The 288,358-nt window shown below is 38.8% G+C and overlaps 5 protein-coding genes, 1 long non-coding RNA gene and 1 pseudogene across 18 annotated transcripts; 3 read left to right on the forward strand and 4 right to left on the reverse strand.

Moving 5' to 3' along the window:
* The first annotated feature begins 14,709 nt into the window (after positions 1 to 14,709).
* FAM83A (family with sequence similarity 83 member A) lies at positions 14,710 to 38,763 on the forward strand. Its single transcript, XM_020964968.1, has 4 exons — positions 14,710 to 15,189; positions 26,946 to 27,113; positions 29,362 to 29,486; positions 38,205 to 38,763. Exons 1-4 carry the CDS (start codon positions 14,710 to 14,712, stop codon positions 38,761 to 38,763), a joined length of 1,332 nt encoding a protein of 443 aa, XP_020820627.1.
* A 281-nt stretch (positions 38,764 to 39,044) lies between these two features.
* CUNH8orf76 (chromosome unknown C8orf76 homolog) lies at positions 39,045 to 65,877 on the reverse strand. 2 transcript variants are annotated; one of them, XR_002320440.2, is made up of 7 exons: positions 65,670 to 65,877; positions 62,147 to 62,242; positions 61,380 to 61,523; positions 56,832 to 57,316; positions 55,528 to 55,660; positions 50,586 to 51,343; positions 39,045 to 50,444 (listed from the first exon to the last, which is right to left on the reverse strand). XR_002320440.2 is itself a non-coding variant. In XM_020964969.2 (6 exons), exons 1-6 carry the CDS (start codon positions 65,793 to 65,795, stop codon positions 51,146 to 51,148), a joined length of 1,182 nt encoding a protein of 393 aa, XP_020820628.1. In that variant the 5' UTR covers positions 65,796 to 65,877; the 3' UTR covers positions 39,045 to 51,145. The 2 variants fall into 2 exon arrangements, 1 of the variants encoding a protein (XP_020820628.1); XM_020964969.2 differs by having other exon boundaries at positions 39,045 to 51,343.
* A 9,663-nt stretch (positions 65,878 to 75,540) lies between these two features.
* Positions 75,541 to 120,432, reverse strand: ZHX1 (zinc fingers and homeoboxes 1). 9 transcript variants are annotated; one of them, XR_002320437.2, is made up of 5 exons: positions 119,987 to 120,432; positions 113,475 to 113,591; positions 85,111 to 88,032; positions 84,590 to 84,658; positions 80,387 to 81,969 (listed from the first exon to the last, which is right to left on the reverse strand). XR_002320437.2 is itself a non-coding variant. In XM_020964967.2 (4 exons), the coding sequence occupies exon 3, from the start codon at positions 87,826 to 87,828 to the stop codon at positions 85,114 to 85,116; it is 2,715 nt and encodes a 904-aa protein (XP_020820626.1). In that variant the 5' UTR covers positions 87,829 to 88,032; positions 113,475 to 113,591; positions 119,987 to 120,432; the 3' UTR covers positions 75,541 to 77,120; positions 85,111 to 85,113. The 9 variants fall into 9 exon arrangements, 4 of the variants coding, with proteins under 4 accessions (XP_020820626.1, XP_020820625.1, XP_020820624.1 ...); XR_002320435.2 differs by having other exon boundaries at positions 80,387 to 81,990; XR_002320439.2 differs by having other exon boundaries at positions 80,387 to 81,454; positions 84,561 to 84,658.
* On the forward strand, positions 119,382 to 146,770 carry LOC144457031 (uncharacterized). The gene is made up of 2 exons (XR_013486315.1): positions 119,382 to 119,907; positions 145,568 to 146,770. It is a non-coding gene; the product is annotated as an uncharacterized LOC144457031 (long non-coding RNA).
* Positions 146,771 to 152,016: 5,246 nt separating this feature from the next.
* ATAD2 (ATPase family AAA domain containing 2) lies at positions 152,017 to 231,965 on the reverse strand. Of its 4 annotated transcripts, none has more exons than XM_020964960.2 (28): positions 231,616 to 231,964; positions 222,217 to 222,362; positions 220,132 to 220,184; positions 219,337 to 219,502; positions 218,280 to 218,382; positions 217,413 to 217,500; positions 213,197 to 213,346; positions 212,503 to 212,620; positions 203,838 to 203,945; positions 202,800 to 202,908; positions 201,784 to 201,899; positions 199,129 to 199,303; positions 198,661 to 198,749; positions 196,105 to 196,264; positions 194,479 to 194,569; positions 193,619 to 193,933; positions 192,688 to 192,820; positions 191,983 to 192,169; positions 191,121 to 191,306; positions 177,111 to 177,246; positions 176,499 to 176,695; positions 175,332 to 175,491; positions 168,451 to 168,573; positions 168,203 to 168,358; positions 164,588 to 164,995; positions 157,893 to 158,026; positions 154,924 to 155,052; positions 152,017 to 153,512 (listed from the first exon to the last, which is right to left on the reverse strand). In XM_020964960.2, the coding sequence occupies exons 1-28, from the start codon at positions 231,844 to 231,846 to the stop codon at positions 153,459 to 153,461; spliced, it is 4,221 nt and encodes a 1,406-aa protein (XP_020820619.1). In that variant the 5' UTR covers positions 231,847 to 231,964; the 3' UTR covers positions 152,017 to 153,458. The 4 variants fall into 4 exon arrangements, with proteins under 4 accessions (XP_020820619.1, XP_020820617.1, XP_020820620.1 ...); XM_020964961.2 differs by lacking the exon at positions 152,017 to 153,512 and adding an exon at positions 153,524 to 154,094; XM_020964958.2 differs by lacking the exon at positions 152,017 to 153,512 and having other exon boundaries at positions 153,521 to 155,052; positions 231,616 to 231,965.
* Positions 186,281 to 191,111, reverse strand: LOC110193290 (transcription initiation factor TFIID subunit 10 pseudogene; annotated as a pseudogene).
* A 21,546-nt stretch (positions 231,966 to 253,511) lies between the features above and the next one.
* Positions 253,512 to 271,280, forward strand: NTAQ1 (N-terminal glutamine amidase 1). The gene is made up of 6 exons (XM_020964989.2): positions 253,512 to 253,843; positions 255,573 to 255,672; positions 256,903 to 256,953; positions 262,502 to 262,650; positions 263,021 to 263,145; positions 270,967 to 271,280. Exons 1-6 carry the CDS (start codon positions 253,527 to 253,529, stop codon positions 271,071 to 271,073), a joined length of 849 nt encoding a protein of 282 aa, XP_020820648.2. The 5' UTR covers positions 253,512 to 253,526; the 3' UTR covers positions 271,074 to 271,280.
* Positions 271,281 to 288,358: the final 17,078 nt, after the last annotated feature.

The following is a 288,358-nucleotide window of genomic DNA, read 5'->3' on the forward strand; positions in this document are numbered from 1 at the left end:
AAAATAAATTCCAGTGGTCTTTAATTTTGTATTGGGGCAGCCAGATGGCATTGAAAATAGAGTGCCAGGCCTGGAGTCAGGAAAACTCATCTTCCTGAGTTAAAATCTGGCCTCACTAGCTGTGTGACCCTGGACAAGTCACTTAACCCTGTTTGCCTCAGTTTCCTCATCTGTAAAATGAGCTGGAGAAGGAAATGGCAAACCATTCCAGTATCTTTGCCAAGAAAACCCCAAATGGTGTCACAAAGAGTTGGACACAAAAAACAACTGAAATTTTGTATTGCCTTCCACCAGCTCTGGATTTTTGCATAGGCCATGCCCCCTGCCTAGAATGACCCTCCACTTTCTGTCCCTATTGGTTGCTCTTCCCTGAAGAGCTATTTCTGAAGGCATAGCTCCAGTGCCAGCTTATCCATTGAGTCTTTCCTCTCATAATTGTTCCTTCCCTTCACCCTTAGATCCCAGGCTTCTTTCATCCCTTCCATTCACTTGATTATGTTCTAACTTGTATGGTCATTGTTTGGGTAGATATTTTAGCTCTCTACTAAACTATAAGTTCCTTGAGGACAGGAACAGACTTGTTTCTTGTCTTTGTATTTCTCCACCCACCCCACCCCCACCCCCCACTTTGTACACCTAGTGGGTGCATATATGGTAACTAGAAAGATAGATAGATGGATAAAGATAGACAGAAGGGAGATGTAGTCCTGCTCCATGATCAGAGATCCATCTTGGAAAGTGAAAGGTGGGATAAAGATCTTCAAAACTTATGCTTGATACACAGGTAAGACAGACTCTGTCTTTGGGTTGGGGGGATGCAGCTAAATTTAGAAAAGAAACTGTTAACTCTGGGGGAAAAAATCTTTGCAGCAAGTTTCTCTGATAAAATTCTCATTTCCAAGATATATAAGAGAATCGTTTCAAATGTATAGAAATAAAGCATTCCCAACTGATAAATGGCCAAAGAATATGAACAAGAAGTACTCAAAAGAAAGACATCTTAACACGTCAACAGCCACAAGAAAAGAATGTTCCAAATCACTGAAAGTTAGAGAAATGTGCATTAAAGCATCTCCAAGGTTCTACCTCATACCCCTCAGATTGTCAAGGAAGAAAAAAAAGGGAAAGTGACAAACGTTGGAGGGGGGTATAGGAAAACAGGCACGTTGATGGACTGCTGGCGGAGCTGTGTATCAGTCTAGTCGTTAACGGAAAACAATTCAGAACTATACCTACAACGTCACCAAACTGTACATACTTTTTGACCCACAATACCTCGACTAGGCCCATATGTACATAATTATTTATAGCCACTCTTTCTGTAGTGGCAAAGATCTGGAAACTAAAGGGGTGTCCGTCAATTGGGGAATGGCTGAACAAGCGATGGTACGTTATGATGGAATACCATTGTGTTATAAGAAATAATGAAAGAGACAGTTTCAGAGAAACCTGAACTAATGCAGAGTAAAGTGAGCAGAACCAGGAGAACAATGAATACAATAACAACAATATTAAAAAAGACAACTTCAAAAGACTTTAGAACTTGGATAAATGCAATTCCAGGGTGTCAATATTGAAGCATGTTACCTACCTCCTGACAGAAAGGTAATGGACTCAGAGTCCAGGATGAAACATATGCTTTTGGACATGGCCACTGTGGGAATTTGATTTGCTTGATTTTGATATGCATATTTTACATGAGTGTTTTTTTCTTTTAAATTGAGTAGAGATGAGAGGGAGAGAAAAAATGCTTTTCAATTGAAAAATAAAATAAAATAAGAATTATAAAAAATTGACCTGGAGCTGGGGAAATGACCAGAAATATTGAACTGCCTGCAAAGTATTTCCTTCAGCTTCTGGCTGTGGAAGGGTAATTATATTTTATATCCTTTTTATTCTTGTATTATGTACTTTAAAGTTTAAGTTCTTGAAAAAAGCATTCTAATAGGGAAAGACGACAAATAAAGAAGTTCTGGTTGTGGCTAGAGAGCTCCTGGAGATGTGGAACTGTGTTTTATATCCTTTTTTATCCTAAAACCCAGGGTGGTTCCAAGGGTGGAGTCAGTGGAGAAAGAAGGATGTTAGCCTGAGTGGTGGGAACATGGCTAGAGATGCCCAGGATAAATATTTATTGCATTAAAGTGAATTAACACAATCAATTGGTTGAGAGCCAGAAGACCTGAATTACAGATCCACCTTCAACTCTAACTAGTGTTTATTGTTATTCAGTCCCATCAGACTCTTCGTGACCCCATTTGAGGTTTTCTTGGCAAAGATATTGGAGTAGATTGCCATTTCCTTCTCCAGCTCACTTTACAGATGAGGAAACTGAGACAAACAGGGTGAAGTGACTTGCTCAGGGTCACACAGCTAGTAAATGTCTGAGGCCAAATTTGAACTCAGGAAGGTGAGTTTTCCTGACTGCAGACCCTGGCACTCTATCCACTGTACCACCCAGCTGCCTCAAGTTATGTGACCTAGGCAAGTTACTTAATCCCTCTTTTCTTTAACTTCAGTTGTCACATCTGTAACATGAGAGAGTGGGACTAAAATCAGGGGTTCTTAACCTTTTTTGTGTGATGGACATCTTAGGCAGTTTAGTGAAACCTACAGCCACTTCTCATAATAATTTTTAAAAATACATAAAATAAAATGCATAGGAATACAAAGGAAGCCAATTATTTTCAAGTGCAGTTATCTGTCTGTGTCTGTCTGTCTATCTATCTATCTATCTATCTATCCATCTATCCATCTATCTATTATCTATCTATCTATCTACCTATCTACACACCTAGCTATCTATTTTTTTTAAGCTTATGGACCTCATGTTAAGAACCCTGGCACTAAATTACCTCTAAGATCCCTGCTATTGTTATTCAGTTGTTTCAGTCATGTCTGACTCTTTGTGACCCCATTTGGGGTTTTCTTGGCAAAGATACTGATGTCGTTTGCCATTTTTTTCTCTAGCTCATTTGACAGATGAGGAAACTGAGGCAAATAGGATGAAGTATCTTGCCCAGGGTCACCCAGCTAGTAAGTGTCTGGGGCCAGATTTGAATTCAGGTCTCTATCCACTGTGCCACCTAGCTGCCCAAGGTCCCTTCTAGCTGCTGACATTTGTGTGACTTATCAACTGTCCAGCCCTGTGCTATATGCCATAGGAAACAAGATGTGATAGGATCCCTGCCATTAAGCAGTTTGCTCTCTGAATACATGACAGTGGGTAACTATAGGCTAAGTCACATTCTTATAGGAATTCAGAGAATTGAGAGATTAGGGTGGATAGAACTGGAGGGGCTGGAATTTAGAGGGGGTGGGAAGGTGAAAATAGCTCTAGGCTAACAGAGGTAGATTCAAGTATGGCCTCCTGTGTTGTTATTCCTTCTTCCTTTTTGAAGAGGACCAGTGACATCATGACGTCTTGACTCTTGAGTGAATTGGATTTAAGTGAGACAGAGTAGCATCAAGGCATCAGCCCCGCTGTGCCTTCCAGAGTCATCAAAGTCCAGTGGCAGGACAAAAATGCAGAGCACTAATGATGGCCTGGGATGCAGTGGATGACCTTGGCATCTTTGACGTCTGACCAAGCTCTAAGCGCTCCGCAGCACCTGCTCCAGTCGCCTTCATGGACATTAGAACAAATTGTTCTCATCACCCATTCTGCCAGGGGAAGTCTTCACATGCTTGGGGTAGACACCCACCCCCAACTCACTGATGGGTCTGAGGTCTGTCAGTTACCTTCAACCTAGTTTAGCCTGCCTGTGGAAATGGTTTACTAGGGTGAGGCTGCTGCATATGCTACAGGTGAGAGATGGGTGACAGGAGGACACCAAATGTGGATAAGCAGCTCTGAAAAGGGCTTAACAAGCCCTCATACCAGAGGTGCTAGTTCTCCTTGAACACCCCATATACCTCCTCTATTGGGACAAAACTATAGCCCCAAATAAGTAACTATTAAGTCAGTCATGAGTTTTAGTCTAATGTGTGATATAACTGCAAGTGAGCTTACTCCTGGATGGGAAACTTCAAGCATAGACGGAAATGTTATTACACTATTGAATAGAAAAAAAAATGCACAGGACTGATAAAATACTGAACAACTTCTTTTAGTCTCAGTTTCCTTATCTGTGAGATGTGGACAATAATATCTGTATTGACTTCTTCATAAGGTTTTTATTGGGATTACATGAGACAACAGTAGGTAGAAGGGTGGAGCAGCTAGGTGGTGCAGTGTATAGAGCCCCAGACGTAGAGTCAGGAAGCCTTATCTTCTTGAGTTCAAATCTGACCTCAGATACTTATTAGCTTTGTGACCCTGTTTGCCTCACTCAGTTTTCTCATCTGTAAAATGAATTGGAGAAGGAAATGGCAAACCACTCCAGTATCTTTGCCCAGGAAAACCACAGGTGAGGCCATGAAGAGTCAAGACATGACTGAACCACAAGGATTAAGTATCTGTAATTTTACTGGCACAGAAAACTCCCTCTACCAGTACAGGTTGACAGCTTCTCTGCAATTCATCCTCTTAGAAGGTTACCCAGAGCACTGAGAGGTTATGAAATATGGCCAGGATCATACAGCTAGTATGTGTCTGAGGTTGGATTTGAACTTAGGTCTTCCTGGCTTTGGGACCAATTTTCTCTCAACTACAGCATGCTGTTAAAATGTAGGCAAAACACTATGTAAACATTAAAATACTATGTAAATATATAATAATAGATAATATCTAAATATCAAGAGACAGTATGTTGTCATGGATAGGGATTTGCCTTCAAAATCAAGAAGACTTGCGTTCAAATGTCAACCCTACCACATACTGGCTATGTGACTCAGGGCAAAATATTTAACTTTTCAGTGCCTCTGACAGTTGGTGAAATTTTAAGTTTCAGACAGAGTGCCAAGCTGTATTAGTTAAAGATGTTTCACTTTGGGAGTTCCTTACACGGATGAAATCACAGATTTGGGGGGAGAGACAGAGAGACAGAGACAGAGAGAGAGGAGAGGGGGGAGTTTGGGGGGGTGTGTGTGTGTGTGTAAATGTCATCTACTCTGAAAGGAAGGCTTTAGATGGTTGGAAAGGAATTGGATCCAGAAAATCCTTACTAGGTGCAGAAAATGGCTTGAACAGACATTAAAGTAGGAGTAAATAGGGCATGTGTGGGGGACAGTGAGGGGTGGGGAGCAATAGGAAAGAGTGTTGGTGGTTACCTCCCACCAGCTTAGAGGGAACACTCCCCTCACATATTAGCTCCTGCCATTCCACCCTCTCTTCTGACATTTTTGCCCTGGAGACTTCCCCACCCTACAACTCCTGAATCCGTGGGAACTTGCACAGAATACTAAGCTATGGCACTGTTTTTTGGTTTTTTTCAAATTTACTGCAGTTCTGCAATACCTTCAGAAGGGTCTCTCAAGGGATTGTGAAACCCTGAGGTTCAGGTAATTCATTTCACAGTTCAGGGAGATTAAAATATGAGATGAAAGAAAAGGTTTAATGTAATCACATGGAAAGCACCATAACAGTCACAGACAACTCCACATACAGTCTTCCGTGCTCCCTAGCCGTCCTGAGTCCCAGATTTGCTGGGGTTGCTGGCCCTTCCATCTCCGCTGCTTTTATTGCCTCCCTGACCTCTGGAGTAGCCAGCGTTACCAAAAGCAGGATGGCAGAGCAGTTGATTTGTGGAGTAGGAAGACAGCTGGTGCTGCCAGTATTGCTAATGAGGGCACCAGCCTTTTATCCTCCTCCTCCTCTCTGCTTCTCTGAATCCCTGTTTGCCATCAATGTATAGCTCAGGTCTCACTTCCCATCTCCTCAGTTATTACTGTAATGTGGAGTACACTGGCAAGTAAGTGCAGATACTCCCCACCTGATTTCAGTTCAAGCATTCATGTGGAAACTTGGGGGGAGCCAGTTTCCATCCATGATGAGTCAGGTGATGTGATGTGTGATGAGATGTGATGATGAAAAGTTTTCTAATTGGCTGTTGAGCTGAAAGAACAGATGACTCAGGAGTCGCTGGTCAGAAACAGAGCAGACATACAAAAGGGGTGATTTACTCATCTCACTCTCTTTTGAAGCAGTAAGAAAGCAGGACTGTTAAGCTGTATGGAAGGTCAGATGGAGGGTGCCCTTCCTCCTAACTTTGCCACAAGGCTCAAGGACGTGGCTGCTCCTATTTCTTCTTCTTTCTTCCTCCTGCTTCTTCTTTTTCTTCTTCCATGTACAGATGCAAACTACTGAGTTCAGGAAATACAGAGATCCCGTAAAGGGTTCCTTTGGTGACCAGAGGTGGTAGCAGTAGCCACAGGATTCAGAAGGTGACTGAGCAGCTATCTTGAAATGGACATGCCCTGACAGTGACCTTGTGGGCACAGTAAGGTCTGGGAAAATGGCAGTCTTCAGCTAAGTGGCCTACCATAGCAGCATCTAAGCCTGTGGAAGAGCCAATGTAGCAGCCTAGCCCAGCAGCAGATTAGCCCATCTAGCTGAGATATGAGACCCTATGAGGAGCAAGCCCAGTTGAGTTTCCTATCCAGTGGAGATGCTGTACCCCGTGGAAAGCCAGTCCTCTTGAGCAGCAGAGCAATATCTATCATGAATGCCACTCTCCATATGGAGTTTCATGAAGACTCCATGAAGGGAGAAAAGGACTTCCAGGGCCAGAAGTCAGGAAGCACCCCTTTGCCACATGTATTCTCTACATATGTTCCTCACTACTATTATATTTTGAGTTTGAACCCTTGTGGGTGCAAAAGAAGAATACACCACCACTACCACCCCACATTGGGGGGAATATTTCATATCAGTTATTCTTGCTGAGACAGCTAGGTGGCACAGTAGAGAGAGCACCAGCCCTGGAGTCAGGAGAACCTGAGTTCAAATCCAGCCTCAGACACTTGACACAACTAGCTGTGTGACCCTGGGCAAGTCATTTGACCCCATTGCCTAGCAAAAAGGAAAAAAAGAAAAAAAATCAATTATTTTTGCTATACCTTCTCAGTAAATCTCTTTTCTAAAAGTGAATATGGTCTAGCTGACTAATTAGTAATGGGGAACACACCAATGGGGGCTCATGAGCTACACACATACATACATATGTATACACACATAAATACATATTAGTGCCAGTGACAGTTGAGGGCAATAAGGAGACTTGAGCCCAGAGATGGTGTTACATTAATGTTCTTTGTTTCTTGAAATCACTTTGTATACATAATGGGGTGGATCTGGGAACCCTCTGATTTTCTTGGACAAGTTCACCTCCTATGAAGCTGGACATATACTTGGGCTTCTTGCTGAGATGACACAGCAGCTGTTTATTGGCAGTTCCTGTGACTGGGGTATCATGTTGCACATGGCTGGCCACTGATATTAGAAGAGTTGCCCCCTCTGTTGTTTGTAAGAGTTTCTGAGGAGAAATAGCTCTGTCTCTTCTGGTATACAGCTGGCTCTTTCTCCCCATTGGACTTTTAACCTTCCCATCTTCTCCCCCAGGGACAGTGACTGCTATACATAAATGGCAGCAGGAAGATGTAGTAGCCTAGATGATCCTGTATCCCTGGCCACCTTCTCTTCCTCGAGTACAATTTGTGACCAGAGACCAACAATCCTGAAAACCATGCTTTGCCACCCTTAGCAGTGACCCCATGGATTGAAAATTTCAAGAGTTCTGGAGTCCCAGTTGGCCATTGGGACTGATTTCTGCAAGAGCACCACTCTTCATAGGAGGGAAGAAACACCACCAGTGGGATTCACAGAGTCACAGAATTGAAGAATTGGAAGGGATTTCAGCTACTGTCTAGTCTAACAATCCAACTCTAATCAAAAGGAACCCCCACTACAACATGCCTTAAAAGTAGACATTCAGCCTTTGCTTGAAGACCTCTAAGGAAGGAAAACCCACCACCTCTTCGAATAACCCATTCCACTTTTGGACAGCTCTCATTGATAAAAAATTTTACCTGATATCAATCCCATATTTGGCTCTTAGTAATTTCCACCTATTGCTCTTCTTTCTGCCTGCCGGGGCCAAACAAAACAAGTATAATCCCTCTTCTAAATGACATCCCTTCAAACACTTGAACACAACTACCCTACTTCTTCCCCCCCCCACCTCCACCCCTCCCGCCTGAGTCTTCTCTTCTCTAGGCTAAGCATTACTTTCTCATATCATGGACTCAAAGCCCTTCACCATCCTAGTTTCCTTCCTGTGGACATTTTGCAGGTTATTACTGTCCCTTTTAAAAATTCCTTTTTTATGGATTATTGTATTGATCAGAGTAGCTGTCTTTCACAGTTGATTAAACTACAACATTGCTGTTACTGTGTACAATGTTTTGATTCTGCTCACTTTACTTTGCATCAGTTCATATAAGTCTACCCAGATTTTTCTGAAATATCCCCTTGGTCATTTCTTGTAACACAATAGTATTCCATCACAATGATATACCACAACTTTTTCAGCCATTCTCCAATTGATGAACATCTCCTCAATTTCCAGTTCTTTGTGTCGATGTCCTTCTTAAACCATGGTGCCCCAAACTAAATACCATATTCTAGGTGAGGTCTGTTGAAGGGAAAGTACAGTGGGAATAGACTATTACCTCCCTATTTCTGGAAGCTGTGACTGTATTAATGCAGCCCAAGATTATATTAGCTTTTTTGGTCACCACATCATACTGCTGACTCATATTTAACTGGCAGTACACTAAAACTTAAAGGTGTTTTCCTTACAACTAGTTTTCTATCTACACCTCTTCCATATTACACTGGTGAAGTTGATTTTTTATACCCAAGTGCAAGACTTTACATTTATTCCTCTTGAATTTCATCCTATTAAGTTCAGCCCAATGCTCTAGCCTGTCAAGATTCTTTTGGATCCTGAGTCAACCTTCCACAGTGTTCACTTTAATATATAAATATTAAACAACATAAGGCCCAAGTCATGCCTTGGCTGGCCAGGAGGGCTCGACTTTCTGAGTTTCTTGGCAGGTTCACCAAAGTAAATGCAAAATATATTTGACAGTCTCACAAAGGGGCTTTACTTTTTGAAGATAGTATGATATGTATACATTGCTATTTGAGAAGCTGTATGTCTGTTTTTCATGTACACTTTTGAGTTCTTTTGTGTTTTAAGTGTTTTCTATAGCAGAAGAAATTGTTGGCTGTCCAATTGTTGATATTTATGATGTCTGTTGAGTTTGTAGATGTAGACAATACATTTTATTAGGGTGTGTACCCAAGAAATTTTCGTTTTCTTTTTTTAAGGTGGAATTTTTATTGAATAATCATAAATAACATTATTTTTCTTCATCAAACTAAAGAAATAGAAACAGGTAAGCTTTTTTAAAAAAAATTAATCAAACTTTACCTAAAAACACAAACAAAAAATGAGACACAAAATATCAATTTTTTGGAGACACTAGGGTATTCCTGGGCACCCCTGGCATTCCTTGTAGGCATACTTAAGATTCAGTACCTTTTTCTAGAAAGGACCCTATTACCTACTTTTGCAGTAGATCCTATAGTAGACATCACTAAGCTTTTTAGACAATTCCCTTAAGTTACTCTGAAGTGGCAGCAATGATCCACTACCTTTGGGGTCAGGTGCCTCTGGGATGAATACTGGCCCACAACCCCAGAGCCGGAGTCCCTTGTGGGAAGGGGGCCCCTGGTCTGTAAGTGACATACATGCTTTGTTCTTATTTTTTTGTGTTCATGTTGACTCCCCCAAGTAGAAGGTAAGCTCCTTGAGGGCAGAGCTTATTTCATTGTTTTGGTTTTGTATTCCTAGTGCTTAGAATATTATGCACACATTAATTGATAAGCATTTATTAAATGCCTACTATGTGCCTGGTACTATGCCAGGTGCTCAGGCTAAAAAGATAAAATAAACAAGTCCCTGCCCTCAAAGAGCTTCTATCCTCTACTGTGGGAGACAACATATACACATAACATAAATACAAGGTAATTTGGGAGTGGAAGCCCACAACCCACATATGCCTTTGATATTTTCTTTGACATCATTACCTTGGTGGTTCATTCACTTCCGTGGATGTTTTACCTTTGCAGATGAATCCCAAATCTATATCTCCACCACCAGTCTTTCCCAAACTTCCAATGACTTACTGGGTATCCCCATCTGGATGTCCTGCTAGCATCTCAAATTCAGCATGTCCAGTTCAAAACAGAATTCCTAGCTACTCTCCAAAATCTTTTCTTTCCCCAATTCCCGTTTTATGTGTCAATAGTATCACAATTCTCTCAGCTACTTGGGCTCGTGACCAAAGTCATTGTTGAGTCTTCCCTCTCCCTCACCTCTCGTAATAATCTAAGCAGTCGCCTGGTTCTGTTGACTTTTCCAGGGTGATGTGCCTTGCTTCTGCTCCCTCCTCTTCATCGAGTCTTCTTGTGGACATTATGACAGACTCCAAACAATGTCTTCTTGCCTCCAGTCTATCTCCTTTGCAACACATTCTTCCCACCACTGTCCATGGTCTCATCCTAATGCACCACATCGATCTCATTACTTCTCTACTCAAAGAATTTTAGTGACTTTCTATTACCTATAAAATAAAATATAAACTCCTGATTCTGGAATTTCAGGTTATCTACCATCAGTTTCCACCTTACTGTTCTGGCCTGGTCTCACAGTACTCTTCTTTGTGTACACTATGTTCTGGTCAAGACAGATGACTCTTTGCCCCTCTCTCTTATTCTGCCTTCTTGTTCAGTCATGTCTGACCCTTTACGACTTCATTTGGGGTTTTCTTGGCGAAGATACTGCAGTAGTCTGCCACTTCTTCTCCAGCTCATTTTACAAATTTATAAAGAAACTGAGGCAAATAGGGTTAAGTGACTTGTCCAGGGTCACACGGTATCTATCAATGTCTGAAGTGACTATTAAGTGTCTGAAGCCAGATTTGAACTCAGGAACATAAGTCTCCCTGATTCCAAGCCGAGCACTCTTTCTGCCATACCACCTAGCTTCTCTATTCTGCTATCTACCATCCCTTTGTTTAGGTCATTCCCCCACGCCTAGATATTTCTCTTGTAGCTATCTCACTCTCCTTCGTACTGATATTATTCTCTTTTCTATCATGTTATTTGTGTATATAGATTTCCTTTCTAGTAGAATATAAGCTACTTGAGGGCAGGGTTTGTGTTGTATCTATCTTTGTATCCTTAGCACCTTGCCACAGAAGTAATCAATTAATATTTGTTGAACCAATAAATGACTGAATCAGCTGGCTGATTTTATAGATAAGCACATTACAGTTGGATGAGAAGGAGGGAGAGGTGAGATTTCAGTGTGGTAGAACCCGGGTGATTTCCTTTGTGTCTCTCTGCTTCCTGTATTGTGTGTTATTGGGGGAGTATTATATTCTTGGCTGTGCTTAGAGCTTCCTGAGGTCTTCAGCACGATGAATATTAAAAGATTGAGTGATGATGATTTTATGTAACAAGATCAGCAAATGCATCTGACACTATTTAAGCTTTCCCTTTTCTCTTAGTCATCCTTATGTCACAGGTCATTGAGCAATGCGACATTCTACAGGCACTTTACCTCACAATGGGCACCAAGCAGTTGAGTCCCCTGTGTCTGACCTATTTTCAAGAATGCCCAAGACAACCCACGTGTGCAAAAATATTTATAGTAACTCTTTTTTGTGGTGGCAAAGAATTGGAAATTGAGGGGATGCCCATCCATTGGGGAATGGCTGAACAAGTTGTGGTATATGAATGTAATGGAATACTACTGTGCTATAAAAAATGATGAGCAGGTGGACTTCAGAGAAACCTGGAAAGACTTATATGAACTGATGCTGAGTGAAGTGAGCAGAACCAGGAGAACATTGTACACAGTAACAGCCACACTGTGTGATGTCTGACTTTGATAGACTTAGCTCTTCTCAGCAATGCAAGGATCTAAGACAATTCCAAAAGACTCATGATGGAAAATGCTATCCACATCCAGAGAAAGAACTATGGAGTCTGAATGCAGACAGAAGCATACTGTTTGCTCTCCTTTTCCTTTGTTGTTTTGTTTTATTCCTTCTTTCTTGTGGTTCTTCCTATTAGTTCTAATTCTTCTATACATGACAACTAATATAAAAATATGCTTAATATAAGTAGAGCCTGTATCAGATTGCACACTGTCTTGTGGAGGGGAGAGGAGGAGGGAGAAAATTTTAAATTCAAAATCTCATGGAAGTGAATGTTGAAAATGAAAAATAAATAAATTATTTTTAAAAAGGAGGCTCAAGACATGCCTATGAGGGGTGAGGTGGGATTCTCTCTAGTGCCAGTTCTAGGCTGCTCTGTTTCTCCCTACTTTAATGTATTGGATAACATTAGTTGTATCATTAGATGTTTGTAGTTTCTTTCCTCCACAGTGACAATGTGTTTAGCAAAGAATTTATTATATCTTATACAGGCACACATCATCAAATATAATCCATTGCTTCCACAAAAACATGGCGTTAGATGAAACAACATTACAGGGGGCAGTTAATGTCATAAGAATGCTAAAAATGGGAGATATATTTCTATGCAGCTAGGTGCAGAGTGCTAGGCCTGGAGTCAGGAAGACTTGAGTTCAAATCTGTCCTCAGACACTTACTAGGTATGTGATCTGGGCAAGACATTTCACCCTGTTTGCCTCAGTTTCCTTATCTGTAAAATGAGCTGTAGAAGGAAATGGCAAACCACTCCAGTATCTTTGCCGAGAAAACCCTGAATGGGGTCACGAAGAGTCAGACACGACTGAAAACAATTGAACAACAATATATCAACGCTAGTTATAAGCTATTATAGGCAGGGGATTGATGAGAGATGGACCAGGCTAGTCAATGTTCTTCAGCAAAATGAAGCCAGTTGAAAAAACAAACAAACAAAAAATTTAAAAAAAAAACACCAAACGAAGCCAGTTGGAGCAGGAAGGGCTATGGCGTCAGGGATTTTAGGAGCATACGTGAGAGCTAGCAGGAACCTTGGTGATCAGCTAGTCCAACCCCAATATAGAGAATGGGGATATTTTACTCCCCTTCCCCCTACTATACGGTCTAGATAAACTGGCTTTTGGTCTATTCCTCACACGATGCTCTGTCTCCCACCTCTGAGCCTTTGAATCAGCTGTCCCCCATGCTCAGGGTGCTCTCCCCACCACCTCTGCCTCATAGAATTCCTCACGTCCTTCAAGATGCAGATCAAGTACCCCCTTCTTCTACATACAGTCTTTCCCGGTCCCCCCAACTGCTAGTGCCCTCTCTCCCTAACTACCTTGTGTTTAACTGTCCTACTTTTAATTTGTGTTTATTCTGTACTGATTTATCTTGAATCTGTTTATGTACAGAAGGTGTCCCAAAAGTCTTAGTGCACTTTTCAGCTTAAATATCTTAAGCTTTAATAGCTTGAATCTGCACTAAGACTTTTGGAACATCCTGTGTGTACACGTTCTCTTTCCCCTCCTCCTCACCCCCTCCAAAAAACTGTAAGTTCCTTAAGAGCAGGGATTAATTTTTGTCTTTGTTTCTCTGTTACCTAGCCCAGTGCCTGGCACATAGTCGGTGCTTAAGGAAGGCTGATGTGATTTGTATATGAGTCTGGTTTCCCTTACTAAGATATAAGCTTCTTGGGGGCAAGGATGAAGCTTTATTTATCATTATTGTTGGTCGTCCTTCATTCTCCAAGAGGACCATGACATCAGGGAGGTGACGCCATGACTTGCAAGTGAATTGGATTTAAGTGAGGGAGGGCTGTGCAAAGTCACCAGCCTCACTTTTCCTCCAGAGCCATCTGAGTTCAGTGGCAAGATATAGATCGGGATAACTGGAGATGGCCCTCACTTATCATTATGCTTTCCCCCAGAACACTAGAATCCGGGAAGCAGAAGGGGTCTTGGAGATTAGCCAGTCTAAACTACCCAGATGAGAAAACAGACTCAGAGAGGTGATCTCATTTATCAGACGGGTGATCTCATTTACCCAAGGCCGCACCTAGTGACTAGCAAAATCATAATTTGAACTCGGGTCTTCCCATTACCAAATCCAGTGTTCTTTCTGCTCTAGTGGGATGCCTCCCAGGGCTCTAAGCATAATGGGCACTTAATAAACACCTACTGACTGTCCAATGAATCAGGCCATTCAGCGGTCCATTAATACCTGTGAGTGACAGCTGGGTTTGTAACAAAAGCCCCCTGGGCTCTGGACTCAGAGATTGTCAGGCAAGTTGTGCAATAGAGTTTGAAAGCAGAACTTGCTGCAACTTTGGAGGAATAAGGGGGAGGAGAGGAATCATTCCATTACTAACTCTGACAGAGAAATGAAGACAATTTACCCCTTTGCCCGCCGGGTAAGGTGTATGCCCTTTATTTGCAGATAAGGAAATCACTTAGCTCCAGATTTATGACCTATCTGGAGCATTGCTTAAATGCATTGCTAAATTCACTTCCTGGACCTGTGTGTGAGAGGGTTGTGTGTCAGTACACTCATCGACAAGCCCCGGGGAGGTTGTCGGCTCCCAGGGCACACATAACACACTAATTTTCAGCCCCTCCTTTTCTTCCTCCTCTCCTGCCTGATCCTGCCTGGCCCCCACAGTGAGCTCCAGAGCTCTCTTTGCATGGGACCAGGTTGGAGAGCTTCAGCCTTCTTTGTCCAACCTTCAGCCTTTTGGGGGAAAGCCCCCTCCTCCAGGTTAGAAGAATGCACAGGTCGAGAACTGTAGGCAAGGTCAAGAAACGCCTCCAAGAGGTCAAGAACCAATGGAGCCGGCTGACCAAGGTTGATTTCAGCCACAATGAAAGTGCCAGGCTGGCCATGGACGCCCTTCTGGATGGTGGCCTGGAGTCATACCAGAATGCCTTGAGCAGAGAAGGAGAGGTGGACTTCTTGTCCTCTGTGGAAGCTCAGTATATTCAGGAAAATGCCAAGGAGCCCTATTACGCCAAAGAATCCCCTGTGGAGGGAGAGCTGGGCCTCAAGGTGAATGACTCCAGCTCTCTCCAGTCTGGTACCTATTTCCCCATGTTGTCTGAAGGCAGCGAGCCAGCCCTGCTGCAGAGCTGGAGTGAGGCCGAGAAGCCTTACCTGAAGGAGAAGTCCAGCGCTACCGTCTACTTCCAGACAGACAAACACAACAATATCAGGGACCTCATCCGCCGCTGCATCAGCAAGACCAGTCAGGTAGAGGGGAACACCTGGGTCGCCTTGGCACAAGGGGGTCAGGCCTTTGTGCTTTCCAGCATATGGGTGTGTATAGGGGAAGGGGAAGGCGAGGGGGAGAGCAGGGACGGGGTATGGAGCTGGGCTTAGAACAGGTGTCCAGGTGCATCTCACACTGGACCCTGACCATCCCTATAGCCTCAGCCTCTTTCTGTCATCTCAGCTTGGTCTCTGACTGCTGTGGCTTCTCCTGGTAAGCTGTTTTCCTAACCTGATAAAGCGTAAGCTCCTTGAGAGCAGGAGCAGTTTCCTTTTCATTCCATTTCTTTAGTCTCCTGTGTCTGGCACACAGTAGGTGCTTGTTTAATTGGTCTTAATTGACTGATTAGCTCAGGGGCCTCCCTTTGCTTAGCAGGCAGCAAGAATATCTCTACAAATACTATGTAGTACTTTTGACGCTCACAAAGTGCTTCACACATATTATGCCATTTGAGCCTCAGAGCAGCCCTGTGATGGAGGTGCTTGATTTAAGCCCAGCAGGGACCTTGGAGGTAACAGAGCCCAAGCAGGAGCTAAGGACCTGGGGGAAGTGACTTGCCCAAGGTCACATAGATAGTGACAGAGGCAGGATTCTAACCCAGGTCCTCTGATGCCAAATCCAACATTTTTTCCATTGTGCAACAGGAAGCTGAGGCTCTCTGATTTATAGCTCATAGGATTTGAAACTGGGGCGGGGGGACCTTAGAGATCATTATTATAAACCCCTTGTTTCACAGATAAGGAAACTAAGTCCCAGAGAAATCAAGGTCATATGCCTACTAAGTAGCAGAACCTGCAGCTAAACCCAAGTCTTCTGATTCTTTTTCAAGACAGCACACTAGAGATTCAGATTAGAAAAATCATTATCTTTTATGTCACCTCCAACTAAGCCAATCCAAAGCCTACATTCCTTGGATCCCAGAAGACCTGGGTTCAAGTGTCTTCTCTGTCACAGACTGGCTGTGTGACCCTGGGCAATTCATTTAACTTCTCTGGACTTCAGTTTCCCCATCTATAGAAGGGAGATAATAATAGTACCTGTTTCCCAGCATTGTTGTGAGGCTCAAATGAGGTAGTATTTGTAAAGTGCTTTGCAAATCCTGAAGTGCTGTGTAAATGCTAGCTATTATTATCAGGTATCCAAACTTGAGCATTTTACTTCTCTAGCCTCAGTTTCCTTCAAAATAGGGCTATTGATACTTGTGATACTCACCTCATGCGGTCTTTGTTGTGAGGATGAAAAGACATGATTGAAAGTACGTTGTCCACCTTACAGAAACATTAGCTACTATTTATATATATTTGTACACACACATACATATGTAGGTACATATACACATACATGTACATATAGATACACATATACTAAACCCTTTGAAGACCCAAAAGAGTAACTACTCTGGTGGTGGCATTTCAGACACTGTGACAGGCAGTGGGGGAGATCACATAAGAAAAGTCATCCCTCTTGAATCATAGGACATCGCAGCCAGGGCCAGCTGTGCTCCTCGCCCAGTGCCCTGACATCCCATCTGTGGAGACAGCGCTGGAGATAGAGCTTACAAGACTGTAAGCTCCTTGAGGGCAGGGACTGTCTTTTGCCTCTTTTTGTATTCCCAGCACTTAGCACAGTGCCAGGCACATACAAAGGAGGTGCTTAGCCAATGTTTATTGATTGATTGTTCTCTTTCCATATAACTCTATACCGACTATGACTCTGGAGAGGGTGCAGAGGACAATCATTTCACTGTGTGTGTCCATTCATGAAATATATTTGTCCTCTTTAAAGAGGATGGCTCATTCTGCCTCTTTTTTTTTCCCCTTTCCCTCTTGCCTTTGTCCTTTGTCTGTCTCTGCTAAAATTGGCATACAAATTAATTTTAGAGCTGGAAAGAGCCTTAGAAATCATCTGGTCTGAGCCTCACTTTTTGAATGATTGAATATGGTTTAGAGTAACTCACAGGAAGAGGACATGCTGCTTTGTCCCTTACACAGGTCTTTGCAAATTGGTTTCTGTGCTGAGGTCAGTTTTAGGCCTGAGCTCTCTCTCAGGGCAAATATTTGAAACTCTAAGGTCCTTCAGTTTTCTCATCTGTAAAATGGGGCACCTGTAGCACCTACATCAGAAGGTTGCTATGAGGCTCAGATGAGATCAGGTCAGGCTTTACAAACCTTCAAGTGCTATGTAGTTTGTTACTGAAGCAGCCAACTCTTTGGCTTGTCACCAGAGGAACCCCAATTGATCTCAGCGGTGTTTCATGTTTCCGTGACCGCATGATACAGTGCTGACAGATGAACACAATGAGAATGGTGCATTTGGGAGAGTCTGAACAGAGCCTGGCCTGAGGTTTGAGCTCCGGCTCTGTCCCTAACTTTCATGTATGACCTTGACCAAGTGCTTTGACCTTTCAGGGGCTCAGTTTCCTCATCTGTAAAACGGGGACTTAAAATCTTGTGGCACCTTGGGTGGTGATGAGAGATGTACCTTAGGGAGCCCTAGGCTCAGTAGAAGGATTTAGCAGACTGGATTTGGGGGCCAAGGACTGGCTTTGAACACTGGCTCTGCTAATTAATAATCACACTTTAAGGCTTGCAAGTCATTTTAGGTAAATGATGAATTCTCACTTCTCAGTGAGCTTTCCCTTAAGTCTTGATAAATACTTATTGATCCACTGATAAGGTGCTATTATTATCCCCATTTTACAGATGAGGAAACAGGCTCCAAGAAATTAATTAGCTTGCTTTTGCAGGGTGCACAGTTAGTGTCTCAGATAGAATATGAACCCATGCCTTCCTGACTCCAAGTGAACATTAAGCAAGTCTCTTTACCTATCTACATCTCAGTCTCTGGTGTGTAGGATGAGATTAGATGACTTTTCAGCTCTAAATCTCTGTGGCGGCCTATCACTGGAGGTGTTCAAATGGAGACCCGTCGGCCACTTTGGGGGAGTGTTGTAGAGGTAATTCTTGTCCAAGTTAGACCTGATGGCCTTTCAGGTCCTTCCAAATCTTTAATTCTGTGAGCAGGGACAGGGCATAGGGGATGGGATATGTGACTTCATCAGTGTAGGGAACTCCCAGGTCAGGAAACTCCCTCCACCAACATACATTCTCTGCAGCTCACAGCCTTAGAGAGCTGCCCTGAGTGCCTGTTATGTGCCAGGCCCTCTGTGAAGTCCTGGGGGTAGAAAAAGAGGCAAAAAATAGTCCCTGCCCTCAGGGAGCTTACGGTCTAACCGGGGCCATGATCTGCAAACAACTATGTATGCTCAAGAGATGTAGAGGATAAACTGGGACAGTTTCAGAGGGAAGGATCCAAACAGGCTTCTCTTAGAAGAGGGGATTTTAGCTGGGATGTGAAGGAAGTCCGGGAAACCAGAAGGAAGAGATGAAGAGGGAAGACCAAACCGGGAATGGGGGGGCAGCCACATGAAATGCCCAGAGTCAGGAGCTGGAGTGTGACTTGCCCCGGGTCACAGAACCAGAGGCCAGATTTGAACACAGGTCTTCCTGATTCCCGGGTTGGCTCTTTCCACTCTACCACGGCCAACATCCTAAAACGGTCTGGAAACGTGTCATCTTTCTTGTGCTCCGAGTGCTGGCATCATGGTATCAACACCAGTCACTCAAAAAGCCCTTAATCCAGGTCTTCAAACAGACCCTGCCCCCTCCCCTGCCTCCTCCCTTACCCCCTCCAGCAAAAGGGAACTTTCTGCCACCTGGGAAGACCTCTGAGGAAGCACCCGCAGACAGCAGGACCCCTTCCTCGCAGAAGGGGTCCTTCTCTGATCCAAAGTGCCCCTGTGATTTTGCCTTTGAACTTGCCCGGGATAATGCTACCCCTACCATGGACCTTTCCTGTTTTTCCCGTCTTCTTACACAGTTCCCCCAGCCCTCTGCGTAACACAGAGACTCCATCTCCCGGTTTTCCGCGGCTGTCTCCCCATGCCCAGAACGCTCTCCCTCCCCACTTCTAGGCTTCCTTCCAGCCTCAGATAAAGCCCCACCTTCTGCAGTCAGCCTTTCCCAGTCCACGTTCATCTTAATGCCTCCTCTTTGAGACTGCCCCCAACTCATCCCGGAGCTATCTTATTTCTGCAGAGCTGCTTGCATGCTGTGTTCGCCCTTAAGACAGGGAGCTCCTGGTCAGCAGGGTCTCGTCTTTTTGCCTTTCTTTGTATCCCCAGCTCTTAGCAGAATGCCTGGCTCATGGCAAGCACTTAATAAATGCTTGTTGACTTGAGGACACGACGCAGGACCTCTGGTGACAGGGAGGGCACGGTCATGAGCAGAAAAATGTCCTGGAACCAGCCTTCTCCTATCATAGCCCCTGAGCATTGCTGAGCTGGCATAGGGCCCCGTGCCAACTGCCCAAGGGCAGCTCAGCCAGGAGGGTTACAAAATGCTTCGGAGTGAACTAATGGAATTTTATGAAAGTCTGTTCAGTCCTTAAGGAGCCACCGTTTCTTTGCCATCCACACCGATGACCAGAAGGCAAAGCCGGCAAGCCCCGATGCCTACAGAAGAGCGGGCTCCCCAAAGCGCCCGTGAGGAAATTCCTGGGAAGTAAAAAGAACACACATATCCTGAACCCCCTAGCTGGTCTGAAGTACCACACCTCTTTGGCCTCAGTAATACCAGCTAATACAAGTGTGTGCGGGCCATAATAATGAGAAATGTTCATTTTCATTTTTTAAATTATATTTTTTTCCCAATTACATGGGGGTTTTTTTTGTGCTTTTTTTTTGGTGTCCCTTTGTTTTGTTTTTGTTAGGCAATCAGGTTTAAGTGACTTGGGGGTCTAGAGTTAGGAAGACCTGAGTTCAAATCCAGCCTCAAACCCTTAAGAGCTATGTGACCCTGGGCAAGTCACTTAACCCTGTTTGCCTCAGTTTCCTCATCTATAAGATGAACTAAAGGAAGAAATGGCAAACCACTCCAGTACCCAGCCAAGAAAACCCCAATGGGAGTCACAGAGAGTTGGACAAGACTGAAATGCCTGAACAGCAAAAGAAAACACACAGTGTACCCTTTAACGTCCTTCATAATCTGGCCCCACCCTATCTTTTCAACTCTAGTTTACAGGGTGTCCCAAAAGTCTTGGTGCTGTTTTAAGCTTTAACGGGTTAAAGATCTTTAGGACACCCTGTACATTAACTCCCCTTCCCTCACTCCATGGTCCAGCCAAAAATGACCTTCTTGACCTTACATGTCTTTGCCCTGAGGATTCCCCAAGGTTGGAATGCCCTCCTACTTCATCTCTGCCTCTTAGAATTCCTGAGGACTTTTCTGATCCCTCTGGCTGTCAGCGCATTCCTCCCCTCTCTTCCCACGCTAATCACCCAGTATTTATTTTTATCCATTTTGTCTCTCACATTTGAACCTATCATCTCCCCCGTGGAATGTCAACTCCTTGAGGTCACACAGACTTTCATTACTGTCCTAGTGCTCCCAATACCTGGCACAGTGGGGGGACACAAAAGTGAGCGCTCAATAACTGCTTGTTGATTGATCGTAAGTGGCAGAACTGGAAATGAGTTGTGGTTAAAATCCTGCCCTCTTTCCCACTGGCCAGAATGGCTTCTCCTGAAGGGCATTAGCTGTCTCCATGAGGACCATTAGACAGGGGCTTCTGAGGAGGGTTAAGCACGTTAGAAGATGTGATCTCAGGGAGCAGAGTCCACAGATGAGGTGTTTTTCTGGCCTCTCTTTGGTCTCTGGAGAGAAGCAGCCCCCTTTCTCTGTGTGTGTGTGTGTGTGTGTGTGTGTGTGTGTGTGTGTGTGTCCCCGTGTCCATTCATAGCTCTGTGTATGCACATTGTATGGGTATCTATTTCATTCCTCTGTCTGTATGACAGAATCCCAGAACCTCAGAGTTGAAAGGAACTTCATATCATCTAATCAAACCCACGCCTGAAGAATGTCCCCTTCAATACCCTCAACAAGTGGTCATCCAATCTTTCCTTGAACAGTTCCAGTAAGGGGCAATTCCCTCTCTACCTCCTAAGGCTGCCCATCACACTTTGGGATAGCACCACTGGTTAGGAAGTTTTTTCCTAACTTAAGCCTGAATTCATCTCTTCTCAACTTCAACCCGTTACTCTTACTTCTTTCCTCTAATATCAGGCAGAACAAGTCTAGTCCCTTTTCTGAAAAGTGACACTGAAAAGTCTCTTTTTCTGAACGTCATGCAGCATTTATTAAATAGCTACTAGGTGCTAGGCACTGTGCTAAGTGCTAAGGGTACAAATACAGAGACGAAAAAAGGTCTCTCAAAAACCTATTATAGTAGGGGAAGACAAAACATAAAAGGGAGCTAAAAAGAGGGGGAGGGGGTTGGGATGGTGTTGGGGGGAGAAGGGAAGGGTAGAAGAGGAAGAGGTAAACACTAGACCTACGTATGGTGACAAAGTACAGAGAATGAAGAATGGCTGTCTTGGGCCCTTCCTCAAAATGGAGGTTCTGGGAATAACTCACCAATGGGAGAAGGCAAGTTGAGTCGTGATTATTTCTATATGAGTCCTTCAGGTACTGGTGTGTCTGTCTCATCTTTCTGTGTCCCTGTATATTAATCTATGCAGATTGTGTCTTGATGTCATTCTGTGTGTGCCTACCAATGTATCCTTGCCTGTGTTAGTTGTAATGAGTTCTGACCCTTTTCCCTTCCCTATATGTATAGTCTATCCTCTGTTCTATGTCCCTGCCTTCTGACACGCTTTTCACTTTTGACACAGACACCTGCAGAGACATTAGAGCAGTTCCAGTGAAAAACATGCCCCAAAACAAGAGGAAGAAAATTGGAGGATAAGCAAAAGAGAGAAGGGGAGAAGAGAAAGGGAAGGAGAAAAGGAGGGTGAAAAGGAGGAGCTCCAGGAGGGGTTAGAGAGGGTGTGGAGCAGTAGGGGAGCATCAGCAATTGCCCCAGGTGGCATTTGGTAGTGCCTCTTCAGGCTTAAATAAACCCGGCCACTTCTGGTCCCTTCAGAAACAGCCAATGAATCCATTTCTGGCATAACAAAGAAATCAAATTCAGGGAGGTACCTGGGGAGTCTTCAGTTTGGGGTCCAATGTGTTCCATAATGGTGGTGTTTTTGTCGTTGGTTATCTGGCAACAAACTGTCACCCATCCGTCTCCCACAGCCTTCTCCCAGGTAAGTCCAGCTCATGTTGCAGAGACTTCCATAATAGCTATTATAAATACTAATAGCGCTTTAAGATTTGCAAATCTTATCTCATTTGATACTCATAACCCTAGGAAGTAGGTGCTATTATTATTCCTATTTTACCTATAAAGCAACTGAAGTTAAATGACTTGCCCAGGGTCACCCAGTGAGTGTCTGAGGCTGAATCTGGATGTAAGTCTTCCTGACTCCATGCTCCTGGCGCTATCTACTTCGGCATTGGGGGTGTGGGCTGAGAATTATTTCAAGTCATCTACCTCTCTTCTCCTGCACAGAATTAAAACTTCTTCCTCCTCCATTTAGTAGTTACCACATCATCAACTTGTTTAATTTTGAACTAGGTGTCTTCTGTCTGCGTACATCCATGTGCATGTGCTTGGTGTTGCCAAGATCTCCTTACCAACAGTCTCCATCAGGTGAACGTATTTGGGTGATATCACTGGGGGAGTATTCACACCTATTCTTGAGTAATATTAATTAAAAATCATCATTTTAGTTGTACAGACACAATGAGCATATGTAAAACAGAGAAGTTATAACTTTTTTAAAATGCCTTTGCCTACATCAACAGGGAGCATGGCATAGTGATCCTTGCAGTCAGAAGGCCTGAATTTGAATAAGAGCATTTATATACCTCTTATTGTACACATATTACCTCATTTGATCCTCACCAACAACTCTGGGAGGGGATAGTTTCTCTCTATTTTGCAGATGGGGAAACTGAGGCAGACCAGGGTTAAGTGAAATATCTGAGGCAGGAGGATTTGAACTCAGGTCTCTCTGATTGAAGCCTAGCACTCTACCCAGCACCCTCCTAACCTGCCTCTGACATTACCCGGGTAACTTTAGCCAATTCATTTCTTCATTTCTCTGAGTTCGTTTCCTCTTCAGCAAAAGAGAAGTAATAAAACTTGTATTCCCCACCTCCCCAGACTGTTGTGAAACAAGCATTTAATGGAAACCACAGAAGTATTCTCTTTTCTTTTTTTTGTAGGCAATGGGGTTAAAGTGACTTGCCCAAGGTCACACAGCTCGTGTCAGGTGTCTGAGGCCTGATTTGAACTTCAGTCCTTCTGACTCCAGGGCCAATGCTATATCCACTATGCCACCTAGCTGCCCCAATCATGAAGTATTCTAAATAGGGGCAGCATTTTTAGGTGGCTAGGTAGTGTGCTGGACCTGGAGCCCTGGCAGACCCAAGTTCAAATCCTGCCTCAGACATCAGATGTGTGACCTTGGGCAAGTCACTTGCCTTCCCTTAGCCTCAGTTTCCTCATCTGTAAAATGAGGATAATCATAACACCTACTTCCTAGGGTTGTCGTGAGGATCAAATGAGATAATACTGGTAAAGCACTTTGCAAACAAAATGCTATATAAATGCTAGCTATGGAGATGTCCTTTTCCTGTGCGCAATAATCCTACCACCTGTTTAAGGCAAATCTAATATCCCACTTTTTAGATAAAGACATTAGAAGACCTGTCCAACGTCACACAATTAATAGCGAAGCTGAGACCAAAATTCAATTTGATTCAATTCAACAAACGTTTATTAAACTCCTACTATGTGTCAGGCATGGTGCTAAGAGAAGAATAAAACCATCTCTGCTCTCAAGGAGCTTCTTGCCCTCCTCCCCTCTCCCCAACCCTAACTAAGGGGAAACACATACACAGATAAGTAAATACAAAATGTGTGCCATCAGTCAGTCAATCCAGATTTTTGAGGCATGTACTATGTGCCAGGCACTATGCTAAGAAATGGGGATAAAGACTGTCCCTGCCCTCCAGGAGCTCACAAACTAGGCTCCTCCCCACTTCAATACATCGAGCCACCAAAGTGATTTTCCTAAGTGTAGGTCTAGTCTAACCATGTCATTCTCCTGCTCTACCCCCATTCAATAAACAGTGGCTCCCTATTGCCCCCAAGATCAAATATAAAAATTGGCTGGCATTCTAGCCCCCTCCTACCTTTCCAGACTTCTCACGCCTCCCTCCTCTACCCATTCTCTTCGATCCAGTGACATTGACCTCTCGGCTGTTCCATGGGATAAGACATTTCATCTCTGGGCTCCAGGCATTCTCTCTGGCTGTTCCCCATGCTTGCAATGCTTTCCCTCTGACTCTTGATCTCCCCGGCTTCCTTCAAGTCCCAACTAAAATTCCACCTTCTACAGGAAGCTTTTCCCAATTCCCCTGAATTCCAGTGCCTTCCTCTGTTAATTATTTCCTAGTTATTCTGCATAGAGCTTGCTTTGTGTATGTGTGTGTGTGTGTGTGTGTGTGTGTGTGTGTGTGTGTGTGTGTGTGTATGTCTACATGTAGTCTCCTCCATTAAGCTCCTTGAGGGCAAGGACTGTCTTTTGCTTCTTTTTATATCCCTAGCCTTAGCAGGGGCTTAATAAGTGCTTACTGACTGACAGACTGGTTCTGAAGAGCCTCTTCTCCTGGGACAGAGAGGCAGTGGGTTGTCACAGGAAAAAGCAATGCACTTGTAGTCAGAAGATGTGGGTTCAAGTCCTGATGGTCATTTATTTACCCATTATGTGACCTTAGGCAAGTGACTTAGCTTCTCTAAGCTTCAATCTTCTCATCTGTAAAATGCAAATAATAATGCTAATGACTGCTCTACCTCCCAGGATTGTGTGAGAATCATGCAATCATGTATTTGAATAAATACGATTTAAATAAATTTTGGTAAATTTTGCAGTACACAGGTAAGAGCAAGGTGAGGAGAGAAGATATGTTATGGCTAAATCATAGACTCATTCAACGTGGGGGCCTCTCAGAGACCATTTGAGGTCCCTAAGGACCTCCCTCACTAGAGGCCCAGAGACCTGAAGTGATGGACCTACAGCCACCTAGCCAGTTCCTGGCAGAGCTAAGATCAGTAGCCAAGGCTTCTGAGCCCCATTTTTGTGCTCTCTCTTCTATGTCTTACTGTGCCTTCCTTCATCTAAGGCTCCTGTTTCTGTCTTGGCCTTTATAGGCTTGCAGCTTCCTCCTCGCATCAAGAGGAATCCTATAGATTTAGAACTGAAAGGAATCTCTAGTCTAGCCTCTTCATTTTACAGATGGATAAACTGAGGCCCAGAGAAGCTAAGGGACTTCCCCAGTTACACTGCTACTAGGTATCTGAGGCAGAATTAGAACCCAGATCTTTCTGACTGCAAGTCCAGCATTCCATCCACTGTCCCAACACCGACTCTCCAAATTTAAGGCACAAACCCCTTAGAAAATGGTTGGGCGCAGGAAGGGAAGGACCTAAGGAGTCTCCAATGGCCTAGGATTCTGAATGTTCAATAACCAAGTCTGAGCTGTTCCATCTCTGTGTCATCTCACTGACCACAAGACAAAGGCAAAGGAGATAAGGATTCATATAACCTCTTTGTGTTCCCAGCTCTCTCTGTGGGCTAATGGGGTTTGGGATCAGAAAACATTTTTGCACAGACCGAAACAGATCCTGCCTGGTTCCAGCAGAATATCAGTTTGGGACCATTTTCACCCTGGGCTCCTTGCGACATACCATAATCCAGGCCCACAGGGGTCATCGAGTCCAACTTCCTGTTTTACAGATGAGAAAAACTGGCTGCCAACACACTGGAAAAGCCAGGAAGTGTGAGGCCTATGTCCGGGTCAGGAATGTGGGTGTGGGTGGGGAAGAGGAATGGTCAGGGGAGGTAAAGGGGTCCCTTTCGCTTTGTAACTCTTCAGGTGCACTACAAATGTGAACTGTTATTAGGTGATTATTTCTCACCTTGAAATCTACCTTGAATTATACTCATCTGGCAACATTGGAGGGAAATCCCAATAACCTGGAAACTCATTTGGATAGGCCCCATGGCAGGTGGTGATTCCATGGTCCCATTTTCTGTTTACCATGATTCTAACAGGTCTCTACAGTTCCTGATCGACTCAGACACTTCTGTTTGCTCTTGTGATTATAGCCCTAATTCCAGCCTGGTCTCTGAACAAATCCTAGCTTGGTTTAGAAGGCCCTACCATTTTTCCAAGAGAAAGCCACTTTTTTCATCCAGTAGTCTCCTGAAAGACTCTTTCTTCCTCCTTCCCTTCCCTCTTTCCTTCCTCCTTTCCTTTCTCCTCCCTCTCTCCTTCCCTTTCTTCCTTCCTTCTTCCCTTCACTTTCTGCTGCTTTATTGAGCTTTTGTCGTCTGTAAAATGAAAGGGAGTTGGATTAAATGACTTCCAAGATCTCTTCTAGTTCTAAATTTATGATCCTATAACCCCATCTATCCCCCAGGTATTGTAAGCTTGGGTGTGGCTGCTTTTTCTTTTTTTTTTTTCATCTTTGCAGTCCCAGTCTCTAATAGTAGGGGTTTGCACAATAAGAGCTGATTAATAAATGGCTGTTGAATTAAATTAAGCTGAATGCTGCTGTTGAGGGGAAGAGTCTCTTCTGTCCTCCCTGCCTTGGGACCCCAGCTTGACCAGGCCTACCCCAAGCCCTTTGAGCTTGGCTGAAACCAGAACTAGCTCGGAAGTGTAGTAAGACAAACGTCCTACCCTGGGTCCTCTAGTGAGTGGTCTTGTCTGCCCTGGCCCAGGTCCTGGTCATCCTAATGGATGTATTCACGGATACGGAGATCTTCTGTGATGTGCTGGAAGCTGCTAACAAGCGAGGTGTGTTTGTCTGTGTGCTCCTCGACCAGTGTGGTGTGAAGCTCTTTCGGGAGATGTGTGACAAGGCTGAAATCCTGGACAGTCACCTGAAGGTAGGAACGGCCTCAAAGGGGGATTGTTGGCTCTGAGCCTTCGATCCTCTGTCCCTGAAAAGGGAGGATTTCCAGGGCCAGATACAGGTTCAAAAAAAAAAAAAGAAAGAAAGAAAGAACAAGATGTGTAGCAACCATCCAGATAGCTCTGCATTGAAGACTCCTCTCCCCTGAATAAAACAGTTTTTCTTTGAAGATTTATTTTTGCAGCCAACAGTCAATAGAGGACCCTCCTACATTTTTTCTTGGGGACCCCAAATTTAAATTTACATTCTTGGTAGAAACAACCTGATACACAGCACATAGTAGGTGCTTAACAAATGTTTCTTGAACGAATGGGCAAATGCCATCAATGAATGTTACAGAAATATTTGTTGAATATTTACAGGAGTCCTCAAAAGGTAGGTAAACTACCCCTCTTCTCCAAGGGAACCTGCTTGGTAAAATGTCTTGGTGACTTCACAGACCAAGGGAGTTCTGGTATACTCATCATCTTGATACAGTAAATGGTCATTCAACAAACCATCCATCCATCCATCCATTCATTTGTTCATTCACCAAGCATTTATAAAGGTATTACTTCGCACAAGGCATCATGATCCCCGTACCCAGCGTACAGTTGATAGACTTGGAACCATTTCCCCAAAATTTCTCTTCCCTACACCCCAAATCTTGGCTTAATACCAGTTATTTAGAAGCCATCGAGGACGTTAAAGAAGCCATACAATGTTATGTCTGGAAGAACCTGGGACATAAACTGAGGTCTCCTGACTCCTCCAGCAGGGCTCTTTCCATTACATTGTTTCCTTGACAAACTGGATTCTACTCTTATAAATTTTATAGAAGGATTACAGGAAGGAAAAAAAAACACCTGTCATGGGCTTTACCAATAATTAAGTCCAATTTCCTCACTTTACAAATGAGGAAATCGAGGCCTAAAGCCATGCAGTGACTTGCCCGAGGTCATGCTGCTAGAATTTGGAAGTTACTTCCTTTCTAGTGTTTCAGGGACAATGCTAGGAAATAGCAGCTGATTAGAGTTGGACAGTGGTCACACTCAGGACGTGAAGTTGTCTGCATTTTGTTTTTTTGTTTTTTTCCAAATTCTTCCTGGGGCACAGTTAAAGCACAGTCTTATCTTGTATCCAAGAACCAGTGTGGTTCATAGGTTCGGGTTACTGACCCCCTTTTCAATGCTAACACTGGACCCAGACTAGTCACAGTAATAAACAGGTAGCATTCCTAAGTACTTTAAGGTTTGCAAAGTACTTTTTAAATGCTCATTTGATCCTCACAACATGCTTGGGAGGTAGGTGCTACTACTATTATTCCCATTGTAAGATGAAAAAACTGAGGCAGGCAGGTTATAAGTAATCTGCCCAGGATAATACAGCTAATAAACATCTGAAGCAAGATTTGAACTTGGGTCTATGCTGACTCCAGGTCTAGTGTTCTAGCCACTATACTGCCTGGTTACCTGCTTCAATTTTGTGATCTCTAATGCCTTTTAAGTTCACTCATGTTGGTTCATTTAAAATTTGGATTTTTATTAAAACTGGAAGGGATGTTTGAGAACATCTAATCCAACCCTCAACAGAAAATCACAGAACTTCCAAATTGGAAGGCACCACCCTCTACATCCTCTCCAACAAGCAATCATCTAGCCTTTGCATGAAAATCTCCAGGGACGGTGAACTAACTACCTTAGGAGGCAGCCCATGGCATCTTTGGATAGCTCTGACATCACGCCTAAATCTAATCCTACCCATTCTTCCTACTTCTGTCCTCAGGGGCCAATTAGTACAAATTTAACTCCTTCGCCTACAAGACAGACTTGAAATTCTTGAAGATAATAGCTATCACGTGCCCCCCAAGTCTACTTGGGCTAAAATTTAGCCTGAAGCTTCTTCTCCAGGCTAAATATCTCCAGTTCCTTCATTTAATCCTTATCTAGCATGAGCCTGAGGGCCCTTCCTGGTTGTTCTCTAGCCATTCTCCAGATAACTAATGTTCTTTATAAGATGTCATAGTGGGAACTGAACACTAAAGGAAACTGAGGCCCAGGAAGTGAAGCTATTTGCCCAAATTCAAATAGGCAGTAGAAAGGAGAGCTTGTATTCAGACCCATCCCCTCTAATTTCACATCTGGTGTTCTTTCCACTACATCATTTGGTTGCTTTAAGATGGAGATTTCTGTGAGAACTAAGGGATCTTTCAGTTAATTACATCCTGAAATTCCTTCTAACAGAACATTTCGGTCCGGAGTGTGGAAGGAGAAACCTACTGTGCTAAGTCTGGCAAGAAGTTCTCAGGCCAAATCCAGGAAAAGTTCATCATCTCTGACTGGAGATATGTCCTCACTGGATCGTACAGGTGAGACCTATCGCCGAGCCGGCGGGGGGGGGGGGGTCCAGCACTGAGCCCATCCCCACACTGAGCCAGGGAGACCAAGGAAGCAGAAGACAAGGGGAAGAGCATTCCTGCCATGGATGGCAAAGTCGTGTAAGGGAACAGAAAGTGAGCCAGTTTGGCTGGAACAGGCAGTGCATGAGGGGGACTGAGGGGAAATCTGTCTGGAAAGCTGACCTGGAGCCAGGCTGTAAAGGACTTTAAATGCCAAACACAAGAGTTTTTATTTGATCCTAGGGGCAACAGGGAATCATTGCAGCTTCTAGAGCAGAGGAGTGTCATGATCAGCAATATCTGTTTAGCAGCTTTATGGAGGCTGGATGAAAATACAGTTAGGGGGCTATTGCAGTAGTCCAGGTGAGTGGAAGATGAGGGCCTAAACTAGGGTGGGAGCATGCTCCTATAATCACTTCCTCTCCTCCTAGTTTTCAAAAATCTCTTTATTTATTGGCTCTTTCCTTACTCTCTACAAACATGTGCAGATTTTTCCCTTCACTTGGTTCTCCTCAAACTATTGTTCTAACTCTCTCTTCCCATTCACAGCCAAACTCCTAGATAAAGCTTTCTATAGTCTTTGGGACAACTGCCACACTGCCTACTCTTTTCTATCAAATTCTTGTAATATCAGGCTTTCAGTCCCACCATTCAACTGAAATAGCTCCATCCAAGGTTTCCAACGTCCTTTGCTTACTCCTTATCCATTCTGATCTCCCTGTAGTACTTAACTCTGTCGGCTACCCCTTCCTCCTGTATTCTCTCTCTTTTCATGCTTTGAGGAAAAGAAACAAAATAATTCTGAGTCACGGCCGCTTCTTAAGGGCAACTGCCCATTATTGTGACCAACTTACCCAAAGTGAAATATGTATTAAGCACTCACAGGATGCCCAGTCTCATGCAAATTAAAACAAAACAAAACAAACAACGGTAAGACCTAGTCCTTGCCCTCAAGGAGCTTACTATCTAGTAACCCATGGCACATACAGGTCATAACTAGAAAGAAAAATACTGCAAAGAAACCAAAGTAATCAGGCATCAGATCGTGAGACACAGACGAGAATTTTAGTGAATGGACAATCATTGTGGTCAGGGTTAGACAGGAAAGGATGAGGATCCTGAAAAGGAGAAGGAGGGGCAGGTAGGTGGCACAGTGGGTAGAGCACCAGCCCTGGATTCAGGAGGACCTGAGTTCAAATGTGGCCTCAGACACACTTACTAGCTGTGTGACTCTGGGCAAGTCACTTAACCCCAATTGCCTCACCAAAAGAAAAAAAAAAAGAGAAGGAACAAAAACCCAACTTTGAGATCTCCAGGCCTGCATCAGCTTGGCTTGGATCAACTAGAGATGTTCCATTTTCCCCACTTGTAAACTACTTGTCAAGATGGGATCATTGATAAGAAGATTCTGGGACAGACACATCAGGGCATCATGGCAGATGCCAGTGCTCAGTTTCTCCAAGATGGACCCATACAGAAGACTGACAACAGCAGGCTCAAGTGACTCCTCAAGATGGTGGGAGGAGGGCCCCACATAAAACCTGAGGGCATTGCAGATCAGGCCAGGTAGGCTGCCAGGTCCCTAAATCTGCCAGGGAGATGAAGAGACAACATTGTAAACAGGGCCAGCCTCTACAAGTAGTGGCTGTTGTTACAAATCAAATGACAATCTTTTTCATGTGTTTTGCATAGAGAAGACTGGAAATGCACCACATCCCATGTTAAAAAAAACACACACACAAACACAGTCGGGAGAGTCAGTCAACCAGTATTTCCTGGGCCCCTTCTGTAGGTCCAGGTCTATGTTGGGTTTCTATAAAACAAAGACTCCACCCTCCCAGGCTACAATCTGGCTGCAGAAATAAATCACTCACAAATGAAACAGATGCAAATGATATAAGACAGCGTATAAAAGTACTGAACTGAGTAAGGGACTTGTAAGCGCAGAAGGTGTTTATTGTTATTCAGCCATTTCAGTTGTCTGATTCTTCATGACCCCATGTGGAGTTTTCTTGCCAAAGATACTGGAATGGTTTGACATTTGACATTTCCTTCTCCAGCTCATTTTACAGACGAGGAAACTGAGGCAAATAAGGTAAAGTGACTTGCCCAGGGTCCCACAGCTAGTAAGTGTCTGAGGCCAGATTTGAACTCAGGAAGATTAGTCTTCCTGACTACAGGCCCAACACTCTACCCACTGTACCACCTGACGGCCCTACGCAACCCTGGCAGAAAAGTGCTATTATTGTCCCAATTTTGCAGATGAGGAAACTGAGACAGAGGTTAAGTGACTTGCCCAGAGTCACACTGCTAGTACTTCTAGTAGTATGTGAGGTCACATCTGAACTCAGGTCTTTCTGACTCCAGGTCTAGCACTCTAGCTACAGGGCCACCTGGCTACACAATGCTACATTTTGCTCAAGGCCAGCCCTGGGTTAAAGAAACAACATCACAGAAAGTGCTGAAAGGTGAACCGGAGACATCAAGAAAACACAGGAGTACAAGTGATGAACAGCTTCTTCTCAGGGCTGCCCCCTCCCTTCCCACAGAGACCCTATTCCAACTGTCATGTGCAGCTCAAACTAACAGTTGGAACTGGAATTTGAAATTCTGTTGGCTGGTCCTAACGGGGTTGGAATTCTTTGGTTTGAAGCTGCTACTTGTGAGCCTGGGCCACAGTCCTTACTGCTTAGTGACTAGAGGGGACCCATTTTGCCATTTCAAGCATTTTAGCTTCATTGTGATTGAAGAGGCATTTTGCCCTGGGTTTATTTTCCCTTTATTTTCATCATCCCCCAGTGCATTTTAAGGGGAAATGGAATCCACATGTTTCTAATTTATAGGCACTTCTCTCATCCCCAGTGCCCCTTGGGAAGGGCTCTAAGAGCCAAAGGGCCCTCGGGTGGTGGTCTGTCTGCCTTTTGTTCATTTAGTGCAGGTCAAGAACAAGAGAATGAAGCATCACCTTAAAAGATAGCAGCTCCAGGTGGAAGCCTGCAAATTAGGAGATTCGCACTCAACTCAAACTTGATTCAAGCATTTCCTGGGCCCAATATTTCTAAGTAAGATCAAAGGGAATGGGCCTGGCCCTTGAGGTTGTGAGATTGAACCCAGGCAAGCTCCAAACAGCTAATTTTGAAGTAGGCTTAAGAGCAGGGAAAAAAAAAAACATGGGACAAAGAAAATCTTTCTCTCAGCACATTTCCTTTCCAAATACTTATTTCTATACAAATGTTTTCCTCTTGGGACTCCAAGCTTCCCTCTTGGCTGGAGAGGAGAGAGGGAGTCTGGGTCCAGCTGGAAAAATGTGACATTTATTGTGACTCAGGAAAGAAATAAACAATCCTTCTCTCTCTCCTCTTCTCCTCCCCTCCTCAGGAATTCTTACATCCCAAAAACATGACATGGGGATCAAATCTAGAATGCTTTACCCTTCACTAGACCAAAGTTGCTGAATTCTTTTTAAAAATTATTCTTACCCTGCCCAATATTTCTTAATATCAGAGCTTTGCCTCAAAGTTAGCAATTAGGCAAATGCTTTCAAGCCACTTTTGCAAGTTCCTGAGACAATCTAAGGTCTGCTGTATGAAAGTCTAGGGTGAAGTGATCCTAATGGAAAGAAATACCAATTCCCAAACCCAGCCCACCAAGATGGGGCGAGAGGTTTCCCCTGAGGCCTGGGAACACTAAGATTTGGAAATACACTAATGAAATGATGTGGAGATAAAAGTCGAAATAACAAGTTCCCGCTATCATCAAGCATGATGAAGGGCAGCGATCCGAGGTGATTTCAGCATGAGGGAGCCAAGCTGAGCCCAGCTGCAGCCCCAGTTTCCTATGGATTTATGATTCTCCTTGTCTTCATTGCCTGTGGGCTCCCTCTCTTTCCCTCCCACCCAGAGCTGTTTATAAAAGAATTGGGGCCAAGGGACTGTTTCATGGAAATTCAAGTTGGGTCCACTCTGGGATGCACAGGGGACTGCCAGATCTGCTTCTCCCATAGCGCGGAATCTTTAAAAGGCTTTGCTCTGTGTGGGCTCCACTCAAGTGAAAACACATTCTAGGCTGATTTCTGCCCCCTCCCTTACATCCCCCCACCTTTCGGGGTAACTGACCGGCCTCAAACCTGTGGGTGAGTTAGGGGGGATGTCCAGCCTGAACATGTGAAGACTTTCCCAGACGGAATGGGTGGGTAAGAACAATTTGTCCCAATGGTCAGGAAGGTGGCTGAGGGAGGCACTGGTGGAGTGCTGACAGTTTTCCTCAGACATTGAAGACATCAAAATCACTGCACCCTGGGCCATCACCAATTGTCCTGACTTTTGTCTTGCCACTGGACTTCGATGACTCTGGAAGAGAGGGTGAGGCTGACAACTTTGCACAACTCTGCCTCACTTAAATCCAATTCATTCTCAAGTCAAGACATCACCTCATGATGTCACTGGTCTTAGTCAAAAAATGAAGGATGAACAACAACTTAGGCCTGAGGTGCTTCTTCAGGGAAGGTGAATTTTGATGGACTCCCTTTACATCAAACTTACCAATATGTTTCTTTCCTTCCCTCCCTCCCCCACAAAGACAATGGGTCAGCCTTTTCCTTTGAGCCCTCAAATGACCTTTGTTTCAAAGAGAACAGTTGTAGGAGTCTTTGTCTTTACTGATTTGCTTTGAAATTCACAATGAAAAATCCAGTGGCACCATCTTTAGAAGAGTAAGTCCTTAGTCCATATTTGAAAACAAGAAGCATGTTTGATTTGGTTAGGCTGCTCATTGTCATCAGGGTAATCGTTGCCACAGATATAATCCTTAGCCGCAATAATAGCAATAACCATTTGGAATAAGACAATGAGTTTAGCTAACAAATATTATCAGCCACACAACGGCCCACTGCCTTTACTCATTAAGGGGAACCAGAGTTGTTCCAGTAGCAATATTATTTTAGATTCATAAACTACTACTATTTCAAGAGATTTGTTTCCAGTCTGGCCATGGCCAAATAATCCTTCACCAACTTGAGTTTTAGCTTTAGCCGTCTTTAGCTTTAGGATGATCTTCACAAAATCTGTTGTATCCTTGAAACACCTAAAGAGAGTCAGCAGCTAGTGGAAAGACTTGGGAGTTGGGGAGACCTGAGTTCAAATCCTACTTGTTACCTATCAGCAGTGTAGCCAAGGCACTCTCCCTCTCTGCCTCTTTTCTTATCTGTAAAATGGGAATAATAAGAGCACCTAGAGATTCGTTGTGAAGATCAAATGAGGTCATATGTGTAAAGTTCCTTTAAGTGACCTATAAATGCCACCTCTTATCATTGTTACTAGCAGCAGATGGTGAAGTGGATAGAGGATTTAGAATCAGGAAGACCCAAGTTCAATTATAACCCTTGACAAGTCACTTAATCTGTTTGTCTCAGTTTCTTCATCTGTAAAATGGGGACAAGAATAGCACCTACCTCCCAGGGTTTTTTTTAGAAATAAAATGAGATATTTATGAAGTCTTTTGCAAATCTTAAAACAACATTTAAATGGTAGCAATCATTATTAAAAAATCCCTAAAATGAAGCACTTACTTAAAATAAATATCACCGATATGATCATTTAACAAGGCAAGTCAATCCCATTCTCTGCTCTCCTTTTCCATTCCCCACCCCCCACACCAATTAAAATGCTTAGCTTTGACTTAGTACACCCACCTTACATACAGAAAGTTGCAGATATAAGACTGGACTCCAAGATCTTGGCAAGAATGCCTTTTTTAGCTAGACATGGCAATGGGGAATCTGCCTAAGGAGAGGTGAAGATACATGGATAGGGGTTTGGAAGTGGGACGAAAGCCATTTGAAATTGCATTTTTACTATCATGATTAAGGACTCTTTCAATAAATTCCTGAAGAACCTAAGAACATAAATAATATCACAGACGGCCCACCCAGTAGTCTTTTTCTGACAGTGGCAGCAAAGGATGCTTCCTTTCCAAACCAGGTGGCAGCTGACCTCAAAGACTGGGCATGACCCCTATCCACATTCAAGTTCTCTTAAAAGGTCTCAAAAGTTAACTTCAAATGAACTGTGGAGACGCCATAGTCTTCCCGGTAGAATACAAGCTCCTTGAGGTCAGAGATTATGTCATTTTCCATCTTTGTATCCCTAGCACCCAGGACAATACCTTGCATATTGTTGACATTGAATGTTCGCTTAAACATCTTTTGGCAAGATACTAGCTGACTAGGCTGTGGTGCTTCCTCAATTTTTAAAGAGGGAGAATATTTAAGATGTTCTCCTAAGCCCTGAGGGCATGAGAAACCCCCTTTATTATACGTATACATGAGAAGGTTTGCTAGATCAGTCATCAAAGGCATCTATCTTGACTTGTTAAATGGAAAAAAGCCATGGAATAACCTAATCTACTCTGGCAGGCTTTAGACACACCTAATTCAATAATGGAGTGTGGGTCAAAAATTGAATGTTCCAAATGGCCTGGGAAGCCTAAATTTAAAATACAGGAAAGAATGTTAGAATTCTAGTATTGTTGTGTTGTGGTTTTTTTTTTTTAAACCTTCTACCATACAATCTTCTTCACAATCCATTACATAGATTTAGACCTGAAAGGGACATTAAAGGTCAGTTACTACAACCTCTCACTTTTTTTCTGTATGTTTTAAATTTAACACAATAGAAACCAAACTGCCCTGCTTGTCTTGGCCCCCTTCTGAACTTTATTCTGTTTTTTCCTGGTTTTTTTTTTTTTTGGGCTAGGCAGTGGGGTTAAGTGAGTTGCCCAGGGTCGCACAGCTAGTAAGTGTTATGTATCTGAGGCTGGATTTCAACTCAGGTCCTCCTGAATCCAGGGCCCAGACTCTATCCACTGCGCCACCTAACTGCCCCTGGGTATTTTTCTTAAAGTGTTATCCAGGCTCTTAATTTTCTTCTTTTTTTGAGGGAGGACAGGGGCCATCTCTATCACTATCCACAAACCCTTGCCATCCAAATACAAGACTGTGACAAAGCTAGCTAGGCAAATCAAATGGCCACATTGGCTGTATCTGAAACGGTCTTATTCTCTAGCTGGGAAACATGGTACGTCATCAGTCACCCTACAGTCCTCAGGTCCTAACCGGCCACTGCATTGATCAGAGTTTGGAAATCTTTTCACAGTTTTCAGCTTCAGTATGAGTCATGCAGACTGTTCTGGCTCCGCTCACTTTGCTTTGCTCTTGTGCTCATACAAGCCTTTCCAGGTTTCTTCGAAGTTGTCTCTTTTGTAACTTTTTATGGCATAGCACTACTCCATTATGTTCTCATGCCATAATCTGTTCAGCCATTCCACCCTCTCACTTTACGCGTGAGGAAACTGAGGCTCAAATGACTTGCCCATAGTCAGTGGCAACGACCATAAGCAGGATTCAAATGTAGGTGCTCTGACTCCACAGTGATCTCTACAGTGTACCTACTACTACTATGCTGCCAGGAAATAACTAACCAATCATTATCTGATGTATGTTCTGTGGATTTCTAGGGAGATGCTAAATAGTGATAGCTAACATTTATGGAGTGGTTTAAGATTTGCAAAGCACTTTGCATATCTCATTTGATTTCATAGTAGTCCTATGAGATAGGTGGTATTATTACCCCCCTTTTAGAGATGCAGAAATTGAGCCTGAGAGAAGATAGGTGATTTGCCTAGGTTGTAAGGCAGGATCTGAACTCAGTTCTTCCTGACTCCAAGCCTAATGCCTTATCTGCAACATCATCACAATCATAGCTTCAGCCTAGGGATCAGCCCTGCACTGGGAGCCTGCTCCCCCCCCTTCCCTTGATCTTACCTGACAGGGGAACAGAGTGTGGCTCAAAACTGTGGTAATAGAGACGGCAGAAGTCTGGTAATAGTGATAACGTAAGTTTAGTTCACTTGACCCTTTAAAGGTTTTTAAAGGTTCATATCCATCTTCCCCTAGCAAGCAGGCTGGGGGAAAGAAAAGAATGAAGGAAAAAAAAAAGGAAGGAAAAAGGGAGGGAGGAAAAGGGAGAAGGAAAGAAGTGAGGGAGGGTAGAAGGAAAAAAGGAAGGAAAGGAAGGAAGGAAGGAGTCATTTTTGCTGGCCCCCACAGGTTGAGTTGAAGAGCTCTCGGATAATAGGAAGTCATAAAAAAGTACTCTCAAGTGAGGCATACTTTAAGCACTTTCATATCTATTGTCTCTTTTGTCACCTGGCACTGCCCCTGCCAGGTTATAAGGCAAAAGGGGGAGGGCAGATATGACTGGCATTTTACAGCCGATCAGAGGGACATCATGTAGGTCATCCAGAGGGTGATGAGGCTGGGCCTAGAGACCCACTGGACCCTTCCTGCTGTGTTCAAGACACATCAAATACGATTACTGTCTTGGGCTGAGGACCAGTAAGCTAGAGAAGACAAGGCCAATGCGATTTCCTCTGATACTGTTAACTGCAACAGCTGAAAACGATTTTCAGAGGCCACCAGCTCTTGTGTAAGGTGTGCCTGAACCTCCAGAAATGGGAGGGGTACTTCCTAGAAGCACTGACTGAGAACACCCAAGCCTGGCTTCCTTCTTGCCAGTCTGCAAGTTTAGTTCTAAAACCCAGAAGTTTGCCAATTTAGAGCTGCCTCTCTCTCCCACTCCCACATCACCTCACTTGCTCTTTTTTGCGCTCTCTGTCTCTCTCACGTTCTAGTTTCTCGTGGCTCTGTGGCCAAGTCCACAGAAACTTCCTCTCCAAGTTCACAGGCCAGGCCGTGGAGCTGTTTGAGGAGGAGTTCCGCCACCTGTACTCTTCCTCTAAACCTGTGATGGGCCAGCGATCTCCTGGGCTGGTCAGGCCCCTCCAGCCGAGTGGAGGGTCCAAGCTCCCTCAGGACAGCTTCACTGACAGCAGCTGTCCATCTAGTGACCACACAACCTCTGACCCCTTCAGCAACCCATCTACGAGCAGCAATCCCCACCACCAGTCTCACACTGTGTCTTCAGGGCCAAGTAGCCCCTCTGCTCCAAACCCCCCACTTCCCAGGGTCCATTCCTTCCAGAACGGAAGGAATTATGTTCCTTGGGCACCTCAATCTCCCCAGGCCAGCTACCAGCCAAGGCATTTTGTCACCGACTGCCCTGCGGGCCTCTACAGCAATCTCAATGTCTACAGTAGACCTGGAAGGCTGCGGCTGGAGGAGCTGGGTCTAGGGGCCAGACTGGCTCCTGGGTGGAGGCCCTTTTCCAAGCTTCACCTGGTATCTGAATAGTCCCTTCAATACCAACCAAGGTGGGGATTGAGTCCTCTTGTACTCCTAGTGGGACTTTCTTCTTTTGGCCCTACATTTCCAGGCCTTGGACCCTATCTGAAAGGCTGATGGGATTTTATAACGCCTTCAATGGAGGTATTAACCCAGGAAAAAATTCCTGCAGAAATTTAATGACTCTCAGACAAATTCACCTCCAACCCCCTTACCATGCCTTGGCCCATGGTTCCTGATATCACTTGAAAGTCCCAACTCAGATGTACTAAGCATATTGCAGGCCTCAATTTGATTCAGCAAACATTTATTGAAAACCCCCAGATCCTGAACTTACCACTGAGGTTGCAAAGACGAAAACAGTGAAAACCACTTCTGGCCTCCCAGGGCTTATGTTTCCTGGGAGGTTTTATTTTGTGGATGGGAGGCGATATGCCACTTGATAATGGTAGAATTGTTCTCCTGCCCCTAGCTTCCCTATGATTGTCCAATCTGGAACATTCAGGAAGAAAAACGCCCATGCCAGGAAATTCAAAGCAGCATGCAGGATTCTGGGAGATCTGAAGTGGCCAACCTATTGCTGTCAAAAAATATAATTCAAGAGCATGAGGCTGGAGTACCTTTGAGAAACTAGGTTATAGGTGAGATAATTTAGGGCTCAAGGTCCCAGAAACTGAATCCTTAAGCTCTCCTCTCCTGCAATTCTTGGAAAATTTCAGGTATTAACCCTGGCAAAGAGTATGTGGTCTAGACAAAGGTCTACCAAGGGGTCAGGGGCTGATTTGGGTTAAAAGGTGTATCAGCTTTGCAGGGGTTTACTAGGGGCTGCAGTAGTTACTGGGGAGCTAAGGTGTCAGGGGAACCTATTATGCTACCATGATTCCTGTATAAACTATGCTGTAATGAGATCCGTGGGAAGGGGGGAGGGAAATGTCTCTACACGTGAACCACTGGAAGTACATAAAAGTGAGCATCTATCCACATCCTCCAGCAATGGATGATGAACTAAGCATGTGGAAATGTCACTTTTGGATGCTCAGAAGCAACTGCTTTTGGCCAGTTTGCTCTCAGCCAGCAGCTGACAAACAGATCCCAGCACTCAGAGACCGAAAGCACTTGGTGCCTTGGTGCCTTTAATTAGAGACACCTTCCCCAGGGGTATGGTTCTCTTGAGCTGCAACTTCTAGCAATATTTACACAACGTTCCTGCCTCCATTTCAGGAAAGGCTGATGAATGCCCTCGCTTTTGTCCTGCACTTTCTTCTTCTCTTTTCTAACGATAACAGTGATTCAAATGCTGTTGGGTCACTCAAATATGGATGTTTTCCCCATCAGAGCTGATAGAGTGAAAGGTGGATGTTGGATTCCACAAATATCATCTTAATGGGTGCTGGCTCCACTCTCTCTGACAACACAGAAAGGAAATCAGTGAAGCCCACACTGGGCGTGATGATTAGAAAAAGAGACCCTTAAAAGTCACCAAATTTGATCCATCAAGCTTACTCCTGGGCATGTGTCTTAAGGTGGTCAAAGACAAGAAGGAAAGATCTGACATACATCAAAATATTCATAGCAACACTGTGTGTGTGTGTGTGTGTGTGTGTGTGTGTGTGTGTGTGAGAGAGAGAGAGAGAGAGAGAGAGAGAGAGAGAGAGAGAGAGACAGAGACAGAGACAGAGAGAAAGCAAAGAAAGGCTGAGGTGGGGGGAAATGCCCATGAGCTGGGATAATGATTGTACAAACTGTGGTATTTTAATATAATGGAATATTATTGTTTTACAAAAATGGACAAATATAAGGATCTCATAAAAACAAGGGAAGACTTATATGAACTGATGCAGAGTAAAGTAAGCAGAGCCAGAAAAACAATATACATAATGACTGTAATACAAATGAAAACAAGACCAAAAGACAAACTCAAGATTAACTGAAATGATCAACTGAGGTCTTGGAGAACACACTTCCCTCCGTGCCTCAGGAGAGAGACTCAGAGTGTTACCATGCCTTCAGAAGTGGTTATTCTGTCTGTCAGGACTCCTTAACAGTTTTCCTTCATTTAAAGGGAGGGTTCAGTGGTAGGCTGGAGGTATAGCAGGAAATCACTGGGGTATAACAAACAAAACGCATCAGTATAACTTTTTTTAATAGATATTCAATACAATTAACTTTACTGAGTTTAGTCCCTCTCTTACTGCCTGCCCTGCACCTCCTTTATACCCAAACTTGCACTGGTCCCAGACTATTTTTTCCCATGAAAACCTATTATTCATCTGCTATTGACTTGGGCTTCACCTCCAGGCAACCCACAAACTAATTAGCAGGGCTGAATTCCTGAGGACCACACAAACCTAGTTCCCTAATCCTGTGGCAGTTACTGATGGACAACAGAAAGTCTTATGTTACCAAGCCCATACACAGCTTCCTTATTCTCAATGCGCTTCTTCACAGTGGCAGGACTGTCACATGTATAGCAGAGATGAGTCACATACAGAGGCTCTCTCCATTTTCCCTTGATCCTTGGAGCTGTTTGACATAGAGAAGCTGTCACTCGCTTTCACAGCTTCTTTCTGAAGAGCATGTGTCAGAAAAACTGCAAGGAGAAACTAAATATTTCAGACACACAGATTTAAGCACCAATACAAACTTTTTCTGTCTACAAGACATGTTTAAGGAGACTTTGTAATAAACCACGGCCAAGGTCCTGAAGAGAAGTGGGGAGAAAATTCCCCATAGGTCCTTTCTTAATCTGGAAAGAAAGAAATCTTTGGGAGTCTATCCAAGGTCACTGAAATGGTTATCAGAATTAAAAGGTTTCATGACTTTTTTTTCATCAGACTAACCAATGAATGAATGAATGCTTAAGGCATTAAGTCTTTATTATGGGATGTTTTAACTCACACAAAGGAAGGTTTGGCTAATGGTGATAATTTAGATGCAGAAACATGGAGACAGGTACCACAAGAGAAATACATGTATTAGATAATTTCAGTAGTTCTGCATTGGAGCCATAACTAACACCCCCAGCAGCCAGCATCTGTAAACCAAGGCATAGAAGGGATCACCAAGGTGCTCGGGTTTTCTAGGGAACAGGAGGGTCTCCCTTGGGTGTATCTAACTGGTTTTCTATTTCTAATGTAATAAGAAGGGTGATGCTGGGGACTTATAGAGTCTTGGATGATTGTGCTTCCAGAATGGAAGAGAAAATTCAGGAGGAAGGAGGGAGGTTTCCCTGGAAGAGGCAGCATGTCGTAAGACAGGCAAGGCCTCAAAGCCCAGCCAGGAACCTTGGATTAACAAATCTTCCCATCAATAAGCTGACTATAGCTGGAGACAACTGGGTGTGCACGCCCTCACTGTCAACAGGATGGAATTAAATTTTAAAATTATAATAAAACAGGCCAGGGAATGAATTCATGTTGAGCGTGAGTCTTGGAGTGTGATGGCATGGCAGGGGGAATGGAAAAAAATAATTAGAATATTTAGCTACCTGTAAGAACAGTTCTTTGGCACACTTCTTAATCTAGCCTTTGCATCCCTTTCCCAGGCATCTGCGCTATCAGAGATGTGTTCATAAAGGGGTTTGTAATCAGCCTTCATGATCATAAGGAGGGTATCCCTCACGCATACTTGGACCTCATCTTTGGTCAGTAATATCCTTCACCACTCGCTTGAGTTAAAGTGACTGTTACATTTGCCTCCGTGGTTGAAGAGGAACTCTAGATTTACAGAGTTTTGTTGGACCTTGTTTCCTTTCATCCTGCATTGATATTATAAATCCATGCAATATGTTTTCATAGTATTCAAAGAGTACAGTAGAGAATCCTGTGGTCAACCAGGAGGGGGTGGGGAAGGGAAGACCCTAGACCAACATGAAAGCCATTACTACTTGGTGTCCACCGTCTCCCTCCTCCAATTGAAACCAAATTTGATGGAGACTTCTAAACAGCCACCAAGGAATTGAATAGACTCCACTCCCTCATGATAAAGATGGAGGAGCAGAGCCACCACAGATTTCCCTGTTTTGTGAGTGGTTTTGCACGAACCCTTGGAATTTCCCAGGACTGAAATCACCTTCTTGGTGAATAGTGTCAGCAATTTTATTCCACAGTTGTATGGTACATTTGACTGGTCATTACTGAACCAAAAAGGGAAATTATTTTAGCAACCCTTAAAGAGGGTCAAAGGAAGAGTCCAGGGACTCATTCTCTGAAAAGTACGCAATTCAAATATTTTGGGTCCCCAGTCTACCCGTCAGGGTCACACCCTGGCCATGAAAAATGGCTCTCTGCTATTTGCTGTTGCAATTTAAAAGTGGAATGAACTTCTTTGGGAGGTAGTGGGTTCCCCTTAATCAAAGTCTTCAAGCAAAGGTTGAATGTTTGCTTGTCAAATGTATTGTAGAAAGGATTCTTTAGGTGCATGGATTGGGCTAGATGGCATGTGAGGACCTTTCCAACTCTGAAATTCTATGTAAATCAGAAATAGGTATAAGCCAATTTGTAAAGTACATTACGTAGAAGAACGGAAGAGGAAAGTCAGAGTCTCAATTCAGACTCTGAGGTCTGTGACATGGGCCTGGAAGCCTCATCTTTCCTCCCTGGATTTGTAGTTGAACTGCTCCTCATCTAAGGGACATTGGTAATTCCAAAAAGAGAGCCACTAATCTGCTCCTTTGTGAAATTTACTTTGCTTATGGTATCAATGTCTGTCCTGACATACTGGAGTAAGTTTGGGGATTTAAGGGCTTCAAAACAGGAGGTGGCCTTATGTGAATGCTTAAAAAGCAGCAAGCCATTATTCTTGCACATTTTTATTTATATAAGAGAAGGCTCAGCTTAAGGAGACACCTGAGGACCAAAACACTGGAGTAGGGGCAACGAGATGAATACAAAGGCAGCAAGCAAAACCTCCAAATTGGGGGCAGGAAAAGGATACCAGGACGCTCCAGATGGAGCAGCCTGATGACGGAGGCTGCTCAGTGACATAGCTGAGCGCTGGATTTGACAGGGAGGGGCACCATGTTGCTCTAGCACATTCAATTGATTTCTCATCTCTGAGGTGGCAGGCAGAGAGGCAGTAGGCATTGTCACGGAACACACGCTTCCTGGGCATAGATTTCAGAAAAAGGCAGTGATGTTTCCAGCAACAGGCAGTAGGATGGTGATGATAGTACCTACAGCAGAGAGAGCTTACCACAAGGCCGGACACACCTCCAAAAAGAGAGGTTTGGGGTAATGCTGCAGGCGCCACCAAACTGGATGGCCAGCGCTCCACACCTCGAGGAAATAAACTGCTTGCTGACTGCATTCTGAACAAGCCCTCTGAAAGCCCTATACTTTTTTCCCAGTGTAACTGAGGCATTAGACATCTATCTTGTATCTCTGCTGAAAAACCTCCTAAGTCTTCTAGGTTGGCAGAATGCCAACAGAGTACATTTCTGATGGCTGTTCCTCCAGAATGAGATTTGTAAAGTAGAAGAGACTCAAAGGCTTTATTCTTGCCACTTTTCTATTAAATGTCAACGTATTTCTTCCTAAGAGGGCCAAGGAGTACAGCACTGTTGAACAGGAAGGCAAATAGAGAAATACAGGAAGGGGGACACCTCACTGGGAGCACAACATGTAGGAATAATCCATAACTTAATCCTTTCCTTCATTCAATCCCTGCCTTTCCATAACTAAGGATATAAATGGAAAAGTGTGGAGAGGGTTCAGAGGGCTGCAGGAACGGAATGGGAACAGCAGATAGCTGCTTATGTATCTGAATTATATGAATGACTTGGAAAAGTGCAGAAGGGTGAGTTATGAGGGCACTGTGACAGCCACATCATCAAATACACTTATAAGAGCACCTGGACCAAACTGAAGATGCCTCTCCCTGCTAGAGCTTCTATTTATAGCGGCTGCTGTGAGCATGTAAGTACCCAGTAGGCTGTTGTAGAGCAGTTAAAAAGGTGACCTCTCAGACTCTGCCCTGGGCAGACCACCCCCCAGTTCTGGGCCCTGCGCTTTGAGGCTTCCATTGAAAAGGGAACAACTAAAAGAGGGAGGGTGAGGTACTGAAACCACATCATACAACAGTCATTGAAAAGAATGGTGGCTATTTAAGCAAAGACTTTAAAGAGTCCATCTGAGCTTTCCTTCTAGAAAAGAGACTAGACTTAATCCTGCTTGCCTCCAGATAACAGAAGTAGGACCAGTGGGTAGAAGTTGCAAGGAAGCAAATTTGGGTTCAAATAGAGAACCCCCTAACAATGGTGGCTTGTCCAAACATTACTGGGCATCTTAGGCAGGCAGCAGAAAGACTGGTACAACTAGAGGTCTTCAGCGAGTGAGCTTGGATAACTGCTTGTCAGAGATATTAGAGAGGGTAGTTATGCTTCAGGTGGCATCGAAGTGGCTCCCTTCTAAGCCTATGATTCTAAAAGGGCTGGAAAAGAAGACCTATTGCTGGGTGGCTGCCCTCCCACTACGGAATGTTTTAGGAAGCAGTCCTGAGTAAATGGAACAAATATTGCCCGGAGAAAATTTCAGTGGGCTGAGAGACAACTTGGGGTTTTCTCTCCCCAGAGCCTCTAGAACAATGTAGACTGATGAATATTCAAGAGCCACAACACCCCACCACTGAGGGAGAAAGGGCACATGCCACCATAGATACTAGGGGCCAACATGGAATTAAGGAGAGCCATCTGCTTTGAAGAAGGTAGTTTAACTCCTGTGTGTGAACTCAGGGGGCTAGAAAACCACATCAACATGAATGCTTCAGAAAAAGAGAGCCCCTCGTCTGGGGCTACAGCTAAGCTGTAAACCCACTGCCAAGACTGAGACTCAGGAGTGCTTTCCAATGGGCAACGTTGGAGAATGTGTTCCCTGGGAAAGGAAGCAAGTGCCATCGCCTCGAGAGAGCTTCAGAATGTGAACAGGCAGGAGAAGGAAAAGGAAGGGAGCATGAAGGACCTTTTGGATACTGAGCAGAGCTGTACTAAGTTGAACTTCAATGAGGATCAGCCAACAGCAATGTCTCCAAAAGCAGCCAGGGGCACAGTGACTAAACAACCTGAGCCAGAACAGAACTGTGAGACTGCAGGCTTCTGGGGGGAGGGCTGCTCATTGGTGAGTATTGGTATTTTCTATGGGCTCTCACAAGAGGACGATGGTTTCTATTAACCTCTAAAGTTGTTACTATTTGGAGCCTTATGAATCCATGTACTTGGAAAGGAAGTCAGCAACTCTACTTCAGAGGGGAGCTGGATAGTGAAGTCCCCGGATCATCTAGGTAGGGAGCACTGAGAGGTTCCCCAAAGTTTACATAGGCCCTTCGGGTCAGGAAGCGAGCCTCTGACACATGATTTAGACCTTGTCTGAAGAAAAAATAGGGACTATTTGCCTGAAAAAGTGAAGGCTATGAAAAAAAGATTCCATAACAATAGTCCTTCCACGAGAAGAACAGGACTAGTTCTTCTTCAACTACAGAACAGAAAAATATTTAAACTCTATCATATGAGTTTTAATTTAGATATAAGGATTTTCAAATAATGAGGACTACTGAATACTAATACAGGTTATCGAGGTTTGGAAATAACCCTTTTCGGAAGTCTTTAAAAAGATGACCAGTTCTCTTCTGCTTGAGACAGCTTAACACAGCTCTTCTCGGGGATAGGAGAAAGGCTACATGAGTTAACATTCCTTTTGGTCTTACAGTTCTCTTTCTCAGAACAGAACTTCCCTGAGTAAAAGTTCACCTCAGGTTTATTCAGGTGCTCTGAATGAACGCTGGAAGAAAGTATTGATATACTTAGCCTTTGGTATTCAAATAAGAGTCTGAGCCTATTGCCTTATAAATGGTTTCAAGCTACTGGCTGAGGAAATAAGATGGTGGCCTAGCATACTGAGTGCAGGGCTCTGAAGGCAATATAGATAAATGTAGTATGCAGCCTGAAATCCCCTGGTACCCTCTCAAGCTCACTCTGCCATATACTGATGAGTCATTCCATTGGAGCACTACTGTCTACAGAAGAGGGAAAAAAAAAAGTCTGGTTGTTCATACATAATAGTATTTTCCTCCCAACCCACAAGACCTGGGCTTGCAGGTCTTTAATTGGTTCTGAAGATTCCATTACTCCTTAGATCACAGGTGGAATCCAGAAGGGGAAGCATCTTGTTCATAGTAGGTATTTAATATTTATTACTAACATCATATTTTATTGATTGGTTGAAGGTCCAGAAATACGGCTGGGTCCTTTAGAGAAGGTCCCTGACTACCATAAATGGTGTTGAACTGAGGAATGGGTAGAAACTAAAGGGAGACGGTTTCTTGTCTGTTGGCAAGTATGCCTACCACTGCCAAAGTTCTCAGGACTACAAATAAGGTTGCAAATTCAAGCTGGCCTAGATTCAGGCCCTGTTACAATACCTCCAACTAAACAGGTCTATCTCTTCTCCCAATGCTTCAAACTTCATCATCATCCTGGATTCTTACCTGACATAGCAGAGAGATTACTAGATTTTAGAGAACCTAATTTGATTCCGACTCAGCTACTTATTACCTGTGTGACCTCAGTCAAGTCACCTACTGCTCTTGGCTGGAGTTGCTTCATTTGGAATATGAGGGCGAGGGTTAGACGAAATGACCTCTAAGGTCCCTTCCAACTCTAAATCTATAATGCTATGATCTTTATCCCCTGCCCCATGTCCAATCAGATCTCTAAGAAGATAAATCTCAGATCTATTTTTCTGGTCCTGACCTTCAGCTCTCATCTCCAGCTGTCTACTGGCCATCTCAAAATGGGTGTCTCACAGACAACCTAAACTCAACATGCCCAAAGTGGAACTCATTCTCTCTCCCTCAAAACTCTTCCAAACTACCTCATGGCTGTTGAGGGCACCACTCATCCTCCCAGTAGCCCAGGCTCCTAACCTAGGTATCATTCCCAGCACCTTGCTCTCACTCCCATCATCCAATCGTTGCCCAGTCTTGTCAATTGTACCTTAGTAATAGCTCCTGAATATGCTCCCTTCTCTCTGACACTGTCACCACCCTGGTACAGGCCCTCATCATCTCAGGCCTAGAATATAGCAACAGGCAGCTTGCTGGTTTCCCTGCCTCAAGTCTCTCCCCACTCCAGTCCACTTAGTTGTCAGTGATTTTCCTCAAGCATAGGTCTGACTATGTCACCCCTCTATCCAAATAATCTCCAATGACTCCCTACTACCTTCAAGATCAAACATAAAATCATCTGTTTGGTTTTTGAAGTTCTTCCTAACCTGACCCCTTACCCATCCTTCGTCTCCTTACACCTTATTCCAATGACTCTCAGCTCCTTATCCCACCCTGACTCTGATTTCACCGGCTGGCCTCTATGCCTAGTAGGCTCTCCTTCCTCATCTTGGGCTTTGTTCAACTTTCATCTAAAATCTCACCTTCTTCAAGAAGTCTTTCCCAGTCCTCCTTAATATCAGTGCCTTCTCCCTTGAGATTTTCTCCAGTTTATCCTGTGTATACATATCCTGATTGCACATGGCTGCCTGCCCTAGTTGTGAACTCTTTGAGGGTAGGGCCTATTTTTGCCTTACTTTTAATCCCCAGTGCTTAGCACAGTGATTGGCACTTGGAAGGCACTTAATAAATGCTTGTTCACTTGATTCTTAACTTTTGTTTGTTTGCATAAATTGGTCCAAACTCTTTAGTCTGACATCATTCAAGGCCCTCCATGAGGAAGGCTCCATCTACCTTTCTAGTCTTTTATCATGCCACTCCTTCCTAGTCAAACAAGACTATCTGACATTCCCAGAATACTACTCTAGAATACATCATTCACTTGGAATAGCCCTTCTGTCTGAATACAGTTGCCTGTTGAAATCCCACTGCTCCTCCAAGGCTAAATTTAATTATCACTTTCATTATGAATCCATCTCTCTAGAATTATGGAAGAGATTGGGAAAAGGTGGTTTAAGAATACTTAACAAGGGAAGTAGTGGTAGTCATTAGGAGCTAGAATGGGCTCACTGTGTATAAAACATGCTAGATTAAGCTTATCTGACATTTTTGTCAGAATTACTAGAACTGGTACAAGGAAAATGCCATAGACAACACACGCGTATTTTGGCAAGGCATCTGACGACTTCTCATACTATACCGAGAAGATGGAGATCTGACAGAAATGATTTTGTCAGATGAATTCAGAAGCAACTGAACAAAAACATCAAAAGAGCCCTGATAAAGGGACTGAGGTTGCCTGGAGAGTGGCCTTTAGCAGAGGGCCTCAACGTTGATGTTCACTCCTAATCTGTTCACCATTTTTATTGACTTGGATGAAACAGAAGGCAGAATTTCTCTGAAGCACTCACAGCCTTGGTAGCATCTGGGTGGGAACCACTTAATTTGTTTCTCTTCTCCCAACACTCAAGCCCTCTATAAGATTTCCTCATCACCACACAGGAATGGTATTTAAAATTCAGCTCTTTATCCTCAAGTTCTACCAATTTCCCCTAGTCCACCATGGCATGATTCTACTCTCATGTGCTTTCTTTCTACTCTTTCCCACCCTGGGCAACATCTACTTTTTTCTATCATCTTTCTCCCTGGCCTCTGGATGCAGCTGTCACAAAGTACATAAGGCTCACACACATTTATTTGGCCAGTTACCCAGTGATAATGTCAAATAGTAGGATAGACAAAAGGATATATATGAATATTATGACACCATAAGATTCCACCAATTATGGGTTAAGAAAGTAGAGTAATACTTTATCACAAAGGCTATGTTTCTATGATACTGTTTTCAGAAACTTCATTATCAGAAGTAAAAACAATAAAGACATTGGAATGTGATCCAGGCTTTCAAGTAGGGGTATGGAAAATATTATTAAAAACAAAAATAGCATCAAATATGCTAGAAAATAGAAGCTTCTTATCCTTAGACTCCAGATGCTGGTACAATTGGGAGAATAGAAAGAGGCCTTACAAGGAGAAAGCCTTACCTGTGGGAGAGCAGGGTGGGCTCTAGTTATGGTTCTTCAAGCCCCAGAATTTCCCAGGAATATATTTCTAGCAGCTGTCCCCGACCAATCCTTCTTCTTCCCCTTCATCCTAGCCCTACCCACTCCTCCTCTAGAAACAAAGAGATCATCCTTAGTCACTCTAAAACAGAGCTTCTTAACCTTTTTTTATTTCATGGACCCTTTTGACAGTCTGGTGAAGCCTATGGACCCCTTCTCAGAAATGTTTCTAAATGCATAAAATAAAATACATGACTGCAAAGAAAAACAATTATACTGAAATAGTTATCAAAATATTTTAAGAGTTCTCATACCCAGAAGTCAGGACCTCCTGTCCTAAAAGGATCAAATCAGGTTTATTTTCAGGAGCAGCTTTAAAAGTAGAGTCTAAAGGGATTTTAGAAAACCTCCCCTTGCCCTGAAAATATCTCTTATTAACCAGGCTGAAATTTAATAAGACAAATCAATTATTAGAGATGAGGCTTAAAATGTAAAACAAAAAAACCAAAACCTCATTCACACGAAGGAGCGATCAGTTAATGAACAAGTCTTGATGCCAACTATACCTTCCCTGCTTTGATGGGGAACAGCATACTGGAAGCCTGAAGCACAGCAGAAGTGTCCAAACCAAGGAGGGAAGGATGAAGACAAACTTGGATTTCCCTCTGATCTGCCCTGTTAATCTTCAACTGCCTAGAAATAGAAGCAATGCAGAAAGGTATTTTGTCTGCTTCTCATGATTTATAAGGCTTTTTTTGTCTAACACGATTCTGCCATAAAAAGTGCTCTGGTCTTGTGTGGCTAAAAGAATCATAAAAATGATAATGTCCTTACAAAGGTTTTCAATGTCGTGTTTCAGTTTCTCCCACTCAATGTTTCTTGGTTTGCTGAACTCCAGGATCTTAAGCAATGCAGACCACCAAACTGCTGGCGAGGGCACAAGAACAGTTTTGAAAGAGCCTGCCATCCAAAGGTCTTTTTTGAGTACAGTAATGAAGATTAAAGATGGTTCACAAAAACAAGCAGGGACATTTGCAGTAGAAGAAATTAAGGAATGCCTTGTCATTAGCCTGCCAGACTTGGGCAGTACTCGGCACTGTCAGTTAACACACTGGTGCTGAATAACATGAATTTTCTCAAGGTTTTCAAGGAAGGGCTTAAAATTCAATACTTAACAGAAGTAAATATACTAAAAGTTCTAAAGCAAACAAAAAAAGGACAAGAAATACAATGGAAATAATCTTAGGGATTGGGAAATGGGGAGAGCTACTTTACAAAAAAAGATAAAAAATCAATTTAATTTGCTCTCTTTCATTTTGTACCACAGCTCCAGATGAAATAAAAAAAGATAACCCATAACAAGATTTTTTGGTGTGTTTTGTTTTAATGGGCTGCTAAGGCGAGATGCGTATCTCTGTGTGAAACAGATTTTCAAAGGGACATAAATGGTCTTTGATCTTTCTGAACCATTTGTCTTCAAATTCTTTGGAAGATGCGATTACCAGGGCAGTCAAGGCTTCAGAGCCTACACATTTCACCTCTGCATGAACTTCATCTTTTATTTTTTCTGGAATGAGATCTTCTCTCATAACCTGCAGCAGAAAAAAAAACCACACACATTCCCAATAAAATAGGCAGCAGACATATATAGGAGAGAAGAGAATGTGAACTACTGAATTAAATACTTCCAAATGAGAACAGAAATGGGGGCATTTCCAACCAGTGAGGTTCATGCTTTTGTGCTGATAGACAGGTCCCTTTTTAGTTCCACAATGTTCTTGTTTACATCTCAATCTCACCTCACCTTGGGAAAGTGCCATTAAAATGGACCAGACCAGTATTGGGATTCAGTTCTCACAGAGAGAACTAACCTTTTTGTATCAAGCACATTCTGCTGGTAGAAATACCATTCAAGGTCCTTCTCACACCTAGTCAAACCATGGTAGAGGCATTGTCAGGAAGAATCTTGTTGCCTTTTGGGATTAAAATTTAGTCTAGGTGGTGTTCTGTTAGGAGGTCAAAATAAGCAAGTGCTAGGGAGACAGAAGCCCCTCTAAGTAACTGCTGAACCCAATACAAGTGAGAAGTGAGGGGCACAGGGGGATAATGTACATAATGAGGGGAAAGGGAAATTGAACAATGGCTTTGCAGAACATAATGAGGACGCTCTACTGCTCCCTACTGGAGAGATGTAGGTCCACGCAGATGCTGCGTCACGTCTTCAAAACTCTGGGTTGGATTTGGACCACCTTCTCGGCGGGGCCTTTGCAAAGGTAGTTGGTAGGGAAAACAAAAAAACTACCCTTAAAGCAACTATAAAATCATAGCTGTCGACCAATATATGTGATCAAATTTGCTACAAGGTACAAAGAGAAATCTTAAACCATTTCATATCCCATGAATCAACTAAGCCAAGCAACATCAAGTAAAACTTAAAAAATCCCCTAATAGATTCAGTAAGTGGTTATAAAATGAAGGAAAAATTTAAAATAACAGCTGCATAAGCAACTCATTAAGGGAAGTGCTTCAAATGGCCTTAAACTGTTTGAAGCAAAAGCAAGTAAAATACATACTGACCTGGTGACCACCAGTGACTTTGTTTTAGCGAATGTCTAAATCCAGTATTAAATAATAGTTTTCCCCCTTCTAAAGAATGGGAGATGAAATACCACTCTGTAAGGGATCTTTACAGAACTACAGGATGGTTTCTGCCTTCAAGAGGCTTAGTATCTAGTTTGGAAAACAAGATACACTTTCTCTTGTACAGACTCTCACATCTTCCAGCTCACCTCTTACACATATGCCCCAATAAACCTTCCCATCCACTGCCATTGCCCCAAACATGCCCCAACAGCCACAAATCCCTAAAAACGCCCACGACCTCACAGCTTCAACCTCTGCCCCCATCTCTAAGTCTTCCCCTCTCTCCTCCTCACCCACCCTCAGCAGAAAGAAGCAAAGTCTGTGACGACTAAGGAAAAAGATTCACCTGTGAAGCAAGGAGCTGAACTAGATGATCCTAACAGGCCCCTCCCAGCTTGAGGATGTTCTCAGTCTACACACACACATACACAAACACACACACACACACACAATAATAATAACCTAAGAGATATAAGGATGCAGATTAGCGAAGAGTAGCCATGAGAGTAGCTATCTGGAGAAGACAGACATTGAAAAGAATTCATAATAATCCTTCATAAGAAGGAAAGCTCAACAATGACTGACTGGACACAGATGATCAGAGTACAAGAGGAATCAGAGAGGACTCCACAGTGCCAAGCTTGGGTGGTAGGAGAGACAAGGAAACCAGGAGAAAGACACCCTCATCTTTCACTCACTCACTACTTACTGATCACCTACTGTGTGCAAGGCACTGTCAGAGGACACAAGACAGATCAAGAGCCCATACTGGAGAGGTCAGTTTTAAAAATTCTTACATGTAAAGTAACGGTGAGACATCCAAAAGGGAATGTCCAGCAGACAGCTGGAGACAGGAGATGATGCCAGAGACAGAGGCATGACAGCTGAAGGTGCTAGAGCTTGAGCTGTCAGAAGTCACATGTAAAGTGAAGGGCAGAAAGCTAAACTTTGGGGACAGGAATCCTCAGGGACTATATGGAAGGAAGAGAGACTAGGTCTACTTATTGCCATGATAAAAACGCCAATATTAATAAAATAATCAACTTGTAAATAGTGCTTTGAAGTTTGGGAGATCCTCTACATACATTACCTCATGTGAGTTGAACAATAGTCCTTTTTTTCTTTTAGGCAACTGGGGTTAAGTGACTTGCCCAGGGTCACACAGCTAGAGTCAAGCATTTGGTCTGAGGCCGCACTGGAACTCAGGTCCTCCTAACTTCAGGGCTGCTGCTCTATCCACTATGCCACCTAGCTGCCCCCACAATAGCCCTATGAGGTAATTGCTGCAGCTATCACCCCCATTTTACAGAGGCACAAACTGGGGCTCCAAGAGATTAAGTGATTTGCCCAAGGTCACACAGCTAGTTAGTATCTGAAGGCAGGATTTCTCTCTCTTTTTTTTTTTTGGCTAGGTAATGGGGTTAAGTGACTCGCCCAGGGTCACACAGCTAGTAAGTGTTATGCGTCTGAGGCCAGATTTGAACTCAGGTCCTACTGAATCCAGGGCCAGTGCTCTATCCACTGCACCACCTAGTTGCCCATTAACATGTCTACAATTAAACTCATATTTTCCCCAAATCCTGCCCTCCCTTCCAAACTTCCCTAATAATGGCATTCTTCCACACCACCTAAGCATCACCCTCAACTCTTCATTCTCCCTCACCACCCCGATGTCCTATCTGTCGCCAAGACCTGTCCACATCTTTTGTATGCTCCTCACTCTCTCCTCTGCCAGTGCCACCACCATCACAGGCCAGGACTACTCTAAGTCTGCTCAATGGTTTCCCTGCCTCAAGCCTCTCCCACTCTAGTCCATCCTCCACTTGGCTGTCACATTAATTTTCCTAAAGCTCAGGTCTGATCATGTCATCTCTCTGTTCAATAAAATCCAGGAGCTCCCTATCACCACCAGGACTAAAAACAAAATCCTCTGGCGTTCAAATCCTTCATAACTTGACCCTTTCCCTACCTGGCTTTCCAGTCTCTCACAACTTATTCATCCCTGAATCCTTTGGGACCCAGGGATACTGGCTGCTCCTCAAACAATTCACTATCTTTAGATTCCACAATTTTCACCAGTTTTTCTCCATGCCCCAAATTTTCTCCCTCTTCATCTCTTCTACCTTTCACAGAGTGTTTTCTGATCCCTCTTAATGTCAGTGCCTTCTCCCATTGATGACTTACAACTTATTCTGTCTAGATCTTGTTTGCACACAGAAGTTTTCCAGTTGTCTCTCCCATTAGCCTGTGACCCCTTAGTGAGGAGGGACTGTCTCTTACTTTCTTTGCATCCCCAGCATTTAGTACAGTACCTGGCACATAGCAGGCACTTAAAAAATTTGGATTCATTGAGTGACCAAAGGAATTATGGCTCTTTAGCCTGGAAAAGAGAATACTTGGGAACTGACCAAAAGCTGCCTTCATCTGATCTATCAGATATCCTAGGAAGACAAAACATGCATACAAAACATTCTGTTATGTGGTATGGAAGTGGGAGGGAGACCCAAGCCCCTCAAAGCAACTTCTCATTCCAGTGCAAGTGAGAAGGGTGGATTGTTTGTAACATTAGGAAAAAGAGAAGCTAAGCACTAGATATGAGAAATGTACTAAAAACTCTAGTTGTAAGCTGTTAATGGCAAGGAGGACGGGACATAATGCACTGCTAGAAAGGAAAGGCGACAGTGACAGGCAGATTTCCGTTCACTCTAAGGAAAATGTTTCCAACAAGGAAAGCTGTCTATAAACACAATGCACTGATTTATGAGCACAAAGAGCCAACCCCTATTGCCATCTGTCCATCCTGCAAGGAAGCACAACCCTGAATTGGGGCAAGGTCAATCCGGTTGACCTCTGAGGCTCTTTTAGTGAGGACAGTCAGTGCAATACATAGAGTCCCCAAACTGTATTTCAGTCAATGGCCTCTGATGCTATTTCCCCAGACTTTTGTCTGGAGCTACCACGAGGGCAAGCTTTGCAGGACAGTTCGGGTGAGAGTACTAGAGGGAAACTGACAAGAGAAGGCTACTCTCTGGAAATGAAATGATTGCAAGACCCTTGCACTGTCTCTTCCAAGGAGACCCCTCCTTCACAACACAATGCAGAGCAGGTGCCCCCATGTCAGGTGGACACTCACCTCAGAAATCAACAGTAAAGTTTCTTCTTCAAAGCCGAATCCTTTTAGCCTATCTTCAATTTCCTCCTGAACCTTGAAGTTCTTCTCTAAAGCAAAAGATGTTTGCTGAGACTGAGTGAGCTGAAGCAAAAGCCTGAAAACCACAATGGGCCAACAGACTGGTTAGAGGTTCTAGGTGGGGCATCACAAAGAGCTCATTTACATTCACTCAGGGAATAATCCTGCTGTTGAGTATTACTTAGGAATCATCATCACAGGATTAGATGGATAGGTTAGATCTGAATGTTTCCTACAGCTGCCTTTTCTCTTTTATTTTGCTGACTGGCCTTTTAGATGCACTACCTCTAAACTGGAAACACTACCATTTATCAGTGATACTATTTAATAGGGCAAATACCTTACCATAGCTCACTGCTATTTGGAAACAGCATGGATTAATACCTATGAATTTAAGTAGTGTCTTTATTTTCTAATATAGAAACCAGGACTGGAGAGAGCCCAACGCTATCAACTAAAAACCTCTGACTGTTTTAGGCTTGGCCTTGTGAAGGTAATGTAGAATCTGCTGAGCAGATATATATTCCCTATAAAGTTCTTCATACCGTGTTTTTTTGTTTTTGTTTTATATTTCTGACTCCTTCTAGGTTAAAAAAAAAAGCATGTTCTTGGATAATAACATAAACCTAGACAACAATTTTCTTTGCTCATAAAATGCACAAGTACCTAATTATCTTTTTGCTTCTGAATTTATATGTTTTAAAAAGACCAGGGACTTAAATTCTCAAGGGGTGGATCCTCTGACCCCTCTGTAGGGTGAGCTAAGTAAGGGTGATCTATTCCCATTACTGTGGATACAAACAACAAGAGAGTTGGACATTTAATTTTCTTAAAAGAAGAGCACACACTAAAAAGAACTGCCTCCTCATAAAAACAATCCTTTACCTACCTTTTCAAAGCCACTCTCAGCTGTATAATGAGATAAATTTGACATTGTTTTCTTTTCTCAATTCTTATAGATTTCTCAGAAAGCAAGACAAGTTGTATTATCTAGGCAGCATATCCATATTCTTATGCATCAAAATAACACTGGTGGTGTGAGCTGTATAACAGAGGGGCATTTTACTGTCCCCCTTTCTCCCAAAACGAAACTGAATGTCCTTTTGAAGCCCTGTACTGATTAGAGCTAAAGCAAAAATCTGGAAATCACAATGTGTCGACTGACAGGTTATACACTTACAATGCAGAACAGAAAAGCTCTTCTTTGACCCCATTATCCTGCCTCTTTTCATTCATCCTCAGCTTACCTGGCTCTGATAAATGAGGCACAAGCTTTCATTTGCATCCCTGCCCATACTGCGGGTGCCCAGGACTGAAATGCCAGATGGAAGGAGGTCTCTGGTGCCACAGGCCACACATCACTGACAGAGTTTTCACTTTTGTGGACACAGGTACCACTTGTTCCCATAGAAAACCCAGAGCCTCCATTCAAGGTTTTGGAAAAATGTAGAGAAGGATCTTTTTTTATCGACGGTAAGGGGGCTTTGAATTCTTGGTCACTTGAGGTAAAACTGTTTTCTTTCTGAGATGAAGTAAATGAGGCCGAGGGAGCTAGTCCAAGGCTCAGGTAAGCCTCTGCAAGCTTGGCCCAATTCCAAGGGTTAAAATGATGCAAAGAAATCAGTTTTTGTAGGCACAGTATTGTTTTCTCTATGTTCTTCAGATTTGAATAAATAGTGAGCTGGAGGTAGAGTACAGTAGTTAAATGGTCACTGTTAGTGGCTCCATTTACCTGAAAACCAAAAGATTACAAATATTAAACTGCAGAACAGGCTCGAAGCTTTGATAAACTGAGGCAAATTTTTCCATTTAATAACATCAATCCATAATAACGAACAGTATTTGTCAAAATTCATGGGAAATTAAGTTACACATATTTCAACCATGCTATAGCATTTTTTAGAACTACAAGTTTAGACAAATGTATGCTAGTCAAGAGAATATTCACCAGCTTCCCCACATGTCCTAATATCAGGAGAAGCCATGCAATAAACCACCATTGGTAGCTTGAAGAAATTCAGTAATAAACGCTGATTACAATTGTGGCTTATATTTTCAATGTTCTACAAGAATTCTTATTGATCGAAGACCGATTTCTTGCAGACTTGGCCTAATTTCAGGCCCTGGGTCACTGGTTACTTTACATGGCTGTATTAAAACATAAATGGTTAATTCCTTGAGGATTTGAGCATATTCTAGTTCAAATTCTACTTGGCTTACACTTCTTAAGCAGGATAGCCCTGAAGCTCTCAGTGCTTCCCGATGCATGATAATTGAATCCAAATGCCTTCCTTAGTAACTGTTATTGAGGTCAATTATTCTTGGCCAGAGATAGGGCTGCTTAGCCTCCCCCAAAACACTCTCTCCTAAGTTAGCCAGCAGAAAGTCTTTCTAAGTTGGGGCTACTGCTTCATATCATAACAAGTCCCATCTCTGCCTTGGGGTAAAATATAAACCATGAAGGCATGGATATGTGACTGCAGTTACCTTTACACTGATCTTAGGTCTCAGAAATGGAGCTGGCTTTAAAGGTCTCACTCACATACTCTCACCCACAAAATGTACATTAAAAAAGCAAGTCTGTGGTCCAGGAAAGCTGTGTAGGTAAGTAAAAGACTGAAGGGGTCTAAAGAAGACATCATTTTAAACTAGCTCCCCATGCCAGAGCACCCATTATTCTGGAATTTGAATTGTGTCCTCCTCATACACAGGACATCTACAACCTAGCACCCTGACACCAACAAGATGAGTCAGACAACACTATGTACCAGGAACTGAGCTCAATGATGTGGATACAAAGAAAAGTGAACATGCAGTTCTTACCCTCAGGGAACTTGCATGTGGAATGGAAGACTACATATAAATAACTACGTATATATGAGATATACCCAAATTTGACAGAAGGCAATCTCAGAAGGTGCAAGCAGTACATGGGACTGAGAAAGGACTCCTGCTGAACTTAGTACTGAAGGAAGCCAGGAACTGGTGAGAAGGGAGGACATTTGAGGGATGGCAGATAGGCAGTACAAAGGCATGGAGGTGGGAGATGGGGGATTATGTGCAAGAAACAGCAAATAGGTCAGTGTAGACAAACTGCAGCCCATACAGAGGGGAGCAAAGTTTAAGAAGACTGGAAAGGTCAAAAAGGACCAGACTGTGAAGGGTTTTAAATACCAGAGAAGTTTATATTGGATACTAGAGGTAAAAGGGAGACATGGGAGATGATAAGGTCATACCTGCCCTCTAGCGGCTAGGGATGCAGGACTGGAGTGGAGAAGAATCTTGAGGTAGGGAGACCAATTATAACGCCATTGTAACAGTCCAGGTGAGAGGTGATGAGGGCTTCTAAGAGGATGGGCAATGAGTGAGTTGAGAAAAGGAGATACATAAAAAACTGTCATACAGTTAAGGAACCAAGAATGACAGTAAGGTGGTGAGCCTAGATGACTGGGGGGGGAAAGCTGGTGCCTACAACACTTACAGGGGAGTTAGGAAGAGAGGAAGGTTTGAGGGGGAAATGAGTTCTACTTTGGACATACTGGGCCTTCAAGACATCCGGCTGAAGATCTGGGATTCATTTTCATAACTATGTTAACTGAACCCATAAGGAATGATGAGATCACCAACAGAGACAGTATAGAAGGAGAAGAGAAGAAGGCCCAGGACAGAGCCCTGGGCTACATCCATGGTTAGTGAAGACCCAGCAAAGGAGACAGAACTAGCATATGTATGGTGTTTTCTACCTTTCAACACACCTCCATGCACACTACCTTTCAACACACCTCCATGCACACTATGCTTTCGTGTGCATAAATTATGACTAGTTCTGATAGGTTTCAGGTAAACTACTCTCTGAAAGGTTATATATTCCACTAGATGATATGGATACTTCAGGGCTCCCTTAGTAATCCTATAAATGACTATACACATTCTTGGAAAAATATTTGTATATATATATGAAAGTATAACATTCCCTGACAGTAGCTTACTTATCCCACCCCACTAATTAAAATTCTTCAAAGTCTACAGTATAAAAACATCTAATTATATGCTGAATAGCAAAACTTAAGTTTATTGTAACTCTTACCTAGAAAGCAACAAGTGATATTTTGGAAAAGGAAAGTAAACAGGAGGTAGAGTGTCAAAATTTTAAAACCTAATAACCTTTATTAATACAATTAAGGTACTGAACTGCCCCTACAAAATGTTAATAAGGCCAGGAATTAAGGAGTGGCTTGCAACCACTGCAAAAAATAATAGATGAACAAGAAACAGCAAACAGGAAAGGTCAGCAAGTGCCCCAGCAAAAGAGAATGCTGGGATAAAAGCAAAAAGAGAGAGCAGCAGAAAAGGATATGGTTGGGAAGAAGTAGAAGTAAGATTTGAAGATAAAGGGGACCAAAGACAGACAAGTGGGCAGCATCTGTTGTCCTATCTTGTACTCCTTCCAATCCACCTGCTGTCAGCTAGCACAGAGCCTGGTGAGAAGGGACCCTCAAGGCTCTGACATTCCTGACATGGGCATCAGAGAGATTCTGGGTCGTCTTCTACCTACACCGTGGCTGCCACCCGCCATGGACCAACCTGACGCTGGCCTCAATGCCGTGTGATCCAGTGGGAAGAGCCTCAGATTTGGAAGTAGGAGACCTGAGTTTGAATTCTCTCTCCTCATCTGCAAAATGACAGGTCATACCAGCCAACCATAAGAGTCTTTCCTGCTTTAAGACACTGAATAGTCCCCTCTCCTGTTTCTCTTCTCAAATTCCAGGACTGCTGCAAGTGCCAGCCATGGGAAGTCTAAGCAAGAGAAGAAACTGGACTGGGCAAGTACGGAGTAGAAGATAGTAGGGGAAAGTTGGTAAGAGCCATGAAGAATTATAAGGATAATGGGTAGCTAGAAAGCAGGAAAAGGAAAAAACAAAGCAGTCTGCTTATCTGCAGCTGACGAAGCTTACGGGGCCATCACTCAGTGGACAAAGCAGTCTAGGTTCCAACTTAAGATTTAGCCCATAATTAACACAGATTTTAAAAGTTCAAGACACAGATGTTTTCCACATTTTGAAGTAAATCATTTCATCTAAGGTACTACCAAAACTTCCTCAATAAACAAAACGCAAAACCATTACCAGGGAATAGTTTAAAATTTCTTATTAATGAAGAAATAGGATGGTTAAATCTTCAAACATCATGCTAACCTGAGGACTGTTAAAGTTGTCACAGCCATAATACCTAGTCCAAAAATCATTGCAATGTTTTCTCATAAACTGCTGGTGAAGGAGAAAAAAAAGGACATCTATAAAATATTAAGTATTATTCTATCGCGTTAGATTTATTTAATCTCTAGACTCCCAATCATGCACCAAAAGCAGTATTAAATCAGACATAAAATAAATGTCTTAAAACCAAAACCCAAATTATACACAGAAGTGTGAATTCAACAAAGTTTTATTTAACATTAGGCGTAAGTCAAGAGTTGCCTTTCTTGTCCCATTCACAATTTTACTTAGGAACGTAAGGAAAGGGGCTAGAGAGCTGTGCTTAGTGGGAAGTGTTTGCTTCTAATGAGGGAAGTAGCTCTGCAAAGGGAAGGTTTTCAGAGAACTGAAGATTTTCCACATTATTAAGAAAAAAAAAGTGTTACATGAAAACAAAGGTATTCTGGGCTCAAACTTCAACATAAAGTTCTACAGTCCCAAACCCACACATTTCACTAGTAAGAGGCATTTTCAGGAAACCAACTCATCAATTCTGGAGGACCTGGGAAAGACATGAAAACAACTGCACACAGTACTCACCAATTTCTCAGCAATCTCCAATGCTTCCATATGCCTTCCTAGGTGAGTTAAACATCTAGCCTGCCCTTCTTGGACATCTCTTCTCATGGCAAAGTTGGTAGGAGGCAATAGTTCAAAGCAGCTGGAGTACTCCTGAAGGGCTTTCTGTGGAAGTAATTTTTTTAAAAAAGGCATTGCAGAAAAGAACCTAGTAAAAGGTTGGTTGGTTTGTATGTCGGGGGTTTTTGGCTGGGGTGAGGAGGGTGCAGGGAGCAAAGTGGAAAATATCATTTTTATGTGACACTCCCTCCCCGCCTTTCTCCCACCCCAATTTAAAAGATACTAGAGTCTAAGGTTTAAAACACACAGGATGTCAGCTCTAATGGTTATTGGAAGGGTTGGAAAAAACACCTTGTTAGCATAGGGAAGAGGTGGCTCCTATATCTTTTGACTGTACCTTACCACTAGGACACATCCATCTGTGCTGACGATAAGCCTGCATTTGTGAGATAGAGACAGACACTGGGGGAGAGTCATGCAATAATGAGAAGAACCAATTATATGTGCAATTGGTTGCAGAAGACTAAGACCACTAGAAATGCCCAAAAAGGAAAGAATTTTGGGATTCTAAGAACAGACACCGATAGGCAAAAACACTTTATAAAAGGTGAAATGTGCTTCTGCACATCCCAATCGCACACATTTTAAACATATAAGCCTGTTAAATTTCCTGAATATGTTGTTCTCCATACAGTCATACGATTTTTCCCCAGCAAGGAGATACATACCTGAAATTCTTGTTGTCGGTATGCCAAGTCCCCCCTAAATTTCTTGATGGTGAGTATTTCAACTTCATCCTTGTTTTCTGTTTCCTCATAAAACCACTAGAAAACAAAAATTTTACCTTACAGAGTAAAACCAACCACTTATAAAACTAAAAAGAATAGAGTTCTTCAGAATAAGATTCACACAAAAACATTACGGCAATGTTTTTATTTGAAGTCAAAGACAACCAAACGTACAAATACATTGGTAGCCATTAAGCTAAAGGAACTGGGTACAAAACCATACGCTCACCAGGTACCAAATCTTTGAGCTTATCGTATTTTCAGTAAAGGCACAGCCTGTGGCTTTCGAGTGGATGAAGAGGGAAAGAGCAGTGTTGGCAGGCATGTGGGGGAAGGAGGCAGAAGAGAGCAACACAAGAAGGCTTTGATTTGGATGTTGTCGATTGGATTGGACACTGGCATGGGGAACTTCCAGTGAGAAAGCTTTCTATCAGTGCAGATAAGCACTGAAACAAAGTCTTTGAGAGCTGCCCTGGGGAGGGCTGAGAAACCAAGCAGGTTGACCAAAGTCACGTGACCAATGTGTGGCACACCTGAACCCAGGTCTTCACAACTCCAAGACTTTCTACCCACTACTACATGGCTATCTCTGATACATAATAATAAACAGCTGTCTACGTTGAGGCTGCTAGGCGGCACCATGATGCACAGAGTGCTGAGCCTGGAGTCAGAAAGATCTGAGTTCAAATGTAGCCTCAGATGTTTACCAGCTGTGTGACCCTGGGCAAGTCACTTAACCTCTGTCTGCCTTGATCCACTTCCTCACCTCCCACTCATGTCTGAACCCCAGCCCTTGGCCTCACACTGCTGTTTCCAAAGTCATCACTCATCTTTTTATTGCTCAACCTGTGTTCTCCTCCTGAACGTCAGTGCAACCTCTGACACTGCCAACAGATCCTGCCTCCTGAACAGTCTAAAGTCTAGCCTCCCTGGCTTTCTGAGACACTGCCCTGCCTGCTTCTCCTACTTGTCTGACTGATCATTCTCAGTCTCCTTCACGTCACAGGTGGTACAGTCCAAGGCTGGAGTCCTCTTCATCCTTTTCTCTACGTGCTTCTTTGGTGAACTCATCAGCTCCTATGGGTTCAAAGATCATCTTTTTGTAGATTAATCCCAAATCTACATAGCAAGCCCCCTTCTCTCTCCTGCTTTGCAGTCCCCAGTAATCAACTGCCTCTGTTGGACATCACCAGAATATCCCACAGCTCCCTCAAACTCACTAGAATATCTTAAACGGGCCCTATCACCTTACGCTGTAAATCCAGTCCTCTTCCTAATGCTCTACTTATCTTGCCCCATAAACCCTTCCCCCCTCCTCCCTTCTCTATTCCTACAAAGGGTACCACCACACTCCTAGGATCACAACCTAGGAGTCATCCTGGCCTCCTTCCTGTCTCTCACCCACATATCCAATCTGTTGCCGAGGCTCGTCGACATCTCTTAACTATGCCCCCTTCTCTCCTCTGACACTGCCACCACCCTGGTGCAGGCCCTCAAAACCTTATACCTGGATTATTGGAACAGCTCTGGGCATTTTGTCTGGCTGTCCCCCATTCCTGGAAAACTCTGCCTCCTTATCTCTGTCTCCAGGCTTCTTTGGCTTCCTCCAAGTCCCAACTAAAATCCCATCCTCTACAACGAGTCTTTTCCTCTTAATTTTAGTGTCTTCCCACATAGTTGTCTGCTTGTTGTTTCCCCCGTTAGACTGTGAGCTCTTTGAGGGCATGGACCATCTTTTGCTTCTTTTTGTACACTTAGTACAGCACCTGGCACTTAGTAGAGACACTTAATAACTGCTTATTGACTGACTACTTCCCACCGGGGCACAACCATTCTTCTAGCTGCCCAAGCTTGCAACATGGGCATCATCCTTGACTTTTTCCCTATAATCACTCAGGTACTAGGTTCAGGGGTGGGGAACCTGTGGCCTCAAGGCCACATGCGACCCATGTCAATTTTATACTACCTGTTCAACATATCTCTCTCACATCCATTTCTTTGTCTCTATACACACACCAACCAGCCTGGTCTAAGCACTCCTCAGTTCTCATCCAGCTTGCTGCAATAATGCCCAACTGGTTTCTGTAGCCAACTTCTTCCTTCTCCAACCCATCCTCCACACAGCAACAAAACTGATATTTCTTTTTCTTTCTTTTTTTTTTTTTGGTTAGACAATGGGGTTAAGTGACTTGCCCAGGGTGACAAAGCTAGTAAGTGTTATGTGTCTGAGGCCGAATTTGAACTCAGTTCCTCCTGAATCCAGAGCCGGTGCTCTATCTACTGCGCCACCCAGCTGCCCTGCAAAACTGATATCTCTAAAGCTCATTTTTGACCAAATCACTTCTCATTCGAGAAGCTTCAGTGGCTCTCCCTATCCCCCCACCCCTTTTCAGATCTCTGTTATGTTTTCCTTCCCCATTAAAACGTCAGATCATTGGGAGCAGGGAGCAGACAATCTTTATTCTTTGCTGGTACAGTCATTTCTGTTATCATGCATGACATTTTGAAAACATGACTTTGTTCCATCTTGGCTGAAATATCAGGGAACATTCTGAACATAAACCAAGTTTCAAGTCTACTTCTGCTCCATTTCTCCTACAAGAAACACGGAGAATGCGGAAAACCGAACAGCTTCACAGTAACTCACAAGCTACAAGCCTTCCTGCCCCCACTTCCAGGTGCAAACCTTTAAGTCTTTGTTACTATGTATCTTCTGAAGCAGTAGGAGGTATGCGCAAATAAGGGCCTCGTCCTAACACTCCCCCTCCTCAGGCCCAGAGTTTCAACCTTCCCAACCAGCACATATATAAAACCGTGCTACCAGTTTTTCAAATTAGGTTTCTATCTTTTACATGTCGTAGATTTTGTACCCCAACCCCAAAAGCTTTGTGGCTTTTATTGCACAATTTTGCATAGGGTGGTGATTGGGCGAATGCACAAACCCCACTATAGCAGAACTCCCACAGCTTAGGCCAGTGCTTGCCATACACGGAGCACTTCAATCATGCTTAGCGCTCTACTGCCTTTAGGATAAAATATACGTTCCTCTGTTTAGCATTTAAAAGTCTTTTGGGATCCAGCTCCTCATCATCTTTCCATGATAATTACACTCTCTCACATACTTTTCCTAGCCTAGCTGCTCTTCTTCATGTGGAGCATTTCATCTCCCGCCTCCACGCCTTTGTACAGGCTGTCCCCACACGTTTGCGCTCCCTCTCCAACTCCACCTCCACCTCGTGGAACCCCTGGCATCCTCCGAGGGGGTCTTCTTGAACACTCTTAAATCACTTGACTTTCACTCTGCTTACACATCCTGCATCTCCGTCTTCTCCAGAACCCCGTCCCCACCCATCCCCGCGCCAGGCATACAGCAGGCGCTCCCTAAGTGCTGGTTGCTGGCCGCACTGGCCCGTGGGCGATGTCCTGGGACGGGGCAGAGGCTCGCGGGAGCCGCGTCTCTCACCTGGGGCTCGCAGCGCTTGGCGCTGTAGGCCGGCAGAGGCTCGGGCTCCCGCGGCCGCGGCCACTCTTCAAACACCGAGTCCTCGAACTCGCCGCCCAGCACCGGAAAGAAAGAGTCTGGCTCCATGGACCGAGGTCAGCCGGCCTGGCCGAGGGGAGGGGAGGAAAAGGGAGGGGCGAGAACAGGGGACGGGGGAAAGGCGGGACAGGAGAGATGCACATGCGCAGAGCTCCTCCAGTCCAGCCGTCGCGCTCGCTTTCCTCCCAGAAGCTGCCCTTCGGCATGCTGGGAGTTGTAGTCAAATAAAGGCATGCAGCGCCGTGCCAGTTTTCATTCTGGTAACTGCAGTCGACTCAGGACTTGAAGCAAAGGGCCCTGATTAAGTTGATGATGGCCCTGGGCTCTGTGTCATCAGTCAGGTCACTCAGGCTATAGATTCAGCTGAAAGTGACATTAGAAGGCATCACAAAGAAAGCCCACTTTTTACTGATGAAGAAGCTGGTCACAGACTACTAAATGGCTGAGGTGGATTGGCCTTTAACAATTCCCTAGCAAAAAGCCCAGACACATGGGAAGCTGCTGAGGAGGGTGGCACAGCATCAGGAAGACTGGAGTTGAAATTCTACCTCAGACCCTTAACAAGCTGTGTGATCTTCCATTCCCTTCCTTCTGAATTCTCTTCAATCTGGCTTCCGACCTCATGGTTGCACCAAAACTGCCTTGTCCAAAGTCACCAATGATCTCTTAATTGCCAAATCCAGTGGCCCCTTCTCAATCCTCATCCTTCTTTGATCTCAGTTATTTAGTCTCCAAGTAATTTTTTATCCTTTCTTCGATGCCCCTCTATTAAATAGAATTCTTATTGCACTGTGGTCAGTAAAGGATGTGTTTTAATATTTCCGCTTTTCTGTGTTTGTCTGTGAGGATTTTTATGCCCAAATACAGTCAGTTCTTGTAAAGGTGCCATGAACAGCTGAGACGATATACCCCTTTCTATTCCCATTCAGTAATTACCAGAAACCTATAATATTTAACTTTTCTAAAAGTATATTCAGGTCCTTGTTTATTTTTTGTAACATTTGTCTAGCTCTGAAAGGGGATACATAGAGGTTCCCCACTGTTAGAGTTTTACTATCTGTTTCTCCCCGTAATTCATTTAGCTATTTAAGTATTTAGATACCAGGCCATTTAGTGAAGTACTGAAATAAATTAATTTTCTGTGGTACCTTTCAGTAAAATGTAGTTTTCCTGTTTGTCTCTTTTAATTGTCTATTTTTTTTTCTGTTGCCTGGTCTGAGATCATGTTCACTACTGATGAGGTTTGGGGTTGCTGGAAACCCTGAAATGGCAGGGTGCAAGGCGGAGTTACAAGGAATTAATTCACACACTCAAACTGTCTTCTAGTCAAGTGGCAAAGTTTATTGTGGTGAAAACAGAAGCAGGTGAAGTTCCTAGTGAACCTGCAAATTGATGAGGATGGTGCTGATGCTCATATACCAAAGGGACCATGAAAGGATCTGGGTGGGATTAAGGAGTAGTAAGTAGTTTGGGGTAGGCTAGGTGCAATAGTGAAAGAATGTCAAGTAAACTAATTAGGTGGGCTGGGGTGGGTCAGGTGCCTTGGGCAGAGGCACCAATGATCTAGGCTGGTTAAATGTATGGGAAAATTCAGGGACTGGGTTGCTTTCAAAGACATGGTCTTTTCCTTTTAGGGGTCCAGGTCCCCAGGCTTTTTTGAGTTCAGCTGAGGCATAATAGATTTTGCTACAACCCCTGATTTTTAGCCCTCATTCTGTGTTAGTTTTTTGTTTCAAGTGTTTCTTGTGAACAAACAAACACATTGTTGAATTCTGCTTTCTAATACATTCTGCTATCCTCTTCTATTTTCTGGGTGAGTTTTTCATATTCACATTCACAATTATTATCATTAATTGTGTTACTTCTCTCATCTTTTTCTCTTTCTTCTCTTTGTTCCTCACCTCCTTTATTTCCTTTTAATCTCTTCTTAGGATTTATCCTTCCTAAATCCATCCTTCTTATTCCCCCTTTCCTCTCTCCCTGTTTCTGTGTGTGTGTGTGTGTGTGTGTGTGTGTGTGTGTGTGTGTGTGTGTGTCTGTATCAGTGTAGTCTTGGACCAGTTCAGATTAAAATGGAGTTCAAACGACACCTGCTCCCTTCACCCCTTCTTCATTAATATATTCTGCTTGCATACTCTGATTATGTGAAATCATAAGTTCCTCTATTCTTCTTCCCCCTTTCTTTATTATATCTTTCCCTCTCTCCCTCCTTTTCCTTTATTATCTTGGGACAAAACAACTGCCAGGCCCTCTTTTATTTGATTCTTTCTATGCTCCCTGATGACATTAGGGTTCTGAAGGGATACTTGGTATCATTCCTCCACTCTCAAAATGTAAATGATTCATCCTTATAAAGTCTCTTCCAATTATTCTCTTGTATTTACCTTTTTATGTTCCTCTTGACTCCTGTGTTTATATTTCAAAGTTTTTTTTTACTCAACTCTGGTCTTATCAAGAATTCTAAGAAGTCTTCTTTCATTAGAATTCTAAGAGAATTCTTAGAAGGTCTCTATTTTGTTAGAGATCCATTTCTTCTGCATAGGATTCTACTCCCATTTTGCTGGGTGAGTTATTCTTGGTTGTAAGCCTATATCTTTTGTTTTTTATTTTTTTTTAATCCTCTATAGTTGATTTTGCTAAATCAAGTGTGATCCTGACTGCAGGTCCTTTTTCTTTCTGGCTGTTTGCAGTATTTCTCTTTGATGTTGAAGCTCTGAGAAATTTTGCATATGATGTTCCTGGGTATTTTCATTTTGGAGTTTCTTTCAAGAGGCACCCAGCAGATTCTCTCTATTTCTACTTTTCCCTCTGGTTCTAAGAGATTTGGAGTTTTTTATGATTACTTGAAATCTGATATTCAGGCTTTTTTTGTTACAGTTTCAGGTAGTCCAATGATTCTTAAATAAATAATTAGCACTTATATAGTGCTTTAATGTTTGCAGAGCACTTTGCCTATGTTATTCATTGATCCCCACAACAACCTTTTGAAGTAGGTCCTATTATTATCCCCATTTTTGACATGACGAAACTGAAGCTATGAAGTGCCTTGCTCAGGGTCACACAACTGATAATTATCTAAGGTGGAATTTGAACTCGGGTCTTCCTGACTCTTGGGCGTCTAGGTGACACAGTAGGGAAAGTACTGGGCCTAGAGTCAGGAAGACTCATCTTTGTAAGTTCAAATCCAGCCTCAGACCCTTAGTAGCTAGGTAACCCTGAGCAAGTCACTTAACTCTGTTTGCTTCAGTTTCCTCATCTGTAAAGTGAGCTAGAGAAGGAACCACTCCACTGTCTCTCCACTATCTCTGCCAAAAAAACCCCAGATTGGGCCATGAAAAGTTGGACAACTAAAATGACCCAACAACAACTTCCTGATGCCACACTTCAGCACTGTGCCATCCTTGATCAGTTTTCCAATTTTGATATGGATACCTTCTGTTTCCTTTTATTTTTAAAACAAAGTTCACTCCTTTGACTTTGTTTTAATATTTCTCGTTGCTTCACTGAGTCATTAACTGCCATTTGGCCCATTCTAATTCTTAGGGAGTCTGTTATTTTGTTAACTTTTTTTTTGGCTTCTTGGTAAGGCAATCAGGGTTAAGTGACTTGCCCAGAGTCACACAGCTAGTAAGTGTCAAGTATCTGAGGCTAGATTTGAGCTCAGGTCCTTGTGACTCCAAGGTCAGAGCTCTATCCACTGTGCTACCTCGCTGCCCCAAGTTTTGTTCTTGTGCAAAGCTATTAATTTGCTTTCCAAATCTTTCCTCCTTAGTTCTCTTTGCATTTCTAATTCTTTCCTGTAGCACTCTCATTTCCCTTATATTTTTACTTTAAACGAAACTCTTGCTTCATTTCTTCTATGAATTCCAATTGTTCTTGTGTACAAACCTTTCTTTGAAATTTTGCTTCTAGGTGGGAGTTTTCTCCTGGATTTGTGTCTTGAGCATCCCTGGCATCATAATTGTGATCTTTTTTGTTTGTTTTGTTTACTCCTTCTTCCAACTTTGCTTCCCTCATTGGGACTTTGAGTTAATGCCAAACTCTTGAGTACTTCTGGTCAAACCACAGTGTTCTTTTATGGTCCTGGCCTATCTTATCTGGTGTTGGGTTGTGGGGCTGAGCTACAGAACTCCAAATCCATTCTGCTCCCAGCATCTGACTCTGAGACCTTTCCCCTCTTGGTTTGCGGAGGTGTGGAACCTGTGGCCTCGAGGCCATTTGTGGCTTTCTAGGTCCTTGGGGGAGGCCTTGTGTCTCACTGAGACACAAGACACTCGCTGAGTCCAAATTTTACATAATAAATCCTTTTATTAGGGAAATTTGTTCAGTAAAGTTTAGATTCAGTCAAAGGGATGCAGTTGAGGACTTTGAGGGCCACATGTGACTTCAAGGCTGAAGGTTCCCCATCCCTGGTTTAGAGTGACAGAGCTATAGTCTTTGTTCTGCTCCTGGGATCTGGCTCCAAGACCTCCTCTCCTGGGTTAGAGTGAGATAAGCACCTTTCTTCTCCCAGGATTAGAATGTTAGTCTTGTGGCCCACTAATGTTCCAAGGGTCTGGCTCGGAGATTCCCTCTCCGCAGTCAAAGTGACAGCCCCTGCACTGGGTAACTAAGGCATAGATTAAACATTACCTCTATGGCCCTAGTCTTTGTTTGGGGTCTGAGGACAAGTTCCTATCTCCAGGGTTAGTTATCACAGTGCTATCTGTAGGAGTATGTGGGAGCCAACTAGATTGTTAAATTTTCATTGTGAGCATTTGAACTTTGGAAATTAGCAAATGCTACAAATCAGGGCTCAAGCTATCATTTTGTTGATTTCTAGACTTAAGAAAGTGATAGAGAAAATGTTAATAAGGCAGATTAAATTTAAAAGCGTGTCATGTCTTCCCCTCATCCCACCCCTACCCCCTCAAGAGCTGATTGTTAAGACATTTACCAGCACACATTCCTGCAGCGATATAGCCCTGTACCTCAAGGGGTTCAGTCCAACATACTAGTTCCTCCATCTGGGATCAGTTACAGCATCACTGCATTCCTATTCTGACCCTGGGTTCAGGCTCCATAATCCAAACCCACCCCTGTCCCATAGTTCCTACTCTGGTCACTTGCCTATTGGTCAAATTTGTGATCTTGTGCTAAAAAGACCTATTGAGGTTTCTCGTTAGTTTCTATCTACTCCTTAAGATCTTTGTTGGAATATTTGTATGAGGTAGGGAGAAGGGGGAAGAGGACCTAGGGTATGTCATTCTCTCCCATTCTACCTTATTTATTCATATGTTTCATGCAATCTTTTAACTGTTGCATTAGATTATGCTTTTTTTAAACTCTGCATCTCATGCCCTTTCCTGGTGCAAATACAAACTCTTGAAAGTGTGGGCCTCAACTTCTCCTTTTCACAGCATTGTATCTCAGCATCTTTCATAGTGCTGATACACAATGAATATTTAGTATAGCTCACTTGGTTAAAAAAGGCAAATGTTATATAAACTTGCTTTAACTTTATTAAACTATTAATTTTTTATTGATTTTTAAATACTTTTTTTCTTAAATGGTATTAAATACCTCAACATCAAATAGCCAAACAAAACAAACTTTTGCCTAGTTGTGTACAAACTGAAATAACTGAATCTAGTTAACATTTTAGCTTTTTAGAGTAATTCCTCTTTAAATTAAGTATTAACACGAGCTGCTCAAAAATGTACTTTGAAAGTGTCTGTAATAACAGTGAAAGTCATCAACTTTGTTCTCTGTACTGAAACTGTGACAGTTTTTGCTTTTTGGCTAGCCATAACAGAAGAAACATTAATATACAAGACTTTTAAACTAGTAAACAATCCTGGAAATAAGCTGGGATTTGAAGGAAGCCCAGGGAAAGTAGGAGGCAGAGATGTAGAAGAATAGAATTTCAGGCATGGGAGACAGCCAAAGAAAATGCTTGGATTTAGAAGATGGAAATCTTGTTTGAGGAATAGTTAGGAAGTCAGTGTCACTGAATCACAGAGTATGTGGAGGTGACTAAAATGTAAGAAGACTGGAAAGGTAGGAAGGGAACAGTTATGAAGGGCTTTAAAAGATAAACAGAGAATCTTATATTTGGTACTGGACATGATAGAGAATCACTGGAATTTATTGGGTAGGAGAGTGACATGGTCAGACCTGTGCTTAGGAAGATTATTTTGGCAGGTAAGTGGAGGATGGATTAGAGGGGGAAGAGACTTGTAGAAGAGAGACTAATCAGCATGTTATTGCAATAGTTTAGTTATGAGATGATGAGTTTGCAGAGGAAGCACACATGGGAGATACTACAAAGGTAAAATTGACTTGGGAATCAAGAGATTCTCAGAGATGATATGGCAGAGATGATCACTGAATTCATGGCAGCAGAGATCACCTAGTTAAATAGTATAGAGGAGAAGAGGGGCCAAGACTGAGTCCCATGGGACACCCAGTTAGTGGGGCATGACCTAGATGAAAGTCCAGCAAAGAAGACTGAGGAGTAGTCAGATAGGTAGGAGAACCAGGAGAGGATAGTGCCATGAAAACCTAGAGAGAAGAGGGTATAAAGGAGAAGAGGATGATCAATAGTGTCAAAATTAAGAGAGTGGGTATGCTAGAGGGAGCAATTTGCTGGAGAAGATGGGATGAAACAGAATTATTTGTGCAGGTGGAGGTGTCTGCTGTTGCAAGGAGAAGGGCCACCTTATTTGAGGCAGGCATATCTAGGTGAGTATAATCACAGAGGACATATGGGAGATGTGAGTTTAGGAGAAGGTGAGAAGAGAAAGATTTTGGCAAATAACCTCAATTTTTTAGTTAAATATGAGGCAAGGTCTTCAGTTGAAATGGTGGGGAAAGGGGTTGTTATGAAAAGTTTAAAAATTGAGAGGGAATTCACATATTCTTTATATAAATGGAAAAGGGAAAAAGGAAATTAGGAGGAAAAGGAATATAAGAGGTCAGTACTGGCTCAGTTTGAGGAGTCTTTGCTCAGAGTCTAGATTTCAGTTGCAGCTGTGTTCCTGAGAAATCTCCTACCAGGACATCCAGGTCCAGTTCCTGAAAAAAAGGAACACATAGTGGTTGTCCCCACTTCTCAACCTGGAAGCTATGTTGAAGCTAACACCTGAAGAATCAGTAGAAAGAAGCAAACACATTTTAGAAATGAGAGAGAAAGAATTGTAGACAGAGAGTAAACCAAGAAGCCAAACTAAATATAATGAAGCAATACCTTCAGGCTTTCTTCTGGCCCAAAGTCTGGCCATGTCATGTTCAAGTGACACCAACAGCAGTGCCTATCAATATAGTTCTGATGAAGAATTCTTTGAGCTTCCTTTCACAGCCCAAATTATCCAAGGACAATTTGAAGAAATAAAAGACTCCTTTGTTCCACATTCCCATCTACATCCCAGGCTGCTGAAGATGATGAAAGTGAAGGTAAAAGCAGTGATGATAATGGTGGTGAAATCAATGATGAAACTACCTCTGACAATGATGAATATAAGGATGCTGCTGATATCCAAGAAAACTGTAAATTCCAGGATAGGGATGATGAAAATGGTAATAGCTATAATGATAATTATAATGATGGTAATAATCACCAAAGAGGCTGTTGATGATGTTATGGCCAAGATGAAAAGGGCCATAACACTAATAGTGACATCCATTATGGTGATGGCAGCAAGGGTACTGACAACTATGATGATGATGAAGATGATAAGAAAAGTTCCAACGATCATGATAGCAATATTGAGAATGAGAACCATGATGTTACCTGCAACAGTGCTGGGGACGGGACTGATAACAATGGTGAAGACAAAAATGGGAATAGTGACAGCCTTTTTGATAAAAGTAATGATGAGACAGCTATAAGGACAAAGACAATAACTCCAGTAACAGTGATAAACATGATGGTGATTATAAAAAAGTTGGGGGATAGTGATAATCATTCTGATGCTGACACTCTTGAAAGTGATGGTAGTGATGATGACACTGCTAATTTCACAAATATAGTAATAGTGTATAAATATAGTAATACCAATGTCAGCGATAGTGATAGTGACAGCACTGCAAACAATGTTAAAATACAACTGACAATGATGATATCCATGATTATGGTACTGCCAACACTGACAACAATGGTACAGGCATGAAACAAACACAGAACTGAAGCAGACTAATAAAAATGGTGACAGAGACACAATATATGACATTGGTATGTCACTCTTTAGTTAGCCCTCTAATGACACTCCCTTTTTTCCTTTTTGGTAGCACTTGAAAAACAGCTATCATAGACATTTTTTTGATCAAAAGAGTATTCTCCCTCTACCTTCGACTAATTTGGAAGCATTTCCTAATTAGGGGTACTGATCCAACTTTATTTGGCAAGAAAACATGAATTGGGAGAACCACCACAAACCCATCAAAATGAATGTTACAAAATGACAAAAAACAAGGATACCCCCAAAGAAGAGAGATGAGAAGACATCCCAATTCCACCTGGGTGTAGCACACTGCATATTTTACAGATGTTTACAATGAACTGGTGAATTTTGCTAACTTTTTTCATCTTTCCATTTTTTTCCTCTAAATTTGTTGTATGGTATGACTCTTGTAGAGAGTAAGGGAGAAATATTGAAAAAAACAAACAAAAGGTATCAATAAAGATTTTTTTTAAAAAGTGAAACATATCTGGAACAGACTCTATGAAGAGTGGGATAGCAAATTGATTAGGAAGGAATAGATGGTCTGCCTTACTGCAGTGAGGGCCCAGTTAAGAGAATACAAATTTGTGGTGGGTTTTGTGATTTCTTTCCAGCTCCATACAGCAGCACATTAATAGAAATAGGCTAATGATGGGAGCTGAAAGTTGGCACGGCATTACTGTCAACAGGAAAAAGCAGCATGTGATTCATGAGCAGAGAATAATATGGAATTGAGTAGGTTCACCAAGATATTGAGATGGGGAAGGGGAAGTGCAGATAATGGAGCCAGTGAAGAAATGAGAGCCAGGCAAAGAACAAAAGGAGAGAGAGAATGGAGGTCATGGTGAGGATGAACAAGGGTAGGCACGGTAAGGCATAGGGAAAAATGGAATGATAAAAGATCATGATGAGTTATGGACACTTTGGAGTTTGTGAACAAGGAAATGGAATTCTTGTAGGCCATGATCATAGCAGGGGTATGGCCAACTCTGAATGCAGTTGAACTAGAGTGGAAGAGTAGGTCGTGAAAACTGAGTAGGTTGAGGAACTGGGAAGTTAGGGTATTTGAGTAAATATGATTAAAAACAGTTTAGCAAACTAATTCATTTAAAAAGTAGATTATATTTAGTGTCCAACACCCATAGTTCTGACTTCTGCAAGGAAATGGGGTAGGAATCTCTCGGATCTCCTCTTTGGGGCTAAGTTGGTCATTATAATTTCAGAGAATTGTTTCTATCATTCTTTCCTGTTTGTAGTCATTATGTATATTATTTTCCTGGTATTCCTTTTGCATCAGTTCATAAATCCCATGCTTGTCTGTATTTAACACATTCAGCATTTAAAATGCAGTAATATTCTGTTACAGTAATATACCACAACTTGTTTATTCTCAAACCGACAAGCATTTACTTTGCTGCCAGTTCTTTGCTATTTTGAAAGGTGATGCTGAGTCTTTTGGTTTACAAAGGGCCTTATTAAATTTAAATTTTCTTTTTTATTAGCAGCCTGACAAATATCAACAGACATGACATTTCCCTATACAAAAAAAAACACAAAACACAAAAAAAGAAAACTGCATATGAAACTGAATCTCCACTAAGTTCAGCTTGATTTTTTTGTATATTTATTGCCAGTTTAACATGGTAGTTCCAAAATTCCCCTTCTGCATTTTCTTAACTTCCTTTTGATCTTTTTTGCTTAATTTTTAACAGTTCACTGATCATTTCCTTTTTCTTCCTTTAGTATTACTATTACCTCCAAATCCTGCTTAATCTCCCCCTAAAAAAGTCCTTCTGTGTAGCAAATTAAGTATAATCATGTAAAACAAGCTCTCACATTGGTCATGTCTGAAAATATGTTTCACTCTGCACCTCTAATCCATCACCTTACTTCCAAGAGGTGAGCACGTGTCTTTTGGAATCATGATTGATTGCATGAATCAGAGTTCTTAAACTTTTCACAGTTACTTTTCTTTACAATGTTACAGTTGCATAAATTGTCCTGGGTCTGCTCATATCACTTTGCAACAGTTCATACAATTCCTCTCAAATTTCTCTGAATCCATTCCTTTTTCACTTTTATGGGACAATAATGTTTTATTATATTCACATATCATAATTTGTTGACTTATTCCCCTTTGTTTTCATTAGAAACTTCTTTTTATCACTGACCTCTTTGGCATATACTCCTAGTAATACTCCTCTAGTTTTTACATTCCTTTTCATATTATCTTCTATTTCTTTATCCAATCACACGCTGTATCCCCCACATCAGAATGCAACTCTTTGATAGCAAGAACTTTTTTTTTAACCAAGTGCCTATGGGGTAGAATTGAATTTAAAGGAAAAACACTTTAAGGAGCACTTATCGAAGGGTAGCACAGTCTTTTCATTGAACAAAACAAACAAAAAAACCCAGCTACAAGCATGGAGCTGATCCATTTTGAAATTTTGGACTTTTTGTAAATCAGATGATAGTTGGCATAGCTCACCTTTACTTGATTATAATCATAACCAAAGGTTTTCCAGCATTGTAGGACCTGACAGGCTTTTTATATTCTTTGGAATAGCCTTTCAGAAATCAGGGTTACCTCTAAGTCAATCAAGAGAGTAGCATGTTAAATTTTTTTTAAAAAGCCTCAACCACCCAATACACAGGTACAACTCCTCATCTTTCCCCCTAAAACCTTCCCCTAGACACTAGTTTCTCTATGTTTGTTGATGGCACCATCACTCACTCTCAAACACTCACATTTGAAACTTATTTTTCTCATTGTCCACATCTAATTCAATTCAATAAACACTTATTAAGTCACTCTGTGCAAGGCACTGGGGATTCTAATATGGAAGAAAACTCACAGAATTCCTGTTTACAATCTAAGAGGGGAACACAGAAGGAAGATTAAAACATATACACAAATAAGCATAGTACAACATGGAGTGATATAAGGGCAAATGAGACAAAGCCTTATAATGTGGGCAAGAGACCACTTGTAGCTGGTGCATATGAAGACAAAACCAAAACCATTTCTGCCCCCAGGAGCAGGCTGTTGGTGCTTTGCACGTCCTTCAGTGAATCAGATCTCAGCAAGATGGGTTGGTCCTCCTTTCAGTACTGCAGATCATAACCCATCTGTGCTTTCTTATCCTATAAGATGCTTGTCCATGTCTGCCTATGGATTGTGAGAGAATAGCAGTAATGGAGGAAAGCAGAGGTGCTAAGAACCATAGTTTTTATAAAAACATGACCTTAACTATTGGTACTCAAAATGTGAGATCTTTGCCCAGTGACCAGTGAGAAGACATTCAACTAGAAAAATTGAACCATATTTCCCACAGATCAATCTAGAATATTTCTCTAGGTCTCAATGTTCTGTGGGAAACAGTGTGTCACTTAGGATGTCCATTTTTTCCCCCTCATTACATCAACATGTCAGCCCACATCCTTTTCTGATCATAGACTTCCTGGATGATAATTTTTTTGTGCTTCACAAAGTTATCCTCTGATGCCTCACCATACTGTTCAAGTGACTCTGGGTTCTAAATTATCATGCCCATTGAAATTCAAGATTTGATAGGTTCTGTCATGACAGAAGGATTTTGAGTATAGTTCCCCAAACAGATTGTCTCATTTACAGAAGCCAGTTTAAGTACAGAAAGGCTCATCACTAGTAGGGTAACCCCCTGGGTAATAAATTCCTTGGTCCCTGGCAACCCATGAAAAAAAAAACCACAAAAAGGCTTCCCCCACTCCTCCATTCTTTTGTTCCACTTTGGTTCAACTGTAATATCAGGTCTTCAGAAATAACTATTTATAATATATGGTATGACTGGAACAATATTGATGATTTTAAAATGTTGCTTATGGGTAAAATGGAAATATGTTTTGTTTGATTTCAGTGAATAATGGGAATCATTATTTCTTGCCTTCTCAATGGATGGGGGAATGGCTGGAAGGAGGGAGAGAATTTGGAACTCAACCTTTTAAAATGAATGCAAAGAATGATAAAAAGAAAATCAAAATTAAAAAATGTTGTTATTGCATTTTTGTCCCAGGCAGTAGTTTATGACTGTTGAAAATGCTATGCAATTTCTCAAATTAAATCGTCTACTTTTTCCTCCATATTCCACTCTGGCCCCAAATCATGATTCATCTGTAGCACCTGTCCAAGTATATGCACTAACGGACACATACAATGGGCTGCCGTCCAATTACATGCCACTTTCTAGACAAGAGAAATTAACTATTTGGGTTTTCCTATGTGGATTGTTAAACTGCTGTCTTTTGAATGGTCATGGATTTTTGTGAGAAAGCTCAAGAGAAATGATACCAAACTCAATAGAAATGGGAACCATAATAAGGTTCCCTGAGAGTCACATTTGACTTAGAAAACTACATATTAATGTTATCTATATTTTACTGTATTTTCATTAATTGTGTTAAATATTTCTCAATTACATTTTAATCTAGTTCAGGATATACTCAGGAATGTTGTAGGCCACATGGGGCCTGTGGGACTGTGTACTTGATACCCCTGCTTTAGAATATCATGGGGCTTATTGCACTGAGCATAGCATACTTTGTGAATAGGTGTATCTAAGGAACTTTAACATCTGTAAGATATGTTCCTCATCCAATGACTCTACACTGGACATCCTCCATAAGAGTGAATAGCTTCCTGCTTTATGCTGTATTTGATATACATAATCATAGGATTGTTGATCAAAGTTATCTTTGTGGTTGCACTTATCAGGGAATTTTTATGATCTTAACATATGCATGATATATCTTGTTAAAGATATTTTGTTTTACTCAGACTTTTATCTTGAAGAAATGACAGGATTTTTACATTCTCTGCATCTTTCAGTCAGCTGGGTGACTGAAAACATGATCTATAAAAAAAATGCTGCCTGTTTCCTTGTCATATTTTTATCAAGGATTCCTTAATATACATTTAGACCATTCTCATAAAGTTATATCTTTATGAGAATAGTCTTCATGTATGTACTCTCAAATGTCTTTTGGGAGTGGGGGTGGTAACATTACTACCCGTGATTTTTCCCATTCACTATCTTCTCTTCATTCATAGATCTTGAAACTTATTTCTTAACGCTTTTAAAACGGTACTGTTTTCAGCACAGACCTCTTCTCTATGTACTTGGTCTGGTTTGACTGCTCTTGTCTTCATCTTCTTTAGTACACTTTCCACTTCTTAATTCAATGTATCAAGAACTGGAATGTTAAAGTCCACATGTGGTAGTTCCACTGTCATCAATGATGAAAAGAAATGCTTACAAATCCATTCCACATTTCATCCGTTTGCTGTTCTCTTTCCAGTTAAATCTATTAATGTTATTTGGATGAGATAGCTCAGCTGGGTGTCAGGCCAAACTTTTTTCAGAATCATTTGCACATCAGAATAGAGACTAGATACCTATGATTGATTAAAGGGAACTCCCAGATAAAGAACTCCCTTGCTACCACTGCAGGTCAGGGTGAGTTGTCCAGAGCTACAATAAGGTTAAATGATTAGCCCAGGGTCATATAGCTAATGTATGTTAGAGGCTGAACTTGAACGCAGGTCTCCTTGGCTTTGGGACTGGGCTCTCTATCCACTATGCCATGATACCTCTCATATGGGTACTTAATGTTCATTGAACTGAATAAATATTCCTAACTGACCAGGAGAGGATAAAACATATATATCCTCTGAAATTGAATAGAATCAAGGATCTTAAGAGTTGGAAGTAACCTCAGGTGCCACTTAACTTAAATTTGTATCTTAAGTAGTCATGTAGCCTTAATTGAAGACCTTTAGTGAGAGGGAATTTGCTACCTCTTGAAGCATACTATTTTATTTTTTATAATTCTGGTTATTAGGAAATTTTATTTTCTAACATTCTGCCTGAATCTGCCTCTCTAACTTCTATCCACTGCCTCCCAGTACTGCCCTCTGGGGCCAGCACTTTTCCTGTTTCAGTAAAAAATAAACAAAGCTCTCTACTAAATTACTTACATACACTTAAAAACTATTAAGAATGGTTCAAATTTTAGGATATTAAGGGATTTTGTTTTGCTTTTAAATTTTTGGCTTAAGAAAATGGAAAAAAAATCACTGAAAGAACTAACTACCGACTGCTGACTTTTATTATGTATGCAGACACATTTCAGCTAGGTGACTTTTTTCTTTTGCTTTGTCAAATAATTATTTTTAAAAGCTAGCAAACATCAGCGCAATATCAAACACTAAGCCTGTAAAGGATACGGGGCTGGAAAAAATAGTTATTCATAACTATGTAGAGTTAACATTATTGAAATGGAAACACAACAAATATGTTCAAAGACTTAATTTCACAATACTTGAAGCACAACTTATTGCAGCAACTGAAAACATTAAAAAAAAACCTGCTGTCAAACAGAACTCAGACTACATTTAGCAAAGGTTAAAAAAGGAGCAATTTAATTATTACAGTTTACAGAGTGCTCTATGAAGTTATTAAAAAGTGAAAAAAAAATAGTGCATTAAATTGCTGCAATCTTTACACCGTAAAAATAAAAGTTAACAGTAGTATGAAAAAAGCCATCCACAAAGCCAGAAGTCTGTAGTGAATAGATCAGATAAATTGCAGTATTTTGGAAATACTTATAAAGCCATATTTAAAAAATAAAAAATAACCATTTATAAAAATGAAAGCAGCATGCATATCCAAGGCTCTTCCATAACTTTCTCTTAGTTGACAAGTGTTTAGGTAAAAATTAAAAGCTTAATATTCATCATTCATTAAATTAGGTGAAACAAACTAGGCAATCCCACTAGATCTGGTCACTCAGAAAAGCATTTTAAGAACAAAATACTCAACTAAACTCTTCTTCCATGAAAACAGCATATTTTTAAAAAATGGTCCTATAGTCACAAACAAAAGTGTCCCTCAAATAGGAATGAAAAGCACCAGTCTTTACAAATAAGTTAATATGAACTATGGCAAAATAGTTGTTAATACTACAATAATTTGCAAGCAAAAGCTAGCTTTTAAATGGCTAATGATACTTATTAGTTTAGGAATTTTTTCTATAGCCACTGAAATTGTTATAGAAGGCAGAACTTGACTGAGAATTCTAGAAAATTCTGGACTGATGCATTATCTGTACATTATTTTACATTATTGTTAAAAAACACTCATTAAGCATATATTTACTACATAATTCTTTTTCACATTTTTGGTACAAAGTTTATTTCAGAGATTCTCTCTGTAAATTCTTATGCCGGCTTTTTCCCTTATTCAGTACATTTTCTTCAGTTTAATGAAAAGCAAAATCAGCCTTTTATTAAAGTAGAAACAGGAGTATTACAGATATTCGTAGCAGCATCCAATGATGTCTTCAACTTGAAAAAGCCAATGACACAGGCCCTGTGGCTTGGGGTTCCAAAATGTATAAATATGCTGCATTTTCATTTATGTGTAAGTTGTACAAGCACGTGCACAACTTTCAAAATTAGTGCAGGGCCTGATGAATAAGACACAGAAATAAATCAGTTTTTTCTTTTTTTTTTTAAACCTGTTTCTAAGAACTTTTACTCTGTAAAATGTTTGGTCACTCAAAGCTATAAGCTTAATCACATATCAAAGAATACAGGCAATAAAGCCCATCTTACTAGAACATACAGTATTAAGCTGGACAAAATTATAAGAGGACAAAATCTAGTGGTCACTTAATTCCCTCAAAAAAACCTAAGAAACAGAACGTTTCCATCTTGCATCAGAATAAAAATGTATTAAAATCTGAATTTTTACAAGTTGTCTTTTAATCAGTGTTCTATTTACAATGCAGAACTTCCGCCAACTGCAGTAGTTTAACTTTGGCACAACACTAAGTTCCATTCCTTTCGAGTATTCAATCCTATGTTATGAGAATGTGTGTATGTCCAAAAATATTCTGAGTTTCATAAAAGATTAGGCCCATTCACAGTAAATCAGATATCTTGATTTCAAGAATTGAGTCCCCTTCACCACTGTAGGTAACTATAAAGGAAAAACATGAGACTGAAAAATTCAAGAAAAAAATGTTAGTCAAAACCATATCTGAATTTTTCTTAAAGCACTTTAGACATGATAACTATAGGAAAAATTAACTAAAGTGAATACATCCTTTATTCTTTCTGGTTATTATTGAAATTACTTGCCACCCACAGTTTACAAAATGCATTAGATTTCACGTATAGCTAATATATGTATAAACTGTATAAGCCTTACATATAGTAACTTTTATTCATGTGAGTAGGGCCTATAATAATTTATCAAAGATGATTAGTTAAAAAAAGTAGATTCTATTTATTTACAAGCTTTGTGACAATACATATAAATGTGTGTATATGTATATATAGAGGGGGGCATTGTGGAGCATAGGGACTGGTATGCTTTTTTATCTGAAAGGCTGACTCATATGTATATATATATATATGTATATTTAAGTGTGTGTGTGTATGTATGTATGTATGTTGGTATATACAAGCATACTTTCCTTTATGACGTCTGGTAAGATGAACCCACATTTTTACTACACTAACAGAATTACCTGTTTGAAACAAAATTGTGATGGGTCTTTTTGTAGTGAAAAATTCTCTTATAATGTATCTGTTTTGTAAATCCAGATTTATTTTAGAAGAAAGGTACCCTAGCTACATGGCACACAAATGCATATGCAATACACATATGTTTTTTGAAAACTGTGGGGTTCTCATGTGAATTTTCTGAACAAAATTAGTATTATTATATTTATCATGCAACATAAATACTGCCCATGCAAGCTGTTAAAGTGATATTACACTTTAGAATAGTGCAAAGAGCTTCATGTTTTCAGTATATTTCAATCCCTTCCCAAAAAATACATCAGGGTCTAAGATAAAGAAATCAACACAGCAGCAATTCTGTTGATTTATTTTGGCTGCATACATATTTTGTCTTTTTTAGAAATAATGGTGAAAGAAAACCTGTTAAAAGAATTTTGTGCATCTGGGTCAGAAGAAGGATGGCATAAATATTTCTGATACTACAAAAAGTCAAATGGAACTTTAGGGTTAATCTATCCAAAATGTTTTAAGTTATGACTTATAATGCTTATGTTATGCTTTATAATCAGAAATGCAGTTTATACTATTAAAGTAGTTGCATTTTTAGTTTCATCTATTTTCATGGTTACAAATATATTAAATTTTACTGTTTTTTTGTTTTGTTTTGGGGGGCTAGGCAATGGGATTAAGTGACCTGCCCAGGGTCACACAGCTACTAAGTGTTAAGTGTCTGAGGCCGGATTTGAATTCAGGTCCTCCTAAATCCAGGGCCTGTGCCCTATCCACTGTGCCATCTAGCTGCCCCCTATGTTAAATTTTATAAACTAGACAAGGGATTGTTCAATAAACAGATAGAACGCTTGTGAATCTGGGGATAACATGAAAGGCAAGAGTAAACAGACTAAGAGAAGAAAGTTATAGGTTCAGGAATGGGGGAGAATGGGGTAAGAGACAATTATGAATACATGCATCATGTGCACAAGACTGAAAAAAGAATCTTTTCCCTCCCCTACTTTATTTTGAGAACAATACAATATTATTAGACAGCATAATGCTACTTCATGTGAATGTTCAACTCTAGTCCTTGATATTGATACACTAACATATTTTATGATAGCTGTATCATTTTTAAACTGTATTTCTATCTTTGAAATAAACAAAATGTTTCAAAATATAAAGAAAAGAAAAAGAGAAAACACCTAATAATCTAAGATGAATATAGATGAATATTGACAGTGACAACCTTTAAGCACCTCCATTTCTAACCTGAAATAAATTTTCCAAATTAGAACTACAGAAAAGTTATAAACAATTGAATTTTGTAGTGGAATTAAAGTTTGGGGAAATGGCCAGATTTTAAAAAATTCAAAGTTTTATTGGTCTAGGGGTATTTCATTCTATGAGGTTTTGGGTTCACAATCAGGCAAAGACTTCATTTGGAGAGGTAAGGTGGAAAAAAAAGGACCGGAGCCAAAAGACTGGCACAAGTTTCAGCTCTGTAATCACCCAAGTGATTCAACACCTGCAAGCCTCGATCTCATCTGCTATATGGGAATGATAATAAGTCCTTACCTCCCAGGTTCTTCACAAGAAAAATACTGTGAACTGCTACACACTACATAAATGTGAACTCTTTATGATGAGATACTGTTAGCCTTGTACTCTGGAGATCCCATTACAAGGAGAACTGCAAGTGCTGATCTCCAAGACACCAAGGACATGCTATTCAGCACTTCTTAAACTGTGGGTCATGATCCACAGTTTAAGAAGCACTGAAGGAGTCACAAGTGGAAGAAGTTTAAGAAGCCCTGCAGTATAGATAACAACAAACAAAACAACTGCCTAATCAAACATAAATTCCTATATGGAATAGAATAGGTCTGTTGGTTTTTAATTGAAGAGATGACTACTCTTACTACGTGAGTCAACTTAAATTCTAAATTAAAAGGCTAATAAATTTAGTGGGTGGAGGAAAGCAACAGGTAAGAGTTCAGTAAAACCTAAAACACAATGAGAAAAAAATAAAGAAATACTCATTTTCACCTAGTTTCCTAAAACTGAGCAATCCTCACCCCTGTAGTTATTCTTTCCTTCGGATATACTTTTCCCCTTCTTTTTAGTTTTCGTTTTTGAATTCTTTCCTTAAATAGGCAAAAAATGAAGCTTTAGTGAAGGGTAGGTTGCAAAAAAAAAAAAAGTAAAACACATTTTATTATTTCTAGTTCTGATCATCAAGTCCCCTCCCCCAAAGGAGTGGGTAAAAATCTAAAACAATTAAAAATACATTTACATATAATATTCATTGGGGAAAGAGATATGTACTTTAAACAATATATACTACTGGATGACACTGGGGACCATTAATTGTGGATAGAATAGAAAATGCTCAGCCTCAGTATGAGAATAAGCACATTATTTTTAGCTAATTTGGGAACAAAGTATTTGCTGGCCATGCTAATAGAATCTGATCCCTTCATTAGATGAAGGAAAAGTAACCCTAGAAGCTGTTACACTGGAAAGTCATTTAAACAAAGGGACATTTCCAAATGCATATAGTTCAAATGTGCACCTACATGTATTAAAAAAAACTTACATTTTAATCATCTGACTTAGAGAGTTTCCGCTTAACATGCCGTGGGGGTTCCCAGGTGTCACTGTCATCTGTTTCTTCATCATCCTCTTCCTGATCATCTATTATCTCATCATCATCTTCATTCTCCTCAAACAGCTCTATTCCTAACTCAGATCTTCTTTGTCTTTCTGCAAACCACTCTCTGACCTGCTCATAACCCATATGTGATTTGGCAACAAGTTCATCAAGGTCTTGCTCATTAAGAAATTTGTGCTTCATATAATAATCCTTAAGTATTGCAGTTCCAGTTTTAAATTTTATGAGTGATGGTCCACGGTCCCAGTTGTTTATCCTTTTGCTTCCTCTAGGCCTCCCACGAGGTCTTCCCCTTCCTCTTCCCTTTGGTCTTCCTCTCCCCCTTCTCCTAAAGGAAGCCTGTCCATTCATACTATTTGAACTGGCACTCTGATAGTAATAGTACCATTTTAAATTCCCATTTTTCCAAGCATATCGTGTATCTCCAAACCAACTAACAATATCTGTTCTAGCAAGCCCACTTTCCTCAGCCAACTTGTCATATTCTTCTGGTGATGGCCACTGTGTTCGAACAAATGCACTTTTAAGTATGTGCAACTGCTCTGGTGATTTTTTACACACTTTGTTTGTGGTAGTCACTGACTTAGGTGCTGCACATTCTTCCTGAGGAGAAGTTTCTCCAGCTTCTTCTTTGGAACTGCCTGCATTGCTTTCATCTATTTCTGTTTTCTCTTCCTTTGAAGCTTTGGATTTCTTTCTGTCTGTAAACCAGGCATCAATTTCTCTCCTGGTAAGTTTGGTTTGTGCTCTTAACCTGTTCAATTCTTCATCAGTAAGGACAGGATTATTGAGGAAACTTGCTTGGAGGATGCGCAACTGCTCTGAAGTTTTCTCTTTAAATTTTTGTGGAGTAAAGTCAGGGAAAGAATTCCCCAGCTGCTTAGTCTGTGGAACAACAACTGTCGGGGATTCTGCAGTCTCGTCACTAGAATCAATAACAATAGGGGTACAAGCTTCACTGTTGAGATGGACACACTGATTACTCTTGGAATTTCTCTGATTATACCTTGTGTCACTAAACCACTTTTTGATCTCGCCTTTAGTCAGGCCTGTTATTTTCATAAGCCTGATTACCTCTGAGTCATGAGGAAACTGATTTTTAAGGTAGCTAACTTTTAATTCTGCCAGCTGTTCCTTTGTCTTTTTTGCCCGGATACCAAATGAATCAGGATTCACCAATGCAGTTTCATGCTTGATTAACTGAGGAGTTGGAGTTGGGGCTGGGGCTGGGGCTGAGGTTGGAGCTAGGGCTGATGCTGGCACTGGCGCTGGAGCTGGCGCTGGGGCTGGGGCTGGGGCTGGAGTTGCAGCTACTGGCTTTGTTTCTGCAATAGCCTGAGCACTGTGCACCTGACTTTTCTGCATATGAGTTTGATTTGGAACTCCTGCAACTGTCAAAGCTATAGGTGTTGTTACTGGCAATTGGTTAGTGCCAGCTACTTGTGTAAGGACCAGACCTGGCTGACCAACTATTTGGCATGTCTGTAAAATGGAAGGTAAACCATTACTAGCTGCTGAAATGTGTGTAGGAATCACTGTTATTGTTTGTGGTACAGTATGTACTGTGCCATTGAATTGTTTTCTCCTTGCCTCCTCTACTTCTTCTGGAGTCCAACTAACACCATGTTTCAGGCGTTGGGCTGAAAACCATATCTTGATCTGTTCCTCTGTATATTTTGCTTGAGCAGATAGAACTGTAATTTCAGACATTGTTGGGTAAGGGAATTTGTTGTAGGTGTTGAGCAAAAGGGGATTGTTATCCAAAGCAGCATTATAGGTGGGAATGCTGTTAAGAGGGATTAAAACTTTAGGAATCAAGTTAGAATTCTGCTGAGCTGACATAGCTGCTGTTATCACCTGTGCTAGCCCAGGCTGAAGAACTGCTGCTGGGGTAACTACTGTATTTGTGGTATTTGGATGTATACTATTTACAACAGAAGTACTTGTATTAGACTCAGATGCTGATGAAGTTGGATTTTTTACTACTTCTTCATGACCTGATTTAGTTTCGTTCTCTTTCTCTTCTGGAATGTCTTCAGAGTTATGGAAAACTGCAATCCGTTTATTCTCTACTTTATTTTTCATCATTTTCATTATTGGAGTTTTGCTGATAGAAATCCCTGATGAGGGAGCTTCTATAGATTCTACCTGATCTGAATTATCTTCTTTTACAAAACTACCATCAAAAGTCAGATCATTAATTGTTTGCTCAAAGATTGTCTGATTATTTCGTTTTACCATAGTCAGCTTAAAATTCTCTTCTCCAGGATGATATTTCAAATTATGCTCAGAAAGCGCATCATATCTTTTGGTAAGAAAATTGCATTCAACACAAACATAGGATGAATTTAACACTATATTGGGATGTTCTGAATCTACATGAAAGGTAAACATGTTAAGATCTGGCGTTTGAAAAGTACAATATTTACATTCATAGCCACCTTCAACTTTTTTATTTTGTTGATTGTCAGAATCTACAAGTTCTTGAACATCTTCATCACTTGAGATACTTTCTGCTGCTGCATTTTCTATTGGTGTAAGTACAGGCGGACCTTCATCCAAGTCTGATATCAATTCTAGGTCCGGATCCTGTTCACTAGCAAGGACCATGCAAGGTGTTGTTGATTTTCTTTTGCTTGCCATTCTGTTTCTGTGGGGAAATCTCAACTGTGATTAGAAGGCAATGAAGATCAAACTCCTTCAGTTATCTTCATTTGAAAAAAATGGCTTTTGGTTCTATAAGTCCATCCCATTTGCAACTTTTTCATAGTGCAATCAAGAAAAGAGCTTGTAGTTGGTAGCTGCAAAGCTGAGTTGCTGAAGCTTCTGAAGCAAACATCCAATCACCTACATTAAAGAAAACAAGTTTTACAGTGAATAATTATGGTTTTTTTAAATGAAGTACAGTAACACTATAGAAATCAGCTATAAAACACAGACAAAGGCCAGAAATTATCAGTAATCATCCTGTTTATAACAGCTGACACTTTAAGGTTTGTGTATATATGTACATATGTATATATTCAAATTTGATCCTTTGAGAAAATTAAGCAAAATGGTTATCACAAAGTTTATACAATGTATTAGAGCTGAAGTACTTTCTTTAGGGGAGAACTACTTTGGCTCTCATTCAGAGCCCATTTACCAAACTTGTCAGAATTTTGTAAAAATATAAGAGTAACCTGGCTTCCTGGACCAAATAACAAGGTGAAAAAATATGCAAACACACAGATAGCAAGGAAATTATACCTGACTGTGAGGAAAGAGACAAAAAAAAGTTAAAAAAAAAACTAGACATAACTCAGAAAGCAGAATCTAAGACCCTTAAACATAGGGAAAAATAGCTTTTCCATACCTTAAAAGGCCCTAAAGTAGATCACAGTGGAACACAAAGATGTTCATAATAATCACGTTGAAGATTGTTAAGAACTTCAACAGTCTCTTTGGTTTTTTAATTGGAAAGGAAATCTCTAGGTTACATACACTCTTTATAAACAAATGACCATCTGGAAAACCAAATCAATAAATATTTATCAAGCACCTGCTCTGTGTCCGGTGTATGCTGGGCATCAGGGATACAAAGACAAAAATGAAATCGTCCTTGCCGTCAAAGAGTTTGCATTCTATTGGGAAGATATTTACATATATGCAACATAAAAATAAGGTAAATTTTGGGTAATAAAGACTCTGGTAGCTGGGGAGAATGGGAAGGGAAAGATTTCATGTATAAAATGGTGCTTAAGCAGTGTTGAAGCAAACAGGGATTCTAAGAAACTGAGGTAGCAGATGAATATTCCCAATATTTGGGAACAGCCAGTGCAAAGGTCAGAAGACAGGAGATGTCCTGTGTGAGGAAAAATAATAAGTCTGGCCAAAAGAGTGTAGAAAGTGGAGTAATGTAAAATAACAATAAAAAGGTAGTTTGGAACTAGGCTATGAAATTCTCAAATTCACTTCCTGATTCCAATTACACATAGGATTTCCCTCCCCTTCACTATCTAATGCTTCCTTGGACCCCCATACCATTACTTCTACTCCTCCCCACCCATATGCTGGTTTTTTCTGGCAGTGTCCCTCAACTAATCCATTTCACCTAACCTTAACTCCTCCCAAAAGGCCAGGTACTGCTTCTGTCCCTAAAGCTTGCACTCTTGCTCTGGTTCCTGGGTTGAAACAACCAGGACAAGATATCCTGAATAAATCAATCTTATTTTATTAAAACATTCTCTATAGGATCTATGGGGAAAAGGAGAGACAGATGTTAGAGCATGAAGTTGAAGAGAATTTTAACCCCTGAAAGTTGGTGAGGGAAAATGGCAGCCAGAATTCAATAATCTGAAAAAGAAAAGAAGGTAGCTGGGGAGCCAATCCAGGTTAGAGAAGCAGTGCCAGAGGCTTACACCAGGAGGAAGACCAGGACCTAGATTTTTACTTTTGTCTCTTGGGACTCCTTTCCCCCCTCCTCAGAATCCCCATTATACACCTTCACCTCTGACCTGAGTTAGGAATGTGAAACTAATAGTTGGGACCTGATGGAAGTCCTGTCTTTCAACAGGTATGGATGGAAATGGTAGAGGGAAGGGAGTCCTTGACTCTCTGCAGAGATAGGAGATATTTCTGGAATTCCAAGTTGAAACTCTCAATGAATTTTCCTTTAAAATATTTTTAATTTGCATTTAACACTAAAAGAAAAAAAATTCCCTATACACAGCAGAAAAAGATTATTTCTATATAAATTTCTAAATCTTATATTATACATGGCTTGCTTTTCTTCTATGTAAACCTGTAGATATTTAATTTATTATTTAAAAATATGTTTCCATATTAGTCATGTTGTAAAAGAAGAAACAGGTAAAAAATGAAAAAAAAATAGTGAAATAGTATGCTTAGATCTGCATTCAGACTCCATCAGTTCCTTCTTTGGATGTGGATAGCATTTTTTATCATGCATCCTTTGGAACTGACTTGGATCACTGTATTGCTGAAAACAGCTAAGTCACTCATAGTTGATCACTGTACAGTATTACTGTTACTGTGTATAATGTTCTCCTGGTTTTGCTCACTTCACTTTGCATCAGTTTGTCTAAGTCTTTCCAGGTTTTTCTGAAATCATCCTGCTCATTATTTCTTACAGCACAATAGTATTCCATTACTATCATATACCATAACTTGTTTAGCCATTCCCCAATTGATGGGCATTTCCTCAATTTCCAATTCTTTGCCACCACAAAAAGAGCTGCTAGAAGTATTTTTTTTTACAAATAAGTGCTTTTCCCTTTTTTAAAAATCTCTTTGGGATATAGACCTAGTAGTGGTATTCATAGCTTGCTTTTTTTTTTTTTTTTGCTTTTTGGTGAGGCAATCAGGGTTAAGTGACTTGCTCAGGGTCACACAGCTAGTAAGTGTCAAGTGTCTGAGGTCACATTTGAACTCAGGTCTTCCTGACTCCAAGGCTGGAGTTCTATCCACTGCACCACCTAGCTGCCCCTCATAGCTTGCTTTTTAAAGAAAAATGTAATAAATTCAAAACATTACTTTCAACACTATCCTGCCTGTTTGTATTTTCTTCTGCAGGTGCTTCTGTTTTCTTCTGAGAATTTTCTTTTAAATATTTTAGTGACTCTTTTGGGGGGCAACTCTTGCTTTCTTTCACATCTCAATATTCTCCCCATTTGAAAAAGAGAAATAAGACCCTTGTAACAAATAAGCGTAGTCAAGAAGCTGTGTAGAAAAGCAGCTGGGGGGGGGGGCAGAGCCAAGTTGGCAGAGTAAAAGCAGTGACTTGCTTGAGTTTTCCTCCAAACTCCTCCAAATACCTACAAAAAATGGCTCTAAACAAATTCTAAAGCAGCAGAACCCACAAAAAGAGAGAGTGAAACAAATTTCCAGCCCAAGACAGGTATATTGCACCAGGCAGTGAGAGCAGCGCAGTTTGGAATGGGTGCACAGGCCGCAGCGAACCTGGAGCAGGCCTCACACAACTGAATCGCGGCCAGCTGTGGCAGTTTCAAGACTTCTCAACCCATGAACACCAAAGATAACCTAGAAGGTCAGTGGGAAAAGTCTGTTTCTGCAGTGGTGAGAGAGGAGCAGGGGTCTCAGCTCCAGTTCCTGAGAGCGCAGCCCTGGGGTGATGGCTGCCTCCTGAACTTCTGGCCCACAGACTGAGGGGGGAATCAAGTGGCTGATCAGAGGGGGATTACAGGGATCTCTCTGCTGGTGCAGGATTCTCTTGCTTTGCCCGTGCTTGGATCTGGATCACAGTTCTGGGTCACGGTCCTGGGGCGAGAAGGAGCGCTGGTGTGGTGGAGCTTGTAGTGGCTGTGAGAGGAAACTCTCACAGTTCCAAGGCAGAAAAGAGTGCTTGTGGTCCAGAGCACAGGCCAGGAAAGGAGTAAACACCTAGCCCTTGATCATAGCACCTTGGAAGAACTGAAAATGTATAGGTCCCTAGAAGTATCTCTGAAAACAGCTGCACAAAACCCCTGAAGCTTGGGACAGTACATTCTCCACACTGGAAACAGACTCCTACCTTAACAAAGAGTTTGTAACTCAAGTAATTGGCCAGGATCATGAGCAAGCAGCGCAAAAAGAGTCAGACTATATTATCTCACTTTGGTGACAAAGAAGATCAAAATGTACAACCAGAAGAAGCCAATGAAGCCAAAGTTCCTACATCCAAAGCCTCCAAGAAAAATATGAATTGGCCCCAGGCCATGGAAGAGCTAAAAAAGGATTCTGAGAAGCAAGTAAGAGAATTAGAGGAAAAACTGAGACTGATGCTAAAGGAGACCCAAAAAAATACTGAAGAAAATAACACCTTAAAAAACAGCCTAACCCAAATGGCAAAAGAGGTCCAAAAAGCCAATGAGGAGAAGAATGACCTAAAAAGCAAAACTGGCCAAATGGAAAAGGAAGTCCAAAAGCTTACTGAAGAAACTACTTCCTTAAAAATTAGAATGGAGAAATTGGAAGCTAGTGACAATTTGAAAAATAAAGGCACTGTTACATTAATCCAAAAGAATGAAAAAATAGAAGAGAATGTGATATATCTCACTAGAAAAACAACTGACCTGGAAAACAGATCTTAAAAACTTAAATATTATTGGACTATCTGAAAGCCATGATCAAAAAAAGAGCCTAGACATCGTCTTTCAAGAAATTATTGAGGAAAACTGCCCTGATATTTTAGAACCAGAGGGCAAAATAGAAATTGAAAGAATCCACCAATCACCTCCTGAAAGAGATCACCAAAGGAAAACTCCTAGGAATATTGCAGCCAAAATCCAGAGCTCCCAGGTCAAGGAGAAAATATTACAAGCAGCCAGAAAGAAAAGTATTGTGGAAACACAATCAGGATAACACAAGATTTAGCAGCTTCTACAGAATTAAGGGACCGCAGGGCATGGAATATAATATTCTGGAGGGCAAAGGAGATAGGACTATGACCAAGAATCACCTACCCAGAAAAACTGAGTATAATCCTTCAGGGTAAAAAATGGTCATTCAATGAAATAGGGGACTTTCAAGAATTCCTGAGGAAAAGACCAGAGCTGAATATAAAATTTGACTTTCAAATACAAGACTCAAGTGAAATATAGAAGAGGTAAACAGGAAAGAAAAATCATAAGAGACTTATTAAGTCTGAACTGTTTACATTCCTGCATGGAAAGATGATATTTGTAACTTATGAGTCCTTTGTCAGTATTAGGGTAGTGGGAGGGAAAAAAAATTTTATGTATGAGTTGAAGATGAAGGGGTGATATCTGGAAAATAAAATTAAGGAGTAAGAGAGGATTATACTGGGAGAAGGAGAAAGGCTCCCGAGAAGTAGAATGGAGTAAATTATCTCACATGAAATAGACAAGAAAAGACTTTTACAGTGGAGGGGAAATGGGGGATGGTGAGAGGGAATGAGTGAATCTTATTCTCATGATTTGGCTTAAGGAGAGAATAACATACACAATTGGGTATGGAAATCTATCTTACCCTACAGGAAAATAAGGGGGGAAGGAGACAAGAGAGCAGGGGGCTGATAGAGGGGAGGGCATAATCAAAAGCAAACACTTCTGAGGAGGGACAGGGTCAAAAGAGAGAATAGAATAAATGGGGGGTAGGATAGGATGAAGGGAAATAGACTTAGCTTTTCACAACAGGACTACTATGGAAGTGTTTTGCATGACTACACATCTATAACCTGTATTGAGGAGCTTGCCTTTTCAATGAGGGTGGGTGAGGAGGGAGGAAGGGAGGAAATTTGTAACCCAAAGTTTTAAAAACATATGTTAAAAATCATTTTTTAAATGAAATTTTAAAAAAAACCAACAAATGAACATAGTCATGTAAAACCATTCCACCCATTATCCATGTCTAAAAATGTATTTTTCCTTCTGCTTCTTGAATCCACTTACTCTGTCAGAAGGTGAGTCATTTTCTTCACCATGCATCCTCTCAAGTTCTGACTGGTCACTGCACTGATCAGAGCTCTTAAGTTTTTCAAAACTGTTTTTCTTTATAATGTTTTTTGTTATTGTTGTCCTGGTTCTTCTCATTTAAATCGGCATCAGATAATACTATTTTCTCAGATTTTGGCATATTTCTTACTGTGAAATAATATTCCATTACATTCATATATTACAATTTATTTAGCTATTCCCCAATTATTAGGCACCCTCTTTTGTTTCTACTTCTTTGCTACATTAAAGAGTACCTCAAATATTTCCATATATATGAGTACAGACAGAAAACTATTCCAACAGATTGTTACAGACACTGTCAGATGAGGTCACTGTACCATGGTGGGTTTTTTTGGTCTGTTTGTTTTTAGTTAATTTTATGTTACAAGTGAGAGTTCAATTAGAAGTGGTGAGAGTGGGGGAAAGTATTAAACAAAAGAAGTCTCTGAGGAAGATGAATGTCACCAAGTTTACGTATGCAATGCACTAAAAGCTCAAGTACTTTCTTTAAGAGAGAACTCCTCAGGCCCTTATTCAGAGCCCATATACCAAACTCTGCCAAGAGAAGGGAGTTATGTTTCCTTATCTGTTCTCCAGAATTATTACTGGCTTTTCCCTTACGGCAAGTTTGGGCTCCTTAAAGTGGTTTTATCCATTACGATATGACGGTCATTAGACATATTAGTCTTCTGGTTCTTTCTGTATCAGTTCAGACAGATCTTCCCATGTTTCTCTGAATTCCTCATATCTGTCATTTCTTCCAAACCAATAACATTCCCTTACTTTCATATGCCCTGTTTTTATTTTCAGCAATTTACCCACAAATGGGTATTTACTTAGTTACTAGTTCTTTGCTACTACACATGTGCAATAGATAGAAATAAGTACAGGAGGAATGGTATTTTCAGAAATGACTGTGATGTAACAAAAGGCATCAACTGAGATTTTTGTGAATATGTAGAGAACAATTGATATCAAACCTCTTCTTTTTGGTCACTAGGGTACAATGATCAGAGGAATGCTATAGAGATATAGTTACATAGATTTTAGCTAAGCATTTTATTATTTTATTCATTGGGAGAAAATGGAGAGACACAAGTCAGACAAAAATACAATGAGATGAATTAGAAAGTCTGCCAAAAATTGCTTTTGAGGCAGGAAGATCTAGATTCAAGTTCTGCCTATGACCTATATTGGGACTATGTGACCCTGAGCAAGTCATTCAGTCTCTCCATGACTTAGGCAGAAGTGTCGAACTCAAACAGAAATAGATCCCTGTAGTTCACATACTGACTTAGAAAACCATTTATGTTGTATTATATTTTTATTTATTTTGTTAAACGTTTACCAATTATGTTTTAATCTGATTGGTAGCTAATTCGACACCTCTGCTCTAGGCAACTATATAAGACTATAAGTTGCAGAGAAGGTACCAACATACAATGGTAGAGTGATACAGAAATTCCCTATGCCAATGAAATTACAGGCCCAATCCCTATCCCTATCCAAAGACTTAGATGAATACCTAGTTTCAAAGAGTAGTCTTTAATAGTCCAGGTTAATTTGGAATGTCTCCAGTGGAACGTCTCAGGAATCTGTACTTGACTCCATATTAATATTTTTATAAATAACCTGCATAAGGGCATAAAAAGAATCTTTTTCAAAATTGCAGATGTCACAAGGCTAGGTAGGATAGTTAGCACAATAGATGACAGGATCTAAAAAAATCTGGGTAAGCTGTACAACTGGGCTAAATTAAAAAATTGAGATTTAATAGGGATAAACGTAAAGTTTTATACTTCAGTTTAAGAAATTGACTTCACAAGTACAAGACAGGTAAGACACAGTTAAACAGTAGTTTATCTAAAAAAGACCCAGAGGATTTAATGGACTGGGAGTTCAATATGAGTATGCTGTGTGACATACAGCCAAAAACCCCCACAAAAACCCTAATGTAACCTTGGACTGTACTGAGAGGCGGTGTATAGATATAAGGAGGTGATAGTCCTGTCCTGATCAGATCACATCTGGAATACTAATGTCACATTTTATAAAGAACAATGACAAGCTAAAGAGCATCCAGAAAGGCTTTAAGTCTAGGTGATATAAGGATTGGTTGAGGGAACTGGGGATGTTTAGCCTGGAGAACAGAAGGCTCAGTAGGCATATGATACTAAAATGGTAATTTCTAACATCTATAGAGTGCTTCCTATGTATCAGGCATTATACACAGATATCTGCAAACTGTGATGTGGAAGAGGAAGTAGACCTGCTCTGCCTGGCAAAGCTAGGGCCAATAAGTGGAAGTTGTAAAAAAGCAAATTTTGGCTTGACATCAGGTAAAATTTCCTAACAGGTAGAGATGTCCAAAACTAGAATAGGCTTCCTCTGGAAGCAATGGGTACCCCTCACTGGAGGTACTTTCAAACTTTCAAACAAAAGTTAAATGAGCACATTCAGAGTACTATAGCAGGTTGCTTTTTTGGCCAACATTAATTCCAACAATGTGATTCTGTGAAACCCTGGTTAAAGACCAGCTCATTTCCTAATTAGCACTCCGTACTTTCAACACTTTTGCTTCTAGGTCATTATCTTAGATGAGAGTTGAATACAGAAAGAAAGATTACTGTTTAAGGGAAAGTAAATTAAAACGTGAAAAAATATGGGAAAAAGTCTGTCAGTTGGTCAAGAAGCATTTACTAAATGCCTACTATATTGCAGGAAACTGCGCTAAGGGCTGGGGATACAAAGAAAGGAAAAAAGTCACTATTCCCAAGACATTCACAGTCTAATAGGCAGATAACATGCAAAAAATATGTACAAATACACCATGTACAGGAGAAAAGGGAAATAATCAACAGATGGAAGGCACTAGAACTAAGTGGAGCTGGGAAAGACTTCTGTACAAGGTGGAATTTCAACTGAGACTTGAAGGAAACCAGGAGGCAGAGATGAGGCAGGAGAGAGTTCCAGACATGGGGGACAGCCAGAGAAAATGACCACAGCTGAGAAATGGAGCGTTTTGTTTGAAGAATAGCAAGGACGCCAGTGTCACTGGACTGAAGAGTACACTGGAAGGGGAATGTGGAGGGGATGTGGAGTCAAGGTCTAAGAAGACTGGAAAGGCTAAGCTATGAAAGGCCTTGAACACCAAAAACATTTTTTTAATACAGTAATCAAGAGTAAGGATTTTGGGGAAAAAGCAGGTTCACTAAATTAATTAGATAAGAGAATTTAATTGTTAGAAGATATATAGTTCTATTATTATGGGCCATTTGCTGAATCATAGAAATTGGAAATACTTTCATCAGTGAATTCTTACTTATGATGGAATTTGACCTGTAACATAAAATTTATTAAAATAACTCTAAAATATGAAATGTGATTATGTATTATGGGAGGTATTTTATTAAAAGCTGATTCAATGGGGGGATAATCTGGGAAAATTCTGATCACTTTGATGAGTTCCTCCCACCCCCAATCAGCTTAATGAAATTACAGGGCATGAAATTTTTCAAAATGACCTCCAAAGGAGATAGAAATGCACCTTAACCACTTGCTGAGAAATGCTCTCTAATATCTGGCTAAAAGGTGACAAGGATGTCCCTGGCTGGTTCCTCAGTGACTGTGGGTGGCTCTTTTTGATTGGCTGACTAAGTAGGAAGCTGCACTCTTGTTGGAGGAACCTGTCTTATGTTCTATACTTTCAGGCAAAATACAGCAAGGTGGGGGAAGGAGTTTTCTCCCATCTTCTCCTATGCCCTGAGACTGGTATCCTTAGATCTACAGTTCCTGGATGCCATCTTCAGTCTGCTTCCTTTTCTGAGCCCAGGATAGAAGGACTAACAATCCTGATAATAGATTTTTCCAGCCTTGGGGCTACCTAATGGGGAAATCTGAGTGAGAAAGTCCTAATGGTTGCCCAGAGAGAGATTTCCTTAACAGTGCCCTTCTCAGAGGAAAAGTAGACTGCCAACTGGAGGACCTTACAGATAAAGCATTAAAGTAAGGCCATAGCTAGAAAGAGAACCTGATTCCTCTGGTGTCAGGGCCCCAGGACTGAATCTGGTCCATATTCCTCGGTATTCCTTATATTCCCTGAAGAAGGCCCTGGATCACAAGGTACATCTATTCAACTCTAACGGTAGAGAAAATAGTTTGTCTGCTTCTGGGGCCAAAATTAAGCAAATTTTTTTCAGTTGAGTAGGCCTAGACATTTCCCACTACAGATTACAGATGGTATTATTTTTGACTAGCTTGTGACTTATCATGATTGAGATAAAAACCAATTAGCTAACAGTAATGCCCCTAATTTGGCCAGCTTCTAGGAAAGCCTGGAAATTATACAATTACTAGCAATCCTTAAGATTACAAATTCCTTAAGAGCAGATGGCATGTTTTATTTCTCTTTTTGTCTTCCCAAAGTTTAACACTGAGTTGTGCACACTGTAAGCATTTAATAAATTTTTTGTTGAATGTTAAGAAGATATGAAAAAAGGATGACTTAAGGAAACAAATATTTATTAAATGCCTACTATGTGCCAGGCCCTTTACAAATATTATCTCACTTGATCCTCACAATAAGCCTAGTTGCTATTATTATTCCCATTTTACAGATGAGAAAACTGAGATAGAGAGGTTGGGTGATTTATCTCACAGCTAGTGGGTGAAGCTGAATTTGAACTCAGGTCTTCCTGACTCTAGGCCCAGCCCTCTATCCAATGTACCACCCCACTACCTCTCTCTCTCTTTTTTTTTTTTTGTTGTTATTGTAAGGCAATGGGGTTAAGTGACTTGCCCAGGGTCACAAAGCTAGTAAGTGTTATGTGTCTGAGGCCGAATTTGAACTCAGGTCCTCCTGAATCCAGGGCCGGTGCTCTATCCACTGCGCCAGCCACTACCTCTCTTTTAGAGGAGAATAAATAGCATAGCATGACAAAGAACCCCAAGTATCTTAATCTCAAATTTGCTTAACTTAACCACAAACAATTGACAGACTTCTTTAAGAAATGATAACGTAGTCACTGAAAATTCTCTTCTGATTAATACATTTAACTTTTTTCAGATCAAGGTTCTTCATTTATAACAGAAGTTGAACTAAAGATCCCCAAGGACCTCTCAGCTCCTGAATCCTGTGGTTGCTCAGAAAATAACTGTTATCTATACCCATAATTAAGTCTTTGTTATTAGCCTTAAACTCCAGGAAGTACTAGTAAAGAAGAGGCCCTCAAATCTTAGACACTGCAGGAACGTTACTAGAGAAAGAGAATCAGGCAATTATATAATCAATTACAAAGGACCTCTAGTAAGTAAGTTTGTAAGGACTTGGCTACACAAGTATCTAAGTCATGAATTCTACCTACAACATTCCCATAACATGGTCACGAGGCCACCTCTACTTTGATGATATGCAGTAAATAAGAACATACTACCCCCCTGAGACAAGTGTTTACAATTTTTTTGGCTGTGATTGTCAGGAAATTTTTATTTATTTTACCTACCACTCAATCTTTGTTTGAAGCCCTCCAATGATGGGCTACCCACTAATTCCTAATGCAACCAATTCTACTTCTGGACAACTGCAATTTTTGGTAAATTTTTCTTCACTTGTGGTCCACCAAACCTGCCTCTCTGCAACTTATATATACTTTTGCTGTCTGGGGACAAAGAAAACAAGCCTAATCCCTCTTCCACATGACAACTTTTCAAATATCTGAACACTAGAATCATTCCTACCCCCACCCTCTCACTGAAGTCTTTTCTAAGTTAAACATACCCAGTTCCTTCAACTGATCCATGTACAGTGTAGTTTTCAGTGCCCTAACCACCTCAATACATTGCTTTTGAAATCCTTGAGATTTTCACTGACTTTCTAAAATGTGGCACCCAGCCCACAATAAGATCGTTGACCTGGAGCAGAGAGTTAAAAATGGCTGAAAAAAAAAGTGGCATAAAAATAATTAACTATTATTATATAGTAGGAAATGAGGAATATAAGAAAATCAAAGAAATAGGGGAAGATTTTATGAACTAATGCACACTGAAGTAAGCAGAACCAGAAGTCCAGATACAATGACTACAATGTAAAAAAATATGATCACTAAAAGGAATCCAAATTGAAAAACCGAAAAACCAAAGAAGGTACCACAGACTAGATAATAAAATACATCTTTCTTCTTGTGGCAGGCAAGTAAGTAGTGAGAAGGAGGGAAGCAAGACCTACCAGGGCAGAATGTTAGATATGTTGTCAAATGAGGTTATTATACTAGGTATTTAATTAGCTGTTTTACTTTTTTACAAGAGAGAATTTAGTTGAGTGTTGAGTGGGACAAGGGGGGGTTTTTCCCATAAAAAATAACTGTGATACAGACAAATGGCAGCAAGAAAACATTTCTAAAAATAAAATAAGGGGCCCAGACCTAGAAACAATATTCCAAATAATGAGCAGACCATGGCAGGGTAGAATGTGGGACTATCACCTCCATCCTTCTGGATACTATACTTATAATAAAGTAGCCCAGGATCGTGTTAACTTTTCTGGATGTGACATCACTAACTCTTATTAAGCCTGAAGTACAAAAGAACTCTTGGGTCTTTTCCATATGACCTACTTTCATCATGTCTCTCCCAAAGTATATTTATGCAGTTGATTTTTTGAACCCAAGTCCAAAACAGTTTCTATTCTTTGCACCATATTTTAGGAAGAAAACTGAAACGCTGAAACAAATCCAAGATGTGAAAAGACAGGAAAATGCTATTCAACTCATCATCTTTTTCTTTTAAACATAACCTTCTTCTAACTTCCCTATTTCCTACTGAAGGCACCATCAATTTTCTATTGACTAGTCTTTAAGGTTCATAACCACAGCATTATCCTTGACTCCTCACTCTCCTTCACCCCACATATTCAAGCAGTTGCTAAATCTTGTCATTTCACTTGCACTACATCACTTACATCTGACTCTTCTTTCTACTCTTCTAGGTCTTAGAGGACCTGTTCAGATCCTCATGACCTTTTTCCTAGATTAGTGCAATATCTCCCTAAATTGTTTATCTGCTTCAAGTCTTTCCCCACACCAGTTTATCATCCACAGAGCTGCCAAAATTATTTCCCTAACTGCTGATTTGACCATATCACTTCTATCCTCAATAAAATCTAGTAGCTCCTTGTTGCCTCTTTAGCTTATAAAGCCTTCACAACCTTGCCTCCCAGGCTTGCCTTCTGTGATCTAGCCAAGCTGGCCTTCTCACAGTTTCTCAGACTTGATATTCTATTCCTAGTCTCCATGCCTTTGCATTGCCTTTCCCCCCCAGGCCTGAGATGCACTCCCCCCCCCCCAAGATCTATAGACTCCCTCTCTTCCTTCCAGACACAGGTCTTGCACTACCTTCTTTCTATCTGAAGCCTTCCCCAATCCTTCCAATTGCTGGTGCTTTCCTTCACTACTAACTGTATTTCTTTTCTTCACATTTATTCTGTATATACTTATATGCAGTAAGTACTTGCTTCCCCCTACAACACGTAAACTCTTTGAGAGTAGGGACTATTTAACTCTTTGTACTGAATGCCCACTATCTACTACAGTGCCTGGCATATAGTAAGTACTTAATAAATGCTTGTTAATTAATTTAGAGATTGGTTGAAGGACCTGGAGATGTTTATGGTTCAGGCAAACTGGCCTGTTTGCTGTTTCTCATACATGACATTCCATTTCCCATCTCTGTGGCTTTGCACAGGCCATATTCCTAAAATGCATTCTCTCCTAACTTCTGCTTCAGAAGCCCTAGCTTCTTTCAAAGCTTAAGTTCAAGTGCCAATTCCTACATGGCATGTCCATGATCCTCTTCCAGCTCTTAATCCTCCACCCAAAATTATCTTGTATTTACTTGCTTCCCCCAATAAAATGCAAGATCCTTGACAGAGACTGTTCGAGTTTGGCTTTGTATCCTTAATGCTTGATGCAGCACAGGTTATTAATAGACAATAAATAAATCCCTATCTATTGGCTTATTTGGGGGAACACACTATTTTCATATACTTAAGATGCTGTTATGTGTGCAACATATTTCAGACTTGTTCTACTTTGCTCCAGAGGGTAGAATAAGGATCTACAGGTAGAAGTTTGAAGAGAAGCAGGAGAACTCTTGTCTCCCTCCAATTTGGGATACCTCTTCTCTTTCCAAGAATGCCTCAAAGACCACACAACAGCGACCATGGATCAGAAGTCCTTACCATAAGGCCTTTCATTAATAGGAGAATCTAGTCATAGGGATTTGAGCTCTGTGACAGTTATCTCTTCAGATATTCTGGATTTTGATTTTCTGTTGATCACTTCTGTTCTATACTTCACAAATTAAAAACCATTCTCCTTGGTGGAAGAAAACAAAAGGAACGTAGTTCGTCAGTTCTGCTTTCTGTCTTCAGTTATCTTCTCATTCACATCAAGAAGTTATCCTTTTTCAATTCCCTTCCTTGATCATCTTGCTCCTTTCCGTCAAAGCTTTAAATACTACCTTTAAAAATAATTTTAGTATTCTCTGCAAGTCTCAGATCATACTCACCCTTACTCTTCCTGAAACTAGTCTTACAGAGCCTTTTCACATTTTTTTTGTCCTAATACCTATCCTTGCTTGCTTCTCTCCTGTGAACTCTTTTAATTCAGTGATCAACTCTCTATTCAGCCATACCCATCTCTGAAGACACCTCTACTTTTTCATCAGAATCAACTGTAACAGTGTCACCAGAATTCCATTTTTGACAGTGTCTCATCATTCTTTGAGTCAGTTTCCCTTTCAGTCTTAGGCTACGGAGTGCTATCTATCCTATCTTTAAATTCTCTTCAGTCCATCAAATTACGCAGTGTTCTCTTTATCTATCACAAAATTCTAAGGTGTAAAATCAGGGCCTTGTTTCTTTTTCACCACCCTGACCTTATAACAGGTTACTTCCTTCACCTAAGACAGAAATTACCAGCAAAGCAAGAATTTATCAGTGGCTCTGCTCTTGGCAGACAGATGACACCAGCAGAAATTTGAAATCACAACTATATCTTCTTTTTTCAATCCTGACAGTCTGTAACAGGAACTCATCACTCAATTTCTCCTACTAGTCTAGAAACCTATGCTTCTACCATGATATCACTGTTCTGTCCATCTAAAACTTTTCCTGCTCTTTTTCTGCCTTTTCTCTTTCCTCCCCATTTATCTATCTGACCTTTTCTTTTCTCATTTCATACGTATGACCTAACCTGTGGTTGTTTAACTAGTTAGTTATTTTGATTGCAATTTCAACAAAATAAGTTGCAGTTGTAAACCACTGGAGAGATTTGGTGGGGAGGAGAAAGCATAAAGAGAAGCAGTAGAAACAACCTATCTGTCAAATACTATGTCTGCAGTATGGTGTAAAGGGCATTGGTCTTAAAATTAGAAGATCTACATTCAAATTCTAATTTTAAAACCTAGTATTGGCATGACCCTAGGCAAGTCACATTCCTTCTTCCTACCTAAATTCATCCATCTAGTAGTAAGACTTGCATTATCCACACCTCAAAGAGCTGATGACGAAGGTACTTTGTAAATCTCAAACTACTTGATAAATGTGATTTGTTATTATTCCTTTAATAAGGTAAGAGATACCAATTTTGTGAAAGTCTAGAATTCTATTAATGTACACAAGTTTGTAGCTGTATAGCTCCAATTTCTTTTTTTGTCATAACACTGCAGTGGGGCAAAGGGCAGGAAAGCTGCCAGGTACAAATGGATGACACAGCTGAGATGTCTTATCTGTGGCCTTGCTTTTTTCTGATAATTTAATAGATTAGCTAAAAACAAGTCTCAACATCCAATTTGAAGATTTTTGCACTATTCACCCACATGTTAAAGGTCAATTGCGTAACAGCATAGTTAGGTGGTACTGCAGTTACAAAATGCTTAGATTTAGACATATCAATGGGTGGAAAATGTTTACTTTAAAAAGCATATTTGAAATGTAATTCTTCCACTAAAGCACTACTTTAATGCCTCACCCTAACATGGAGGTGACCCTTGGTATGCAAAGGTAATGTCTCTAGAATACAAGTCCTAGCAGATCCTACAAAACTGGAAAGGCCTCAAATACGGGCCTGACAAGAGACTATACATCTGTTACCCAAGACAGCCTAACTAAATTTGGAAAGGTTGATCATCAATTAGGCCACCAGGTGATTTTCTTTTTTTTTTTTTATTTTTAGCTGCAGCAACATACAAAGACCTCCTACTAAGGCATGAAATGACTATGATCAGCAGCAGTGGAACAAGTACTCATATGAATGAAATCACAATTTATGTGCTCTAAATAAACAGGTATTGATATAATTACTTTCAAAAACATTTTTGGTTTCCTCTTCAAAATGAATAACATTATAAACAGACCAGAATATTATCACTGTCATTTATTCAGTTCATGCTGGGGTTGCACTTTAAATTACAGGCATTCCCCTTTGCCTCACAAATAATGTCATTTTGTGAAAACATCATTAATACATTATAAGCAAAGTCTATTCTTAAGGCTCACAAGAGAATGCAGTAATAACCCAGAACAAGATGGTAGCTCTTTCCTACCTGTCTCCAAGATTCCCTCTGACTGGCTGTATATTCAACGTTAGCCAGTCAGATAACAGTTGCTGAAGCATGACAAAGCAGAAACAGCAAACCACAAGGAACATATAGCTGGGAGGGTCTCCCCATATTTTAGCCCCTCCAAGGAATCACCTCCTTTCCATAGTTCCTAGCCTGAAATTTGCTGCTTGTGTCTAGAGAGCTAGATAGGGAAAGAGAATGAAATTCTTACCTATTCCTAGGGGGGTCCAATCTAGTATCAACAGTGCTTGGGAATGGCTCTAAATGGCAGAGCTGAAAACTGGGAGTGGTGAAAGAAGCAGGGATGGAATAGGCACAAAGTTGTGGAGATGTAACAAGGTCATGGGAAAATTTACATAAACTGATATAGAGTAAAGATAGCAGTCACCAAGAAAACAATATTGATAAGGGCAATAATGTACCAAAAAAAAGAAAAACAACAACAAAACAAACAAACAACCCAGCAGTAAACGGCAACTGAACTCAGGTAACTGTAATCTCGGTCCCCGGGACAGAAGGTGTGAAACATACTTCCTTCCTCTAAGTAGAGGGAGGGGAAGCTCAGATATGCTATCAGACAAAGTTGCTTTGATGGTTGCTCTTGCATTAACTGTCTTTGTGAGAAAAGAAGACTCGATGGGGGCAGGGTATAATGGAAAATGACTGACATAAAAAAAAAGGTATCATTAAAAGTTTTTTTAAATGGCTATAGAAAGACCCCTTCTAACTCTGTATCTATAAACCTATGAACCAGCACAGTGCAAACATCTCCCTACATTAGACCCAGGTTAAGATCATGTATTCATGGCCATCTTTATCCTCTATACCAACTTAAAAAGCCCTGAATCTCTGGGGTAGGACAATGGGAAGCAGGTATTACCATTATAAAAATTATGTAGTCTCAGATCTCTGTACATACCTTAAACTTTTATGATCAATTTTGGCTGCATAAAAATATGTATGTCATTTCTACAATACCATTTTTGTGGAACTAATTACCTGGTGTCATTTTGCCCCTCATGTTTGCACAGATCTAATTAACATACTATAAAGTTATGCTTTTATCCTATCCTATATGGCAATGTTCATTATAACATAAAGAAGTTCATTTATTCAAGAAACACTAAGTGCCTGTATATACATGATTGCAGCCAAGCAGTGAAAAAGATACTAAGTTTAGACAGTCCCTGCCCTCATGAAGTTTACAGTCTAAAACAGGATAAGGTGTAGCTAGGTGGCTTAGTGGATACAATGTTAGACTGAAAGGCAGGAAGACTTAGGTTCAAATTCAGCCTCAGATACTTAATAGTTGTGTGACTGTGGGCAAGTCAGTGAACCTCTCTGAGCCTCAATTTCTTCATCAGTAAAAAAAAAAAAATAGGGATAATAGCATCTCTTTCCCAAGGTTGTCGTGAGGATCAAATGAAACAACAGATGTAAAGCACTTTGCAAAACAAGTGCTATATAAATGCTAGCTATTATTACTAAAACACAGACAGCTACAATATGGAAATATTACTTGCCAATTAACTTCTCAGGAGACTCAGTTTCCTCACTATAAGATGAGTATAATATTTATACTACCTAGTTGTTACAGGGCTGTTGTGAGACACACACTTTGCAAATCTTAAAGTACTATATCAATGTGAGTCACTTAACCCCAACTGCCTAACCAAAAAAGCAAAAAATAAATAACAATTATTATAATTATAATAGTACTATTTTACTATTACATGAGTATTAGAGAGAGTTGAGAATAAAACTGCTATGTAAGGAGGGGCAGCTAGGTGGTGCAGTGGATAGGAGCACCGGACCTGAAGTTAGAAGGACCTGAGTTCAAATTTGGCCTCAGATGCATAACACTTACTAGCTATGTGACCCTGGGTAAGTCACTTAACCCCACTGCCTAGCAAAAAAAAAAACCAAACTGCTATGTAAGGGCTAAGGAAAATAGTAATTATCAAAAGGGGGAAATCAAAAAAAGCTTTATGGAAGAAATAGAATTTTCAGTTGGATTTTAGACTATAGGTAAGAATTCAAAAGGCAAAGGAAAAAAGGAAAATAATCCAGGCAAAGGGAACAATATGAACAAGGACATGAAGGAGAAAAAGTAAAAAGTATGTTCAGGGGCTAAAGAATAGTCAAATTTGGCTGAAGCATAAAATGTATGGAAGGTCAGAAGTAACGTAGTACCAAAGTATGAAAGGTCTTGAATGCCAGCCAAAGGAGTTCCAATTTGATTCAGTAACCCATAGTAGGCCACTGAAGACTTCTGAGCAGAAGTGACATGAACTTGTAGTATGTGAGCTCCTTGAGGGCAGGGACTATTTGGTTTCTGTCTCATATACATAGAACCTAGTACAGTGTCTGGTACATCACAGATGCTTAATAAATACTTGATTAATTGAGCAGCCTATGCCTAAAGAAAATTAGTCTGGCATCACTATCAGTAATGCAGGTGAAACCAGAGTCAGGAAAACCTATTAGGAGGCTCTTAACAGTAGTCCAGATTATAATAATGGAAAAGAAAAGGGGATGGCTGTGTATAGAATTGATAGGATTTGGTAAATTATTAGAAATAAGAGAACAGTGGAGTCAAAGGTAACTCCAAGGCTTCGAACATGAGACAGAAACTAAAGAAAAAGCAGATTTAAGGGGGGAAAAAAAGGATCTTAGAAGAAAATCTAGGATATGGTATTAATAGAACAGGATTTAACTTTTAGGACCATGGCATAAGATATGAAAATGACCAGGAATTGTATATATCTAACAAGGAAGGGCCTGGAGACTGGATAATCTAAGGTTTTAAACTAAAAGGGAAATTCAAGAAAAGGAAGGAAAAATCATGCTCAGATATAAGTTACTAATAAACCAGATACCAGACAGCAATAAGTATGAAATAGAAATTACCAAAGGTAGACATGTTCAGTGATCTACAGGAAATGATGATGTCAATCAATGATACCGCAGAAATGTACTATAGCGATGTACTATATAGCTCTATTCACATAAAAAACTGAGATTTGAATGCGAAGAGGTAAGTATAATCTCATTATGCATGCTTGAAACTATATAGGCTATTGCTGATTATTAGAATATGGCTGATTACTAGAAAGCTCATTCAAAGCAAAAAGGTAGAAGTGTAGGTGACATGCCACTGTACATCAAGATTATAGGATAACAGTTTTAAAGTTGAGAGCTTGTGGAGCTCATTAGTCCAAACCATACCCCAAAATGAAATCGCATGATAATATACCTAACAATGGTCATCCATCCTCTGTTTCAAGTCTTCTAAGAAAGAATCACACACCATTTGTCAAAATAACTCATTCCTTTTTGGGTCACCTCTAATTGTTAAGAAATTTTCTCTGAAATCAAGTCTAACGTAACATTTTACCCTCTGGCCTTGGTTCTGCCCTCTGGGACCAAATGTAACAAGTCTAATCCTTCCTTTATATAACAGTCCTTCATATAAGGTTGTTAACAGTTATGTTCTTCCTAAGTTTTCTCTTCTCCAGGATAAATATCCTCTATTCCTTCAATCCCTCCTTCCTCATATGACAAAGACTAAGGGCCATTCACTATCCTTGTTTTCCTCCCTTGCTCTCCAGTTTATCAATATCCTTCATCTGTGAGGCTAAAACTGATACTTTAGATGAGATCAGATCAAGGCAAATAACAAGACTACCACCTCATTATTGCTGGAAGCTAAACCTTTCTTAATGCATCTCAACATCAAATTAGCTTTTTAGATACTTCTCACTTGATGAGCTCACAGCCAATTAAAACTTACAGCTCTTTCTTTGTACTGTTATACAGCCACACCTTTCCCATCTTGTACTTGTGAAGCTGATTTTTTATATCCAAGAGCAAAACTTTACATTTATTCCAAATGAATTTCGTCTTGTTAGATTCAGTCCAATGTTTTAGCTAGTAAGAATCTTCTCTGTCATCCGGTGTGCTACCTATTCCTCAGCTTAGGGATATCTGCTTAATGAGCATGCCATCCAGGCCTTCATCCAACAGTTAATTGGGAAAAAAATCTTTGAAGAAAGTTTATCTGAGAAAGGTCTAGGTTTTTCTCTCACGACTATCAGATTGCCAAAGATGACGAAAAAGAAAATGATAGTTGTTGGAAAGGCTTCAGGAGGACAAGCACATCAATACATTGTTGGTGGAGTTGTGAACTGGTCCAGCTTTTCTGGAAAGCAATTTTGGCATAGGCCCCTAAAGTCACTAACCTGTAGATACTCTCTGACCTAGCAATACTACAATTAGGTCCATACCTCAGAGATTGAAAAAAAATATTATTTAAAAAAAATAAAAGGTACAGGACTTGGACTCAGAAGATCTGATTTCAAATCTTTTCTGCCATTTATTAATTGTGTGACCCAGAACTGGACACCATACTCCAAAGTGTCTAACCAGTATAGAGAAGAGTATTATCATTTCTCCTCTTATGAAAATTATGTCTCTATTAATATGTAACCTGCAATCATTTTAATCTTTTGGCTGCCATTTCACAAAGATAATATATTGAATAGAGTCTACTAACACACATCTTTTTCACATGAACTGTTATCCAGCTTGTACCCCCCCATTTTATATTTAATGCAGTCATTTTCCTAATCCAAGTGTAGACTTTATGCCTATTAAATTCATGTCATTAGATTGAACCCACCATTTTAGTTTGTGAAGATCTTTGTGGATCTAGTATGTTATCTCTCTCCTAGAAAATTTTAGAGGCATGCCATCTCTACTCCTGTAACCTAAGAAAAAAGAACTATAACAAAATGTGTATTTGGCCTGAAGACTAGAAGACCTGGGCAGGGAGCAAGTTAGGGGATACCTGAAGGATGTTCATGTAGACTTGACAGGTTTAGATATGTTCTCCTTGGCCTCAGAGGGCAGCACTGAAAGGACTGGGTGGAAATTGTAGAAATTAGGTTATTATGTTTGATATAAGGATGAAACTGCTTAACATTTAAAACTATCTGGAAATGGAATGAGCAGTAAGCAGTGAGATAAAGGAGTTATAAACATGTATGATCCAGCTGCACTGGCCTACTTGCTGTTCCTTGCATAAATACTCCATCTCCTATTTTCATGCCTTTTACAGGCTATCCCCCATGCCTGAAATGCATTCCACCTCCTCACCTCCACTTCATAGTTTCTATGTCTACCTTCAAGACTAACTTCAACCCTACCTTCTTTGGGGGGACTTTTCTAGCTACCTACTGCTTACTGCCTTCCCCTGAGGTCACTTTCTATCTACTCTATCTACAATTTGTACTATGTAAATATTTGCATGTTGTGTCTCTCATTAGAATGGGAGTTCCTTGAAGGCAGGAACTGTCTTTTGCCTTTTTCTGTATTCCCAGTGCTTACCATAATGCCTGGCACACAGTAAATGCTTAATAAATTATTGTTAAAAATGTAAGGTGAACATTACAAAGCCAAAGACAAGTCCTCAAGGCACCCTATGAAACATACCCCTCTAGGTTCACACTGATTCATTAATCACTACTTTCTTTGCATAACCATTCAAGCAGTACCTTCTAATCATAATCTCTCAGATACCTTGAGTCAGTTCCAAAATTCAATCATCAACTGATCCTGTAGGTCTATTTTTCTCCCAAGAGTTCTGTTTTCCAGATACATTATAACTCAGATTTCTTAAGCTGATACCCTGTCACAAAAATCCATGTTTGGAAGCCCTTAAGTAAAAGCCCCTAACCCAGACAATCCAAAGGATCAAGAACACTGTACTCATCCTACCACAGTAAGAGACAGTAGTATTATACTACAGTAACAGGGTAATTTCATTCAAATTCACCTGACCTCATTAGGCAAAGACCTGACTCGCTCCTCAGAAGGGGAATTTATATGAGATCATAATTTTGGAAAGGAGAAGTGGAATCCATCTGAGATCATAGTATTGAAAAGGATCTTAAGAGTCTCTTGCAACAACACCGTATTAAATCTGGAGAAACTGAGGCCCACAGTTTGAAATCAGGTCCTTAGACTCCAAATTGAGCTCTCTTTTGCTCCACATCAAACTGCCTCCTTTTCTTACAAGTGCATCCCACTTGTATGTGTCTCATAAGGCAAAACAGGTGGTGATTCTGTTGTAGAAAGCAGTCAATCACATGGGAAAATGTAGGACAGATTTTTGGTGGTTCTGGGTCTGGTGTCACATAAGTCACTAAAATCAATTTTGTGCAACCTATATCCAGGCCAAGGACTGCTTTGGAAAACCTAAAAGGGTGCTGCAATCCTTCAGTATAACACTGTGATCTTAGTCCTCAGTAGCCCCTTCCTTCATTACAAATCTAGACTCATCCCAGGGACAGGACATCATTACATGGTAGTGGTGGATATAATCTATTTCCTTCCTTGTGCCATATGCCCACTCCCACCTGCCTACCTGTAGGCAGTACAAAAGTTCCTCTCAGAAAGAGCCTAGCTTCTTCCTGGCTTACCCATTTACCTTATGCTTAAATGCAATTAATTTCCCTTTTTTGGTCAACACTCTTTTCCATACTGCATGCCAAGAGCCACTTTTTCTCCTGTGTATCATCCCCAAAGCAATGGCCAAATGGAAGAGAACCAGATTTCCATTATATTAGTTACCATCAAGATAACTGGCCTGTCTTAACAGTAAATAAAAAATTCTGCTTTAACAACACCTTTACCATCTCCATTCAGAATACATCAACTCGGAATTCTATACTTGGCTTTTCTAACCCTTCCCATCACTGTATGGGCAGTCTGAAAGAGTTAAAAGCTACTTAGCCAGATATACAAACTACCCCAGAGGTTGCATTCACCATCAGCCATCATCCAATCCCAAGAAAATTCCTGCAATATGGTAATCAAGCCTGGCTACTGGTCTGAAACCTCTGTGCTTACTAACCCTCCCCTAAGACAGATGTCAGGAACACTTGGTTCTTCCATATAAAGAAAGCAGTGAGTTTTATGGTCGTTTGACTAAAGCTCCCTAACAATGTCTCTCAATCAGGCAGTCAGACAACAAGTATTTGTTACCTGTGTGCCAGGAACTGTGCTAACTTCTACGGATATAAAGAAAGGCAAAAGCAAAAACAAAACCTACATAATACCTACTCTCAAGAAGCATATATTCTAATGGAAACAACATGTAAATATTTAGGTACATTCAAGACATATACAGAATATATGAAGGTAATCTTAAAAGCGAAGGCATGAGCAACACGAGAAATCAGGAAAGGCTGCCCCCTAGAAAATGAAATGTGAGCTGAGTCATGAAGGAAAGCAGGGAAACTAACGAGCTCTTATGAGAGGGCAGAACATTTCAGGCATAAAGGACAACCAGTGCAAAGACAGAGAAAGAGATGTGTATCTACCTAGTTTTCTCCCAGTCACTGCTTTGGATCTAGGTCTTTAACAATCCCCTCCCAATGCCATGATCTCCTCTCCCATAACAACTAATGGTTAGGGAAGGACTGGCCTCCCAGCACTGACAGGGCCACCTCCAGTACTTGTAAAGGCTATGCACTGGACAAGCATAAGTGGGAGGCCACTAAGAACCTTGACCAACCTAACACGTGTCTTCTATTTTTAGTATCTGCATAAACTAACTGGAGGATGATGTCCAGGCTTCACTGCTAACACAGTTATGGAGTATTAGCAGAAGCATAGATGATCAAAGGCCGTGAATGTGCATAAGAATGGCCTATAGGTCCCTTGAGTCCTCAGCAGGTAAATTTAGTTTATCAGCTATGATAACTCATAGTTCCTATAAAACTGATCTTGCCTCATCTGACTCTAACCATTCTTCGTTGAAAATGTAGCAATCATATTCCCATCTGATGGATTTCTGTCCCCAGTGAAACCACTGCTTCAGAGAAAACTGTTGGTGCCTGTTATACTGCCCTATGCTGCACAAGTATTGCCCTTAATCCCACAATACTGGGTAGCTAACCTTAATAATTTTATTAAATGAGAATGGGAAAGTAGAAGAAAGGCAGAACTACCCCTGGACTCTTTGAACTCCTCCTTTAGGGAGACTATTATCTTATATCTCTAACATACAATTTTTCTAACACATTAGAGAGTTCATACATGTATGTGTGTATTTAGATAAACGTACAGTTAGAAATAGTTAGGAATACATACTTCTAACACATATATCCAACATTATTACAGTAATAGTATATATATTGAAATATTAGTCCTAAAGTGAAAATCCTTACCACTATTACAAAGTTTGGATAACTGCGAAATGTCTGAGTGTGACTGCAAAATTTGTGACAAAAATAAAATTTCCCTGCTTCTTTCAAGAAGGGGTGTTAAATCTACCACAAAAGCTATGACACAAAAGTGCTATTCCAGGTCTAACCCAGATTATCTGCAAAAGCTCAAAGAAACTACTTGCCTGTGCATTTGTAGTCCCTAAACTCCAAAGCATAACATTTACATACTTTACCAGGGGTCATAAGGATTAAAGTTTAATTACTTTCAAGTTAAAAGTTATCAGTATTAATAAAGTCAAACAAGGTGAACTCTTTTATTTGAGGGAAAAGGTGAAAGTGGAGCTTTCATATACTGCTAAACAAATTCTTGTCTTGTATTATTGTAGGAACTTAAAAAATGTTTGCTAAATTACTGTAGTTTTGGTAGTTGGATTAAAGTATTTTGTAAAATATACTGAACAAGATTGTAATGGCTAATGTTTGTAATGACTCCTAAAGAAGTCAGTGAATTAACAGATAAAGTCAAATTCTGATAATATGTAACATAAAAACTTTCAAAATTAGTTTTTAAAAAAAGCTTATATACTTTATTAAATATTTTGATTTAGGTAACTGTAAGAGAAATGAAACAACAAGTTTTAGTTTAATCGCTCGCTATCAGGGTATACATTTTGAAGGACTCTGGGATTTTTCTCTCCATATTCTTAATGTGTAAGCACAAGCACAATAAAATTTGATGAAATCTACTTGTATCTACATCAAGATCTTCATAGTATATGATATATTTTAAGTATATTTCAAAGTAATAGTATATTTTAAAATCAAGTAGCCATATCTTCATTGCTTTTAAAATATAGTTTTAATTACATACCAGCTTTGTGAACTTTGAAAGACTTGATCACCTGCAGTATTAATCTCCCTAGAGTATAAATTAAGTATAGAAATATCTAACATTCCCATTCCAAAACCAAGGAACACATACTTGCCACATTTTCTCCAGTACTCTATCCTTCGAAGAAGCAGGGAATGCCTTCCAGTTAGAGGAGTTTAGCTCAAGCCATTACTAACTACAAACGACAAATTAGCCATGCACCTTTTCCTACAAAGAGAATAAAGACAGTTAGGTCCTGATACATTTCAAGTATATTCTTCATTCATGTAAGGTTTTATATATATAGGAGTTAGCAAAACTTTACAGGAGAGGTCCAGGCTTTTGTTAAAAAGAAAAAGATCTTTTAAATTTCCTCATGAAAAATGTCAAAATAATCATCTACAAGGCCAAAACTAACATTATGGGTATAATGGGTATGCACTGTTTACAAATGTATTTATCAGATTATACAATAAATTGATATAAAGCCACCAAACAAAATTTCTATTATGATAAATTTTCCATAATGTGAATATTCTTGTAGGTAAGCAGTCATTTTCAAACTTTCAAAGTTGTTTGTTACATGTTATTTGTATACTATAATTTTGAAAATTAAGGTGCAAAGATTAACTTTTTAAAAATCTGGGTAGAATTTTTAAATTGAAAAATAACTTTGGTGTAACAGGAAAACACTGGATTTGGACCTGGTTTCAAACCCTAATCCTGCTTTTTTCTTACCTGTTTGGACTTAGCCTCTCTGAGTCTATGTTCCCATAAGTAAAAAACTAGATTATCAACAAAGTTTCTAAAAACTATGATCCTATGACTCTTTGCTAAAATTGAATATAGCAAGTTTAAACTATGATTTTGGAAGTGTGTATATTTAGACTTAAACATGCCAATATTTTTACCTGTTTTAACCAATGTGTCTTATTTTAAAGTGAAGTTGTTGTTGTTATTGTTTTTATTCGTGCTAAATCACATAAACCAATAGTCCAAGTTAAACAGTAAACCCGTGGTATCCAGTAATATCTAGTACAATGGCAGATGGTGACAGTCTGTTTTAAGGAAACCACCTATTTATTTCTGCTAGAAAACTAGTAGCAAATGTCTTTACAATGATCACATCTTAAAATGCAGCATCCAAACATTTGTTGGATGAGCATTATCATCATTCCATCCAATAAATTGGAAAAATTTTCTCAGAAAAGCAAAAGATATATTTCCAAAATTATGGTATATAACCAGAGTAGTTAAGATTTCAGGGGAATATAATGAATATTTCAAGTGATTTTCTCATTCTCACAATAATTAAAAATTGTATTTTAAAGTGTATATAATATTGGATTTATTTTTCATATGTAAGTCAGAGCTCTATCGTATATAGTAAGATAATTTTCCAAGATGCATAATTTGTGGTTGTCAGGGAGCTTCCTCAGATATAGCAAACAAGTCTTCCCAAGACTTTTTTCAAGTTACATAATAACAATTCTATTCATAATTCTTACTATATATCTTTCTGAACAGCATTTAATACTGATACTTAAGAATTGTGTTGCACTTAGAAGAAAATAAATAGCATTTCCTGGTACGTCCAGTGGATTAAATTTTTGCCTATGATTGGAATTCTACAGATTCCATTTGGTACCTTCTTGTTGTTACTCTTTAGCCTTCAACAGGATATGAACTAGAGATATTGATGGAAACATTTGCCAAATTTTAAATGTGTTCCAAAATGAATAATTGATATTGCAGAAAATCAGTGGCCTATTAGATTATGCTTTCAAATTTCACAGTATTTGCAAAATGCTTCACAGAACAAAAGAATGATTAAAAAAGAGTGGAGATACTGGGGTAAATTTTTATGGATAAGTTTCCACTGGTTCAAAATGTAGGTTTTGTTCAGGTTGTTTTTAAAAAATACTTTGGATGACAAAAATGATTAGACCTATCTGATACTACACTGATTCCTAAAACTAGCACCAATAATGCATTTTAGAACATCTCCTTCTAAATTACCAAAGTAAATTTCTAAAAGTTGCTTTAAGATTTCTAAAAATTTAGTCATCTTTTTAATACATTTGAGAAAGTTTATTTTTAAGAAAAACCCTAAGAAATTGGAGTGTTTTTTGATGTCTAATAGATGGATTTTAAGGACAGGAATTAACTGCACCATTCCCATTTACACAAACAGCATTTTAGACCTATAATGGATGTTAGAGATCACATTATTTAACCTACTAAATTGAGGTTACATTGACTATAAAAGTCTGAGATTTCCAGAGTGTTTATATAATGAGTCTAAAAGTTCTCTGAATAACCCAAAAAGATGCTTCTTAAGTTTGCTGAAAATATGTACCATACATAAATGAATCAGTGGTCAAGCAAATCTTGTTTTCCATTTCATGTTATGACCATATAAACAATTTTATATCCAGTCAGCTTTAGCAACTAGATACTAATGGATAATTATTTCCTCAGTCAAAGACAGAAGTTATTCTGTACTCCCTTCTGAAAGGCTTTTTCTTGAAATGCACATTTTCTCTACAACTTTTTAAGTGTCATCTTACAAAACTAACAAGGAATTTCATATGAATATCTTAGCGATAATGAGGAGAAAATGTTCTGAATTTTTAAATTTTTTATTATTGTTTTGTTTAGGTATGGGTCACATTTTCCGAAAACTTTTAAGAGGCCCTGTTGGGTTACACAAAGAACTTCAAAGGAGTACATCTGGGATGGAGCAAAATACACAGAGACAAGGAAAGTAGTTAGAAACAACAGTACCACCCCACAATCCCTTGTCCCAATAACCAAAAGTTGAGGGGAAAAGGAGAAAAAAAAAAGAGAGGGAACCAAAATGCCACATATGAAATGTTCTGATGCCAAACTTTAATAAACATGTTAAAGCATTAATGATTTTCAACACAAGTGCAAATATATTATAGTATAAGAATATACAACTGTAATATTTTCCCCAAATAATACCGTTTCTTTGACTTTAAAAGGCTTAGAATTATTTATCATGCCATCCTTTAAGCAATTTGAAATTAAATATATTCAATTAATTAAATATATTCAAAATTTTGAATATCATTAATTCTGTTAAGATAATTTTCAATAATATTTGATTGCCTAGGCTAAAATTCAGTGTCAACTTTTCTTTTCCAAGTCATATATCACATTAGTCCAGATGCACTGAATACTTGGATAAAACAACACTGTACTTTTCTTTTTAAAGAGAGGCTGATTTAAGATATTTGAGTTTTACAAAACTGATTTTATTCCCTCAATCACACTGTAAAACACACAAAATGCAACTAAGATTACATTTCCCTAAAAAACAAAAAAGCAATCACATACAAATTGATACCTATTTATTTTTCAAATAATTAGCTGTGTAAAATACGGAGATCTCCAGGAGAAATTCTATTTCTATCCTATTAAATCAGTTGCTTTAGTTATGCAAACCTAAGTATTCATAACTGCATAAACAAATATACCTAAGCCAACAATCACAAGAAAACATCTATTAGTAATCTTACAGAAGTATCTACTCTCATTTGAAGTCTCATAGCATACTCTTGACAATGAAATGCAATTTACAAAAATTCTGACATAAAATTGTATACTGACTTTTACGATTTTAAGGAAAATCAGAAGCTCAACAGTAAATGTGATGCACTTTTACAATGCATCTTACAGTGCTGAAGAGGATACTTCTAATACTGAAATGAAGACTGTGCTAATCATAAAATACTAGCTTTTAAAACAGACTAACCACCTTTAGCCTAAAATTTTTAGTACTTCCCAAATTCAAGTAAAGTAGTTTATTCCAAATCCCAAATAAATCCTGAAACTTTCATTGTGGTTTCAACAATATGTTAAGTGATTAATTTACTGATAACCAGAAAAAAACAATGTACCAGCACTACCGTTTGAGTATAGCATTTGCTGTAAACTTTACTTACAATAAATTATTTCTCTGCATTTCTCCTTTATACACTAATACAATAAGGTATAAAAACATATAACTTTAAAACACTTTGTTTTCACATGTTAAAATAAAATACGTAATAAAGGGGGAAAATACCCAATATAATCCATCATTTGTGAACTATTATCTTAACAAAACTGAAAATTTCTCTATTTTTAATGTATATCTTTTAGACTTTTTAATGAAAACATTAAATATAAAATAATTGTTCCATTGTTATAAATTAGAATAATGGCCCCCAAATCTAATGAAATGATAAAGTTCAGCTACAACAGGAAGAAGTCTATTAATGAGTGTTCCCTACCACAATCACATTTGCATTTTCAGTATTAGCATATTTTCATACCATCTGGCAATGGTGCTACTCTTGGTCTGCCCATCTTAATCTGTTAAGAACCGAATGTTAAACTAGAGCTACATGAACCTTTCCAAAATTGAAGAACAGAACACACACACAATGTTTTTGAAAACTCTGCAATTATGAACTGTTCCATAATAATATTTGAAATTTATAAATGTACTTTTAATGTAAGAACTCAAAAGCTCTTGTAAATGGAGAACAGCTTAAGAAATCTGCATGAATCACAGCTGGCATGAGCTACTGATTCCTCAGCTTCATTCTCTTCTTGTTTTCTTTTTTCATTTTAATTATATTTAAAGCATTTGGTGAAATTGCTTACATAGAAAAGAAACTGATGAATGAAATAGTATTCTATATTTAAAGGATTCATAAAACTTAATTCTTGTTTTATATACACATTTACTTAACCCTGAAAAGGCAGGGAGAAAGAGAAAAACAGAACATGGAGTGAAGAAGTCAGTTGAATGCCCTTTCTTTTTCATTCCATTAACTCATAATTGCTGTTGACAGCCCATATACAATTCTTTAGTTTAACATCAGTAACATAATTACTATTTAAGAAATCAACTGTTTAGATTAATATATTACCACCATCATTCAATATCTGCTCATCCTCACCTCCAGCCAAACAGTTTGTGAATAATTCTCTTGGAAAAAAGACATCTCATCCTTCTGGAAATAATGTAACACTATCAGTGGACTTGAGCAGGAAGTGAAAAGGCGAGAAAACACAAAAACATACCAAATAGATCTAAAAACACCAAACAAAGAAGCAAACAGATATCAACCATTCCCGAGGTTGCCTGCAAGAAGCTTCTTTCTCCACAAAGAAATAAGCCACCTACTTCTTGTCTCATTCTCTTTTTTGGCCCCAAATGGGACTTTCTTCCAGTGAACTTCAGGGTTCCTAATCCTGATATTTATACAAACATATATGTTAACTCAATGATTACTGAATTATACTCTTGCTAAGTAGCTCTTCCTTCACAGGAAGCATTCACACAGGAACTCTTCAAGTAGCTTCTTTGCTTCTTCCCTGTCTCAAATGTTCCCATTCTGAACTCATAAAATTCCCCACTTCAAAAATCTCCCCACACTACTCCACCACAAGACAAGCTTAATTCTTCCTTCACTGTCACCCACATCCCCAAGGAGTTTAATTTCTTTCTTCTATATTCCTGAGAAAACTGGTGTCTCTGTTGGGGATAAAGGTGTAGTTTATAGTTCTATTAACACCTGCCCTTCTCCCCAGTAATTTTTTTCATTCCTATCAGCCCAGTCCTAACATTGCACATCCTTCTGACGACTTCTGCATCTTCAACCAGTCCCTCACTAAATACATATTCCTAAAGAACACACTGTCTTCTAAAGAACAAACTGGATGAGCTGCGACCCCATGACTTCCTTTAAGGAGGACTGAATTATTTTTACCAGTGCCCTTCATTTTCTCTGCCCTGAGATTCCAGTCTTTCCTTCACTAAGACCCCAAGTCTTAACACAGGTCTAGCTAATACAGGTCCTGACATTCAGAAATCAAGGCTCAGTACTTCACTGACGTCTTTTCCTCAAGACCTTAAATGTGCCGGTCTATGTGACCCCCCCCCCAAGAGAAGAAAACAAACATTGCCCTCAAATGCCGAAACACTACAGGAGATGGAAGGAAGCCCTGCCCTTCTCTAACTCTCCGTCATCCCAGAAGGATGGGGGTTCTGTCTTCCCCTCACTCTTCCTGCCCTGCCCCCTCCATACCCCCATCAGGGGAGGAGATTCTGCCCTCCCATCAGTCTTCATCCCCTTCCCAAAAGGATATATCCCTTCTCCATCCTCTCAATGCCACCCAGAAAATCTGGAGGAAGATTCTGTCCTTCCCTCACCTTCTCCCCTGGTCCTAACATCCCCAGTGGGAGGGAAAGAAAGCTGTGTACTTTCCCCACACTCCTCCTCTCCAGTATCTCAGGGTAAGGAAGGAGAGAGGCTCCGTCCTCCCCTCACCCTCCTCCCCGTCACCCCCGGGGAAGACAGGAGACTTCGTCCTCCCCTCAGGATCCTCCCCATCACCCCCAGGAAGAGGGGAAGGCTCTGCCCTCCACGTCCCCCGCCCCAGGCGGCCGGGCCTCGAGCCTCCTCCCGCTAGCTCCGAGGACGGTGGTTTTCTCTTCTCCAAGAGTCCCCCGCAGCCCCAAAAGGTGAGTACCAAGAAGAATGGCTATTGCCCCGGGGCGGGGGGGGGCAGGCGGCCCGCGCCCTCTGCACGAGCGCTGCTACCTGGAGGGGCCGCTGCCGCCTCGGTGCTCTGGTCCCCCGCCGTAGCCGCCGCCGCCGCCGCGGGCTCGGCTCTCCTCACGGCCCCGCTGCCGCCGCCATCTTGCATTTCAAACCAGCTGCACTTTTCAGGGAGTCAACTCTGACCTGTGAACTCTAAACCCGGAACCATTCTGCGGGCCAGAGCAGGACCTCACATACTCCTGGGGCCCCGCCAGCCCCGGCGCCCCCCGCGGCCCCCGAGGGGAGGGGGCACGGGGAAGGAGGGGGGCACTGAGTTCGTGGTCCTGAGGCTCGAGACGCGGCGCGCAAGCGCGCGCAGGGATGCCGGCTGGCGGCCCGAGGGAGGACCCGCGCAACGCGCGCGCCCCCCACACCGCACTGCACACCCAGCCCGGCCGGGGGCTCTGCTGGGGGAGCGTTGTGCCTGACTGTTTGACACACCGCAGGAGGGGGCCGGAGGAGGAGCAAGCCCCGCCTCCCTGTCAATGGAAGTCCCGCCTCCTCTTGCGTCACTGTGTCACCATCAGCCACGCCCCCGTCCCCACGTGTTCCATTCAATTTTTGCCTTCTTTCACGTAGTCTTTTGCCACCTCTCAGGGGCCTCCTAGCTCTCCCCTTCCACCCCAAGTAATACAGAGGCGCAAAGCCATTCCCCGCTTTCGTAATCAATAGTCTTCCACCCCATAAACAACAACAAAAAAAGTCAATTAGTCTTCAACTGTGTCCTCAAAGGAGGGAAGGAATCTGGATTGCAATAGTTAAAAATCCTATCTCTGTTCCTCAGAAGCGTATGAAGCAAGAGGTGGGTTTCCCAGATACAGCCAGTATCTCTCTCTCTCTCTCTCTCTTTCTCTCTGTCTCTCTCTCTGTCTCTCTGTCCCTCTCTGGGCAGTTCTTCCATTCACTTCGGTTGAAGAGAGATGGTAATAGCTTGCATTTGGTTTCAAGATGTGCATTCACAATTACCGCAGGTAACTTTTGTTAGGCTGTTTGTTTGTTTTTTTTCCTTTAGCTCTAGGCTGCTAAACCTCTCATCACCACTAACGGTTGATCTCATTCTCCCTGAACCCTTTGGAGTTTGCTAAGAAGCTGACAGATGAGAAACTGACTCTGAGCCTTTACCCCACCCCACCAAAGGATGGCAGGACTACAGTATGCTTGTTTACATTTATTTTCCAAGTTGCTTGATGATTTCCAGTTCAGCAGGGTTTTTAATGATCATTTTTTCCCTCTTAAACACTTACTGACCCTCCGGTTAGCGGCACATGTTAAACTTTACCAAGGTCGTCTGCTCAGAGGTCATTGCTCCTACTAAATTATTGTATCTTTGTGACCTTCCCCAATTCACTTTACCTCTGATTTTCAATTTTCAATATCTTGTAAAATGATGTTGGTGGTAGTTAGGGGTGGTAAGGTGTAAGATCATGAAGCCCTGGGGCTGAAAGGGACCTCAGAAGTCATTTATTTCAATCCCCTCACTTTACATATAAGGAAACTGAGGCCAGGGTGATTAAGAAGTTTTCCTTTATCACAGTTAGTTACCGCTAGAAACAGATTTCAATCAAAGTCCTCTGAAGCCAGAGCCTATGCTCATTCCACTCTACCAAGCTGATTCTGTTTCAATGGCAGTTTAGATTTCTTTCCTTATTTGTAAACTGAAGTTGCATACAATATAGATATAAGCCAGCTTTACTGTAGTTCCCGACCAAATTATACCCTCCACATATTTATCCAGGTACTTTCTTCAGGGTTTTTCTCCAGTGCCACTTCTTGTCTGAAGCCTTTTCTGATCTGCCTCCTCACACCCAGGAATTAGGGAACTCCCCCTGATATATTATATTTACTTCATATATACCTCGTATTTGTTTGTCTGTGTGAATGTTGCTAGGTTGGAGAAAATGGACGACAGTCAGAAAGGATAAGCAAGCATGAAGGGATTGACAGTCTGCATTATTAAAAGAATTCCTCAGTCTATATGATCATAGACCATAGATATTGTATTGCAGTATTAGAGAGTGTACAATGTTTCCAGTACCTAGGACTGCTCTTGGTCCATAATTAGGTATATAATAAATGCTTGTTGACTTTCCTCCAATAGATTGTAAGCTCCATTGGGGCAGGCACAGTTTCACTTTTTATATCTCAAGTACCTAATATAGGACTTGGCACATAGTAGACACTTAAATGCTTGTTGAATGGATGAAAAAGGACAGCCTTGAAGAAGTAAGGAAATAACAAAGAAGCAACCTAAAGGTAGAAAGAAGAGAAGCAAATTTCCTTAGTGATAATAATATATACTTGAAATGATGGAATGACTAAGCCTCAGATTCGTTTTTTGCTTTTTTGTTTTTAGCATCAGCTAGTGATCTATCTCCTTCTGCAGCCCAGTGTCAGCCTTCATGAGTCCACTGCCAAACCACAGGGATTGAAGTGATAACTCTGGTTCTCCTTCCCTAAGGACTGTCCATATAAGTCACATTGAGACTAGCATCTTAAATTGATTGCCAATTTTTTGGTACGTTGGCATAAGACAAGACTGTCATAATCACTACTCAAAAAAACTGGCTGTTACAGACCCAAGCAATATGAATATATGTTTAGCATAGCAGATTGCTGCCAGCCCACATAAATCTGGTTTCAGATCATGCTTCAGAGTAACTTGTTTTTATTAAAATCAACTCATTTGTGAAAATTGTAAATATGTCTGAATTCAACAGCTGCGTGGCTACAAAAGTAAGGAATTTTAATCAGTCGATTGGCACATTGGAAGAGTCTAGAAATTTTTACATGTAACTACTGGTTAAACCCATACTCCCTCCTTGGCTGGTTGTTGTTCTTCATGCTCAAAAAGGATCAGAATGACACCCCTATGTCCCGGTTAAGTTTGGAAGGTTCTACCACAGGTCAGGCACAAATTAGTCTATATTTAGATAGACTAACAACATTTTACAGATATAAGAAAGTGAGGCCCAAAGAGATAAAAATGACTTCCCCAAAGCCATAGAGACACATTATAGAAGAGATATCTGATCAGACGACTTTAGTAAACTTTAATGTAGAAAACAGTTTTCAGAAACTACAAAGCCAGAACTAAATACTGTGCTTGATGATAATTAGTGACAAGAGGTCATTCAATAGGTTTTAAAAAGCAGTGTCTGCTGTTCATAGCCTGTTCCTCTTCTTCAGTGGTGAAGATGATTATAAGGAAGATTTGCTTTATTGCAGAGGTTCCCAAAATTTTTTGGCTACTGCCCCCTTTTAAAAAAAATTCCTTAGCGCCCCCCTAAAAATCCACTTTTAAAATTTTGCATCATTTCAAAAAATATAAAATATATTTTTAAATGACATATCTTAAATTTAGTAATTTATTGCAAATTTGTGGGGTTTTTCTTGCATTGAAATTTTGATGACACCATATTGCGTCATATAACCATATAGTATCTTATTGTGAACAAGTCATTACATGCACATATTCCTGCCAGTGTGTGCTAGACCCTGGACAATGTGCAACATGCTCACCTACCAACACTTGATTGTTAAGACCTGTACTCGGACTTGACCACTGATCAGTTATAACCTGCATTGTGTGTGTGTGTGTGTGTGTGTGTGTGTTTAATATAATGACTTTAATTCTGTTACACAACAGATGAAACATGTATGAAGGTTTTTTCAAAATTTTCTTATCTTTTCTTCTTTCCATATGCTTCCATTGCCCTCTCATTTTATTCAACCTCCCAACTGCACTGGAGGCTATTACATCCCCCTGGATCATTCCAGCGCCCCCCAGAGGGTGATATGGCCTACTCTGGGAACATATTCTTTAGTGTGAGGAGATTTTCTGACATCTTTATGGACTGAAGGGCAATAGTATATATGTTGCTTGCTGATATAGACACCCCAAGTAACCAACTCCAAGTGCTTAATTCCTTTTTGAGAGCCTGCTAACTCTACAGGACTTTTCTGAATTAATTTTCCTTTTAAGCTACCCTGCTTTTCCCAGTGAGGGGTGGGGTTAGTTTGGATTTAGATTTGCATTGTCCTGTGTTGAAAGGGTCTGTTGGGAAAATTTGAGGTGCCCTATGTGTTGTGAGGGCAATTTGAAATTTCTTTTTAGTCTGGGTGGTCACTTGGAATATCCTATGTGTTGCAGAGATCTTAGTGAAATTTCCAATACTCCTCCCCTTAGTGGGAGAAGGAGAGAGCAAGTTACAATAGCCAAATTCTTCCTGAATGCCTTCCTCCAAAAAGGTGTCTCCCATGCCTATGTCAAAATCATATATGATTCTTTGAAAGGGGAAAGGGAAGGGGAGGGAAGGGAAAGGAAGAGAAAAGAAGGAAAAGGAAGGAGATAGGAGGCAAGGGAAGGGAAGGGGAGGGGAGGGAAGGGAAGAACAGGGAAGGGAAAGAGCATTTATATAGTGACCACTATGTACCAGGCACTGTGCTAAGCACTTTTTACAAATATTATCTTACTGATCCTCACAGGAGATGAAGAGGTATTATTATAATGTACCTATGAAGTAGATAGGTAGTATTATTACCTACTTGTGAAGTAGGTGCTATTATTATCCCCATTTTACAGTTGAGGAAACTGGGGCAAACAGAGATAAAGTGATTTGCCCAAAGTCACACAAATAGTAAGTGTGTGAGGCCACACTTGAACTCAGGTCTTCCTGACTCCAGAATCAGAGCTCTATCCATCATGTCACCAGCTGCTGCTGAAAGAACAACAGAGATAACTTTGTTCCATGATCTTTTGATTATTAAGGCATAAAGCAATGAGACATGTTTCTCAAAAACATTTACAACTGTCATCGAGGATAGCCAATGTAGAATCAAAATTGCACAAGGATTCTCTATAGATAATGATAATAGAGGACAGATAGGTATAATAGATAAATAGATATAGATAATAGATTATCTATAGATTCTCCAGATGATTTATAGATATTATGCTGATTGTGTTGGGTCCCAGAACACTGCAGAAGTCCCTTAATAAGATTCATAAGCTTTCCAAAGAGTTTGGACTAACTATCCATATTAGAAAATCCAAGTGCATATAGAATGCCAATTTTCCATATTATGAAATGCAGCTGTATGGACAATCCGTAGAGTTCATCAATCAATACATACATCTTGGACAGATCCTGAAAATAGACAGTGAGCTGGGCCCAGAATGAGGAGAGAGGGATGGATTGCCTTTGAGAAATCACACTGTTCTTTTATTGTCTCCAAGTTTCTCTCCAAATCAAAGGTTCCTCTTTCTAATATTAGTATCCTAGTTGTGACATTTTATGGCTGTAAATCATGGAATACCATAGCTTGCACAATGATAAAGTTGACAATTACTCAAACGGAGAAAAGAAATACATAGGAAGAATGAGAAGACTATAATACATTACTAATGAGGAATTAATTACATTGGAAAAGTAGTATAATTAATGTCATCACTGAAATACATGATCACAAAGATGGCCCACTCTCAAGGTAAAACAAAGATATCATCAGTAGATAGCCTAGTTGCTCCAGGTCAAGAGAATGTGAGTAAAGTCCTTAGCACATTAGGCAGACCCCATGGTTGATTTTTTTAGTTACTATTATCATTTTTATTATATTGTCAAGGTCCACACATGTATAATTAGAATTTCTCCAATTATTTAAATCTGTACTTTGTAAATAGTATTTTGTAGTTGCCTTTATAACATGTGTTTGCTCTGGTACAAGTGTTTGAAGGCCATGTCTGTTACATCCTCTTACACCCAGGGATTTCTGGTACACTGACAGAGTTGAAGGAATCCCTGTTTTTCTACTGTACATTCAAGTCCTCATTGATTGTGGTAGCTAAAAAAAAAATTTGCTTCAATCTATATTCATTCACTATCAGTTGTTTCTCTGGGGATGAATAGCATTTTTCATCCTAAGTCCTTCAGAGTTGTCTTGGATCATTGTATTCTAAGAATAGCTAAGTCATTCATAGCTGATCATCTTACAATATTGCTATTACTTTGTACACAATACATTTCACTTTGCATCAGCCCATGCAAGTCTTTCCAGGTTTTTCTGAGAGCACCTTGCTCATCATTTCTTATAGTACAGTAGTATTCCATCATAACCACATACCACAACTTGTTCAGCCATTCCCCAATTGATGGGCATCCCCTCAATTTCTAATTCTTTACTCCCAGAAAAGAACCACTATAAATATTTTTGTACAGATAGGTCCTTTTCCTTTTTGTTTTTTTATCTCTTTTGGGATACAGACTAGTAGTGATATTGCTAGGTCAAAGGGTATGCATGGTTTTATAACCCTATGGGCATAGTTCCAAATTGCTCTACAGAATAGTTGAATCATTTCACAACTCCACCAACAGTGCATTAAGGTCTCATTTTCCCCAAATGCACTCCAACATTTGTCATTTACCTTTTCTGCCCTATTAGCCAATCTAATAGGTATGAGATAATACCTCAGAATTGTTTTAATTTACATTTCTCCAATCAATATTGAGTTAGAGAATTTTTTTCATATGGCTATAGATAGCTTTAATTATTTCATCTGAAAATAGTTTATATTTTTATCATTTATTAATTGGGGAATGGCTCTCATTTTTATAAATTTGACTCAGTTCTCTATATGTTTGAGAAATGAGGCCTTTATCAGAGAAACTTGCTTCAAAATTTTTTTCAGTTACTATTGCTAACTGTATTTCCCTCCATCCTATTTCCCCCACCCCGCTTATTCTATTCTCTTTCCATTCACCCTGTCTCTCTTTAAAAGTATTTTGCTTCTGACTACCCCCTCCCCCAATCTGCCTTCCCTTCTATCCCCCCTCCCTTCTCTTATCCCCTTCCCCTCCTATTTTCCTGTAGGGTAAGATATATTTCTATATCCAACTGAGTGTGTATGTTATTCTCTCTTTGAGCCAAGTCTGATAAAAGTAAGGTTCACTCACTCCCCCTCACCTCTCCTTCTTCCCCACCACTGTAAAAGCTTTTTCTTGACTCTTTTATGTGAGATTATTTACCCCACTCTACCTCTTCCTTTCTCTTTTTTCTCAATACATTCCTCTCTCACCCCTTAATTTTGTTTTTAGATATGATCCCTTCCTATTCAACTAATACCTATGCCCTCTGTCTACATATACTCCTTCTAACTACCCTAATTTTATGAGTTCCAAATATCATCTCCCCATGTAGGAATATAAACAGTTTAAACTTAAAGTCCCTTTGGATTTCCCTTTCCTGTTTACCTTTCCATGCTTCTCTTGAGTCTTGCATTTGAAAGTCAAATTTTCTATTCAGCTCTGGTCTTTTCATCAAGAATGCTTGAGGGGCAGAAAGGTGGAGCAGTGGATAGAGCACCAGCCCTGAATTCAGGAGGACCTGAGTTCAAATCTGGCCTCAGAGACATGACACTTACTAGCTGCGTGACCCTGGGCAAGTCACTTAACCCCATTGCCTAGCCAAAAAAACAAACAATTATCAAAAACGCAGAATGCTTGAAAGTCCTCTGTCTCATTGAATGTCCATTTTTTCCCCTGAAGGATTATACTCAGTTTTGCTGGGTAGGTGATTCTTGGTTGTAATCTTAGCTCCTTAGCCTTCTAGAATAATATAATCCAAACCCTCTGTTCCTTTAATGTAGAAACTGTTAAATCTTGTGTTATACTGACTATGGCTCCATGATACTTGAATTATTTCTTTCTGGCTGTTTGCATTATTTTCTCTTTGACCTGGGAGTTCTGGAATTTGACTACAACATTCCTGGGAGTTTTCATTTTGGGATCTCTTTCAGGAGGCGATTGGTGGATTCTTTCAATTTTTATTTTACCTTCAGGTTCTAGAATATCGGCCAATTTTCCTCAATTATTTCTTGAAAGATACTGTCTAGCCTCTTCTTTTGATTATGGCTTTTAAGTAGTCCAATAATTTTAAAATTATCTCTCTTGGATCTATTCTCCAGGTCAGTTGTTTTTCCAGTGAGATATTTCACATTGTCTTCTATTGTTTCATTCCTTTGGTTTTGTTTTATTGTTTTCTGATTTCTCACAAAGTCATTAGCTTCCATTTGTTCCATTCTAATTTTTAAGGAATTATTTTCTTTTTCTTTTCTTTTTTTTTTTTTTGCAACATCAGGTGCGACAGACCTTTCCCACTGACCTTCTAAGTTGTTTTTGGTGTCTGTGGACTGAGAGGTCTGGGAATGGCCACTGCTGTCAGTGATTCAGTCACCTAAAAGCCTGCTCCTCGTTTGCTGGGGTCAGGTCTGCACCGGTACGGTTTGTGCTGACTGTGCTCCTCTCTCACACTAGTGCAACAGAACTTTCCTGCTAACCTTCCAAGGCATCTTGGGCTGGAAATTTGTTTCATTCCATCTTTCTGTGGGTTCTGCTGCTCTATAATTTGTTTAGAGTCATTTTTAAAAGGTATTTGGAGGGGTTTGGGGAGAGCCTAGGTGAGTCCCTGCCTTTACTCTGTCACCTTGGCTCTGCCTGCCCAATAGTTGATATTATAGGAAGACATGGATAACAGTTGCACCTGATGACCAGGCAAGGATGAGTTGTGATATGCATTATTAGTGGGGATATTCATATCAATATGATCACAGATCCACTGGCTCATTAGTGATTATAGGATTATATTATTACATAGATCTAGAGCTGAAAAGGACCATTTCACACTTCAGATGAGTAAACTGAGGGCCAGAGAATTTAAATGAAACTAAAATCACATAGGAAAGAAGTGGCAGATCTAGGAGTTGAATTCAGGTCCCTAAACTCTTAAGTTAGGTGTTCTCTTTCCATTGTACTCCGTTTCTTCTCAAGGTGTTAAAAAATTAGTAGCCTATATAAATAGTGGGCCAATGTTGTAGCCCAATATGATATTGCATTAAAAATATTGGTCAAATTTATAGTTTAACCAGCACTGTAGCAGATGGTCTGTTTCCCCATATCCCCTCACCATTAAATATTATATGTATATATGTACATATATACAGATGTGTATATATAAATATATTATGTATTTTTACATATATAGTGACTATAATATATCAGGCACTATGCTAAACACTTAACAAATGTTATCTTATTTGATTCTTATAGGAGGTGAAGAAGTAGACACATACACACACACACACACACACACACACACACAATCACTATTCCTCCATGAATTGTCAACTCCTTTTCCAAATCTGGCTTGCCTATCTGATGAAAATCAGGACAGTACCATTGATGACCACTTTATGCTTGGAATCCCCACACCCCTGTTCTTAACTTAGATAGCTCATAAACAGAGATCCCACTCTTGTCTCTTTGTGGCCCGTTTTAATCAATCTAAATGCTTCAGGCACAGTTTATGATAGTAACAGTTCTCTAGAAGTAAATTTAACAAATGTATGTTGAACATCTACTATGTATAAGGCTTTGTATTAGTCACTAACGATAAAGATGCATACGATATGGCCCCTGCCTATAAGGAGCTAACATTCCAAAGGTGGAAATAGGGTATGCATACAATAATTATACTGCTAATACTGCCAAAACCAGACTACTGCTAAAATCCAGTGCATTCTTGAAGTTCAGGGCCAAATTCCACATTCTTCTTGAAACGTTTTATGGTACCCTTAACTAGATGTGGCTTCTTACAATTAACCCATACAGGAATATTGAAAAGAAGTATGGAGATTCAGAAGTCAATAAATCACCAAGTACTTATTAAGAGCATACTGTGTTCTAGGCACTGTGCTAAGTGCTGGGAACACAAATGCAAGCAGAAAGAAAGACATCCTTACCTTGAAGGAGATGACATTCTCACTGGGGAATTCTAATTGGAACATGTAAAACATACAAGGATACTGAAAAACACAGTACAAGGTGGATGGAGACTTGTGATTCATTCCCTTTTAGGAGGATTAGAAAGGCTTCATGAAGCAGGTGCTGTTTAAAATGGCCCTTGAAGAACAGGCAAGACTTTGACAGATTCACTTAAGAAGGGCAGCAACAGGCCCTGTGCTAGGTGCTGAGGATGCAAAGACAAAATCAAAACAGTTCCTAAACACAGGGAGCTTACATTTTTTGATAGAGGTAGATATGGAAGAAGAGGTGGGAAAAAGCATTTTGTATGGAAGGTAGGTAGAAAAGAAGCAATGGAAGGAAGGACACAACATTTGAAGGAGCTTAGGATACAGGTAAAGAAGTAGTAGGAGACAGAGCTAAAACTAGGGTTGTAGGACCAGAGCGTTGTCCTTAGTGGAAGGATATTGAGATGATTCGTGAGATATCTGAAGGAGTAGATAACTGAAATTTAGAAGGCATAAAAATTTAACATTTGTACTTCATTAGCAACATTAGTAACTATTTTTCCTGTCCATTCAACTAAATTTATCTTAATTACTCTTTGTATTATTTTCACATCATGAATTACCAAGTTGATCTGTGCTGCTTGTCCTAGACCCATTTCTTGTTGCTTCCCTCATACATACATATATGTGTGTGTGTGTGTGTATATATATATATATATAATATATATATACATATATATATATATGTATATATATATATATATATATGTATGTATGTATATTCTTTTATTATTTGCTGCAGGTATATTTCTTGTTACTTGCTCTAGGTGCCAAAATTTCTAGTTACAACTATGGCAGGAGAGAAAACTTAAAAGATAGCTTGGAGCCAGATTATTAAGATCTTTGAATATTTGGCAAAGTAGTTTTTAAATTAATTTGTTTAGAGATGCCTGGGGAAACACTCTGGATTAATCACTCTGCTTATTTGACTACAAACAAGTAGCCTAACCTCACTTTCTTCACCCTAAAATGAGGAAACAAGTTGAACTATATGACTTCTTAGGTTCATATCAGCTCTAAATCTAAAGCTCCTTAGGAGACTTAGGAGACTAAAGTCCTATTGTAATGCTTCATCATAGCTTGGAGTTGACCCTGGGTCAACTTGAAGGCTTTGCCAGCATAGACATGGCCTAACAAGATGAAAAGCCTTAATGGGCTTGGCCAGAAACTAAGGCATAGGTCTGACCGTGTTGTTTCCCTGCTCAAAAGCCTTTGTTGGCCCACCATTGTCTATAGAATAAAATACAAATTCCTTACCTGACATTTAAAGCCTTCATGCAGCATCTCACACTGTATACCAAGATAAGCTCCAAATGAGTACATGACTTAGACATAAAGTCTGACATCATAAACAAATTAGAGGAGCAAGGAAGAAATTACCTGTCAGATTGATGGATTGGGGAAGAGGCCATGATGACACAAGCATTAGGGAAGTTCATTTGAGATAAAATAGACAATTTTGATTACATAAAATTAACATGTTTTTGCACAAGCATAACCAATGAAGCTAAAATTATAAGAAGCGGAGAAAGTTGAGGGAAAAAAATCTTTGCAACAAGTTTCTCTGATGAAGGTCTCATTTCTAAGATACATAGAGAGCTAAGTTAAATTTGTAAAGAATAAGATTATTCCTCAGTGGATAAATGGTCTAAGGAGATGAATAGGCAATTTCAGAGGAAGAAATCCAAGCTATCAATAACCACATTAAAAATGCTCTAAATCACCAACAATTAAAGAAACAAATTAAAATAACTCTGAGGTACCACCTTATGACCATCAGATTGGGTAACTTGACAAAAAAAAGGAAAATGACAAATGCTAGAGGGGCTTTGGGAAAATAGGAACTTGAATGCACTGTTGGTGGAGCTGTGGAATGGAAAGCAATTTGAAACCATGACCCAAAAGCTATTAAACTGCACATACCCTTTGACCTAGTGATACTGCTACTTGGTCTGTATTTCAAAGAGATCAAAGAAAGAGAAGAAGAACCATATGTACAAAATATTTATAGCAGCATTTTTTTGTGGGGGCAAAGAATCAGTGACTAAAGGGATGCTCATTGGACACGATTAAGCGATTGAACAACAATAGCAACAAAATGTGCTAGGCATAAACTCTAGGGATACAAATACAAAAAAGAAAGGCAGTCTCTGCCCTCAAGGATCTTATAACCTTTTTTTTGGGGGGGGATATTTTATTTTTTTCCAATTACATGAAAAACAATTTTTAACATTCTTTTTTAAAATCTTGAGTTCTGAATTTCCTTCCTCTCTCTCCTCTCCCCCGTCGCTAAGATTTTAAGCAATTTGACATAGGTTATACATGTACAATCATGCAAAACATATTTCCATATTAGTCATGTTGTGAAAGAAGAAACAGACCCTCCCCAAAACCATAAAAAAAAAAGTGAAAAACAGTATGCTTTGATCTGCATTCAAACTCCATCAGTTTTTTCTCTGGAGGTAGCATTTTTTCATTATGAGTCCTTTGGAATTGTTTTGGATCATTGTATTGATTACAGTAGCTAAGTTTTTCACAGGTGGTCATCCTTACATAATTGCTGTTACTGTATACAATGTTCTTCTGGTTCTGCTCACTTCACTCAGCATCAGTTCATGTACAGCTTTCCAGATTTTTCTGAAATCATCCTGCTCATCATTTCTTATAGCACAATAGTATTACATTATAAGCATTTACCTCCAACTTGTTCAGCCATTCCCCAACTGATGGGCATTCCCTCAATTTCCAAAAGAGCTGCTATAAATATTTTTGTACAAATAGGTCCTTTTCCTTTTTAAAAAAATCCCTTTGGGATACAGACCTGGTTAGTGGTATTGCTGGATCAAAGGGTATGCACAGTTTTTTAGCCTTTTGGGCATAGCTCCAAATTTTTCTCTAGAATCCTTGGATCAGTTCACAGCTCCACCAACAGTGCATTAGTGTCCTAATTTTCCCATATCCCCTCCAACATTTATCATGGTCTTTTTTTGTCATACTAGCCCATCTATGAGGTAGTACCTCAGTGTTGTTTTATTTGTATTTCTCTAATCAGTAGTGGTTTAGAGCATTTTTTTCATATGACTATACATAGCTTTGTTTTCTTCTTCTGAAAACTGTTCATATCCTTTGACCATTTATCAGCTGGGGAATGACTTGCGTCCTTATAAATTTGACTCAGTTCTCTATAGAGACAAGGTCTTTATCAGAGACTCTTACTGTAAAAAATTTCCCCCAGCTTTCTGTTTTCTTTCTAATCCTGGTTGCATTGGTTTTGTTTGTGCAAAAAACTATAGTTTAATATAATCAAAATTATCTATTTTATATCCCATGATGCTCTCTATCTCTTGTTTGGTCATAAGTTCTTACCTTATTTATAGATCTGAGAGGTAAACTATTCTGTGCTCCCCTAATTTGCTTATGGTATGACCCTTTATGCCTAAATCATGTACCCATTTTGACCTTATCTTGATATATAGTATAAGATGTTGGTCTATACCTAATTTCTGCCATACTATTTTCCGGTTTTCCCAGCAGTTTATGTCAAATAGTGAGTTCTTTAAGGATTTTACAGTCTAAGGAGGAAAGACAACACACGAAAGAAAGCTGAAGAAGGGAGTAGGGGGAGGGAAGGTAGTGGAGAAACCAAAGAAGTACAGAATAAGTGTAGCAGGGTAGGAAATAAGATATCTGAGAAGTTAGTCCTGTTCCTTACTTAAATAGAGGAGTTTATAACTACTCTTCAATCAGAAGGGGAGAGGGTACCAATGAGGTGAGAGTAACAAGACTGATGGATTTTGCAAGATGATGAGGTTTCCCAGTGATGAGTTTGCTAGGGTACTGCTGTAGAAGCCAAGGAAATTCAAAATGAGCATCCTATTGTCAGAGGACTGATAATGACCTATTCACATCCTGACAGAGAAATGATGGATTCAAGATGTAGAATGAGGTTTTTGGCTAACATGGGAATTTATTTTGCTTGATCACACATATTTGCTACAAGGGTTTTGTTTTTCTTTTCTCTTTTAAATCAGGGGTAGGTGGGAGAGAAAAAAAATCAGTGCTTATTAATTGAAAAAAAATATTTTTTAAAAGTTGAAAGAAATCACATTCCTGTGTGTCCCATCTACCTTTTCTCTCTTTCTTCTCTTTCTGTGAGGTTACTCTGTTTAAAAATGTCCAGGAAGCTTCTTACTGGGCAGCCATTTTCATTTAGGCAGGATCTGAGTGATTATCCTTCGTGTAACATCTGTGGGGAGAAAATGAAGAAGGAACCTAAGAATTAGCAAGCACTATCTAATTTACATTTTTCCCCCGAATAGGGTGGGGAAATGGGCGTAAGAGAAATAGCATTAAAAGGAAGACACCAGGCAGGCAAGACAGGGTCCTCCATCTAAAATATGTAACTAAAATTACAGAGTAATTACAGAATATTTACATAGGGTGGTACTTATTTTCCTTCCTAAACAGCTGGAGTGAAAGCGTGAGCCTTGTCATTGCTAAACTCCATGACTTTCCTAAATATTCACCACAGTAAACAGCCATAATTAAAATTCATCACCCGTAATCAGATTCCAAATTATTTTGTGAATACATTATTTATGCCAGTGAACCTTCCCCCACCCTCCAGTCAGTTTTTAAACCAGTAGAAGTTTCACAATGGGCCTTTAAACAAATACTTACTCTCTTACAATGCCCACATGTCCAGGATATCAATTTGGACTTTCTTTGATCCATTAACTGTTTTAATCACGTACATTCAGAACACTTAAACAAATGTGCTGTCTGAAGGTAAAAGTACTCCAAGCGCCCTCTCGCTGCATGCTAAGTGCTTTTCTCTGAATCGGAGCCAGAGAGCAGTCATTGGCACAACAACTGTTTTCATGTAGGGATTTCATCTCCCAACCTTTGCTCATTCAAAATGCAAAACCTAAAGAATTCAGCTTTCTCAATTTCCCCTTTAAGAAAATGTAATAAAAATAGAATGCAGCAATGCTACCAGGAATGAAGAAACAAAAGAGCTTAACTATGACAAGAAACTATAAAATAAATTTGGTGAATGGGATACATAATATCCCATTATGGTATTAAAGAAGTGAGTGTTGGGTCAGTGTAAGCTTATAGCTGAGATACTTAAAGGTAGCTCATTGCCTTTCCACTTCAGAGGCCTCATTCAGAGAAGCAGCCTGTCATGGTGGAGAGAAGGCTGACCTTCAAGGCAACAAGCCTTGGGTCCATGTCCTGCCTCTGACACATATTGTCAGTGCAACCATAGGCAAGTTACAACCTCTTGGTGCCTAGGAAACCCTCTAAAACTATAAATTATGGAAGAAGGGCCAGTTTCCAGCCCTATACAGATGAAACAATAAAACAAAACACATTTAGTTTAATAAATGCTTGTTGATTGATGGTTTTGTGCAAATGCAATGAGGGTATCTCATACTCTTCAAATTTTGCTTTTTTTTTTTTGCAAATTCTCAAAACATGCACTCACCATCTGTCAGGCTAAAGTGAAAAACTGTCTAATACACATGGATGCTTAGTAAATTGGTAGACTGTATCTGAGTTGCCCCTCCTTTTTTCTAACTAAATAATTTTAACTCTCTTCATTTGGTGCATTTAACATTAAAAAATACAATTTGTTTAGCTTGTCAAAGTGACAAACTATGCTTGGACATAATCTTCTCACGTGTAGCTTTTTTTTTTTTTGTGCAAAGCAATTCAACAAGTATTTATTAATCTCCTACTTTGTGCCCAGAACTGTGATAAGATACCACTAGAAATAATCATAATGTACAACATTACGTGATTTGTTTTTATATCACCATTTCTGTTTTATACCCTTTTATGGGTGGGAATAGGAGCCATGACTTAATTGGTGTGTAGGTTACCAATTGGGAAAGTCCCTCTATCAATGTAGATCAGTGACTATTCTGCAACTTGTAGTCTTTGAGAATGGGCACCTAGATATTAATTGGCTTGCCTGGGGTCACTCATGCAAGGTGTGGGCAGAAGAGGAATTTGAACCCCATGTTTCCTATGCTAAGTCTTTCTTTCTATTCACCCTGCCACCCTAAATTTAATTTATAAATGCACAAGAGAGTTAGTAGTTTGTATTAATTTTGTATTCTATATATACCTATCTCCCCTGTTAGAAAGTAAACTCTTTGATGGTAGGGACTTTTTTTTTTACTCTTGCTTTGTATTCCATACAGTGCCTGTGACATTGTAAGCACTTAATAACATAAATGCTTGTTGATTCATTGATATGCTGAATACCTTTCCATATGTGACCCAATTAATCCCTTTTGGGTAGACTTTAGGCATAAGCCAAATTTAAGCTTTTTTTAAGAGACTGTTCCAGAGTTCTACTATAGTGTAATATAGTGAGTATCAAAGAGCTGGATTCCCCTTTTTCGAGGGCAGGATCCCTCAAGACCTCAACCAGGTTAGGGTAAATGAGCCCAGAGCTGGGGACCCTTAGTGAGAGACGGAGTCCTTGCTGTCTGTGCCAGGAGATTTTTGCACTGGATTTTTCTAAACTGTTCAAAAATCTTCCATACAAAGGGTTTGGAACCCATTTGTTAAAAATATGAAAATGGAACACTTTCTGAGAAGATGGAAATTCACTAGCCAAATTTAAACAAAAACCTTTGCATAATTGATGGATGGGACAGAAAAATGAGAGACATGATTTAGTAAGGATAGCCAGTGCTACACTTCTTGCTATCAGAACTATGTTATCTTTGTAAGGAATATTTTTTTAGTTATTATAGCCATTAAAACCAACCAAGTATCAAAATAAAACTGAATGTCAAATTAGACCTTCAAATTACTATAACACAAAATGTTAAATCAAGACTTTCAAAAAATAAGGAACACATGGAATTGCATTGATCTCATTAAAAATAGAATTACTAATAATTTTAGTGAGAGGGAAAAAAAGGTTTTGTACCATTAATAAATAAAAGTGAGAGCTACCTCATCAACAGTTCCCTATAGAAATGAAATCACTCATCTGGTATCCAACCATAATAAATAAAATTGTTTTAAAAGTGTTCTTTTCATCCTTTTAAAAGTTTTATGTTGGGGGGCAGAGCCAAGATGGCAGAGTGAAAGCAGTGACATGCTTGAGCTCTCCCCCAAATCCCTCCAAATACTCATAAAAAATGGCTCTAAACAAATTCTGAAGCAGCAGAACCCACAAAAAGACAGAGTGAAACAAATTTCTAGCCCAAGACAACCTGGATGATTGATCAGAAAGGTGTATCGCGCCAGGCTGGGAGAGCAGCGTGGGCGCGCAGGCCGCAGCAAACCTGGAGCAGGCCTCAGAGGACTGAATCGCGGGCAGCTGTGGAGGTTTCCAGACTCCTCAATCCACGAATGCCAGACAACTTAGGTCAGTGGGAAAAGTCTGTTTCTGTCAGTGGTCAGAGAGGAAGGCGGGGTTTCAGCTCCATTCCCCAAGAGCATGGCACTGGGTGGGGCAGCTGCTTCCCGAGCTTCCGGCCCACAGACTGAGGGGGAATCCAGTGGCTGATCAGAGAGGGACTGCAGGGATCTCTTTGTCAGTGCTGAGGCAGGAATCTCTTGCTTTGCCCGTGTGGATCTGGGTCACAGTTCTGGGCAGTGCTGGGGTGAGGAGGAGCGCTGGCTGGTGGTGGAGCTTGTAGTGGCTGTGGAGAGGAACCCCTCCTCACAGTTACGGACAGAAAGGAATACTTGTGGTCACAGGCCAGGAAAGGAGTAAACACCTCGCCTTATCATACCACCTTGGAAGAACTGAAAATTTACAGGTCCCTACAAGTATCTCTGAAAACAGCTACACAAACCCCTGAAGCTTGGGACAGTACACTCTCTTGGAAGCAGACTCTTACCTTAACAAAGAGTTTAAAACTCAAGTAATTGGCTGGGATCATGAGCAAGCAGCACAAAAAGAGTCAGACTATATTATCTTACTTTGGTGAAAAAGAACATCAAAATATACAACCAGAAGAAGACAACAAAGTCAAAGCTCCTACATCCAAAGCCTCCAAGAAAAATATGAATCAGTCCCAGGCCTTGGAAGAGCTCAAAAGGGATTTTGAGAAGCAAGTAAGGGAAGTAGAGGAAAAACTGGGAAGAGAAATGAGAGTGATGCAAGAAAATCATGAAAAACAAGTCAACAGCTTGCTAAAGGAGACCAAGAAAAATACTGAAGAAAATAACACCTTAAAAAACAGCCTAACCCAAATGGCAAAAGAGGTCCAAAAAGCCAATGAGGAGAAAAATGCCCTAAAAAAATTGGCCAAAAATGGAAAAAGGAAGTCCAAAAGATTACTGAAGAAAATACTTCCTTAAAAATTAGAATAGAGCAATTGGAAGACAGTGACTTTATGAGAAATCAAGACACTGTAAAACAAATCCAAAAGAATGAAAAATTAGAAAACAATGTGAAATATCTCATTGGAAAAACAACTGACCTGGAAAATAGATCCAGGAGAGAGAATTTAAAAATTATTGGACTATCTGAAAGCCATGATCAAAAAAAAGCCTAGACATCATCTTTCAAGAAATTATCAAGGAAAACTGCCCTGATATATTAGAACCAGAGGGCAAAATAGAAATTGAAAGAATCCACAGATCTCCTCCTGAAAGAGATCCCCAAAGGAAAACTCCTAGGAATATTGTAGCCAAATTCCAGAGTTCCCAGGTCAAGGAGAAAATATTACAAGCTGCCAGAAGGAAACAATTCAAGTACTGTGGAAACACAATCAGGATAACACAAGATTTAGCAGCTTCTACATTAAAGGACCACAGGGCATGGAATATAATATTCCAGGGCAAAGGAGATAGGATTACAACCAAGAATCACCTACCCAGCAAAACTGAGTATAATCCTTCAGGGGAAAAAATGGTCATTCAGTGAAATAGAGGACTTTCAAGCATTCCTGATGAAAAGACCAGAGCTAAACAGAAAATTTGACTTTCAAATACAGGACTCCAGTGGAACATGAAGAGGTAAACAGGAAAGAGAAATCATAAGAGACTTATTAAGATTGAACTGTTTACATTCCTGCATGGAAAGATGATATTTGTAACTCATGAGAACTTTGTCAGTATTAGGGTAGTTGAAGGAAAAAAATTGTATATGTATGTATATATAGATAGATAGAGGGCACAGGGTGAGTTGAAGATTAAGGGGTCATATCTGGAGAATAAAATTAAGGGATGAGAGAGGATGATACTCGGAGAAGAAAGGGAGAGGTAGAATGGGGTAAATTATCTCACAAAAAAAACAGAAAAGAAAAGTCTCTCACAGTGGAGGGGAAACAGGGGAAGGTGAGAGGGAATGAGGGAATCTTATTCTCATAGGATTTGGCTTAAGGAGAGAATAACATACACATTCAATTGGGTATGGAAATCTGTCTTACCCTACAGGAAAATAGGGGGAGAAGGGGACAAGAGAGCAGGGGGGTGATAGAGAGGAGGGCAGATTGGGAAAGAGGGTAATCAGAAGCAAATACTTCTGAGGAGGGACAGGGTCAAAAGAAAGAATAGAATAAATGGGAGGGCAGGATAGGATTAAGGGAAATAGAGTTAGTTTTTCACAACATGTCTACTATGGAAGTGTTTTGCATAACTGCACATGTACAACCTATATTGAGTTGCTTGCCTTTTCAATGAGGGTGGGTGGGAGGGAGAAGGGAGAAAATTTGGAACTCAAAGTTTTAAAAACAAGTGTTTAAAAAAATGTTTTCACGTGCAACTGGGAAATAAGAAATACAGGAAATGGGGTACAGAAGTCTATCCTGCTCTACAGGAAAAAGAAGGGGAAGGGGATAAGAGAAGGGAGGGGGGAGAGATAGAAGAGAAGGCAGACCAGGGAAAGGGATATTCAGAATGCATGCCATCTTGGGGTAGGGGGAGGGGTGAGAAATTTGGAACTCAAAAACTTATGGAAGTGAATATTGAAAATTAAAAATAAATAAATTCATATTAAAAAAAATTTTTATGTTTTGCAAATGTTTTATATAAAAGATGCCTGCAGTATTGCATGTATATAATTTATATGGGAGAGGCGAGAGATGTGACCCTCCCTCTGCCCCCAGCTCAGCAGATGTAGTCAGACATGATCTTTTTTTAATTTTTAGCTTTTATTTAGTATTTTATTTTTCCCCAGTTACATGTAAAAACAATTTTTAACATTCGTTTTTAAAGCTCTGAGTTCCAAATGCTCTCCCTCTTTCCGTATCTCTCCTCCCCCTCCGCCATTAAGAAGGCAAGCAATTAGATATAGGTTATACATGTGTAGTCATGCAAAACATATCCATGATAGCATAATCAAGTTTTAAGGAATCAACAATATAGGCTTATGCTCTAATTCCTCTATGAAGTACAAAGCCTTCTCTAATTGAGTCAAGAAGGGTACAATATGATTGGCCAAGAAAACAAATTAGTCATGCCTCTCGGGACTTTAAATTGCTAAACCGTGAAGAGCTCAAGGAAATCTAAGTTCAGCAGTCGTGGAGTGAGACCTCCCTTCCCTCCCTTCCGTGCCCCGCCTCTCCCCTCCCCATCCCGCCCCGAGAATAGGACATTTCTCTCTCCTCCTTGCCTCAATCAGTAGTGACATCTAGGTAGTGGCATTTAGCAGCAGAGCGGAAGATTGCAAATCGGGCAGAGATTGCAAGCTGGAAGCTACCTGTGGAAGAGACTCCAGCAAGGGAGGTGAGAGGAGGGGTTTCTCTTCCATCCCCTCCCCATATACATCATCTATGTAGTTTTTGAGGGAACCTACTAGATCAGCAGGAGGCACTAGATCCAGTGAGGAGCACGGGCACAGGCTCCTGGCTCCTGACAGGCATGGATACAGTAACCAGAGGGAGGAAACAGCTTTAAGGATTGTGACCCCTAGACGATTGAGAGGGACGCACCTGGATAGAAATGTTACGTTCAGAGGAAGTTGCATAATGATTCTACAAGGGAGAAAGCAATTCCAAATTCTTCATTATCAGGATTTGTAAGTTGCTGGGTGCCTTACTACATGATATTTTATGTTTGAGCCCACTCTTCCCATGGATGATGCACATTTGTGGGAGCATGTACTTGATTTATGGGAAAAACACCTTTTAACTACTGTTCTTCACATGCCATTTTAGTAAATAATTTTGCTAAGAACTAAATGATTCTACTGGATTGACTGTTAATGGGAGGTTTACTGTTGGGAGCTCATGAGCTGTAAGAATAGGAGCATAGACCCACAGGGACCCAACCCATTAGGAGAGCTGTTCATTTATAAGTAAATAAATGTGTATATATGTATGCATATATGTGTAGATAGATAGTACATACTCACAATTTTTTACTATGAGTGAAAAAGTTGCAAAGTATTCATTTTATCCTACTCCTTTAGATTTAAGAAATTTGTGATGTGAATCTTCTTACTATTCAGGACCATTTTTAGGTGAATACACTTTCCCGGCACTCAATTTCTTATGATTTTATGTTAGTTGTTGTTGTTATTTTTGTTGTTCAGTTGTGTCTGACCCTTTGTGACCTTATTTGGGGTTTTTTTGGGCAAAGATATTGTAATGGTTTGCCATTTCCTTCTCTAGCTCATTTTATAGCTGAGGAAACTGAGTTAATTGACTTGCTCAGGGTAACACTGCTAGTAAGTGGCTGAGGCTAGATTTGAACTCAGGAAGATGAGCGTTTCTGGCTCCAGGTCCAGTGCCAACTAGTGCAGTTTAAGATATAACAAATCAACCCCAAGAAAAAGGGGAATCATCTCACAATCAAATCCCAGACCCACTCTGCCCTAAAGTTTTTCTTTATTCAGTCTCTGAAGGGCCATACTTCGTAAGTTGGTGGCTTATGGAAGGTTAATTGTCCTTCTGTACTCTGACATGTGCAGTAATGTTTGCAGTTCTGGACACTAGATTTTGGGAAGGAAATAGAAAAGATGGAACATGTCAGAATAAGGCAACCAGGATGAGAAGACTAGAAGCCCTATATAAATCAATTGAAGGAAATGGAAATGTTTGGCCCAGAGGGAGGGAATAAACATTTATTAAGCCCTTATTTATGTGCCAAATGCTTTACAAATGTCATCTCATTTGATTTGAAGACAGCAAATGAAGTCTGCCACTAGGTTAGTCCTGGAAGCCTTTGTGGCCCAGCAAACCTGTTGGTGTTTGCACTAAGCTGGCATCTATGCATATTCTTTGAAAACCTAGGGTCACTTCTATGCCAGGACGTGGGAATCTTGTGTACTTTGGGTTAGGGAAGATATTGATAGCCTTGAGTGTAGCTAGAGAAATGGTGCTCTGCTTGGTGAGGATTGGTTGAAAGAACTGGGGATCTTTATTTAGCTTGGAAGAAGGAAGACTTAGGGAGTCAGAGAAACACACATCTTCAAGTATTTTTATGGCTATTATAGGGAGAAGAAGGATTAGAATTTGTCCTGCTCTGCCTTGGAGGGAGTAGAACTAGGATAGAAGCTGTAGAGTCAGCCTTCAGTTGGGTGTAAGGAAAATACTTCCTGACAATTGGAGCTATATGAAAGTGGCATGGCTTACATGTTGAGCTAATGGATTTCTAGGCTTGGCCTCTGAAGTCGCTTTCAAGCCAGAGGAACTGCAATTTTGGTGTATACTGCATCAATTACATCTCATGTGTTCGTGTGACCTATGCCAGAGGAGTGCTGAAGCCAGCAATGGTGAGAACTGATTGTTAAATTTGCAGTGTGAGTATTGACACCTCAGTAACTGGCTACAAATTAGGGCTTGGTTTACTGTTCGATTATTGTAGATTATCTAAACTTAAGAAAGCTTGGGAAAATGTTAACAATGCAGATTAAACCTCAAGGTGTGTCTCGTGCATAATTTTTCAGTCATTTGTTATAAATTTACCAGCACACCCCAGCAAATGACAACTGAAATCTAGAAAAATTCCTCTAAATTCAGTTTTCAGTCCCTTCCTCATACCCAATGTTCTGTCAGGACTGCTACTGCAGTTGTGAAATCAATGAGTTCCAATTTCTATCTCTGTCCCTGTACACCCTCTAGTGGAGGTGTTAACAAGCAACAAAATGGAGAGAGAGAGAGAGACAAAGGAAGGAAGGAGAGAAAGGAAGAAAGAAGGAAAGAAGGAAAAAGAAAAAAAGGGAGAGAGGGGGAGAGAGAAGAAGGGGAAAGAAAAAGAAAGGTAAGATTTTTGGATGACCCACTAAAGGCTGGCAGAATTTTAGGAAGATGCGATGATAACTCCACCCTGAATAATAAAGGATTAACGGTATATATATATGGAAATGCTGTGATGGAAAAGGTGTGAGAAAGAGCTGAGAACTTTGAACAGGAGTGTACAAAACACAAAGTATTTATTAAAGTTAAAATCCCAAGGACTCCTCTTTCATCTGAATTCATAGAATCATGCATTGTTAGAGGTCTAGAGCACTTAGTATTATCCATTCATTTGATAGATGAGGAAACTAAAGTCCAGAGAAAGAAAAGTCTTGCCTAAGATCACATAGTTATGAAGTAGAAGAGCAAGGATTTAAAATTAGAGACAGCTAGGTGGCACAGGGGTTTGAATGTTGGACTGAGTCAGGTAAACTTGAGTTTGAATTCTGCCTTAAGCACATTTAGCTGTGTAATGCTGGGTAAGTCACTCTCCTTATCAGATTTTATCCTTTTGTATCCCTTGCTTTTAGCAGTGTATATGGCACATAGTAGGCGCTTCGCTTAATAAATGTTCAGTGGCAGCTAGTTGGCACAGTGGATAGAGTATTGGGCCTGAACTCAGGAAGACTTATCTTCCTGACTTATCTGGCTTCAGACACTTATTAGCTGTGTGACCCTGGGCAAGTCACTTAACCTTGACTTCGTCAAAAACAAACAAAAAATTCAGAACTAATGACTGCCTGTGTACCACACGAGGTTTTTTTCCCCCCAAAATTGGGAAAGAAAACCTGGGATTGACATTTTAATATGACTACTATATGAAAGACTAGACAGCAGGCATGGAGCAATTTATACTAATGATTAAGACCTGTCAGTCCATTATGCAAAGGATAGCAACTCATCAGTCTTTGAAATTATAGTCTATGAATGCTGCCACTGTACATTTTCAAATACATTGAACAACAACATATGCACATCTAAGTTTTCTAACTCATTCTATAGTGCCACATTGCTTTCAACAAACATCATAATTCATAACTCTTGAAGTAGCTTGGTGGCACAATGGATAGAGCTCTGGGCGTGGAGTCAAGAAGACCTGAGTTCACATTTGCTCAGATATTTACTAGCTGCATGATCCTGGGCAAATCACTTAATGTTAGTGCAATGCCTGGCACATAGTAGGTACTTAATAAAGGCTTGTTTCCTTCCTTCCTTCCCTCTTTCCCTTCCCTTTCTCCTTCCTTCATTTCTTCCTACAGCAGTATGTGTCCCTGTCTTTCTAAAGCCCTGTCAACACTGAATTTTGTTATTTTTAGTTCTTTGTGAACTTATCCTTAAGGAACTATCTCAGAGTTCTTTTAATTAACATTTATTTGATTAGAGAGTTTTAAGTTTTTCAGGTTGTTATTGGTAACATGTTTTTTCTTTCAAGATCTGTCTAGATTATTTAACCGCTTACCTGCTAAGGAATGGACCTTGCTCTTCCATATTTCTTTCAATTCTTCATAGATTTTTGATGTCAGACTTTAATGAGAGAAGTATGGCAAACATTTTCCCTCTCTGGTTTCTTTCCATTTTATTCTGGACACATTGCTTTTTTCTTGTATGAAAACTAATAGTAAAAACCATGTGTTTTATAAAGTTCTATAGATTCTTTCATCTGTTGAATTTTCTTCCCCTCTTCCAAACACAATAGAATATCAATCTATTTTTGAAAAAGTATTTAAAATATATTTGGAATCTATTGGAACCTATTATATGGGATTAAGATCTAATTTCATTATTATTGTTTCTTTGGCCATGCTGCTTGCTATTCAATTTGCCAAACCATTTATATCGAATAATAATTGCTTTCCCCAATGTTTTGTGATTGGGATTCATCAAACACTAAATTAATGAATACCTTTGGTCCTAGTTCTTTATGATCTACTTTATTCTATTGTCAATTTTTCTATTTAAAAAAAACCCCAGCACCAAGTAGTTTGGATAATTATTCTTTATTGTATAACTTTATCACTTGAAGTGAAAAATTGTTTTTCATTTTTTTCTTATTTTCTAATCCCTCTTCTTATTTTCACCTATTTGCTCCTCTATAGAAAATTTTAAAATTCAGTTCAACAAACATTTATTTATTAAGCTCCTACTTGACAAACATGCAAGACCTTGGGAATCCAAAATAGACAGCTAAATCATTTGTGCCCTCAGGGAGTTTATATTCTATTAGAGGAATATAGTAAATACACTTTAAAAAAAAGTAAATAAAAAGTAATTGGAGAGAACTGAGCCTTGACAATCACAAATCTGGGAAAGCTTCACCTGAGCTGGGTCTTGAAGGAAGATAAGGATTATGAGAGGGAGAGCTGAGGAAGGATTGTGTTACACATTCAGTATGCCTTTTCATCTTCTCAGAACCTGAAGATTCTATGTGCTGTCTCTCCCAATATGAGCTCCTCGAAAGCAGGGACTGTTTTCTATTTTTATTTTTCCATTTGAATCTCTAGCACTCCATAAATGAAAGGAATCTTAACTATATTGTTGTTTGTCCTTCGTTTGCCTCAGGTGTGAATTGGATTTGAGTGAGTCAAGAGTTGCACAAAGTTGTCAGCCTCACTCTCTCTGCCAGAAGCATGGAAGTCTAGTGGCAAGACACAAGTCAGGATGATGGCTCTGGATGCAGTAGATGACCTTGACATCCTCCATGCCCAACCAAGCTCTAAGCACTCTACAGCACCTGCTTCAGCCGCCTTCATGACTTTTGGAACAGATTATTCTCAGCAGCCCATTCTGCCTGGAAGTGTTCTCGCGCTGGTGGTAGACATCCCCCTTAACTCACCGATGGGTTTGGAGTTTGTCAGTTACACCCAACCTGGTTTAGCCCAATTGGCAGATGGTTTTACTAGGATGCGGCCACTGCTCGTGCTGCAGCTTCTTGGAGCCATAGGTGCGAGGTGGGTGACAGGCGGACACCAAAAGTAGCCCTGGAAAGGGCTCAGAGGCATGTGTCCTCCCTGAACACCCCGTATGCTCCGCCGTACTATAGCTGACCAGTGGTCATCCACCCCTCTGTTTGAAGACCTCCAAGGATGGGGGAAGCCCTCCGTCCTTCAAGACAACCCCTTCCACTTCTGAGTATCTACTGAGCTTAAATGGACCTCTTTGTAACTACCATCTGTTGTTCTTGGTTCTTCCCTTTGAGGCCAAACAGAACAAGCCTGGCCTTTCATATATTCCAAGTCATTTCTCATCGCCTGCCACATTTCCTGAATCTTCTCTCCTCCAGGCTATCCCCAGTGCCTTCAACTATTCTTTTGTGACATGGACTCAAAGCCCTTCGCAGTCCTGCCCTCCTTCCTCTGGACCTCCAACTTATCAATGTCCTTTTTAAACTATGGCACTTCAAATGAGATCGGAGTAGAATTACAGTGAAACGATCACCTCTCTATTGCTGGAAGCCTCTCTTAATACCGCTCAAGATCATATTAAATTTTTGGCTGCCACATTACACTGCTGACTCTCATACTGATTTTTCAGTCCACTAAAATTCCTAGATTAAAAAAAAAAACACTTTTATTGTGACCTTAACAATAAATCAACCAACAGAAAAATTTCAATATACAAATAAGAAAGAGACTTGTACAGGAAACTGAACTTTGGTTAAATTAATTTTTTAAAGATGTATATAATGTTAAAGGGACCAACAGATTTTTTTTTCCTTCTGCACTTGTTTTCCTCTGTGCGTTGAAAAAAAAAGTTTTACTGCCAGCCTGTTTGTTCTGACCGTTAGCAGCAGTCTTTATTCTTTTTCGAGGGTAGGTAGGTAGATGGAGTGCCTGCAGTCAGAAGATGCCTCTTCCTGAGTTCGAATCAGGCCTCAGATACTTACTGGCTATATGACCCTGGGCAAATTACTTAATCCTGTGTGTCTCAGTTTCTACATCTGTAACACGAGCTAGAGAAGAAAATGTCAAATTACTCTAGTATCTTTGCCAAGAAAACCCCCAAAGGGGCCATGAAGAGTTGGGCACCACTGAACAACAGTCTTTGTGTTGAGGATGGTCTTCAGTCTTCTGTATATTTCCTTTTAAAATCTAAAGTGATTGTTGAGTGCCATATGAATCCACATGGGACTAGGAAGACAAATCCCATTTTTCCTGTCATTGGAATTGTTTCTCTTTGTATTTGATAATTTTCATTCTTTAGCCTCTCCTATCCTTCCAGGGCTGACTTGCCTTATAGCATTTTAGTCCAGGGGATCTTATCTATCTTTTCTCTGAACCCTTTCAAATACACTTTCCCAAAATCTAGAGTGAATATCAGCCTATGCTTTGATTTCCTTCTCTCTGTCACAGACCCTAGAAGGCAGTGGTCACTTCCCCCCCAAGGCTCTCTGGCAGCAGCCATGCCTTCCTTGTTAGTAAGATATATCCAGAGTAGAATCTCCTCTTATTGGCTCCTCTCATTGTTTGATAGACAGTACCTTGAGGTAAGTTAAGGAGCCGCTCTGCTTTTGGCACGGAGGGAACTCCGGATGTCTGGACAACTAAAGTTTCCCATTGATGCTGTATCATGCCTTCTGTCAGCCTTCTGATGTTTCCTATACCCCTTATCTCATTTTCCCCTTTCTTTCTAGGTAGTCTCTAGCATACTCCAGTAAGAAAAATCACTTCTTTTTCTCCTTCCATTAGCTTTCACTCAGATATTCTTGTCATGCTTCTCCCCTCTGGTTTTTGGCTTTGCTAATATCAAGATACCTTAATACTACCATCCTTTCCCCCCTTAATTGACCCCTCCCCCCCCTTTTTTAAAATTAAGGATTCCTATCCAGAACTAGTGGTAAGGTCAAATTTGCCTCTAAACTCTAGTAACTAATTCTTGTTGCTTTTTGTCTAAAGTTTGGGCATATGTGTACAGATATTAGAGGCCATGGGTTTTACTATTGGTTTGTTTCATGTATCCTGTTTCCTGTGAATTTCTGGATGCAATTGCTATTCTTTTTCCTTCACTGTAGTTACATTCTATGTATCTAGCTTGAGGAACATAGAGAAGTAATCTTTCCCACCTCTATCCTTTTTAAAGACATTTTGATAAATTTCCAAGACATACAGCAAATACATTTTTTTTTTGGCAAGGCATCAGGATTAAGTGACTTGCCCAGGGTCACACATCTAGTGAGTATCATGTGTCTGAGACTGGATTTGAACCCAGGTTCTCCTGATTCCAGGGCTGGTGCTCTATGCACTGCACCATATAGCTGCCCCTAGCAAATCCATTCTTCCTAGCTTTTCTTTGGTGTGCTCCATCTCTCACTAGGAATCTGTCATCTATTCTAAATATAGCTTGCCTTTGGGGAAGAAAGAATTGGAGAAGGAACCAATCTTGATTCATAGGCATGCCCTGCCCTTTCTTTGGAAGAAAAAGAAAAGTTGTGGAAGAAGACAGTGGAACACTGAGGCAGTCAATGTGCTGAGAGATAAGGCTAGGTGGAGGGAAGGGCATGGTAGTCTCTTCCTCCTGTTTCTTGGCAGGAAGTTTTTTGGAGGAGTCTTCTCCATTTTTTTTTTTAAAGGGAGGCTAAAGTGAGCCTGGTACCAAAGTTGACCCCCTCCCCCAAGTCTTCCTGTCCAAAGGTATATTATGCACATATATTAAACCATAGGTCAAAATCTAAATCTCATTCTCATATACTCCTAAGCCAGCTATTTACTTCCCACATTACATTTTCTTTTGTGCATCCCTTGCTTTCAATGGGCAATAATGAGGAAAACACAACCAGCACCCCACGGTCTTTTATTTTCTTACCCAAGATTTCATAATTATTGGCAATGCCTTCTATGTTCCATCTGGCAGTATCATTTGTGCACAAGTGAATCATGAGAAGTGGGAGTGAGGTTCTCTGTTATGTCTTGGACATATGCCCCAAGAAGACAACTGACCTCTTTATTGTTGTAATCAGTTCAACAAATAACTTTCTTTTTATCTTTGAGCAAGTAATACTACTGTTTGCTTCTTTCTCCAACCTTTAGCTTCTTTGCCTCAACTATATGATTCTTTGACCAATCAATCAGTAAACATTTGTCAAGCACTTGCTATAATAAGCACAAGCCACTTTGCTAAGCAGTAGGACTACAAAGAAAAAGCAAAAACAGCTCCTGTCCACAAGGAACTCACATTCTAACTGGTGAGACAACACACACACACGTATAGGTGTTTACAAGACACATACAAGGTAGCTGTAGACAGAAAGGCACCTCTTTGGACAAATAGATTACTTCTGCTCAGAATATCCAAATCCAAGCTTCTCTTCTTTTCAGGAAATGCCTCAACTCAATTTTTTTGTTTTGAAATATATCTCAATATCCCTTCCCCCCATACTTTATAATAATTGGAGCATAATCTTGTGTGATACTGACTGTGGTTCCTTGGTACTTAAAACTCTTTCTAGATGCTTGCATCTATTTGCATGTATTTTCTCTTTAACTTGGAAGCTCTGGATTGTGGTTATATTACTTGGTGTTTTCAGTTTAGAGTGTCTTTTGAGAGGTGATCTATGGATTCATTCTCTCCTCACTTTGCCCTGTAGTTCTAAAAGGTCTGGGCAGTTTTATGATTTCAAATATGGTATCCAGTTTTCCCCCTTCTTTAGTTGTGATATTTAAAATAATTTCTTCTGAATCTGCTTGCCCAAGTCACATTTTTTTTATATGATGTCACGTACTGCTTTTTGTTGTCAATTGTTTAAATATTTCTTATAGTCATATAGAATTGAGTCCTCATTGCTCTAGTCTGCTTTTTAGGGAGTTCATTACTTAGCTTTTCACCTTCTGTATTATTTTTCTTTCCAATTTTGTCCTAAATAGCTTTTATTTCAGTTCCATTTTAAAAATTTCTTTCAATTCATTCTTATCAATCTGTGACCAAGACCTTTTTTCTCTGTTGTTCTACTAGTATTTGTTGAGGAGTTACTCTGTCAAGGTTTATCACATGGGTTTCTCTTAACTAGTGGTACTTCACTGTGTCTGTGGTTTTTTCTATTTACTCAGTTACCCTGATGTAGTCCCTCTTTGAGGCTTATAGGCTTCAAGTTTTCCTATCAGGGATTGGCCTTATTTCTTCAGTGTAATTAAGAGGGGTTACTTTCTTACCCACTTCTAGTTTGGGTCTTTTTTTTTTTTTTAAAGACAGAGGTGCTTAAATCTCTACTTCAGTAAGTTTTCTCTTTTACTCTTTGTAAGGGTGTCAGGGAGCTGGGTTTTTCTACATCTCTTCTTGTCATCAAATCTGATACTGGGTGTCCTGGTAAACTGACAAAACCAGGAGTGGATTCCACTTTAGTCACTTACTAGCTGTGTTATCCTGGGTAAATTACTCAGCCTCTCTCAGTTTATTTGTAAAATGTAGGAGTTTTACTTCAAGGCTATGGTCCCTTCTAGCACAAAATCTATGATTCTAGAAGTTTGGAACAGGTGCTATAGGGGAGTATTATAAGAAATTAAATCAGATTGGCAAAGATGAAAAACGGGAAAATAATTGGAGGGACTGGGAAAACAGGGACACCAAGGTACTTTTGGTGTAGCTGTGAATTGGTCCAAATCTGCTGGAAAGCAATCTGGAACCATATCCAAAAAAATCACTAACACTAGTAGGCTTACACCCCAGATATTCAAGAAAAGGACTCATGTTTTAGCAGCTTTTTGCTATAGCAAAAACCTGTAAATAATGACTGAATGCCCATCAATTGGAGAAATGCTAAACTATGGAATAAGAATGGAATAATGGAATATTGTGCTACAAGACATACCTTCAGAGAAGCCTTGGAAGACAATATTTAGCATTTATAAAACTGCATTGTAAGGTGTAAAGCACCTCACAAATATCTCATTGTATCCTCATAACAACCCTGGGACCAATATTACCTCTTTTACAGATTAGGGAACTTAAACAGAGGTTCAAGTGACTTGCCCCAGCTCCCACAGTTAAGTGCCTGAGGCCACATTTGAACTCAGATCTTCCTGACTCCAGGTCCAATACACTATTCATGGGTATCCTCTCTGATGCCAAGTGAAACAGAACCAAAACAATTTGTATAACATGATAAAAACTCGGATAGAAAATTAATCAGGGGAAAAAAAAGACTGCTGTGTAGATGTTTAGATACTTGAAATTAGACATAATTTTGTAGTGGACCTAGTTGGTAGGGTAACATGATTTCTGGGATAAAATATGAAATTCAACTTATGCTGACATTTAAAACCCATGAAATCTACTTTGTACCTACTTTTAAAAATCTCACCTATGTGCACTCTCTTTCTAGTCAAACTGGCCCCCTACCCATCTCATCACAACATTCCAATTATTCCCTATGTAAAGGTGGTTTTCTATGCCTGGGATGCACTGGTTTCTCCTGGGCCCTCTCAGAATCCTTAGTCCTCCTTTAGAGTTACTTACATAAGACCTTTCCTGATCTCTAGAATTGTTGGCCTGTCTCCTTCTACAATTACCCTGTATATACTTTGCATTTACTTCAATGTTTACATGTGCTTCCTCCACCACCCTCAGCAGAATGTAAACTACCTGAGGGCAAGGACTATTTCATTTTGATTTCTGTCCCCAATGTCCAGCACCATAACTCACACATAGGTGCTTAATATTCTAATTGGAAGTGATAGTTTTCCTCATTTCACTTAATTGCAAATTCTATTTCTGGTGCTACTGTTTATATTGTTTCAGAATACTTTTCTATCTTTTTTGTTTCAATCCATAATCATTTTTTTTTTGCTGTGGACTTTATTTTCCCATTTTTACAAAAGTTTTCCCCCATTTGAGGACTTTTAGTAGTTTGGTTTCTTTTTGACATCTCAATGATTAATTTTAAAAGGGATAGTGAGAAGATAGCCTCCCTTGTAACCTCTCACTTTATTCATCTTTTTGTAATTGTCTCAATGCCCCCAATCATTATCTTTAATGTTATGCTTAAAATACTAAAGACATAAAAGGAAAATTCACACTGATTTTCAACTTGCAAAATTTATTATGCAAACTATACATAAAAATGAACTGGCAAAGTTACAAAATATGTACCTGGAAAAGTAATAATTTATATATAAAATTTCACAGTAAAAGCAAAATATTTATATCCAGGTGCATACTTTTTTTTTTTGGGAAAACCTTTTCAGGTATATAGTACTGCTTAAAGCTGATTATATAAATTAAGGCAGTAACAACTAATTTAAAGGTGATAAATTGGTTTCTAGAAGGCTTTAAGAGTCACCAGGTAGTTCAATATATCTGAAAGAAAGGCAGTATAACATTGACCATTACATAAAGAGTGACTAAAAGTCCAAATGACTCTCTCCTTATATAGAATAGTTTTACTAAACTTACTTTCCTTACCCCCACCAAAAATACCCACACTAATCTGAAAAATTTTAAAGCTTCTTACAGAAGCATCTTTGGGGATTAACATTTTCAAAAAGTGAATATGCACTATAGTAAATATTGTAACCATTTAAAGATACCCAGGAAATTTTTTTGGTATAATTAATACAAAATATCAAGATGTATAACATTTATACAACTGTATACAACAAAGTATCTTTATATGATGATATTGAAACACAGATTTTGTAGGCCACAAGCTTAAACCTAAATCTCATGTTTTTTTAAAAACATAAAAAATGTAGTTAAACACAAAACATGACAAAGGTAAATACATAAGAAAATGTAAACATGGATATTTATAAAACCTAAATTAGGATTATGAAAATGCTATTTTACAAATATCTTAAATTTAGTGTTCAAGTTTAAAATTGTTGTAAAGCTTTTTGCCTCTTTCAGACCTTTACCATAAATCCTAAGCTTGAACATTAGAGTTCTTGAGTAATGAGGCAAGGAAAGTCACAGAATGCAGAAGATGATAGATAAAAAAAAATACTAAAAAGTGAAGGAACAGAGATCAATGATAGGCCACAATGCAGCATTACATTTCTTTTTAATTTACACCATTAAGGAAAAGAAAAGAAAGGACAAAATTAACATAGTGCCAAATGTAAGTCTGGGGAAATTTTAAATGCTGATAACAGATTTGTTATTAATGGATTTCCACCTTCAAATACCCTTATGATAAAAGGGTCATAAATCTAATGAACAATTAATGATCTCTGATAAAGAAATATACATAACAAAACTTTAACAGACCAGCAGAATACTTTGAGTTTAAACATTGCAGCATTAAATATTAAACAGTCTTGTTGTGACTCAAGACTGCTTAATATTTATCAAAATCAACTTTTAAACATCCACCTCACACATACAAAATTAAAAACAGTTTAAATAGTTTATTTAGCAGTTATTTTAATAACAATGTATATTAAATATGTGGAAATTCAATTTTGCACTAGCTATGCAGAGAGAACAAAAGTGAACAAGACGTCAAATTGAAGAAAGCTGAATTTCACAACTTCCATGATTTGGAACAACTAAAGTTTTTTATTTCTTGTTCCATTTTCTAGAGGGTTAAGGGAAAGAAAAAACAGTTAAGTTTTAATGCTATTATTTTATTACCTAAACACCCTTAAATTGAGTCCAAGATTGATCATTTGATACCAGAGCCAAAAAGTTTTAAAGATCATGCCAAAATTTGTCTATTTAAAATAAATAATACTTTACATTCACTAGTGCCCAAATTTTTCAAGCCAATTATTGTCAGGAAAAAAAGCAAAAACAAATTATACCAATGGTTTAATTTAGAGTATCACGATGACCATATCCATTGTAACACAGAAGAGCCCACCCTGAAACCTTTCAAAGTGATCACTGCCTCCTCAGATTAAAAAAGGTTTCATTAAAAATATTTGATTTTGTGATGGATGGTTTGCTGAAGACCTGTATTTGATATTTCTAAGAATACGAAACTGAGGGATGTAACCTTGAAAGAGTTCTATGTGTAAGGAAGTAGGTGGTGTTTTTCAAAAGCAAGAGTGAGGACTATTTTGTTGTTGTAGAAGGGAATCCTGGTGATTCTGAGACCGGACCAAAAATGTGTCTGAAGTTCCTTCTACATCTGAGACTGTAATTCAAGATAGTCATCCTGTTCACATTTAAATGGATAAAAATTTTCAGCCTTTATTACATATGCTGTCTCATTTGATTCTCATAACAACTCTATAAGGTGGGTGCTACTACTATCCCCATTTTACAGAGAAACGGAGTTTAACAGGAGAAATCACTTTTAGCAAAACTGAACACCCCATTCTCCAAGTATGATAATTATTCAATTAAGTTATCAAAATGAATATAAAAAATAGGCATGTTTTAAGCATTACTCAACAAGTTCAAGTTAAAAATAAAAGAAGTTATAGTAAAACCTCTAAATAAACTTAGAATAAAACCAGGAGAAACCTAGTCTACGTTATAGAACAATCTGTATCTTTCAATTATCTGCAATACTTCAAACTATTAAAGTACTTCCAAGTAGAGTTACTCTCAAGACCTGCTGTAATGATGGTAATGCTTACTTGGCAGTTTTATTCACATGTCAACAATCATGCTAAGTTCCTTAAAATAAGGTAAAAAATATCATCTCCTATTTGTTTTGTAAACTCTTTGAAGTGTCAAGAAAAACTTTAGCCAAGCTCAGGTCAAATAACTGCCAATTCTAAACTGAGGTTTTAGTTGATTTTTAAAATTCCCAGCATTCTAGAATTATCCAAAAGTATTTCTGAAATCCAAAAAAAGGCAAAGCACAAAAATTATACTTGTTCTGTCTAGATGATTAGTTTGGAGTTTATAATTTAAAAAAAAATTCTCATTCCTAATTTTTGCTAATTTGATTGTAAGATATATTGTTGGGGTTGTGGTTGGATGAACTTTGAAGTAATGACATTCAAAATATTAATTATAAAATGTGTATAACTCACCTGAATTAGTTGTGTCTTGTCATAGTCTTTTCGATGTTGATAAATACATTGGCTAATTATTGCATATAATTTTTCCAACTGAAATATATTGTACTCTTGGCTTTTCTTAATGGTAATCTTCAAAAGATTCTAAAAAGATATATTAAATATCTGTGTGTGTATAAAAGGAATTTTCATTCAATTAAAAAACTGAATGTTTATTAAAATGACACAGTGCTAGGAATACAAAAACACAAACCCCAAACAGCCCATGACATCAAGAAGCTTACGTTCTAATGTACATATATGGTTTACTTCTTCTTAAATGCAAAATTCACAGATATTTGTGTGAAAATAACTTGTGGTACAAATTGATATCCTTTGACCTTTGGAATATTATATGCTAATCCTTATAATTTCTTATAAATTAGAAATAGTCTTAGGGGCAGCTAGGTAGCGCAGTGGATAGAGCACTGGCCCTGAAGTCAGGAGGACCTGAGTTCAAATCCGGCCTCAGACCAAACACTTGACACTTACTAGACCCTGGGCAAGTCACTTAACCCCAACTGCCTTTAAAAAAAAAAAGTTTTTATTGTAACTATACTTCTGAGCCTCTTTCACCGTTTTTCTGGAAGACTTATAATCCTTGAATTATTTCTGCACATTCCATCTTTAACATCAGTCACTGGCTTGTACAGAACTCATATGATCCAATGATATTTTTCCCCCTATACTGTCAAATTTTCTTCTACCTATTTATTTTTTAAAATTTGGTATTTTATTTTTCCCCGGTTACATGTAAAGACAATTAGTAACATTCTTTTTTTAAAACTGAGTTACAAATTCTCCCCCCCTCTTCCCTCCTCCTATTCCCCCCCTCATTGAGAAGGCAAGCAATCTGATATACTTTATACTTGTTTAGTCATGGAAAACATGAACTCTGTCCTAAGTACTATCTATATTTCTTCTAATTCTTTCATTTTTCTGCTAAACCATTATAGGCCAAGTTGTTCCATTATGATTTCTGATTACCTTGCTCCTCGTGTTAGCAGAGATTTGGGTCAACTTAGTTAACGGTATAGTATTTATAGTATTGAGTTACTTAGGGGAAGAGGAAAGGAATAAGTAATTATTAAATACCTACTTAACTATATATGCCTGGCACTGTGCTAACAAGCACTTCATAAATACTACCTTACTTCTATGCCTTAGTTTCTTCATAAATAAAATAGAGATGTTATTTGTAGTACTTAGCCCATAAAGATTTTGTGAGGATTAAATGAGATAACATATGTAAAGCATTTGACAAATCTTAAGGTGCTACTATGTTAGCTATTATTGTTGTTGTTTAGAGACCCTCCAGATCATCTAGTATAATCTCCAGCAAAGCATTAAATGGTTAGACAAGATCAACTGACTTGTCCAAGTTACAGAGGGCGTAAAGTTGGAACTGGGAAGGAAGCCCAAATTCTCCGACTCCCATCCACAACTCTGTGACCCACGGCCTAATGAAGAGGTGGGACTTTAAAAATAAGTAGGCATCAGAAAGGCAGAAAACACTGTAAAGGGTATTTCAGGAGGGGAAAAAGCAAAAACAATCCTGGCAACGCAAGGAATGTGCTGTGTAGCAATGGTGATCAGATAAAATCCAGCCACATTGGAGGTGTTTTTTAAGGGAGCAACTGTAGAGAAGGTTGTAGTTATCCCATGGAAAGGAATGATATAAAAGAAGTGGTGTTTTAGAAAAGTAATATTGACAGCAATACAGAAGTACAGGTAGAGGGGAAAGAAGATTGTAGTTAGAACATTTGGAAGGCTACTGTATTAATGTAGGTATGAGATTATTAAAAAGGTGGTGAGATGCAAAGTATCCGGTTAGATCTCATGCTCAAAAATGAAAGAGTCAAAATGTCTCCCAAATTTTGAGCCTTTGGTAAGAGAAGAGTATCATTCAAATAGAGCAGTTAAGAGGGAAAGTTGGCTTTAGGATACAGGATCAATGATTTAGAGCTGGAAGTTATCTTAGGTCACTTAGTCTACTATACCATCATTTCACAGGTGAACAAACAGGCCCTGAGAGGTTAAGTGACTAACTTATTATAAGAGTAATAAGTAGCAGAGGTAGGATTCAAACCCAAGTCCTTTTAATCGAGCATTCTTTCTATTGCATCAAACTTAATTTTTATTCAGTTTTAAATATGCCAAGTTAGATACTGCTGTTCAGTCATGTCTGACTCTCTGTGACCCCATTTGGGGTTTTCTTGGAAAAGACACTGGACTGGTTTATCATTTCCTTCTCCAGCTCATTTTACAGATAAGGAAACTGAGGCAGACAGGGTTAAATGACTTGCCCAACATCTGAGGCCAGATCTGAACCCAGGAAGATGAGTCTTCCTGATTCCAGGCCCAGCACTCTACCACTGCACTACCATGGTAGGATAGTAAAATGGGAATAATTTGAAGAAGTTAGAGTTACACTATTGGAATTTAGGTGAGAAGTCAGTGATATAGATTGGGGGTCATCTATCTTGTCAACAATGTGTCAAATGTTAAATTGAAGCCAAAGCCAGTAAGGGCTAAGGAAAACTACTGGCTTTTGAAGGTCTTCAATAAAGTTTCATTGTAGTAGAAAGGATAAAAGCCAAACTAAGGGGTTAGTGGTACAAGTAGCAAGGAAATGAAGGCAGTGGATACAGAACACATATTTGCTAAGTTTAGTGTAAACTGAAGAAACAGAAAAAGAGCTTGATAGGACAGGAAAAAAAGGAGAGACAAACCCCATGTAAATCTGAAAGAATAGCAGAAAAGACCAACAGGAAGATAAAGACTAAAGAAGCTGGAGAAGGGATAAATGAAGATTCCACAGGATGTTAAAGAGAATGAAATTTATATCACATATTTATGAAATGGAATCTAAAATAAAGCAAAGAAAGGTGCTAACATTTAAAAAATTATTTGTGCATCAACATGAAAAATGTTTATTTACATACTTTTAGCTGTTCATGGTCCACAATAAGTGGGGGTGTGGGTTCAGAAAGAATTGCCAAAGCCTTCTCAACACTGATGAGCTGCTGTTGCTCCACCTGGGAACGTCTGGCTCGAGTCATCCTAAGAACACAGGTTTCTAAAAAGATCAATCAGATAATTGCCATTTAATGCAGAGATATGGAGAAATTAAACATCTAAGTTCAAATTAATATATACATTTATTAAGCAACTATGCAGAATACTGTACTAAGTGACAGGAGAGATACCAAGTTCAAATAAAACACTGTTTCTATCCTTATGGTACAGTCTAGTAGGGAAGTAAAATATGGATAACATACAGTAGTTGTGAGTACATGCTAAGCATACTAGGAAGGAATGTATAATAGAGACAGGCATGGGAAAAGAGAACATTGTAAACAAAAAATAAAAGAAAAAGCGTAAAGTATAGGGCTAGTAGGGAACAAAGAATAGTCTAGTTTGGCTGAAGTATGTGGAGGGGAATAATTTGAGTTAAAGATGGAAAAGTAAGGCAGTGTCCAGCTGAAGAGTTTGTAATGGAATCAGTTAAGATTTTTGAACACATTATCAGATCTACAGAGAAGATTATTCTGGCAGCAGTATAGAAGAAGGGTTAGGAGAGAGAAAGAGATGGAAATAGACTGGAGAAAGACCTTTAAATAGAAAAGAAAGGAAATCTGAATAACTGAATTATTCTTCATTCAAAAGAAATTGCAAGAGACAATGGAATAACACTTTCCAAAAATGCAAAGGAACTCATACTTTAACACAAAATAACATCTTATACAAAGTTGAACTTAGTAGATTCAACAAAAGAGACACAACCTCATCATCAGGAAACTTATCCTCTGAGACTGAATCAACCTTGATATTCGTCCCTAGGTCATCCTCTCCCTCTGCTCCTATGGGTGGGGGGCTAGGGAGACAAACTTAGCCCCTAAGGCTCCTATTAAAGAGATGCCCAGGCCAGCTATCTCTTCATTTCCCACCTAGCTATACTCCTTTAAACTTCTCCACCATGCCTCTGTGACATGTATCTCCCCCTCCCACCTTTTCTGCTTCTGTTGTGTGTCATCTTGCCCCATAAGATTTTGGACTCCTTGAGGGCAGGGAATTTTTTTTTTGTATCTCCAGAGCTCAGCATAGTACCTAGCACATAGTATATGTTTAATAAATGTGTACTGATTAACTGGCATTTGAGGAATGAATGCCTACAAAAATTTAAAAAGAAAACCAGAGGTAATCAGATTACTTAACTTGAAAAATCAATAACTCAATCAGAACATATTTATTAAGCACCTATATGACTAGTACTGTGCTAGGTGCTAGTGAGAAAAATATACACATAATAAACAATCCCTACTCTCCAAGAGCTTGTTTTAATTGGGAAGATACTAAGTACAAATAGAAATATATATATAGCATAAATGTAAAGGGAATAAATGCCAACATATACAGAATAATTAAGGAGGGCACTAGTAATTAGTGGCATCAGGAAAGGCTTCATGGAGATGGCATGATACCTGAGCTGCATCATTAAGGAAAAGAAGGACCCTATGAAGTGAAGGTAAGGGGGAAATACATTCCAGGCTTCAGGGATGGCCAATGCAAAGGCATAGAGATGGGACACGGGAGTGCCACTCGTGTAAGGAACAGAGTGAAAGCCAATCTGGTTGAGCTGCAGAGCACAGGAGGGGGAGTAACATCCAATGAGGCTGAAAAAAATAGCTGGGGCCAGGCTGTGTAGGGCTTTAGAACACAGAGAATTTATATTTTATTCGGGCAAAAGGAAGCCACTAGAACTGAATGGGAACTGTCACGGTTAGATCTGTGCTTAAGAAAAATTAATGTAGCAGCAGTTTGTAGGAGGTACTAGAGCTCTGAGAGAGATGGCAAGGTGACCAATTAGAGGCTGTTGTAATAATCTAGCTGAGGTGTGATAAAGTGGTAACTGTGTGAGTGAAGAGGAATTTGATACAAAATAAACTGTGAAAGAAAGAAATAATAAGATTTGGCAACTGAATATATGAGGTAAAGGAGAGTAAATGAATATATAAAAAAGGGCTAAATAAAGTCCTTGTTTACAAATTAAAAAAAGATTTATCTCTGGCATTAAAAAAAAGAATTTTCATTATTAAAGAATAAAGGATCTAAAGATTTAAGGGGAACTTAAAGAATCAGAACAAGTGAAGGGGGTGATTAAATTCTCTGACTACTTATATCTAGTGAATCAATATCTTTTATAGGCAGGAATACAAAGTAGGGAAGTATATATGAGCAGGGAAGGGGGAAGTTAAGAGACAGCAGGGAGTGGATTTACACTCCTACCAATTCCTTAGGAGAGTTTTTATAGTCTTTCAACAAATGATGGAAGGAGGACCACATGAGGGGGCTTTGGCCAAAGAAGAACTCCAGCAAACAACATTACTAAGGCAAAGGTATATGTCTGCGGTAACAGATAGGGACCTAATAATGGGCTTCACATGGAAAGGAATTTTCACATTAGTGAACCACTTTCTCTGAGCAAGGATTACAACTCCTTAAACAGAATTCTATCTAAGGAAGGGAATGTAAGTTGCCAAGGGACACCAACACCCAGACTGATAGAAGATGTGGAATCAGATAAGATAAAATGGTATTAGGATTAAAAACTGATCATAGCAAGCAAAAAAGGGCAGGATAGGGCCTCTAGATCAACTACAACCACACAACAGTTTTTCTATTGAACAATGACAGCATTATTTCTTAGAGTGAGGCTTAGAGGACAAGAACTCATTGTTTTCACAAAAATTGCTGGGAAAACTGGAAAGCAGTTTGGCAGAAACTAGGTCAACATTTCACACCATATACCAAGATAAGATCAAAACGGGTACATGATTTAGGGTGATACAAAAGCAAATTAGGGGAGCATGGAATAGTTTATCTGTCAAATCTATGGATAAGGGAAGAATTTATAACTAACATTATGGAATATAAAATGGATAATTCTGATTACATCAAATTTAAAAGGTTTTGCATAAACAACACCAATGCAGCTAAGGAAAGCAGATAACTGGGGAAAAAAAAAACTTTTACAGCAAGTTTCTCTGATAAAGGTGTCATCTCTCAACTACATATAGAACTGAATTATATTTATAAGACTATGAGTCATTCCCCAATTAATAAGTGGTCAAAGGACAGAAACAAGCAGTTTTCAGAAGAAATCAAAGCTATCTATAGTCATATGAAAAAATGCTCTGAATCATTTGATTATAGAAATGCAAATTAAAACAACTCTGAGGCAGCACCTTGCACCTATCAGATTGGCTAATATGACACAAAAGAATAATGAAAAATGTTGGAGGGGATGTGGAAAAATTGGGACACTGATGTACTGTTGGTGGAGTTGTGAACCGATCCAACCATTCTGAAAGGCAATTTGGAACTATGCACAAAAGGCTATAAAACTGTGCATACCCTTTGACCCAACAATACCACTACTAGGTCTGTATGCCAAAAAGTATAAAAAAAAAAGAAAGGAAAGGAAAAAACTATATATAGAAATATTTATAGCAGCTTTTTTTGGTGGCAAAGAACTAGAAATTGAGGAGAATGGATGAACAAGCTATGCTTTAAAAAATGACCAGGATGGTTTCAGAAAACCTGGGAAGACTTATATGACCTGATGAAAAGGGAAGTGAGCAGAACCACTACTGCACACAGTAACAGCAATATTGTAAGGATATCCAACTGTGAATACTTAGCTATTCTCAGCAATAAAATGATCCAAGACAATTTTGAAGGACTTATGACGAAAAATGCCATCCACCTCCAGAGAAAGAACTGATGGATTGAAATCCAGGTCAAAACATTTTAAAACCTTTATTTTTCCTGGCTTTTTTTTTTTAATCCCCCCCCCCCGCCCCATGGCTAATATGGAAATGTTTTACATGACTGTACATGTATAATCTATATCAAACTGCTTGCTTTCTCAGTGATAGGGAAGGAGAAGGGAGGGAGAGAATTTAAAACTCAAATTTTAAAAATGAATGTCAAAAACTGTTTTTACATGTAATTGGAAAAGATATAAAAAGTTTCACTTGGGAAAAAAAAGTGAAGCAAGCAGAAAAAAGGCTAGGGTAAAATCCACAGACATTAATAAACTGAATAAAAGAAGGAGCTCAAATCTGTTACTTCTGAAGTTTTATCCCCTAATGAGGAACATAGTATAAGTTAATCAGAAAACGAAATTCAGGAAGACCAGAAGGGAAGAGAATGAGAACAAAGCAAAACTTCTTAGAAAAGGGTGTAGTAAAAGAAAGTTGCTAAATAAAACTTGGATAACAGGTAAGATTCAGAACCACTTGCTTGAACCATATGGAAAAAGAGAAGGGATAAAAAGAATGCATGAAATGGAGCAAGGGAAGACAAACTAATTTCAGTTAATTCAAAGAACTTGGCACAAAACAGCCAAAAAAGGCGGTGTAGGTGGGAAGGGGGCAAATATTTACTGAGGAACTACTAATACCAGGCACTATTCAAAGTAGTAGTATACAAAGAAATACAAAAGATACTGCCTGCTCAAGGAGCTTAGTCTAATGAAGGAGGCAACATGTAAAAAAACTATGTACAAGATATATACAGAATAAATTGGAAATAATCGACAGAGAGAAGATACTAGAATTCAGGGGGATGGGGAAAGGATTCCTGGTGAAGGTGGGAGTTTAGCTAGAACTGGAAGGAGGCGGGGGGGGGGGGAGAGCATTCAAGGAGTGGAGTTTAACTATTGAAAATGCCTGCAACTGGGAGATAGCATGTTTTGTGTGAAAAATAGCAAAGGAGGCCAGTAGATGACAAAGTATAGGGAAGGGACTAAGTTGTAAAAAGACTTGAAAGGAAGGGATAGAAGAAGGGAGGGAGGGGAAAGAGAGAGAGAAAGACAGAGAGAGATGGAGATGACATGGTCAAACCTATGCTTTAAGGCAGCGCAGGTTTGACTCTAGAACTAGTTACTATTAACTATGGACTCTCTTACTAATTCAACAGTCATGGACCTTGCAGAGTCAGGAAAAGACCAGGGTCTGATGCTGAAAAACTATGACTCCAGGCAAGTCACTAAGCCTCTTTCTCCAAGTTTTAATTTCTTATATAAAAGGAGGGGACTGGACTCCTGGCCTCTAAGGTCCCTTGAGGCTCTAAATCTATAATCCTATAAACTTCAATTGAAATTTACATAGTGTTTTAAAGTTTATAAACTGCTTTCTTCATAAAAATATATACATTAAAAAGTAACAATATCAACACATTATTTTATTTTGTAACTTAGAGTGAAAGTACTGATCAATGATGATATATTAGGTATATCTGCTTTACTTAGGATTCATTTGTTTAATCAAGGTTCTGGTTGACTCCACCAAAAAAAAAAAAGGGGGGTGCCCTCTGTTTAACAAAACAGTTAAAAGATTAAGTTTAGTGAAGTGAATTTAGTGTGAATTACAATACTGGAGTAATCAAAGAACTTCACAGCTGAATTTTTTTTGTGGGGAAATTGGTGATCCTACTTCTTAATTATAAGCCATTTTGCTTAACTATTTAATATTCTAGAACGTTAGTTCGTATTTTTACCACAAATAAAACTGACAAAGTATATGTGAAATCACATCTTTTTCATTTCATAGTTTCTTATCTAGGCAGTTAGACTGCTTAGTGATGCAATGGATAAAGTGATGGGCTTGAAGTCAAGGAGACCAGAGTTCAAATTCAACTTCAGACACTTACTAAGCTGTGTGACCTTGGGTAAGTCCCTTAATGTTTGCCTCATTTTCCTTATCTGTAAAATGGGAATAAAAACAGCTACCTCCCATGGTTGCTGTGAGGATTATATGAAAGAATAATTGCAAAGCACTCAGCCCAGTACTTGGCACACAGAAAGAACTATATAAATGTTAGTTATTATTAGAAGATAGAGTATCGGACCTGGAGGCAGGAAGCCCCGAGTTCAAATCCAGCCTCATCCACTAAGTAGTTGTGTAACCCTGGGATAGTCATTTGATCTCTCTCTGTTTCCTTAATAGTAAACTGAGGATAGTAATAGCACCTACTTCCTAGGGTGGTTATGAGGATGACATGAGATAATATTTGTAAAGTGCTTAATACAGTACCTGGCACAAAGTAGGTGCTTAATATTTGCTTCCTTCCTTTCTTGGTTATTCCTGTTTTTACCCTTAGTATCTTAAAAAGGGGCAGCTAGGTGGCACAGTGGACATAGCACTGGGCTTGGAATCAGGAAGATTCATTTTCATGAGTTCAAATCTGCCCTTAGACACTTACTTACTGTGTTGACCTTTGGCAAGTCACTTAACCTCTCTTTGTTACTGGAGCCTTAAGGAAATGGCAAATCTCTCCAGTATTTTTGCAAGAAAACCCCATGGACAGAGGTCCTTGCAGCCATGAAGAGTTGGACATAACTGAAATGACTGAATAACAACTTCTAATACTGAACAGTTACTGAACTGTTAGATCTGAGGAATATTTATATTTAAATTTTTTTTTACTATGCCATTAACTTTCTTTATGAATTCACCACATTATTTGGTGCATATAAATAAAATTTTCTGCTAATTATTTTCCTTTTCAGTATAAATCTCACTTGTTTTTTAATTTTCATAAATTAAAAATGCTTAAATGGAAGACTACTTACCCTTTGCCTCAACATCTTCAGACAATTCTGTAATTTGACAGTTAGTAATTTCTCCATTGCACGTTATCCTATCTTTTCTCAATTCTGTATTTATTGTAGTCTTCTTAGTTTCCTTTTCAGGTTCATTCACAACAGTATCACAAGTAACATAAATACTTTTATTTTCCATCTCAATTTTATTTTCAGAACCATTTTGCTGCTTGTCATTTTCTTCCACTGAAGACTCTCCTGTGACTTCAGCCTCATTATGATCCATACTAGTATCATGATTTTCTTGATCTCCATCACTCTCATTTTTGTCATCTTCTGTATTTCTGCTATCTTCTTTGGTTTGAGAAATCTTCCTTCTCTTTTTTATGGTGCCAAAGTACCATTTACTCTTTCTTCGAATCTTTTTCTTAGATGGAGCTAACAAAGCAAAAATAGGTACTGAAACAAAGCCATTGGCAAATATCAATCATTTTCCTTCAAGTCTAGACTCTCTTCACCCACTTCTTCCCATGTCAAAATTAGGAGTAAAGAAGGCGCTCAGCCACTTTACAAATAGAATTTTAATAATGTAATAATAGAAAGATATCACTACATGGGGTCCACAATTATAAATGTGAATAACTAAACATTTAATGAAAGGCAACATGATATAGTTGATAAAAAGCTGGCCTTGAAATCAGGAGTACATGTATTCAAATCTTATTGTGTGATACAGTGCAAGTCGGAGCCCGAGACAACTCTAAGAATGTAAGTGACATAGAAGGTGCTCCTTTGTCTTGGTATAGGAAATTCCTCACTGGGAGCTCCTTACACAAATAACAGTTGTTAAACACACTTATACACATACTGTCATAACATAGTTCCTGTCCGAGAATCAAAACCAAACCTCCCCCATCCACAACATTTAATACCACAAAAGAACTTTAACTTAGTATATGAGTTACGTTTCCAAATGGAACAGCCCCAAAGCTGACAAATCTCCTCCTCCACCCAGCAGCCCCACTTCCTCGTCCTGCTCACTGTGAATTCCTACCCATCACTCTTATTCCTTGTAGGCTCTAGCCCTCATTCCCACCATACCACTCATCTGTGGCTGCTTCAGACAGCAACTTCTAACATGCATCTCACTAAATGGTTAGTCAAGGTAGATGATTACACATCATTGTGATTGAATCTGAAAATTCACACAATTTGACAAGAAGAAAACATCTAAAAATGGAGCTGTTGGCACTTTCCTGGGAAGGAATGACTTCAATAATCTGAGGCAAGCCACTGTGGAAATCTCAGAAATCAAGTTACTTGCCAAAGTTTCAAGTGACTATTGTAATTAGGAAAGGCAACTCTATTAAGTATCAAGACAGTTTTCTCTTTTATGTTCCAACAGTTATCTGGGGTTTTTGGAATGTATAAATTAACCTACAGTAATATGCTTTCACCTTTTCCTAAATACAATAACCTCATTACTGGGCTGAAAGCTACAATCCAGTACGAATGTCACTGTTTGCAATGGCCTGTCCACTTCTGTACAACTTCAAGTGTTGGATGTCCGCCTGGGGCCCAGATAACCTAGAGAATATTTCTCAAATGGCACAAAAGGCTGAGTAAAGTCTTCCTGTGGCTAACCTCTGCCCTCTTTAACATTAATGCCCAAGTAATTGGCTATTCTCATCATAGGATTAGAATAGAACTGAAATTGACCTTGGAGGTCATCTGGTAAACTCTTATTTTAAAACTGAGGAAACAGGCCAGAGAGATTAAATGACTTGTCCAAGAAACGGGAAAACCAAAATTAAACATCCAAGTCCCATCACTTCCAATCTATATACACTCTTAAAACCATCAGTAGTTCCTGCTGGGAAAACTGGAAAAGAGTATGGCAGAAACTAGGCATAGACCCAAATCTCACACCATATACCAAAATAAAGTCAAAATGGGTTCAGGACTTAGATATAAAGGCTGATACCATAAGTAAACTGGGAGAACAAGGAATAGTTTACCTATCAGATCTATGGAGAACAGAAGAATTCATGACCAAACAGGAGATAGAGAACATTATGAAAAGCAAAATGGATAATTTTGATTACATTAAATTGAAAAGTTTTTGCACAAACAAAGCCAATGCAACTAAGATTAGAAGAAAGGTAGAAAATTGGGAAAGAATTTTTACAACCAGTCTCTCTGATAAAGGCCTCATTTCTAAAATATATGGAGAATTAAGACAAATTTATAAGAAAAAAAAAAAACCAAAAAACCATCAGTAGTTCCCAACAGCATACTGAATCAAACTCCTTACTGGCCTGGCATTCAATGCCCTCCACAATATGGGTTGACACCTTTCCCTTACTTCATGCTACTTCTCTTCTCTGACTTCTGCTCTTAGATGACGTACTCTTAACCTAAAGTCCTTGAACTCGGTTTTTGTTTTGTTTTTTAACAAATTTTTATAACTATATTTCAATTAATTAGTTTACTTTGTAATTCTATGATTTACACATTTAGAAACATTAATCTGAATCTACAGGAGTTACCAAATGGACAAAGGGGTCCATAATACAAAAAAAGGTTAAGAACCTTTGCTTAGGATAAAATGGAGTACTTAATTTCTTGATTTGACTCTGTTCCATGTCTTCATTGTGTTTTTGCAAATGCAGTCCCCCATGCCCAATACCTTCACATTTTCACCTGTTGTAATCTCAGATTAGTACAGTTCTGATCATGTCACCTTCCTATTCAAACTCCAGTGGCTCCTTATTACTTCCATGATCAAATATAAAATCCTCTTTGGCAGCCAAAGCTCTTCATAATCCAGCCCCCTCCTACCTTTCCAGTCTTAATACATTTTACTCCCCGACATGTACTCTTCAATACAGTGAAACTGGTTTCTTGGCTATTCCACAAACAAGACACTTCTGGGCATTTTCTCTGGCTGTCCCTTATGCCAGGAGTACTTTCCTTCCTCATCTGTTTCCCTGACTTCCTTTTAAGTCTTAACTAAAATCTCACCTTCTACAGGAAGCCTTTTCTAACTTCTCTTAGTGTTCTCTCTAATTTATTTCCTATTTTGTATATAACAGATTTGTACATATCTGCTTATTGCCTCCCTTATTACATTATGAGCTCCGTGGGGGTTTGTCTTTTTTTTTCTTTTTGTACTCACAGTGCCTAGTACATAGCAAGTACTTAATAAATGCTGATTGACTAACTGATTAGAAACCACCTCCCCTGATGCTCCCAGCTAGAAGTGATCCTTCTGTCTTTAATGAATCTTTTTTGTTATTCTATTCAACTTCCTTTTATGCAGTTATTACTCTGATTTGTATTGTATGTGTCTCAACATCTGCTACTGGATAGTGAGCAATTTAAGAGTAGGAACTACATTTTCTTGAATTAAAGTACAGATCAGCTGGTGTACTTCTACATCATCTGTAGGGGAAAGAAATACTATAATGAGGCCATTATTTTCCATTTAAATTCAGCAAGTATTTATTGAACACTTACAAACATTCCCTTTTAACTGCTGCTTCTGATTTGTGTCTTGTATTTTAAAACATCTTAAACTGCATGTTTGTTTTAGGATGTAAAAAAAAAAAAAGACAAAAAGAAAAAAAATCCAAGAGTATTTACCAGTATAAAGTGAAGGAGTGCTACAGGCTACAGGGGCATTGAGCATTTTCAGCTTTTCACTCTGCTCTGGGTCTGATCTTTTACCATCAACAGAAGTTGTACTTTGCTTTGGCATTACATGATAGTAAGATGGTGCATATTTGGAAGAGCTGCAACCTAAATAAGAAAAAAAAAAATCAGGATCTTGAGCACTAGAAAACAAACTAAACACCGTAGCACATTTTTCTAATATAAAAATAATTTCTTACCTCTCTTTTTTCGAGACTCCTGAATTTCTTCACATAACTGTTCAAAATCTTCATCAAGTTCTTCTTTAATTATTGCATAGGCAGTATCTCTTAGAGTACAGGCTCTGTGTCTGATAAGTCGATCTAAGAAATCAAGACAAAACTTAGCACTACTTTCCTTTTTATTATTCACCAAGACAAAACTCTATTTGGATTATGAGTCATTTCTGAACAATTTGTAGATTTTCACCTGACTGTGTCACGGGTAAAAAGGACAGCTGTCAAAATTATTTTTGTCAATAACATTTTAATAAATTTTAGAATGAATTTCTCATCTTAATTTTCATATTTTATCCTGAAAATACTGACTTCTTTAAATCTACTCTATCATCATTTCCCCTCTATTTAGATATATTAATGTCAAAATTGAATGACCGAAGATTCAACTTTATCAAAAAAAAAAAAAAAAAAAAGAAAAAGAAAGTATGTGTATGAAGTGGGGGTGGGATAACTAAACTGTACGTACCTACTCCGTGACCTTGAATCCTAAAATTCCTCTTTATGATAATTTTCTCCTACCCATATATCTTCTGCTTCAATCCCCCTGAATCTATTTTTCATCCTCAGCATGATCTTCAGTCCCTTTCATTTTATTCTTCCAGTTCAGGACATGGCCAGGCCTGCTCTGCTTCACTTTATTAATTTCAATCTCGACTCTAGATTTAAACAGACGAACCATGCACATGCAACATGCTTTATCCTAGAATCATTCCATTGCACATTGACAACCTCAACTTTGGGTCACCACCAGTATCTGTCTTCACCTGAGCTGTGAAACAGATTGGTTGTTATTCTTCGTTCTTGAAGAGGACCAAAATGACACACTATATTGGTGTAAAGGTACAGTGTGTGCAACTGTGGCTGATCAAACCAATACTAGCTCAAAAGGCCCTATAGCACAGGTTGGCACAAACAGTCCATACAAACATTTGGGGTGGAGATGTCTCTAAATTTGTGCACCTTTCTTTTGAGCCACTACAATTATGCTTCACTCGTAAAGCACAGCACCTTATTTGATGCGGGGATGCCATGCTCTGTGGTCCTTTGTCACTGTCTCCCGTGTCATGCAATTGTCAAAGTTTTTCATAAAGACCTTGAGAATGCCTTTGTATTGCTTCTTCTGACCATCACGGGAGCATCTTCCTTGTGTGAGTTCTCCATAAAATAGTCTTTTAGGCAAACGTATGTTTGGCATTTGAACAGTGTGGCCAGCCCATCAGAGTTGTACTCTCTGCAATAGAGTTTGACTGCCTGGCAGTTTAGCTCAAGAAAAAAACCTCAGTGTTTAGTACCTTATCTTGCCAGGTAATCTTCAGAATCTTCCTAAGACAATTCAAATGGAAGCAATTCAGTTTCCTGGCATGACGCAGGTATACTGACCAGGTTCCATAAGTATTCAACAGTGAGGTCAGGTTGGGGCAGCTAGGAGGCTCAGTGGATAGAGCCCAAGCCCTGGGGTCAGGCAACACTCACTAGCTGCATGACTCTGGGTAAGTCACTTAACCCCAAATGCCTCACCAAAAATAAAAAACAATGAGGTTAGGAGAAGAGCTCTACAGACCTTCAGTTTGGCAGGCAGTCTACAACCTCTTCTTCTCTAACACATTTTCCTTCAGAGCCTCCCAAACAATTAGCTAGCTCTGGTAAAGCATGTGTCAACCTTATTATCAATATGTACATCTCTGGAAGGTATACTGCCAAGGTAAGTGAACTTGTCCAGAGTATTCAAAATTTCTCCATCTGCTGTAACCAACTATTCCATGTATGGATGGTGTGATGCTGGCCAGTGGAGCACCTGTGTTGCTTAGTTTTAACTGTCAGGCCAAGATTAGCACAAGCAGCAGAAAATCCATCCATATTTTGCTGCATCTCAGCTTCAAGGCTGCATTGAGTATGTATAATCAACTATGAACAAAAAATTACACACCAACTCTCCCTCCACTTTAGTCTTGGCTTGTGGCCTTTTCAAGTTAAGTAATTTACCATCAGTTTTGTACCTGACCTTGATGCTGTGTTCTTCCTCACTGAAGGCATCTGACAACACTGCTGAGAATATCAAGCTAAAAAGGATGGGAGCAAGCTTTGCTTCACTTCGTTGATGACTGGGGAAGCACAAGAGCATCATGCATTATCCAGAACCTGGGCAAGCATGCTGTCATGAAACTGATATACAATACTGATGAACTTTTCCAGTCACCTGAATTTTGCCTTAATGTTCCATAAGCCCTCACAACTGACAACATCAAGGGCCTTGGTCAGGTTGATGAACGCTTTGTGCAGACCTCTGTTCTGCTCCTAGCATTTCTTCTGGAGTTATTGGGCAACAAACACCATATCAGCCATTCCTCAGCCCTTTCTGAAGCCACACTGGCTCTCAGGTAGATGACCATTTTCTTTTTTCTTTTTTTTGGCAATTGGGGTTAAGTGACTTGCCCAGGGTCACACAGCTAGTAAGTGTGTCAAGTGTTTGGTCTAAGGCCGGATTTGAACTCAGGTACTCCTGACTTCAGGGCTGGTGCTCTATCCACTGTGCCACCTAGCTGCCCCTAGGTGACCATTTTCTAGGTGAAGGATAAGCCTGTTAAAGAGGACTCTGGCAAGAATCTTGCTAGCAATGACTAAGAGACAGCCCCCGCCCCCACCCCCGTGGATTGTCACAGGACAGCCTAGTTCCTTTTCCTTTACAGAGATGACAATGCAAGCATCCTTGAACTCTTTGGGGATACCTCCTCTTGCCATATACCCCAGAAAATTTCAGTCAGCTTTTGTATAAGCAACAGACCCCCTTTGCCTTGAGAATCTCAGCTGGAATAGGATCAGCACTAGGTGCTTTGCCACACTGGAGAAGCCTAATGGCATTAAAAACCTCTTCTTCAGATGGAAATTGAGCCAGAAAGGGATTGACTTCAACCTGAGATATACGGTCAATAGCCTCAGCACTGATTGATGATGGTCTGTTGAGAATACCATGGAAGAATTCAGCCCATCTCTCCAGAATCATGTCTTTACTACTAATCAATGTGGTTCCATCAGCACTGAGTAGTTGAAATGCCCCATAGGTCCTTGGCCCATACATAGCCTTTGGGGCATCATAAGCCCTTTAGATCATTTCTATCAGTTAAAACTGAATTTCAGCTACCTTCTTACCAAGCCAAGAATCCTGCATCTCTCTAAGCTCTGCTTGTATTTTACTTCTGATGGAGTTAAATGCAGCCTTCTTAGAGATGGTTGAACTATCTGCTGGTAAACCCTGTAGATTTCTCATTTTTCATTTAGTAGATTCTCAATTTCCCCATCATTTTTGTCAAACCAGTCTTTATGTTTGCAAGTGTTCTGGCCCCAGATAAGTAAATGTAGTGCTATACACCAAATCTCTGAAAGCTGCACACTTCTTTTCTGCTCCACTATTGCCAGTCGTGTGTTGGTGCAGCTTTCCCTCTAAGTTAGCAATGAACTGTTCCTAATCAGAGAAGCATTCTAACCTGTTGACGTCAAGTCTTCTGGTAGTTATCTTGCTTTGGGCTGTAGCTTTGTTGAATGGGACTATTTAGCTTGGAGAGAATAAGTCTATGATTGGTCTAGCACTCTGGGCCACATTGCCTTCATCACTCTCACATCCTGTCTCTTCTCCTTACAGTAATGACAGTCTATTATATGCCAATGTTTGTTGTGATGATGCATCCACAAAGTTTTATTGCATTTAGGTAAACAGAAGACAGTATTGGTGATGAGGTCATGAGATGCACAACTCTTCAATAGTAAGTAACCATTGCTGTTGCAAATTCCATTCCTCCCAAAGACTCCCTGCCATGTCTGGTCCTCTGTGTCTACTCTTACACTACAGTAATCCAGAATTATAGGTTTGTCCTCTTCTGACGATGGGTCTCCAGGTCTTCATAAAATTTTTCTTTGACTGCAGCAGGGTTCATTATGGTGGGAGCATACACACTGATGATGGTGGCGTGGCACTTTCCAACAAGTGGCAATTCCATTGTCAAAGAGTCTGTTGTTCATGCCTGTTGGTAGGCGTATGAACTTGTTGACTAGACTGGTTTTGACTGCAAACCCTATGCCAGCTTCATAGCACTCCTCATCTCAGTGACCACTCCAGAAAAACATGTATCCAGCTCCGACTTCAGTAAGCCAGACTTCATTTGCCAAACTTGTTTCACTCAGGGCTGCTACTTGGATGTAATACTTGCCGAGTTCTCTCACAACAAGAGCTGTTCGTCTTTCAGGTATACTGGACTTTTTGTTGTCCTTAAGTGTGCGCACATGCCAGATACTGATGACAAATGGGATCATCTTTGCACAAGTTCTTATATTTTTTTTGTGTTTCTCAACTATATGGTGGGATCCTCACCTGCTGCAGTAAGCAGGAAAAGGCTGGGCAAAGCAGATAATTTTTAGGGCACTTTTCTAGTCCCTTTCACAACTCAGACACTTAGGGGGTACCCAATCCTCCTGCTGCTTCAATCCAGTAAGAAGATAACTTTAAGGCCTGGGCCACCTGAGGGTAAGGGTGTGACCACAGCTCCCAGTGTATTCACACCTATTGCTTTGTCACTTGCCTGTCACCATAGGACTTTGAGATGGGTAAAAATGGTAAGCGGTATGGGTGATCTCTTTTGATTCATGCATAAACAAGATTTAAGTGAGGCAGAGTCGCAAGAAGTTGTTGGCCTCTCTCTTCCAGAGTCATCAGTCCATCAGCAAGACAAAGTCAAGATGACTGATAATGGCTTGGGATGCAGTGGATGATCTTGGTATCTCTGATGTCTAACCAAGCCCTAAGCACACATTTCACAGCATCTGCTTTAGCCACCTTCATGGCCATCGGAACAAGCTGTTCTCATCTGCTCATTCTACCAGGGAAGTCTTCAGGTGCTTAGGGTGGATGCCCCCCAACTCACTGATGGGTCTGAGATCCCTAAGTTACTTTATAGGTGAATGAGGAAGCCATACTAATGAGTTCACAACAAATTCATGCTATTTAGCATCAAATGGACCCTGAGAAACAATCCTTTTATCTTTCCTTATCACTACTTCCTACAATAGGTTTTTCAAGACTTTCCCTCAATTCTCTGAGGCTATTCCAAACCCATCTTAGCAGATAACTTTACTAAATAAGAAACCATACATCTGAGCTTCCTCATTCCATCTACTCAGATCTTAAAACCCTTCCTCATCTTAAACCATCCTCTCAACCTTTGCTTTAATCTCTAAGAAAGAGGTGGCTCTTTTCCTTGCCACAATTCTTTCTTATAAGCCTCTGATTCCATCATCCCTTCCTGGCCTCTTCTGGGAGTTAGCCCCATCCATCATCTCCTTCTGAATCTTCTCAATCTAGCATCTTTTCCCCTACTGGATAGACACATACTCAGATTTCCTGTCTTTAAACTTTCTGGAAAAGTGGCATTCCTTCAAGCCATTACCTCGTAGCCCTTCTCCTCACTGCCAAACTCCAGCAAAGTGTCTACAAATAGCTGCTTTCTCACCCCCTGCTCACTTCTCAGCACCTTCCCATCTTGCTTTTGAGCCCGATCTACTGAAATTTCTCTCAAATGTTACTAATCTTTTAACTGTTAAACTCAATAGACTTTCCTAAATCGTCATCCTTTGGATCTTTTTGCAGCTTCCCCTCCCCTCGCTGTTGTCTACAATTGCCTCCCTCTAGATAACCTTTTGTCCCTTGGTTCATATGATGACAGAAAGCTCTTCTGGGTCTAGCTCTATTATCTGACTGGCCATGCTTTCTTTAGTCCCTTTGGCCAGATCATCATCATTATCCCATCAGCTAAGTGCTGATGTCCCTGGGTGTTCTTTTTCTCTCTAAATGTCCCTCGGCTGGATCAGTTACCAATTATCTTTACAGAAATGACTGAGGTCTAATCCAGTTTGAATCTATCCCTAGAGTTATACGAAGTCAACTTCCTTCCACATTTCTCCTATAATTCCATGTGTACCTATTCCCCCTTTCCCTGATTCTCCGCCCCTCCCCATCCCTCTGCCCCCATTTACCTAACCACCTCAATCAGGCCAGTGCAGGAAGCTCAAAGCCAACCTGTACTTCTTTCTCTTCCCTCACACTAGGTGCCAATAAGATGCCAGGTCTTGTTACTGTAACTTTCAACATATTTCTGTCTTCCTCCCTATACCATTTTACTTCAGGGTCTTTATCAGTTCTCACTTAGACTATTGTAATAGACTTTCAATTATCTCCCTGCTTCATCTTTTCCTTCTCCAATGAATCCTCTACATTAGCTGCCAAAATAATTCTAAGCAGAGAAGACTATGTCATTCTCTTGCTCAAAAATGGTTCAGTAGTCTCCTAATAGCTCTAGGATAAAATGCAAACTCCTAAGCCTGAAACTAAAAAGTCTATTGCAATTTGACTCCAACCTCCCTATCTACCCTTTTCTCACATTACTCTCTCAAATGGAACTACTGTTACTTGAATTTGACATTCCATCTCCTGCTTCTGGGCACTCACCCAGACAGTCTCCCATGCTTAAAATACAGGATCCCTCTTTTACTCTGACTCTCTGAATCCTTATTTTCAATCAAGTGTTAGCTCAAATGCTTTCTTCCTCCACAAAAATTTCTTAAGTGTATTCTCACTCCTTAAATGGATTTTTTTTTTCCCACCTGTGCTGAATCCTCTTAGTGGAATGTAAGCTCCTTGGGGGAAAGATTCACTTCTGTATCTGTATTCCAAAGTGCCTAACACACAGTTAAATGCTTAATAAATATTGAGTTGAATTAAAATATCCTCAAACAGCACATGGTCATAAATGTTGTCTCATCTATACTAAATTATTTTTAAGGGGAAAAACACTCACCTCCAGGATCTCTGTCAGGGTTGTACTCTAAGGCATTACTACAGATGAGATCAATATCTCTCAAGTAGTCCTTCACAGTCAGATACTTATGTAGATCAATCTTACTGATAACTAATGACAGGTCCATTGGCTGCTTTATCACAGTGACATAATCAGGAACCTACAAGTGAAGCACCTCTAGTAAATTCACCATTGAGTAGAAGCTATTTTACCTTAAGATGGCTATGTGATTAAAATATACATTCAAATCTGAGTTACCAATCCAAACTGACTTTCAGCTTCCCCCAAGAATGTTCTGCTTTCATCAGACTGTTTTCCTTACTGCTATTTTCAAACACCCAGGTTTTTTCCTTGACTATGGGCTTTGGCCTGTGTTGCTTCTCCCCCATGAAATGTCCTTCCTCAATTTTGCATAATCCAAAGTCCACTCACCTTTCAACGCTACATTTGAACAATTCTCTGAACTACTAAAACATAGCAAGGCACACAAATTAGCATCTCATTGCTGAAGGATTATTTAAAAATAAGTTCTTCCTTGAACTATTATCCAAGTTAATTAAGTCAGAATCCTCATTTTGTTCCTTTTGTTGTATCAAAGATTGACTAGATAGATATTAAGTATTCAACAGTTAAACATATTGATATATCAAATTAAAATTTTCCTCAAAATATTACATTTTCACTTTGTCCAACTAAGTATCTACTGTCAAATTCAGATAGGTGATCTGAGTAATTATGAACATGTTTATTGGATTTAAACATATTCTAAAATTTCAAGGACCCATGATTTCACTGGAGTGAATAAAAACTTGACCCTTTTGTTCTTAAGCTTAACTAAATTTATCTAGGCCAATTCTCAGCTAGATAAAAAGTTCTTATCACTGGGCTTATATCTGAATACTTTCCAGCTTCACATATTCTATGCCAGAATTTGAAACCTTATGGCATTGATTTTGAGAACTAAAGTGGGACTCTGGATCAGAAAATGAAAAGACAAATGGATATGTTTATTTTTTTTAGATTTTTGAAAAAAAAAATACCCTTCAAATTACATAGCCAGAAATCTTTATACTGCACAAGCTCATGCTCGGGTCCACTATCTAAAATGTATGAGGTAGCACGTCACATTTGTAAGAGGATTTATCTGTTGAACTAAAACTAAGATACCTCATCAGGATCAACTGGCTTGGTAAATACTCTGAAGCGTTTGTCAATAGCAAGTCTATGAGTAACATTTCTTAGGAAAATTCTAAGTTCACGAAATGTATCCTCTTCTTGCTCTTCAAGCCGTCTTACTTCCTCTGCTGTCAAGGGTTTTGGCTCAGGTGGTGGAGCTACTGGTAGGACCTCCAGTGCCTGTAAAACTTCAAAGGAACCAAATATTTTATAAAATAACTTTGCTTCTCACCTCCTGATACTAAATCATAAACCAGGAGTCAGAAACTTATGTGTAACAAAAGAGGTATATTCACAGTTTTAATATAATATGGGATAAAAATGCTATTAATCTTAAAATGTACTGATAAAAAAAGCAAATCTACCAAATTTTAGCTAACAAGTACATAGTTATGGGAATATTTCTGAGGAAACCAGACAATCAAAATTTATGTTGATATGAAATAATGGTGTTATAAGAGCTAAGAGATAATGGAAGAAATGAGACAATAAAAAACTGCAGATCTTTCAACAAACCTTCATATACTTGAGGCCCATCACTACACCAGTTGTCCATATTCAGAAGTTCTCCATACTTAACTAAATTGTAGGGTAGACACTAACCTGCCTTTTTTTTGGATGCAGGAGGCTTAGCAGCTTGATTCAGAATTAAATCCTCAAAAAATTTTGTTCTTTCTTCACCACCAGGCAATTGGACATTGAAAACCTCCCCATAATCACTAACAAATAATTCTTGTACCTAAAAAAAGGTCAGAAGTATAGTTTTGTAAACTAAAGTCAGTATAAGCTTATGCTTTTATAGTGCTTTAAGGTTTGTGAAGTGCTTTAAAATCCTGTGTTCTTCACAACAGTCCTGAAGCAGTTGTTAATTATTATCTTTTTCATCAGGTGTGGAAACTAAGGTTCAGATATTAAAAGACTGGTGTAGGTTCATAGAGCTATTAAGTACCTGAGGTGAGAGCTGAACTCAGGTCTACCTTGACCTCAAATTCAGATCTCTATCTATTACTGTGTTCCAACACATACAGTGCCTGGGATAGAATACACTCATTTACACAATTGGTCACTCAACACAGAAGGGAGATGTTACCCACTGTTTTTGACATACAAACCTAAAAAATTACAGCCAGTGACAGCGCATTTTTAGCAAGTAGTAAAGGGTAGTTATGTTCACACTAAGTGACAGCTTAGCCTTTGTAATATAGATTAACAACTTTTTAAACCAAAGATTTAAACTGTTTAAAAATTCTGAACAAGAGTTCAAAAGACTGTCTTTTTGGCTGCCAAAAAATAACAGACTATGGATAACAGGATAAATATCCCTTTTGCCCCAACTCCATTCTCTTCTGAGCTTGACCTACCACGCCAACCTACCAAGAACAGCTTGTATGTTCTATAAGCATCTGAAATTCAGCATTCTAAAACCATATTCTTTTTCTGCTAAAATGTTCCTCCTTCTGACTTCCCTCTCACTAGCATCACCATTTATATAATCAAAATCTTTTTTTTCCTCTCCCACATTGAATCAGCTGCAAAATCTTGCTATTTCTACTTCTTCCACTCTATTTTCAATACCACACACCACACTAATAAAGAAAGGTCCTTATTAGCACCCAAATGGAGTCATATTTGCGACAATTACTGATCCAGTCTCCAAGTGGTAGAGACTCCTCTAAACCATACTGCTCATTCCTGCAACCTAAATCTTCTTTATGTACAGATTTAAGAGCTCTCTTACTTGAGGGCATAACACAGGGATCTAGCACACAAGCCAAGTTGGAAAAGGATTCTCTGTGAACACTGAAGGCTATTCAAGATGCTACTATTTCTGGAAGACCTGGCACTGGCTGTATTAATTCCCAAAACATTCTGGAAAAGATTTGTAATCACCTAATAGAGTTTGGTTTCATCATCCACACAGAACAAGTGGATGAAGAAAGGATACAGGCCCAGACTATTACAATCATCTGCATGGACAATTTAGAGTTCATTTAGTGTGTAGATCCTGGAGAGATGGTACAAATGGACAACACACTAAGCCCAGAGTTTAACGAGAGGACAGTGAGTTGGATTGCCTTCAGTAAATTACAAAGCTTCTTTAATAACCCCATGTTTCCCATGGGAACAAAAGGCCACTTTCTTAATATCAAAATTCTTCTGGTGTGCTGAAGGATAGCATTGAATATAATAGTCTTCGAGGAAAACAAAATGAGTTCACTACAGAAGGCAATGGAAAAGTACATGGAGGATGTGAGCAAGGATGTAACCAAAGAGGAACTTTGAAGAGCAAGAATAAAATATGTCATTGAGAAGATGTTTCATAAGAAAGTGAGGAAAGTTTCCAACATGTTGGATAGACCTCTTGTGGAATATTCATGGAGAAAAAGTACAAGACTTGTTTTGGATGGGAAGGTATAATTGGGTTGAGATCTGTATGGCTGGAGGGGATTAACTAGTTGTTAAACATTCACCAATGAACAGAAGTGGTTTATGATTAACCAGAGGCTGCCATCAATTGGGGAATGAAAGAAAAAATTATGATATTTAAATGTGGTAGAATAGTATTTCATCAAAAGAAATGACAAAAAAGGGAAAGACTCAGAGAAATATGGAAGAATTACATGAACCAATGCAAGTGAAGTGAATGGAACTAGGACAAAAATTTACATGACTCCAATTATATAAAAGAAAATATACCTTTTAAAGACTTAAGAACTCTGAACAATGAAATGACCAATTACTACTTCAATTACAATAACAAACTACTTCATAATGTTTCCCATTTCTTGGCAGAAATGATGAGCTAAAGGTACAGAATAAGACATGCATTTTCAGATCTGGCCAACACGTTGACTTATTTTGCCAGGGCTTCTTACTATTCTACAGTTGTGAGGAATGGGTAAAAAGACTGTCAATGAAACAATAATTTGAGGGGCAGGGGAAGAGATGAATGAGAAAAGAACTAGAGAAAGGTCCCCAGTATGATGAGTGACTTTTTGTAGAGGATTTAAGGGAGGATACAGGTAAGAGCTACACAGGATGAGAAAATACGGTTTGCATTATGTAGTTAGGAAGAATATACACATTGATAAGATCACAGATTCATTCAAGTATACATTATGGGCACTGGCATAAATATAAAAATATTTATAATTTTAAAAGAAAAGGTCTATAACTTGATACCAGTTATTTCACAAGCACTCTGCTGAGACTCACAATCAAAAGATCAAAGGACTTCAAGGTAGAACTATCTTAATCTAATCTCCTCATTTTATGGATGAGGTCACTAAGGCACAAAAAAGAAACATAACTCTCCAGGGTTCACATTGGCAATAAGTGGCACAAGTGGAATTCAAAATTAACTTCTATACTTCAGTGAGCTAAAGCACATAATTCTAAAGCTTATATAATTTGGCTGTATTTCTAATTATACTGTAGGGTACTGACACTCTGGTTTAGAATTAATATGAATACATTCAGTTATTCTTACAAATGAAATTATGCCTGCAGAAGGCCGCGGCAATTTCTAACAATGAATCCTATCTTTTCCGCTGAGGAAACAAAATGCCCCTTGCTTCTTGCACATTTCTTCTAAAAAAAAAAATCACACTTGATAGCTGCAATAATAAATCTCTCAATTATATTATTTGTAGTTTAAGAAAAACTTTAGTCCAAGTTTCTTCTGTAGACCATGGCCAAATGATGGAGGACTTCTGGGATGGAAGGAACCCAGAGTGGCCATTTCTCCAGGTCTCTTTTCCATTACAGTGACTGAAGAAAAGGAGGCAATATTATTAGTAGAGATTTAATGTTAAGACATGCTGTAGAAAGGTAGGGATCTATAATAGTCAGCAGGAATGATTTAAACTTACCAGAAATACTGTATTTAGGATTTGTAAGTTCCCCATTGCATTTTCATGTTCTTGTATACATATGCTTGTGTAAATGTCTTATTTCCCTTATCAGATCATAAAGCTCCTTTATGGGCATGATATACATAATCATTTTATTCCTTATTCCACAAATATTAATTAATATTGTTACAAAGAAAACGTATTGGAAAGAAGAAAAAAGAAAACGACCTGGAAAACAGACCAAGGAGAGAAAATCTGACCAACTGACTACCTAAAAACCATGATTAAAAAAGAAAAAGAGCCTAGATATAATATTCCAAGAAATCTAAAACTGCACAAGCCTCTTAAAACCAGAGCATAAAGTGAAAATAAGAGCATCCTAAAAGACACTTCAAAATTAAAACCCCAGGAACGTTTTAGGCAAAATCCAGAGTTTCTAGTCAAAGAAAAAAATACTCCAGGCAGGCAGAAAAGAAAGAATTCAAGTACCTAGGAGCCACAGTCAGGATCACACATGACTTGGCAGTCACCACTACAAAGGAGAGTATGCCATTCCGGGAGGCAAGGGATATAGGCTTATAATCAAAAGTAACTTAAGATGAAAACTGAATATAATCAAACAGGAAATGGGCCTTTAATGAAATAAAAGATTTCCAAGACTACAGCTATATGGAAAACTGAAAATGCCAACACAGGGGTCAAAAGAACAAAAAATAAGGTAAACATGAATGAACAATCATAAGAGGCTAAATAAAGATAAATTGCTTATATGCTAATACTGAGAGACAATACCCATGTTACCTCTGAACCTTATTATCATTAGGCATCATAGAGGTAGTCTAGTTTGACAGAAGGGCTGACAGTAGTTCTGTTATGTCTCAAGATGTTCATCTAAAGAATGGAAAGGGGTGAAGAGAGGACTATAATAGGTGAAAAAGGTAGAGGAAGTTTAGAAAAAATTATTTCACATATTTAGGTGGGTAATAATCTATTCAAATGAGGAGGGAGAGGAGGAGAATGGTTGATCCTTGAATCTCACTCTTGTCTAAACTAGTTAAAGGAGGAAAGAACATCCACACTCATAGAGATGGATACACAAATGTATTTCACTCAACGGGAAAATAAAAGGGAAAGGGTATAAAAAGATATTAGAAGATAGATTAAGGGAGATTAGTCCTAAGAAAAACAAAATATAAGGACATATTAATAGTTCAATTGAGAAATGGCTGTGATCAAGTTATGGAATATGCATTAATCTGATGGAATACTATCATGCTATAAGAAAGGATGAAGGGGATAGTTTTATAGAAGACTGAGAAAAACTATTTGAATATAGAATGAAGTGAACAGAAAAACAATTTATATAAAGACAACAATGCTGCTAAGTCAAACAACCCAAAAGATTTAGAAATAATGATCAGCAGAATGACTAAGAACAATGATGACATATGCTAACCACCTCTTGATAAGAGACATGAAGGATTCAGGTATGGAATGAGACATTTGTTTTGCTTAACTGTACCTATTTTTATATTTTGCTTTTTTTTTTGCTTTTCTTTTTCAATGGGGGTGGGGAAGGAGAAAAAGAGTTTTGCTAATTGAAAAAGAAATTTAATTTTAAAGTCTTATGCCACATTTAATGAAGCTCTTCAGATTATATTCTTTGCTAGTATTAAGCTACACGTTATCATACAGCTATCCACTGAATCAAAGAATATAAAATCTAATTAATGTCACTTAGTAATCATGGGATAATATGTAAAGTGCTTTGAAAATCTTAAAGCACTATTTTCTTTGAGATGGAAAAACTGATTTTTATTCATATGACTAGACCAGTAGTCTCCTAATGAACTAAAAAAAATTAATTCAGCACTGACACATTTTATTACCAGCTGTCTTAAAAATAAAATTGTTTTTTGAAGCCCTAACACCAACTGTAAGAATTAGCACACGCCTATGGGCTTAGAGCCTGAAGAGAAAAAAAAAAATAGGGCAGACTGTAAGAATATAATCTTATAGCAGAAGTTCTCTGAATTATCAGTCATGTGGTTATCAGAGCCAATACACCTAAGTGAAATAATACAGTTTGCTAATTTAATCATTAACTTTCAATATGCTTTCTCACCAACACTCTTATCAAGACGTTAAAAAGAAAATTAATGATTTGAATTTTATCTCATTTCATTTCTCACCTTATAGTGTAGGTACTAATTAGCCATAGAGGGTTCAAATGCTAGGAAATAGTAAAAAAGATAGAAACGAGGAACCTAAATATTTAATGTTTGATAATGTAAGGATTAGCCTTTTACAATTTCACCAAGCTACTGATGGTCACTGTTAAATCATCAATGTAGTATGTATGCACATATATATGTGTGTACAAACACACACATCTTTTTAATGCACATGATTTAAAGCTTTTTGGTTTTGAAATGATTAAGGTACAATTATAAAGTAAAGAAGATGGATTTAAGTATGGCTTAAGGAAACAAATTCCAAGATCTCACTTTTCCAATAAAGCTTTATAATATTTATTAAAAAATTTCTTTTCATCTCAATTAGAGAGGGAATTCCTAGTTATGCATCCAACCTCTGCCCAATTATATTTTTAACCTTGCATCTTTCTTCTAAAATGCATATGTATAACCCACACTGTTAAATATTACTTAATATTCATTTTTGGGTGCAATACTTTTATTCTTAGTCTTAATGATTTGTACCTGTGTCTTCTCAGTGTCTTAAATAAAAAGTTTACAGATAGCAATGACTATGTTTATAACTAACGTGCCATGCTATATTAAATTAGGCACTTAAAAGTATTGGCTTTCAAAAGTTATGGCCATTATAATTTCAGTTCCCATGCTCCACTCTTGTGATCTTTATTGTACCTTAGCTACACAGTAATTATCATAAACTTGATCTTACACACCCACTAAAGGTTCTATACCTCCATCATCCGGAATGCTGAAATTCTTACTTCTAATCATAATTCGTTCATTTCTCTCTCTGGCTCACTCACCCTAAAAGCATACTAATTCATGCCCCTCAGTTACTTCACTGCTTATTATTCTCCTAAATTCATCAATTAAGTAACAGAATGAAGACTGCTGGGCCTAGAGTCAGGAAGACTCATCTACATTAATTCAAGTCTGGGCATCAGACACCCTCCGTACTTAACCCCATTTGCCTTAGTTTTCTCATCTATAAAAAGAGCTGGAGAAGGAAATGACAAATACTATTCTAGTATCTTTGCCAAGAAAACCCCAAGCAGGGTCACGAAGAATCAGACACAACTGAAAAAATGACTGAACAAAATTAATCACTGCTATAACTCTCTTTTCTCCTTCAGTTTTGACTGTATGATCCCATTCCAACTATACTTTTTCCCCCCCATGAATCACTTGTCCTCTTGTCTGATCTTACTTGTGTCTTGCCAAATCCCAAACCTGAGTTACTCCCACACCATCTACCTACTGAACTCAAGGGCTGCTGAATGTCACTGAAGTCACACAATCATGCTAACTGGATCCACTATGAATTTACCTAATTTCATTTGGGTTTTTCATTGCTGTATGACAGTCCTTTTATTCTTTTCTAACAAATTCTCGATTAAGCTTCCCATTAACAGCAATAGTTCCAAATTTTCTTCTCTCAACCTTCCTACACTATCACGTTGCCTCTTAGCACATGACTTCACCTTAAAATTTACTGAGAAAACAAAAGGCCATTTGACACAAGCTAACAATTCTTCCTCATTCCACAATGCAAACACCTGCTAAGTTATCTCTCATTCTCTCCTCCTTTGCTCCAGCTTCTTTACAAGGGGTGGTTTTTATCCTTACCAATACTTTACTTTTACCTTTTACTTTTGCCTGATTCCATCACCTCTGAGAATTTCCTCCCTCATTCCCTCTCTTGATAATCTTTCCTAATCTACTTGTTCAGATCTTCCCCTCATCCTTAAAAAATGACCTTTCACCTAACCCCTGTCATCCTTTCGAGCTATTTTGGCCTATAATCTTTCCTTCCTTTCATAGTCAAATTATTAAGAAATACTTGTTTACTCCTGTTACTGCTATTTGCCAATTCTCACTCATTTCTCGGTCCCTCGTAATCTAATCCAACAAACATTTATTAAGCACCTAATATGTACCAGGCACTGTACTATGTGTTGGGAATGCAATCAATAAAAAGACAGTACCAGGGGCAGCTAGGTGGTGCAGTGGATAGAGCACCAACCTGAGAGTCAGGAGGATCCAAGTTCAAGTGTGGCCTCAGACACTTGAAATTTTAGCTGTGTGATCCTGGGGGCAAGTCACTTAACCCCAAATGCCTCACATATATACATACATAAATTAAAAAGACAGTATCTGCCTTCAAGGAGCTTACTATTTAATAGGTGGAGGGTGAAAGAAACACATAAAAGGAAGCAGGAAAGCAAAGGTGGGGAGGAGAAGAGGAAACAGACACCAGGGTGGGGGTATCTTGTTCTGTTGAAACAAGGCAAAGCAGCAAATGCAAAGCCACTACTGGTCACCAATTACTTCTTAACTGCTAGTGCTAAATTAATTTTTCCAACTCCTTATTCTTCTTGTCCTCTTTTGATCATTTCCTCTCCCTCTTGGATGTGCTCTTCCTCAGGCTTTTGTAATATTTTTCTTTCCTAATTCTCTCTTCCATCTGTCTGACCACTCCTTTAAAAAAATTGTACAGCATGTCTTAATAAGGATTTAAAAATACAAATGGTGTCTACTTGAAATCCTACATATACATGTTTTTTCAATTGATACTGTCCATTAATTACCAGCAACAGTATTATTAATATTCGTCTTACCCTATCAAGGCAATACAATGAAATATTTTTTCCACCACTCCCCTTTGGCAGTATGAGCCAATAATTTTAATGCAGAGCAACATCACTATATGGCAACAAATTACATTAAAAATGCTGTAACCCTGAGATTTCATTTCATACCTTGAAAACTGGCAAAGATAACAAAAAATGGTGAGGGGTTGTGCAATGATAGGTACAGGAATACCTTGGTGGAGCTGTGAAGTAGTACAACTTTGGAAAATAATATGGAATTATGCAAATAAAGTGAGTAAAATGCCCAACTTCTGAACCAGACACTCCATTACTGGGCTTATATCCCAAGGAAGTCATCAATAAAAAGAAAATTCCCACATACACCAAAACATTTATAGCAACACTTTTCGTGATATCAATGAATTGGAAATAGTCTAAGCCCACTGACTGGGGAATGGTCAAACAAATTGTGGTACTTGTAATAGAATACTGCTGTGGTACAAGAAATGACGTATGATGAACAGAGAGAAGCATGGAAAAATCCGCATTAACTGATGCAAAGTGAAACAAGCAGAACTAAGAAAACAACACGCAGTCATTACAATGTAAATGGAAAGAACAATACATACTAAAAAAAATCAAAAGTGAATGTAACAATTATAAAGATTCAGAAGGACTCAAATGAAGAGATACTCCAATTTACTCCTTCCTGGAGGAGGCAAGAGGTCCACTGGTGTTACAAATTGCACATTTCAGGAGCTTTTCAATGTATCAGTCAGATGTGTTGATTATTTTTTCCTCTACAAAAATTACTTTTGTTATATGACATGGCTCTTTGGGACAGGAAAGGATACTGGGATAACCATGATGATATAAGAAAACAGAAAATATCAAAAACTTATTTTAGTAAAATCAATATATTATTGATTCAACTTTCTAATCCATTCTGTTCTTTCATTTTATGGGCAAGTTCAGTCCACTCACAGTTGTGATTGTGTATTTCCCTCCCTCCTATCTCCTTGCACTTTCTCCTCTTTCCTCCCTATTTACAAATAAGGCGACAGAAAACAGAGACTATGACTGACACATGCTCTTAGCAACAGCTTATTACCTTTTTTTTCAGTCACAATAAAGGTTTATTATGAAAACAGGTTGGTGTGGGGGTGGGTGGGGAGGAAGGAATGGGACAAATGTGCACACACCCACACATGCCCCAGCCAGCCAGGGAAGAGGTGAGCTTAGGTGAAATAATGTGGCTTCCTGACATTAATGCCATACTTGCTGAGTGCAGGGGTCAAGTCTTCCATGGTCAGGGTACACTTTCAGTCTTTGCTCTTGCTCCTGGAGCTGCCTGAGACAGTGCCTTTCATCTTGCAGTGTTGTAAAGCATCACTGGCAATGTCAGAGATGAATTTCTGGGCTGCCAGGGAGAGGAGCCAGACAATTCTAAGATCAGAGGCTTCAAAACCAGCACGGTTCAGGTAGTAACCAGTAACAGCATCTGGAATTGTGGGTATGTAGTCTTCCGGTTACATGAGAAGTCCACCAGGGGTGTACTAGACACAACAGGCTTGACCTCTCCATTGGCAGCACCAGGTAACACATACACCCTCATTAGACATGGCACCTTCAGGGGGGCCGGCACCCCCAGCTACAGATACTGGGACCAAGGCCCAGCAGTTGGATGTATGACCCCTGGCCAAGGCTGGGACCTGCGCCTCCCATGGGGCTGGCCTTGCTCTCGGCTGTGGTGGGGAGCTGGTGCTGGGGTTGGGCTGGAGCAGGGGAAGGGGTGGGAGTTGAGGACAGGCCCAGTGGGGCAGGGGCAGGGACCACCTCAGGGTCCATGCCACTGCCACTCATGGCGCTGGGCAGGAGGCGGGGAATGGGGATGGAACCCAAGACCGAGGACCAGGAGGACAACAGCTTATTAATTCTGTCATAGTTCTTTTGTCCTACCTGGCCCATGATGCGAAGTTTTTACACTTCCTTCCTTTTACTTTAATCCTGCTTTCATGTTCCTCAAATATTTCAGTTTGTTTTTGTTATGATTATTCTCTTACCTCTCGGGCGCGCCCCCCCCGCTCCTTTTAGGGTCTTCTTTATCTCTCCTTTCTCTGTTTCTCTTTGAATTTAATATATTTCTCTTTGTGTGTAACTGTGTTCAATTTCCCTTTATCCTATTCAGATGAAAGTGAGGTTCATAGGATGTTCTTCAATTCATCCTTTTCTCCATGACTATATACTCATCATCTCAGGTACCTCTATTAAGCAGTGATTTTCCTTTCTTTCCCAATACAGCACCCACTCCACCCATTTTTGTGTTCTCTTAAGATCATTAAAACAGAACATAACCACCCATAGGCCTTCTGTCATTTTTACCTTCCTCTATGACTCTTAAAGATACTAGGTTTCTGAGAAGACATGTTTCTCATCCCCACATTAACATGTTAGCCATTCATCTTTACATATTACCTTCCAATTAAACAGATCACACCCACCCACACACCTAATGTTTCCATTTCCAAAAGCCTACTCAGTTCTGGCCTTTTCATTAAGAGCTTGAAAAAATTTCCATTCTCTTAAAAACCTATTCCTCTGCTCACTTCGCCCCCCAAGATTATATTCAGTTTTGTTGGACAGGTTATCTTTAGTTGTAAACCTTTATATTTCAAGCTGTTACTTGAGAGTGGCAGCTTCTAAAGCTTGTGTAATCCTCCTTATTGTAGCGCCTTCCTACTTGAACTCCTTTTTTTGGCTGCTTATAGCATTTTTTTTTCTTTGACCTGGAAGCTCTTAGGATATTCCTGGAGTTTGCATTTTGCAGTTTCTTTCTATAAGTGATCATTAAATTCTTTCTATTTTTACTTTGGGCTCTGGTTTTAAGAATTCTGGGCAGTTTTCATTGATAATTTTTTACACGAAAGCATCCAAGACTTTCTGATCATGAATTTTAAATAGTCTGATAATTCTTATCTTATTTCTCCATGACTTGTTTTTTAAGCTAATTGTTTTTGATATTATATCCCTTATATTTTAATTCTTTCATCCCACCCCCTATTTTTTGGTTTTAGTTTGATATTTTTTCTTGTTTCACTAATTTCATGTTCTCTCTGGCCCATTCATATTTTTAGGTCATTCTGTTCAGAAAATTTTGGTTATCTAGCATTATATCACTGCTCCTCCCCATTTTTAAGAAACATCTTTAGACTGTTGTTTTTATATATAGAGTTTCTCACAAATCTTAGTGTAGTTTGAATTTTGACTACCTTAAAGTGTCAGAGTAAGGTTAATAGTTTAAAACTGAACTTGTGGGACACCATATGTTTACAGTATCCCTGTGCTCTTGACTCTATCAACCTTCTAGTTGCTTAAGGCTCTGCTCAACTGATCAGTCCATCCTAATTTTCTTTAATTATCAGCGCCTCCCTCTCTAATGATATTCTTCCTCCAGGAGAAGGTATCCAGAGTTCATCCATGTTCAGGATGTCACTATTTTTAAAAAAATCATTTTGGTCACACCACCATGTAAAGCTATCTTCTCCTCTCTTCTGGTGTACCACAAAGGAGAAGTCTACTCAATGGCTTCACTCTATCATTACTCATTTATTCTCCAACCTCTGTCTGGCACCAGCCCCTGTACTGAAATCCATCTCTTGAAATGACAATTGTTAGTTCAATTTTGCCCTATCTATAAAACTTGTCATCACTGCAGAATATCTACTTCTTTTACTTCCACAATACCAATCTCTTCTCCTGGGTCTGGTGCTATTTCTATGGTTTTCCTTCCCTCCTTCCTTTTTTCCTTCCTCTTCCCAATGGTCTACTGGATATTTCGATCTGAATACATACTGGTTAATATTTCAAATAGAACACAGTCAAAATAAAACTTACTTTAATATTAACAAAAAGAATACAGGATATAAAATCAGAGGATACTGAGTTCAAATTCAGGCTCTGCTACTATCTGTATGGTTGTGGCAAATCACTTGATCTCTATGTGCTTCATATGTCAAGGAAGAGGTGGGGCTGATTACCTCCAAGATTCCTTCTAGCCTAAACCCTATGTTTTTTTATCTTCCTGAAAAATATGCCTCTCCCTATTCCCCCATTTCTGGTGATGCACACTGCCTACAGAAAAAAAAAAATTAAAATTCAGAAATTTTCAATTTCCAATTCACATTGCTTTGGACATTTAAAAAATACTTTGTTTCTCCCCTGAATCTTGAGTTAGAAGGAAGGAAATAGATACTGACAGGGATATAGATACTGATATGATTTTTTTTATCTTCCTGTAAAATATGCCTCTCCCTATTCCCCCACTTCTATTGATGCACACTGTCTACAGGAACCAGGCTGAAGATTTCAGTCACCCTTAACTCTTTTGATCATTTTCCCCAGTGACTCTCCATATTACTTTCCAGAATAAAATATAAATTTCTAGTTGATTTTTAAAGTCTTCAATAAGCTAGTCCTTTCCTACCTTTCCAGCCAGTCTCCCCCTCCCCCCAATACTGTGTCATTCAGCAACACTGGCCTCCTTGTTACTCCCCACAGAAAATACTCCATGTCTTGAGCGCATATTTCACAGGCTGTCTCCTCATGCCAGGAATTCTCTCCCGCCTCATTTGCATCTCCATTCCTTCCTAGCTTCCTTCAAGTCCAAGCTAAAACCCCATTCTCTACAAGAAGTCCTTGCAGATCCCCTTTAATGCTGGTACCTTTCCTCTATTGATTATCTCCAATTTATTCTGTCTATATCTTGTTTGTTAGTTATCTCCCCCATTAGACTGTGAGCTCCTTGAGAGCAGAGACTGTTTTCTTTGTATCCCTAATGCTCAGCACAGTTATGACACATAATGGGTACTTCATACTTGATGACTACCTGACTAACCCCACATCTAAACAGCTGCTAAGTCCTGCTAGTCCTACCCCTGTAACATCTATAGCAGCTAGACCAGTTTTTTCTATTCCCACTGCTACCAAAGTATTCCATACCCCTGTTAACACTAGTCCTATTAATTATAATGGACTTTTACTGGTCTTATAGCCTCCAGTCTCTCTGTTCCCCAATCTAATGTTCACACTATCAAGTTATCTTCTAAGGCAGAGGGTTTACACTTCCTGGCAAACTGTCAGCAGGAGGAGGGCAGAGATAAGTTTTCTAGCTATGGTGATTAACTTCTTTTGCACCTGGAAAACAACTGACAAATGTTTCTTGAATTGAATATAACTTTTTCAATTGATAAATTAATGTAAGGATTCCTCATCATTCAATCTATCAAGACTCATGAAAGACAACGCTTCAAACCACCAGTAATTAGAGAAATGCAAACTTAAGTATCTCTGAAGGTGACAAAAAAGAAAATTACAAATGTTAGAAGAGCTGTGGGGATACAGGCACATTCATACACTGCCAGTAAAGCAATAAATTGGTCTAGGAGTTCTGAGGAGTGGGGGAGAAAAAAAATAAATGCTTGTTGAAAAAGAAAAATTAAAATTCAGAAATTTTCAATTTCCAATTCATGTTGTTTTGGACATTTAAAAAATACTTTGTTTCTCCCCTGAATTATAGTCTATAAATCTTGAATTAGAAGGAAGGAAACAGATGCTGACAGGCATATAGATACTGATACTTTGCCAAAAGGGGCAAAGCAATAGGACAGTGCTAGCCTAGAACCACATTAAAACATTAGAATTTGGTCTAAGATATGTAGGTCATTTTTGCAACCCATCAAAGGCAAATGTAACTATAATGTAGTATCATCTATAAGGCACGGCCATGAAATTCATAACTTAAACTCTAAGATAGTGCTGGCAGGACCAAAGAAAAGAAAGTTTGTCCATACTCAAGAACCTTTTGTATTTACCCTGTACTTAATAAAAACTAGTCTGAAGATAGTATTAAAAAAAAAAGAAAGAAAGAAAGAAAATAAAATAAAAGAAAAGTACCTCTTCTGGAAGACAAGTATGTTGTACATCCGAAGTTGCAAGCAGTAAAACTGGAGCAAATGAGGGAATATTTTGTAATAATGTGGTAAAAGTAGCTTTAAGTGTTGATCCAACTGTTTCCCACCACAAGTGGATATGAGGAACATATACTATACTTGGGGCTGTTCTCTTGGCTTCACGGATCACCTAACAGGAGAACAATTATCATTTTTAGTTAGAAAGGCAGCACATTTAAAGTGTACTTAACCTTCCAGGAACTCTTTACTTTTAAAGAAGTTTCTTCCAATAAACTCACATGCAACCATAAATTCTGTCAAGTCTTATCATATTGTATAATGTTTTTAATTGCGGTCAAGTGAATAATGAATTTGATAGGAAATCTTAAAGAAAAAAATGTTACTATTAAAGCCTTCTTATTCAATTAGTTACAAAAGTTCTATAATAAATCATGGTTAGCTTTAACAGCTTAAAAAAACCAAACAACTCAGATCCAAAGATGGAAATTAAAAAGAACCAAAAAACTATTCATTACTATTATAGCTAGCATCTATAGAATGCTTTATGTTTTAAAAAGCACTTACTTAATTTCATCTTATAATAACCATGTGAGAGAAGTGCTATCATTATCTCCATTTTACAAATGAGGAAACTGAAGCTGAGGGATAAGTAACTTGCCCAGGGTCACATAGCTACTGGGTCTAAGCCAGGACTAGCATTGAGGTCTTTCTAACTCCAAGTCCAACATTCTATCATTGAGTGCACCTCCTGGCTGCCCACTATATCAAAGACTGAAATGTTCTAAACTTTTCTGCAAGAGACTACTTTAAACATAACATGTATTTTTTTGTTAACACTGAACTACCTGGGCACATGTTTCCTCAGGTGATGTGGTACTGACTCCAAAAAGAACAGGAAGGTCCAAGGTATATACTGTAAACTTTTCCAAAGCATGAATCACAGCAGGTGCCAAGTGAGAACTCTGCCCAAATCCTGGCTCTCCTACTATCAAGATTCTTGGTCGAAAAGATGTAGGCTGATGATAAGCATTTCTAAAATGACAGTGAATGTATTCCATTTTTTAAAAAGCGCTTCATTAAATGTTCTAAAACGATAACCCCATCCCCAATTATTGATGTTTGAACATTTATAATTCAAAAGCTTAACTACACTTAGGCCACCTTAACAAATATCATCGCTATATTATCATTCTTACCAGTTTTTCAAAACAAACCAATACGTATAGAAATTTATCAACAGTACTAAATATTGCTGTATAAATATTGATAACCTCACCATAACTGAACACATATTCTAACAGAAGCTAAAAAGTAATACAAAGTATATATGACAGATGACATACAAACAAATGTGCACAAACACAAATACAAGTAAATCCATTCAAACATAGCTATAAATGGAAATGTTTGTTTAAAATCTAGCAGGTGTCCTTAAGGTTACTTTACCATTTAACTCATTCAAGTACTTGAGTCAGGTACCAAAGATTCCCTTTGATTTCAATTGAGTCTCAGAGTGCTAAGTGAATCCTTAACACACATGAAAAACATACCTATTGAGATGAAGGAAATTAATATTTTCTTTTGTTTTATTGAAGAGTTTCTGAGAAAGTCCATTTTCATATACCGAGGGAACTTCATCATCACTATATGCTAAGTCACTTTCTAGTAGAGGCCCAGGGACATCTACAAAACATCATATCCCATATTAGTGACTTCACTGGGTAAATTTCAATTGATGATAAGGTAGAGACAGCTATTTAGACCAGAGGTTCCAGTGAGAGTTAAGAAAGAATGACAATTAAATTTTAAAACAAAATTTTATTATATTTAAAAATGTAAAGAGCATTCTTAGCTCCAGGTAGACAAAAACAGGTAGTTCAGCCCACTGGCTACAGTTTACTGACTCAGATTAAGACTGCACAAACTGAGTTTAGGCAAGAGGAATGGGAAGATTCCTAGGAATTTTTCAAGGGAAAAAACCCCAATTTTTATGAAGGCAACAGATGACAAATGATTTACGAAAACATATCACAAACTTTAAATCTGATAGACCAGGACAAATTCATGGAAATGTAAATCTATTTCACTTTTGGGTATATAAATTACCTTCCTTAAAAAATGTAATGTTTACAAACATTTTTAAAGAGGTAGAAAGGAATGGACTTCAATCGTCATTTAGTTTAACTCATACCCAAAAGAAATTTCTAAAGTCCTATAATTAAGGCATTCCATTCTATTTTCTTAGGAAGTTTTTCCTAACATTAAGCCTAAATTTGCTTCTTTATAAACTTCTTCCCATTACCTCCTATAACCAAATATAAGTCTAATCCTTCTTCCACAGGATAGTTCTTATAATTTCACTATCTATTATGTCTTGAGTCTTCTCTAGACATATCCATTTTCTTCAACCAACCTTCATATGACATGGACTCAAAGTCTTTCAAATCCAGGTAAGACACTTGTTTATTTAAGACTTTATACCTGACTTTGGTCCTTTATTTGCTCCAAGTTCTGCATGTGGAAATACTCTTTGTATGGCCCCTAAGATCTCATGAACAGTGCTTTCAAGGAGAGGTTTCACAATAGCAGACAGTGCCTGTCCCGGTGATGTCACAGCCCTTTGAGAAGCTGGTATTATCTTGTGCATAGCTACTACAAAATCCTTAGCTGAGATGTTAATTGATGAGAGATCCAATTGTAGTTTCTCACTACTCGTATATATCTGAGGGTAACGTCTACGTAGAGCACACAGGGCAGCTTCAGAACATATGGACTTAATATCTGCACCACAGTACCCTATTAAAACAATGTTATCACAAAGAGAATAAAGAGAGTTTAAGACAGTTCAATAATATTGCAGTAATAAACTTTAAGCAAAAAAAGATTTCCCAATTCTCCCAGAGGATAGGCATATGGACAGTTATGAGCAGAGATTCTGGTTTAATGTCAAAAGGAACTAAATCAACCCCTTCATTTTATGAATGAAGTAAGTAAAGCCCAACAGGGTAGAAAGGACATATTCAAAATCACACATATATAGCAATATGAGAGCCAATGCTGGCAAGACAAAGAATAAAATAATAAATCATCAGAGGTTGCCCTCTCACAAACCTTACATATAATTCAATAATTTATTCTAAATTATATCCAGGTCTTGGGCAAGAGGAAAATGGCAAAAACTAAAGGGCAAATTAGAAATACAAAGAAATCTCCAATACCTGCTATAAATTCAAGGTTCAAACAAGAAAAAAAAAAAACCCAAAACCAACTAAGCCAAAAAACCCAACTGTACAGTATAATTTATTAAGTATTGTAGTACTCCTTAAAAAAAAAATGTTTACCAACACATTTTTCTGCAAGTTCTTCAAGAAATATATCCAATGGCTTGGGATTCCAATCTCTTGTATGAATCTTTAGAATTTCTTTTCGAGCCTATAAATAAAACCACTCTTTAAAAAACTTTAAAAGAACAATATCACTTTCCCAAAAACTTACGACTGCTAGACATTTTCAAATGGATTTTAAAAATGGATTCCTTAAGCAAAAAATGTTAACTGATGATTAAAGTGAAGAAATGAAATTAAGATTAAAAAAAAGGGGAGGCTATACGTACCATCTGTAGTTAATATTTTGTAAAGAACCATTATCACACACACAGGCCTCCTCTCCATCCTAGTGCTTAATTTCTAAAAGTATGATTTTTCTGCTAATTCATACTTTCATATCTATTTTATATATACTTAGGAGAAATTTAAGAATCTATTAGAATTTAAAAAATCAATCTTCATATTTAAACAGAGTATGATACTAATATACTAGCTATCAATGCACAAAGATGAAATAACAGTATTAAACTTTTAGGGGTGTATTACTTTTAATCATTTATTCAAGAGTAATGAATTTGTTTTGTCCCCAGGCAACAGATATGTATTTTAAAATGATCTGCTGGGTTTGATGACTATGTGCATGAAATAGTCATTAAATGACTAAAGCCATGAACATGTCCCAATCCAAACTAAAATATAAAATCAAATTATTTTGAAAAATTATAGTCATAGAATCATAGGATTTTGCAGGTAAAGAGATTGAGGTTTAAACCTCATTTTTGAATGAACTCAACAATTCACAATATCCCTTGTCATCATTTTAGGCAAAATTTATATTCACATTCATGACTCAACTCTTAAGTTCTTCAAATTCAGCAACCTCTATATCCAGCCTCATTTCAGCTCTTCAGTGATATGGCTACTAACTTCACTCAGAATGACATCACTCTGGAATTCTCTCAGACAACAACCTTATTATGTCTTCCTACCTTCACTCCCACCGAATTCATCATTAGCTGGTTTCTCAACTGCTCCTTTCTTTCTCAGTCTATCATCTGTAATTTTGTATTTAATTGCTACCCTACCCTGACTTCCTGTTTCATTTCTCCCAAATGTTTTTCCCCCTCTCAATTCCTCAACTGTCAGTTTCCCTAATTAGCCTGGCTTTTTGTTTTCTTGAGTGGGGTAAAACAGATGTCCAGATGCATAGTTTCATATATAAATAACTCCTAGTTTGGAAACTCCTTCTGCCAAGGCAGACTGGCAAATCATGTGTAACTTAGGAGTTGCCTGGAGTTCTGAGAAATTAAATGGCAAAGTCACAAAGGTAGTATAGTACATATCAGAACCTAGGTCTTTCTTGACTCCTAGAATAGTATTCTACCATCACACAATGTTGCTTCTTACTGTTTTGCTTTTAACTTTAACTTGCAAACTAGTATTAAAATTGTTACACTACATATTATTTGGAAAACCACACACTACTAGTTAGAATCACTGTTTTCCAGGCATGTATTATATATGAGCATTTGTGCCTGTGTATATTTGGGAAGGGGAGGAATATGTCTGTATGCTGGAAGCGTGAATATTGTACTGAGAAAAATTTACTAAAGTGAAATGAAATTAATGTGAAGTCCTTACATCTTTATCAGGTAAGCTAAAAAGGAATTCTCTGTCAAATCGGCCAGGTCTTCGTAAAGCAGGATCTATAGAATCCAGTCTATTGGTAGCTCCAATTACAACAATTTCTCCCCTACTATCCAATCCATCCATAAGTGCTAGCAAGGTAGATACAATGGAACTAAAAAAAAAAAAAAGAGGAGAGAAACACACAAAATTTTGGTTCAGTAAAAATGGAGTAGTTATTAAAGTTGTATGAAATTTCATCTAACAAGTTTTGTTGTCCTTTTTTCCATTCTACTAGAATAGCATTTTTAATCAAGGTGGTCCATTTGAAAATTAGCCACCTAAATATATTACTAAATGAATGTATTTCACTCTATAGCTCTCTACTGAATTTTCTAGTGAACTGATCCACAGTAAAAAGTAAACTCTATAAAGAAACAATCACATTTAGAGGGGAAAAAAAACCCCCACAATTTTTAAATGTTTAATTAAAAAAACATAAGTCAATTTTTTTTGGGCCAAGAAGCATTTGTTGAACATATTTTCCCCTATCAACATGCCAAAAGTACAATTTCTGACCCAAAACATGATTTCGATTAAGTCATAAAAAGAACCAACAATGTTATAAAAACAAAGATACAACGATAAATATCTATAACAATTAAGAGCACCTGACTGGCAGTAAGAAACATAGGATCTAGTTATGGCTCTGCCAATTACAGCTGTGTGATAGCTGGCAAACTACTTAACCTCTTCAGAAAATAAGTCAAAGAAAGGTTACTTAAGAATCACCGAACTCTGAAAATCATGATTAGAAAAAAAGAAAAAAAAAGTCTGGACATTACACTTCAAGAAATCATAATGAAAACTGCTCATTAAGACCAGATGGCAATGTAAAAGTAGTAAAAATCTACTCATCTTGTGAAAGGAACTCCAAAAGTTAGTCCCAGAAACGTCACAGACAAAATCCTGAGCTCTCATGTCAAAGAAAAACCCGGGAAACAGTTCAAGTATCTAGCAACTACATTAAGGACTTGGAAGTTTCTACTATAAATGAGAGACCTTAGAACGCAATATTGCAAAAGGCAAAAGACATAGCCTTATAACCAAGAATAATTTATCCAGCTAAGCCGAGTATAATCCTAAACGGCTGGTAAAAACAGACTTTTAATGGAATAGATGACTTTTGAGTATATTTAATGAAAACACCAAAGATGAGTAGGAACTTTGAAATACAAGAGTCCACAAAAACCTAGAAAGGAAATTTTATTTAAGCAACGGCAAGGAGCTGTATGATGATGCAGTGCTAACATTTTAATAGTGGAGATGAAATGAAAGTCAATGTTTTCAAAAGGTGTCAGGGAATTAAATAAGAAAAACAAGTTCTGTGGCAGAAACGATTATTCTGAGGTTTTTAAATGGAAAGAAAAAGGAAAGAAAAAAGAGGAACATATTAGTGTAGAAATGAGACAGAAGGGGGTAGAACTTGCTTTTTGTCATAACTGGGGTAAGAAGAATAATATATAAACATGGAAGAATGAGTAGGGAAGTGTTAAAATAGAGGATAATACTGGGCAAGGAATAGTCAAATGCAAAATAAACATCCTGTCCTAGAGGAATTAAAAGGGGGGAAAAAAAACCCCTAAAATTCAGGCTCCTTAGATTGCTACTTAACACAATTGAGGAATGGATGAAAAAACCGTGATATGAATGTAATCGATTATATGATATATAACAGATTGTGTTCTAAGAAATGATCAAAGATGATTTCAGACAATTCTGGGTAACATGAACTGAAGTAGAATCAGGAGAACAATTTCTGTAAGGACAATGATATTGTGAAGAAAAAAACAACTTTAAAAGACTCAAGAACTCCAGTCAGTATAATGACCAACTGTCTCCAATGGGGCTGTGAAGAAGCATATTGTTACCTCCCTCTTGACAGAAATGTGATGGACAACAAAGTGTAGAAAAAGACATATTTTTGAACATGACCACGCTGTGGGTTTGTTTTGCTCGACTATGCTTATTTATTACAAGGGTTTTCTTTCTCGCGTTTTCTCAATTTTTAATTGGGAGGAACAGGAGGAGTAGGAAGATTGATGCCAAAAAAGGGCCATTGTAGTATTTTTTAAAATGAAAAGAACAGAAGGTAATTCAGAAGGGATTAGACAAGCAAGGAATTTGAAAAGTAATGAGTAGGATTTATTGTGAATGTGTGTATTTTAAAAAGTTGTATAAAAAAGAAATTCACGGTTTCATACAGAATCTTCTTTTGTATTCTGTTTATGTGTAAATGCTCTTTGTATTGCTGTTTCACTTCAGAATAATTTTCAAAAAAAAGTTAAAAATAAAAAAATACTAAGACTAATTTGCATGGAAATGCCAAGGTCACAAGAGTATACTGGATGTGTAAGCCTTATTGCCTTTGGACATCAGCCGACTGGGAATGTGGCAATCAAGTAAGGTGAGAATTAATGGAATTCATTAGGCGCCACCAGCAGAATGCTAATGCAGACACCGATATGTGAAGAGGTTGAATGTGAAAAATTTCTCATATAAAAGTCCTACCTGTGAATCTGATCTTGTCTACTTGATCGAACAGGAGCCAGACCATCAATTTCATCAAAGAAAATAATGGAAGGACGCATCTGATAAGCCTAGAAGGCAAATTTAGTATTATTGGTGTTACCACAAACATTAGGAATGTATAAATATAAATTTAATCTCCATTTTAGTCAAATTTCTGATCTAGCTTCAAATTAGCACTACAAATCAAATTAAAATTCAAGAGCTTACTTTTGGTAGATGGGAAAAGATAGCCAAATTTCTAGGAAATTAATTATAAATACACATTCAATTTTATGCGCACCACTCATCACTGATATACGGTATTATTGTCTTCATGTAAAAATCCAAAGTTTCTTCTTTTAAATGTGTTCATTCAAATTATTAAAATATTCTATTGAATATCCAATTTCAGTGTCTACCTCCAAGACACAATACAGTACTGCGTATAAATTAAACCAATTTTCTTACCTGATCAAATAACAAACGTAGTTGTCTTTCAGATTCCCCTACCCATTTACTCAAACAATCAGCACCTTTCCTCATAAAAAAGGCCACTCTTTTATCACCTTGACTACATTCATTGGCAAGTGCTCGGGCAACAAGGGTCTTTCCGGTTCCAGGAGGGCCATAGAACAAACATCCCCTGTAAAACAGTATATTTTAAACATCAAGACAAATCACAAATTGAAAAGGTAACATGGTGACAGGCATTTCACAAGTTTACTTAATGAACAAGCAAATAATCAAAGAACTGCAACTCAATTGTACTGAGCATTCATCGCATTATGTGTAAACTTTATAAATCTATTTTTTAGTCTTTGCAAGGATACTTTATTGTAAGGGATATTTATTACTGTGAGATATCACCCCTGTAATTTTGAGGAATTATAAATAACCAAACTGATATGCACCGTGAAACTTTGAAGAATTATACATTCATGTTACAATTAAGATGTCCTGAGAATAAAAACAATTACATAAGAAGAACACATCCATAGCAACTAAGTGGAAATGTAAAAAGTTGTGCAGGAGCAGAAATTATGTTAATTAAGTACTATCACCTTGGCAATACAAAAGCATAAATTTCAGAAGAGTAGAGCAAAAAAAAAATCATAAACTAAAAATGTCTGTTTCACATTGCACAGATTTTCATACTTTTTCAACGTATTGATCAGTTATGCTGATTATTTTCCTTTTCTTCTTTTGTCTTTAAAAAATATTGTTTTATGTGATGGCTTGCTAGAAAGAGGAAGGGAAGGGATACTGGGGGAAACTACGATGTGGGGAAAAAAAAAACCCCAACACTGACAAAAGCTTATTTAAAAACTGACATAGCCACTAGGAAATAAATGACTGAGCTGGCCCTTAAAATTCTTTTTTTAAAGGAACAAGTCATGCCAATGACTTATGGCAATAATACAAACTAATAGATGAGGGGAATTCTATGGATATAGTTTTATTTAGGTTTCAGCAAAGCATCCAATTCAAGATCTCATACTCTTCCCATAGAGAAGGTAGAGAGAGATGAATTAGACAATTATATATCGGATTCATAACTGGTTAGATGTCCAGATTCAAAGAACAGTTAATGCTTCAATGTCAACTTGTCATGACAACTTCAGTGTAGTACCCCAGGGTTCTGTGCTTGATTTTGTGCCATTTAACATTTTTATCAATGACTTGGAGAAAGGTACAGATGGCATATGTTTATAACTTACTAGCTGTTAACTTCTGTCTGCCTCAGTTTCCTCATCTGCAAAATGGTGATAATAGCACCCACCTCCCAGGGTTGTTGTGACAATAAAATATTTGTAAAGCACTTTGCAAACCTCAAAGTACTATGGAAATGCTAGGTATTATGACACAAAGGTAGTAAGGATAGCTAACATACTGGATAACAAAGATCAGCACACCAAGCTAAAAGTAAGATTAAAGAGGGAATAATGTAAAATCTTGCACTTGAGAACCAAAAAAAATTAAATCTCACAACTATAATACGGGGGAGGTATGGAGACAAGCATAAATATTTGGAGGTTTTAGTGGCTTTGCAAGTTCAATATTTTTTGTTGTTCAGTCATGTCTGACTCTCCATGATTCCCATTTGGAATTTTCTTGGCCAAGATACTGGAGCAGACTGCCATTTCCTTCTCCCACTCATTTTACAGATAAGGAAACTGAGGCAGACAGAAGTTAACAGGGTTAAGTGACTTGCCCAGAGTCATACATCTAGTAACTGAGGCTGGATTTGAACTTGCATCTCCTCCTGACTCCAGGCATAGCGCTCTATTCATTGTGCCATCTAGCCGCCCAAGTTCAATCTTAATCAGCAGTGAAACATGGCAGCTAAATCAACAAGTATTTATTAAGTGCATACTCATAGCCAGGCACTGTGCTAAGTATTGGGAATAAAAAATATAAGCAAATCAACCTGATTTTTTTCTGACTCCAAAGGGCTTACATTCTAACAGGGGAACACAGAAAAAGAAAGCTGAAAAGGCTGGGCTGGGGGGGTGGGGGAGAGGAAGAGGAAACACAAGATAGGGATGAGGTGGGGTGGGCCTGCAGCACATTCTAGGATAAAGAAGTTTCTAGAGAAAATCTGGGGAAGTCAGCAAGAGTACATACAACCAAAGAAGAATAAAACATAAATAGCACAAGTATAAATTCAGGATCTGTGGGCAACATGAACAAAGCTACATGTGACTGAAGTCATGGAAAGAGTCACAGTATCATTGATTTAGCGGTGAAAGCGGTTAGAGACAATCCACTCCAAGCTTTTTGTTTAACCTACAAGGAGCTGAGGCGCAGGGAGGTTAAATAACCTGCGAAAGCCACCCAGGAACTAAGGTGGTATGTACCATATCGCCTCTCCAGAAAGATAACAGATCCCTTCACAGACAAGGTCTCAGGCTGGGAGTTTTAGAACAGCTGCTTAAGCAGGCTCCAGCAGAGCAAGGTATTTCAAAGCCCATCCCATAAAGACTTTGAAAAGAAGATGGGCACTGCCAAGGCTTAACTTATCTTGCTCTTTCAGGCTTAAAATTTCAACAGCAGTTCATTACCTTTCTTGGCAATATTATTACAAAGTTTTCTTTACCTGAAAACACAAGCTATCAACATTACCTTGGTGGCTGAATTTTAAATCTTTCAAAGACTTCTGGATAAAGCAATGGAAAGACCACCATCTCTTTTAGAGCTGCAATATGGTTTGAAAGCCCACCAACACTATCAAATCGTACCTAAAAGGGAAAGAGTTCAGCAGTTAAATTATATCCAAATCTTTAAAGTCCGAAACAAAACAGTACAACTCAATAACACAAAATATCACTTACTGGTCTTGATATACATAAAAAACTCAGGAGCACCGATAGAGTGCAGCACTAAAGACAATACAAATGAGAAGTCCTTAAAAGTTTAAGTCGGTTTCTAGGTAAGTTCTGCTTTTTTGCTATTTTACATTCTCTGAAGAGGCACAATTAAAACCAAAAGTTCTACAGTCAGTTCTACTACAATGCTCATTTTGAAAATGTTAATTTGTTCCCAACACAATGGATACATTTAGAGAACATTTTGAGTGTAACTCAATTTCAAGTTTGCTTCTGGGTGATTTCTTCGGTGAGAACCAGTAAGAGAATCAGAAAATTGTACCACTTCACAATAACACACAAGTTGCAACCTTCCTGAGACCCAGTTCCAGAGCAAACTCCAGGCCTTTGTCAAGGTAAAGAGTCATATTTATTATCTACCTTCTGGGGCAGTAGGAGCTATGGGCAGAGAAGGGCTGGTCTGATCCACACTCAACCTACACCCGCCTGCAAAATGGCCTTGTTGCAGCCTGCCCCACTCACTCATGCATCAATCCAAAGTATAGGATGTGGGACACTATTGTAGCTTTTATGTATTTCTTAATAATTTAAGACATCTGAAACTGTGCTGTTTTTTAAAAGTTAGGTTATTTTTCAAAAATGTCACTTAAAAAGTTTTTGAGCATTGTGTGCCCCCAACCCCATTTTCCCCACGAACTATGATTTTTATTGCATGATTTTGCATAGCATTCTTTTGGGGGGGAGGTAGGGGTGGGAACTACATAAGTTTCATAACAGCAGAACTATTTTGCACACATTGCCTTCGACACTCACTGAAGAATCTATTTGCATTGGATCAACATCAGCCAAGCTTGCACCAATTTTCATCCGATCTTTATGAATTCCTTTTAACTCATCTTTCCGGAAGTTCAATGGAAGACACCTGTTTTAAAAAAACACCACTATTATATTATAAAATTATAACACTTCTGAAGTAGACAGAATCTTAATCATTTAATAACCACTTTGTTTTACTATTAGGATATTAGGGCCCAGAGAAAAATATTAAATTTTGAAACTATGTGATTAAATATTATTAAATATCATTTCCTTCAGATATAATGATCCCAAGGAAGTTATCTTACTAATTTGAGACACTGTTCTAACTGTACTATCTAAACACTAGTATTCCTTAATTTAGAATTCCTAAAGATACATTCCTATTGATAAAACTAAAAGACAGTTTTCGGTTATTCAATTGATGGACATTAGCAGAGATATGAAATTTTAAAAATCTTTATTTTGGCTTTGAAATATAAACATACACAATTGAACGTGGAGAAAGCTTACACTCTGACAATTTAGTAACCATATTATATAAAAATTATCCCAAACTAACAGTTTAATCCAATTTAACATATACTATATCCTACAATCAATTTCCCTATCCTGTCACTTGCTTCCTACTTTAATTTGGAAGTTGAACAATCTCATTATCTTTTAAACATTTCCCTGAGCAGGGGAGCTAGTTTAAACTTTGTTTTTAGAGATCATCTCAACAGACAAGTGTTGAGCTGTCAATGAAGCTATAATTAAGCAGATTAGATTTTGGTTCCACAAAACTATAGTAACCAAAAATCTTGATGAGAATTGGGCATGAAAAGTAAAAATAACAGATTTGGGGCTTCTGAGAATCATATCCAAAGAATACTGTAACATCCTAGAACAGAATGAGAAAAATATGAAGATTATGCCTACAAAACAACCAATTTATTCTACTCCAAATCTACATGCATTTCACGAAGTGATACTCTAACCTTGTTTTGTTTTCTTCTATAAAAGGAGGCTTAATTAATGAGGATTTTTACTTACCTGCTAATAGCTATATTGCGGCTTCTTTTCCTTCGCCTCTCAAAATGTTGTTCATCATCAGAAGAGGAAGAAGATGTAGAATCACTATTATGGATTGCATGCCTTCGCCTTAAATATCACATTAAGAAAAAAAGATTGAAGTCATGTTGAGAAAAGGGAAAAAAATTCATCAACAAACTTTTGAGGGCCTACTATGTACAGGTATTATGCTAGATCCTGGTACTACAAATGGAAGGAAAACCCCAATAAAACTAGATAAACCATATCACAATCCAATAAAATGGAAACAAATTTACAAAAATTTGAGTATGTTTGGCAAATAAGCCAAAAAACTTTCAATTTATCTGATTATCTCACATCAAGATAAACAGATATATCTTCTACTATAAGCATATATGCTATGAACTTGTCATATTTTTCTTGGCATAAAAAGGTTTTTTGGGACATCTTCAAACTGAAAATCTTAAATATTACAGACCTTTATTAATAATATTTAGATAAAATAAATTCATTTTATCTGGGAAACTAGGCTGATTGGATCCACTACAAATCTGTGTAACATTATCTCATTTGGGCCCTCACTGTAGCAGGGCAAACCTTTTATACCTCTCTAATCCATTCACTATTCTACTTACCACAGTACCTTTCCTAAATCTTTTAAATCCTCCTGAAACTTTGTGTGGCTTCTCTTCCCTTCCCGTCCCGTCCCATCCCGTCCCCCTCTAACCTGAGACTTATCTTCTATTTCCTTGAAAAATTTATTAAGAATTGGAAATTGTAAGGATGCCCATTAATTGGGGAATGGCTGAATAAGTGGTGGTATATGATTGTGATGGAATACCACTGTGCTATAAGAAATGGTGAGCTCAATGATTTTAGAAAAACATGGAAAGACTTGCATGAAATAATGAAGAGTGAAATAACACTGTATACAGTAACAGCAATACTGTTTTAAGAACTTTGAGCAAATAAATACCCAAATTAACTATAAAGAACATATGAAGAAAGATGCTATTTGCATCCAGAGAAAGAACTGATAAATAGAAGTATGCACAGAATAATCTTACACATACACACACTCTTATTTGTGTCTAATGGTAGCCATCTCTAGGGTGAGGAGGGCAGAAAAAAAATTTATGTGATAATTTTGTTATATATTTGAAAGGAACACCAGGTTGTGCATAGCAGATTTGCAGTTTCATATGCAATTATATTTTTTATTGTACTACGTTATGGAAATGCTTGTTTTATTCTAAAAATAAAAAGACAAATAAAAAAAAGAAAAAGAAAAACTTAGTAATTTGTGTAGAGCTCCCTCTTTTCCCTTGGTTCCTCACCTCAAAACACCCTCATTATCTCCTCCACCCATCTCAGAGGAAGAAGTGGACCTTCTCCTTGTCATGGCTAATAAGCCCTTCACATGCACAAGGGATTCTATTCTATCCCATCTTATCTATATGAATATTTTGTTGAAATTACTAAATTTTTTTTAAATGTACATATATCGTGTGTATATATATTAAAGCTAGACAAGATCATGTGGCCACAAATTCTAAAAGGAAGAATGGATACAATGACATTCACAAAATATCCATATACATAATATGTCTACATATTACATATTCATTGCATATCTATTACATAACAATACTCTATGTAACACATTATTTAATATTCACAATGATAAAGGAGGAAAGGGAAGGTACCTAAAGAAAACAATATGGCTACACAAGAAATTAGAAGGATAAAGTGCTAAGAAAAATGAAGACTGATTTTTTAAAAAGTTATGCTGGGTGGAAACAGGACGAAAAGGATTGTGTGAGACTCATGGGATTAACCGCAATGACATTAAAGAGATAGTATGACTTTATAACATTCAATTCCAGTTGTGTTTTAGTCTTTTTACCAAGAAGTTCTTCTTCAAAAGATGATTAAAAAGGAATAAATGAATTTTTAAAAATTATTAAATGTTTATTAAATTGCCATGCACTTTGCTAAATGTTAGGAATAAAAAACAAAAACCCAATCCTTTCCACTAAAAAAACAAAAATGTACAATAACCATGAGCAAAACAACCAAACCACAGAACAGTACCTGCCCTAAAGAAGGTTATTTTCTAACAGGGAAAGGCAACTTCTAAGAGAGTGGTAGAGGCAACTAGATGGCACAGTGGATAGAGCACAGGATCAGAGCTCAAAATCTAGCCTCAGGCCCATGATACTCAGTAGCTGTGTGACCCTGGGCAAGTCACTTAACCCCATCACCTCACCTAAACAAACAAACAAATAAATAGACACACACACACACACACACACACACACACACACACACACACACTCACTCTCTCTCTCTCTCTCTCTCTCTCTCTCTCTCTCCCCCCACAACTGCCTCACAAAAAAAGAGAGAGTCGTGACCAGGGAAGTGTTTTGGTGACATAAAAAGAGAAAGAAGGGGAGGTAAAGGCTGAGAGTACTATGTCCTAAGTGCAGGCTGGGTGGTATGTGAAGCTAAGGAGTGGATTACCTTCCCAGGACACTGAGTGAGACCTGGATTTTTAGAAGACTCAGATACTGTGGCCCAGGATTATGAAGATATTTAGAAAATAGTTAGCTAATTTTAAAAAGCTTGATGGTTAAGACTAGACAAATCACTGGAGTAAAATCACTAGCTCATCTATAAAATGAGAAGATAGGTCTAGATGATGTCTAAGGTCCCTTCCAGTACAAAGTGTATGATGTCTTAGGAGATTGAAAATATTTGCAGATATGAATGACTTAAGACCCATTACTGGTAATCTTTTAGACATCATAAAAAATGGGATAAGTGTCTGGGGCCAAAAGAACAAATATCTTAGTTTTAAAAAACTAAGAAAAGGTTAATCCTGATAACTGGACACTAGTAAATTTTAGATTCCCAGCAAAATTTTTGGCAGATTATTACAATAAATGATCTATGACAGCTTGGACAGCATGAGTTTACTAATAGTAATGTCAAATTAACTTGCTTTCTTTTTGAGAGATTTAGATCTGCAATTCCAGCCAAGGCAATATAGGAAGACCCAGTTTCAAAAAAAAGGAGGAGAGGTGGAAAAAATAATCAAGGACTCTAAGAGAAGTCCCCTTAACTCTGCTGTCTCCCATTTTTAAAATTTCTTCCTGTCTTCATCCATCCACACTGTAGGAGAAAAACAATGAAAGCTACACTCAGAAGCTCTGACTTTTTACCTCAGTTCTACCACTTACTAGCTGCATATCCTTGGGTAAGTCATTTAATGTCTGAGCTTCAGCTTTTCACCTATAAACTAAGAATATTCTTGCACTATTTTAGCTTACAGAGTCACAACAGTTATAAGAATATATATAAAATGCACTGCAACAGATGATACAAAATTTTAAAAAATAAGCTACTCTGGTAACTATTCCCTTCTGTCTTAGAAGTGTCTGCATATTCCCAAAACAAATCACTCCATCTGTACCCTCAATTCTATTTCCTCAAACATGAACTCCATCAGCAGTTGTTCACTCTATAGCATCCTTAATTTCTGCACTGATTCCTTCTCCTCTGCTTAAAAATACACAACATACATTTCTTCTAACTTAAAGAAATTTCTCTTGACTCCCCTGCTTTCAATTACCATACTATTTCTACCCTTTGACTAACAAACTTTGAGGGTAATCTATGTCTCAATTTGTAACTCAATTCTAAGTCTTTGTAATAACGGGTGTTTGCAAAGTGCTTTAAAAATATCTCATTTGAGCCTCACAATAACCCTAAGTAGGTACAATTATTATCTCCCTTTTACAGAAGAGAAAGTGAAGGAGAGGTTAAGTGGCTTGCACTGGTCACACACTTAATAAGTGTTGGAGGCCTACTCTGAACTCAGGTCTTGCTAATTCCAGGTCCAGTGTTTGACACTGTAGATCCCTCTCCCTCCCTTGGCTTCCCCAATGGTATTTGCTGGTTTTCTTTTTAATCTCTTAATTATTTCTAACTTTTGTCTACCTCAGTAGTTTGTCTTCTGTTGGTTTTTTTAGGCAATTGGCGTTAAGTGACTTGCCCAGGGTCACACAGCTAGTAAGTGTCAAGTGTTTGGTCTGAGACAGGATTTAACTCAGGTCCTCCTGACTTTTCAGGGCCAGTGCTCTATCCACTGTATCACCTAGCTGCCCCCCCTGTAGTTTGTCTTCTTAACTCCGTAATAAAGGTGTTCCCTAAGGCTGTTTTTAGCCTAATTCTCATTTTATAGCTTCTCATCTGGCTGTCTCACCTACTTCTAAATATTCAGCAAATCCAAGGATTTCTAGCCTTGATTTCTCTCTCCTGAACTTCAGTTGTTTCAAAATTTCTTATTGGACTTTTCTTCCTAGACGCTGTAGCAACAAGTCTAATATTTCCTTCATTTCTTTCCCCAAATCTGTTCCCAATATCCCTATGCTCAGAATCTTGCAGTCACTTTAAAATCTCTGTCATTTGCCCTCTATACCTAGGTACCAAAATCCTATTGATTCTACCACTGCAACGCGACAGAATTGTTTTCTCCTCTTGTTTCCATTCCCAATGCCACCAACCAAGTTTGAATTCTTATTATTGCCAAGTCTAGTCAATTTCAGTTATTTGCTAAGTTTCTTTTCCCTCCAATCCTTTCCTGACTAATTTTCCCTTTGCACAAATCTGATCATATTCCTCTACCTGAGAATTTTTTTAAAAGGACATTTTACTCCCCCCTCAATTACACATAAAAACCAATTTTAACATTTGTTTTTTAAAATTTTGAGTTCCAAATCTTACCCCCTTCCCCCTAAGACAGTAAATAATTTGATATAGGCTATTCTTGGGAATCTGGTCATGTTTCCTATATCAAATCAGAACCCGTAAGCATGACATTCAAAGCCATTTACAATCAAGTTCCAAAAACTACACACACTGAATACCATTCCTGTACACAACTCCAGTCAAATAACAAGTTATCTGTCATCCCAGAACAAGTTTGAGTTTCTCAAACTTTTGCTCATACTATAATATCTCACCAATAAACTTCTACCATTCTTTCCAGCCAGTGACTTATCCCTTGACTACATTAATATAGCTCTTGGATCTTATTTAGTCATCATATTCCAATTTATATACTTACTTGGTTGAATCCGTCTTATCAGAAATCTCATCATGGTAAGGTCTTTGAGAGCAGGAACCATTATATCTATGCAACTCTCCCAGTAGTATCTAGCATATTGTATGTTGAAGGTTCCTAAGAGATTTTTGTTAAATGACTGGGCAGTACACCTATGGATGCAAATTATTTGATAAAGTATCTTACATCCTTTTATACAATATAGATTCCTATGGTGTGAACAAACCTTAAGGGCAATCATGGCCAAACTATTTTAAGCAGTACTGACAAGGTGACCAATTTCAACCTGGAAGGACAGCCCCAATAAGGACCTATTTATCACAATTCTAGTCAATATTTCATGAATAACTTGGATGAAAATAATGAAGGTATCTTGTTTGAAACAATAACTAATACACGAGTTGAAAGATTCAAAATCAAAATTATCTCAAAAGGCTAAAATAATTCACAAAAACCAAATCCTTCATGCATCTATTATTCTGTTAAGAGGCACTTCCTGCAACAATGTGTAATACTGTAACCTTTCCATCATTGCCTTGTAGATAGGTCTTTGACACCTGCTGAAGCAAAAATATTTCATTACTTTGAAGTCCACCTAGTGATAAGCCTCTCCAAAATTAGCTAGGCTGGTCCTAAGACAAATAGCTTGTCAGTAGAGCCATACTCAAAGCCATTCCAGCTCAACAGGATCTACTGGAGTTTATTCTTCCTTGACATGGGAGTCAGCTCCCATAATGAGGAATCATAGGAGTCCAAAATCACAAAGATAAAATTTAACAAGCACAAAACTCAAGTTCTGCATTTAGGTTCAAAACCTCCATTACAAAGAGCTTGTTGCCTCTCCTTGAGCACTTGAACCTATTCCATGTTGTGCTCTCCAGTATACTTCATCTTCAGTCATCACCACCCTCTCCCCAAAGCGTCAGCTCCTCACCATCTAATGGTTTATCCCCAACTGCCTTCAAACACGCCCAAGTCTCCACTGTTCTTAAAACAACCTTCACCAGACCCTCAATTATTTGCATCTTTCCCTTTTCAACAAAACTTCTTGAAAAAGGTATTTACACTCACTGCCTCAACTTCCTGACCCCCCCCTTCTACGATCTGGATTTTGACCTCATCACTCAATTTCAACTGCTCCTTCTAAAGTGAGTACTGATCTTTTACTGATCAAATCTAATGTCTTTCTTCAGTCCTTATCCTTCTCGACCCTCCTTCTGGGTCTGACAGTTGATCACTCTCTTGGATACCACCTTCTCTTTAGCTGTTTGTGAAATTGTTCTTCCCCATTTCTCTCTCTCAGTCTCCCTTCACTGGCTTATCATCATTATCACAACTGCTAAATAGGTATTTGCTAAGGTTCTATTCTAGGCCAGGTTCTCTTCTTCAGAGGTTCTTAACCTTTTTGTGTGTCATAGACCCCTCTGGCAATCTCATGAAGCCTACAGACACTTCAGAATAAATTTCAAAAACAAAACATCATAACTGCAGTTAATGTCAAATTTCAGCCAGAGGTTAATAAAAATAAAAACATCATTTTTCCTGGTCCAAGTTCACAAACCAGATGAAATCTATCCACAAATACACAAGAAATCTGTGGCCAGTACCCCAGTAAAGAACCCTTAGCATCAGGCTCTCTCTCTTGATATTCCTGTTAGCTCCCATTTAATTCTTCTATGCAGATGACTCCCAGATTTATATATCCAGCTTCTATCTCTCTGCTGAGCTTCTGTCTCATGTCACCAACTGCTCATAGTCCAAAACTGAACTCATTACCTTTCCCCCTAACATCTCCCCTCTTCTAATCAAAGGCATTGCCATCCTTCTAGTTTGCCAGATTCATGATATCTGCATTACTCCTTACCCCACATATCTTGTCAAGCATATACCAGTTTCTATCTCCACTCCCACAGCTATCACCTTAGCTCAGGCCCTCATCACCCTCTCATCTAGATTATTCCAGCAGCCTTTTAATTGATCTCTATGCCATAAGTCTCTCATCATTCCAGGACATCCTACACAAACAAATTAAAGTAATTTTCCTTAAACACAGACCTGATCATGTCATTCCCTTACTTGTTTCCACAGTTATTGGCATATTATCTAACTCATTAGACTCACAATTCCTTGAAAATATCAACTGTCTTTTGTCTTTCTTTGTGGTTCCTGGCACACAGTAGGCACCTGATAAATCCTTGTTGATGGACTACTCATGTAATTCTAGTAGCTTTCTACTGCCTCTGGGATAAAATGTCACCTTGTTGTTTAGATTTAAAAACCCTATACAACTCTGAAGTTTCATTGGATATTACTCTCCCTTCCGTACTGAGACTCAGACAAACTGACCTCTGTTCTTCACATACAAGCCTCCATTTCTCATCATTCTGTCTTTGCACTAGCCATCCAACATGCCTAAAATATATCAGTTCTTCATTTACATGTCATACCTTTCCTCTCTTCCTTTTAAGATGCAGTTCAAGAACCATCTTCTGCATGAAGCCTTTGCCTATCTTTCCCAACTACTACTGCCTTTCCGCCAAACTATCTTGCATCTAATTACTTTTCACATATTTGTATTTATTAATTTTATATTTATGCTATATATTTACCTTTTATCTCCTCCATTAGAATACAAGCTGCTCCTGAGCAGGGATTTTTCCTTTGTACATGTATATACATGGTGCCTAATACAGTGCCTGGTACAGCATAAACACTTAATAAATACTTATTTATTGAACTGAAGAGTGATGGCCCAGTAGACCTCAGAGGTCAATGAAAGAGGACTCACTGAGCCACGTGTTATGCCCCAAGAAAAAAAGCTACTGCAAACTTAGCCAACATTTAAAAAATATTACATACAAATTAAGTAAGGGAGTGGATACCACTATACTCTATTTAGATCATACCTTGCATCCAGTTCCTGAACTTTACAACTTTAGAACGATTAGCAAGGGGCTGGCTAGTTATGTCATATAAGGAAATGATGAAGGATGTTCAGCTTGGAGAAATGAACACATTAGAGGGATGCATGATAGTTCTTTGAATATTTGAAAGGCAGTCATTCTATGCCCTGAAAAGGAACAGCTACGAATTCTTCCAGAGGGCAAAATTGAAGGGAGGTAGACTTCTGCTCAATATGATGGCTTAATAATCATAGCTATCTAGCAAAGCAACAAGCCTCCCTCACTGGGGGTGCATAGGCAGGAAAAATAATCATCACAAATACTGTAGAGCTGGGGTTCTTAACCATTTATTGGATCAGGAACCCCCTTTGGCAGTTTAGTAAAGACTATGGATGCCTTCTCAGAATAAAGTTTTTAGACGCACAAAATAAAATAGGACTACAAAAGAAACCACAAAGTTAACTTAAATATAGCTACTGAAATATTTTTTAAAACAACTTCACAGAATCTATGTTAAGAACTCCTGCTATCTGGAAAATTCTTGGGTAAGGGGTAATAATTGAACTAGATGATGCCTAAAATTTTATTATTCTACCCCAAATATGCTTTCATAGTTCTTGAGACGTATAGGTACCTGTTAATCCTTTTACAATAAGGACTTCTTGGTCCTGCAGAACTAAATCGGTATCTTCGCCTTGCAGGAGAGGCTGGGCCGCTATAAAACATGTTAGGTTTTCTCTGGTGTCGAGGTTCTATTTAAAATTTTAAAAGGTTACAAAAGTTACAAAATATTTGGACTTGAAAATTCACAAACTGCTTCCTTAATTAAAAATAAACAAAACATTATTGCACAGTAGCATGTAATATTTTTTATTTCACCTGCTCCAGAAGTTTTATCCTACAATGATTTAATATTTAAGTATTTAAATATGATAAATGGGAAAACGTAATTTTATTTATGCAAACCAATGAAAGCACTTGGGCATGAACACTCAAATATAAAAACAGCAAAAAAAGATTTCAAAAGGTTGGATTGTATCTCATACTATGTCCTCTAAAACAATCTGTTTTAGACTAATCAGAACTTAATTTATATTATAGCATCTAACTTACTTGGGAATAGATTCAATTGCTGACTAAGAAAGGCTATTTAAGTTATCAGAATTTATAAGGAAATAAAACCCACACAAAAAAAGTATTTGCTTGGAATGGGAGTCAATGGGGAAAAACAACAACAACAACTACTAAGAATGGCACTTATTAACTACAAACACAAATAAAGTCAGTGAAAAATTTCTTTCCAACCAACAAATATATATAGCACTTACTTTCCAGGGGAGCCTGGTAATGGACAGCAGTTTTCCTCTGTCTAAGATCATAGCGTTTTTGATTATCTTCTTCTCCATCTTCATCTTCTTCGCCATCTTCATCTTCGTCTTCATCTTCATCTTCCTGGTCTTCACCTTCTTCAGAAGATTCTATAATTAATAAAGAATAATAATAAATAATAATTCTATAGTTAGTTTAGAATAAAAATATAACGAAAGTTTTTGGGGGGATGGGAGGGAGTTGGTTGGATTACTGTCCACTCAGTGGTCTGCCAACACCAAAGGAAAAAATAAGGACTAGTCTGTATACTTAGTTACAAGTATATGCAAGACCATGATTGGGATATGGAGGCACCACAACTAGTACCTATCATAGCTATAACAGAGAGGTCGGGAAGGAGTTACCTTCCTACTTGTCTCCTACTTTGGAACTCTTGCTAGCTTTGGTTATTATTTACACTGCTCTGATTTTTTAGGCTTAAGGCAAACAGAGATTAGAAGACAATTTTAGAACCAATTAGCTTATAATTTACAAAAGACTGTGATTAGGCCTTGCTAATATTTCACTTATTTTCAGTTTTTCCTTGTCTACTGGCTCATTCCCTACTGCCTAAAAACATGCCCATGTCTCTTCCATCCTAAAAAAAACTCTTACTTGATCCCTCTGCCCCCAATACCATCCTACATCTCTTTTGCCCTTTTAGCAAAACTCCTCGAAAACGCCATCTACAATAGATACCTACATTTTCTCTCCTCTATCTCACTTCTTAATTCCTTAAAATCTGGCTTTTTACCTCATTATTCCATTGAAACTGTTCTCTCCAAAGTTATTTAAGATAATTTAGTTGCCAAATCCAGTGGCCTTTTCTCAATCTTCACTTTCTCTGACCTCTCTGCAGCTACTACTCTTCTCTCCTGGTTCTCCACTTTTCTGACCACTCCTTCTTGGTCTCCTTTGCTGGATCCTGCTCCAGGTCACACCCTCTCATCATAGTGTCCCTCAGGGTTCTCCCTCTATACTATTTTGGTGATCTCATCGCCTCCCATTGATTTAACTACCATTCATCTCTATGCTGAAGATTCTCAGATTTACCTATCTTGCCCCAAACTCTCTACTGATCTCCAATGCCACATCTCCAACTGCCTTGGGTGTCCAGTAGACATCTTAAACTCAATCTGTGCAAAACAGAACTAAAGGCAACACTATCCTCCTAGGACTTTAGGCTTATAACCTAGGAATCATCATGGATTCCTCACTTTCTCTTCCCCCAGATATCCAAAATGTTGCTAAGTCCTGTTGATTTCCCCTTAACATCTCTCAAATACACCCCCCCCCTCTAATACTGCCACACCTCTACTGGAAGCCCTCATTACTTCATTCCTGGATTACTGCAATACCCTACAAGCTGGGTCTGCTTGTCTCAAGTCTCTTGCCACTCCATTCAGCCACTAACATGATTTTCTAAAAAGTATGACCAATCATGCCACCTCTCTACTCAAATTCCAGTAGCTTCCTGTTGCCTCCAGGAGCAAATACAAAGTGCCCTAGCATTTAAAGCCCCTTCATAACCTAAGTCCCCCCATTCTATCTTCCAGGCTTATTATACCTTACTCCCCAACATGAACTCTTTGATTCAATGACACTGGCCTCTTTGCTTTTCTGTGGAACCAGACACTCCATCTCTCTGCTCCAGGCATTTTCCTTGGCTGTCCTCTGTGCCTGGAATGCTCTCCCTCTTCTGCTTCAACTACTGACCTCCCTGGCTTCAAGTTCCAACTAAAAATGTCATATTCTACAGAAAGCCTTTCCCAAACCCTCTTAATTCTAGTGCCTTCTCCCTGTTAATTATCTCCTATCTTATATATGCCTTGCTTTCTCTGTATTTGTGCTTGCATACTGTCTCCTCCATTGGATTGTAAAGCTCCTTGAAGGCAGGGACAGTCTTTTGCCTCTTTTTGTACAGCACGGTACATAGGAGGTGCTTAACAAATGCTGACTGATTAAATATAAGACTACGACATATTGGCCAAATTTAAGATTTCCTTGCTTAGAACTTTACCGTTAACTTTGAAAATCAGTTTTGCAGAAGTTATGATAATATACAAGTCAGCTCTCCATTAAAAGAAGTAATTATTTAATTTTGTATATAGCTGGAAGGAAGTCTGACCAGCTATGGCTGTTTTAAAATGATTTGTCTTCCTCCACACTAAGGTCCAGCCACTAATAAAGTTCTTTTAAATAAATACTCCCATAAAGTATGAATCAGAGATTTGATAGATTTAGCAAAAAAGAATTTATCTATACTTAGTGTGAAGTTCTTCATTAGTTTGACACAATACTACATATTCTAGCCTAGAATAAATAGCAATGAACTAAAAAAAAGGAAACTGGCAAAAATGACAAAAGATGGGAATAGTCAATATTGGAGAGGGATGAGGAAAGATGGGTGCACTGGTACCTTAACTGGCAGAGCTATGAATTACTACACGATTTTGAAAAGCAATTTGAAATTCTACAATTAAGTGACTAAAATGTCCATAACTCTTTGACCCAGAGGTTTGACTAATAGGCAGATACCCCAAGGAGGTCATTAAGAAGAAAGTCTCCATATACAATAAAATATTTATAGCAACATTTTTGTGGTAGCACCTGAAACAAAGAAAACAACCATACATTAGGGAATAACTAAACAACTTGCAGTACATAAATGTCAGTATTATTGTGTTATAAAAAAGTGATGTTATTGTGTTATAAAAGCGACGAATACAGAAAAGCATCAAATGATCTACATGAACTGATGCAGAGTGAGATAAGCAGAGCCAAGAAAACAAAAACACAGAATTACAACAATGTTCATGGAAAAAAGTAGTTACAAAACAACCAAAAATGAAATGTTGCAAAATCACAAAGAATAAGCATGACTTCAGGTAAGAGATATGAGAATACCTCCCCTTATTCCTCTGCAGAGGTGGGAAGCTGAGAATTGTGAAATATTTTTTTTTGATGCTGATATTTTGCTGTTTCCCCCCATCTCTTCTCAAAAATATTTTTTGTTATATGGGATGACTACCCTTGAGAAGGGAAGAATACAGATTCAGGAGGAAAATTATTTTTAAAGTGATTAAGCATGAGGGCAGAATGAGGAAAATACAGCAATTTCCCAACAATTTCTAAGTCATATTTTCATAATCTAGAATGGCTATTTTGCACTGTTAAATTCTCAGAATGACTCACATTCTAAATGCAATCCAAAAAGCACACTAAGAAGGAAATGTAAAAAATTTGCCATTATAAAAGCACATATGTATTATCATACTAATAGTATACCAATGATATATAGTCACTTTTAAAAATTATTAAAATTTTTTTTAAAAATTATTAAAATAGTACTCAGTTTGTTCAATTTTTCTGACCCATACATTAGACTTATTTTATTGGATTCTTTAAAGTAGTTACAGTAAACCATGTGTCTAAATTTTAAATAGAAAGTTTTAAATTGAGTTAAACATTTAATTTTAAGGTTCACCATTTATAGAGCTTACAGACAATCACAATTACTTCTGCTCATTATCAACTGTTTCTGTAACTGATGAGCATAGTTTCTTTTTTCACCAATCTTGCTCTTACAGCATTAGGATAGTATTATTTTAGAATGTTACTACATTCTGCATGTGAATCGAACCATTTGCCTATCTACAAGTAACCTTTTTTTTGCCTTACTTTAAAATTAACTGCTTAAACAAGCATAAATTAGACTACTCAATAAGATAAAAAGATTCAGATATTAAGATAATCAAGAATGAATATTCTATCTTATTCTATCCACTTACAAAAGTTCCTTTAAACTTAATTCTCAAAAATTCAAATTATCAACATTATTTTACTAAAACCTAAAAGGCTATAATACCATATATTAATTCCCTGCTGAGGATAGAGGAAGGCAAAATCAGCTTATTTAGCTTGAGAATTTTTTTTTTACCACCCTATTATTTAAGTGACGGAATGAAGTAACATCTTGAGTATGTTTGATATCAAAGCATTCTAAGTGACATTCCTATAGAGCTCTGTTTGGTTTGTATTAAGATGAAAAGTTTTTGTTTTGCTTATCTCCAAGGGGGTTACAAATGATACAGTTTCTCCACAAAAAGGTAGCTTCCTAATGAACAAAGATATTTCAGTAGGTTATTAAAAGAGCTCAAAACCAAGAGTACTCACCTACACTGCCATCTTGATTATCAGTAGTTTCTTCATCAGTTCTTTGAACATTTTTTTGTTTTCCTCTGGAGTACATGTCAAGATTTTCCTGAAATTATTTAAATGAAAACTATTAACACTTTTTGTGCATTTATATGAGCTGAACACAGTAGAAAACTACAAAACCGAACCTAACTTTTAAAAGAAGGGAATGTTAGCAAGAACTATTTTAAAACTTTTCACAAATTTTAAACCATACACAAACTCTCTCATGCTTAGGTGTTGTCATTTTTGCATCCCATTTTTGTAAAATGAGAGCTTTGTTATTGAAAAACACTTCACCAAAAAGCCATTTTAAAGCACTGTGACATCTTGAGTTTGTATTACAAAATAATAATCATCGCTGCTATAGCAATAGCTGCTAGTTCCCCAAACACAACTTTTCCTTACATAAAATAATACCTTGCAATTATACAGAACTTTGGGTTCACAAAGCATTTTCACATGCATTGCCTCATTCGTTCCTCACAATAACAGGATAAAATAAGTATAGGAGGCACCATTATAGTTATTTTAGAAAACTGAGGTTGAAAGAAGCTAAATGACCTACAAAGGATCACATAGCTAGTGAATGGATAAGAATGCGGACAAACCCAGTCCACTAAAGACTGATTTTAGTTAAACCTGTACCTCAAGTATTTTTTGCAATAAATAAGGAATTCTTGACACCTTCTCCACAGGAAAATGATGAGTTATTAAGTCAACAATCTTAAATGATGGACATTAATCAGGGATTTGAATAATTTATCAAAAAAAAAGTTTGTGATGCAGAAAAATAAACTGGGTATTTCTAAATCTACATAAAAGGAGAATGTAAACATAAATTACTTCTTCAGCATCATTAAATACTCCCAAGTCTTCCAAGTCAATCATTCGACGTCTGCGCATCTTTTTCATATCATCCATCTTCTGTAATACAGCTTCAGCAGTGCTAATATTTAAAAAAAATTACACTTGATATTAAAATAGGCTGGCACAATTACTAAAGTAATTGCAAAGTACACGTGAACGTAATGGAACATTACTATGCCACAGGAAATGAAAAAAGTTAACAATTTCAGAGAAATCTAGAAAGACAAATATGAAAAAAATTAACTGTAGAGAACAATTTAACAATATCGTAAAGAAAAACATCTCTAAAACATTTAAGAACTATGATCAATACAACGACCAACCACTCTTCCAGAAGACAATGATACAACATGCTAGTCACTCTCCTGAGAGAAAAGTGATAGACTCAAGGTGAAAAATGAGATATTTTTTAGATGTGGTCAATGTAGGAATTTGTTTTGCTTGACTGCCTATTTGTTACAAAGATTTTGTTTTTCTTTTTTTTTCCAGGGCATGGGAAAGGGGAGGTGAAAAGGAGGAAAAAAATTAAATTGAAAGTATGTGTGAAAAAGCATTTAAGATTAAACATCATTGTGAGATATTACAGTAACTAAAAATGTTAGAACACTAAATATCTTCTCATATTATGCTTCAAAGAAAAAAGGCAAACCTTTCATCCTCCTCTGTCTGGTATTTACAAAATGCCCACAAGATTCATAGCAGTAAAGTAAGCATGTATCAGATGATGCTATCATACAAGTTTCAAATAAAACCAAAGTATATTTTAACTAAGAACTTAATTATTTTGTCTATTCATTTACTGAGTGTTCCAGAACCTCAAGCTAATATAAATTCATGAGTTGGGATAAGCTAAGAGATAAAATACTCTAATTGTTAAGTCTAATATACTATCATGAAACCAAGTTTCACAGGATGTATATAGTAATAATTCAAACTCTTACAGTTCACTTCCTTTCTTAGTCTGAAAAGAACAAATTAATTACTCTTCTAGGTAAATTAATATGAAACTTTTGGCTTTTTCCAGTTTACTTACTTTGTTATAAGTTTGTCAAACAGTACAGACTGATTCACAGTGCTGTAACGACTTCTGATCCTACAACTTCGGCGAACTTCTACATCACCATTCTCCTCATGAAGATGCTCTGTAGTCTGAACAGAATTTCTAGTCCTCAATGACCGAGTAACTGGAATCACTTTGTCTATAAAATATATGCATATGATATGAGTACATAAAATGTGTACATATCTGTACATATAATATTAAATGTAAAAAATTCTGCCCTAGCTTTTCTGCTTTGTAGAAACTTAAAAAATTTTTTTATGTATACATGCAACAGCGAAAACAGTAACTGTCCTGAAATGAACGTACAACTTTAAAAACTGTATTTCAGAATATTAAAATTACAATCTCATTAAATCTATACTAGAAAAAAGAATTCCTAATAACAATTTTTATAATAATTTGTTAGCCAATTAAAAAAGTAACTACCTAGCCCATTCAGTCTTTGACTCTAAAAATGACACAGTGTATAGGTTTTAATAACTATTAATACACTTCAAGTAAATTTAGCAATCTTAGGAAAGCACAAGAAGTTCTAAAAAAAACCTTTTAAATACCATCAATTCATACATACCTGTACTAACAAAAGAATTATCACGTAATGTTAATAGGCTGCTTCCAAGTAGAAAAATGTTGTATCTAATATTAAATACGCTAACACCGCCACACTTATTACCGAATATAGTACAGGCAGATTCCAAATAAAATATGCAAAATTACATACATTTAACACTAATTTCAGGAAACATGATTCCTCCTTAATATTACCTTCTTTGCAATCTTCATTTTTTTTATTATCAGCCTGCTGTCTGGCCAACTGCCTATATGAGAAAAATGTATTAGAATACAAAACAACTATACATAAAACCTTAATACCAATTAAAAACCTCCATTTTACTTTCATATCCAACTTCCAAAGTTACTAAGGATTAGTATTAAGCATTAGTATTACTATGTGAAAGACTAAAGGTGAATTACATGAGGGGGAGGGGTGGGGAAGGGAATCACCAAATCTATTAATACCTTTGATCCAAAGCTCTATTGGGCTTAAATCTTGAGAAAAATCAGTTAGTTAATCAAAAAGCATTTATTAAGTATTTACTATGTGCCAGGTACTGTGCTAAATGCTAGGGATACAAAAAAAAGGAACCACCCCAAAACAAAAACTCAGTACCTACTATTAAGAAGCTCACATTCCAATGATGGAGACAATATTCAGATAGCTATGTACTCATAGAGTAAATGGAAGGTTATCTCAGAAGGAAGGCAGCACAAGGCAACCAAAAAAGTACTTAAATGTCCGGGCCTCAAGTCAGAACACCCAAGTTAACTTTCAGCTTTAGACACTTCCTCTTTAGACACTATCTTTGGGCAAATCATTATTGCCTCTGTTTCCTCAAATGTAAAAGATGGATAATAATAGTACCCACCTCCCAGAGCTGCTATAAATATCAAATGAGATATCTGTAAAGTGCATAGCACAGTGCCTTGCACATAGCAGGGACTTAATGCTTGCTTGCTTGCTTCCTTCCTTCCTACCAGGATATAGGAAGAGGACAAATGCAAGGGATGTTGAGAAGATATACTAACAGATTGGATCTGCCGGGTAACTGTGAGTAGCTAAGGGCAACACATAAGGGCTGCAAATTTGGGTGAATAGAAGGATGGTTGTGCCCTTGACATAGGGAATGGGCTGAAGGGGAGATGTTCTGTTTTGGACATGTTGAGTTTGAGATGATTATGGGACATCCAATTAAAGATATTCCAAAGGCTGTTGATGAGAGAATAAAGCTCAGCTGAGAGACTAGGGTTTAATATATAAATATGGGAATTATCTGCATCAGGATAACTGAACCAATGGAACTGATGAGATCATCAAATGAGATATTATAGAAGGAGAATAAGGCACAGGATAAAAGTTTTCCTTTGGGGGGAGAAGAGTGTGTGTGTGTGTGTGTGTGTGTGTGTGTGTGTGTGCGCGCGCACGCGTGTGTGTCCCCGTCCCAATGTTAGTAGGTGTGATGTGGAGTATCAGGCTGTGGATGTAAGTAGATTAAGAAAATTGGAAATTAGGGTATTTAAGGGAACATCACTATGTATGGTAAAGTTCCTAGTAAGATTCTTGTTAAGGTAGAGAGAAAAACTAAGGCAGGAAGTAAAAGACTTCCTGAATGTCATACAGATAGATAGAACTACCTCAGAACATTCAAAATAATTTTTTTGTTCTAGCAAAGTAAACCTGAAACAAAGTGGGTCAAACAGAAGAGGGCCCAAGTCCATTTGTGAGTTACTGCATTTTTTGTGCCAAGGATACAAAATATAAGCAAGACACCAACCTCAAAGACTTACATTCTAACAGAAGATAAAACATCAAGCAATAAACAAACATTTATTAAGAGCCTATGTGCCAAGCACTGTCATATGACATGCTAAAATAGAAATTCCCTAAAGCAGGCTAGGAAAAAAAGACCCAACACATTAACATACTTAGATGTAATTATTAGTAATGATATGGTATGTGCAGTGAGAAATTCCTGAATACAAACTAACTTGGAATAAAGATTTTGAATAAGTGTGATGATGAGGCAAAGAATAAGTAAAAACTATAATCAGTTCCAAAAATGCTCATCTTTAGATGGGGATAATAGGAAAAGAATAGGTTACATATCAGTCTTGTCATTTACCACTATCAAAAGAAAAACATAAAAGATAAATATTTTTTCATTCAATGAAGTTTACAATTCCATTATGGTAGCTTTCCAAATACTGGTGTCTTAATGCAAGCATTTGAGAATATATCACAGAAGTTCATAATTTTAAATTAGCTCGTATTTAACCATCTTTGGAGTGTACCTTGTAAAATGCCTTCCATTAGTTGTATCACTTGATATTTCCATATTCTTGTCAAAACTAGAGTCTGAAGAATGCTGTTCAGTTTTCCTCAACGATCTTAATGCATGTGTACTGAAACTTTCAACTTCCTTAACTGAAGAACGAGTCTTTTAAGAAAAAATTTTAAAAGTCTTTAAGTTCTTCTGGAATAAATCCAAACTGGTTAAATTCACTTGAATTGTTTAAAAAAAAAACCCACACGTTAAGTTAATTTTCACTTTCAATGAAACAATACCATTATATTTATGCCTCATGAAACAATATAACACAATTACTTTAGCAACTAAATACCACCATTTTCATGACAAAAAAGGTCTCTAGAAGTTGTCCCTCAGAAATATTAAAATAGTTTATAATTAAGTACTGAATTTAGTGCCTCTACCAAAAATCATTGAAAGCTGCAATGGTTTTTAAAAAACACTGTCAGCTTTTATTAAGCAACCCTAAAATATTGTGAAGTTCAACTATGACATATGCTAAAAAGCAATATTCTTAACATATCCCCACAGCCACATCAAGGAGCTTATGCAACTGCCCACCCACTTAATTCTATCCCAGGAATTTTAACAGTTGATTTCAATTAAGCTAAATACATTCATGTTCCACCTGGACATTAATTAAAAAAACCTTATCAATGAACAATTCTATTTACTCAAACCTGCTTATACAAATTATTTTGTGGGGCACCTAGCTTATGCAGCAGGGCCTTACTTGGTTCTCTCTCTTCCCATGAGATTAGCTGGCATACTTTACAAAGATGTGTCAGGACCTTCCTTTGTGGAAGAGGGATTAGAGAAGTTGCACTGTGTCCTTTTAAAGTTAGAATGGTATACTGCCTGTTTACACCCAAACAGGATCATAACATTTCAGAGTTGATAGGGACATCCAAGAGGCAGGCCACCTGGTCTAAATAATACTGGATTACACCTGGATTTTCTTACAAAATTCTAGTAAATTTTGCATGTTGTGACTAACAATCAAGCAAAGTACAATAGAATACTTTCCAAATTTAGCGTTCAGTTTTACCAAGTTTAAAGAAATTTTTATTCATTTCTAAATATTAACTTTGTAATAGGTTAAACACTGAAATATCTTCCAACAATGCATTTTTAAAAATTTATATCCCATATCTAATCTTCTTTCATAGTATAACAACCAGTTTTCTAACATGTAGCCTAATATAGCACTCACTGGCTAAGATGTAGTCTGATATTTTTAAAACATAATTTTTTTTACCTCATTAGCTAACACACAAAAACTGGTAAGCCAGTAGGGCCTGAAATCATCTGAAATTTCTGGTTATGTGGCCAAAGTCTAGATAACGTTTGATGCCAAGTGGCTGTATTAAAATATATTCTCAAAACTGCTGAAATCAAAGAGACCAAGATAGGTCCTGAATGAAAAGACCCCACAGGTCAATAATTTTACAGTCTGTTAAAGGTCAGTACTCCCACTGACCTGATCAAAGCTTAGCACTATGCTTATAATTATTTTTGCAAGATAAGTTGATCAAATTGTTCTTTTGACTTGGGAGTGGAAGTTTAGGGATTGCCTTTGTATGAATGCTAAAGAAGTATGTATTTTTAAATGGCCAAGAGATTTAATTTTTTCCATATAATCTTATGTACATGGATTTTTAATCATGTTGGAAATACATGGATACCATTAGTTTAATTTATCAAACTGGTACAAAGGTAGGGTCATTTTCTCCACGTACAAAAAAAAAATCAAACAAACCCTCCCTCAAAAACACCTCTATGATCCTATGATTTAACTAATAGTGTAAATAAACTTCTTGATCGGAAAGAATGGTATCCTCCTATAATAAAAATATTAAGTGTCTGGAAACATTATGCCTTCCAAATCTTAAATATAGGAAATTAAGGGCATAAATGCTCTCTGGAGGTTAGACTCAATAACCTGAAGCTTTTCCCTTTAGGGAGGAAACTGGTTTTTCAGAGTCTTCAGCTGAATCACAAATATCTTGACTTCCCCTAGAGGACTAGGATAGCTAACATTTATTATAATGCTTTGAGGCCCATCTACAGAACAGAAGCTCTCATCATCTCATCGCATCTGACCCTCACAACAATCCTTTGAATTTCAATTTTATTTTTTAGTAGGCAAATGAGGCTCAGAGGTAAAGTGACTTATCCATGGTTACACTGGTATCAAGCTCAGGTTTCTCCTTATTCCAACTCCACTGCTCTTTTTCTACTACACGGTCTCTTCTTAATTTGTCTTAATTTAATTATATATTCGAAGCAGCTGGTGGTGTAGTGGATAAAGTGACAGGCCTAGAATGAGGAAAAATTGAGTTCCTACATTTACTAGCTGTGTGACCCTCGGCACACATCCCAACATCTGTCTGACTCAGTTTCCTCAACTGTGAAATGGGGATAATAGCACCTCCCTCTCAGGATCATTGTGGGAATTAAACAAAAATTTGTAAAGTGCTTAGCACAGAATTTGGCACATAGCAAGCACTATCAAGAGTGCTCATTCCCTACCCATTTCCCCTTTAACAGTACTTACCTCTCTGTTTCTGTTCCCTCATCTCTAAAATGGGGATAACACTTAACCTTACAAGGCTATTGTGAAAATCAAATTAGATAATGTGTAAAGCACTCTGCAAAACTCTCTATAAAGGTTAGCCATTGTTATTAATAATTTTTATTGGATTATTTTATTTTGGACCTATGAGGTGAAAAATGTCTTCTACCAAGGCAGACATAAGACTTGATTCTGGTTGGCCTAACTTCAGGGTTAACTGTTTTGTCCCTCTCACACCGTCTCTCACAAGATCATAGATGGAACATTAAAAGCCATCTAGTTCAGTCCTTTCATTTTACAGATGGAAAAACTGAGGCGTAGGAATGTTTAGGTTAAGTGAACTGCCCAAGGTCACACAGACAGTAGTGACAAGGAGTATTTATACCTCAGGTTCATCATTCTTTCCCACTGTACCATGCTTTTAGGAGGTAAGGAACAATGGAAAAATATTTTAAAATATGAAGGTGACACTGCTGAATCTGCAGAAAAGAGAGCATTATTTATTATAACTCTTAAACAAGGATAAAAATATGAATAGAAACTCAAATAAAAGTGTGACATTATATATACTTTGTAAATTTTGTATGGTGAAAATACCACCTTATCTGTGACAACTATTCAGTTTAATAAGCAGGTAACAGTAAAAGGGCTCAGTCAAGAAATAAAGTTTAAAAACTTCTTTCCCCAATTTGTGAAGTTAGTATGAATATTTAAATCTTGTTCTCTTAATTTACCAAACTTGATCCTTTAACAACTTTGATTAAAACAAAAAACTTTTTTTGTGAAGTCAACTAGAATCCTGATTCAGTAACCGAATCCTAAATTCAAAAATTTAACTGGAATCCTAATAATGACTCTATAATAATCAGTTAAGACTCAATGTCACCTTCCAAGAAGAGTTGTTATTTTGTTATGCACACAGTTATCTGTTAAATTCAATTTAGTATAGGGCACCAGTAGTCGCACTCAAAGTTAATGTGATATTTCCAACTATTAATAGATTTAAGAAGAAGCTCTAGTGATTCATTTTAAAAGGCATATTTATTTTTATACTAATTCAAAACTTGAGGTCATGGGTTCTTAACCTTTTTTGGGTCATGGACTTCTGGCAGTTTGGTGAAGTCTCTGGAACTCTTCTCTGAATGTTTTCAAATGCATAAACCACGTGAGATTACAAGGGAAACCAATTATATAAAAATGCAGTTATCAAAATGTTAAAAAACCAAGTCTGTAGACCCTGGATTAAGAACCACTGCTTTTATCTAAGCAGCATTAGCATCCTGGCTAATGTTGGTATTATATAAATTTCCAAGCTCCTAGTCTGGAAATCACCCTTTACTGAATACTTTAAAGTTTCATTTTAAAACGAATTTGTTTAACCGTTTGAAATTGACAACGTGCAATTCACTACAGTAAGTTACTTTCATGCCTGTCATATCTATATAAAGTAATGGTAGGCTCCTTGCTAAAAACTAAGAAGAAAAAAGAAAAGTTTAAATTGTTGGGGTAATTCTACTTTAAGGAACTCAATACGGAGCTATGTGTAAACTCAGATCAGCCAAGAAAATTTTGTTAACACTCATTATTTCACAGGCACAGTCCTAAGAGCAAGAATACAGAAACAAAAGTTGTCCGTCCCCCCACCTTATGGAGTGATAACAATATGCATTTAAATATGCTAAATATATAAATCATATAAAATACAAAGTAATTTGGAGGAGGAAGAAATTGGGGCTTCAAGCAAAGATTCACGTAAGAGGTAGCCTTTGAGTTGAGCGCTGAAGGAAACAAAGAATTTGATTAAGAGGTAAAGATGAGGTGATCAGCCTGTGCAGAAGCAGCAAGACAGGAAATGGTGTGTTCTGTACAAGGAACAGAAAGAAGGCCCATTCGCCTGAAGCCACGACAGTGCCTCGATGGAAGTGATGTATAGGTTAGAAAGTTAAGTTGAAGCAAGTAGTGGACTTTAAACGCCAGAGTTTTTATTTGATCCTACTGGTAAATGAGACACAGAAGTTTATTAAGCAGGACAGTGATGGAGGACTATGCTTTAGGAATACCAAAGTGGTATTCGAACTGTATGGATCAGTTAAGAGTAAGGAAGGATATAAGTGAAAGGGAGTAATGGAAGGGACTGATTACTGCTCAACAGATTTAGAGCAGGAAGGGGCCTTAGAGGTCACTTAGTATACACTTAGTACAATTTCTTTCAGAACAGGAAAGTGAAGGCCAGATAAGTTAATGTGGGGGAGCAGATATCACAAACATACCTAGGATTATACAGGATAAATACAAAAGACAAAATAGTTTAAGGAAGGAAAACACTAGCAGTTGGGGGGAGATGTCAGGAAATGCTTCAAGTATAAAGGCAAGTACTTGCACTAAGCCTTGAAGGAAATGAGAGATCCCACAAGTTGAGGGGCAGGTAAGGGCAAGGGCCAGTGCAGGAGCACAAACAGTGGAGAGAAACATGTGTAAGGAACAAGAAAGCCAGTTGGTCTAGACAGCTTCAGAGAAGAATGTATACTAGGTTGTGTAAAAATAAGATAGGTGGAGGAGAGACTGAAGAGCTTTAAAAAAGCAAGCAGTTTATACTAGAACCTGGAAACAACAGCAGTTTTTAATTGAGTAGGAGGTGCATGATCAGATCTGGAATGAAGGAAAATCACTCTGGCAGCTGAGTGGAGAATGGATTGGAGGAAGGAGATCAGTTGAAAGACTAATGCAATAGTCCTTGAAGAAATAATGAGGACCTGACCTGACCTAAGGGGTGTGTGTGTGTGTGTGTGTGTGTATGTGTGTGTGTGTGTGTGGGTGTGGGTGTGTGTGGGTGTGTGGGTGTGTGGGTGTGTGTGATGGGGGTGCATGTGGTAAGAGGGCAAATGAAAGAGATGTGATAGAGCCAGAAAAAGCAAGATGTGGCAAATGACTGATTACATGAGGTGAGGAGTTAAAAATGACACTGAAGTTGTTAACATAGTTAACTGAAAGGATAGCAGTGCCTTTGAGAGAAATATCCTAGTCTAGAAAGATACATTTTGAGAGGTAAATTCCACTTAGTGGGTTGAGTCTGAGATGTCTATAGGACTTTCAGTTTGAAATGTATGAAAGGCAGCTAGCTAGTGATGTGGGAATGGACCTCAGGGGAGAAAACAGGGCTGGGTAGAAAGGTCTGAGAGTCATTTACAAAGACGTAAGTTAACTTATAAAACTGATGAGATCAATCAAGTGAAAGAGTAAAGAAAGGAGAGAAGAGAGCCCAGATTAGAGGACTGGGATAAAAATTCCCTATATTTTATTATCAGAGTTCTTCAAATCCCTCTCCCACAGTATTTTTCCCCCTTGCTTCTTCTTTTAGTACAAGTATACTGTCAACTTCCAATACCTAATGGATGGAGCATCAGTATAGATAATGAATAGTAATCCACTCGGCTGATTAACGAAGTTGGCTCCAAATGAACTGGGGCAGGCTGCCAGGTAAAAATAAACAGCTGATAAGATTCTAGGCCCTTACTACTGTGAGAGTCCCTTTTATTCCTCTCTAATTGATTCCCTATTTCACTTCCCACAGAAGCCATTTCTTGTTCCTCAAGCCTCCCAAATATCTCTAGCCCTCCTCTCTCTCAGCTGAGGACTCTGCCCTTTACTGAGAAAAATGAGATCATTCACCTTGAGCTTCCTCCTCTCCCATTCTCTTCACTGCAAAACTCCTTCTCAAAAGTTGGAGGAAATACTTACAACTTCACTAATGTGAAAATATGTTTAAAAGGAATGTAAATGTAAAACCTATATCAGATTGTGCGCCGCGCCGTCTTGGGGAGGGTGGTGGGGAGGAAGGGGGAGAAAAATTTTCAACTCAAAAGCATATGGAAGTGATTGTTGATAAATCAAAATAAATTAATAAAATTGGGGAAAAAAATAAAATTAAAAAAAAGTTGGAGGAAAAAGAAGCTACCCTTCCCCCTTGACAAGCCAACCTCCCCCTCCCCTTGAACCAACTTTTTTCAACTACTTTTTCCCCCACTGCCTTTAAATACACAGGTTTCCTTCATCCTGGAGGGAAAAGCTTTCACTAGATCAGGTGTGGGGAACCTGCAGCCTCAAGGTTACATGTGGTCTTCTAGGTCCTCAAGCGCAGCCTTTTGACTGAATTCAAACTTCACAGAACAAATCCCCTCAATAAAAAAAATTTGTTCTGTAAAACTTGAACTCCTGTCAAAAGGCCACATTTGAGGACCTAGAAGGCCACATGTAGCCTTGAGACTGCAGGTTCCCCACTCCTGTACTAGATACCACCAACATCCTTGACCTAACACTATGTTTCTCCTCACTTTCTCCTTGAAAAGTTTGTCTTTAGTTTCTGACTCCACTCACCTGAAACTACTCTCCAGTTACCGATTATCAAATCTAATGGCCTCTTTTTCAATTCTCATCCTTCTATACCTCTGCAGCTTTTGACTTGGGGCCAGTGCAAAAATCACCTTTGCCTTGATGTCTAACTAAACTTAATTTTCTGCCTAAAACCTCTGCTTGAATTTCAGACTTTCCTATTATTGTCAAAGGCATCAATACCTTATCACCTTGATATATAACCTTGTTATTATCCTCGACTCTTTACCCTCCCTACATCCCACATATCCAATTACTTGTCTTATCCTGCTGTTCCCACTTTCACATCTAGCCTCTTCTCTCCATTATTTCAGGTCCTCATCACTTCTCAACTAGATTAAGCCTCCAAGACTCAAATCTTGCCACTCCAGTCCATCCTACATCCTGCTACTAAAATAATTTTCTTTAAATGCAAATCTATTTGACTACTACTCAGATTAATTCCACTGGACCCCCTAATTGCCTCTAGTAAAAATACAAGTTTTCCTATTTAGCTTTTAAAGTCCTAAACCACCTGGCCCCAATCACACTCTGTAATTCAGCCAAATTAGTCTTCTCTCTCTTTATACAGAACACTCCACATCTCCTCTTTGCCTTTTGATGGTTGTACCACCTGACTAGAATGCACTCTTATCTCTACCTCATGGAGTTCCTCTGTTCCATTGAGACTCTCTCTAATCAAGCACTACCTTCTTTATGAAGCCTTTCCCGATTCCCCTGCTAATATCTCCCTCACCAAAAACCTTGTATATTTGCATTTAACTTCATATTTATGCTGTACATATTTTTTGGTCCACCCCATTAGAATATAAACTTGTCACATGTAGGGATTGTTTCATTCTTCCTATTTCTATCTCCAGTGTCTACCATAGTGCCTGGCACTTAATACTTTTTGATCTATGCTCTATACTTTGGCGAGAGGCTCCAATCTACTGGTGACTTAAAGACCACATTATCCTGTGACCTCCCCACACTTAAGAGTAGACGACACTTATGATTTCACTAAGAGTAAGACCATCCTATAAGAGCTTTCTCAATTCTCCTCAAAGGGTTAACATAATCACCAATCATTTCTTCAACCTGAGAGAAAAATAGGATGTGTACTTTCTTAAGGCTAATCGTTCTATTGTACCCTAATTTACCAAATACATTACTATGGCAATCACCTCTCTCTCGCTTGAGTCTTGCTGTCTCTCCTTAGGTCTCTTTGCTTGCTATCAGACTATAACAGAACCTGCGATCTCTCAGGACCTAAAAGATCATTTCTTGACTGTTTTTGTTCTTTACCTTCGCTATTAAACTTCCTGAAAACTTAATCTGTACTTAATGTCTAAATTTCCTTAACGCCCCATTCTCTTGATCACTCCTATACTTAAAAAGTTACTACCAAATCCAAAGGCCCTTTTATTTTTTACACTCTCCTCTCTGGGCTTGACAGACACCACACTGTACTGGGTTCTTCCTAATTTCTTCTCTTTTTTCTTTCTTGGAGGCCAGGAAGAGTAAGTGATCTGCCCATTCCCAAACGGGGAGTAACGTTGCCGAGACCCAGCTGCCACCAAATCCAGAACTGCTCCCCATGACGGGCATTTGTACTTTCCTCCTAAAGTGTGCAAAGGGAGTTTGAGCTTTACTGCAGTCCTTGGAGGTTGGGGCTACAGGAATCATCTTCCCCATTTTACAGGTGGGGAGACTGAGGCTCAGCTTAGTTTAAGTGAGTTTTGCTCATGGTCCCACCGTTACCAAGTGTCAGGGGTAGATAGAAAACCCAGATGTTCCAGACTTCTCCGTCTAAGGTCGTTTCCGCCTTTAGAGCCCCCGAGGCCCGCGGAGGGAGGGAAGGAGGGTTTTCACACATGCCATCCTGCCCGCGCCCTCTCCCAATGTCCGGGACACGGGCTGGCCAGGACTCCCCCAAAGGGGCTCGAGCGAGGGGCGCCGCCGCCGCCAGCTACGCGAGACTCAAGGGTGTGCGAAGGGAAGGGGCGGCGAGGGGAGCGGGGCGGCGGGGCCGAAGGCCAGACCACAGGCCTCGGCCGGGCTCCTGACACGTCCCGGCCCCGCCCCTCGGTCTGGCCCGGCCCAGCCCAGCCCCGGCCCTCGCCCCCTCCGGGCTCCAAGGGAGAGCCCGCCTGGCACTCACCTCCTCCTTCTCCCCCCACGGCTCCGAGGCGCCCCCCGCCGCCTCCTCCAGCGCGGAGACCCCCTTTCCTGGGGGGGCCGCGCCCGGACCCCACCCCCTGCCCCGCCCAGGCCCCCCTGCCCCCTTCCCCTCAGCCCCAACTGCCACCGCGCCCCGCGACAGACGGCGGCACGGCCCCGTCCCCGCCGCCCCGAGCGGCGCGTGTGCCTGGCCGCCGGCCCCGCTCCCTCCCTTCTTCCCTCCCTACCAGCCCGAGGCGCCAGCGCCGCACTCACCACGCAGGCGGGAGAGGCGGTGGCGGAGGCGGCTGCCGCCGCCTTGCCCATGGCGCTGCTGTACCGCAGCTGCCGCCTCCGGCTGCCAAGGGGCTCCAAGGTGAGGAACTCAGAACTCGAGTCCAGGGTGTCCGAGAAGCTGCCGCCGCCCGCGGCCGCCGCCGAACTCCGCGCAGCTGCCGAGGCCGAGGAGCGGCCTTGCAGCTCGGAGCTGCTACGCAAGATCACCATCTTCTTCCTCTCCGGGCGGGCGAGGGTCGAGAGCGGCCTGGGAGGAGGCGGCAGCAGCGCCCGGCTCTTCCGCGCTACGAATTCTGGCGCCACAAGCTCCCCGCCGTCCGACGCGGGGCCCGCCCCGGATCCCTGCGCGACAGACCCCGCCCCTCACCTCGGCGCTACGGGCCGGGGCGGCCCCGGCCCTAGAAGTGGGGGTGGAGGAAGAGAGCCCCGGCGATTTGAAGGGACTGGCCGGGCTCCGAAGGAACTTCTTCTCTCCGTTCTCTGTAGTCCCGGCGCCTCGGTGGCGGCGGAGGGAGCGGGAACAGAGGTGAAGCGGCTTGTTTGGAATTTTGGCGCGTGGAAGTCGGGGGAAGGGAGGCTGGCTCACCTTGTGATTGGCAGTCGGGCCCTAGTTCATCATGCTTCCTGTTTCCCGCCAAAAATTCAAATACGAAATGCAAACTGTTTTCACAGTTTAATCAAAGAATTTGGTGTCTAGTAGCAATGGCAAGAGATCAGCCAAATAAAACACCCTCCCCGCCACCAAAAAAAACCCAAAACCAAAACCCTGAAGGTGAGGTGGGGATGATGAAATTCAAAATTCTAGAATAAATGTGAAATACAATTAAGTGGGGAGGTAAAGAGGGTTTTGAGATGCCTAACGTGGGGGAACTCAATTATAGTCTTACCTTAGCCCTTCCCTACCTTCCTATCTGAATTTGACATTGAGATTTTTCTTCCATACTTTTCATACGTCCATACTGGACGTTTTTATCCAAAAAAAAAACTGAAGGAGAAAGAAATAACATTTAAAGTTTCTGCTAAGGTTCATGTCTAGTTTTTTTAAATACAATTCTAATACAGAAAAGAAATAGGTAACAAAAGATGACCATCTCATGCAAATAGCAGTTGTGCAGCTTAAACGTAGTAAAAGATTATTGCACATATATCATTTTAAAATTATTTTTCCAACATCCATAGCTTGTTGAATTCTGCATTGGCTGTTTCTTAAAATCCTATCTTTAAAAAATTAGAACAAATGATTATATGCTGAGAGAGTTAATGTTTACACAGCACATTACAATTATCACCTCATTTTATTTTCTCAACAACCCTGAGAGGTAGGTATTATTATTATCCCCATTTTACAGATGAGGAAACTGAGGCATACAGGGTCACACAGCTAACTAGTTTCTGAGAAAGAATTTGAATTAGGCTTTTTCTGATTCTAGATCTAGCCCTCTATCCACTGTGCCACGTACCAAAGTAGTTTACTTTCTAGTTATTGCTTTCCATTTACTAGTGTAAAATATACATTTTTACTAATGTAAAATTCAGTTTCAGGTATGTGCCCCCAAAAAATCTTAAAAAATGTTTTAATGATTAATGAAAGACCTATAATAGATGACAGAGTCCCAAATTGGTCTCCCTGCCTTTTCTTGTCTCCTTACTCCAATCCATCTCCAGACAACTGTCAAAGTTATTACCAGGTCACCCCTGCTACTTAATAAGCTCCACTGATTCCCAGTATGGACCCTGTGTAATTTAAAGTGCTTTCCAACCTGGCCCCATCCTACCTTTCCAGCCTTCTTATACATTTCTTTTTCTCCACATATTATTAAGACCCAGTCGCATCACCCATCCTTCTTCCTGTCACTTTGCCTTTTCATTGGCTGCCCCAGGCCGGGAACACTTTCTGCTTCACCTCCACCTCTTGTAATTCCCCCCCCAATTCCTTCAAGACTCAGCTCAAGCATCACCTCCTGCATGTGGCTCCCCTTCTCACTCCTGCCCCCAAGATTACTTTGAATCTGTTTTGTCAGTGTGGGGAGTATAGGGACCACTTCACTGCTTTGGTATCTTCAGAGCTCCCTTAGCACATGCCCCCAACCTTCTTTCAGTCTCTCCTGCTTGCTGCTGTACACTGCTGATCACCGGACCCTGCCAGGTGTTTATAAGGCTGCCTTGGTGATGCAGTGGAAAGAGGACTGCATGTGGAGTCTGGAGAGCCCTCCACCAAAATCCTCAGGTGCTTAATAATTGTATAACTGCAGGAGAGTCACTTCTTTGAACCTCAACTTCTTCATCTATAAAATGGGGATAACACTACTCCTAGCACTTAGTGCGTCGGGTGTCCGTGAGGTTAAAATGAGATGATGTAGGTACGGTACTGTATAAATATCATTTATTCAATTCAATAAACATTTATGAAGGGCCTACTAAGTGGCAGGCACTGTGCTAAGTGCTGGGGATACAAATAAGAAAAAAGACAGTTTCTGTCCGTTGAGGAGCTTACAATCTAATGGGGGGAAACTACACGAAAAAGGAAGCTGAAAGCGGGGAGGAAGGGAAGGGCCCACCAGAGAGTATGATGTTCCCTGGAGTCAAAACCAAACAGAGCTCGTAATGAAAAAATTCATACCTGAGCCCCTCTACATAGGAAGGCTTTGGGAGGAATTTAGCGCCTTACCCTTCAGTTCTTCAGCCAGATGGCTTGGGAGGTGCGGGAGTTGAAAAGATGCCGAATATCAAAACTTAAGTCAATCAGCTTGGTGATGAGGTTTCAGGGGCTTAGCTTATCCTGGGGAGACACAATGGAATCTGGTGGAGTCATAGCCAAGCAGAGCCACTGAGGGCAAGTAGAGTTACCTGGAAAATTCTTATTATATGCATATATGTGAGAAAAGATGAGAACTAGACATAGGCTTTTATTGGCATGAGTATCATCTAGTGTGGAAACTCCTTCCACCCATGCAAAATAGCAGCTCACCTATAACATACAGTGATAACAACTTTGCTGGGGCTGAGAGGGTCAGTAACTTGCCAGTAGTGGCACAGCTACTATATGGAAGAGGCAGGATTTGATCTCAAGGCTCCTGACATTCAAAACAACAGGCCACTCATAATGTACTCTCTGTCATGAAGGAAGACTTGAGCTGTATTGGCAGTACATTTTCAAAGCCCCTGAAAACATGAGTTTTATGAACATCTTAAGAATTGAAATCAGATGATTCAAGTCCTAATTGCTCAAACAGGTGTTCCTGCCAGTAGAATGCTACCTGGCAGATCTAAGCCAGCAAAGCTTTTTACATTTTTTTTTTAATTTGGGGGGAAATCCAAGGGGTCGACTTACATGGAGTGCAATGGCTAAGGCTTGCTCTGGGGAAACCATCTTCATGATCATGGAATCACCCCTTCCAGGTAAATATAAGCCAGAAATGCTTTGAGTCCAGCAAAGTAGCATATCCTTCCTCTCCTGTCAGAGAAGCAGCTTCGCTGGCCTCAGGGAGGCTCATCCTTAGAAGGTTAGCCAATAAGCCATTCTCAAAAGCTTCTAAGACACAGAATGTTTCTGATTATCCCTTGTGAACTTAGTACTGCAGACCAGGGAAATCAGGAATCGCTGAAGTGACACAGTGCAGTTAATTTTGCTCCACAACAGCATCATGTTAACAATGAGCTGTTTGCTATCTGCATTGTCTGAGTCCTCATTATCCATATTTTAAGTTCACTGATAATTATTAAAAACATATGGGCGTATCTGAAATGATTCATAGAGACACAAAGTCTCTTTCTTCTGGTCAGTGCTATGGTGCAGTGGGAAAAAGAGGCTGGATTTGGACTGAGAGGACTTGAGTTCAAATCCAGACTTACCAATCACAAGCAGTATTACTTCTCTTCTTCTGGCCTCATTTTCCTCCTCTAGAAAGTGAGGGGACAGAAGGGGTCCTCCGTGGAGTTTCTTTCCATCTCTAAATTGTTTTTTCTACCTATAGGCACTGGTGGACTACCAGGGTTACACAGCTAGGGAAGAAGAGATTGAAAGAGGGGAGAGGGAAGGGTTCCACAGTCTCCAAGACCATCTGCTTTACCTTGGCCCTTATTAAGCCCAATTTACACACAAGTCAAGACTTCACCCTGTGATGTCGTTGGTCATCTTCGAGGAGGAAGGATGAACAAGAACAAGAATAGGCAGAGGCAGAGCTGAGTCAATCTCTGTGTAAACCGCGGGATGGTGCTCAGACCTCAAGCTGCTCCAGCTCCTTCCCTTGGTAGGCAAGAGCAGGAACTGGACCTGGAGGACCTTTCTAAGTCTTTTGTTGTTATTCAGTCCTGTTCACCTCTTCCTGACCCAACCTGGGGTTTTCTTGGCAAAGATACTAGAGTGGTTTGCTATTTCTTTCTCCAGCTCATTTTACAGATGAGCAAACTCAGGTGAACAAGGTTAAGTGACTTGCCTAGGGTCACCTGGTTAGTAAGTGTCTGAGACCATATTTGAATTCAGGAAGATGAGTCTTCCTGATCACAGACCCAGCAGCTATCCACTCACCACCATGCTGCCTCAAAACTTGCTTTACAAATAGAAAAACCACTGTTAGCTCAGAACTATAAAAATATAGATGGCAGATTTGGTCTAGATTGCCACCCCCTGTTCTGGAGGGTGCTGCAGCACGAAGGATGGAATTAGAAGCATGCTGGGGCTAGCTGGATATAGCAGGCCATTGGACAGTCACTGATCAGGCAGGGAAGGGAAGAAGCTTTTATTAAACGCCCATCAAGTGCCAGGTAGTATACTGAGTGCTTTATAAATATTATCTCAAGGGCCCCAGGGAGGGAGTTGCAGATCTGAGAGGATTAAGTCCATTATGTCATGATTTCCAGTTTGGAGAGTATAGTAGCGGGTTGGATGTCAAGGTCTGATGTCTAGAGGATTCAGTGGCAAGCAGGGCAGATAACAAGAAGATGTCCAGGGTGGAATGAGAGTCTAATCTCCTTCCTGATTTCAAGTGACCAGAAAGTACTGTCTATCTGTCTATCTGCTTGTGTGTGTATGTGTGCACACACACACACACATACACATCTATATCTATGTCCATGCACATATTTGATCATTTTAGTGGATGAAAATTTAAAGAGATACAGCCTTAAAAATTTCTCTTTCATTGAGACCACCCCGAGCCAACATAATAAGCACATTTTTTGGTTCCTTTGTTAATCAGTCATACAACACACCCAACTACTGCACCCCCAAAAAAGTCTTTGGGACGTCCATCAAGGCACCCCATTCCCACCACCTTGGGGAAATGTGCCCAGATGTCATTCATACCTGGATTAAGGGAAATGTATGCCTTTCTCCTCTGTCCTGCCCAGGTGCGGTTGTGTGCCCTTTCCTGTGGTCCATACCTCCTGCTGAGATTGGAATAAACACACACACACACACACACACACACACACACACACACACACACACACACTGTTCATTTGCCCTTTTAAATCTTGTCACACATCAGACATCTAGAACTAGGGCCACGTAAACTACCTTGAAGCTTGGAGAAACATTTAAGGAGGTACATAACAATGCTAAAGAAAGAGGACAGATTTGGCAACGTTTGTCCTGCATTCCTGCTATTAGAGCCAACATCTTTGTCCCCTTATGCCATTAAGCCCTCCAGATGCTCGTTTTCATACAAAATGTGCTCATTGCATCATGCAGTACCACAGTCTCTAAAGAATCAAAATTTTAGGTGATATAAAGGATGAAGAAACTTAAGCCCCAGAGATGAAATTACCCACCTGAACCACACAGTTCATACGTGGACAGAGCCAGGCTTCTATCCAAAGTCTCTGGCCTTCCAATCTAATGCTTATCTATTCTATTGCAGAGACTGCTGCTTTAAGGGATGTGAGTCAAGATGTTAGCTCTAGAATTGTAGGGGACTTCTGAGATGGGCTGGGAGGCAGGGTAGCACAGTAGAAATAGCATTGATTCTGGAGGCAGAGGATGTAGGTTCAAATTCTTTAAGTAAACTAAAATCTCACCTTTTACTGGAAGCTTTTCCTAACCCCTCTAAATTCTACTGCCTTTCCTGTTAATTATTTTTAATACATTTTGTATATATGTTTGTATATTGCCTCACCCATTATTGGTAAGCTCCTTGAGGGCAGGGACTATCTTTTGCCTCTTTTTGTATCCCCAGGGCTTAGTACAGTGCCTGGCACATAGTAGTGTCAATATTAATAAATGTTTATTGATTGATTGAAATTTTGTCTCTGTAGCTTACTACCTGTATTAACCTGGGACAGGTTACATCCCTCCCTGGGTATCAGTTTCTCCATCTCTAAAGTTAGAGGGTTGAACTAAATGGGCTTTAAGTTTCCTTTAAGCTCTAGACCTCTTATCCTACTATGCTAAGTGGAATAACAAGATTTGAACAAAGGTTATGAGGAGAGGAAGGGGTGGGGGGGAAGGGAATAGGTATTTATATAGTAATCACTTTGTGCCAGGTACAGTGTTAAGTGCTTTGCAAATATTATCTCATTTGATCCTTAAAACAACCATGGGAGGTAAGTGCCGTGATAATACCCAGTTTAAAAATGAGGAAACTGAGGCAAATAGGAGTTGAGTGACTTGCCCAGAGTCACACATCGAGTAAGTGTCTGAGGTCACATTTGAACTCAGGTCTTCTTTATTCTGGAAGACTTATCCTAAGTTCAAATCTGGCCTCAGATACTTATTCGATGTGTGACCCTGGGGAAGTCACTTAACGCTGTTTGCCTCAGTTCCTCATCTGTAAAATGAGCTGGAGAAGGAAATGGCAAACTACTCTAGTATCTCTGCCTAGAACATCCCAAAGCAGGTCAGGAAGTCAAACATGACTGAAACAATTGAACAACAACTTCCTAATTCCAGGCCCAGCGCTCTATCCATTGTACATAGTTACCTACTTAGCTGCAACCTTATAAGTATGTATAGAGAGGACTTATAGTTTTGTGTCAACATATATGTCAGTAAGTTGAGAGATGAAGGTCTGAGGAACTTAATGCTAGTACAGTGATAATTAGTTATACTTACAGGTATCCTTTTCTCTTTGCCCCACTTAAAGTGCTGTATCAATATCATACATGGCTTTTCTTTTATGGATTTAACTACTGAATTATTTGATGCATGTATATAAAAATTCTGAATTTATATTTGTTATTTATTTTTATTTTCACTGTAATGTAATCTGATTCAGTAATAATAACCTTTTCTACCTCATTTGATCATTTGATGGTTCCTGCTTTGAATTCAAAGTAATTTTATGTCATTTTAGTATCTATATAGTACTCTGTATATAAGAGGTGCTTAATAAATATTGGTTGTGTTTTGCTATTTGCTTGATGGCTTTGCATTTGAAATCTCATATAATCAACCTCTTAGTTTTACTCTATTTACATTTTGTATGTAGAGATAGATTGTAACTGATGTATGACCAGAAAAGTAGGCAAAGAAAGTGGGCCAGCTATGTAATGAGGATGAGGAACAATGGATGAACAGCCTGAGGATTGCATCAGTATTTTCAGTATGTTAAAAGCACCAGAACAAGGCATTTTGCATGTTAAGCTGATAGTCTATGAGATATTTATGGAAAAAATATGAAGAAGAATCACACAGAATAAAAATAGCTGGAGGGGTGACAATCTACACCCTTGAAAAGAATACCCTTACCAATGAGATCATGGAGCCACTGAAGTAAATAAGTATATTATTTATCATTAGATGTATTTCCTGTAAGCAGCATATAGATAGATTTTGTTTTTTGTCTATTTTGTAATTTTAACAAGCATTTACTGAGTGCCTACTATGTGCTAAACACTTTACAGTATTAACTCATTTGATCCTCATAACAATTCCAAGACATAGGTGCTGTTATTATCCCCATTTTATAGATGAGAAAGCTGAGGCCATTAGCAGTTAAGTAGTTTGTCCAGGGTCACACAGCTAGGAAATATCTGAGGCCAGACTTGGATTCATGTCTTCTTTACTCCAGTTCTGGGGCTGTATTCACTATGCCATCTAGCTGGGAAGGGAATTTAGGCCATTTACATTTAACATGATAAATATTTAATTTGATATTTTTTTCTGGCATATAATATTTATTTTCTATATTCTTAATATTTTTGTGAGAATACAAAATTTTTTATTTTCCTTAAATGATTTCTATAGCTAAAACTAACTCATTGAACGAACTAAATTATTGTCTTTTCAGCTTCTGATTTTGTATGATTCTCTAAGGTTTATCCTTTTTTGGTTGAAGAATAAAATTGTTTTGAGAATCTCCAACTTCTTTCCTTCCCTTACTTTTCCTTATGTTATTATTTTTTGCCTTATTTCTTCTTGAAATACACTAATCTTGAGTCCTTCTGTAAAAATTAATAACTCAAATTTCTGGAGCACTTTAAAGTTGACAAAGCCCTTTTCTCAAAAACAACCCTGTGTAACATGTATTAACTCTTCTCATCACCATTTTATAAGTGAGGAAACAGATGGGGGAAGGCACATGTGTACAGTCTTCCAAATTCCAAAGCTGGAATTTGAATTCAAGTCTCTCCAAACTCCAAATCTGAGCACTTTCCCCTACCACATACTAAGTGAAGTTGTCTAGTAACCATAACTATCTAATATTTGTAAGTCTGGATGAGAGTATTTCTTTTTTGGTCTGAACTGTCTAGATCTCAATCACAAAACAGTATTTCATAAGAGAACAGTGGAGCAGTCCTGTTTAGACAGGATTTTTCAGGTTAATATTTTATGCTTCTCAATTTACTTTAAATTTTATATTTTCATTTTATATACCAACATAAAGGTCTTAAATACAGAAGTGGAATAATTTCAACGTACTTAAAGATGTTGATACTTGCCTGCTTTGTAAATGTTGCCTCTGGAAACTCCAGGCTAAAAAATAATACTGTATAAAATAGAACCTTTATTCTTCCCAGCCCTGTTCCACAGTACTCCTCTTTCTGTACTCTATGTTCCAGCCAAACTGGACTAGCTGTTCTCTCATCTCATCCTGTTTCTTCCTGTCCTCCCCTGCCCTTTTGCAAAATCATGGATTTAGAATAGAAAGGAGGTCATTATATTCAGCTCTTTCATTTTATAGATGAGGACACTGAGGCTCAAGTTAAGTGACTTACCAAGGGTCATACAACTAGTTAATGTTCAAGGTGGGACCCAGACCCAGGTTTTTTTTTTAATTAATTAATTTATTTTTAGTTTTCAACAATCACTTCCATAAGCTTTTGAGTTTTTAATTTTTTCACCCTCCCTCCCCAAATCCCTCCCCAAGACAGCATGCAATCTGATACAGGATCTACATATACATTCCTATTAAACATATTTTCACATTAGTCATATTGTGAAAAAGAATTAGAACCTCAAATAGGAGGAACCACAGGAAAGAAGAAACAAAACAAAACAGAAGAAAAAAAAAAAGAATTCAAACTCCATAGTTCTTTCTCTGGATGTGGATAGCATTTTCCATCATGAGACTTTTGGAGATGTCTTAGATCCTTGCATTGCTGAGAAGAGTTAAGTCTATCAAAGTCAGTCATCACACATCATGGCTGTTACTGTGTACAGTGTTCTCCTGGTTCTGCTTACATCACTCAGCATCAGTCCATATAAGTCTTTCCAGGTTTTTCTGAAGTCTGCTTGCTCATCATTTCTTATAGCACAATAGAATTCCATTACATTCATATGCCACAATTTGTTCAGCTATTCTCCCACAGATGGAGAATTTCCAATTCTTTGTCACCACAATAAGAGCTGCTTTAAATATTTTTGTACATGTGGATCATTTCCCCTTTTTTATGATCTCTTTGGGATATAGACCTAGAAGTGCTATTGCTGAGTCAAAGGGTATGTACATTTTTATAGCCCTTTGGGCATAGCTCCAGATTGCTCTCCAAAATGGTTCGATCAGGTCACAGCTCTACCAACAAGGCATCAGTGTTCCAATTTTCCCACATCTCCTCCAACATTTATCATTTTCCTGTTTTGTCATGTTAGCCAATCTGATAGGTGTGATGTGGTTTTGATTTGCATTTCTCTAATCAATAGTGATTTAGAGCATTCAAACCCAGGTTTTCTTGATTCCAAGCTCAACACTCTATTCATTACAACATATTGCTTCTCTTCTTCCCTCCCACCCCAAACTACCTCCTGAAGACCTTTTTGGCTTTAAAGTCTGGGTCATGGTCATATGTTTCACAAAAGTCTTCTGTGGTCTAGGAGGAAAAGAACTGGATTTGGAGGTAGGAATTAAATTTCAATCCTGGCTCTCTATATGAGCTTGGGCTTCTTCTGGAGCCCCCATTTCCTTATTTGTAAAATGAAGGCTTGGGCTAGACCAGGGGTGGGAGTTTAATCAGATCTCTTTAAATTCAAAAACCCTATCATTCTTCCTTCTCCCTTGGGACCTCTCCTTTGCCCCTTCTACTTTCTACTTTTATCATATTTATTTGTGTAGTGAAAGAGAGGATGAGGATGCTGTCGTTGTGTGGCTTGAAGGGAGGCAAAATAAACATCTCTACCCCTTTTCTCCCCTCGCCCTTCTCCAAGGGAGACTCTCATTCCTGTCAGGGAGGGAAAGCAGGAGGTTGGGGCTGGAGGCTGCTCTAGTCTCCTTAGAGAGAAGGGGTACCAGGTTAGAATTATAAACATCTGTTCCCTTAAATAGTATTAGTCTAGGGGATATAATTGGGTTTTAACTTCTGAACTCTTTGTTATTTTGGGGGAAAGGGTACCCCAAGCTCTAAATCTAAAGCCTGACTTCACTCCCACCTAATACAAATTGCACAATGAATATATGTAGCAAACAGCAAAGGAGTCCATTTATCCAAATTGTAACAAAACAGAAATCAGAGAAGGTACATATAGGAGAATATATACCAGACAATACAGAGTGAAGGAACTCTCCCAGTGGGAGTGAGATAACTCAGCTCAGCCAAGTGTTCTAGATCTCAAAACCATTTGAGGAAACTCCTGCAAGTGTCCGGTATAGCAAACCGACCACAGGGACATGATGGAGACTGCCTGTAACTTCAAAACCCAATGGCCTTTACTCAGTCCTTATCTTTGTTGATCTCTTATCAGCCTTTGGCCCTCTTGACTGCTCCCTCTTGAATGCTCTCTTTGTGGGTTTGCATGACACTGATCTCTCCTCCTATCTGTCTTACTACTCCTTGTCATTCTCTTTGGCTGAATGCCCTTTTTCCTTTGCACGGGTGTGCCCTACGGTTTTGTCCTGGTCTATCTTTTCTTTCTCCACTCTCTTGCTGATTATTTCAACTCTCATAGGTTCAATTATCATCCCTATGGAGGTGACTCCCAAATCTATATATCCAGCCCCATTTCTCCTGAGCTCTGGTTCTGTATCAGAAGATGTCTGATAGACATTGTCTACCAGATGTTCCAGACATCTTCAACTCAACATGTCTGAAACAGAGCTCATTATTACCCCCTCCTTTTACAGATGAAGAAACTGAAGCCCAGAGAGGTTAACTAACTTGTCCAAGATCATACAGGGAGAAAGTAGCTGAGAGGATATTTGGGATCACTTCCTTGGTCCCTTTCAGTTGCGCTATATTGCCTCTGCGGGAAAGAGCCACCATGGGTCCTGAGACAGGGGAGTGACAGGCTAAATGTACTTTTATATTTTACACCTCCCACATCATAGCCAATGACACCGGCTTCCTTTCTCTTCCTTCCCAAGACACTCCACTTCCTGACTCTGGACATTTTCACTGATGGCCCCTATGTCTGGAACTCTCTCCCTCCTTATCTCCACCTTTTGACTTCTATTGCTTTTTTCAAGTTTGCATTTAAGGCACACCTTTTGTAAGAAGCCTCTCCTAGTCCTCCTTAATGCTAGTGTCATCCTTCTGTTTATTATCTCTAGTTTACCCCATATGGATCTTGTTTGTATATAGTCGTTTACTTGTTGTCTCCCCCACTAGATTGTGAGCTTCATGAGAGCAGGGGCTGTTTTTTGCCTTTCTTTGTATCTCTAGTGCTTAGCAGGCTTGCTATTATATAACAGGAACTTAATATTCCAAATGCTTGGTGACTGATTAGCATTTAGTAATTGCTTAATAAGTGCACCTTGATTGAATGATAGAAGTTTTTCTGTTGTTGTTTTCATTCATTCATTTATTTATTTATTTTGGTGAGGCAATTGGGGTTAAGTGACTTGCCCACGGTCACACAGCTAGTAAATGTCAAGTGTCTGGTCTGAGACTCGATTTGATCTCAGGTACTCCTGAATTCAGGGCCAGTGCTCTATCCGTTGCGACACTTAGCTGCCCCTTGAGGAATAGAAGTTTTAAAGAGAATTGAGTTTTGGGGGAAGATAATGAATTCAGTTTTGGAGACATTGATTGAGTTTGAGCTGTTTCAGGGATACTCCATTTGAAATATTGAATAGGGATTTGGTGAGGTGAGACCAAAGCTTGGCAAAGAGACTAAGGCTGTAAATAGAAATCTTGGAGTCGTTGACATAGAGATGATAATTGAAACAATGGAATCTGCTAAGTCAGTGAGTGAACAAGTTATGTATTAAATAGGACCTGTGCCACACACAGAAAGGCAAAAGGGACAGTCCCTGCTCTCAAGGAGCTCACAGTCTAACAAAGAAGAGACAACATGCAAACAACTATGGACAGGCAAGATATATATGAGATAAATTGGAGATGAGCAACAGAAGGAAGGCACTAGAATTAATGGGTATCAGGAAAAGCTTCTTGTAGAAGGTGGGATTTTAGCTTGAACTGGAAGGAAGCCAGGGAGTGAAGATGAGGAGGGAAAGAGTTCCAGGCAGTGGGGACAGCCAGGAAAAAAAGTCCAGAGTTGGGAGATAGGGGGTCTTATGGGAAGTATAGTTAAGAGGCCAAGGCTACTGGATTGCAGAGCACTTGAGGGAAGGGGCAAAGTTATAAGAAGACCCAGAAAGAGGCCAGATTATGAAGATTCTAAAAGCAGGACAAAGATCCTGTAGGCAATACTGAGATACTGGAGTTTATTGAGTAGTAGAGTAACATGCCTTTTGCATGTTTGCTCTTTGGGAAGATCAATTTGACAACCAAGTAGACTGGACAGACTGGAGTAGGGAAAGTATTGAGGCAGGGAGACCATCCAGCAAGCTATTCCGGCTAAATAGAGGTAGATGGTGGGTAGTTAGGTGGTACAGCCTAAGTCGGGAAGATCTGAGTTCAAATCCAGACACACTAGCTGTGTGACCCTTGACAAGTCACTTAACTCTGTTACCCTCAGTTCCTCATCTGTAAAATGAGCTGGAGAAGGAAATGGCAAACTACTCCAATATCTTTGCTAAGAAAACCCCAAATAGGGTCACAAAGAGTCAGATATTACTGAAATGACTAAATAACAACAGAGTCAGCTGGCAGCACAAAGAATAGAGTGTTTGGCCTGCAATCACAAAGACCTTAATTCAAATCCTGTGTTAGACACCTGCTAGCTATGTAATCCTAGGCAAGTCCCTCAACATCTGTTTGCCTCAGTTTCAACCACTGTAAATGGGGATAATAACAGCACCTCTTTTGAAATGTTGCTGTGAGGATCAAATAAGATAATATTTATAAAGTGTACTTTGCACCATGCCTGGGCCAGACACTTATCTATTGCAGTAGTCCAGATATGAGGGAATAAAGGCCTACACCAGGGTGTTGGCAGTATCCAAGGAGAGAAGGATAAGATATTATGAGATGTTATGAAGGTAGAAGCCATGGACTTGATAACTGACTGGATATAGGGTGGGGTGAGAGTGAGGAGTTGAGAATGACTCCTAGGTTGGAAGCCTGGGTCACTTGGAGGACAGTCATGGCTTGAACAGCAATAGGGAAGTTTGGAATCCCCAAGTTTGGGTTTGGGGAAAAGATCACGAGTTCACTCTTGGATATGTTGAGTTTAAATTGCCTGACGAATGGGGAGGAATTGGGAATGTAAAAGGCATTATAAAAAAAAAAACAATAGAAAGGGAGAGATTGAGTCTTAGAGAGAAGGGAGTAATTGATGGAGCAATCAGCCGGAGAAGATGAGAGGGAATGGGATCAAGGGTACACATAAAGGAGCTGGCCTTAGCAAGGAGAGTAGTTATCTCTTCCACAAAGGCTGGAGCAAAGAAGAGAATGAGGTAGATGTCAATGGGTTATGAGATGAATCAAGGGGACAAGAGGGAACTCATTGAGCACGGTCTATTGTCTCATCAGAGTATGATGTGAGCTCTCCAGCTATGAGGGTGAGGGGAAAAGGTATTGTGTGCGATTTAAAGCGAAACAAGAATGTTTGAAATAACGACTATGAGGAACAGGATGTAGATTCAATGAAGACGAAAAAAGATTGACTTGCTACAAACCTCAGGGTTGTTTTGATTTGACGTTATCTTATTGATTTGGAGTATTCTTAAATATGGCTGTTAGTAGTTTGCAACTTTTTTTTTCAGAACTGTTTGTTGACTCATTCTGTTGGAGAATGGTGGAACAGTTTCTGTGGGGAGTGAGTTGGAAATCAATGAAGCAAGAATGAAAAGATTGTCATGCTGCAGTGAGTGCTCAGTTATAGCTCGATAACCTGAATTTGTAAGTTATCCAGTCAATAACGGTTGTAATACTTCTTCCTGTTATATTGAGGAGCTCGTGATTAGAAGTGGAGGAGTCAGATGGTGAGAGTAGTTAAGGACCAATGAAAAACGGAACCAAGGAAAGGACAATCAACAAGTCTTAGTTAAGCACCTACCACTTATTAGGTACTGTGTTAGGTGCCGGAAATACAAATACAAACAGTGAAATGATCCCTTTACAAAAAGAAGCTGGCATTCTAATGGAGGGAGGCGAGAAGTATATATTTAAGGAGATACAAATAAATACAAGTAGTTAAATGCCAACTAGTGAGGAAGGGAGGCCACTAGCACTTGGGAGGATCAGGAAAGGCTTCATGTAGAAGGCAGGGCTTTAAAGAGAAGAGGTATTTTATAAGGTAGAGGTGGGACAGCCAAATGAAAAAGTATGGAGATGACAGATGGCATGTGTGAGGAACAGAAGGAAGAACAGTTTGGCAGAATTATGGAGTAGGAGACGGGGAGGCTGGAATATGAGTTGGGGGTCAGCTTCTACTCATCGTTGTCTAAAAGTCAAACGGAGGCAATCAAGAGGATAGCACCTTGAAGAGAGGGCTCAGCAAGATTCTAGAGATATCAGTAAAAGTGGAGCAGGCCTCCAGAAAGGCCCCAGGAGTGTCAAATCCATAGAGACCACGCTGAGGTAAAAATAACGGTAACCAAACTTTGCATTGCATTTTGATGTTTGTAAAACACAAGGCAAATATTCCCATATCTGATCTTTACAGCAACCTTGTGACATAGCTGCTATTATCCAACCCTCATTTTACAGATAAGGAAACTGGCACCGAGATGAGTTCAATGACATACAGCTAGTAAAATATCTGAGGTGGAATTTGAACTCAGTCTTCCTGATTCCAGGTCTAGCTCTTTATTCAGTCTACCAAGCTGCTTTACTATCTCTACCATAGGATAAATTGAGCTTTTGATATGTAAGCACTCTAAGACAGTTACAAGCCTGACCGGAGTATTGTCCCCATTGGAGATTAGTTTGGGCATGTGCAGAACTATGTCAAAGAATACCAATGATATTAAATGAGTGTGAACAACAACCAAGACATGACACTTTGTATTCACGTTTGAGTAACATACGGGGAGGGAGGGTGCAAAGGATAGACACCTTTAAGTGCCAAAGGAATGGGAGGAGAAAATGTGTCCTTTGAAATATCGAGTCATATTTCTAGGGGAAGAGGGATTCAGGCCATATATGCACTAGTTCATTCCCTATAGCTTAGCAGGAACTATATGTGCTCAGTAAAGTATTTGGGGAAACCCAGATTTCCTCTGTGTTACAACCCCAGAAGGTCATGAAAGAATGACATATGGAAGAACGATAAACCAGAGAAAGAAAATGCAGAGCGTTCAGACAGATCTGAGTACAACCAGAGAGCCAGAAGACAGGAATATCGTGGAAGTCAAGGCATAAGGGATCATACAGAAGGACAGCCTGAACCAAGTTGCCAAATGCTATAGAGAAGGGCAAGTAGATGAGGACTAAGAAAACAATACTGGATATAGCATGTAAGAGGTAATCAGTGACTTTGGAAAAGATCGTTTCAATAGAATGGTGGGAACAGATTGCCAATGGTTGATAAATGGGTAGTGGAGAACAGGCTTTAAGTGTAGATTTTCTTTCATTATGAAAAGGATTAGTATTTCAGTATAGGGGAAAGTATGTTGGATTTAGAGACAGGGGAGACGAATTTAAGTCCTAGCTCTTTCATGGTCTGTGTTTGTGACCTTAGGCAAGTTACTTAACCTCCTTAGGGCTCAGTTTTATCATCTTTAAAATAAGGGGTTGGATTCAATGTTTTCTGAGGTTCCTTTTAGCTCTAAATTTATAATCCTAAGTTTAGCAGTAAAGCCTTGAGGGGATGTCAAGGGGATAATTTCAGGTTTTTTGGATAAAAGGAACTTAAACATATTTGCAGGCATCTGAGAAACGGTCCATAAGATGAATGGGAGTGAGATCAAGTACACAATTGGAGGGGTGAATCTTGGCAAGGAAATAGGGGTGACTCATCATCTGGATCTGACAATAAAAGAAAGAAGGTGGGTAAGATATTGATATCTTTTGAGATGTGGCAGAAGTGAGATGATAGATCTCATGATGAATAATCTCAATATTCTTAGTAAAGAAGGAGGTGAGATTATCTCCTGGGAAAAAGGAGTATAGTGGTGTAGATGGGTACTTAAGGATGAAGAGAAATGTTTGAAATTCAAGAGGTGTGAGAGAGAGGCTACATAAGCAAAGGTGTGAAGGCAGAATAATGTGGGGTGCATATGAACATTGTGAGTACTCTAGCATAGCTGGAGTATATTGTATAAGAAGGAGAATGAGTGGTGGAACTGAGGGGAGATGAGACTATCCAATGAGGTCCCAGTCCTTAGAACATATGCAATATCAACCCATGTGGAGGCTTGGTGAGGCTGTTTCTAGAAATTCATGATGGGGTAGCCCCAATTCAAAGCATATGTACATATCCTCTATTTCCTGTTGGCTTTCTGGCTGGTGATGAAGTCTTTTAACTGGTTGCTGAGATGGAACTGAGTGTGTATACAAAAGGATGGACCACTTAAAAGCTTTCTGTCTTCTCAAATATGAGATAAGACTAGAAAATTAAACTGGTGCCATATCATGGAGAATCTATGCCAAGTTAGACATATCTGGTTTTGAGCAGAAACTTAATGTAACTAGATGTGTACATAAGGAAAATAAGTCTGGAAGTGATGTCATGAATAGATTGATGACCTACACCCCCCAAAAAAAAGGTGGGAGGAAGGGGGACCTGGAGGCTGTGTGCTTCAGTTTTGATAAAGCAATACCAATACCTACTTTCATATTTATCTGAGATTTGTTGCTCCTTAATGTCTTCATTTATTTCCTTGTAGTTAGTTTGTATATTGTTTCTTTGATTTTATTTTCTTCACTTTGCATAGATTCAATTTGAATATTTCACCATTCCTTCAAATTTGCAATGTGTGTCACTCCTTATGGCGTAGGAATAGTCCATTACATCCATGTGCCACAGTTTATTCAGCCATTCCTCAAATCACATAGCTTGTTATCTGCTTTTCAGCTATTATAAATAGTACTGCTATGAATATTTTTGCATATTAGTCTCTTCCTATCAATTACTACCTAGGGTTAAAAGCCTAATAGTGGGTTTGTTGGATTAAAGAGTACAAAATTTTTTGTCACTTTTATTGTATAATTCCATATTTCTTTCCAAAATTTTAGCAAATTCACAACTCCATTAGCAGTGAATTTTTAGAGTGTTAATTTTCCCAAAAGTCTTGCCAACAACTAATTAAAAAAAAATCTTTGGCCATTTATGTGAATTTGATGGCCTCTAAAGTGATACTTAGGAATTAAGCTAATTTGTACTTTTTGATTATTCATTCAAATTATCGGTGTTAACTTAGCTTTCTTTTGAAAAATGCCTATTCAGTTGCTTATGCTATCAGAGTTGATTGATATGTTGGTTAGTTTTTCTAAATCGCTTTTTTCCCCTAAGCTTCTCCTTTTTAGCTATCTTTAAAAAAAATGTTACAGGGAATGACTTAGGGGAGAGGAGGAAAGATAGCAGGAATATACTTGGTAATGAAGAAGATACAAATACAAAAAGTAAAACAAAAGGAAAAGGCCTATTCATAGCCCTTGATCATTTATCTATTGAGAGGAATTCCTCTTAACCTTATAAATCTGTGCCAATGCCTGTAGATTTTACATGTTAGACTTTCATCAGAAATGTTTAATTGCAAAATTTTCCCCCCTAGTCTGTAGTTCAATCTGTTTATGCTCATGGTTATAACTGATAAGTTTGTTTTTCCTTCCTCGACATCCTGTTGTTTGTTAAGCCTGCTTTTTAAAAGTCAGCTCACTAGCATCAATTCAGTCCTAGACTCTCCATACCCCCATGTCTGTTCCCATAAATGCAAGATTCTGGGATTCTACTTTTATTGGTATGACCTTTTCAAAACTCCTCATGCCAGGGCAGCTAGGAGCACAGTGGATAGAGCACCGGCCCTGAAGTCAGGAAGCCCCGAGTTCAAATCAGGCCTCAGACCAAACACTTGACGCTGATTAGCTATGTGACCCTGGGCAACTCACTTGATCCCAATTGCCAAAACAAAACAAAACAAAACAAAAACCCCTCCAAAACTCCTCATGCCTTTTCTCTAGTTCAGATAGAAAAGTGATTTAAAATGTTTTCCCTCTATTCTCATTCCTCTGCTTCTTTGTTATTTTGTTCTTTATCCATGGCCCCCATATTCAAGGTACAATAATTTTTCCCCTTTCCTCATTTTATTACTTCTGTTCAATTCCTTAAGCATTTTTAAAGTGTCTGCTGTGTCCAAGGAACTAAGTGTTGGGGATATGAAGACGAGACACAATGGCAAAGGGAGACTAGACTAAAGATGACACTGGGAAACTACCATATGGTTTGAAGGAAGTGAAGATGTTTAGTCTGTTGAAAGAAAGGCAAGGGAAGGAGGATAATTGGCTTCAAATTAAGTGTCAAATCAACTTTGTAAGTTTAGAATCGATGAGGCACTGCTGGACAACACTTCATTTGCCAAGTACTTCACGAGCATGCTCAGTATGAGCTGACTCTGTAACCTGGCAGCCTGAATCTCAGGTTGCACTGACAGAGGCAGTCTCCAGGTCAAAGAAGGTAGTAGTCCCATTGAACTCTGCTCTAGGCTTAGACATCTGGAGTATTGTGTTCCATTTTGGGCTAACTGAAACATGTCCAAAAGAGGACAACGAGAATGATGAGAGGATTAGACTAAGATTTAGTGATGGGGGCTGGGACTACACGTGTGATTTCGTTGGTATAGGGAAATGCTCAGGTGAGGAAATTCTGTCTACCAATGTAGGTTGCTTGTCATTGGATTTTCCAGTAAGGAGAGTCATAATTTTGTTAGTGCAGAAGTTCCTTCCACTATTATTAGAATTACTTACTAATTAATAATAGGAATTATTAGACTGTAAGCTTCTTTTAAGCAGGAATTGTTTCATTCATTGTGATGGTTTCTAAGTCAATTAGCATTTGTTAAGCACTTACTTTTTGGTAGGCACTGTGCTAAGGGATAGGGATTTAAATTAAGTCAAAAGACAGTTTGTCTCCTCTCCAGGAGCTCATAATCTAATGAGTGAAACTACATGCAAACAGGGCAGCTAGGTGGTGCAGTGAATAGAGCACTGGGCGTGGAGTCAGGAAGATCTGATTTTAACTTCAGCCTCAGACATTTATTGGTTGTGTGACCTTGGGCAAGTCACTTAACCCTGTTTACCTCAGTTTCCTCATCTGTAAAATGGCAAACCACCCCAGTATCTTTGTCAGGAAAACCCTGAATGGGGGTCAAGAAAAGTCAGATATGACTGAAATGACTGAATAACACATGCAAACAATTATGAACAAGTCATATTCAGGATAAAGTTAGGGTAGTCTCAGACGGAAAAGCACCTTATGGAAGCCTGGGAGAGGCTTCCTGAAAAGGTATGATTTTAGCTGGAACTTGAAGGAAACCCAGGAAAGCCTGGAGAAGGAGTTGAGGAAAGATAATTCCAGGCATGGAGGACAGCCAGTGAAAATGCTAGAGTTAAGGCTGGAATGTTTTCTTATCTTCTAGATAGCACTATGAGTTTCTGGAGGGGAAGGATTCATCTCCCTCGCAGTTGTAAGCAAGCTGCCTGGCAGTAAGTAGACCTTCATGTTTGTTTGTTTGTTTAATGGGTTTTCTTGTGCTAGAATGAATAACTCTCTGTGTTAGTTACTCTGGGCCTCAGTTTCCTCATTTGTCAAATGAGGAGGCAGACTGATGCAGTGCTTGGTATCACAGGGTCCAGAGTCTGAATGTTGATTCTGCCTCCCCACTATCCATGTGACCTCAGGCAGATATATCACTTGATCTTTATGGCTTCATCTGAGTTTCCTCACCTGAAAAATAGGGATAATTGTAGGGGATCAGGAGAGTTGGACCCTTCCAGCTCTAAATCTGTGGTCTGAGATTGGACTCTAGATGACCTCTAAAGTCTTTTGCAAGGTCCAAACTTAGATGAATAATTTCTTCGGTGCAAGAGTACAATAAGCACCTCAGCTATTTCATTTGTGAGGTCCCTTGGGCCTCTAGATCTAGGAACCTATTATGGGTTATCTGCTTAGTGCTGAGCATAGAAACATAGTATAGGTAAGAGGCGGGGCCCCCTGCCCTCATGGAGCTTACAGGGCTGATGAGGCAGAAACACAAGAAAGCCAAGGAGCAGTGCAGAGTAAGTCTTCAACCCTGAAGGCCATAAGGCCACAAGGCCACGAGGCCGGGGACTTTCTTTCTTTCTTCTTTCTTTTTTTATTTCTTTCTCTTTGGAAGCATGCACTACATTTTATTCTTTTTGTATCCCAGTATCTAAATAAATAGAGGTAGCTGCTGTGTAGTGGATAAAGAGGTGTCCATTAATTTAGGAAGAATTGGGTTAAAGTCTTCCTGTTGATACATGTTGGTTTGATGATCCTGGGCAAATCTCCAAACCTTTCAATACTCCAGGAAGCTCTCTTAGACTATAAGTTCGTGGTCTTCCTCAGCTGTGGGACTTCTTCAACATATGTGATCCAGGTACCAGTGAAATCTCAGGTCCATTATCTATGTAAATACTCATAGTCCTTATGAGCACTCACATGAACTTTATTTTTAAATGTCTGTTCCTTTGAGAAAAGTAAAACATGGGTAATAAAATCTGGCAAAAAAAATTCACCTAGAAAAATGTGGGCAGAAAATGAAATTACAGTACAGCACGATCTACATATCCTACATCTGCAGATTCTCTCCCCTTCCTCATTTTAGAAAGAATCCTACAACATGTAATAAATATTATGCTACCTCTAATTACATCATTAAGCTGAATGACAATCACATTCTCTTTTCATTTTGAGTCTTTTGGTATATTTAACATGGTGACTACTATAATTAATTTTTTACAGGAAATAAATTAGGACTCTGATTGTAGATTCTGGACTATTTTTCTAAGAAACGAATCATTCCCTCAGCAGAGTCGAGTTCGAATAAAAAAAAAATGCAGTCAAAAACTCTGCCCCGCCCTCTATGGATCCGCCCCCGACTCGACCCCGCCCCTTATTCGCCTTTCCCGCCTTCAGACCACAACCTGCCCCAGCTCCGGCCTTCCCAGCCCCACCCCCAACTCAACCCGCCTCTTTCCCAAGGCCGCCCTCCATGTTTCTGCTCCGCCCCCCGGCTTCCGCCTGGCCTTTCACAGGCCCATCCCACTGTACCCCTCCCCCGCGGCTCCTCGGCCCCGCCTCCCTCAGCTCTGCGGCCCCACCTCCCGCGGCCTCTGCCTCCTCTGCGGCTGCTCGTTTCCCAGGCTTTCGGACCGCTCTCCCCCGGCCTGTGGAGGGAGGGCGACCGGGCGGCCGGGAGTATTGGGGCCGCACCTGCATGCCTGCCATGGAGGGAGGGGAATCTGTTTCCTGCGACTACCAGCCGGCCAGCCCGCCACGGGACGCCTGCACCTACAGCAGCTGCTACTGGTAAGGGGCCCGAGGCCCGGCCCCGCCCCCGTCCCGGGCCGGCCTGGGTCTGCAGTAGCCGTCTTCCCTGGGCCTTACCCCGCGCGGCCCTGGACCCGGGCCCCCCTCCGCTTCTCTCCCGCTCGGGCCCTGACCTGGCTTTGGGGTCTTCGGGAGGGGGTTCCAGGCCCTTAGAGCAGAAGCTCAACCAGGCCATCCCCCCTCCCCTCCACTCCTTTGTCTTACAGGTGGGGAAACTGAGGCCTGGCGGGGTTTGGGGCAGTGACCTAGCCTGCGCAAGCCCTTTCACCCTCTTTGGGTCTCGGTTTTCATTTTCATTTCATTCGGTAAAGTGAGGGGGAACTCGATCGATCCCTAAGTGGCCGAGATAAGTTTGGTAATAAACGACCGAGCCAAGATTTGAATCCAGGTGTTTTGACTCCAGCGCTCTTGTGGTTTTCTCTGCTGGCGATGACACTAACTCCTTTCAGGGTACAGAGAGTCGAGCTGGGAAAGACATTGTTTTCTGATAAGACCTTATCATAAATATAATATGCGATTTGTACCTTTTTTTGATGAAGGAGAGGGGGCAGTTGGTGAAGCACTGAAAATACTTAGAATAAATAGTTACAGGAGTACCTTCGTCGTCGGAAGTGAGTATGTTGTGAGGATCAAATGAGATAATGTATCTAAGAATGCTTTGTAAACTTTAAAACAGCATATGCACAAATGTTAGTAAACTTTTTAGTTGCTTATGTGATAAAGTTGGATTATGTTATGCTTAGAGAAAATATAAGTTTTGTCACTAAGTGGCTTTGGGATCTGGGATACATATATCCTTTTACCTACTTGGGCCTTAGTTTTTTCATCCATAAAATTAAGGATTTAGATTGAATTATTTCTTAGATACTTTTCCAGTTCTAACAGTACCTTTCCAGTCTAATCTAAAATGATTTAATTTCAGACAAGGAGTAACTGAAGTCCCAGAGGTCATTTGCCTAAATCGGTAGGAGTCAGTGAATGGACTGAAATACTTTGTCTTCCTGAATATAATTCTAGGGCTCTACTTACTACACTGTATTGCCTCAGTCTTAATTACTAGGATGTTACTAAGGAAATTAAATCTATAATTTCCTAAGACCTTAAAACTTTGGACTGTGAAGTGACAAAAATTTAATAATTTTTGCCTTTTTCCTATCTTTTTAGTAAAGGTATCATGGAATGATTTGGGGAGATAACTTCAGGAATATGTGTACCTGGCTTCTATATGTTTTGCTTAGTCATGGGAAAGCAATAGGACCACAGATATCACCATGGCTTAAGAAATTGAAAGACTGTATATTTTATATGCATTGGTTACAGTTTCTAATGCCAGTCAAGTTATTCATTTTTACATTTATTTTCAGTCATAGGCATAGCTGCCTAGAAGCTACAGAAACAAATTAACCTACTTGGTATGTGTCAGAGTTGGTGTGGCTGTATTTGAGTTCACAATTTTAGGTAGCTCATAAGATAGGAGAGACATGAGCAAAGCTCTAAAGACTTCAATGTCTGTAGTTATTAAGGACTAGACCCATCAATGCATATTCAGTGGGGAAGAGATCACAGAATGGTTAGAGATCTGTTTGTTGATGAATTTATAGCTGGATGATAATATGGTTATTTTATTCACCTGTTTAATAGGAAGAAATGGCATTTTCTTTTAATTTTATGAAATAAAAATGTTAAAAACCAAATGTTTTTATTTCAGTGAAGAAAATATCTGGAAGCTTTGTGAATACATAAAAAAACATGGTCAATATCCTTTAGAAGAATGTTATGCTGTCTTCATATCTAATGAGAGAAGGATGGTAAGTTGCTAACTAGTAGCAGTGAAAGTATGTAAACTTTAGGACTGTATTTTATAATAAAAGCCTATCTTATATGTGAGGAGCTTAGGTGGTATAGTGGATGGACGACTGGACTTGAAGTCTGGAAGACCCAAGTTAATATCCTACTTCAAATGCTTACTAGCTGTGTGGTGACTGTAGGAGAGTCACTCTTTCTATTAGCCTCATTTTTTTATCTGTAAAATGGGGATAATGATAGCCTCCCAGGGTTTTTGTGAGGACTGAATTAGATAATATGTAAAGCACTTTGCAAATCTTAATATACTGTACAAATGTTAGTGATTATTTTATTGTAATTATTGTTTTAAGTTGTGTAAACGGACATTTGGATGCACATTACAAGTGCATTGTTAAGGTAGAATTTGCATGATTTTGTCTTGCCATATCTGCAAGTGAAAGTTACCTATAATAGGCTCCTTCTATAATTTTAAATGTTCTTTTTTTTTAGCATAATTTTAGTTTGCTTATCAAGGTAATAATATTGAATTGTAGAAAGGTTACTGGACTTTAAGCCAGAAAATTTTGGATTTGAGTTTTATCTCTATTACTTAACTCTCACTAGTTGTATGACCATGGGCGAGTCATGTAACCTCTTTGAATTTGTTTCTTCATTTGTAAAAGGGAAATTAATAATATTTTCATTATCTACCTCACAAGATTTTTATGAGGGAACACTTTAAAATTCTATAGTGCTATATAAGTATCAACTCCTATTATTATCATTATTTAAGAGTTAACCAGAATTCATGTACCTCCTATTGATTATGTATTCTTAGAGAAATTGGAAGTAAAACTGTCCTTAAAGAAAAACATGTTATGGAATCATAGGATTTCAGAGTTGGAACGGAACTCAGTCCTTCTAGTTAAACTGTTACCTGAATTAGAATCTCCTTTACAACATAGTTATGAAGTGGTCATTCAGCCTTTGCTTGAAGATTTGTATTAAAGGGGAACCTACTACCTCTTAAGGGAGCCCATTTTACTTTTGGGCAGCTCTAATTGTTAGGAAGCTTTTCCTTAAGTCAAACCTAAATCTATCTCCCTACGACTTCCATCCATTACTTCTAGTTTTGTTCTCTGGGACAAAAGCATCTACCACTTCATATCTGATTAATTGTATATTAGCTTTTATACTAATATGAAAGATTAAATGAAAATTTAAATGAACTGAAAAAACCCTGTATTTTGTAGATCCCAATCTGGAAGCAGCAGGCCAGACCTGGAGATGAACCTGTCATTTGGGTAAGACAATCCATAAATGATTTCTGGATGGTATTTACTTTGTTGATAAAAGATAAATGATGATGACAGTAGAGGTAAGGCTAACATAAAACTTTATAACTTAAAGGATTCATGATTTTGTTAGTGTGGTTGCTTCTGCTGACACTATTATCAGAACTAATAATATACATTATTAGGATAAATCTTCTTGAGAGTAAGGGTGGTTTCTTTTTTGTATTTGTATTCCAAATGCCTAGCACACAGTGCCTTGCACATAGTAGGCACTTAATGAATGCCTGTTGATTGATTGACATAAATTCCAACTTTTCAATGCCTTAGTATATAGTCTTTGTAACTTATGACTGAAAAATTTATTACCATGCAGCTAAGAAAGTAAGTGGAAGCACTGACTGTAGATGACTTTCTCATAGAGCTTGACCATGAAAGAGAGGAGACATATAGGATAATAGCTAGAGGAGATTAATGGATCAAGTGAGGGCGTTTTTAGGATGAAGGAGACATGGAAGTGTTTGTAGGTAGCAGGGGAGCAACCATAGGCAGCAACAGACTGAAGATGCATGAGGGGGGAACAAGGAAACAATCTGTTGGAGGAATTGGAATGGAATGAGATCACTTGTGCATAAAGAAGGATAAGCCTTGTCAAGGAGAAGGGCCATCTCTTCACATGAGGCAGGGTGAAGGAGGAGGTATTGGGAATGATGTTTAAAAAATTTGAGAGACAGTTTCTGAGTAATTAATCATTTTATTAATAATGTTAGCATATTATCAATAAAAGGAATGGTCATTTGGCCATTCCTCTTGGACCAAAGAGGAGTCATGGTGGTAGGCTCACAGTTTATATGCACTTGGAAGAGTGGGTGTTACTGAGAGTGGCAATCAACTATGATTGGTTAACAATGAGAGAATAAATATTATAATGAGAGGTGGGCTTATTCCAATGAGGGTCTTGTGACACTGGGCACCCAAATCTTGGTCAAAGAGATTTATCAATTTCCATATCACCCATCTGACCAAAAGGAGAATTCACATTTTCCTAAACCTGAGTAAACACAATGAGCAGGAATCCACCTATTTGCCTAAACTTAGAATTTCTTTACTGTGTTTGATTAGAACTTAGCTTTCCTGGCTGAGTAAGTCTTTGCCCAAAATTTCCCACACTGGTTGATTTCTGGATGAGAAAGTAGAAAAGGGGAAAAACATGGGTCCTAATTGGGTACTTAGTTATTGATATATGAAAGAAATAATCATTTCTGTCACGGGGGACTAGTTCTGAATGATGTGAGATGAGGAAGTAATTTTCTTTTTACTTTCCCTTTCCCCATGTATCCAATCTGTTGCCAAAACTTATTGTATCTTCTTCTACAACATCTCCACATCTCTCTTCTCTCACAGCTATCAGTTTAGTTCAGGTCATCATGATCTTTTATTTAGATTATTGCTATAGCCTCCTAATTGTTTTCTCAGTCTCAGATTTCTCATTTCTTTAGCTTATCCTACACACTGCTACATTAAATGTAGATTTCATCATATGAACCCCCTTTCTTACTCCATCTAGTCAAGAGGACTACCCATTGCCTCTAGGATAAAAATATAAACTTCTGTTTAGCTTTTAAAGCCCTATGCAACCTGGCCTCAATCTATTTTTCCAGCCCCATGCACATCACTCCTCTTGAACTTTAATAACCAGCAAAACTGTACCCCACATACACTATGTGCCTTTGTACTGGCTATTTCACAGGCTTGGAATTCACTTTTCTTTACCTCTGCTTCAGAGGCCCTCTCTTCCTTTAAGGCAGTTCAGGTACCATTTTCTACCTTTAAACTGTTTAAATTTTCTTAGAAGACATTAAATTGTTTCTCCTCCCTCTGTTAGAATGTTAACACTACATATAACTCCTTCCAAGTGCTCAAATAAGTTTGTCTTTCTTGATTTCTCTGAATGTTTTTGTTTGTTTTTCAAAGTTCCTACTCAGCAGTTTTCAGAGGAAGAAATTCAAGCTTTCTATAGTCATATGGAAAAATACTCTAAATCACTATTGATTAGAGAAATGCAAATCAGAATGACTCTGAGAAACCTTTCCTGAGCTGCCAAGTGCTAACATCCTCATTCTCAGGAATATCACAGCCAAAATCCAGAACTTCCACATCAAAGAAAAAGTACTGCAAGCATCTAGGAAGAAGCAGTTCAAGTACCAAGGAACTACAAATAGGATGATATAAGACTTGGCTAGTTCTATAAATGAGAGGAGGTACTAGAATACCATATTCCAAAAGGCAAAAGATATAGGATTGCACCTAAGAATAACTTACTCTGCAAGCTGAATGTAATTCTACGTGGAAAAAAATGAATCTTTAATGGAATAGAAGACTTTCAAACATTTCTGATGGAAAAAAATCAGCTGAGTAGGACTTTTAAAAAATATTTATTTTTAGTTTTCAACGTTCACTTCTATAAGATTTTGAGTTTCAAATTTTCTCCTCTTCTCCCCCCTCCCTAAGACAGCGTGTAACTGATATAGCTCTACTTATACATTCATATTAAGCATATTTTCACATTAGTCGTGATGTAAAGAAGAATTAGAACTAATGGGAGGAACCATGAGGAAGAAGAAACAAAACAGCAAAAGAAAAGGAGAGCAAATAGTATGCTTAAATCTGCATTCAGACTCCATAGCTCTTTAGGACATGGATAGCAGTTTTCATTGTGAGTCTTTTGGAGTTGTCTTAGATCCTTGCATTGCTGAGAAGAGCTGAGTCTGTCCAAGTCAGTCATCGTACAATGTGAGTGTTACTGTGTACAACGTTCTCCTGATTCTGCTTATTTCACTCAGCATCAGTTCATATAAATCTTTCCAGGTTTTTCTGAAGTCTGCCTGCTCATCATTTCTTACAGCACAATAGTATTCCATTACATTCATATACCACAACTTGTCCAGCCATTCCCCAATTGATGGGCATCCCCTCAATTTCCAATTCTTTGCCACCACAGTAAGAGCTGCTATGAATATTTTTGTATGTGTGGGTCCTTTTCCCATTTTTATGATCTCTTTCAGATACAGACCTAGAAGTGCTATTGCTGGATCAAAGGGTGTGTATACTTTTATAGCCCTTTGGGCATAGTTCCAAATTGCTTTCCAAAATGGTTCGATCAGGTCACAACTCTACCAACAATGCATCAGTATTCCAATTTTCCCACATCTCCAACATTTATCATTTCCTATCATTTTCCTTCATGTTAGCCAGTCTGATAGGTGTGATGTGGTACTTCAGAGTTGTTTTGATTTGCATTTCTCTAATCAGTAGTGATTTAGAGCATTTTTTATGTGACTATAGAAAGTTTTAATTTCTTCCTCTGAAAACTGCTGAGTAGGAACTTTAAGAAACAAACAAAAACATTCAGAGAAACCAAGAAAGATAAATTTATTTGAGCACTTGGAAGGAGCTATATGTAGTGCTAACATTCTAATAGAGAGAGTAGAAACAAATTAATGTCTTATAAGAATATTTAAAGAGTTAAAAAAAGCAAAATAGTGGATGTACTGGTTCTGTTCTTTAGGTTAGAAGAGGGGAAAGAGAAGGGAGGGTAAATGAAATGCATAAGTGGAAGGGAGAAAAGAACTTAGTACTTCTCATAATTGGGGTATATAAACATCGAAGAAGGAGTTTGGGATATGAGATGAACCTCATTCTTCTCTGAAATGAACAAAGAAGAATTGAACATACATATCACAGTTCAGTGTAGAAATACACCAAACTCAGCAGGGAAACAAGCAGAAATTGGAGGTGGGGGCAGGAGAGTGAAGGTATTAAGTAGGAACATAATACTGAGAAATAGTCATAAACAAAACAAATTTCCTGATCCTGAAGGGGAAGACTGAAAAGGGAAAAAGAAACAAACAAAATTAAGTAGAAACAAATACCTGGAATCTAATGTGGTACCTTAGATGGACTTTTTAGACAACTGTGGAATGGTTGAACAAATACGTGAATGTAATGAATATTATTGCATTGTAAAAAAAATGACAAGAGATTATTTCAGAGAATGCTGGGAATTATGAACTGATACATTGTGAAATGAGCAGAACCAGAACAATTTGTACAAGCACAGCGATATTGTAAATAAATAAAACTTTGAAAGACTCAAGAGCTCTGATCAGTTCAATGATAAACCATGTTTCTTGATGACCTGTGATGAAGCATGTTGTTAACTATCTCCTGACATAGGTGACAGACACAAGAAGTAGTCATGTGTTTTTGGACATAGTTACTTCTCGGTCTTAGTTGTATCCTGTGTAAAAGTGGATAATCATCCTTGCACTAACTACTACTGTACAAGGCTGTTGTGGGGAAAATGCTTTGTAAACCTAGTCTTACTTGTATTGTCCACTTCCCTCTATTACCATGGAGATAAAAGAATCTGCTAATTACTGTGATGATTCATGCTCTAGAGTGCTTAGCTGTGATAATGATTTTGTGGTGAAGATTATGTATCTATACTTCCCTTTTGCCCTTATCAACACCTGGTTTCTTAAATAGGTCATTAGAAAAAAAAGAAAATTACATGGTGGAAAGATGAGTAGCTGCACAAATTTATGTGGGAATAGTTGAATTTGTAAAATTTATTTTATGTATTATTATCCTTATAAATCTTAAATCGATGTTGGTTATAAAAAGAGAAGAATCCAAAGCCCTTTCCACTTGACTTCTTTCAGTCCATAGCATGTGATAGCTTAAAATGTTCCCCAAGATAATTCATCATTAGTTTCTACCGTAGATTACTATAAGATTACTTAATTATTATTGTTTTTTTCCTCATCTCAGTAATAAAATGTAAATATAACAAGTGACAGCAATGCTATAGTTATTTTGTTCTGAAGTCATCAGCCTCCTTATCTTTTAAATGACTGTTCTAAAAACCATACTTTTTTGCATTTAATAGTATTTCATTTTTTCTCCCAATTACATGTAAAGATAGTTTTCAGTATTCATTTTTGTAAGATTTTGAGTTCCAAATTTTTCTCCCTTCTTCGCTTCCCTCCCCTCTCCCCAAGATAGCGAGCAATAGGTTATACATGTGCAATCATGTTAAGTCTATTTCCACATTAGTCATGTTGTGAAAGAGGAATCAGAACAAAGAAAAACCATGAGAAAGAAAAATCAAAAAACAAAACAAAACAAAAAAGGTGAAAATAGTATGCTTTGATCTGCATTCAGACTTCATAGTTCTTTCTCTGGATGTGGATAGCAAAAAAAAATAATACTTTCTTTGTTCAGTAGATCTTTGTTAGTGATATAGTAGAATGAGTATTGAATGTCAAGTCCAGAGACTGGTCCAGATTCTGGCTCTACCATTTATTATCTGAGTGGCTTTGGATGGATGGTTTCATTTAAATTCTTTGTATTTTGTATCTTGGAGATAATAATACTTGTACTACCTATCTCGGTGTAGTTGTGAGGAAAGGGTTTTTTAAACCATAAAGGGACCTAAAAATGTGAGCTATTATTATAGTTATAAAATTACTTAGTTAACTTGGGCTTTTACTCCTAGGATTACCATGTTGTTTTGCTTCATGTTTCAAGTGGAGGACAGAGTTTCATTTATGATCTTGATACTGTATTGCCATTTCCATGTCCCTTTGACACTTACGTAGAAGATGCCTTTAAGTCTGATGATGATATTGACCCACAATTTAGAAGGTAAGCAAGTGAATAGTGATTTATGTACTGTCTGAAGTGGGAACCTAAGCTGATTCACTTTTATTTTATTTATCTTACCACATATGCAGCTATTGCCAATGATTCATTTACCTCTGCATCACTGTAGAGCTGGCATTTGGGATTGATTCAAAAGCATTATGTACCAATGGGGACCTTTTGTTCTGACTAGGGGAACTCCTGATATAGTCTCACTGTTTCACTACCCCAAGAGGCAGCAGGGCCAGCTCCTTTGTCACTGAAAATTGTCTCACATGCCACCTTTAGATATGCATGCCATATTTTACTTATGCAATATATACACAGCCTGTTAGACAAATGTCTCTGATACAGGTACTTGATTTAATTTTAGAAAATTTAGAGTGATTCGAGCAGACTTGTATTTGAAGAACTTTGCATCTGACCGATCCCACATGAAAGATTCCAGTGGAAATTGGAGAGAGCCTCCTCCCCCCTACCCCTGCATTCAAACTGGAGGTAGACTACTACTGCTTTGTATTTGTGTGGTGCTAATATCAGTTATTCCAGTTTACTTTACAGAATAGCTTTTTTCCTCTCTAAAGATTATTATTGATCTTATAAAAATTTTGTGAAGTGAGGGGTGGCAGGTGCTAGTATTTTTGGTGTATTTATTAGGTAGGGAAATGAGCACAGAGGATTAAATGACCTAATCTCTTTTTCACAGTTTTAGTTTATTGATAACTATTTTACCTGCCCACCCTATATTTGGAAAATAGTGAGTGAAGAATTAGTCTAGTGGGCAAAGGAGATTATGGAAGAGGAAAGACGGATTTATGATGGTTGGAGGTAACCAAAATATTAATTGGACTGCCACTTAGGTGAATGGACTTCCCAAAAATTGACATCGTGATTAAAAATTAATCATCATATAAATTAAATATAGTAAAAAGCAGGCTGCGATGGATTTCTGCATTATATCATCTTCCCTTCCTCAAGCAACCTCTCCTGTCAATTTCCCTGTTTCTGTTGAAGGTGCCCTCATTCTGCCAGTTACTGAGATTTGAAACCTCAGCATGACCTTTGACTCTTTTCCCTCACTCCCTATATTCAGTCAGGTGTCAAGTCCTGTTGAAGAAATGAAAAAACTTTTTTCTTTTTTAAAAAATTTTATTAATTTATTTTGATTTATAAATTATCATTTCCATATGTTTTTGAATTTAAAATTTTTCTCCCCCTTCCTCCCCACCACCCTCCCCAAGACGGTGCACAATCTGATATAGGCTATACGTTTACATTCCTATTAAACATATTTTCACATTAGTGGTGTTGTAAGTAAAAATTAAAACCAATAGGAGGAACCATCAGAAAGAGGAAACAAAACTCAACAGAAGAGAAAAAAATAGCAATTCAGCTTTCATAGTTCTTTCTTTGGATGTGGATAGCAGTTTCCATCACGAGGCCTCTGGAGATGTCTTAGATCCTTGTATTGCTGGGAAGGGTTAAGTTTATCAATATTAGTCATTGCACAGTGTGGCTGTTATTGAGGACAGCGTTCTCTTGGTTCTGCTCATTTCACTCAGCATCAGACCATACAAGTCTTTACAGGTTTTTCTGAAGTCAACCTGTTCATCATTTCTTATAGCACAATAGTATTCCATTGCATTCATATACCACAACTTGCTCAGCCATTCAACAACTGATGGGCATCCTCTCAATTTCCAATTCTTTGCCACCACAGAGAGAGCTGCTCTGAATATTTTTGTACATGTGGGTCGTTTTACCATTTGTGTGATCTCTTTGGGATACAGACCAAGAAGTGCTATTGCTGGATCAAAGGGTATGCACATTTTTGTAGCCCTTTGGGCATAGTTCCAAATTATTCTCTAAAATGGTTGGATAATTTCACAACTCCACCAACAATGCATTAGTATTCCAATTTTCCCACATCTTCTTCAGCATTTATCATTTTCCTATTTTGTCATGTTGACCAATCTGATAAATGTGATATGGTACCTCAGAGTTGTTTTGATTTGCATTTCTCTAATCAGTAATGATTTAGAGCATTTTTTCATGTGACTATAGATGGCTTTAATTTCTTTTTTTTTTTTTTTGGGTAGGCAGTGGGGTTAAGTGACTTGCCCAGAGTCACACAGCTAGTAAGTGTTATGTGTCTGAGGCCGGATTTGAACTCAGGTCCTCCTGAATCCAGGGCCGGTGCTCTATCCACTGTGCCACCTAGCTGCCCCACTTTAATTTCTTCACCTGAGAACTGTCTGTTCATATCCTTTGACCATTTATCAGTTGTGGAATGGCTTGTATTCTTATAAATTTGACTTAATTCTCTATATATTTTAGAAATGAGGCCCTTATCAGAGAGACTGGTTGTAAAAATTCATTTCCAATTGAAAAACCTTTTTTAAGCCCTGGGGAACCCAGGAACAGAGTCCAGGCTTGTGGTGGGAGAGAGATGAGGTTGATAGCTGGAGTGTAGGCAGGATGTCAAGGATTTGGCTAGGAATGGCATGTAGGGTGGTTTCAAGTAAGAAAAGGCAAAAACTAATCTCCCAGAGAGGATGGACTTGGTTAGAGACCAGGGTTGTAGAGGGAGGAAAATGAGGATGATACTTGGATCACAGGCAAATAGCATAGGAAGAGAAGAAAAAAAGCTTATCCCTTCTGGAAAAAAATGAATCTATTAATAAATTGTTTCCGCTCTTAAATAGCACCACTTACCCTCTTTGAGTCTCCTCATAAGATAGCAATAATAATCTGTCCGTTTCACAGGATTTTTGTGAGAACAGTGCTTTGTAAACTAATGCATGGTATGACTGTGAGCTGTTATTTTTAATTGTGTAGCTCTGTACTGGCACAGTTAAAGAATATGGTGGATTAATGTGACACAGATGAAGGAGACTTAGAAGTTCAGAGGATTCTGGAATAATTTTAAAAGTCAGTGTGGACCTTTATAAAATAAAATATATATATATATATGTATATATATATGTATGTATATTACTATTGGCTTCTTTTACATGGGCTGAAGTGTTCATTTTAGTATTATGTAAGTGATAGTAATGTTTATGTGAATAGTCTACTCAGAATGTAGACTTGTGATCACAGGGAAAGTGTTTGACATGTATGATGTTGTTCCTGCACCACCTGCTGACTAATCTGTGAAATGTTGGCTCACAGCTTTTTTACCTTTGACTCTTACAAGCTTTGTAACTCCTCTGAGATATTAACATTGACCTGTGTTCTTTGCTTTTGATGTGTTTTGAGTTTGCAAATAAGAAAACTTCTGTCATCTTTGGAATTTTTAATAACTAAAAGGTTTCTCTTGCTAAATTGTTTGATTTATGACTTTCAAAGGCATGTAGTGGGGTCATTTAGTCATTTGGGGAGATAAGGCAGAGACACAGCAAACTTAAAAACTGGTTTTGAGATGTAATGTCTACCTTTGTAACAATCAAATTTTAATGAGAAGCTTTCTTATGGTAGATATAGGCATTACTGATTTTAAAGGCTGCATTTATTATACGAGTAAGTGAAAATAGACATGTGTGAGGGATTCATGACTTATTATTCTTTGTTAGATAAGTTCAGTGGTTTTCTTTCAGTTTTATTAATTTCTCTCTTGATTTTCAAGATTTCCAATTTTGTGTTTAACTGGGAGTTTTTAACTTGTTTTTTTTTCTTGTTTTTTTTGGTTGCCTGGCCTTCATTGATCTGTTCTTTCTCTATTTTATTAATGTAAGCATTTAGAGAGATAAATCTTCCCCTAAGTACTGCTTTGGCTGCATCCCATAAATTTTGGTATGTTGTTTCATTGTCATTCTCTCTAATGAAATTATTATTTCTATGCAATTTATTCTTTGACCTGCTCATTCTTTAAGATTAGATTATTTAATTTCCAATTAATTTGTAATCTATTTTTCCATGACCCGTTATTGAATGTAACTTTTATTGCATTAGGATCTGAAAAGGATGCATTTAATATTTCTGCTTTTTTGCATTTGATTGTGAGGTTTTTATGCTCTATGCATGGTCAGTTTTCACGTAGGTATCATATACCACTAAGAAAAATATTCTTTTCTATTCTCATTCCATTTTCTTCAGAGGTATATCATATCTAGCTTTTCTAAAATTCCATTTACTTCCTTCTTGTTTTTTTTTGGTTAGATTTATTAGGTTCTCAGAGGGGAGAGTTGAGGTCCCCCACTAATAGTTTTATTGTCTGTTTCCTTCTGTAATTTATTTAATTTCTTGGATGCTATGCCGTAGTGCATATATGTTTAGCATTGCTATTACTGTGTCTGTGATAACTTTAGCAAGATGCAGTTTCCTTCCTTATCTCTTTTAGCTTTTGCTTTGAGATCATGATTTCTGCCCGTTTTTTTTTACTTTAGCTGAAGCATAAGAGATTCTACTCTAGTCCCTTAGTTTTACTCTGTGTATCTCTCTGCTTCAAATGTGTTTCTTGTAAACAACATATTGTAGGATCTAGTTTTTGATCCACTCTGCTATCTGCTTCAGGTTTGTGGGTGAGTTCATCCCATTCACATTCATAGTTATGTTTACTGACTATGTATTTCTCTTCATCCCATTTTCCTCCTGTTTATCCTTTTCTCTCTCTCTCCTCTTCACAAGTGTTTTGCTTCTGACCACTTCCTCCCACAGTCTGCTCTTCTTTCTATCAGTGCCTTCTCCCTTTTTTCTTATTTCCCCTCCCCTCCTGCTTCCCTATTGGGTAAGGTAAGATAGAGTTCTCTATCCAGCTGAGCATGTATGTTATTCCCTCTTTGAGCCAATTCTGGTAAGAATTAAGTTCAAGCATTGCCCACCATCCCCACTCCCTCATCTTTCCCTTCATTGTAATAGCTCTTTCACACCTCTAAATGTGAGATAATTTATTCTGTTCTACCTGTCACTTCCCTGTTCTCTCACTCCAATCCTCTTTTTCACTCCTTAATTTTTTTGTCTATCATTCCATCATGCTTAACTTGTACTCTCTATGTGTACGTCTAACTGCTCTAATAGTGATAAAGTTCTTAAGAGTTACAAGTATAATCTTCCTGTGTAGGAATGTAAACAATTTAGCCTTACTGAATCCCTTATGTTTTCTTTTCTCTGTTTACTTTTTTATACTTCTCTTGAGTCTTATATTTGAAAATCACATTTTCTGTTCAGCTCTGGTCTTTTCATCAGGGATGCTTGAAAGTCCTTTATTTCATTGAAGATCCATTTTTTTCCCCTGAAGGATTATACACAGTTTTTCTGGGTAGGTGATTTTTTGGTTATAATTCTAGCTCCTTTGCCTTCTGGAATCTCATATTCCAAACCCTTCTTTAATATAGAAACTGCTAAATCCTGTGTAACCCTGATTGTGGCTCCATGGTATTTGGGTTGTTTCTTTTTGGCTGCTTGTAATATTTTCTTCTTGAACTGGGAGCTCTGGAATTTGACTGTAATATTCTTGGGAGTTTTCATTTTGGGCCCTCTTTCAGGGGGTCTTGGGTGGATTCTTTCAATTTCTATTTTACTCTGTGGTTCTAGGATATTAGATAATTTTGATAATTTCTTGAAAGGTTCTGTTCACACTCTTTTTTTGATCGTTGCTTTCAGATACTCCAGTAATTTTAAAATTCTTTCTCCTGGATCTATTTTCTAGGTTACTTGTTTTTCCAGTGAGATATTTTACATTTTCTTCTGTTTTTTCATTCTTTTGATTTTGTTTTATTGTTTCTTGATGTCTCATGGAGTAATTAGTTTCCACTTGCCCAATTCTAATTTTTAAGGAATTCTTTTCTTCATTGAGCTTTTGTATCTGATTTTCCTTTTGGCCAGTTCTACTTTTTAAGGAGTTGTTTTCTTCAGTGAACTTTTGTACATCTTTTTCTATTTTTTTGTGCCTCCTTTACCAAGATGTTGACTCTTTTTTCATGGTTCTTTTGCATCACTCTCATTTCTTTTTCCATTTTTTTCCCCTGCTTGTCTTATTTGCTTTTTAAATTCCTTTTTGAACTCTTCTAGGAGTTCTTTTTGGGCCTGAGACCAATTCACATTTGTTCTTTGAGGCTTTGCTTATGGCAGTTTGATATTGTTGTCCTCTTCTGAGTTTATATTTTAATCTTTCCTCTCACTATAGTAATTTTTTATGATTAGGTTAATTTTTATTTCTTGCTCATTTTTTTCCAGCCTATTTCATGGCTTTTATGTAAAAGTTGGGCTCTGCTCCTGTGTCGGAAGGGGCACTGACCCAAGCAAGTAGCAAAGGTCACAGAGCCGTACTTTTGGGTTGTGCTGGGGTCTTTGGGGCCTGGCTGGACACAGCTTGCACTAGACTGTACTCCCCTTTTGCCCCAGTGAGACAATCCTTTCCTGCTAACCTTCTAAATTGTTTTGGACTAGAAAATTGTTTCATCCCATCCTTTTCTTGATTCTGCCACTCCAGAATTTGTTTGGAGTTGTTATTTTATAGTTGTTTGGAAGTGAATTTGGGAAAGTTCAGGTGAGTTTCTGCCTTATTCCATCATCTTGGCTTCGCCCATGGTAGCATACCAGAGGAGAGAAGAAGCATGTACTAGAAATAATGCAGAAGTAGAATTAACAGGAGAGAGCAATAGATTGGATATGAGAGGTGAGAAAGAAGAAGGAGTCCAGAATAATACCTAGGTTGTGAGTCTGGGTGCCTGGAAAGTTAGTTGATGGCAATTATAGGAAAACTAGGAAGTGGGGAGGAGCTTGGGGGGAAAGATAATGAGTTCAGTTTTAGACATGTCCAGTTTAAGATAATAATAATAATAAATAAAAACATTTATTAAGTGCTTACTATATGCCAGAAACTGTTAAGCACTCTATAACTAATATCTCATTTAATCTTCACAACTACTCTGGGAGATAGGTGCAGTTATTATCCCCATTTTACAAATGATGAAACTGAGGCAAACAGGTTAAATTAGTTGCCCCAGGTCACACAGATAGCGCGTATCTCAGGCCAGATTTGAACTCAGCTCTTCCTGACTCTAGGACTGGTGCTTTATTTATTGAGCTACCTAGCTTCATTAGGACATTAAATTTGAGAAGTAAGATAGGCAGTTGGAGATGCAAGACTAGAGGTCGTTTGAGAGTTTAGGGCTGGATGACACTTGCCATCCATAGTTTAGAAGAAATATTTCATGTAGAATCAATTTTGATAAATTGCCTTTTGTAGAATTTTTTTTCCAGATTTCCCCCCTCCTCATATTTTGCAACAAATATAAAAAATGACTACTTTCATTACATAGATCTGAGAATTTTCCAACACAGTGATTCATTTTTAAAAATTATTTTTCTTTATTTCATCAAATATTTCACAATTACATGTAAAAAAATTAGCATTTTTTAAAGTTTTGAGTTAAAAATTCTCTCTCTCCCTCCCTACTCTACCTCCCTGCTCCTTGAGAAGGCAAACCATTTTATTTTGATTATATATGTGAGGTCATGCAAAACATTTCCATATTAGGCATGTTGCAAAAGACACAAACAAAATAAAACATTAAAAATACAGAAAGTAAAAAAAGTATGCTTTAATCTGCATTCTGAGTTCATCACTTCTCTCTGTGGAGGTGCATAGCATTTTTCAACATGGGTCCTTTGGAATTATCTTGGATCATTGTCTTGATCAAGAGTAGCTAAGTCTTTCACAGTTGATCCTCCATACAATATTGCTGTTACTGCAGCATGATAATTCTTGACCTTTTTTGTTATGGCATTCTGGTGAAGCCTTTGGACCCTTTTTCCTAATTTTTTTTTAAATGCATAAAACAAAATACATAGGCTTACAAAGGAATATAGCTATATCAAAACTATATTGAAATACAGTTATCAAAATATTTTTTAAAAAAGCTTACTGACCCCAGTTCAAAGCATGAAAAATGTACCAAGAAGAAAAAGTAAGTTTTGTTTCTCTGATGGTTATAAAGATCATAGTATAGAGTTGGTCATCATGTAATAGTATCTCTTTGTGTATTTATAGCATTTCTAAATACTATACGTATTCATATACATGAATAAAGTACTGCCTTGGAAAAAGAACTGGACTATGAGTTAGGTAGTCTGGGTTCTAGTTCTTTCTGTGTCATTCACATCTCTAGTTCTGTTTCTGTAGGAAAATATAGACAATAGGCTCTCCAAGGGGCTTCTCAACTCTAAAATTTCTTGAAATTCTACCCTTATGTGAAATGCTTTACTGTATGTTTTCCTGTTTAAAATAGACATGCTTCTAGCTCTTTGAATTATGTTGTGATTAAATGAAAATTATTTTTCTCATTGTAAAATTCTTTCTGTGCATTCTCTTAGCTTCAAAAATGAACCTGAATGATTTTATCAGTATGAATCCTGAGGTTGGATGGGGAGCTGTATACACACTACCTGACTTTGTACATCGATTTGGCAGTAAGAACTGATTTCAACATATGGACATGGAAAATGGAATAATTCTGGGACACATATTTGCTTTTCCTTTTGCATGATGTGAATACCAGCACCCTCCAGGTTTGTAAATAGTTTACAGTGAGATTGGCAGAGAATTAGGTTTTTCTATTTTATTTAATAAAATTGAAATTTGAGTACATACATGTAAAAAATTGAATAAAAGTATTTTTGTACATCAAGAGTTTGTGTGCTTGTTGTAATGAATAATTTCTGAGTCATTCCTGTCAATTTTTTGTTGTGCTTAAGCAAATCTTACCTTTTTTCAAGGTAAGAAGTTTTGATAGCTATTTGATGTTAGTTGTTCATGCTTATTTGTGAATATGTTCGGCCACACTTTTCTCTCCTCTTTTCACCCAATTCCTCTCAGCACCTTCCCTCCCCTTCCCCCACTAAGCTTTTTGAGGACAAGGATCATGTTTTATACCATTTTGTAATCTCATCACAGTGAATTACACATAGTAAGAGTTAATAAACCTCTGTTGATTTATATGATGTAACTATGCATGAAAGGAGAGGGATACTATAGAAAGAAAATAAATTATAGACTTGTAGATTGGAAGAGAATTTAAATGTCATCTAGTCTAATCCCTGTATGGAATAAAAATCCTTAGATAATAATTCCCAGTAATTGGTCATCCTGCTCATTATCTACTGAAGCAACGCATTCCAGTTTTGAACAGCTTTAATTGTTAGGAAGTTATTTATATTGACCTGAAATATATCCCTACTGATTCATGATCTTTTCAGAGTTACACTATTCCCTAGCATTCACCTAAAAGTATTATGTGGTTTACATATAATTAGTGTGTGTTAAAATTATTCTTAGGGCCTGTAATGACTTCCTGGAGGTTGGTTTATTATTGAAACACCAATTTTGATAAAGGACAAAGGATACTTAAATTGGCACACAACATGAGAACTCATTTGAGTTTTGCTCATGAACTTTCTGTCGTAAGGATGATTGTTGCTTTTCAATGTCTGTGTTCTCTTTAGATACTGGATCAGTTATTGCTGATTTAAATAGTGTAGCTATGGTGTAGTCACTACACTTTCACTGTAGTGGAAGGGGTGTTAGAGTTTGAATTCTAGCCCTGGATTTGCTGTTAACTAGTTTGAGGACTTTTGATAAGTCTGGGCCTGAATTATAGCATCTGTAAAATGAGGAGGTTGAAGTAGGTGACCTCTTGGACCCAATCTTGTCTAATCCTCACATATCCCGGCACCTACAACAGTTTCTGACAAAGTAGACAATTAATAAATGCTTGTTGATTGATATTTGTATAACATCTTGAGGCTTATAAAGTATTTTCACAGGTGTCTTATTTGATAATTCTGCAAAATAATAAAAATGTTAATACCCCCATTTTATGGATGAGGAATTTGAAGCTTAGAGAGGGCAAGTGATTGCAGATAACACAAAGCTGGAAGGGATAGCTAACACAGATGATGACAGGCTGCAAAAAGTATCTCAGGAGCCAAAATGTTGGGCCAAATCTAATAAGATGAAATTTAATAGTGTTAGAGGTAAAGTCTAAAATTTGGGTTCAGTATATTGACTTAAGCAGAAAGTGGTGAGCCATGTAGAGGGAGCAATTTTTCTGAAAAAGATCTGGAGATTTTAATGGAGAGCAAATTCAGTATGAGTTAACTATGATATGGCAGCCATAAAAGCAAGAGGGGTATAAGAATTAGGAGGTAATTTTTATTTATTTTATTTTTTAATTTTATTTATTTTTTTTAGGCAATTGGGGTTAAGTGATTTGCCTAGGGTCACACAGTCAGTAAGTGTCAAGTGTTTGGTCTGAGGCCAGATTTGAACTCAGGTCCCCTTGACTTCAGGGCCAGTGCTCTGTCCACTGTGCCACCTAGCTGCCCCTAGAATTAGATAATTATCCTACTGCCCTCCTTCTGGAACAATGTGTTAAGTCTTTGCGTCATAGTTTAGGAAGGACATAGATAAGCTGGAGAGGGGAGGAGAGCCAAGATGGTGAAGGTCCTTACGTTTATGCCATTATGATGGTTGGTAGAAGGAACTAGCGATAATTAGCCTGTATCCTTAGGGGAGACGGAATTGTTTTCAAGTACTCAAAGGGTTGGCATATGGAAGACTTGTATTGTTTGCCTCAGAGTCTTGAACTAAGAGTATGGTTGGAGTTGCAAAGGAGCAAATTTAACTTAATGTTGAGAAAAACTTCCAACAGCTGGTCTAGAAATGGAATGAGCTGTCTTAGAAGGTAGATGGGTTAGACCAAACTGTTAATAAGCTTCCTTCCAACTCAAATTCTGGGATTCTGGGATTGGCACAGAGTTGCTTAAAGAATAGGGAGCAGGGCCAGGACTGAGGTGTTCTAACCCAAGTCTTTTCACTCAAGAGTTCAGTGTTCTTTTACTGCACTGTACTACCTTTTAGGCTGATTGGAGTGCTATTCATTGTGCTATACAATGGCTCAGAATGTTCTTTTGGGCCTTAAGCAGTTAGAAAACTTAATTTTTATGGTTTATAAAATATGTGGGCCTAGTTTCTTAGATAAACCAGGAAGAGCTTGAGAAAGCAAATTCAGTTTTGCTAAGAGATATTCAGCTACCTTTACATTGTTTTATACTTTTAACACTTGATGACTGATGATCCAGGTCTGTATTTTTGGAGTTAATGGATTTTAAGAATATTTCATTTTGACTATTATTATTAATATATTTCTGTAGTAATATTTATTAAGTATATTTATTAAGTGCCTACTTTGTGTAGTGTACATTAATAACATTTATGTAGCGTTTAAAAGTTGCAAGTCACTTTTTATATATTATCTCACTTGAATCTCACAAATAGGTACTAGAAGTGTTATTATCTCCATTTTACAGATGGGGAAACTAAGGCTCAGAAATGTTAATTGTCTTGCCCATGGTTGCACATATCCAGGGTTGGGTTTGAACTCAGGTATTCCTGCTTCCAGGTCCAGCAGTATCCATTAATTACCTCACTGCCTGTATGAAGTATGGTTGAAAATAAAAACAGGAGGGATTATGAAGCAGCATCATAGAAACAAACACTTTCTACACAAATTATGTCATAGGGTGACTAAGTGTAGCCTGATATCTGAATTGAGGTTTTTTGTTCTTTGTTTTTTTGGCAATCACATTAGCAATACTCCAATCTGTCATATGCCTATGTGTGTCTGGTAGACAAAGCTGACTGGTACATTCACATGGGCTTTCACCCTGTCCAATGGCCTTCCCTCTGCAATCGACAAATGTTTGAAGAGGAAGAATCAGACTTGCTGATTTCAAATTTGGATATTGTACTGGTTACAGCATTAATTTAAGTTAGTGAGGCAGGTTGTTTTATTCTAGGCAAAATCTTTTTGAAAGGCAGCTTGTCCTTGTGAGTAGGAGTATTGGGCTCTCAGAGTTAGGAGACTGGAGATCAAATCTTTCCCAATAAACTTAAAGAGTTCTGTGACCATGAGCAAATTACTTCATTTTTCTGAGTCACAGTACCTATATCTGTAAAATGGGGATAACACTTGAACTGCTGACCTCATATGATCATTGTATAGAAAGCATCTTGTAAAACATCAACATACAGTATAAATGTGAGGGTTTTTTAAAAAACAAAATCCTGCTGCTTCTACTCCTGAAAGAGTGTATTTTGATTGCTATCCCTCTATGCTTTCTCATCTTATGTGGTTTTTAAAATTAAATTCAGCTAACTTTTGTTAAGGGCCTATTATAATAGTGCAAGGGATTATGCTGGGTGCTGGGGATACAAAGACAAAAATGAAAGTCTATGCCTTTAAGGAGCTTATGTTTTTACTTGGATTGGTAAAGAGCTTCTCCATACTGAAGGCCTGAAAAATAGGGCACTCTGCCAGTATACAAAATTGCTCTGGAAAAGACTTGGGATTCTACATAGGAAATAAATTACAACCATCTTTTGCCATTAGGGGATTTCCCCATAGTCAGATTCCCTGGTGACCAGGAAGACAGAAGCAGTGGAGTTAGGGAAGAGGACTTGGAAACAACCTGTTGACCTGTTGTAGATGGACAGTTGATGCAACATATCACATTTATGTCTTTGTATAAATTGTTCATAGAATATCCACCCAACTTGCTTGAGGCCTTTGGTTCTTTATATATTTTGTGGGTGCTGGAATTGCATTTAGGCTGCTCATCCATTATCCCTTGCTCTCATTACATGGCTGTTTCACCTTTTTTCTTGTCCTACATGTCATTGATGTTGCCTTTTACATAATTTCTCACGTGAGACATTCTTGGAAGTATTAGCTGTTTGCATCTGGCATCCATATTTCTGTTTTCCTTTGGGTTATCTACGGTTTTGGTTCTTGTGGTGTTTCATGATATGTAGAAAAATAGCATCCCTGGGACAATATTGGTGGTAAAAGATGGGCTTTGGCAGCAAGGAGTCATTTTCTTGGGATCATTAAGCAATCCGTGTATTTCCCCAAATGTGATCTAGCTTATTCCCCTTCAGTTCAATCCTTGGCCCATCTCATTTTTCATACATACATACATACATATATAATATGTCAGAGACTGACAGTGGGCACATTATAATCTGAACAATGTGTTCATCTTATTTTTGATTGTGCTTATTGAAGAAGCTTTGTAGTATGCTAGAGCTTGATGAAATTAGTATAGTATCATCTGTGAAAAGGAATTTTTGAAGAGCTTTGCCATCTGTAGAGAATATTTCCTTTATTTGGCCTATGTGTCTTGTATGTATCTGTTTGCATGTTTTCTCCTCCATTATAATGTAAGCTCCTTGAAGGCAGGGCTGTTTTTGTGTTTTTGTCTTTTTTTTTATATTCCCCAGCTTTTAGCATAGTGCCTTGCATATAGTAAATGTTTAATAAATACTTGTCAATTAATTGCTTAATTACATTCTTTCTAAACTATGATCTCTAGAATTGAACACAGTGCTTTAGTGTGGTCTGATGAGGACAGAGTGTAACAGTACTGGCAGCTTTTATCTTTTAGCCTCTGAGACATCTAGCCTTTTCCAAGGAACTTAGTACCTGGCTCACAATCTTCTCTACTCCAGATCCTATTCTTATGCTTGGTCATGTCAATTTCCATGTTGATGTCCCCTCAAATAACCTCACTTTACAGTTTATCAGGTTCCTCAACTCCTAGGATCTACCACTTTACTACACCTCAACCACACAAGAGGGTCATATCTTTAATCTCATCATCATTATTCGTAAGTATTCCACTTTCACAGTCTATTAACTCAGAGGCTCTATCTGACCATAACCTCCTGTCAGTTCAGCTTTCCTGGTGTCCCTCTTCAGCCATTATCTGTCCTCACCACAGCTTTGTCACTGTACTCCTTTTTCCTTTCCCAGCCATCACCTTTCCTCCTTTCCCTCACTTTCCTCCTTTCAAAATCTTTAACTTCTGGTTACCTAGTTCAGCTTTACACTGTGTTCTGTCCTTGAGTACATTGGCTCCTTCATCTTGTTTTTTTCCAAACTCTAACTCTGGATTACTCTCACCATGTGCTTTTTGCATGTCTGCTTTACCACTGGAGGAAGACATGCTTGTTGACTGATTCCACTAATAATTTGTTATCTTATTTCATCTGGGCCTTTAGTGCTTCACAGCAATCTTTTTATTCTTCCCTGATAAATTCTCTTTTTCAGACTACTCAGCAGCTGGCTCAAACCTTTTTTCCTTTCAAAATACCTCCTCACTACATCTGAGGAGTGGGCCTTGTTTTAAACATCTGCAAAAATGGAAACCACCCATCATTTACTCTCTTTGCTCCACAATTTCATGCTTCATCATACTCCATCCTCTCCTCATTTTCTCTAGTCTCTGAGAATGAGGTGGCTCTTCCTTGACATTTCTAACCCCTCTATTTGTGCCCTTGATCCCATCCCCTCCAGTATCCCAGAAGAATTTGTCCTCTCCTAATTTTCAACTTCTTGTTCCTGGCTCTTTTTTTTTCCTGCCTACCAATGTGCCTATACCTTCCCTTGCCATCCTTAAAAAAAAATCACTTGACCCTATCATTCCCTCAAGCTATTTTTCTGTATCTCTTCTTCTTCTTGTAGCCAAACTTCTAGAAAAAGCTGTCTGTACTCACTGCTTGGTACATAGTAAGCTCTTAATACACATTCATTGATTGACTGACTGACTTCCTCACCTTCAACTCATTTCTCAACCTCTAACAATCTGGTTTCTGTCACTACTTCTCAACTAAAACTGCTAATGTTTTACTAATTTGCTAAGTTAGTAATGATCCCTTTATTGCCAGATCTGAAGATTTCTTCTTAGGCCTTAACTTTCTTTACTTATCTATAGCATTTGACATTAATGATTACTCTTTTCTTTTCAGATGCTCTCTTCCTGTTGTTTTGTTATTCTCTTCTTATCTGTCAGTCCATTTCTACTATGTCTTTTGTGAGTTCACCCTTCGCGACTTGCCAGGGAATTGTGGGCATAACCTCAAGCTCTGTTCTGGACTCTTTTCACTTCTATCTACTCTTTTGTTGTCTCCCAGGGATTCAACTCTCTACAGATAACTCCTAAATCTACATATCCAATACTTTTGTTTCTTCTGAGTTCCATTCTTGCATTTCTAACTGTTTTCTTAGTATTTCAACCTAAATTTTCTATACACATTTTAAAGTCAAACATTGAAAATAGAATTACTTATATTTCCCTTTAAACCTCACTGTTCTTCTGACTTTCCTATTTCTGTTGAGGATACCACCATTCTTCTAGTCACCTATATTTACAACTTTTGAGTCATCTTTGTAACTTTACTTTCTGTCACTCCAGCCCTCACCCTGCCCCCCCCCCATCCAATTAGTTGACAAATTTTATTGGTTCTTCTTCCTCAACATCTTTCATATCTGTATCCTTATAACTACTTATTGCACAACCAACCTAGAACAAGCCTCTCATTACCTCTTGCCTGTATTATTTCAATAGCTACCTAATTGATTTTCCTGGATTCATTCTTTTTGATCTCTATTCCATCATCTGCTTTATCTCTCTCTGAATTACATGTCAGGACAATATTTCTTTTAGGAGTTTGGTAGGAGCTCTTTCCTGATTTTTTCAATTAACTTTGGGATTCTGGAATTAATTGTTCTTTAAAAGTTTGATAAAATTCAATTGTAAATCCATCTGGTCCCAGGTTAGTTGTTGTTTTTTAAACTTTGGTGATTCGTTTATGGCTTGTTCATTTTTCTTTTCTGAGATTGAGTTAAAGTATTTTATATTTTTAAAACATTTGACCATTTTATTTGTTGTCAAGACAAACATTTACTAAGCTCTTGATATGTGTGAGGCACTGTGCTAAGCTTATCATCGTTATTGAGGCATATAGGTGTGTAGTGGATAGGATACATGGATGATGTGGTATTTGAGCTGACCCTGAAGGATGAAGTATCTCAACTGGTGGGGAAGGACATTCCAGACATAGTAAATGCCATAAGCAAAGCTGTGGAAGTAGGAAAGTACATGTGTTCAGAATGGGGTGAGTAGTTCAGTTGGGCAGAAGAATAAAGCATGACAAAAGGGAATATTTTTGAAACAAGGCCTAGAAGAGGGTAGTGTGTCATAGTGGAAGAGCATGACTTGGGAGTCCAGTGATCTTAACCAACTTTCTGCCTCTCTGGGGAAAGAGTTTTCTCGTCTGTTAAATGAGAGGGTTGGACTAGATAACCTAAGGTTCCTTCCAGACCAGAATCTTTTGACCCTAATACAAATGGCAGCTATTAATATTTTTCATTCCTGTTTTCAGCCTCACCTATTCCTACTGTGTACAAAGTATTATCTTAGGAGCCTAGGAATAATGCAGAGATGGTTAAGAAATAATCCTTTCTCTCTAGGACTTAAAATCTAGCTGGAGGATGCCTGAATTTGCAAAGAATGTGTTTTCTTTATTTTAGGGAACTCTCACAGATGAAAACTACCTCCACTAACCCAGACCACAGTCTCTCATTGACTTAGCAGATAAATCCTAAGCACATGGAGATTAAGTGGATCGTCATACAATGTTTGAGGCAGTATAATTGTTTGAAGCATATAATGGTCTTTAAATGCTTGAGGCAATATTTGAACCAAGTCTTCCTGACTCCAAACCTAGTACTTCATCTTTTACTCCAGAGGCCTACATTCCTGATAATGGCCTGAGCCAGATTAAAAAGTAATTGGGAAATATTTAATAAAGTAAATAAAAATACAATAAAACATAGATAATGTTACTGTGTAGTTTTCTAAGTCAATATGTGGCCCATAGATATCCTTGTTTGGTTTAGTGGCCTATTTCTATTCAAATTTGACACCACTGTTTTACACCATACTGCTTCTATAGTCAGAGGGATATAGTATGCAAAAAGCATGCAATACTGTACAAAATTTTATATATATATATATATATATATATATACACACACACACGTGTGTGTGTCAGGATTCTGTAATTTTTTTGCTAGAGGTACTCCTGCTGTTGTGGGTTATAATTCTGGTGTTCCATAGTGGATGATATTCAGGAGTAGCCGTGGCCCCTGAATTCATCATCCTGACATCATCCTTGAATGACAGACGTACAGTCCATCATTAAGCCTATAGCTGAAGCATTTTTAGCTTGATAGGACCTCTCTGAGCTTGTACTATCATGGTATAGTCTTCAGGGACCTGGGGGTCAGCTCCATACCACGGTGAAGCATTGGGAAAAAACTTTAGTGAAACATAATGTGCAATAACTAATGAAGAAGATGATATGATCACAAAAGTACAAAGTACTATGCAGGAACAGAGAAAGGAAACATTGCTTCTGTTTGGGGAGATCAGGAAAGACTTCTAGAGGAACTAGCATTTGACGTGGGTTTTCGAAAAGATGGTTAGGATTTCATAAGGCAGATGGGGGCAGTGAGGAGGGGGTGGCAAAAGGGGCAAGGAATAGTAATTTAGCTATTGGGAATGTTATAAGCCATTATAAAGTCAACAAAGCCCTAAGCATATTTGAGGTAGTAGGTGAGTTTGGCTGCTGATAGGCATTGTGCCATTACTCTTTTTCTCTTCTGTCTTTTCAAATTGGATACCTTGCTTTTATTGTAACTGTGAAAATGCTTAAATGAAGCTTGATATAAAAAACAGAAATCTTGGACTGGGGTGAGTTGAAGCAGGGAGACCAATTAGGAGACTATTGCAATACTCTAAGCAAGAAATGATAAGGGTCCAAACCGCAGTGGTCATGTTTTAGGCTCATGCCAAGAATCTGGAAATGAGCCAGACAGAATAACAACAATTAATAAGATCTTTTAAACTTAACCCTCCAACTGCCCCCTACCAAAAAAAAAAAACCCAAAACCAAACCCAAAACAAACAACACAGTTGTTATGTACCTTGGGAGGCCTCTCTCTTCTCTTCATTTCAGGCCTATCAGGTAACAGGATGAAAAGGACAGGGCCCTATTTTCCTCCCTTCCCCCTGAAGCTTAAAAGGACTTGATCCATCCAATAACAACTGGACGCAGGTGCTGTAAATGTGGGAAAATAAGATTTAGAACTAGAATGGATTTTAGGCCTTATGTAAGTCAAACTCCTTCATTTTGTAGAAGGAGGAAATAGGCCCGACAATTGAAGTTACTTAGTCAAGGACCATACAGCTAATAGTTAGCAGAATCTGGATTTGAGCCAGGATCATTTGGCTTCAGATCCAGGGCTGTTTCCATTATACTAGATTGCCTGTCAAACAGGTCCCTCTTTCTGCCTTACTTCCCTCACCTACCCACTAGCCATGATTGTAGCTTCAGGTACCCAAAGAAAGGAAATGTTAGTGAGTAATGGGGGTAGTTCATAATTCTTCCTTGAGCTCTAGATTTGCATGTAGTATACATCACATATCTGTTTATAGTAAGTTTTCCTTTAGAATATCAATTAATATTTATAGGTTGATTTTTTTTTGTTTGTTTTTTTGGGAGTTGAAGTAATTCATTAGAATTTGCGAACACTGCTGCTGTGTTTTAGCCATCCAGCAGGGGGAGCAGTTCCCATGTGAAATATGATAAATGAGCTATGTGCTTAAGGTATTTATAATAGTGACAAAAGTGATCACTACCAGTTTGTGTCACATCTTACAACAAAGTCATCACTGAAATTTATGTGCCATATGTAAGGTAGAAAGCTTCTGATCACTGGAAGTTTTAAAAATGGATTAATTTTGTTTTAACTTCTACTGATAATACATCTTCAAAAATATTAATATTAAATAGGCTGTACAAGCAAAATCATGAGCAAGAACATCATAAAGAGAGCAACCCTTCCAAAGTAATAAAATAAACACAATAGCAAAAGTCTCAAAGCTCCATAAATAAGCAAAATAGCATGAGAAAGCATGATTGAACAATTTTAAATATAACTAACCTTTGTTATTTACTGACTGATAAAAGAAATGAAAAACACTTGTATTAATTTTAACTAAGGTAGTACTGACCTTATCCATTGCCTTTATCATGGATTTTGCTGCCATTTTATATCTTTACATAGTTGAAGTCTCAGTGTATTTTTCTTCTGTTTCTTTTTCTTACTCTACATCATTTACATTTGCATTTCTTCTTTTTTTATGTTAGTCGCTCCTTATGGCTCAGTAGTAGTCTGTACCAGAAGTTTACCACAACTTATTTAGTCATTCTTCAGTTATTAGGTACAAAGTTTGTTTCTAATTTTTTCCTCTTAAAAAAGTAACACTATGACTTTTTCCCTTCTTCCTATTAATAAGTATAAATTGGTCCCTCAATTCCCTTACAATTTTGTCACTTCCAGTAAGGATCACCTCTGCGTACACTTAGTCTAATACACCTGCTTTTCCTGCCTTTGTTCTCTTTTGTGCCATTTCTATTTAACCTATAAGTAGATCAAGTACTGGGGTATATTGTCTAATTGAGGGGTGATTCTGCTGTTCTTTTTGGTGAAAAAAAATTTGTTACAAAAATATTTGCAGATCTTTTCCATCTTTTATCTACTTATTGTTTTCCCAGTTTTATTCTTAAATGTCCTCAGGGGCAGCTTGGTAGTGTAGTGAAGTCAGGAAGACCTGAGTTCAAATTTGGCCTCAGACACTAGTTCTGTGACTCTGGGCATTTAACCTCTTTTTATCTCAGCTTCCTCATCTGTAAAATGGGCATCATAATAGCATCTACCTCCCAGGGTTGTTGTGAGGACCTAATGAGATATTTGTAAAGCACAGTGCCTAGTTTGTAGTAGGTGCTATGTAAATGTAAATTATATTATTATTGTTATTATTATGACTAGTTAGTTAAATATATTGAGGTGTCTTTAAACTGGTTTTTACCTACCACTGATGCTCTCTTTTATAAAGCAATACCTACTTATTTGTTTATTAAGCATCTACTATGTGCTAGTTACTGTGTTAGGCACTGGGGATACAAATAGGAAAAAAATGAAATAATTCCATTTCTCAGAGAGCTTACAGTCTCTTGTGGAAGACATGTACATGTACAAATATATGTAGAAAACACATATATGTGTGTGTATGTATGTGTATGTATATATATGTATGTGTATATATCTATATATAGATATATATAAAATTCAAAGTAGCTAAGGTAGTTGAATACAGGGTAATTAGGGAGAGAGTCCATTAACAGAGTGAGGGACTCAGGAAAGAATTCCAGTAGGAGGTAGTGCTTGAGCTGTGACCTAAAGGAAGAGAAAGATTCTCTGAGATTGAGAGGAGAAAGGAATGCATTCCAAGCATGTAGAAAGACTAATGAAAAGTCATGGAATGGGACACAGAGTGCTGGTTGTGAGGAACAAAGAGGAGTGCAGTTTAGCCAAACCATAGAGAGTAGAAAGGGAGTGATATAAAGAAGTTGGAATGAAAGGTTGATGCTAGATTGTGAAGGGCTTAACAAAAAAAGTTAAATTGAGGAATCGATTTTAGAGGCAATAGGGAGTTTATTGAGTAGGGGAGTGATGGATCTGGCCTAAGGAAAATTATTTTGGCAGCTGTGTGAAAGATGGATTGGAATGGAATAAGATGAAGCTGGAATGCCAACTAGAAGGCCACTGCAGTAGTTTAGGAGAGGTGATGAAGGCCTGAACTATGATGATTGCTATGTGAATAGAAAAAAAGAGGTCAGATGAAAGAGAGGTAGAGTTAGAAGTAGAGTTAGAAATGGCAAAATTTGACAATTGGTTGGATATATGGCACAAGGGAGAGTGAGAAATTGAGCATAATCCTAAGACTGTGGACCTGGAAGACAACTTCCATAAGATTTGACAAATTAGTTTATATTCTAAACCAGTGTTGTTATTGGTTACCCCCTCTTTCATTTGGCAAATAGATCAAGTATTTGCTAACTGAGGCATTTTTTTAGGTTCTTTTGTTTTTCTTGTTATAGTAGTTGATTTATGTCAGTTAAAATTCTATTTGAAATCATCTTCTATGTCAGTATCTCATCTGTCTGTATCTCATTTTGCATTTTTAATAGGTTTTTTGAATAAAGATTGAGTTGTTTCAGTTGTATTCCATATTTTTTTTTCCATTTTTTCCTTCTACCATTACACTAATTTTGATCTTTGCTCTAACAAATCAATTCTTTGACTTTTAAGTTCCAACTTAAATCCCACCTTCTACAGTAGGCTTTCTCTAATCTCTCTCAATTTGAAAAGTGCCTTCCCTCTGTTCATTATTTCCTGTTTATCTTTTAGGTAGCTTGTTTGCATATTATCGTCCCTGTTAGGATATGAGCTCTTTGAGGGCAGGTAATGTCTTTTGTGTTTCTTTGCATCCCAGTACTTAGCACAGTGCTTAGCATGTAGTAAGCACTTAAATAAATGTTTATTAATTGACTATTCATAGATAGTTGGTTCAGATATAATACCTGTATCAGTAATTAGTCTTTTTCTGTCTGTCTAGATATAAACATCTTCATTCTTGGTGATGTTCAGTGCTTTCCATACTCAGTACCTACTGATTCTTTTCTTAAAGAGAAGGCATTTATGATATATTTAGCTTCTCTGTGTCCTACAGACATTTGACTTCTGCTTATCCTCGAGTTTATTTTTTTTTCCATCCTCACATATTCCCACCTTAGCATCAGAGTCACTGAAAGTGTTTGTTTTTTTCCTATCTGGTTCTTCACAGTATTTCTTTACCTCTTTATCTTCTGAAGCAGATGTCATATGAACTGCAATTATTTTGGTGAGGGTCTTTTTGCAAATATTTTTCATAAGAACTGCAATATGAAATGAACTAATGTCCCATCAAACGTTTATTTTTGGCTTTGAGAGCACAATAGAAACCAACTTTGCCAGCTTCTTTGTTTCTCCAAAGGAGAACCTGTGAACCATTTTTGCAGTTTTGCTGAAACTTCTTCTTTCTTTTGGTTTCATTTATTTTTCCTTTTTATTATGAAATTAAAAATCACCAACAAATGCAACCATTGTAATATATGAAGAATAATAAAAAAAAGATGATGGGAGATGAAACAACTTCTTTTACATGGCATTTTAAAAAAAAACATATTTAAAAAACTTGTATATTAAATTTAACAAGGCCGTAACACAATTTCCATTTGTCTTCTTCTGAATTTCCTTTTATGTGTCTTTTTAAGTGTTTTCTTGATGCTTTTTTATTTCTTTAACTTTTTTTTGTATCACTATGACTCCATAATAATTCTTTCCTCCATACCCTATGACAAATAAGTATAGTCAAGCAAAACAATTTAACGTATTGGCAATATCTGAAACTTTCTCATTTGGCATTCTAGTTTCATTTTTAACAAAAGTGTCAGCAATAATATGACTCAATTCCTCTAGTATGTCCACTTGTTGATTGTTAGACAAGTATCTTATGTTGAGTACTAAAAACTAAATTAAAGTTCATAGATAATCTAAAACCCATGTGATAGCATCCTCTGCTCTCCTTTTCGCCATTCTACCACTGTCACTGTAGAAGCTTGTTATAGTTGATGTTTTTCAGTTGTATCTGACTCTTTGTGATCTCATTTGGGGTTTTCTTGACAAAGATACTGGGGTGGTTTTCCATTTCCTTCTCTAGCTCATTTTACAGATGAGGAAACTGAGGCAAACAGGATTAAGTTACTTGGTCAGGGTCACATAGCTATCTGAGGCCAGATTTGAACTGAAGGAGATGAGTCTTCCTGACTCCAAGCCTGGCATTCTAACCACTGTGCCCCACCAGAGAAGTAGAAGGGGCCACTTTGGACTGAGGGCTTTTTAAATATTTTAATGTGTTTTATGGTCTGCTACAGCCAAAGAATTAATTACTGAGTGCCCAGCGTGATAGTGATGAGCCTCTCTAAAGTAGCTTGTTCTTTAGAAAGCAGACGCACAGTCTCTTGATGTAACCTCACTCCAGGCTTTTCTATCATGGTAGAACCTGCCCAAAGTTACACTTCATTGACATAGTCTTTGAGAACCCAGGGTCAACTTCATGCCCAGTGAGGTGTTGGAACAGGAATGTATGGAGGCCTAATATTTACCAGTATGAAATTGAGTGGTATTTTTTTCACCATGAGCAGAAGACTCAAGTATGCTAAAATGTTGTGAAGGGGAAGCTCTTGTAAGTAAACCTTTCTCCTATTTTCTCTGCTCTGTCTTTTTGAAATTCTCTGCCTCCTCATGAGCAGTTTTCTACCCAGGAAATACTTCTGCCCAGAGGCCTGCTGTCTTGATGGGTATCTAGGCCAGATCATCATTTCATGAGGGGCTCATAGAAGGGAAGTGGCTTGACCAAGTGTTCCCTTTCACTACTGATTCAGTTCTCTCTCTGGACTCCTCTGTCTCCTTGAGTAACCTTGTATCCCCAAACCCCTACTTCCTAGCTCCCCTGTATTCATTGTCTTTTCCATTAAATTATTGGAATATAAGCTTCCTGAGGGTAAGGACTATCTTCTTTGCTTGCATTTGTATCCCTAGCACTTAGCATAGTTCCTGGCACAGAAAGTGCTGCCTCCTGCTTTTCTCCGCTTCTCCCCTTTTCTTTTTCTCTGTCTCTCTCCCTTTTCCTTTCCCTGTCTTTCTTTCCTCTTTATCCCTCTCCTTCCCTCACCATCCTTCTTCTCCCTCTCTCCTTCTTCTCTCTCCCCCTCTCATTCTTCACTCTGAGTCCTTTACCTTTCTATCAGATGAAGGTGGGTAGCATGCTCTATCATTAGTCCTCTGGAACCATAGCTGGTCATTATTCTGATGAAAATTCCTAATTCTTTCAAAATTGTTTGTCTTTACCATACTTTTGCTGTTGTATAAATTGTTCTGATTCTGTTCACTTTGAATCAGTTCATACAAGTTTTTCCAAGTTTCTATGAAACCGTTCCTTTCATTTCTTATAGTACAACAGTATTCCATCACATTTATATATAACATGCTTGTTTATCCATTCCCCAATTTATAGACACCGCCTCAACTTCCCATTCTTTGCTACCTCAAAAAGAACTATAAATGTTTTTGTACATTCCTTAGAGTTTGTTTTGCTAAGGACTAATTCCTTAATCTAATTACTCCTTCTCCCCTTGCCCTCCTATTTTCCTGTTGAGTGAAATGTATTTCTGTAACCAACTCTGTGTGTGTGTGTGTGTGTGTGTGTGTGTATGTGTGTGTATTTTTCCCTCTTTTACCCAGTTCAGATGATAGGTTCACATGTAAGCCATTCCTCTCCCCCACTCTTCTTTGGTTAGATTTCTACTTGTATACCCTGATTATTTGAGACAATTTCCCCTAACCTTCCTTTCTTCCCTCTCCACCTATCCCGATGTATTCTTTTTTCCCATCTCCATTCTTCTCTTAAGATAATCAAGACATAAGAGAACGACTCCTAGACATTGTCTAATTAGAAGACTCCCTCTCTGACCCCTCATAATGATAGGGTTAGGGAGATACATGTAACATGTCCTCATATTAGAATATGTTTCTTATCCTTGTTTATTCTTTTATAATATTGTTCATTTGTGTTTACCTTTTTATGTTTCTCTTAATTCCTATGTTTGAACTTCAGAGTTTCTGCATAGTTCTATTCTTTTCATTAGGAATACTTGTAGAATTATACTCAGTTTTGCTGGGTTAATAATTTTTGACTGTAATCCCACATATCCTTTGCCTTCTGAAATACTGTATTCCAATTTCTCTACTCCATTAGATCATTCTGCTAAATCGTGTGTGATCTTGACTGTGGTTCCTTGGTACTTGAATTCTTTCTTTCTGGTTATTTGCAGTATTTTTTCTTTGACTAGAAACTCTAGATTTTGTCTATAATGTCCCTAGGAGTCTTCGTTTTCAGGTTTTTTTTTTCCAGGAGTTGATTATTGGATTCTTTCTGTTTCCTCTTTGCCCTCTGGTTCTAATAGATCTCAGCAGTTTTCTTTTAAGATTCCTTGAAATATGATAAACATCCATTTTGGTCATGGAGCTCAGATGGTCTAATGATTCTTAAAAAGTTCTCCTTGATTTATTTTCCAAGTCAGTGCTTTTGCTGTGAGATATCTACATTTTCTTCTTTTTTTCCCAGTCTTTTGACTTTTTTTTCATGATATTTCTTGTTGTTTCATGGAGTCATTGGATTTTAATTGGTCTAGTCTAATTTTCAGGGAGTTTACGCCTTGGGCAAGGTTTTGTACCTCTTATGCCAAGCTGTTAATTCCCTTTCCAATTCTTTCTTCAATAGATTTAATTTCTTTTCCTATTTTTTCCTTTGTTGCTCTTATTTGGTTTTCAAAATCACTTTTAGCTGTTTAAAAAAAAAACAGCAACAAAAAACTGAAAACCCCTGCTTCATCTCTTCCAGGAATTTTCCTTGAATTTGTGCTCAAGCTGTGTTTTGCTTTGAGACTTTTCTTGTAGATGTTTTGGAGTCAATCTTTTCTGGTTTGTGTCTTGAGCATCCCTTTCACCGTAGTAGCTTTTTATGGTTTTTTTTTTTTGTTGGTCGTTCTTCTAGCCTGCTTCCTGACTTTGAACTTGATATTAGGACTGGGTTCTGCATGCTTCTGGAGGGAAGGTCTGGGTCCAGTTGTTGCTTTCTTAGGGTACTGAGTGTTATGTTTTTCCAGAATCTAAAGGACAGTTCTATCTGGGGACCTGCAGTCTTTCAGTTCTCCCAAAGTGGGCTGATCTAGGGCAAATCTTATCACCCCAACCCCCAAACTGTTTACCCTGGTATGAGCTCTGCACGTTCCTGCTCTGGGTTTGGATATGAGCAACAGTAGACTGACGCTAGATACAGCCATTATCAGTCTGCT

Source organism: Phascolarctos cinereus, unplaced genomic scaffold, assembly GCF_003287225.1.
Source record: "Phascolarctos cinereus isolate Bilbo 61053 unplaced genomic scaffold, phaCin_HiC Scaffold_4;HRSCAF=312, whole genome shotgun sequence".
In the NCBI taxonomy this organism is placed as follows: domain Eukaryota; kingdom Metazoa; phylum Chordata; class Mammalia; order Diprotodontia; family Phascolarctidae; genus Phascolarctos; species Phascolarctos cinereus.

What these genes read in the sequence shown, in the direction of transcription:
- FAM83A (XM_020964968.1), top strand. Translation starts at nt 14,710, where the DNA reads ATGCACAGGTCGAGAACTGTAGGCAAGGTCAAGAAACGCCTCCAAGAG. An exon ending in TCCTGGACAGTCACCTGAAG is followed by an intron (nt 27,114 to 29,361) that starts GTAGGAACGGCC and finishes TCCTTCTAACAG; the next exon opens with AACATTTCGGTCCGGAGTGT. An exon ending in GTCCTCACTGGATCGTACAG is followed by an intron (nt 29,487 to 38,204) that starts GTGAGACCTATC and finishes CTCACGTTCTAG; the next exon opens with TTTCTCGTGGCTCTGTGGCC.
- CUNH8orf76 (XM_020964969.2), bottom strand. Translation starts at nt 65,795, where the DNA reads ATGGAGCCAGACTCTTTCTTTCCGGTGCTGGGCGGCGAGTTCGAGGAC. An exon ending in CCAAGCGCTGCGAGCCCCAG is followed by an intron (nt 62,243 to 65,669) that starts GTGAGAGACGCG and finishes TTTGTTTTCTAG; the next exon opens with TGGTTTTATGAGGAAACAGA. An exon ending in GCCTCATTTATCAGAGCCAG is followed by an intron (nt 55,661 to 56,831) that starts GTAAGCTGAGGA and finishes TGTGGTTTTCAG; the next exon opens with GCTTTTGCTTCAGCTCACTC.
- ZHX1 (XM_020964967.2), bottom strand. Translation starts at nt 87,828, where the DNA reads ATGGCAAGCAAAAGAAAATCAACAACACCTTGCATGGTCCTTGCTAGT.
- ATAD2 (XM_020964958.2), bottom strand. Translation starts at nt 231,846, where the DNA reads ATGGTGATCTTGCGTAGCAGCTCCGAGCTGCAAGGCCGCTCCTCGGCC. An exon ending in GGAGTCTCGAAAAAAGAGAG is followed by an intron (nt 168,359 to 168,450) that starts GTAAGAAATTAT and finishes TTTCTTATTTAG; the next exon opens with GTTGCAGCTCTTCCAAATAT. An exon ending in TGAAGATGTTGAGGCAAAGG is followed by an intron (nt 158,027 to 164,587) that starts GTAAGTAGTCTT and finishes TGATCTTTTTAG; the next exon opens with AAACCTGTGTTCTTAGGATG.
- NTAQ1 (XM_020964989.2), top strand. Translation starts at nt 253,527, where the DNA reads ATGTTTCTGCTCCGCCCCCCGGCTTCCGCCTGGCCTTTCACAGGCCCA. An exon ending in TATCTAATGAGAGAAGGATG is followed by an intron (nt 255,673 to 256,902) that starts GTAAGTTGCTAA and finishes TGTATTTTGTAG; the next exon opens with ATCCCAATCTGGAAGCAGCA. An exon ending in ATTGACCCACAATTTAGAAG is followed by an intron (nt 262,651 to 263,020) that starts GTAAGCAAGTGA and finishes ATTTAATTTTAG; the next exon opens with AAAATTTAGAGTGATTCGAG.